The following is a 288,358-nucleotide window of genomic DNA, read 5'->3' on the forward strand; positions in this document are numbered from 1 at the left end:
GGTGGTCCAATGGTTAGGACTAGGCTTTCACTGCCAGGGCCCAGGTTCAGTCCCTGGTCAGGGAACTAAGATTTCACAAGCTGCCTAGCGTGGCCAATAAATAAATAAATAAATAGCCTTTCAATTTCTCTTAAACAATAAAATTACACTTCCAAATGTAAACAGGTATTGCGGTGGCAACATTTAACAACATTTTACTATATTATCACAGTCAAGAATTTGCAAAACCAAACAAAAAATAGAATAAGACTCTCCAAAATTTCAATATGGCTCTTTATACTAACTCTAAAACACTGTGTTTGTGGCTAAAACACTACAACTAAATAGAATAGAGAGACTATGTCATGCTATTTTTTTTTTTTTTTTTTTTTTGCTGTACGCGGGCCTCTCACCATTGTGGCCTCTCCTGTTGCAGAGCACAGGCTCTGGACACGCGGGCTCAGCAGCCATGGCTCACGGGCCCAGCCGCTCCGCAGCATGTGGGATCTTCCCGGACCAGGGTACAAACCCATGTCCCCTGCATCGGCAGGAGGACTCTCAACCACTGCACCACCAGGGAAGCCCTGTCATGTTATTTTAATAACTATTTCAACATGAAAGAATAAAACAATGAAGAGCACATGCTTGTTTGGTGCTAGTGACATAACAATTTGCAGTCTTAAAGATGAAATAAAATGCATAAGTTGAACCAGATGTTGAAATGGTTCCGGATTATCACCTAAAGGCAAATACTTCACAAAATACGTAGAAAGATAACCACGCATTTGCTACAGGGAGTCCTCTATGCAAGGGTCTTTACATTGCACTTTACTTGATGGCTCAGAATAAAAGTGTGATCTGTTCCCAATCATGTATTTTTTTAAAATATCACAGGAGAAGCAATTCAGCATAGTTCTATAGTCAGATTTCTGGCATTATCACTTAATGGCTATGGGACCTTGGGAAACGTAAACTCTCAGAACCTCAGAGTACCCATGTGTAAAATGAGAATGAAAATAGTTAAACTTATCTCATAGGATTATTGTCTTGTTTAGATTAAGATAATACCTTATAAAGTTCTTTCTATGGCACCTGACTCAATAAGAATAGTAAGTATTCAATAAAAGTATTATTATTATTATTACTGTTACTATTTTTGATTGTTACTACCAATAAGATAATCACCCTTCACACAGAACTAGAACAAATAAGCCTAACATTTATGTGGAACCACAAAAGACCCAGAATTGCCAAAGCAATCCTGAGGAAAAAGAACAAAGTTGGAGGCACAACCCTTACAGACTTCACGCAATACCACAAAGCTACAGTAATCAAAACAGCATGGTACTGGCACAAAAACAGACATATGGGTCAATGGAACAGGATTGGGAGCCCAGAGATAAACCCATGCACATATGGTCACCTTTTTTTTTCTTTTTTTTTTTTTTGCGGTACGCGGGTCTCTCACTGCTGTGGCCTCTCCCGTTGCGGAGCACAGGCTCCGGACGTGCAGGCTCAGTGGCCATGGCTCACGGGCTCAGCCACTCCGCAGCATGTGGGATCTTCCCAGACCAGGGCACAAACCCATGTCCCTGCATCGGCAGGCAGACTCTCAACCACTGCACCACCAGGGAAGCCCCGGTCACCCTATTTTTGATAAAGGAGGCAAGAATATACAATGGAGAAAAGACAGTCTCTTCAGCAAGTGGTGTTGGGAAAGCTGGACAGCCATATGTAAATCAATGAAGTTAGAACACACCCTCATGCCATACACAAAAATAAACTCAGAATGGTTTAAAGACCTAAGTATAAAACATGACACCATAAAACTCCTAGAAGAGAACATAGGCAAAACATTCCGACATAAATTATAGCAATGTTTTCTTAGGTCAGTCCCAAGGCAATAGAAATAAAAGCAAAAATTAACAAATGGGACCTAATCATACTTATAACCTTTTGCACAGCAAAGTAAACCATCAACAAAACAAAAAGACAACGTATGGACTGGCAGAAAATATGTGCAAATGATGTGACCAACAAGGGCTTTACTTCCAAAATATATAAACAGCTCACACAACTTAATAATAAAAATCCAAACCCAATCAAAAAAATGGGCAGAAGATCTACATAGACATTTCTTAAAAAAGACATATAGATGGCTAAAAAGCACATGATAAGATGCTCAAAAATTATTAGAGGAATGCAAATCAAAATTACAATGAGGTATCACCCCACAGCAGTCAGAATGGCTATCATCAGAAAGTCTACCAACAATAAATGCTGGAGAGGGTGTAGGAATGTAAATTAGTGCAGCCACTGTGGAAAACAGTATGGAGGTTCCTTTAAAAACTAAAAATAGAGTTACCATATGATCCAGCAATCCCACTCCTGGGCATATATCTAGAGAAAACCATGATTTGAAAAGATACATGCACCCCAGTGTTCACTGCAGCGCTGTTAACAATAGCCAAGACATGGAAGCAACCTAAATGTCCATGGACAGATGAATGGATAACAAAGATGTGGTACATATATACAATGGAATATTACTCATCCATTAAAAAGCATGAAATAATGCCATTTGCAGCAACATGGATGGACCTAGAGATTATCATACTAAGTGAAGCCAGGCAGAGAAAAACAAATGTTATATGATATCACTTATATGTGGAATCTAAAAAATAGTACAAATGAACTTATTTACAAAACAGAAGCAGACTCAGAAACACAGAAAACAAACTTATGGGTACCAAAGGGGGTCGGGTGGGTGCATAAATTGGGAGTATGGGATTAACAGATGCACACTACTATATATAAAATAGATAAACAACAAGGTCCTACTGCATAGCACAGGGAACTATATTCAATATCTTATAAGAAATTATAATGGAAAAGAATAGAAAAAAATATAGATATATACATATGTATATATAACCAAATCACTTTGTCGTACACCTGAAACTAACACAATATTGTAAATCACCTATACTTCAATGAAAAAAATAATAATCTCTCTTCAAATCTAAAAACAAAACAAAACAGGTTTAGTGGAAGTAAGTATGAAAGAGCAGCAATGGTAGGAGGCTGTGGTCAGAGCAGGGTATTGGCTCTCACAGGTGGTGTAGATGATATCCAAGGAGTTTGTGGTTATAGGGGAGTGAAGGTAAAGGTCATTGTTTGGAGTTGTGGTCAAGGAATTGTGAGGTTATGGTTGCTTATCCACACGATGCCTAATTATCTCTCAACATGAGGACCAGGAAATGAGGTGGAGAGGAAGACTCAGTTGCAAAGCCCCCATTGGATGCAGGAGAGTAACTGGGAAGCTGGTCACACAGCCCCACCCCGGGCTTTCCCAGGACCCCCCACCCCTCTTTCTCCCAGTTCTTGCTAGCTCACATTTACCCCCACTCCAACCTACTTTTCCTTCCAAATTCAGAAATCGGGGGGAAAAAAGCAAAGAAAAATGTCCTACTGTTTCCCAGCAGCACCTCACATACATGCCTTGGGTGCCTACTAAGCACTCAAGCCATGTAAATAATATGAAGAGGCTAAAACACTCTTCCTGTCCCAACACCTTGCAATACAGTTGAACAGATAAAAACATGGGTACAAACACTACGTACTAATGTCACTGAAGCAGTGTGACACTATTTATGTATACGACACTCCTCCACAAATAGCAAATGTGAAATAAAAGACAGTCAACATGGGCTTCCCTGGTGGTGCAGTGGTTGAGAGTCCGCCTGCGGATGCAGGGGACGCGGGTTCATGCCCCAGTCCAGGAGGATCCCACATGCTGCTGAGCGGCTGGGCCCGTGGGCCATGGCCGCTGAGCCTGTGCGCTCCGCAGCGGGAGAGGCCACGGCAGTGAGAGGCCCGCGTACCACAAAAAAAAAAAAAAAAAAGTCAACAGATAACTTTTGTTTATCTCGGTGTCATTTCTCTTCTTTTTTTTAACATCTTCATTGGAGTATAATTGCTTTACAATGGTGTGTTAGTTTCTGCTTTATAACAAAGTGAATCAGTTATACATATACATATGTTCCCATATCTCTTCCTTCTTGCGTCTCCCTCCCTCCCACCCTCCCTATCCCACCCCTCTAGGTGGTCACAAAGCACCGAGCTGATCTCCCTGTGCTATGGGGCTGCTTCCCACTACCTATCTATTTTACGTTTGGTAGTGTATATATGTCCATGCCATTCTCTCACTTTGTCACAGCTTACCCTTCCCCCTCCCCATATCCTCAAGTTCATTCTCTAGTAGGTCTGTGTCTTTATTCCCATCTTACCCCTAGGTTCTTCATGACCTTTCTGTTTTTCTTAGATTCCATATATATGTGTTAGCATATGGCATTTGTTTTTCTCTTTCTGACTTACTTCACTCTGTATGACAGACTCTGGGTATACAGATTGCCAACAAACACATGAAAGAATGCTCAACATCATTAATCATTAGAGAAATGCAAATCAAAACTACAATGAGATATCATCTCACCCTGGTCAGAATGGCCATCATCAAAAAATCTAGAAACAATAAATGCTGGAGAGGGTGTGGCAAAAAGGGAACCCTCCTGCACTGTTGGTGGGAATGTGAATTGGTACAGCCACTATGGAGAACAGTATAGAGATTCCTTAAAAAACTACAAATAGAACTACCATACGACTCAGCAATCCCACTACTGGGCATATACCCTGAGAAAACCATAATTCAAAAAGAGTCATGTACCACAATGTTTATTGCAGCTCTATTTACAATAGCCAGGACATGGAGGCAACCTAAGTGTCCATCAACAGATGAATGGATAAAGAAGATGTGGCACATATATACAATGGAATATTACTCAGCCATAAAAAGAAACGAAATTGAGTTATTTGTAGTGAGGCGGATGGACCTAGAGTCGGTGTCATTTCTTACTCTACCATGTCTCCCTCCCACGTGCCCACACATGGAAGCAACGCTCTTAGCTGCTTCACAGGATGGTAGCTCCCTTGGGTTGCTTACCAAGACCCAATTTTCATTCAGATCAGAGCTATCCTACCCCCTCACTTGAATCTGGCTTTTCCTTCCGTATGTACAACATCTGATAAGGGTTGGCGTGCCTAGAGTTTTAACATTTGAGGTAAAGGAAACTTTATGCAGATTTTGGCTTGTTATGGATTTTCTCTGACAGTAGAGAGATTCAAACCCTAGCCAATACCTGCCAGTCTAAGAACAGAGACAGAGCCACCTAAAAGGATCTGGCTTGCTGTAACTTTAAATGTAATTCATGTTACTTTTTTCTATGACATCATATTTTTTTTCAAAAATCTTTAAACATTTCATGAACTTTGAAGAAGGAATAAGAATAGCTCCTTTAGGGCTTCCCTGGTGGCGCAGTGGTTAAGAGTCCGCCTGCCAATGCAGGGGACACGGGTTCGTGCCCCGGTCCGGGAGGATCCCACATGCCACAGAGCGGCTGGGCCCATGAGCCATGGCCGCTGAGCCTGCGTGTCCAGAGCCTGTGCTCCGCAAGGGGAGAGGCCACAACAGTGAGAGGCCCACGTACCACAAAAAAAAAAAAAAAAAAGAATAGCTCCTTTAGAAACTAGACACACTGAAGCACTGATCTATTCACAGAGCTTCTACACAGATGAAGAAGTTCATATCAAATGGACAAAAAATAGTACAGAAGACCTATACACAGAAAGATTGAGAAAAATCCATCTCTAGAAAGCAGGTCAGAGGGACTCAAAGACCTCACTGAATGTAAGAGAATCACTGGGAAGCCACGTAAAACCTTCTGCTGGGGCATAAAGGTAGGAACCAGTCCATGTAGTCAAGAAAACGCTCTTTTTCCTCCTGATCTAAATGCTTGCCTCCAGTCTGGGTTCACAGAAAGGTCCTGATCATTTGAACTGGTTGTCAATCAAGGTTCCCTTCATTTTCGCTTTCTTGGCTTCCAGTTCAGCCTGGAAAGGAAGAAAAGTATATGTCCTGATACATGACATGAAATTCTGATTTTCCTGCCTTATTCTAACTGCCCCAACACTATCCCCTCATGCTCATTTAATACAAACTAGAACCATATTTCTAAAATTGTGATGAAACTCTAGCAACTGCTTTCCAACCTTTCTGATGTTATGACACACATTGAAGATAATAATATCTGTATGGTAAAATGGGGTAAACACACAGGGCTGTGGTCTATCAGTGTAGGGATCCCACAGCTCCAGGACCCCTGAAGGACTGGAGGAATCAATATCATGACATATCAGTATCCTATTTGTGGCAGAACAGGAGGAAGAACACTGTTCTAGAACAGTGCTACTTAAAGTTGTGCAGTCCATGAAGATACACACAAAAATTGAGAGTAAGCATTTAGAAACTTTTATAGCAATTTGACAGAGGAATTATAAAGTAAAATAATCTCATAAGAAGAATTCAGGCAAATTCATTTTTATTGCATTTTATAAATTACAAATCTACTCTTGACAAATTTTAAAACAAGAAGCAAGCACTGGTCCTTCACCTCAGAAAATCTGATAAGCACTGCTCTAGATCACTATGGCAAGGTAAAGCAGCTCTCAAGACCCACTACCTCTGTCACCAAAAACTCCTCTACAGTCAGTAGAATAGACTGGTATACTTTTCGATGAGGCACCAATGCTGGGATGTCTGATTTGAAAGAAATATCATAAGTAACTTATGATCAGGAAAACAGAAACATAGGCACCATCACATATAGACGTGTGTGCTCAACAAAGAGCCCAGGAATAGCACAGACAGTGGTGGTGGAAGCAGTGCTTTAAGAAACAGCGACCAGCCCCAATCCTGGTGCCCCACTGTATGCCTCATATCCTGGGAGAGCACCCATGAGCCCCGATCTTGAACTCCTGACCTTGGACCACAAGTAGCAGATTAACTTATCATTCTCGTTAGGGTTGTCTAACAAGACCTATCATTTGGGGCTTGGATCCTGTGGTCACTATCCCAGAGAAGGGTATGTACTGACAGCCACGGCCCACAGTTAGACACCTGGCAGCCAGCCAAACCATAACCCCCGATAGACTTCTGAAAGGATTCCCCCCCTGCCGGAGGGTCTTTCAGACCGAGGAACCCAAACAGTCCAGCCCAGCGCCTGCCACCCCCCGGCCCCGCCACTCACCAGCTCCTGCAGCCGCCTCTTGCTCATGCCTTTGCGCTCCAGCTGCTTTTCAATCACCTTGGCATTCTGCGCATACGAGTCAGCAACTTCTCTCTGAGGGAAGAAAGAAGCACCCTTAGACCAGCAGTCTCACCAAAGAAGAGCAACAGAGACCTCGGGAGAAGTTTATACTCCTCAAATTATGAAATTATTACTGAAATGGCAAGACTGCTCCCTTTCCACTCTTCAGCTTTTCCATAATCCGGGAGAGTCAGGCTTCAACCGAAACCACATTTAAATAACAGATAACATCTCTGTAAACATCATTATACTGAAATACCATAAAGGTAATTGCTGCTCTTGCTAAGGACAGACTCCCACACCATCAGAGCTGGACTGGAAGGGACTTGAAATTGCTGAGCCCAGTAGTTTTTCAACTGAAGAGGGATGAGGAGGGATTTGCCCCCTAAGGCATCTCAAAAAACAGTATGAAAAAAATGACTGATCTAGTCCAACTCCCTGCTCCTTATCTTACAGAGATGTCCCTGAGACCCAGGGAAACGGGAACCAGCCCGGTATCACAGCGTTTCTTAGTAGCAGAGCAATATCTACAAGCGAAGTTTCTAGTTGTTCTGTTACTCAATGCTCTGCTTCGAGAGTCCCCTCCTCCCGCCCCGCATTCCAATTCCCCTGAGAGCAGGAGCACTTACAGCCTCAATCTCCTCTTCCTCTTCATCAATAGTAGACACAGTGACAGAGCTGAACTTGCCCATGTCTTTAGTCCGTTTCGTCATCATCACCTGGAGTTGCAGGAAGAGGAATCAGTCTAGTTTACCTCAAGAGGCTCTGTGAGTTGTGTGTGTGTATGTGTGACTGGGTGTGTGCAAGTGTACAAGCCTGGTTCCTGGGGGCAGGGGACCTCCTTGGGACAGGCTGGCCTATCTAAAAGTGCCCATCTTTTAATGTGCATTATATTTTTCTAGTATTTGCCATCAAGGGTTTTTAAAAGTATATTTAAAGACTAGCCTTATTCATTCAATTTTTAATTGTTCACACTGGAAAAAGGAGAAATTTCAAAGGAAGTAAATGTGAATAAAAACCATACAATTTCTAACTTTACTCATAGAGCAGATGTAGGAAAGAAAAGAGAACACATAATAGGTGTTACAATTTTGTAGCATCTGCTTACACACAAAAATGGCATTCTCTTAATAAAGGGCAGTTTCTCATGCACCATAATCTTATTTAAAATTTTAGGGCTAAATCTGTAGCTATGTTAACCCATCTGTCTCCTTCAGTGATAATTACTTTCTTAGGAGGCTCTTGTTTCTGAGTATATATGTTCGTCTTCCCAAAACCCTGGCCAAACTTGACTACTGCTCCATCCACAATGAAGGTCACAGGAGCATTCTTCGGTTGGGACTGGTAGAAGAGTGGCAGCCCGCACCTGCAAACAGCAAAGTGAATCTCAGGGAGGCCTCAGAATCCAAATCCCCAAAACAGTGTTTCACAAAGTGTGCTTAGACTCTGGGAATATTTGTGTTTGTGGCATAAACTGATGATTAGCTCTTCCCAGTGTTTCCCAAAACTACTTGGTAAGAATCACTGACGGTTGGGCTTCTCTGGTGGCGCAGTGGTTAAGAATCTGCCTGCCAATGCAGGGGACACGGGTTTGAACCCTGGTCCGGGAAGATCCCACATGCCGCGGAGCAACTAAGCCTGTGCACCACAACTACTGTGCCTGTGCTCTAGACCCCGCGAGCCACAACTACTGAGCCCGTGTGCTACAACTACTGAAGCCTGCGCACCTAGAGCCCGTGCTCTGCAACAAGAGAAGCCACCGCAATGAGAAGCCCGTGCACCACAACAAAGAGTAGCCCCCGCTCACAGCAACTAGAGAAAGCCTGCAGCAACTAGAGAAAGCCCGCATGCAGCAACGAACACCCAATGCAGCCAGAAATAAATAAATTTTTAAAAAAAAGAATCACTGACGGTGCTTGTTAAAATTGCTGATCAGATTCTGAGGGCCCTCCCCCAGAGGATCCTGATTCATCAACTCTGGGGGGTGAGGGCCAGGAAGCCGTCTTAGCATCCCAAGTGATTCTTATAATTAGACAAGTTTGGGAAACGCTGGCTCCTGCTACTGATTGCTTTCCAGTTAAAACTACTGCCATTATTCCCAGAAGTCTGGGTAACTAGTTTGGGGATTCTGTCTAGTTTTGTTTTTGCAGTGTCAAGAAGGAGCATAGGGTTTCCCTGGTGGTGCAGTGGTTAAGAATCCACCTGCCAATGCAGGAGACACGGGTTGGAGCCCCAGTCCAGGAAGATCCCACATGCCACAGAGCAACTAAGCCCGTGCGCCACAACTACTGAGCATGCGCTCTAGGGCCCGCAAGCCTCAACTACTGAAGCCCACACACCTAGAGCCCGTGCTCTGCAACAAGAGAAGCCACCACAGTGAGAAGCCCACGCGCTGCAATGAAGAGTAGCCCCCACTCGCCGCAACTAGAGAAAGCCCGCACACAGCAACAAAGACCCCTCTCAGCCAAAAATAAAAATTAATTAATTAATTAATTTTTTTTTTAAAAAAGAAGGAGCATAAAGGCTCCACTGCAGTGGTCTTCCAACTAAGCTCTGTAGCAATCGTCATGCTTTCTTTGGTTGGTCATTTCTTTTTTAAAAAAATAATTAATTTATTTATTTTTGGCAGCTTTGAGTCTTCGTTGCTGCACACAGGCTTTCTCTAGTTGCAGCGAGTGGGGCTTACTCTTCGTTGCAGTGTGCAGGCTTCTCATTGCGGTGGCTTCTCTTGTTGCAGAGCACGGGCTCTAGGTGCACAGGCTTCAGTAGTTGTGGCACACAGGCTTAGTTGTTCCGTGGCATGTGGGATCTTCCCAAACCAGGGCTTGAATCCACGTCCCCTGCATTGGCAGGCGGATTCTTAACCACTGCACCACCTGGGAAGTCCTGGTTGGTCACTTCTATTATACTTCTTCAACTAAGTGAAGTAGACCCATACCCATAAGATATGATTAAAGTAGTCTAACAAATCTAATGTGGCTGTAAACTAAAATGCCTTCTTAGCCATTTCCCTGCTTTAATTCTAGTCTGAGTCTTCTGAGAGCCAAGATTGAACTGTAATTCATCAACAAGATTAAACTTATTATAGTTTAATATTCTCACTGTAACAACCTAAAGCTGGAAATCATATATATCTTTAAATAATAGTCTCTAAAGTTCTTGGGTCTGTAGTCCTATAACAGACTTTATAAATAAGTTTGGATTAAATTACACTATGTTGGGGTTTCCCTGGTGGCGCAGTGGTTAAGACTCTGCACTCCTAATGCAGGAGGCCCAGGTTCAATCCCTGATCAGGGAACTAGATCCCGCATGCAGGCTGCAACTAAGAGTTTGCATGGCACAACTAAGGAGCCCACGTGCCACAACTAAGGAGGCTGCCTGCCACAACTAAGACCCGGTGCAACCGAAATAAATAAAAAATAAATATTAAAAAAAATTACACTATGTTACATTTACCATATGACCCAACAATTCCACTCCAAGAGAAAACACATGTTCCCACAAGATTTATACTAGAATGTTCATAGCAGCTTTATTTATAATAGCCAAAGCCATTAACAACTCAAATGCCCTTCAACAGGTCAATGGTTAAACAAACTGTGGTGCAATGACTACTACTCAGCAATAAAGAGGAACAAATTACTGATACACATAACAACTCGGATGAATCCCCAAAGCATCATGCTACATGAAAGAAACCAGATGTAAGAGATACATATTGTATGTAGTAGAACACATACTGTAGAATTTACATCACATTTTAGAAAAGGTAAAACCATGGTAACAGAAGGCAGATCAGTGCTGGCGAGTGGAGGGGTGAGGAAGGAGACTGATTGCAAAGGAGCACTGGAAACGTCTATGTCACAGGAGTGGTGATGTTACATGGCTCTATGCTTTTGTCAACACTCATCAAACTGTATACTTAGGAAGGGCAAATTTTATTATATATAAGTTACACCTCAGTGAAAAAATAATACTATGTTTAAAAACCCATTTTTGTAAAAAAACAAACAAACAAACAAAAAATAAATAAAACCATTTTTGTGGCCAGCTGGTCAGAGATGTAACTTGGTCAGTTGCATCTCTTTAAGAAGCATACTGGTATTTGCATAATTGAAGTTTGAAGGCAGGTAAGATTATAGGGATAAAGATATAACAGAGAATTGTCTCCAAATGATTCTTTTCCTAACACATCATTGCCTCTACTTGCTTATGCTCAGAGAAACCCACACTGTTAATACTTACTTTGCACATTTCTTCCTGTACTGTCGTTCAATGCCTTCAGGCCTGCACAGAAAATGGAAGTTAAAAAACAAAAGATACAAACAAATCTCATAACCTACCAACCTCACTAGCTCATTTCTTCAAATGCTAAAAGGGCTTTTCAAAAGTTATTCTTGGGCTTCCCTGGTGGCGCAGTGGTTGAGAATCTGCCTGCCAATGCAGGGGACACAAGTTTGAGCCCTGGTCTGGGAAGATCCCACATGCCGCGGAGCAACTAGGCCCGTGGGCCACAACTACTGAGCCTGCGTGTCTGAAGCCTGTGCTCCGCAACAAGAGAGGCCGCGATAGTGAGAGGCCCGCACACCGCGATGAAGAGTGGCCCCCGCTTGCCACAACTAGAGAAAGCCCTCGCACAGAAACGAAGACCCAACACAGCCAAAAGTAAATAAATAAATAAATAAAGTAACTTAATTTTAAAAAAGTTATCCTTTCATAGCTCAGCTGCCTATTTACACATATATTCATTTTAAAGCATTCCTTCCTTCCACAAACACTTACTGAGCCCCTAAAATGGGGCAAGCACCTCCCTGACAGAGGAGGAGGCGCTGTAGTAGCTGTGGTCACAGCAGCAGTTGGGGTCACTGTAACAGTGACAACAATAACAAGAGTGGCGATCACTGGTATAGCTTTTATTATGGACCAGGGGCTGTTCTAAACTGCATGTGATCCTTACAACAACCCTGTGAGGTAGGCCATGTTATCATTCTCATTTTACAATTGAGGGCGCCTAAGCACAAAGCAGTTACATAGTTCGCCCGAGGTCATAGAGTTAGGAGTAGAACACGTTGAATTCAAGCCCCGGCAGTCAAGCTCAAGAGCCCACGCAACACTGCCTTAGATAATCAACTGGGAAATAAAGATTCTTCCACCCATCCAGTTGCTTAACAGAAACCTGGGACTCATCTTTGTCTTCTCTTTCCCTCATCTCCCACAACCTACTTCGTCAGCAAATCCTGTGGATTTTACTGTATCTACAAAAAAGGTCTTGAACCTGTCTACTTGTCTGCACCCTCCTGCCACCATCTCAGCCCAGGGCACCAGTATCTCTGCCCCAGACTATTGACACAGCTTCCTAACTGGTCTCTGCACTTTCCCTTCCTGTTTCGATTTTTAAAATGGGTAACGTGCACATGATATATGAAAGAGTATAATGTGAAAGGTAAATATCCTCCCTATTCATCTTCCACGTGCCCAGTTCTCTTCACCAGAGGCAAACACTGTTTCCAGTTTCCTCGGTTCTTCCCAGAAAGAGTCGATGATACAACCAAAGAATCCTTCTTGGCATATAAAGAAAATACTTTTTTCTCTTCCTTTTATGACAAATGTAACAAATCTTATACTACTCTCTACCTTTTTGTTCACATAAAAATCGTTTTTATTTTAAATTTAATTTTATTTATCTTTCTATACAACAGGTTCTTATTAGTCATCCATTTTATACACATCAGTGTATACATGTCAATCCCAATCGCCCAATTTAACACACACACACACACACACACCACCTTCCCCCCTTGGTGTCCATACGTTTGTTCTCTACTTCTGTGTCTCAATTTCTGCTCTGCAAACCGGTTCATCTGTACCACTTTCTAGGTTCCACATATATGCGTTAATATATGATATTTGTTTTTCTCTTTCTGACTTACTTCACTCTGTATGACAGTCTCTAGATGCATCCACGTCTCTACAAATCACCCAATTTCGTTCCTTTTTATGGCTAATATTCCATTGTATATATGTACCATATCTTCTTTATCCATTCATCTGTCGATGGGCATTTAGGTTGTTTCCATGACCTGGCTATTTTAAATACTGCTGCAATGAAAATTGGGGTGCATGTGTCTTTTTGAATTATGGTTTTCTCTGGGTATATGCCCAGTAGTGGGATTGATGGGTCATATGGTAATTCTATTTTTAGTTTTTTAAGGAACCTCCATACTGTTCTCCATAGTGGCTGTATCAATTTACATTCCCAAAAACAGGGCAAGAGGGTTCCCTTTTCTCCACACCCTCTCCAGCATTTGTTGTTTGTAGATTTTCTGATGATACCCATTCTAACTGGTGTGAGGTGATACCTCATTGTAGTTTTGATTTGCATTTCTCTAACAATTAGTGATGTTGAGCAGCTTTTTATGTGCCACTTGGCCATCTGTACGTGTTCTTTGGAAAAATGCCTATTTAGGTCTTCTGCCCATTTTTGGATTGGGTTGTTTGCTTTTATAATATTGAGCTGCATGAGCTGTTTATATATTTTGCAAATTAATCCTTTGTCCATTGATTTGTTTGCAAATATTTTCTCCCATTCTGAGGGTTGTCTTTTCGTCTTCTTTATGGTTTCCTTTGCTGTGCAAAAGCTTTGAAGTTTTATTGGGTCCCATAAGTTTATTTTTGTTTCTATTTCCATTACTCCAGGAGGTGGGTCATAAAAGATCTTGCTGTGATTTATGTCAAAGAGTGTTCTTCCTATGTTTTCCTCTAAGAGTTTTATAATGCCTGATCTTACATTTAGGTCTCTAATCCATTTTGAGTTTATTTTTGTGTATGGTGCCACTCCCTTCTGGCTTGTAGAGTTTCTGCTGAGAAATCAGCTTCTAACCTTATGGGAGTTCCCTTGTATGTTATTTGTCGTTTTTCCCTTGCTGCTTTCAATAATTTTTCTTTGTCTTTAGTTTTTGCCAAGTTGATTACTATGTGTCTCGGCGTGTTTCTCCTCGGGTTTATCCTGTATGGGACTCTCTGCACTTCCTGCACTTGGGTGGCTATTTCCTTTCCCATGTTAGGGAAGTTTCTGACTATAATCTCTTCAAATATTTTCTCAGGTTCTTTCTCTCTCTCTTCTCCTTCTGGGACCCCTATAATGCGCATGTTGTTGCATTTAACGTTGTCCCAGAGGTCTCTTAGGCTGTCTTCATTTCTTTTCATTCTTTTTTCTTTATTGTGTTCCGCAGCAGTGAATTCCACCATTCTATCTTCCAGGTCACTTATCTGTTCTTCTGCCTCAGTTATTCTGCTGTTGATTCCTTCTAGTGTATTTTTCATTTCAGTTACTGTGTTGTTCATCTCTGTTTGTTTGTTCTTTAATTCTTCTAGATCTTTGTTAAACATTTCTTGCATCTTCTTGATCTTTGCCTCCATCCTTTTTCCGAGGTCCTGGGTCATCTTCACTATCATTTTTCTGAATTCTCTTTCTGGAAGATTGCCTATCTCCATTTCATTTAGTTGTTTTTCTAGGGTTTTATCTTGTTCCTTCATCTGGTACATAGCCCTCTGCCTTTTCATATTGTCTATCTTTCTGTCACACTTAAAAATATTGCTTAAAAAATATATGTGATCCTTCCCCATCAATTGATAAGGAGTTGCTTCATTCTCTTTAAGGGCTGCATTCCATCCATTTGTATGGATGAACCAAAATGTCTTTTACCTGCTGTATAAACTTGTAGAGTGTATCCACTTTAAATTCTGATAGATACAGCCAAATCACTCTCTAGAGAAGTTGAAGCAATTTATACCCCCACCACCAATGTGAGACTTCCTGTTTCCTTACAGTCTCACCGACACAGTATGTTATTAAAATGTATTATTGCCAATCTGGCACGTGAAAAATGTGATCTCATAATTTGCATTTCTTTTTTTAAAGAGTGAAGTCAGGCAGCTTTTCATATATTTAAGAGGCATTTGTATTTTCTTTTCTGTTAACTGTCAGTTCATATTTTTTGTGTATTGAGTTGTCTTTTTATTTTATATTATGGAGACTTGCAAACGTTAAGGGGCCTTGCAAATATTTCTTCCCCAGTTTGACACTTGTCTTTGACTTTTTCCCCCCGTGGAAATTTTAGATTTCTGTGTGGTCAAATCAATCGTGTGTATGATAGTTAGGCCTTCTCCACTCTAAATTCATATCTAAAATAAAAATTCTGATCGCTTATTCTAGAACCTTCTTCCATTACCATCTCACTCTAAATCATTCTCTAAATAGAGGCAAGAGTGGCTTCCCACGACAGCTAGAATAAAATGCAAACTCCTTACCATGGCCTTCTAGGCACTGACTGAGCAGAGAATGGGGCCTAGCCTCATCTCCTACATTCCCTCCCCACCTCACTGTGCACTCTCCACACCAGCCTTCTTTTGTTCTTGGAACAAACAAGTGCTTTCCCACCTCTGAACTTTCACACACACTCTTCTCTCTGCTCGGAATGCTCTTCTCACCACTTTGCCAAGCCTGTCTCATTCTCATCTTTTTTGGTCTCAGTTCAACTATCACCTAGACATAGAGGCCTTCCCTGAACACCTTTTCGAAGAGGTTTTCATGTGATTCTGTATGAGCCCTTTGTTTCATTCATATGACTTTCCATAATCATAATTACTTTATTTTTCTGTCATCCCACTAGACTGCAAGGTCCATGAGATCAGAAGTCAGCGGAGACCATGCCTGTCTCACACTCTATCCCCAGAGCTAAGCATAGCACTGCAATAAATACTGACTAAATGAATTCTTATAAGAATTTAAGTTTAGTGAGGAAAATTATAACCATGGAGGTAAGTTCTTAAATGGAGGAATGTATATGGTGTAATGGGAACACAGAGGTGGGAGCACCAAGTCTGAGGCAGTCATGGAAGGCTTCGTGTGGAGGTGATGTTTAAGTCAACAGTCCTGATAGAAAACAGTATTTCAGGCAGAGGGAGAACTATGTGCAAAAGGCAAAACAGTACAGCATATTCACAGAATTACAAATAGTCTAATGTTCTTGGGACCTAAAAAAATCAAGGGAGTACTACTGATCTTACAGACATAAAAAAGATTCTAAGATTATACTATGAACAACTATATACCAACAAACTAGATAACCTAGATGAAAAGGACAAATTCCTAGAATGATAGAATGACACAAACTACCAAAACTCACTGGAAAAGAAATAGAAAATGTGAATAGACTATAACAAGTATAAAGAGATTGAATTAGTAATCAAAAAACTTTGCACAATGAAAAGTCCAGGACCAGTGGCTTCACTGGGGAATTCTACCAAAAGTTCAAAGAAGAATTAATACCAATGCTTCACAAACTTCAGAAGAGGAAGAAACACTTCCCAACTCATCTTATGAGGCCAGCATTACCTCAATACCAGCCAAAGATATCACAAGAACAACAAAAGCAACAAACTAGAGATCAATATTGTTTAAGAATATACAGACAAAAATCCTCAAAACAAAAAAAAAATACAGGGGCTTCCCTGGTGGCGCAGTGGTTAAGAATCCGCCTGCCAGTGCAGGGGACATGGGTTTGAGCCCTGGTCCAGGAAGATCCCACATGCTGCAAAGCAACTAAGCCCGCGAGCCACAACTACTGAGCCCACGTGCCACAACTACTGAGCTCGCATGCCTACAGCCTGTGCTCCGCAACGAGAGAGGCCACCTCAATGAGAAGCCTGCGCACTGCAATGAAGAGTAGCCCCCACTTGACACAACTAGAGAAAGCCCGCACGCAGCAACGAAGACCCAATGCAGCCAAAAATAAAATAAATAAATAATTTTTAAAAAAATACAGGCAAAACTGAATCAAGCAACATATAAAGAAGGTTTACACCACATGGCCAAGTGGAATTTATCCCAGGAATGCAAGATTGGTGCAACATACAAAAAAAAAATCAATCAATGAGATACACTATAATAATAGAATAAAAGAGAAAACACACATGATCATCTTAACAGATGCTTAAAAAGCATCTGACAAAATTCAAAGCCCCTTCAATATACTAGAAATAGAAGGGAACATCCTCTACCTTATAAGGGGCATCTATGAAAAATTCACATCTACTAAGCCACATAAACTAACATCATATTTAATGGTGAAAAACTGAAACCTTTCCCTCTAACATCAGGAAGAAGACAAGGATATCCACTCTCAACACTTCTATTCAACACTGTACTGGAAGTTTTAGCCAGGGCAATTAGGCAAAAAAAGAAATAAAAAGCATCCAGATTAGAAGGGGAAAAGTAAAACCATCTCTATTTGCAGATGATATCATCTTATATACAGAAACCCTAAAGCATACATACACACACACACACACACACACACACACACACACACACACTCTTAGGACTAATAAACAAGTTTAGTAAAGCTGCAGGATATAAGATCAATATTCACAAATTAATGGTAGTCCTATACACTAGAAATGAACAATCCAAAAACGAAGTTAAGAAAACAAGTCCAGTTACAATAGCATCAAAAATAATAAAATACTTAGGAATAAATTTAACAAAGGAAGTGCATAACTTGTGCACTGAAAACTACAAAACATCACTGAAAGAAATTAAAGACCTAAGTAAATGGAATGACACTTCATGTTCATGGACTGAAGACTTAATATTGTTAAGATGGCAATACTTTCCAAACGAATCTACAAATTCAACACGATCCCTATCAAAATCCCAGCTGGCTTTTTTGCAGAAATTGACAAGCTGATCCTAAAATTCACATGGAATTGTAAGGAATCCAGAATAGACAAAACAGTCTTGAAGAAGAACAAAGTTGGTGGACTCGTACATAATTTCAAAACTTAATACAAAGCCACAGTAATCAAGACAGGGTAGTACTGGCATAGGACAGACATATAGATCAATGGAACAGAACTGAGAGTCCACAATAAACCGATACATATATGGTTAATTTATTTTCAGTGGTGCCAAGACCATTCAATGGGAGAAAGAATAGTCTTTCTTTTTTTTTTTTAATTATTTATTTTATTTATTATTTTGGCTTTGTTGGGTCTTTGTTGCTGCGCGCAGGCTTTCTCTAGTTGTGGCGAGCGGGGGCTACTCTTTGTTGCGGTGTGCGGGCTTCTCATCGCGGTGACTTCTCTTGTTGCGGAGCACGGGCTCTAGGCACGCGGGCTTCGGTAGTGGTGGCTCGTGGGCTCAGTAGTTGTGGTTTGCGGGCTCTAGAGCACAGGCTCAGTAGTTGTAGCGCACGGGCTTAGTTGCTCCGCGGCATGTGGGATCTTCCCAGACCAGGGCTCGAACACGTGTGCCCTGCGCTGGCAGGCGGATTCTTAACCACTGTGCCACCAGGGAAATCCCAAGAATAGTCTTTCGATAAATAGTACCAGGATAACTGGATATCCACACACAAAAGGATTAATTTAGATCCCTACCTCACACTATGTACAAAAATTAACTCAAAATGGGGAGTTCCCTGGGGGTCCAGTGGTTAGGACTCTGCACTCTTCCACTGCAGGGGGCCCAGGTTTGATCCCTGGTCAGGGAACTAAGATCCCACAAGCTGTGTGGTGTGGGCAAAAAATAAATAAACAAAAAAATTTAAAAATTAACTCAAAATGGATGAATGACTTAAAGGTAAGAACTGGGACTTTCCTGGTGGTCCAATGGTTAAGACTCTGTGCTTCCAGTGCAGGGCGTGTGGGTTCGATCCCTGGTCGGGGAACTAAGATCCCACATACCAAGGGGCAGCAAAAAAAAAAAAAAGGTAACAATCAAACCTATAAAACTGTTAGAATACATAAGTATAAATCTTCAAGACCTTAGATCAGGCAATGGTTTTCAAAATATGACACCTACAGCACAAGCAATCAAAGAAAAAATAGATAAATGGGACAATTAAAATGAAAAACTTTTGTGCTTCCAGGAATACCATCAAGAAAGTGAAAAGGCAACCCACAGAAAGGGAAAAAATATTTGTAAATCATATATCTGATAAGGGACTAGTATCCATAATAAAAAATTCTTACAACAATAAAAAACATAAATACTCCATTTTAAAAATGGACAAAGAATTTTTTTTTTTTTTTTTGCGGTACGCGGGCCTCTCACTGTTGTGGCCTCTCCCATCGAGGAGCACAGGCTCCAGACGCTCAGGCTCAGTGGCCATGGCTCACGGGCCCAGCCGCCCTGAGGCATGTGGGATCTTCCCAGACCGGGGCACGAACCCGTGTCCCCTGCATCGGCAGGCGGACTCTCAACCACTGCGCCACCAGGGAAGCCCAAGAACTTTTTTAAAATTTATTTATTTTATTTATTTATTTTTGGCTGTGTTGGGTCTTTGTAGCTGTGCATGAGCTTTCTCTAGTCGTGGCAAGCAGGGCCTACTCTTCATTGCGGTGTGCGGGCTTCTCATTGCAATGGCTTCCTTTGTTGCGGAGCATGGGCTGTAGGCGCGTGGGCTTCAGTAGTTGTGGCTCACAGGCTCTAGAGCACGGGCTCAGTAGTTGTGGCGCATGAGCTTAGCTGTTCCGCAGCATGTGGGATCTTCCCGGACCAGGGCTCGAACCCATGTCCCCTGCATTGGCAGGCAGGTTCTTAACCACTACGCAACCAGGGAAGCCCAAAAATGGACACAGAATTTGACTAGACTTTCTCTAAAGAAGATACATAAATGACCAATAAGGACATGAAAAGCTCAACATCATTAGCCATCAGGGAAATGCAAATCAAAACCACAATGATACCATCTCATACACACTAGGAAAGCTATATCAAAAAGGTAGACAATGGGCTTCCCTGGTGGCGCAGTGGTTGAGAGTCCGCCTGCCAATGCAGAGGACGTGGGTTCTTGCCCCGGGAAGATCCCACATGCTGCAGAGCGGCTGGGCCCGTGAGCCATGGCCGCTGGGCCTGCGTGTCCGGAGCCTGTGCTCTTCAATGGGAGAGGCCACAACAGTGAGAGGCCCGCGTATCGCAAAAAAAAAAAAAAGGGCAGACAATAACAATTATTGGCAAGGATGTGGAGAAACAGGAACTCTCATATACTACTGGCAAGAATGTAAAATGGTGCAACTGCTTTTGAAACCACTCTACCAGGTCCTCAAAAGGTTAAACACAGAGTTACCATATGATCCAGCAACTCATACATATCCACCCATGAGAACCAAAAGCATGTTCACACAAAAACTTGTACACAAATGTTTACAGCAGCATTAGCCATAATACTTTAAAAAGTTAGTTAAAAAAAAAAACAACACAGGACTTCCCTGGTGGCACAATGGTTAAGAATTCACCTGCCAATGCAGAGGACACGGGTTCGAGCCCTGGTCCAGGAAGATCCACATGCCGCGGAGCAACTAAGCCCATGTGCCACAACTACTGAGCCTGTGAGCCACAACTATTGAAGCCCGTGCACATAGAGCCCATGCTCCGCAACAAGAGAAGCCACCGCAATGAGAAGCCCGTGCACCACAACGAAGAGTAGCCCTCACTTGCTGCAACTAGAGAAAGCCTGTGCATAGCAACGAAGACCCAAAGCAGCCAAAAATAAAGCCCAAATGTCCATCAACTGATGAATGGATAAACAAAACGTGGTGTATCCATACAATAGAATATTATTCACCCATAAAGAGAAATGATGGGGCTTCCCTAGTGGCGCAGTGGTTAAGAATCTGCCTGCCAATGCAGGGGACACGGGTTCGAGCCCTGGTTCAGGAAGATCCCACATGCCGTGAAGCAACTAAGCCCATGCACCACAACTACTGAGCCCGCGAGCCTAGAGCCTGTGCTCCGCAACAAGAGAAGCCACCACTATGAGAAGCACGCACACCGCAACGAAGAGTAGCCCCCACTGGCTGCAACTAGAGAAAGCCCACGCTCAGCAACGAAGACCCAACGCAGCCAAAAAAAAAATGATTTATTGAGTCATTCTACACATGGATGAATCTTGAAAATATACTAAATGAAAGATGCCAGACACAAAAAGCTACAGGGACTTCCCTGGCAGTCCAGTGGTTGGGACTCCATGCTTCCATTGCAGAGGGCACGGGTTCAATTCCTGGTCGGGGAACTAAGATCCTACAAGCCGCATGGCACAGCCAAAAAAGAAAAAAAGTTCATCTTCTTGAGATATTGAGACTTTAATACAAATAAGACAAGGGTTTTAAGTGGTACAATTATAAAAAAGAGATTAATATGAGCTAGATATTTGGACTTAATGGACCTTGATTTTCTTTCTTGTCCTTAATCTCTAGGAATATGTGAGATAGGAAAGGCCAAAGACAAAATAAAACATTCTCCCTGGTTGTGGTAGCAGCATCTAAGATAGCCCCAATGATTCTCGCCCCCTGGTATTGACATAATAATGTCAATTATCCTTGTATATTGCCCTCCCACAACGAACACAGCTGACTTGTGACACCAATAAGACACTGAAGAAATGATGGTGTGTAACTTCTGAGTCTTGGTCATAAAAGACATTATAGCTTCCAACTCGCTCTCTCTTGGATTACTCACACTGTGGGAAGCCAGCTGCCATGTCACGAGGACACTCAAGCAGCCCTATGGAAGATCCTTGTTCTAAGGAACTAATGCTTCTTCCCAACAGTTAGCACTCAGCTGCCAACCATGTGAGTGAACCACCTTGGAAGTGGAACCTCCAGCCCTAATGAAGACTTCAAATGACTGCACCCATGGTCAACCTCTTAACCACAGCCTCATGAGAGACCATCCAGCTAAGCTGTTCTTAGATTCCTGACCCACAGAAACTATATGAGATGATCAATGTTTGCTGTTCAAAAAAACAAACAACAACAAAAAAAACCCATAGGAATACCAGGAGATGAGGATGAACAGGTAGGCTAGGGCCAGATCATAGACAGCCTTCAGACTTGGATTTTATCCTGCTAGCCAGGATTTTTTAAATTGCGCTCCACAATGATCCCTAAATGAAATCGGATAGGAGAAAGGGGAGAAGTCCTTAATGGGTTGGGCTCAACTCTTCCCCAATCAGAGAAGCTTCTTGTTTATTTATACTTCTGGTAAAAATTTCATTTGAAGAAAGGATTCATTGCTTAAAAACGTTTGAAAGGCACTGCTGTAGGTGATGAAGAGTCACTGAAAGATCTGAAGCAGGAAACTAACATAACGTGCATGTGAGATCATTCAGGCAGTAGACGATAGACTGGAGGAGAGCGGGGGGTGGGGAGAGGTAAGAGGACACTTCGATAGCCCAAGCAAGTGATGACGGGTACCAGAATGATGGCAGTATGGCTGGGCTGAACAGGAGGAGGCAGCCACAAGACAGACTAGAAGGTAGAATCGACATTACATGGCGAGTGACTGGATGTGTGCAGGGGATGGTGGGGCGCGGGGATGGATGAGACAAAGACAGGACTGGCTCCCAGATTTCTGCCCCGGGCCACTGCGTGAGTGGTGATGTCATCGTAGGAGGAGGAAAAAGAAGGAATTGTGTTTAGCTGACACCTTCAGAGACCTGACTGCAGTGGCTTCAACACAAGAGTTTCTTCTCACGTAAAATAAGTGTAGAGGAAGGCGGTTCCTGGTAATGGTTGAGACCCAAGGATAGCATGGCAAAAACTCTGCAATCCTTGTGGCCTTCCCTTTCCAGTCCCAGGACGGCTGCTGGTGCTCCAATTATCACGCCCGTTTTCAAAAAAGCAGGAAGGAATGAGAAGAGTAAAAAGGACTCTCCTTGGAAGCCCCACCCAACAACTTCTACTTCTGTCCATTTTACTTGGCAAAAGCTAAGTCACATTCAGAATCTTAGGGGGTTTTTGGAGTGGGGAGAAGCTGGAATATGTACCCTATCTTTACAGACACTGGTATATAGGCAGGTAAAATAGTAGAGTGTTGGAGTGGTGCTGAGTGAACAAATCTGTGGGATTTTCCACATTAGAGAAATGAGTTTGGCTTTAGTCATGCTGTATCTGAGGTAGAACATCAGGTGAAGAGGTAGAATAGGTAGTTAGATATACAGTTCTGGGCACAAGAGAGAAACGGAGGCAGATCTAGATTTTGTGAGTCATCAGCATATAAGTGTAACTGATGCCATGAGAGGTGGTAAGAATGGCCAAGGAGAGTATAGAGAGAGAGGGGATAAAATCAAGGCCAGAACCCTGGGGAATGCCAACATTTAAGGGGCAGGAAGAAGAATCCAGAAGACTGAGAAAGCCAAAGAAGTAGAAGGAGAATCACAAGAGTAGCTTCACAGAAGTCAAGGAAGGAGACAGCATCAAGGGAGGCATGGTCAACAAAGATCCAGATAGAAAAGCACCCACTGGATGGGCAACTGGGGAAGCAATGGATGAGGGAGGGAAGGTACTAGGGAACAACAGAGTCAAAGGAGAGGTACTTTAGAATGGAAGACTTGGAGGTGGAAAGTGACAGGCTCCAGGGCATGCATTAGGCAGACTGCCATATTTTCAGTAACTGGGGCTCTCACACTCATCTGGCTAAAGAATAGGAGGGCTAAGATCAGACTGAAATTTCACCCCTGATAAGAAAGGAGCATGCTAAAGTGGGCCCTTGGAAAGACTGTTCATGATTAGAGCAGGAACTATGTCAACCAAGGGGGAAGTCTACCATGCCTTTTTGGTAAACTCTGAGAACTCTGTGGCCCAACAGAGTCACTTGGCCAGAGGTCACTGGCCTGTGCAATACCCGGCACTAAGGCTGGGCCCAAAGCTGGCTCACTTCCAGGAACAGGCTGACTGGATTCCAGGGTTGCCACTTCAGCCTAGGGCCTCCCAGTTTTCTGGCCTACAGGTGACGGCATCTGCCTTATAGTGCCATAGGAGCCTGTGGCCTAGTTGTGTTGTTAGATTACTTTCTGTATTAACTAATATATATATACGTTTAATACATATTATCTAGAACTGTTACATATAATTATGACACATGTAATAAATATTTTAGCAATCCTAAAGACAGTTGAGAATTTTCAAAATCAGAAACCTAAATAAAGGTTAACAGAGGGAGAAAAAGCACAAGAGAATGGATTAGCTTAAGATAGGGCATGTTATTTATAAACCTTCCTATATACCACAATGGAGGACTTTCCCAATGTTACCTGGAGGGCCTTCCTTTGTGAATTTCATATGTTTTATAATCTGTGTCCCCACTTGTATCCTGTATATAAGCAATTTTCTCTTCAACTACATAATTCTAGAAGCTCATTTGTCACAGTGGTGCCTGATTTGGTACTGAATGTCGCCTAGCAATAGTTTCTAACTGTTTTCTTTAGTGTGGGCTGATAACAGTTTGGTTTCTTAAATAAACATAGCTAGATGTCAGCCTGCAGCTTTTTCCGGTTCAACACTAGAAAATAAGCTCTGTACAGGCAAGGTTCTTTGCTTGTTTACTGGTTGTACTGGTTTGGATAGTGTCCCTTAAAAAGTTATGCCCTTCCAGGAACCTCAGAGTGTGACCTTATTTGAAAAGAGGGTCATTGCAGATATAATTAGTTAAGATGAGGTCACAGAGATGAGCAGAATGTTCCCTTAATTTAATATAACTGGCGTCCTTGTAAGAAGAGAAAAAACACAGAGACAGAAACACAGGGAAAGAGCCATACAATGATGCAGACAGAGACTAGAGTGATGCATCTACAGGTCAAGAAATGTTAAGGACTGCCAGCAAACACCAGAAGCTAGGAAGGGGCAAGGAAGGCTCCTCCCCTAGAACCTTCAAGAGAGAGCATGGCCCTACCGACACAGTAATCTCAGAATCCAGCCTCTAGAACTGTGAGACAATTCATTTCTGTTGTTTTAAGCCGCCTAGTTTATGGTACTTTGTTATAGCAGCCCTAACAAACTAATATACTAGTATATCCCAGACTTTTAGGACAGTACCTGGCACACAGTAGGAGCTCAATAAATGAAATATTTGCTGAATGAATGAATGGACTTAGAGCAGGATGACCTCTCTGTGGCATTTGGCACCTGTTGATGACCACCCCCTTCCCTCACTTCTTGAAATTCTCTCCTCTCCTGTTTTCCACATCACCAGGTTCTCCTGGTTATGTTCCAATTATTTTGTCTGCTTTTCAAACATCAATGTTTCCCAGGATGACGTCTTCAATCCTCTCTTCTTGCTCCACACACTTTCCATGTAACTGTATCCCTTCCCAGGTTTCAACTCCCCATATACACCAAGGACTCCCAAATCTAAAACGGATCTAACCATGTCACTCCTCTACTTAAAAAAAGAAGATGGCTATTGCCTGAAGATAAAGTCCAAACTTGTCTACTTTAGCATTCTACTCTGTCCTCACCCCAGGATGCATGAACCGCTTCCTGTAAAGTAACTTAGGCTCTAGCCACAAGGGACTACTTAAATTTCCCAGGCACACCATATTTGGTGCTTTTAATGCTTCCAGAGTCCCCTCCACCTGGAATGCTCCTCCATCTACTTGGTGAAATCCTAGTTCAAGGCCAAACACAAATGTCACCATCTTCTGGTGTCCTTCTTGACCACCATTCAGGCAAGATGATCTGCTACTGTCTGTTTTCCCATAGGCTTCTGTTCACCACACCAGTATTTTATCATATCACAGTAGGTAATCTGTTCCCTCACTGAGCCATGAGCTCTTTAATGGTAAGGACAGTGCCTTATTTATCTTTGCTGATCCAGTCCCTAGCTCAGTGCCCGGCATCTGGTGTGCTGGAGATTACAGGTTGAATGAACTCATTCTACTTGCAAAAAACCCAAATCACAGCTATCAAATGGCAACAGAATCACATCTCAGCACCACTTCAACAAAGCACAATAAAGATATGGCTGCATTAACAGAAGTTAGAAACCCACCACAAATGTCAAAGTATTGGGCCCCAAATGGATGACCTGTTCCATACTAGATGGGGTATTTATACTCCTCAGAACTAGACCCCAAGACAACCAGGAAATCCTAGACAGAGAACATCAACCTCTTACCTCCGAAGATACATAGTCTCCTCGTCTTCTGTGTTACAAAACTTGTGGGCGTGTTTGGCAGCATCAATCACACGGGACCGATCCCGGGGCCTCATGGGCAATTTCTCCAACTGACAGTCTGGTGGAATGGAGAAAGATTTGGTCACGAGAGCCACTGAAAAATACCCTGAGGCAATCAGAAGCTTTCAGTGGGGCCCTTAGCACTGTAATTTTTACTATAATTATCACGCTTATTGAAGCCTATTATTGAATGTTCCAACTAAAAATGACTTGGTGTCAGGAGACCTGGATTTTAGCCCCAGCTCTGGCTAATCACTTCCTCTCTAGGGCTCTCTCTCCTTACTTGATTACATTATCTCAAAAGTCCTTCCCAGCACTGCAATTCAAGTTTTCTATGAGTATTTCTGATCCTGGTACACTTGGCTTGTGCTATAATGTATTAGAATGAGAAGAGACGATCAAACGTCCTGGAATGCCTATGAGGAAGGCATTGATTGGAAAAGTTGGATAAGTGCTTCGGAAAGGAGAGAGTGGGTGGGCGGTATGCTATTATATATATGGTATGTGAATGACCCATCCCAGTTAGAGGAGTTCTAATCCAAAAACAATGAAAACATACAGGAAATAAATTAGGTACAGTTATAAAGCAGATGGAAAATTGATACAATGCAAATTAAGTACCTAAAGGATGACAGAGAAATCAAGTGATCAGAGTGATTGGAGATTCACGGAGGAGGTGAAGAGGGGAGTTAGCATGAGGCAGTTTGCACATCAGCTCGTGACTCTTCTCAACAACCTGCCGGAGTAGACATTTACTATTCCTAGCTTAAAGGTAAGGGAATTGAGGATTAGGAAGGCTAAGAGATTGGCCACGCATTTAATAGGAAGCAGAACAAGAATTCAGACCCATCTCTAAGTGATCAAAAGGGAATTCATTTACTCAGTAAATACGGGAGGGCCTTCTATGTACCAGACACAGTTGGAACACTGTGTTGAGGATTCAGCAAAGAACCGAGCAGACAAAGACCCTGACCTGATGAAGTTTACGGGCCAGCAGAGGAGGCAGAAATTTTCAAATTAATAATTATATAACATGATCTTGGATAATGATAAGTGCTAATAAAAAAAAAAGTTAGACAGGATATTAAGAGGATGCACAGTGATCCAGATAGTGATAAGTGCTACCCAGAAAAATCAGGCACGGTAAGAGGACAAAGGGTGACAGGGGTGCTATTTTAGATAAGGTAGTCACAGAAGGGTTTTCCAAGGAAGTGACATTTCAGCAGAGACCTGAATCAAGTAAGGGGGCATGGAGGGGAAAGGGTTTGAGGCAGAAGAAATACCGATCCCAAAGGCCCTGTGGGCAGGAACATTTTGACATGACAGAAAAAAATCAAAAAGGCCGCTGTAGCTGGAGTGCAGTGAGCAAGGGCAAGAGTGTTAGGAGATGAAATCTGAGAGGTAGCTGGAGGTCTGATCACACAGGGTCTCGTTATGGACTTTGGTCTTACTCTTGGCGTTACAGGAAAACACTGGTTTGGACCAGGACTCTGGGGACAAAGAGTGGCGAGCAAGAGACTACTGTGGCAATCCAGGTGAGGGATGGTGGTGGCTTGGAGAAATGGAGGTGGTAAAAAGTAGATTCTAGATAGATTTTCAAGGAAGCACCTGCAGAATTTGCTGATGGACTGGATGGAGAAGCCAAGAATGATTCTGAGATACTCTGTGAAGAGTGATACCACTGACTGTGATAGGGAAGTCTGAGAGGTACAGTGGAGAGCAGAAAGTAGGAGATCATGAAGTTAATTTTGAACATGGTCTCCCTCTCTTTTTTTTAATTTTTAAAAAATTTTATTTAAGTATAGTTGATTTACAATGTTGTGAGAACACGGTCTCTTTAAGAGGTCCATTAGACATCCAAATGGAGACGCTGAGTAGGCAGTTGGAGTTTGAGAAGAGGTTCAGGTTAAAGAGGAACATTTGGGAGTCATCAGCATATAGACGGTATTTAAAGCTTGGGAAGGGTTGCGATAGCCTAAGGAGTGAGTACAGATTGAGAACAGATGAGAGGACTGAGCCGTAGGGCCGTGCAATGCCTAAAAGTCTGAGACAGAAAAAGGAGCCAGACACAGAGAGGGGGGAAAATCAAGGTAGGAGAAAAATCAGTAAAGTGTGGAGTCTTGGATGCAAATGAAGGGTTTCAAGAAGGATGGAGTGATCATCTGTCAAATGCCACTGAGAGGGGCATTTAAATGAGCACTGATAATTGACCACTGAAACTGGTAACACGTTCGTTAGTAACTGACAAATATGATTTGGATGGTGAGGTGAGAAGGAAAGCCTGCTTGAAGTGAGGGCAAGAAGGAATGGGAAGTGAGGATGCAGAGACAGCCCATATAGGTAATTCTTTTTAGAAGTTTTGCTACAAAAGAAGCAAAGAAATGAGGTTATAGCTGGAGGAGAATGTAGGATCAATGCGGGTAGGAGGTTATTTTCATGTAACATCAGAGCTGTTACAGTATCCTTGTATCCGGCAGAAAGGTTACAAAGTTTCTAGACGCGGAGCGGGAGGAGAGTGAGTACATTTTTTACGGAAGAGGAATTTAGTTTTGAGAGAGGTCTGGATACAGAATCACAAGGTTAAACAGAAAACCGAAAAGCTGCCCTGGAGTGGGGCGGGATGGGTACGGAGAATTTTGATGGAGACGGAAATCCTCGCAAAGACTCGGCTGCCAGATCACGGCGAGAGGAAATGCGCCCTCCAGAACCCGAAGTTTAGCTCCTTGCAGACTACTCACCCAGCACCAGGACCATCTGGCCGCATAAACAGTAGTAGACGTGAAGGGGCTTCTCGCCGTCGTCATACTCCTCCCGATCCCGGGTGTCAGAGCAGACTACGGACCGCGAAACTACTTTAGGCATAGCTCAGAGAAGCAGTCGGAAAACAAAAAGGCAAAAGTAAGAGTCGCGCAGAAATGACGTCACTCATGCGTCGCGGATCTCCCCTACCTAGGCTGGTCACGCGTCCATAGTAGTCGTGTGACCTTCCCGGCCGTACCATTAGGCTAAGATGCATAGGGACACCCTGAGTCGCCCAGAACCTGACCTAAGTTCTCTGGGACTGCTTTACTTGGGACACTTAATAATTTAAATTATTCATTTATATTTCTATACACGTATACGTATGTATATGCATATATACATACGTATACGTGTGTCGCCCTCTAAATATGATTTTGATTGGCTGTATTCAGGATGAGTACCTAATGAAGTAGAGGAATGTTAAAAATTGAGATCTAGGGCTTCCCTAGTGGCGCAGTGGTTGAGAGTCCGCCTGCCGATGCAGGGGACACGGGTTCGTGCCCCGGTCCGCGAAGATCCCACATGCCGCGGAGCGGCTGGGCCCGTGAGCCATGGCCCCGGAGCCTGCGCGTCCGGAGCCTGCGCTCCGCAACGGGAGAGGCCACAACAGTGAGAGGCCCGCGTACCGCAAAAAAAAAAAAAAAAAAAGAGATCTAATTCACATAACATAATTCACCCTTTTTAAAAAATTAATTTATTTTTTGGCTGTGTTGGGTTTTCGTTGCTACACACAGGCTTTCTTTAGCAGCTAGAGGGGCTACTCTGTTGTGGTGCGTGGGCTTCTCACTGCAGTGGCTTCTCTTTGTTGCAGAACATGGGCTCTAGGCACGAGGGCTTCAGTAGTCGTGGCACGCGAGCTCAGTAGTTGTAGCTCACGGGCTCGAGAACGCAGGCTCGGTAGTTGTGGCACATGGGCTTAGTTGCTCCGTGACATGTGGGATCTTCCCAGGCCAGGGCTCGAACTCGTGTCCGTTGCATTGGCAGGTGGATCCTTAACAACTGAGCTACCAAGGAAGTCCCATAATTCACCCTTTTAAAGTGTATAATTCAGTGGGTTTTAGTACATTCACAGAGTTTTGCAACTATCACCACTACCTAATATTTTCATCATCCCCCAAAGAAATCCCATATCCCTTAGCAGTCACTCTCCCCACCTCTTTCCCAGCCACTGGCGACTATTAATCTAACTTTCTCTCTCTGGATTTGCCTCTTCTGGACATTTCATATGAATGAAATCATACAATATATGGCTGTTGGTATCTGGCTTCTTTCACTTATGTTTTCAAGGTTCAACCATGTTGTACCATGAATCAGTAAAAAAGTAGTAATGAATTGGTAAAAAGGAACTTCATTCCTTTTATGACTGAATAATATTCTGTTGTATGGATATACCATATTGTGTTTATTCATTCATCAGTTGGTGGACAATTGGGTTGTTTCCATTTTTGTGATATAAAGAGTAGTGCTACTATGGACATTGGTGTCCAGGTTTTTGTGAGAACATGTGTGTCTATGCTTTTATGTTTTGTGAGGACGTATGTTCTCTTGGGTGTTTACTTAAGAGTGGAATTGCTGGGTCATATGATTACCTTATGTTTAACTTTTTGAGGAACTGCTAAGAGTGTTTTCCAAAGCAAGTTTATTATTTTACATTTTACATTTACCACAAGCAATGTATGTGGGGTTCTGATTTCTTCACGTCCTCACCAATAATTATCTTTGTCTTTTTTATTATAGCCATCCTGGTGAGTGTGAAGTGGTATCTCACTGTGAGTTTGATTTGCCTTTCTCTGATGGCTAATGATACTGAGCACCTTTTCACATGCTTATCTTCTTTGGAGAAATGTCTATTCCAATCCTTTGCCCATTTTTAATTGGGTTATTATTATATTGTTCAATTGTGAGAGTTCATTATATATTTTTGGATACTAGACCCTAATCATGTAAGTGATTTGCAAATAGAGGCATCTTAATGATCCCGTTTGCCACAGGTTTAGGGAACATCTTCCACCCTTCCTTCCTCAACCCAGAAACTCTCCCAGAACGCTCTCTGTGGAGGACCAGAGCCTGGGGCAATCCAGAATAAGGACATTGAGACAGTTTAAATTGGATAGCTTCAAGTGATGACACCAAAATAGTGGATTTTTAACAGAGAACTTACTGAAGGAAGCAGGAGCTGGTGACCAGAAAACTGACAGTTTAGCTGGAAGAAGTGTAGTGTTCAAGATACACAAGATGCAAACCAATGAGAATTTAAAGGAATCTGCTAGCCGTCAAATGAACATGAGTTAATACAGTAGAAAAGAAATGTCAAGTCTTAAAGAATCATAGCGTTTGCTCCTTAGATCTTAGTCCAGTGTCATCCCTATGATTCTATGTTCTTTATAATAGTATTTATTGATCTTCTACTGTGTGTTAGGCACTGTGCTACATACTGGTTGCATAGTGATCAATTATAAATAGTCTCCCTCCCTGAAGTGGCTTAGTCAAGCGCAGGGGTGGGTAAAGGGCTAGAGAGTAAATATTTTAGGCTTTGAGAGCCAAGAGGAAAAATCAAGAACATTATGTAGGTACTTATATAACGAGAGAAAACAAATTTTCACAAATGTTTTATCAATGAAATTCAAAATATAATAATAATTGAGTATAATTTTTTTCATAATACAGATCTTCTAATAAGAATGGCATTCTTTTATGGAGATGATAATATTTCACTTAATTAGGGTTCAAAGTGAGTGTTTCCTATCATCAAATCAGTTACAATCTCAATACACTTATTATTATTTTTTTTGGGCCGCGCCACACAGCATGTGGGATCTTAGTTCCCCGACCAGGGATGGAACCCGTGCCCTGGAAGCGCAGTGAAAGCGCAGAGTCCTAACCACAGGACCGCCAGGGAATTCTCCTGTTTTTGTTTTTTTTTTCAATATATTTTTAAAGGTTTTTACCTTGTTTCAATTGGTCAAGATTTTTAGGAACCTCACTTTTAATCTGCAATAACAGTTTACAACTTGATTTTTTCAAGAGTTAACAAACTGCAAGCACCTGTTAATAAAGGTCTTAATAAAAAATCTGTTACAAATATTTATCCATTAATGCTTATCTGTAATGAGATTTTATGTATTTCATCTTTGAGAAAAATCTTAACACAGATAAGTACTGCCATATACTGATATCAATCCACAGGCACCTCTGGACTTCCCTGGTGGCCCAGTGGGTAAGACTGCATGCTCCCAATGCAGAGGGCCTGGGTTCAATCCCTGGTCGGGGAACTAGATCTCGCATGCATGCTGCAACTAAGAGCCCACATGCCAAAACTAAAAGATACCACATGCTGCAGCGAAGATCCCACGTGCCGCAACTAAGACCCGGTGCAGCCAAAAATAAATAGACAGATAAATAAATAAATTTTTTAAAAAAGAATTGCAAAATGGTGACAATTGAGCATTAAGTCAAATGCAAGGTCCTTCTGAAAGCAGGGCCCTATGCAATTGTACAGATTACATGCTTATGAACCCAATTCTAGTTTAAGAGAACTGGCTTCATAGGCATGTAAAAAAAAATCCACAGGCATCTGAGTTTTAATTGAGCATATTCATCTCTTAGATGGCACTTATAGAATTCTATCAGATTCTTCTCTTGACATTTGCCTTTCAGTATGTTGTTACATTGCAGAATAATCACTTCCAATTGAAGTTTAGGTGGAAACTCCTCAACTGCACAGTTAAATTGCTTTTGAAATTCAGAAATTTCCTTTGCACTTGCATCAGGGTCCAAAAAACACCACTGGAACTGTAATCTGAGCTCAGAAAAGATATCCACTGCAAATTTGTGTGGGACTGCAAATCCTGATTTTTTGTTTTAACATTTGACAGCACAGGAAGCAATTAAGTAACTAGACATTACTTGTGGTTCAGAAAGTGTCAGTTTTCATCGGAGTGACTTCACTGCAGTATAAATTTCACATGTAAGCAGCATTTTGCCTTGTAATTTTAGGTTAAATTTATTAAGTAACATTATTACCTCTACAGCAAAAGCTAATTCCATTCAGTGTTCAATAATAGTGGTTGAGGGTGATTCTTCCCGCTCAGAAAATTTTCAATCCCAGCCACGAGCTATAAAAATACAAAAACAAAACAAAAAAATACAAAAACAAACAAAACAACAACAAAAAACCTTATAACTGCTAAGTTGTTGAACTGCTGTTGGTAGGGCAAGTCAGAATATTCAGCCTCTTTTTCTGACAAAAATTCATGAAACTGACAATGGTTTAGTCCATGAGAGTGAATGAAGTTCACTGTTGACACGAATGGTTGAATAACACAAGATAGATTAAAATATTTTCCTGGGAAGTACCTGCTGTTCAATAATATGTAACAAATAACTATAGGATTTAAACAACTTACATTTTCGCAAGCTTTGTACACTTGTCCAGCTAAGCCTTTTTCTCCTTCATACATGTTTGAAATGCATCTTAGCAGATTCTACTTCAGGTTTTATTGAATTAGTGGTTTCTTGACTTTTTTGAAAATATTCTCATTTGCCGTCATCTACAGATTATCCATACAGGCCAATTCTTCCATCTCTTTAAACTCAGCATTGACTCTTCAAATAAACAACAACAACTGAGGAGTATTATTAAGATTTGTCAACTTATAAAGAGACAAGGAAAACCACTTGAAATAATTTGCCCTGTTTTTTAAATGACTATTGATGTTGCTTCCAATGTCCTCAACTTTTTGAGCTGCTGTTCTTGGTGAAAGCCTAATAGTCTTTAAAAAGTTTATTTTTCCTGGACACATTTCTTTGGCTTCTGCAATCAAACACGATTTAATTAACTCACCATCAGTAGATGGCTTTCCTTGCTTGGCTAACAAATGAGCCACTCAGAAACTTACTTTGGCAGCAACCTCATTTTCATTTTTAATTTTTGTGAAGCATTTTGCTATGGTAAGATATTCTATTTTAAACTTTCTAATTTTTCTAACCATTGCTTTCCTGTGAACTGGGAACATTGTAATGAGCACTTAGTTTGGTAATGTCGATGTATATCATATTCTTTTAGCCATGCTACAGCGTCATTGTGTAATAAACACAGTGTTTTGACATCTAAATTGATGACCAAGTAATCTACACTCCACTGTGCCTTAAAAGCACAACATTCAAAATCCACTTTTATTTTCTTGTTTTGACATGCTAGGTATGCACTTGTAATAAAAAAATAACAATAATGCCAAAACACAAGTGATACAAGTGGTACCCAAAATGCTATTGAGATATAACTGTGTCACCGTGGTTCATAGTATACCGACCAACAGTGGGAAGTGATGAGGGCACCACATACAGTTCCTGTCACAGCTACTCCACTCTGCTATTGCAGCACAAAAGCAGCCATAGTGAAACTTTATTTATGGACATTGAAATTTGAATTTCATATCATCTTCATGTGTCATGAAATATGATTAAATACTATTCTTCTTTTGATTATTTTTCAACTGTTTAAAAATACAGAAAAACATGCTTAGCTTGCAGGCCATAGGAAGAATGCTGGCAGGCTGGATTCGGTTGTAGCTTGCTGGTGGATGTGGCTGGTTTGTTTGAATTCTCATGTGCAACACTGTAGCCATTTGTATTAGTTTCCTTTTGCTGCTGTAACAAACTACCACAAACTCAGTGGCTTAAGAAAATTCAAATTTGTTATCTTAGGGTTCTGGAGATCAGAAGTCCAAAATCAATCTCACTGGTCTAAAGTCAAGGTGTCAGCCAGGCTGATTGCTCCTAGAGGCTCCAGTGGAAAAGTCATTCTCTGCCTCTTCCAGCTTCTAGAGGCTGCCAGCAACCCTTGGCTCCTTGGCTGGTAGCTGCATCACTCCAATCTCTACTGCTCTAGAACGCATCATCACAGGGCCTTCTCTCTGAATTCAGACTCCTCCTTTCCTTTTATAAGGACCCGTGTGATTATTATCAGGGCCACCTGTTTAATCCTGGATAATCTCCGTATCTCAAGATTCTAAATTTAATCACATCTGCAAAGTCTCTTTTGCCATGTAAGGTAACATGTTCACGGGTTTAGGACATGTAGATTAGCACATGGAGATCTTGAGGAGGGGTGCATTATTCAGCCATGCCTTTGTTTTCCTCTATTCAGCAGCTCAGCAGGTAGTGAAAGCCTATGTTCATGGCCCTAATTTCCCCATTTCTCTAAGCTTCACCATTTCTCTCTCCTCTCCCCCTCCATCTCTTTCTCTCCTTGTGTTCTAGGGGCTATAAATGGACAGCATACTACTACCTTTACTGCCAAGAACACACACTGTGACAACTGTTGTCTCCTGTAAGTGATCCTCTTGACTTGTCTTCCAAGATTATTGGAGTCAAGAAAAATCTTTTGATTTTATTTTCTGTTGTTCCTTGGTTGTCATTTGTACTGAATTTTATTGACAGGAGTGAGAACTGTAGAAAAATAAAATTCCTTGCCTTCACTGGCTAACAGAAATACAAACTCCCAGCCTCATAAGGCAGGAAATGATATTTTATTTGGTTTCTCTCTCCAACCCCAAATAGTCGAGGAAAATCACAATCTATTCTGCATTTTGAAAACAAGAATAAAATTCCACAATTTCCCTAGTCATATAGTCCCATATTTTTCCTCCCTTTTAGGAAAATGCTCAGATCCTTGCCTCTGAACAATTTGGAATTTTTAATCTTCTCTGCAGCTGCATTGCTAACACACTTTTCTTTAAATTGAAAAGGACCTCTAGTTTCTTGACCCCTGTTCTTGGGGGGAAGGGGGGATGCTTGCCTGTGAAGAGGGTATTTCTTCAAGATGTCAAGGTGAGAATGGGGTGGAAGGAATGCTCGGCCAGCTCTGCTATAGTCAGTATATTCCAGCCCTATAATCGCCTGTGCTGGAGAACAATCTTCTGTGTGCTGCTTGCTATGACAACCCTGCTTCTGATGGGGAATGTGAGGGCACAGCGTTCCTGCAAAGCAATCCCATTGTGCAGTCAGGGAACACTCTCCCCACATCCCAGTGCCCCAGGGCTTCCAAACTGCTTTGGTTCACGCTCTTGATTTTTCCTCATTAGGTAGTCAAAGAGCTACTCCTTAGCTATACAGCAAAGGAGTTGCAGAAAACAGGCCTGCAACAAACTCAAACACATCTCTAGCCTTCAATGAGTTTTAGACATTTATACCCAGTCCCTTATATCCAGGAGCCTCCCAGACCCTCTCCTCCTCTCCAGTACATTATATGCCGCTTCTCAGTAGGATGTTTTCAGTACATCTCTCTTGGGCTCAAACGCCTACAAAAGCTGCCTATCAAGCCTAAATTCCTCATCCTCGCATTTGAGGGCATTTAATTAACTTCTGTCATCCTCACTTTTCCAAGCCAAGGTCTCATCAGTCTGCATTAGCCACTCTAATCTGCCCACTATCCCCAGATCCTGGTTAAGCTCCATGTCCATGCTCGTGCTGTTGCCCTCATAGAAACTGCTTGAGTTTCTCCCTCCTAAGCCCTGCTTTCATCTCTTCTGAAACAACTTTGAAATAGACCCATTCCAGGAAGCTTCTTCGAACCCCACCAGACTGATGATTCCCTTGCTGTACAGCCCCTCAGCATCTGTGGATTCACATGTTTCTGCTATGTATCTTGCTGCTGCTCTGGAGGGAGAATTCTAAGATGCCACCCCCTTCCTCAAGATTTCTGGTCACTTCTTTCAGCTATTCAGTCAAACACTAATCTAGGTTCTGCTATGAGGCAATTTTGTAGATGTAATTAAGGTCCCAAATCAGATGATTTTAAGATCAGGAGATTATCTGGGGTGGGCCTGACCTAATCAGATAAGGCCTTATAGTGAACTGGGCTCTTCCTGAAGAAAGAGATTCAAACTGTGAGATGAAAAAATATATATACGTTTTAAAAAAAAAAGTGTGAGAGGGATTTGATGAGAGAGAAATTCTCTATTGCTGGCTTTGAAGATGGAGTAGGCCACGTGGCAAGGTATGCAGGTAACCTCTAGGAGCTGAGACTGGTCCCCAGCTGGCAGCCACTGAGGAAATGGGGCCTTCAGTCTTACAGCCACAAGGAACTGAAGTTGGCTAACAGCTTGTGGTAATTTGTTAAACATCAATAGAAAACTAACGCACTTGCTTTCGTAGACCTTGCTTTTGTTGATTTCATATGTGCGTATTAGTAGACTGCAAGCTCCTAGATTAGAGGAAAAGGAGGTTTTAAATTTATTTTTGTAACCCCTTCCCACCACAGCCATAATGTGATGCTATTAGGGAGATTTGCCTTAACTGATACGTTGGAGTTAATGGGAGATATAAATCCTTGGCCATGAGAGTACTTGTTGTAAAGCAGCAGCTAGAATCACTACCACTGTCAAGTGCCTCCTGCCTCCCATGTTAAAAACAATTTCCTGCACATCTGATATCTTCTGGACATCTTCACGCGAATGTCTCACTAGTCCCATGAACTCAGTAAGTCCCCAAATTTCCTCTCCCAAAACTGCCCCTCCCTCTCTATTCTGTAATTCTGGTAATGGCACCTTCAAACCCCCAATTATCTTGGAGGTTAGAACTTGAGCCATTGTTTGTTTGTTTGGCCGTGCCACACCGCACTGCGCCGCGGGGCTTGTGGGATCTTAGTTCTCGGACCAGGGGTCGAAACTGTGCCCCCGCAGTGGAAGCGCGGAGCCCTAACCACTGGACAGCCAGGGAAGTCCCCAGAACTTGAGCCATAGTTGGCTCCTTCCTCTCTCTTGCCCCCACATTCTATCTGTTGGCAGGTCCTCTCCATTTATCCCCTCCTCTCCATGTTTATTGTCTTTGCCTGGTTCAATATCTCTCACCTGGAATACTTCAAGAGTCTCCTAGTTGCTGTCCTGGGACCCATCTCTGATGAGCACAGCTCTGATCATGTCGCTTTTCTGCTCAACCACCTTCCAAGGAAGCCATTAGCTTGGCATTCAAAACTCTCCATGACTTAACCCAAACCTACCTTTCTCATATTTTCAAAAATCCTTAAATGAGTATTTTGCCTACCTTCTATGTTATTTGGGGTTGACTTTTTCTTTTTCTTTTTTTTGTGGTACGCGGGCCTCTCACTGTTGTGGCCTCTCCCGCTGCGGAGCACAGGCTCCGGACGCGCAGGCTCAGCGGCCATGGCTCAGGGGCCCAGCCGCTCCGCGGCATGTGGGATCTTCCCAAACCGGGGCACGAACCCGTGTCCCCTGCATCGGCAGGCGGACTCTCAACCACTGCACCACCAGGGAAGCCCTTGGGTTGACCTTTTAAAAAATATTCTTTAAAACTGTTATTGCTTTTGCAGGTCCACATACTAACTGTGACTCTTCCCTGCAACCTGCAGCTTTTTCACGTGCATCTTACCGTTACTTTACTTCAGACTCACTGCTCTTCCAATTCTCTGCAGTCGGATATTCTCATACCTTGGACTCTTCTGAACATATATTAGCTGCTTGGCTTGTTGAACTGCCAAGGGGAAATGTGGTTCCAGAGCCAAATTGTGAGTGCCCAAAGCTAAAGCCTCATTCTGCTTGCCTCCAGCTCTCATTCCCTCCCCCAGGACACACAACACCATTTCATTCTGTTTTGGGGGTGATCATTGGCCTAAATGTTGGGACGCAAATCCCGCACATTCATCCCATAGAGAAGGGACTCACATTCCATAGAGAAGGGACCCTCGACCTCATAGTCGAGGTCGATTTATTCTTTGAATTTTCAGTGATTTTAAGCAGTCACACACCCTCCTCCCCAGTCTCCCGTGTCCGCAGGGGGTGTGTCCCCTAGACTTCCGGCTTTCGGACAACCGGTTTTGCTCCGCCCACTCCCACCTCGAGATCTCGAGATTGGGACTTCCATCGTTCTTCTCCTCCTTCAGCCACTGTGCGCACTTTAATAAGTGATCTGATCTCAAAAAAAAAAAAAAAGAAAGAAAGAAAGGGAAAAGAAAAAGGAAAACAGAAAAAAGCTTCCCAGGGTTCGTCTTAGAATTGGCAAATAGAGGTGCACCCCCTTCCACCACCGGATCCTAGTGATTTCCAGGCAATTAAGTGCGGCCCGCAGCTCGCCTCTCACCACACCCCCCGCCACCGCCTCCCGCCCGGGTTTAATGACCTAAGCAACTTTCCGTCCCCCCCCCGCCCCGTCTTGGTACGGCCTGTCCGGCGATCGGCGTTCCACCCCCGCCCTTTCCTTCTAGGTTGGTTCAGCCCCCGTCTACTCAGGGGTGGTGCTCAGCCGGCGCCAGACAGACCCTCGACTTCGGAGAGGCAGTGCAGTTCCTTTGGGAGCATCCCCCTCGGTTCCTTCGGCTTCCACTACCTCCTCGGCCGCCTTACCGCCCGCGGGGACGCGAGAGCTCGGTGTATGCCCCACCCCTGACCCCGCTAGAGACATGTCCACCCCGGCTCGGCGGCGCCTCATGAGGGACTTCAAGAGGTAACCAGCCCGGGACGCCGGGGTCCGGGGGCTGCGGCCGGGGCGCAGGGCGGGGCCGGCGGAGGGCCGGGCGGGCGGCGGGGCGGCCGGCGGCGCGAGCGGGTGCTGGATCGCGGGCCCCCTGTCTGTTTCCTTGAAGGTTGCAGGAGGATCCTCCAGCCGGAGTCAGCGGGGCTCCATCTGAGAACAACATCATGGTTTGGAACGCGGTCATTTTTGGGTGAGTCTGCGTTCCGGGTGGTGGCGAGGGCCAGGGACGCATGTGCCCTCCAGGACCGGCCCGGTGCGGAGGCGGGGGCAGAGGGAGAGTGTTTGGGGCTGGCTGGGCCTAGGCGCCTCCCCGGAGCCTGTGCCTCGATTAGCTCGGTTCCCGTTGCCAGGGGAGCCATTTGGGGTTCTCAGGGGGGCGGGGCGGGGAGTGGTGGCGCTTTGGCGCGGCGGCCTGCCCGGGGTTTCTGAGAACCAGACCTCTGTTGGTAGTGGTTTTGCGACCCGGGAAGCGGTGGTTTACCAGCGGTGGAGCGAGCAGGGCTCGTAATAGCCATCTCCTCAGATGAATCGGGGAGAGGGGAGCCCCGAAGCGGGAACTGATTGGTTTTTCTCTGTGTTGCAGGCCTGAAGGGACCCCGTTTGAGGATGGTAAGAGAGTTTCTTTACCCACCTTTCAGGAGCCTGGTCATCTGGGGAAAGGGTTCCCAGTCATCCTAAGTAGCCTCCTACTTAGGAACCCGCTTCTCCCTAGCCTCTGCCTACTAAAGGCTTGAGTGGAATCCAATCTGTGGCAGGTTGTTCTGGCTATTGTCCGCTTGCCTAGAACTGCACCTTTTTTATTGCTTCTTAAAAAAAAAAATCTGGGTAAGGCAGTAAAAGGAGCATCATACCATTGATGTTAAGGGTCTGTGAGGTTTGGGCTGTGATCCTGCTAAATTCAGCCCCCCATCAAGATACTAAGTGTCAACCCAACCACTTGCTGATAGGCTCAGAGACCCCAGGGACCATTTGATTCAGAATTCTTCACAAGGGCGGGAACTGTGTTCAGCAGGTGCTTAGTGTGTGTTTGTTGGATGTTGAATGGATGCAAGAATCCCTTGCACACGATTGTCTGGTTTCTACAGTCTGGCATTGAGTGCCTGTCAGCCTCACTGCTTTAAGATGGTCTTTAATGCACCTTTAATAGCCAGTTTGAGCATAATGTTTCTGATTTTTAAATGAGTTTTCAGTATGTGCTTTTATCAAGACTTGATGGTCAGTAATCTCAACGCAGTTTCACAGTTGAGGGGAGCCTTAATGTACTGTCTTGACCAGTGTCCAACCTACTACAAGGTACTACCTGTACTTATAGGTACATGATTTTTAATGGGTTTAGGTTTGACCTTTAAAAACACATGTTAGTTGCTTTTTAAGGATTTTTTTAAAGCTTCCTATTTTGAGATAATTACAGGTTCATGTGCAGTTGTAAGAAATAATATTACAGAGAGACTTTGTATACCCTTCACCTGCTCCCCCGCCCCTTTGGTTACAAGTCATCTTGAATGACTGTGCACAACCAGGAAATTAACATTGATATAGTTTTAGTGCACTCAATTGTGTGTGTGTGTACGTGTGTGTGTACGTGTGTGTGTAGTTAATTGTTTTTGAAAGCTTAATACATTTAAAAAGATGATTAAAAGTATTTGAGGGCTTCCCTGGTGGCGCAGTGGTTGAGAGTCCGCCTGCCGATGCAGGGGACACGGGTTCGTGCCCCGGTCCGGGAAGATCCCACATGCCGCGGAGCAGCTGGACCCGTGAGCCATGGCCGCTGAGCCTGCGCGTCCGGAGCCTGTGCTCCGCAATGGGAGAGGCCACGACAGTGAGAGGCCCGCATACTGAAAAAAAAAAAAAAAGTATTTGAACTACTAATCGACATCTTTAATATTTTGAGGTATTTTTAAAAAGAAAAAGATCTTTCTGTTATTTTTTTCTCAATGACTTACCTTCCTTTGGTCACAGCATTTGAGAGACATTGTACACATATGCACACACATATGCACGTAACTCAGTTTGAAGGTGTGAACAAAAACGTTTCTGCAAACTACTAAGTACAAACTTATGTTGCCAAGTCAGTTTGCTTTTTGATGCTACCAACCACAAGATGTTGTGAGGTAGGTCAATAGTAACCAATTCTATGATTTGTCTCAAACACTCAACATTTCCCTAGAAGACTGTAGACAGTAGCCTAAATACTTGTAGTTTCCTCTCTACCTTCACTCACTGGGTAGATATCACTGCTCTTCAGCACTGCAATAAAAAGAAATGACAGCAGGGGAGTGTGATCCTCAAGCCATACTGTTGATACTTGGGTGCAGTAAATCATTTGAACTGATCCTGATCTGTAGCAAGAGCTAGCTAAGCTTAATTTTCCTCTACTAGATTGGTGCTAGTTCTTCATACTTAAGTTTTGCAGATTAGCTGTGTATTTGCTTTAGCTCCAGCAGGCTTTGTTTTCATTGGCTTCTTTTTTCCTCCTGATTTTACTCAGACTGCTTTACGCTGGGCACAGCTTTATTAATAGTACACCACTTTGCTGGGGTTGGCAACTTAAATATTTCAAGGGTGCTTCTCTCGTTTTAAGTGGTATGAGTTGAAAAGGTACTTGTGGAATCCATTATCTACCTGGACCTTCCCCCTTGACATTACTGGCTCTTTTTTTGATGATGTGTATCTCCACCCTGACATTGCTGAAAGGAATTACTCAGGCTAAATCACAGTACCCTTTTCTAATTCATTCTTTTGAGCAGTCTGCTATCCATGGATGCTTTCTCAGGTGTCTAGAACACTGACCAAGTTTACAAGAAATTTTTTGACCATTTAAAAATACCTGTTATTTACAGCTAGGGAAAGGCCCAATTAGGGACAAGTGGCATAGTTGATTTTGCTGTTGCCAATGTATTATATAAATCAACAGCTCCAAAACTACTTTCGCTGCTTCCTTGTAAACCATTTGTAGTGGAGGTTTCTGGAACAGCCAGACCCTAGTTAAAGAGATGAAATTTTAAGAAAAGGAACTCTTAAAGGTATTTTGATTTAACTTTACACACTTGAAGGTAAGAGGACTATGTTCCCAAGAGCTTACACTACCAAACAAAACATTAGGGGGAAATACTTCCTCATAAAATATCTTGGTATGCATGCTGAATACGAAGGTTAAGGAACAATGTATTCTCCATCACATCATCTGAAAATTGTTAATAGACACAGTAAGATACTAGTACTTGATTTTCATAATAGATGTATTCTTAAGAATTTGGTGTCTTTTTTTAAAAAAATGAATCAAAGTCCACTAGGGGTGTTCTTAAGGTAAATAAATCCTATGATGAAGAGTATTTGGGTATTATCTTAAAAATCAGACTCTTTTCAGTCATCAAAAAAAATTTTTTTAAGTACGTGTACTTTGCTTTCTCCTCAGGGGTCACAAACTGGTGGCTAAATGGCAGAAAACACCTACAGAGGTGCTTTCTTTGACCAATACAATATTTTCAAGCAATTGAATTTGTGACAGGCAGAACATACACTCTCTACTTTAACCATATCATTCCCTATTGCCATACACCAGCCATTTAACTCATTTATATAATTTTCCTGGTCCCTATACATAGATGGATTAATTTATCCTTTCCTTACAATGTTGTGACCTTCTCAGGAAGATAAAAAATCAGTACAGATTGTATACAAGAATGGTGAGGCTTAAGTTTCCAATTATTTTAAAGCCTAGCCTTCTAAATTTTCAGAGGACAAGCTCGTCTCGATTGCATAGTATTAATTCTCAGATTTTAAATTTCCTTAACATTTGTTTTGGATCTCAGAAATTGGATTGAGAGTTGTACTAAAGAGGTTCTCATTGTTTAAGGTGGCTAAAAGTATGAAATATCCCTTTAAATGTGTGCTTTGAGTAAGATTTAGGTACGTCCTAATTTATATTCACATTGAATATAAATCATATTGGTTTCACTTCTCAAGATATTAAATGAGCTGTTCTTAAAGACTTGATTAACTTCTTTGGTAGCTAGGTAACCACCTTGCTGAACTTTTAGGCAAGCATTAGGCAGAAAGCTCAAGTCAAGGGTTTTGTGAGCCACCAGCGTATGTACTCAACTTGCTTTCACTGTGATTGATGTAGGTCAGAAAGAAAGTACTATTTAATATTTGAATTCATTAATTGTATTTTTCTTACTGATAGTGAAGTTTGGATTTTTGGTTTTTGCCTCCTTCAGCTGGGTCTAGAGATATGAAACTGTAGAATTATTGTAACTAAAATATTTATGAAGCACTTATTTTGTGTCACTGTGCATCTTTCCCTCATTTAAACCTCACAACAACGTTATGTAGCAGGTACTGTTATGAACCCTATTTTACAGATGAGGAACTGGAGGTTCAGTCAAGTTGAGCAGTTTCCCCAAAGGTTTCGTAACTAGAAAGTAGCAAAGCAAGGATTTGAACCCAGATCTGTCTGACTGCAAAGCTTCTGCTCTGCCCCACTGCACTCCACTGTTTCCACTTACGCCTGCCTTCTGTGTGACTTTACCACCTTTAGGTATCGTATTTAATGATGGTTTTAATTTAAAGTACCTGGGAGCTCTGCATGCCATTAAATCTGCCCAATTTTAGAGCAGTTTTTTAGAGCAATTTCTTGATGATAAATCTCTAAGCTATAATTTAAGCGGGTATCAACACTGAGCCAAATGTGTTTATACTTGAGACACATAAGGAAGCTCAGAGTTTTGAACTAACACTCATTCCCACTTTTTCTTGCGTATTATAATATCAATAGAACTGAAAAGAAAGAACTATGCTTTCTTCCTCAAAAATAGGAAGAGTTATGACCAGGTGGTGATAAAGGTGAAGTGCGTTCTGATGGACTATAGCATGTTTATCCATTCCAAAATATTTTCCTTTTCGTCCTTAGTTATAATACATAGTAACTTCAGGTCTGACTTTCAAGTTTAGGAAGTAACAATAGTTGGGGAATATAGTATGTCTCCATATGTTGCATTTTTAAATTTGTATATATATTTATTTATTTATTTATATTTGGCTGCGTTGGGTTTTTGTTGCTGCACACGGGCTTTCTCTAGTTGCGGTGAGCGGGGGCTACTCTTCGTTGTGGTGCGCGGGCTTCTCATTGCGGTGGCTTCTCGTTGCAGAGCACGGGCTCTAGGTGCGTAGGCTTCTGTAGCAGTTGTGGCACGCGGGCTTCAGTAGTTGTGGCTTGCGGGCTCTAGAGCGCAGGCTCAGTAGTTTGTGGCACACGGGCTTAGTTGCTCCGCGGCATGTGGGATCCTCCCAGACCAGGGCTCGAACTCGTGTCCCCTGCATCGGCGGGCGGACTCTCAACCACTGTGCCACCAGGGAAGCCCTATAGTCTTTTTTTCTTAAGTGGAAAGGAGGAATGGAAGCAAGGAGGAAATAAATTGCTAACTCGAAGGAACCAGTAACAAATTATACTCTATCTGAAGTGTGGTCTATTGTATTAGAATAAGTAATTCATTAAATGGACCAGAGTAATATAGTGGAACGTGCATCACCTTAGATAATAACTGATTCCTTAAGATTACTTGAAGAAATTTCAGTCAGGAAAAAACAATTGCCCAATTGTTTTCTTGAATTTATTAAACCCAATTAAAAATAACATTTTGAAGAAAATAATCTCCCCAAATCACAACATCCAACAATTCTTTTTTGGTGGGGGGCGGGGGCGCACTGTGGGGCATGCGGGATCTTAGTTCCCCGGCCAGGGATCGAACCAGTGTCCCCTGCAGTAGAAGCGCAGAGTCCTAAACACTGGACCGCCAGGGAAGTCCCCAACAATTCTTGAATGAGATCCAGTTTGTCCATTTCTTACAAATAAATCTGTAACTTAGTATTCTTTAGGGCCTCCTGCTACCTTAGTTGACACATATTCAAGAAAAGTAATTTGTTTCAATAGTAGCGTAAACAAACGTCATTAGAAAGAAATTTACTAGAGACATGAATGCAATCTAATATGATTTTTAAATTATTTCTGCCATTAATTCCTACCATTAGTGTGAATAATTGAGTTGGTTTTATAGTGAAGTAGCTTGTGAGTCATACTTAAGGGTTTTAAAGAGGGACTGTGAAGTTTTTTCTGGCTTACATTCAATTATGTTTTCATTATAGAGTTGCTATTACATGAAGAGGAGCCAGTGAACACTTTTCTTATTTCCTGCTATTTTAAAAATAATTTGATTATTGATTTGTATTTCTAGCATTGGTTTTTGAACTTTGTGCTCTCATTCTTTCTAGTGCATTTAAAAATCACCATTTAAGATGACAGCTGATTAAAATTGGCCTTTATTAAGGTCTTTCAGTCTTCTCAAGGAGGAATGCCATGTTTTGGCTCTAGTTGCTTGTCATTTTAAGGATGTCTTCAAAATGTACAGTGGCTAAAGTTATCCTGCAGGCAGCAATTTTGAGTTTAAGATGGCTGTATTTAAGTTTGGGGGAGAATAATGGAAAAACAAAAAACAAATCACCTTTGAGTGACGGTTCTTACAGTGTCTGTCCATTTTTAGGGCAATCCCTGGAGCTGTATCTCTTACCTGGTCTCTTTCCTCTCTACTCTGTATCTTTGCGTTATTTCATATAATACTTGAAAAAAGAAGTCATGTAGTATTAAAAACAAAGTACTACCAAACAAGGTGATAAGTAGGCTTTCTTAACCCTTTCTTTTCTAATTACAGGAACCTTTAAGCTTACAATAGAATTCACTGAAGAATATCCGAATAAGCCACCTACGGTTAGATTTGTCTCTAAGATGTTTCATCCGAATGGCAAGTATCACTTTTAATACAGTATTTTAAACTACTACACTGTTTATTTGGGAGGTATTCCACATTTCCTATTTGTCTGTAGCACCTGAGTATTTGTCTAGGCATCTTGCTGTTTCCTGAAAGCTGAACTTCTTCATGGTGGTCTATCGCTGTCTTGGTCTGTGGTCCTAGAACTGAAGCAGTGAAGGGACATTGCCTTTGCTTGGAATCTGAGAGCCTCCTGGTTTTGATGATTTTATCATTTACTTACTAAACAAAAATAAGGATGTTCTTGAGGTTTCCTTTTAATGTAAGGCCAGATTGGGGTAGTTTTGTGTTGTGATTATTTTCACTAGCATTTAGAGCAATAGTTTTCAGCTTTGGATGCAGATCAGAATTAGCGTGGGACATTTAAAAGCCACGGATGCCCCGGCCCCACTCCAGACCTACTGAATATCAGATTCTGTGGTTGAGTCCAGGTATACGGTATATTGGAAAAGTGCCACAGGTGATTCTAACTTACTATTTTGCTCTTTTATTTTTTTTCCTAGTAGTAAGCCTAGAACAAGTTGCCTTTTATTCAGGTTAATAATGTATTTTCCAGGGTATCAGATATTTTTATCTTCATACCAAAATGAAACCTTGTGAACTCTGAGCTATCTTGGTTATTTCAGATAGGAGATAAAGTTTAAAAATTTAGTGGAGTGAATTTCCCATAAGTCTATCGATGATGAGGAACCCTCTTAAAAATAGTGCATGGTTTCCTGGATAACAGGGCAGTCTTTTCAGAATAACAAGCATTAAGTATCTTCCAGTTTTATACTGATTATGTTTGACATTCTCTGATCATCCTGTTTCACTAGTAGTGATTATGACACTTCTTTTAGGAAGGTAACTAAGAAGCAACTTAGTAATCTTTTTTAAACCTCAAAAGCAAAGTATTCTTGACTGTATTTGTCTTGACTATGATATTTAAACCTTAATGGTTTTGTTATGTTTAACATAACCTACTTCTATGCTCTTAGTCTATGCAGATGGTAGTATATGTCTGGACATTCTTCAGAACCGTTGGAGTCCAACATATGATGTGTCTTCCATTTTAACATCCATACAGGTGAATTTTCCTTAATGTGACTATGGCCTTTGATATGTTTATATTAGCAGTTGTTTTTGAAAGTCATAAGTAAAAAGTAGGTAAGACCTAACCCACCAGAAAACATATGTTTGCCTAGCTACTAGCAGGTTAATGTAACTGTAGATTATTATGCTAAGAGAGCAAATTTAGCTGCTACCTGGGACAATTCGAGTGTGTTGAATATACATATTGGGTTGGCCAGAAAGTTCGTTCAGGTTTTGCATAAGATGGTACGAAAAACCTGAACAAAGTTTTTGGCCAACCATATATATATATATATATATATATAATATATATATATATGTATATTTGCATTGAGGAACTGACTTTTTACAAATTGTCTCTATAGTCTCTTTTGGATGAACCCAATCCCAATAGTCCAGCAAACAGCCAGGCTGCTCAGCTGTACCAGGAGAACAAGCGGGAGTATGAAAAACGTGTTTCTGCGATAGTAGAACAGAGCTGGCGTGACTGTTGACCCGGGTGCAGGAAAAGAAGCAGCTGGTCATAAGAAAAATATATATTGATGTGTTTGTCGCCTTCCTATTCATCAGTGTCATTACATTTACTTTATTAAAAGCAAAATAGCTGTTGTGCTGTTTCCATCTTCCCTTGCCAGGCTTTTCCTACCCCTTCTACCCTCTCCTTAAACATCAGAAAACACCCTCTATGAGATCAAATGTACTGTACCTGGGTTACGTGCAAAAAGTCACTAATGCTTAATTAATTCCTTTTCTGTTGTATCTCATTTCCAGAATTATGGCAGTATTGTGTTACTGTACTTTACACTAAGCTTTTTAAAATGAATTGTTTTACAAGTGGTGCTTATGCATAGCTTGATGACCAGAATGTTATTTTTAACAGAATGAATGATTACTGAAGCATTTCACCCTGGCTGGTCCTTCACTTGTGTTGGATTTAGAAATGAATTTTTGGAATATGGCCTATAGAAAACAGGGAAACAAATCCATATAAACATCCATTTTGAAAGAGCAATGGAAGCTAAAAAGGCTCTGATACTAATATCTAACTAACATGAATTGTGTTTTTTTATTTTTTTTGCGTTACGTGGGCCTCTCACTGTCGTGGCCTCTCCCGTTGCGGAGCACAGGCTCCGGACACGCAGGCCCAGCGGCCATGGCTCACAGGCCCAGCCGCTCCGCGGCATGTGGGATCTTCCCGGACCGGGGCACGAACCCGTGTCCCCTGCATCGGCAGGCGGACTCTCAACCACTGCGCCACCAGGGAAGCCCCATGAATTATGTTTTTAACTGGTAGGAAGGAGAATGTTAAAGGGCTCAGCCAAGGGAGTGCAGCATAGTAACTGACACTTCCTCTCCTTGCAAGGTGTTCAATGGACACACCCGAGCTAAGATTCAGAATACTGAAGTCTTCTGGATTTTCACTTTTTAAAGAGGTGTGGGAACAGAGGAATGGAAACAGTCATGTTTTTAAGCTAGGGAAGGTTGGAGATCCTTTAATCCTTTTAAAGGAGCAGTGCTACCCTAGATGAACAAATTTATAATCCTCCATTGTTTTTTTTAGAGTTTTAATTAACCCAAGGAAGGGAACATGTCTGTGGTAAACTATTTTCCACTCAAATCCTCTGTTAATGCTGCATGCTTTAGTTTCTTCCTCCCTTTCAGTATTACAAGAACCTTAAAATCAATGTTTGTAATCTTTCTTTGGATATTTATACTTTTAGATTGACAGTACCTTTAAGTAGCAGTGTGGGACAAAGCTTGTAAATGTTTTGTCTGATGTTCCATTGTCACCTTTTGTGCATTTATCACTCTTCTGAATTTAACTTTGCACAAGTAACCCATGTAAAAAATGTACATTTTTCAAAACTTGTAAATAAAAATAACCTTAAAATTTTGTAGTCATGGTATAATTATATTTTAGCTCAGTATGAACTTTTAGTATGAATTTATTGGACTCATATCTACTCATTTCCCCCCTTAAAATAAAAATTATGGTAAAAGCAAAAATACAGATTCTGGGAGAGGGAGAAGAGTAGATACTGCTGGAGAGGATGTATTTTCTTTTCAGTCATAAGTGTTTAATGCTTTTTTTAAACATGCTAACAATGTAAATCTATTAGGTAAAACAAAGTTACTTCAGCATATATTATAGTCAATCAAGGGAATGAAATTGTGGTAAGGGGGGAGAATTAACCTGGAGATTTACTAGCATCCTCAGAGACCAAGATCTAACTTGTTGATCCTGACATTCCACCTCTTAAAAAAGCCCTAGCTTAAAAAACAAACTAAATAATAAAATGGTATTTTAAGTCTCATGTAAAGCTTGGGAGTACAGGTATCCGCAATGTTACCTTGTTTAAACAAAACTCTGCTTTCTTCTGAGGAGCAATCTATCTCATTTTAAAGAGACAAGGACAGTGACTGTGGAAACTCACTTCTTGGGGAGGGGGGGTGGGCGCTAATTGAATTTAAGTCCTTATGGTGTATGTACCCACTCATCCTCTAAGACATGGCACTTAAAGGAACCTCAACATGAGGGAGCTCATCCTACACTGAACACATGAACTGGTTAGTTTCACCTAGAAGCAACATCCTTAAATGCACTTATTTCTCTTAAGTCCATTTCTACTTCAAAGTAGAATGACATTAAATTGGTCTTTACTTGGCAGATTAGTTTTACATAAATTTCTTCATCCTACTGTGGCTGGCTATCTTTTTTTGTTGTTTTTTTTTGTTTTTGCCACACTGTGCAGCTTGTGGGATCTTAGTTCCCCAACCAGGGACTGAACCCGGGTCCACGGCAGTGAAAGCACGGAGTCTTAACCACTGGACCTCCAGGGAAGTCCTGTGGCTGGGTATCTTAAATATTGACACTGTTACTTATACTTGAAAAAATTAAGGTGAGATTGGGAATGTGCAAGTTTAATATTTTTTTTGTACACCTCCTGAGAAACACTATTCCCAATCTCTTTCATGGGATAATCCTTTTAAAATCTTACAACGGCGTCAACAAGCTGACCTCCCAAAGCATCATATCCACGGTCAAAGTCACCACAAATCATTCATTTCAAAGTTTAATGCTAATTTGCCTTTTTTCTTTACAGCTTTTTTAAACAAATGCCACAGGGTGCCTGCATACAATAATTTATAACAATAATAAACCAGATTTGTGAGGTCCCCTTTTAAATGGCAGAATTGAACTTGAACCTTCAATTCTGCACCTGCTGGTGTGGCAAAGAGGGTATGACGAAGAACCAAAGTTGTAATTAAAGTCCTTTCTTTAGGACCGATCTCCAGCTTCAGGAGTTACTCATAGCACAGTGAATGCACTGTATACTATTTTAAAAAGAATCCCAACAGAATGCAGGAAATTTCTATTCATTTTATAATCAAAGGGGAGGGAAAAAAATCTAAACAATAGATCTGTGAGCCTCAAAGCTATAAATATAACTGAAAGCAGAGTTAGTTCCTCAGTACAATATATTTAAGTGATTCAAATAAAACTTAAAACTGCTCAGGTACCTGTGCAGATTTTATAGCAAGGTTACTGGGTTAAAACGACTGCCATCTCAAAGAAAGGGAAACTACAAGAACCAACAAAAAGGGGACAAAATAGAACAGGGTTGTCAGCCGCTCATTTTTGCCAAACCCATTTCTCAACGTTCTTTATTCTCAAGCAAGAGTTAAATGACTTCACCCTAATTCCACATCTATACCAAGGCTGATCTAAGAAGTTAGGAAATCTGGACTCTCAAACCGAGAACCAAATATACACTTGGCCCCATTATTTCAGAGCTTAACTTTATTAATATTCTGTTCTATTGAACTTACATAGATAAACCAGATTTGTGTAACACTACCCTACTCCTCCAGCCCCCAAATCATTTGGGGAAGAGGAAAGAAATGTAGAGAAATGAGTTTTCACACTCCTTAATCCCCAAAGCCACTCTTACCCAAGAGAGTTGAAGCCTGGCTTTTCTAACACTAATTGAACCACAGCTTCTCAAAGTTGGCATGAGACTTGTAGGTAAAAAAAAAAATCCTATAAAATCTATAAACATTTTAGCTTAGTTCCCTTTGCCACTGTTAAAACATTAAGTGCCAAAATAAAATGCACACCTCATTTCCCTTCCTACCAACATTAGGAAAGGCCATATACTGCAGGACAAAAGAGTTAGTGGAAAGCAAACATCACTTACTGTGTTAATCACTGTAGGTGACTAAAAGTCACGGAGGTCCAGGCATAAAAGTTAATCCCTTTATATTTTTTAAATACTGATTTAACTACAATGGACAGCTTCTTAATGTAAAATATAAATAAGAGGGGAAAGGAAATTGTTCATTGTGGGCCAATTACATGTCAAGTTTGGTGCTAAATGTTTTAAGACACTGTAAACAACCTAATTGTTCTAAATATGAAGTCATTGGAAGTGTTTATCAATATCAGTATTCATCTCTGAATATTAACACTTAATTTATCTGAGATACAAAAACAAAATCACGTAAAAGTAAACAGCCTGAGATTTGGTTGCAGCCAGCAGGTATGGTCCCCAGAGAAAACGTGATGGGTGGCTGACTGGCTGTTCCTATCTGCTAAGTCATTATGTTCATCCACACGTGCTCTAAGTGTTGAAATATTTTGTGCAAATGCCACTTCCCTTCTCCAAAGACCCAAAGTGTCGCTACCAGGCTGCTTCCCAGAAACAAGCACACCGCCATTTTGATCAACTTTGGCTCCTTTTTATTCAGGAAGCATACACTAATCCTTTTTATAGTTTTTTTTACATTCCAGAAATAAGCGAAAATAGCAGTTTTAAATATGTTACAAAGTTGGCTTTGGGGGCTAAATAAGCTTTTTGAGAGAGGGACCAGCCAACTAACCTTTTCATCAAAGCACCAATGAATCTTCAGTCTTTTACCAAGCTCCACCACAGCTGTGGCCACCTTGGATGTGCTATACACCCAAATCATGTGAAAGCTATAACGGAGAGTTGCTGCGAGTCTCTCTGCAAGGCACCAAGAACAGACAGTTCCAGCTTCCTTTCTTCAGACTGAATCAAAGTTTTGGGAACTTTTCAATTGCTGTCTCAAGTAGTGCTCTCTCAGCATGAAGACTAGAATTTGTTAACACTCATATATCACAAGATACAGTATATCACTTCCAATATTCTGGAAACCACATGGTAGAAGTTATAAATAAATGAACACTAAAATTACCTTAAGAAATTTTTACATCATTTAGTTGGTAAGGACATTTACACATACAGCACAATTTACTATTAAACATTCTATAACTGGCTTCACATAAAGATGAAAATAGATAATACAAAATGACCTGACATTTTCAGTTAAGTCTGGAATTAAGACTGTAGTTTTATTGTAGTCAATATCAACTTTACGTATTGTTGCAAACTGCTGTGCTATGCCCTTTAAAATGGGAATTTCTTTCTCGGGGTGAAATTCCATTTGGATATGTGTTCTTGCTTTGTACAAACTACTAAAATCTGAGGGACACAGCAATATCAAAGACACAAACAGTAACTGCACAATATTATCTGCTGGATTAAGCTAATACAAGTGGACAGAATTCTTCAAGTTCCAGTATCTAATAAAGCACTATATGAAATGAACAAGGTGAAACATCTTAAGAATGAATATACTCTGCAACCAGAACATGTAGCATTTCTTTAATTCACAAACCTGCCTCATTAGGCATTTACAAAATAAATTAGTAAGATCTCAATTTGCTTGAGGCATCACAAGCTCGTAATGCCCCACTTGGCCTTCCTGTTTGAGCTGGTCTAGTAAATCCTCCTTCCGTCTTTTTCTACCTACCACCAGGTACCTGTCGTGGCCCACCCCATGAGACTTACTCTTAAGACCATACTTCTGGGCAATCTGATGTATTTGCTTCCGCTCATCATTAGTCAGCTCTGTAGAGAAAGTTAAATCCGTGTGGCTCTCCGAGCGGGCATAGTTTCTGATGATCTGTTCAATATCTCTCTTGGCAATTTTATTTACCCTCTCTACATCAAGACCAAGCCCTTCCCGCTTATGCTGCTCTTTGACAGAGATTGGCTCCCGAATGCCCTCACCAGATTTACCTAAACCACCACCCGTCCAACCCATCTTTCTCAGCAGCTGATTTCCAATATTATCTTCTTTGATTTGTTGTTTGTAAGCCTCCTCTGCTGAGCGACCCTGAATTTCATTTCTTGAAATCACATCTTCAATAGCTCCTTTCTTCAAGTTGTTAATGACAGTCGGCTGGGTCTTTTTGAGGGTTTTCACAGCTTCCCCAGCAGCTTCATATTTGACAGTTTTCTTCACTCCAACTGCTTCTGCAATTACTTCACTCTCTAGAATCACCTTGCATTTCCATCGGAGTCCTGTCATTCTTTCATAGACATATTCAACTGTCATTCGATTAAACTGAGCTGTGTCGTTCAGCGTGCACACAGGATTTGAAGAATTCTCATAAACTACCAGATCCTTTATATCTTTCTTCTTCCCAGATCCCCTGGGTGAAGAGCCTGTTTGGCACTGTGAACTTTTGACAGATGGGTAAGTGGGTTGTGTTTTTTGAAGGATTTTCAAAGCCTCATCAGCAGCTGCATGTTTACTTGTTTTTTTGGTTCCATAACCTTCAGCTAAGCAGTGATCTTGCAAAAACACTCGACAACGCCATGTACGATTTGGCATCATCTCATATTTGTATTCAACAGACATTTTGTTGTATGAGGCAGAATTGTTAAGGATACCAATGGCATCATTTGCATTTTCTGTAAGGATAAAATTGGTCCAGTGTTTGGCAGAAGCATTAAAAATCGGCTGCCCAGAAGCATCTTTAGCCAGCACCACCAGCTCTTCTGGTGGTTTCAGAGCTGGAGGAAATTCATATGAAGGCATGCCAATCTGACACACCACAAGGTCCTCTCCAATCGTGTGCTTGAATTTCCGTCGGACAACCCTAACTTCAATACGTTTCTGCAAGAGTTTTACAGCTAGCTCAGTAGCTCGATCCCTGGAACCATTCTTGCTGCCAGCATAACCTGTAGTTAAGTAGATATTTTGGCATCTAACTTCACAAGCATAACCATCTGTTAGAAGTTTTTTATTTTTGGGGATGTCAGCAGGAGGGATTTCTTTTAAAGGAGCGTATATATATTCAGGATTTGTCTTACATGCCTGAATACAACGAGTTAACATATATGTGTAATTAATCTTATCAGATCCAGAAGTCATCTCCGGATTAGAAAGGTTCTTCCAGATAGTTGCTGTTAATTTTTCAATAAAATACTGCTTCTCAGCTACCACTGACTCAGGAAATGTCTGTGATGGTGAAGGCTCAGGAGCTGACTGGCAGTTTGCCTGCTGTGATGTGCTGCTGGGGGCAGGGTTCCCAGTGTCAAAATACATGTTGGCTGTTACAGGCTGGTCTTTTGTGAAAATAAATCCTGATGAATCACAATACTGAGAATTTCCATCTTGTATACTGAAAGAGTCTTGAGTATAATCTTGGTAGATGTCTCTTGGCATGCTGGCAAAATGTGTTTGTTCATTTACTTCTTTTGTTTGAGGGCCATAAGGATCTTCCTGTCTTTCATCTTTTGAACTACTAGCTACAAAATGTACAGGCTCAAAACGAGGTCTCACATGGAATTTGGAACCGGCTTGCTTTTTAGGAGGATTTTGACCTATAGAATGAGTGAAATTTACAATTAATTAAAAAAGGAATATTTCAAAAGAACCAAGCAGGAAAACAGTACCAACCATATTATTTTTGCAAACTATATTGTTGGTACAAGATACTTCCCATCACAAAAACTTCAGGTCATTTAGGTGAAGGTACTCAAATATCAATGTAAGATTCCAGCATAAGGAGGGATGCTCCCTGTCTTTCCATGTGTAAGGGAAGAGACTTGATAGAAAATATGCCATTGGGGCTTCCCTGGTGGCGCAGTGGTTGAGAGTCCGCCTGCCGATGCAGGGGACACGGGTTCGTGCCCCGGTCCGGGAAGACCCCACATGCCGCGGAGCGGCTGGGCCCGTGAGCCGTGGCCGCTGAGCCTGCGTATCCGGAGCCTGTGCTCTGCAATGGGAGAGGCCACAACAGTGAGAGGCCCGCGTACCGCAAAAAAAAAAAAAAAAAAAAGCCATCGACTCGAGTATGCAGGTCACCACCATGCATGACTGGTAGATGCTTCTGCATCTAATGAGTTAAAGCACAGGTGAAGTGTACCGAGTAAGAGGTTGTTCCACTACGATCTCATACCACCTGTGCTGAAAAGCTCCCTCCTTAAGGATTGCAAATGGAGCAGATGGCTCTAATGCAACAGAGGTGATGAGCAGAGGCATTTACAAAGCCTCTCTTTTGTACCAGAAGTGACTGACTCTGTGATGGTACTTTACACAGTTGTGACTAAAAAATCAAATAAAAAAAAATTGTCGGGCTTCCCTGGTGGCGCAGTGGTTGAGAGTCCGCCTGCCAATGCAGGGGACATGGGTTTGTGCCCCGGTCCGGGAAGATCCCACATGCCGCGGAGCGGCTGGGCCCGTTGAGCCATGGCCGCTGAGCCTGCACATCCGGAGCCTGTGCTCCGCAACGGGAGAGGCCACAGCAGTGAGAGGCCCGCATACCATAAAAAAAAAAAAAAATTGTCAAAAGAACCAAAGGTTTTCAACTTCAAAATCTTAGTTCTGACCTATTCTGCACAAAAAGGTGTTTGCTATATTTTATTTCTAGAACAGCTGGAAACTAATGATTTATGGAGGATATCAAATTTAAAGCTATGGAAGAACTCTGTTGAGGCTATACCAGACACTAGAGCTTTCTCCCTATAACACTGTTTAGTAGAAAATTGGTCCACGCTGGACCCATCCAAGAGGATTTAGTTACTTAGATGCTCAAATGATCTAGAGTATAAGGTTGTTCTATTTAAAGGGAGGTTCCATGGCACAGACTTCAAGGACAGCATTATAGTGTGAGTTCAGTATTCTTAGTTTTCAGTTCTATTTAGCATCCTAAAAAAGAATGTATAAACTAAAAGTTAAAATTTTACATTTGTGTAAGATCCAAAGTTACCAATGTTATTTAAAATCATATACCACACTCATATCATTAAAAAAAAAGCCACACTGTTTCTTCAAATCCCACCTTCCAGAAATAAGTATACTCACCATCACATGTTGAGAGGTGACGTTTTTGACCTTTGGAAGGTTTGGACAGCATCAGATCATATGAAGGCATCTCCCCAATATCAATACCTTCAGCCATTTGGAGAATTTTTTCCATCAAGCGTGGGCTGTACCTATTTAAATTAAGATAATCTACAGTTGAAACAGATAAGAATGCAGTTTTTGAAAAAGTTTCTAGATGACCCATCTTATAATTGCTCCCACAGGACTTTACCAACAGAGTGTCTTGGCTATAAAACTGAAGAACCTGCCATAAAATAGTTATGTATCAAATGAGTAATTATGTTACTATCATTAGGAGACATACAAACATAAAAATCAAGAAATTTAGGTGAAGACCTTATCTTTAATTTGAACTAAAAGTATCCATATAAACTCATAAATTTTCTCTATCATATATGTATATTATATGTAAATAATTACATTAATATATTTACAGAAGTACTAAGAGTGTTAATAAGAGATGGGTTGTGGGACTTCCCTGGTGGCGCAGTGGATAAGACTCTGCGCTCCCAATACAGGGGGCCAGGGTTCGATCCCTGCTCAGGGAACTAGATCCCACATGTATGCCGCAACTAAGGAGTCCGAAACCAAGGAGCCCACGTGCTGCAACTAAGGAGTCCGCCTGCTGAAACTAAGACCTGGTGCAACCAAATAAATAAATAAATAAATAATAAGGGATGGGTTGTTAACATCCAGATTGTGGTTTCTATCACTTCCCACCAAAAGGAATCAGAGTCCTGAGAGAAATGGTTGGATCGAATCCAAGTCTGGGGCAAGAAATGTATAAGGTGAACCTGGGAGATATTTTTGTGCCTGGAAACAAGGAAGCTGTCAAAGACCTCAGGGGTTGTGTCAAATGGACTCAGAAGTGAGCCAACTTGAGTATCAGTAAGAATAACCACAGTGGACTGAAACACATCAAATATTTTAAAAATCCATTAGTTCATAATAATACTTACAAACTCATTATTGGTCACCTTTGTAGGATGGTAGGGAATCAAATCATTATTCCAAAAACAGGTAATGTTAAAAGAAGAAAGCAAGCATTTATCTGGCATTTTCCTGTACAGACTGTACCTCAGAGAATCTAGAGAGTTGATGAGGAAAATCTCTTTTACAGAAGCATTCCAGCTAATAAATGAAGGAATGATAGATTACTACCATTTTGTGACCCATGATGCAACAATAAGTGATCATCAATGGCTGCTAAGCTTATCAGATGAAAAGCTGACGGAGAAGAACCTAGAAACAGACCCATACGAATGTGCTCAACTGTTGACAAAGCTGCAAAAGCAATCCAATGGTGGAAGGACAGCCTTTTCATCAAATGGTGCTGGACCAAGTGGGTGTCCTTAAGCCAAACAAACAAACAAACAACCTCAACCTAAACCTCACACCTTACACAAAAATTAACTCGAAAAGCATCACAAACTGAAATGTAAAATGTGAAACTAAAAAGCTTTTACAAAAAACACAGGACAAAATCTTCAAATCTAGGGCTAGGCAAAGAGTTCTTACACTTGACACCAAAAGCATGATCCGTTAAAGAAAAAGTTAATAAAATGGACCTCACCAAAACTAAAAACTTCTGTCCTCAAAAGACCCCATGAAGAGGATGAAAAGACAAGCTACAGACTGCAAGAAAACATTTGCAAACCACACACTTGACAAAAGGTTAGTATCTAGTATAAAGACCTCTCAAAATGTAACAGTAAGATATATACATATATATATATAATGTGCATATATGTGTATATACACATATATGTGTACACATACATATAAATGGACAAAAGATATAAACAGAACATTTCACCAAAGAGGATATACAGATCGCAAATAAGCACACAAAAAGATGTTTAACATCATTAGCCACCAAAGAAATGCAATTTAAAACCACAATGAGATCTCACTCCATACCTATCAGAGTGGCTAAAGTGAAAAATAGTGACAACACTAAATGCTGACAAGGATGCAGAAAAACTGGATCACCTGTACATTGCTAGTGGGAATGTAAAATGGTATGGACACTCTGGAAAACAACTTGGAAGTTTCTTATAAAATTAAACATGCAATTACCTCACAATCTTGCAACTGCACTTTTGGGCATTTATCTCAGAGAAATAAAAGCTTATGTTTACACAAAAAACTGTACACAAATGTTCAAAACAGCTTTATTTGTAACAACCCAAAACTGCAATCAGCCCAGATGTCTTTCAACAGGTGGTTAAACTCTGGTACCACATACCACGGAACACTACTCAGCAATAAAAAGGAAAAAACTATTGATACACACAGTATTGTGTATGAGTGGGAGGGAGATGGATGTGGTTATAAAAGGGCAACATGAGGGATCCTTGTGGTACTGGAACTGTTCAATATCTTGACTGTGGTAGTGGATATGCAAACCTACACATGATAAACTGTATTGAATTAAACACACACAACACACACAACACACACACACACACACACCAGTACTAGTAAAACTGGGGGAATCTGTGTAGAATCAGTGGATTGCAACAAGGTCATTATCCTGGTTATGATATGATACAATAATTAGCAAAATGTTGTCACTGGGGGGAACTGGGTAAAGAGTACAGGGCATTGCTTTGTGTTATTTCCCTACAATTACACATGAATCTATAATTATTTCCATAAAAATTTCAATTAAAAAAAGCTGGTGGAGAACTTTATAATCTTAATATCACTAAAAATTGGACAACCAGACCTGTGTCCCTGATGTGATATGACAGGATAAAGATCTAAAAAGTGTTCTTGCCCACCAAATAATTGAACTCAAACCTAATCAAGCCCCTAACTCCTAGAAACATGTTAAACACCATCACAAGCATACAGCCAGCCAGGGACTTCCCTGGTGGTCCAGTGGGTAAGACTCCACGCTCCCAATGCAGGGGGCCCTAGTCGGGGAACTAGAGCCCACATGCATGCCACAACTAAAGATCCCACATGCCGCAATGAAGATCCCGCATGCCGCAACTAAGAGCTGGTGCAGCCAAAGTAAATAAATATTAAAAAAAAAATACAGCCAGCCAAATCCAAAATGAAGGAAACACTATGTGACAGCCCATTTCTTCATCAAATAAACAGCATGAAGTAAAAGGAGAGGGAATGGTTATAGGTTATAGGTTATAGACAGATCAACCAGATATGCGTGGACCTTGTTTGGATTGTGAATCAAACCAACTGTAAAAAGGTATCCTGAGACAAATGCAGAAAACTAAACATGGACTAGGCATTGGATGATTTTAAGAAATTATTGTTAACTTAGTTGAGTATGAATAATGGTATTATGAAAAATTACCTGGTACAGATATATACTAAAGTATTTGCAGGAGAAATGATGTCAAGATTTTCTTTAATATACTCTAGACTATCTCCCACAAAAAAACTGGGGGCAAGATGAAATGAGAAGGGTAGCATGACAGACTTGATAATTGCTGAAGTTGAGTGATGGGCACATGGGTGTCCACTAAACTATTTTTGTGTGTTTGATTTTTCCATAGTAAAAAGCTTTAAAACATACAATTTTTAAAAGGACTCCTTTATGAAGTAGATTGGAGCTTGACAGAATATCAATTTCCTGCAGAGAAACAAAAATACGGGCTCAAGGGAAGTTCTGGTTATCGTGGGGATCTACTCACCCTTCCTACCTTCAGAGCCTTTCGCAGCCTACCAGGGACCACTGGACTGCCAGGGAATTCCCCAAGCAAGTTCTGAAAATGAGTGACTAGCACACCTCTACGTGAATAGGTTCTGAACTTGAAGGAGGAGAACATTTTCCATTTTCAACACAATAGGTTCCACACCCTTCAGATGTCTTTCCTTGCAAAGCAAAGAAGTGACATGGTGGCCTTCACTGACAGATTACCTGGAAGCCAGCCCACTTGTAACCCACACTTCCCACTGATAACTGCTGCTGCTAGCACCAGTATTTAAATGCCAAGAGTAATTTTATTTTTATTTACTCTTATCTAAATATCAAAAAACATCGCCTAAAACGTCATACATTGTATATATCACTTTCATTAAGATTTGGGAGTCCCATTTCCAAGGTGATGAAAACAAAAGATTATGAAAGTGAGATGAAGTCTACAAATCTTAAACTGGTATTGCCACTCTTGCTACCAAAATTGGTACTACAACCAACCCACTCACCTTGAATTCCAGTCCAAATTCTCCAGACCTTAAATTATAGCCTGATTCCAAATACGGTATACAACTGTAAATGGCATGTATGCCATACAGTGTGCATGAATGATGCATTTGGGGCCCACTCCATTCACATTCACTTTTTCTCTCAGGTTTCTTCCAGCGTTAGTAATGATTATACCTACTTACTGTTCTCTATTCATTACATCTGCCACAAAATTCAACATCACCCATAGGCTATAAAAATAAACCTCTGTGTTAGTTGCCAACACAGTCATCTTCTCAGCCCTTTATTAGGAAGTCATAATACTGAAGAAGCCCAACCAGCTGAAAAAATAATGGAACAGACCGTACAGTGCCTAACACTTGACTATTCAAAGAACAATGCAAATATTCATCTTTGCATTAATCTTTACTATGAAGACCACTAGGATTTCAGTCTCCAGAGAGTAGCTACCCAGGGATAAAGAAGTGGTTCCACAAATTTGAAATAAGCCAAGGCAGTAAAGCTTTCATTATTCAGTTTTCCATAGTGTATTTTTTTGTAGTGGATTTAAAAGGAACACCTTTACTCCAGAAATTTTAGAGAATCCACCAAGAAAAGCACCTACAAACCCAACCACTGATAACTTCACTAACATTTTGGGGTTTACTTTTTATTCCTTTTTCTATGCTTCCCATACCACGTCCCCCCACTGCCGCAAAAATAACACTATCAGATGATCTATGTTGATCTGTAATCTGCTGGGGGCGGGTGTTGTTTTTCTTGATTTACTATGTCATAAACTTTCTCTCCATGTCATTACCACATGGGTTTTAATGGCTATATAGTATTCAATCTTACGGTGGGACCATGATGTAAAGTGTCAGTAAGGCAAGTCTAATAGAGTAATTTTAAGATGCATGCATATCATGTAGTTAAGTCTGTTAATTCACCCATTTGGTTGTAAATGCTTAAAAAAGAAAACCAAAAAGCCCCAGCAAGTCTTTAAGGTTTCCAAAGATAGTTTATTATGTTCCAAGCTTTAGGAAATCACAACTGTCCCACCATACCTAGCATACAAAAAGATGATGTCTAATGGACAAAGACATCTGACTTCATGAATCTTACATTCTTGAAAAAAAACACGTGCATATAGGTGTATACTTATGATATACAATGGCACCTGAAATTTAATGAATATTCAGTAATAGATGCTTTCAATTTTTTTTAAATTTATTAAACTGCTCTACTAGGTCCAAATAAAAAAGCTGAGGTTTGAAAACTAAGCAAAGATTAGGATTTCCAAGTATAAAATTATTTACGCAAAACTACTCTTAAGACTCCTAACATAGTCAGTGAATAACATAAAACCAAGATTATAGATACATCTTTTGAAAGCTCCCACTCATACTTCATTAGCTGGTGACTGATGCACTCTACCTACTATGTGCGAGGTTAGTTTCACAACATGAGCCCAGCTAGCGTCTACCTTCCAAACACCAATCTCAATCAACAAGGAAGAGACAAATAATCAAGGTGGCAAAGCTGATTTCATTTTAGGGTATATTTTCTCTATTAATTAATATCTCATCAAAGGTAATTAGGCCAGGATTCTGTTTCTAATACTACTGATGAAGAATGATTGGAAAACTGAATGCTCCAGTTAACCATTCTGCTTTATTAAATATACATACACTATTGACAATTTTAAGTAAAAACTGCAGAGGTCCCTAGGCATTCATATGAACAATTATGCTGTAGATGTAGGTGATTAGAAGACTGCACTAACTTTCCATTAGCCACAAGACGTATCTTAGAAATTGCCTACAGAAAACAATCTTGACAGGTTGTTTACTTTTATGAAGCAGACAAGAAAAAGTGAAGAGAAATAATTTCAGCTATTTGGGCTTCCTCATTGCCTAGACTATGAGGGAAAAATGATCAAAAAGCAGACTGGAAAACATTGCTTTATTTTATCCTATAAGGCAATGGTTCTTATAGTGTAGTCCCTGGATGAGCATTTTCTGATCAACAGTATTATCTGGGAATTAGTTAGAAATGCAAATTCTGGGGTCCCACCTCACACCTACTGAATCAGAAACTCTGGGAGTGGAGCCCAGCAATCTGTGTTTTAACAAGCCTAACAGATGATTCTGATGCTTGCTTAAGTCTGAGAAACATGCTACAGATAGTCAAGAAGATATTCAAACTTGTTCTCTGACAATCACCACTATCACCAAAAAGAATGAAACGTGGTTTGCTTCCCTGCACATTTGAGCTCCTCCTCCTGGCTTGGTCTTATGATCAAATAGTTTTCAAAGATGTCCATGACCTAGGAGTTATTTCAGCCCCGGCTAAATCAGAACACAGAAAGTCCTACGAGTGGGAAACAAAAGGCAAAGAGTTCCCTTCTTGCTCCTGTTTATAATCTGTTCTGTAAGTCAAGGGATGAGCCTTGAACAACAAATTAACAATTTTAGACTAGAATGGGCTGTGTCACCATGTACTCCACAGTTCCCTTGGGAGAAAAGAAGAGTCTTCTGTCACAGAAGAATAGACCAGAAAGCAAGAGCTCCGCCAACATCGACATTAACAAGTACTGGAATACAGATTTTACCCACCTGAAGATGACAGCTAATATAAAGCCTGCCTAAAGTGGAAGACTGCACTTGGTCCCTAGCTTCCAAGATTCTTTATTGCCTCTTCTATTTCTCCTATATCTAAGTTATCAGGTACAATGCAAACATTACTCTTCAGTTAAGCTACTGGATAATGTTATAGCAATTCTTGTATTGATTGAATTGACTTAACTACAATGCAACATGATGACAATACATGTGTTGATATATACTATACACAAATGTGCCTGGGTGAGTGCATACACACAAATGCTCTGGATGCCTGAGCTTTTAACACTATCACTGGCCTGGTTTGTGTTTTTAATGCCCTAGTTATGCTCAAGGCTGCTGTTGTTCTTGGGATGAAATCCTGACAGATAATAATGACTTATGTCTGTTACTTGCTTTCACTCCTGGTCCATCCTTCCCTATAGCAGCTGTGTCTCAGTGGAAACAGCATCGGAAGACTTGGGTCCCAGCCCCAACTATGGGACCTTGGAAAAGTCACTTAACTTCTTGGCTTCCATTGATTTAGCTGTAAAAATGAGACACCACTCAATTTCCAAGGTTGTTGTATTAAATGAGATACATAAATGTTTTAAGTATTTTGTACATTACAAAGCTGTATTCATCTGTTCATGCCACACATATTTACTGAGCAGCTATTATGAAGAAGGCACTCTTCTAGGCACTGAGGATAAAGGTGTGAACAAGAAAACAAAAACCCTTTCCCCAAAGGAGTTTACATTCTTGTGGGAAGGTAAGATTTATCATTAACACAAAGGATGGTTATTCTCACCTATAACTTTTTTTTTAAGGATTCAGATTCCCCATGGCCTTCTGTGATATTAAGGAGATCTATGATTACAGGATAAAGGTACCTTTTCTACTGCCAGAACAATATTGTTAAGTGAAGGTCAATTAGATTTATCTGACTTGATTAATTACTGAGGCTTCCCCAGTTGTAACCAGTTCCTCCAGTGAAATAATCATTATCTCTGGAGGCAGAAATTACACTAACCTAGAGAAGATAGAAAAAAACACATTTGTGTTTTGAAAGCGAAACAAAGTATCTCGCTGGATGCTATGTTCAACAATTAAGCACTAACAGTAGACAATCCTATTTATCTTTATCTGTTACAGTCATTCCTGGAACTGAACTGGCTGAATTTGATCTGATCATTTTCCAGAATTTCTCATCCTTCCTAATAAAAAATTCACCGTGAGGCAAGAGTGTCAAAAAAAGAAGCCTCTTAGTCTATCAAAGGAATGATAAGTCTAGTATAGGGCCTGTTTGAGGGTTCTGTAGGACAGTGGTCCAAGTAGTCTGTTGAGGAACAAAAATGCGTTGGAACCATACCGCAGTCTCCATTGAATGCAAAGAGCTTTTAAAGAGGCCTGTTCAGAACCCCCACCAGGTTCTTGGAAAGGGGGGGAGGGGACACATACCTAAAACCTCACCCTGAGGCCAAATGTTAATCCTTCTGATCACAATTGAAGGTAAATGAGGGCAATCCTTTTTTACAGCAGATATATCCATTTCTTTGTTTGCGTCCATACACATTATGCGCAAATCTACAAGAAAGGCGGGCCCTGCGGCTGAGAGACCTCATACAAACCGCCTCCCCAGGAGAAGACAGTACAACCCAGCTGCAGGGCTGGTGTTGTTTAATTTAACGGGGATGGAAAGGGAGGCCAGTCAGGAGGAGACTAGAATTAGAACCAGAGTCCCCTCCCCTCCCCCCACAGACCCTCGAAGCCCCGACTGTTGAATATTCCCTGCGGATACCGCATCCCTGGAAGGTCCTACGCAGGTCCGAGGTTCTGCTATTCGTCATTTCCCACGCCCTCCAAAAACACCATCAAAATGACCTCTCAGTAATCCTCTCCCAGGCGCTTCTTTATCTCCATCCCTGGTCCTGGAGGGGCCGCTCCCGCGATCCCCGCACCCTTCTAGATGTTATGTCATCCCCTGCCACCTAGCTCGGTCAACCCCCCCCCCCCCAGGCCAACAGTGAGCCCTCTGGAGTCCTCCAGCACCTCCAAATCTCCAGTCTCTAAGCCCTCACCCATACCCGCCCCCCCCGTCCCTATCCCGACCCTCATCGCCGATTCCCCACCACCACCCGTGTCCCTAACCCGACCCTCACACCTTCCTCACCTGCAGCCCAGGAAAACGTGGTTGGTCCAGGCAGCGGAGAGCGCGAGGAGCTGGTCTAGGGCAGCCCCGGGATAGCTGTGCAGGTGCCGACAGATGAAGCTGCGCCGCAGAGCCCACTGCCAGTCACTTTCGTGGCTATAGCGCCACTGCTCCAGCACTGGCTCGGGCGGGGGCGGCGGGAGGGGCGGCAGCGGCGGCGGCGGGAGGGGGGGCAGCGGCGGCGGCGACAGGAAGTCGCCCCCCAACAGCAGACGTCCGCCAGCCATCTTCTCCGCCCCCAAGCAGGGACCCCAGGGATGAAGCAGACTCGCTACCAGGAGAGAGCGGGAACGGGGGTCGGTGGGAGGGGCCGGGTGAGGAGAGGCGCGCCGAGGCGCGAAGACCAACTCTCAGGGGACTGGAGTGTGTGCGTGACGGGCAATCGCTGAAAAGGCGAGCACGAACTCGCGTCCCGGCAACCCGGGAGCACGCCCGTTGCACTCCTCCAACTCGTGGAGGAGCAGGAGGAGGGCACCCGCCGCAGTCACACGCGCGCCGGGGAGGCCGAGCCAGGCCCCGCGCTCCGCACCTCCGGCTACCCGCAGACTCACGCACTGCACTGGGAAGGAAAAAAAAAAAAGACACCAGCACGCTTTGCTCCCCTTCCTCTAGTCTACCTACCCGCGTGTAGCCCCGAGGTTGTGAGGCCAGTGCGCCTGCGCCGCGGCTGTTCCCTAACTTCGAAATCCCGTCACTGAGTCTCGCGCGACGTACTTTTTTTTTCCCTTTCCTGAGGACTACGGGCCTTTGACGCACTATGGTAACAAGCGGGGGGCGGGGCTCCGGGAAGGGGATTTTTGGAAGGTTCTCTGAGGCTTGGGTACCTTGTTCTGTTAAGTCCCTGGAAGGCTCCCACAGGTGATTCTTGGCAGCAGTAGCTCGCCTGACGCTTTTCCCTGGGTTTCTGACAGTGGGACCGTGCACTCTGGGAGAGACTTGGGTTTGAAATGTATTTTACCCTTTTTATTTTTTTAAATGTCAGCTCTCTGAGACGCCTTTTCTTCAGAGGATTAGCTTTGTATTTTACTGTGAAGTAGTACTAAAAACGAAATACTTAGAAAATCATCCACAGCGCCACTTCTCTAGTCAACCACTTTTATCATCCATACTGCATCCCAATTGCTGACAGGCATCGTGTTTACACAGTAGTGATCACAATTTCAAATAATTCTGTATTAACTGTATCAATTTAAAACGTGCAGAATATTACAAAATGCAAAAGGAGCCCACAAAAGAGGGTTAAAAGCTGCACAGCAGCAAACGGCCCAATCACTCTGTAGGCAAACGTTATTACTAGACCCGTGGTTCTGCTCCAGCCCGATCCCTCAATCCCTGTCTGCCAGTCTGTGCTATGAAAGTAGTTAATGAGTGTCTGTCAGCGGGAATTTACACAGCACCTACTGTGTGCTCAGTATAGTCAATACAAAGGAAAAAGAAACTGGGTTTTCTCTGTTGTCCTGGAACTGATTACAGTGTTAGTGGGGAGAAATAGTCCTGCACAGAGCTCTATGTCCCACGGCAGCAGGACCGTTGGATGAGGTAGCTTTGACCCACTGTCCCCTTTTGTTTAACGATGTATTTCTCATTATGTGACACATTTATGTGTAGGGGTGTGTTGGACTGAGAAGAGCAAATTACAGCATTGTTCACACTGTTTCATAATCTATTTCCATGCCTGTCTCTCCCATTACACAGGGAGTGCTGTCTTTGACTCTGATAGGCATTCATGTTTATTGAAATAATGACAGTCTTTGAACCATCAAATCAAAGAACATGATACTAGAAAGGAAGCGTAGAGACCATAAACTCAAATCATCATTGCATGAGTGAGAAAAATAAGGCCAGAGAGGTGTAGTGATAGCTGAAGACTGTAGAGACCATTTCCGGCAAAGCTGAGATCAGAATCTAGGTCACCTGACTCATCATCCAGTGCTCCCCCAGTCACTTGCCATTGAATTGCTCTGTTTTTTATTCTTGGCAGTGTGTACCACCTTCTGAACTTTAAAAAAATTTGACTCCTCCCCACCCCCCGTGACAGCTCCATGAGAACAAGGAACTCATCTGTCTTGCTTTTAGCACCTACACCTGGCTCCTGTAGGAACTCCACAGTTATTTGTTGAATTAAATGAATGATTGAATGAATGAAGGCTCTTTCTGTTGTCCCAAACTTGTGAAATTCATTTTCTTGGGGTCTACATTTTAAGCTGATTTGTAATTTTACAGTTAGATTAATTTCAGCCTAAGATGCCAACTTTCATCAAAATCAACATTGCAATCAGTACACAGCTTTTGGGACTTCCCTGGTGGCACAGTGGTTAAGAATCCGCCTGCCAATGCAGGGGACACGGGTTCGAGCCCTGGTCTGGGAAGATCCCACATGCCGCGGAGCAACTGAGTCACAACTACTGAGCCTGCGCTCTAGAGCCCACAAGCCACAACTACTGAGCCCGAGAGCTACAACTACTGAAGCCTGCGTGACTAGAACCCCTGCTCTGCAACAAGAGAAGCCACCGCAATGAGAAGCCCGCGCACCGCAACAGAATAGCCCCCACTCGCCACAACTAGAGAAAGCCCACGCGCAGCAACAAAGACCCAACACAGCCAAAAATAATTAATGAATGAATGAATGAAAAAAGAAGTACAGATAATTATACCAAAAGACCATAGTGTTAAAAAAAAAATACACAAGGGCTTCCCTGGTGGCGCAGTGGTTGAGAGTCCGCCTGCTGATGCAGGGGACGCGGGTTCGCGCCCCGGTCCGGGAAGATCCCACATGCCGCGGAGCGGCTAGGCTCGTGAGCCATGGCCGCTGAGCCTGCGCATCCAGAGCCTGTGCTCCGCAACGGGAGAGGCCACAACAGTGAGAGGCCCACGTACCGCAAAAAAAAAAAAAAAAATACATAGCTTTCTTAGAAAAAGAGTTGAGAAAATAAAAATGCCTTCCTCTCAGCTTGGATGAAAATTCTTCCATCATACAGGAACAAATAATTCCAATCTGACTTGTGAATTTGGATTACAGAGTGAAAGGCAATGAAATTGATGTTAGAGGCCATTTGCTCTGGAACAGCCATAGCTGGAGTCCATTTGTAAATCCTGCTATGGAATAAGCAGTTTCATCTCTAGGAAACAAAACAAAAATTCCCATGATTCTCCATGACCTTTCCCTGGTAATCCTTCTGATCAAGAAAAGCCTTCAGCCAACCTATCGCAGCCTATTCCCTTCTCACAAGCCACAGATGTTTTCTCAGTGAGCAGGAATTGAAACCCCTAAGCAGAAGTAGATTATCGGAATAATGGTTGAAGGGAGGTGTAGGAGGGGGCTCTGATAACAGCAGCCATTGCCATCCTAAAACAATCCAGAAACCTCCTGTAATCACCTGTCCTCCTCCCCTCCATCATCCTTCTCTGTTCTAACACACGCTCCTGCCACTGTTTTTACATGAAACACACACACAGAGTCTGACAGCTCTGAGCTTCCTTCCCTGCCCTTTCCTGTGGGGAAGCCAGTGCGTGATGAGAGGAGGGAAACCTGGAACCTGGCTAAGCACCACCCTCATAAGCTATCCCAGAAATTAGATCACCAAAGGTTCTTGACCAGAGCATTCTGCACTACAATAGCCTCTTGAGGAATGGCTACTAAAAGCAATAGCTAGGAGCTGGCCAAATCCCAGTAATCTGAGCACCAAAATTATTAAGGAGAGTTATGAGCCACTGAAAAAATAGGAAGTCATAAGTCCACAGTGATACCAAGTAGATAAAGAAACAATGAGAGAGAAGGGAGGGCCTTTGCTTACAATAGAATACCATGTGCTGACTGGTAAATATGAAGGGAATGCTGGAGTTGGAAAATCATCATTTTGTAGATTGGTTCAGGCAAGAATTACCAATAGATGCTAAATCTAGGGGGAAATGTTTGATGAGGAGTAGGATATTTGCATGGACTTATACTTTCTCCTCACAGATTGTTTACTAGTAGCAAAGAAGGGGAAAAAACAGTGATTATATAGTGCAGAGATTGGGCAACACCTTGACCCAAAATGAGAACAGTCTATTTTTTAAATGGGACTTCAAAAATATCAATGTCATGGAAAGACAAAGAAAGGCTGTTTCAGATTAAAGGAGACTAAAGAAACAGGACACAATGGGTGATCCTAGAGCCAATCTTATATGGCAAGAAAAACTGCTGTAAAGTATACTATTCAATAGATTAAAGTAGTGTAACAATATTAAATTTACTGAAGTTGGTGACTGTGGCTATGTAAGAGAATATCCTTATTTTTAGGAAATACCCACTGGAATATTTAGGGGTGAAGGGCCATGATACATGTAGATTACCTTCAAATGGTTCAGAAAAAAAATATTATGTATCTCTATCTATCTAGATACAGAGAGAACCTGAGTATAATGATAAAGCAAATGGGGCAAAATATTATCAGTTGGTGCATCTGGGTCAAGAGCATGTGGGTATACTTGGTATTATTCTTGTAACTTAATTTCAAAATTAAATGTTTCAGAAGTGCAATAGTTCCCTACATTGGTGAAGAATCTCAATCTAGCTACCTCTTAATCACTTTTTATTGTGTGTCCTAGCACTCTCCTGGCCCTCTGGGGGGCTATGAAATGATGTTCCTACCCTTAGGAGGCTAAACCTCTCTTGAGGAATGAAGTCCCTCAAACGAGAAGCAGAGAAAATTATAAAATTTCAGCCAGGACGTTAGAAAAGGAAGAAGAGATCAAGATAGGTGAATGGGGTCAAGAAGGGTTTCAAGGAGGAGGTAGGCCTGAGCCTCAAAGGCAGGATTTCAATCAGTAGAGGATATTTCAGATAATGTCAACAAATAGTTTGCATAACTCAGGGAGAGGCCTGTGCAGAGACTGAATGGACTGGAATGGAAATGGCTATTAGGAAGTATTGGAAAATATGGTTGAGTAGATAAGATAGGGCCAGTCTGTAAGTTCCTCAAGAGCAGTGTCTAACTGATCTCATGCAAAGTATCCCCCATAGCAGAGGACACTGGACCAAATCCACGGGCGGTGTCCAATACACACTTATCATTTGATTAAGAAAAAATAATTTCATTGAGCCTAAAACCAAGATAAGTAGTTTGTCCCCAATCCTATACATAACAAATATACATATAATTTGTATAAGTATTGAGCTGAGGGCAGGGACTTTCTAAAGTCCAAGCCAAACAGGCTAAGAGATAGTACGGGACCTGGCTGGACATTGACGGAAGGTAGTAGGTCCAGGTGGCAAAGCCAACGTGAGGTATTAACTGTTCTAATGCAGAAGTCTTTCAAGAGGTGCCCTCATTTTAAAAGAATGGCCTTGCAAGAAAACTGTCCTTTTAGCAAAGGGATGAATCTCCCCGAGGGGGGGCATTTTGAATACAAAAGGACACTGCTTAACGTCAGTGCTTACAACTGGAGCCCAGTTTGCTCAGCCTTTTTGAGGGTATTAGCGGCCTGGTTCTGTCCCTAGAAGTAGTTGGCCTTCTCACTGCTCAGCAGGGCCCCAGCAACTGGCTCTCAGAGCCCCAGCAGACCCTTGCCCCCATCTATGCTCTAGCAAAACTATATGCAAATTTTAGTTAATCAAACCCATTTCCCCACCAACTTGCATTAAAACATCAGCCATTTGTCTTCATTTCTGATTTCTTTTGACCAGCCAGTCACTTTTTAAAAAATACATTTATTTTTTATTTTTGGCTGCGTTGGGTTTTCGTTGCTGTGCACGGGCTTTCTCTAGTTGCAGCAAGCGGGGGGCTACTCTTCATTGCGGTGCGCAGGCTTCTTATTGTGGTGGCTTCTCTTGTCGTGAAGTACGGGCTCTAGGCGCGTGGGCTTCAATAGTTGTGGCATGAGGACTCAGTAGCTGTGGCTCGTGGGCTCTAGAGCACAGGCTCTGAAGTGCAGGCTCAGTAGTTGTGGCACACGGGCTTAGTTGCTCCGCGGCATCTGGGATCTTCCCAGACCACAGCTCCAACCTGTATCCCCTGCATTGGCAGGTGGAGTCTTAACCACTGCGCCACCAGGGAAGTCCCCAGCCAGTCACTTCTAACACCTTTAGGCTCGATGAGGCATCAACAAGCACCAAAATGCATTAGAGGTGGGGTCAGCAAACCGTGGCCCACAGGCCAAATCCCATCCATCTGCCTGCATTTCTATGACCCTCATGCTCAGAGTGGTCTTTACGTTTTAAATGGTTGGAAAAAATCAAAATAATAATAATTCAGAACATGTGAAAATGAAACCCACACGTGAAATTCATTTATAAGTTCCTTTTTTTTTTTTTTTTTTTGCTGTACGCAGGCCTCTCACTGCTGTGGCCTCTCCCGTTGCGGAGCACAGGCTCCGGACGCGCAGGCTCAGCGGCCATGGCTCACGGGCCCAGCCGCTCCACGGCATGTGGGATCTTCCCGGACTGGGGCACGAACCCGTGTCCCCTGCATCGGCAGGCGGACTCTCAACCACTGCGCCACCAGGGAAGCCCCCCACACGTGAAATTCAAATTTCAGTGTCCGCAAATGAACTTTTATTGGCACACAGTCACGTTCATCCTTTTACATATTATCAATGGCTGGTTTTGTTGTATAGTTAGCAGTTGAATAGTTGCAGAGGCCACGTGGCCTGCAAAGCCTAAGATAGTTACCAGCTGGCCCTTTACAGAAAAAGTTTGTTGGCCCCTGCCCTAGAGCAATGGTTCTCAGTTTGGGGCGATTTTGCCCTCCAGGGAACATTTAACATTATCTAGAGACAGTTTTGGTTGTCACAGCTGGGGATGGGATGGTGTAGTGTGCTACTGACATCTAGTGGGTAGCGATGCTACAGTGCACAGGACAGCCTCCACAGCAAAGAATTATCTGGCCTCAAAAGACTATAGTGCTGAGGTTGAGAAACCGTGGATTGGAAGAACCTAAGATACTTCTAGTAAAGGGGAGACTCCATCCTTAACAGGGATTCCGTTTAGTGAACACCCAGATCTTTAATTTACATTAGCTCATGGAACCTTCGCAATCACCCTGCAAGGGAGTTACTGATATTCTTTTACAGGGAAGTTTTGACCACAACTTGCCCGAGAGCATACACAGCTGGCAAGTCTGTCTGGCTCCAGAGCCGGTATTTTTCCACACCTCAGTGCCTGCCGGGGCTCGGTGACGTCACAGGCAAGTAGTGTTCCCGCTCCGCTGCCCCCTAGTGTGCGAGCTGCGCAGACGCAGGCCAGTGTCGTTTCCCCTGGTACCCCCTCAGAGGCCTCCGGGCCTCGGTTCGAAGAGGGTATCGACCACTCTCCGGTCTCCAGCATCTGGCCATTCGGGAAATGAAGCTGAGGAAAGGAAACCCCACCTCGACGGCGACCAGAATTATGAAAACTGACCACTCTCCCTCTTCCCCGCTTTAATGCTGGCAGGGACAAGGAGGATTCCCTCCCTAGTAGACCCTATCTATAGAAGTCTTTTCAAGTCATATCCATGAATTTTAGGGATGCTCACATCACAGTATTTTTAAGAGAAGACATGCAGCGCAGAGTTCTTTTCCTTCTGGAATTAAAACTCACCCGAATCTTATTCTGTAGGCTCTGGCACTCCACTTTCTCCATCTTTTTATTATCCTGGAAGATAATGAGCTCAACGGATCAGTTAAGTCCATGCTAATGAAGGAAAAGTAAAGGACTTCCTGCTCACCTCCACCTCACCCCATGGAAATTTCAAGCCCAGGTGGGGGGAGTAGGCCCAGCAGCCTACCCAGGAAGGTTGCAAACTGGCTGATGGTGCCTCCCTGAGCCCCTCAGTCACCCCCTTTGAAAGGAAGCCACCCACTCCTCCTAAGGCAAACCGCGGTGGGCCCATCACCTAATGATCACACAGCCATTGAGCATTTCTTTGAATTTTATTGAAAATTGACATGGACATTAGAAAGGTATCAAGCTAAACAGTGCTGGTTTCGGGATGTTTCTCCTGGCGAATGAAAGCCCCAGAGGGCCAATGACTGGTCACATCTCTGAGCAAAAAGAACAAAGAAGAAAGGAAAAACAGACTCTGGAAAACATGCAAAGAGGCTCTCTCAAGAGACACAGGACAGTGGAATGGCAATGGTTGTAGGGATATATGGGAATGAGCACACTCACATGGTATTTTGATGCAAGTTAAACCAATGAATTCAAGGTAGATTTATCAACATCAAAGCTCTCCCTCCAGATCCCAAGTTGAGCAGAAACTTCTCTCAAAACCTCAACTGGCCTTGGAAGGTTGAATGGAGTCATTTTGCTCTCACTAAGCTTAAACTCCCCTGACTCTCCCTTCTCCACCTGAGAGTTAGTAGATCCACTTCCCCCACTTGCTGGGGGGTCTGCAGAAGGTCTGTGAATGCTGAAGAAGATAAGAATGTTGCTTGACTTTCTCGTCCATATTCAGAAATGTTTAATAGTGGCCGTAGACAGTCAACCCATTGAACCGGAGAATTGGTGTTTAAAAAGAAAAACAGAAAACTCAAACGAAAACTTGTGAACAGTACTTCCACACCCACAGCTGAGGTCTCCTGCCTCAGTCACTTACACTTGGGTGAGTCGTCCTGCAGTTGTCTCTCTGAGGTTACATTTGGTCCATTCTCCAGCTCGGATGGTTCTTTTCCTGCCTTGTTAGGTTAGGACAAGACACTTCCATTTAAAATACCATGTAAGTCGAGAGAGAGCGTCTTGCCTGGACACAGGGACACAATGAACACTTGTGTGGGGGGTGTGTGTGTGTGTGTGTGTGTGTGTGTGTGTATGCACACACACTTTGGAGGAAGAGGGAATTGGTTGGTTTCTGATTTGAGACAATATGGAACCCTAACTCTTCTATAATGGCAGTCTTCTCCTTTAGACTTAGTGCAGCTGCTGAAGACAAGATTAAAAAAAGCTGGAGAGGGAGAGAGAAAGAAAGAAAACATGAAATTAGCTAAAGAAAAAGGATATTCAAAGTAAGACAGGGTGAGGGAAGTGGGCAGTGTGAGGTAGCACAGAGTATACTTGGAGAAGACAGGTGAGAAATGGGGTCACTGATGGACCATCACCACCGGGAAATCTGCTGAGAAGGTTTTAAGAACACCACACACCAGTTAAAAGCTTCTTGTTTTAATTTAAAAGAGAGAGAGAGAGAGAGCACATATTAACAGCCACATGTGAATGCCAAATAATTAAAACAAAAAACACACAAAAAAGTGATCTGTACTGCAGCTAGGAAAAGCAAACTTCTTGGCTTAAGAGACGTGAGGGGTGTGTGGGTGTACACACGGGGATTTTTCAAGAAAACCATTCTATTCCAGTCTCGGTTGGGGTGGGCGTGGAGCCGGACACAGACCATTTCTAACGACTGGTTTTGTTTCACCAGAAGTAAACAGAGTACTTAGGGTATTTTTTTAAATAGTAATAACTGTACCACTTAAAAAGTCTTTTCACTGAAGAAGGAAGAAAACCTTCCTGTCTACAGTGAGACAAACTACCCAATAAAATAAGCATTTTAATTCTTTTAATAGCCTTGGTTGACTTTCTAAAGGTCTCATGTTCACTCACAGGGTAGATTTTTACCAAACTTCCTTGATGACAAGGATCATCTAGGGCACCTGTTAAACATCCGTATCCGCACGCCCCATTCAGGTGCCTGTGACTCTTATCGTCAGCAGAAGTGCTCAGTTCAGGAGCTGGCCTAGAGTCTTCTGCTTTGCCTGTCCCTACCCACCCCATCCTCGAATATTTTCCTACAGGATAAAAACCTCAAAGGCCCTCTAATACTAACTATTCATTTTCTCCGGAACATCAAATGACTTGTCTTTTGTTCATACATGAACACATTGAGTCCATTTGTAAAGTGGCTCGGGACTCAGGAGACACTGAATTTAGCCTGGCTTCTGCCATGAAACAGGACTGGGGCGTCTGGCAAGTCCCTTCATTTCTCGGGGCCTCAATTTCCTCTTACAAGAAAGTGGGTCCTATCTGTCTTCTGGACCAAAATGTCTCCCTTCATACAAAATTCCTGCCTAGTCTCTGAAGGTCTCTCAAAGGCTGGGTGGCTCTAATACCTTTTAAAGTTTTCAGAGCTCCTCAAGCCTCAAGTAGTTAATCTGTAAACAAATGCAAATGAGGGAGCCTCCTATTTGTAATGCAAATAATTACAGCGGATGGAGACCGATTCGTTGTTTAAATTTGGGATTCTTGGGAAGCAGCCGTGAAACTGGTCACTGAAACATCAAAGCTGCAAATAAGCAGCCTTTCCCAAGGAGACCGGACAGCCCTAGCTTAGCATCGCCCTGAGCTGAGTACCCAAGCTTTTTTGTTTTTTAAATCTCTGAGCACAGGGTCTCCTAAAATGTTCCACTGTGTGACTTGGATTTTCTCAAGAAACTAGCTTATGCTTTCGCAGCACCACCTTCATACTTGCTTCTGGCCACTCACCAATCAGTGACTCACCAAACAATACATATCAAAACTGCACTCTTGCTTTGCCAACAAGAAAAGATAAAGTGTGTGCATTTGTTTGCTTTTCATTTTTTCTGCTTTTTGCTTCCTGTCATCTATTATTGAAGAGAGAACCACCCCCCTTCCCATTCTCAATACTTCAAAAAGGCCTGAAAATTTCACATAGCCTTGTTTGTGTGTTTTGAAAGAAAGTGACCAAAAAAAACCCCCTCAAAAATAAAAAAGAAGAAGGTCATGGTCAGTGCCAGTGGGACTGTGAGGCAGAAATCAAAAGAAGAGGTGGGGCTTGAAGTGGAAGTACATGGCAGGGGCAGGGGACCCAGCTGCCTGGCGCTCCAAAGGAAAGCTGTCAGTTACAATGGGAACCTTGGCTTAAAAGGCTAAATGGAGTCCAGTCCAGCTGTAGCGGGGAATACTATTCAGTACACAGCCATGGATTACTGCAAAGGAAGGGCAGAGAAACGGCGTGTTAGCCACAGATCGTTGCCAGGTCACTCCAGCTCTCACTCTCTCACTGGCCAAACACCAAAGGTCACTGTGCCTCATGGCCCTGACAATGGAGGGCTCTCAACTTCAAAGGGGCTCCCAAAGCCACTATCGGATGGGCCCCATCATACAAATCAGGGCTGGAAGAATTTTAAAATACCAAATCCTTAGACTGGAGACAAACTTAGGGACCTTCCAAGGCACAACACCTCTTTTCTCCTCTCCAACTGATAGTCTCACCTCTTCTTATTGTGGGGCACGCGCAAAATACAGATTGAAACTCATCATCACATTCACCAAATAGACTGGAAGATTCATCAGAGCGAAACTGAAAACACTGATTCTTTGACCACTCAGTTTAGCAGTTTGTGACAGGGGATGATTATACCTGCTACTGCCCCTGCCTTATTGGGATGGTGTGGCATCCTAAGGGAAATTACAGAGGAGATGCTGAGACACCTCATAACAATTCCATAAGACACTAGATTGGTACTAATATTCAGATTTATTCTGCGTTCTGCATCTGTGGGGGTACTCAGAATAACAGAGAGGGGAAATTTATGCTACTTTCTTCAGCAGTCGTGCTGTCTGGGAAGGGCTGGCTGTAAGTAAACTCGTTCCAGATTTTTAACACAGCTTGAGTGAATCAAAACTGGAAAGGGCTGGGCTGACAGGCCAGAAGGAAAAGGCACCAAATGATTCTCCTTCTAGAACCCTCTGAGAAGCGGCTGCGGCTCTTCTGTTGGGGGCTGAGGGATGGTTGGGGAAGCCAAGTGACTGCGGACTAATGGGGAAAGCCGTGCTGACTGGTGCTCACCCAGCCATGGTGGATGCAAATACCTCAGGGGAAGAAGCAGCAGCCAGAGTTGGAACAGGGAAGCTGGTGGTATAGAAGAGCAGGTGGGACCCCTGAACATGTCACAGTCCGGCAAAGATGGAGTGGGGAGTGGCCGGCTGGAGGAGCTGGGAGGGGCACTGGGATGCAGGATGCATCTTTAAACCACGTGACTGATGGCTTCTTGACCAGAGGCCAGACGCCGTCCTCAGACTCTCGGGCTTCTATAAACCTTGGCAGGAAGAGAGGGGGAGGGCACGGGTTCTGTGCCCCCAGACGTGTTAAGGGGGAATTAGAGACAGGGAAGCACAGCTCTGTTGCGCAGGAAAAGGGCGTCTACAGGAAGCCTAAACTGAAAATGAAAACAGAAGTTGGGTTAATGAATGGATGGATTAATGTCAAAAAAAAAAGGTTAGAAGAAAATGTCATGATGACTACTGGATAAATTAGAATATAGCTGTGTTAGATGGTCTTAAGGCCTCATTGCACTGGCTTCTGGGAACATGCTTTCTCTCTCATTCACCCACACACCTCTGAGTGGCGACCACAGTGGCATTAGCTAGCAAAACAATTATCAACAGCCACAAGAATACTTCTCTCTTCTTAATTACTAGGTCCTGACTAGTGCCCCCCACCCAGATACCTTGTAGAGGAACACCTTTAGCAAACCTCCAGGTGGCCTCAGGCCACAGCACAGCGTGCCAGGCTCTCAGCCACTGAGTGCCTCGCCCCATAGGGAAAGCAGAGGTAGAGGTTTCACCTTCGGAGAGTCCCAGTCCACTACCTGGTACCCCTGAGGCAAGATCTGTTCGAGAAGTGTCTGGGGGCAGTAACTGGGCTCTGCACTAGGGTCCGACCACAGTCACCTGAAAACCTGAACTATGGAAATCCATTATTGGTTTGTGTTCACACTGCACTTTGAACTTTCTCCCATTTAAACTTCATCCTTGTGATGCAAGTTTGACATATGAGGAGGCTGAGAAACACGGTGAGGCCAACTGACTTGCCTGAGGTCACAGAGAAAGAGTCACAATCAAGAGGCGCAGAGCCCGAATCCCTCAGCTGCTTGACCAAGACTCTTTCCTTCGCGCCACAGTGTCCCTGAGAAGTCCTTGCCTGTGGATCTAAGCCCCTGGTTATTTTTTACCTGAACACATTTATCTCATTAAATAAAGATATTGGGGAGGGACAGTTAAAAGCATATGCTGAGTATGTTTGTACAGTCACTTCCTCAGCGTGAATACATCCACACCTACACACACACTCACTCACACACACACACACTCATGTGAATGGCAGTTTATACCAGGAATCAGGAGTTTTGCATTCTTGTTCCTCGCTATGTGAGCCTTGGCAAGTCTCTTAAATTCCCCACTCCTCCATTTGTTCATCTTGTCAACTGAAGATTAGCCCTTCCTCCTCTACCTCACGGGACTGTTGTAATGCGAAAATGAGGTACCATACGGAAAAACACTTTGAATAGTATGAAAATGTAATACAAATGCTCAGCTCTATTCTTCTTCTTGTCTACTTCCTAGGGGAAGGGAAACCTATAGAACACTGCAACGGCCTATGTCCTGGGCTGCATGGGAAGGCTGAAATATTTTGTTATGTGTGTACCGTCCATGCACTGGGCACCCCCAACCAAGGGTCAAGGGGCCAGCAACCACTGAGACACAGCACCTGCAACTGTGTGCCGGTCACGGAGGGAGGATTTCTCTTGCAATTGCAGGCAGCTGCCAGCTGCCTCAAGCCATTTCAAAACCAGCAAGGGGGCTTCCCTGGTGGCGCAGTGGTTGAGAGTCCGCCTGCCAATGCAGGGGACACGGGTTCGTGCCCCAGTCCGGGAAGATCCCACATGCTGTGGAGCAGCTGGGCCCATGAGCCATGGCCGTTGAGCCTGCGCGTCCGGAGCCTGTGCTCCGCAACGGGAGAGGCCACAACAGTGAGAGGCCCACATACCGCAAAAAAAAACCAGCAAGGAACAGTAAGCCTCACTCGGCCTGCACTCTAGTTAATGAGGGGTGGCCTTTGTGATCCACACCTGAAATGAGGGCTTTGGAGAATGGACGGGTTGCCTTTGCTGCTTTCAGACCCCAGGGAGCCAAGGCCTCCTTCCCCTATTTGGTTAGGAACTGCTTTTGTGGTGTGCTGGTAAGCATGCCAGAAAAAGCCAACCTACTCCGGGTCGGGGTTGGCTGTTCCCACTGTTTGCCAATTGCCTCTCACTTGTAAAGTATGGCTTTAATTATAGTTTTGCCAGGATTCATTTTAGTAATGGCCATTACCAATGATTTACTCAGGGAAAGTTGAAGCAAATTGTGTCAAAGAGCGTTAATTTGGGTTTCATTAAGTGAAATCTAACTGAACAGGATGCAACTTTCCTGTTGTCCTCATTGAAAATGGGGGTGGGGGGCAAAGAAAATACACATGAACTGAGTGTCGGCCTCTGTGCTGGGCACTGGGACTGCAGCCATGGACAGACGCTCTCGGAATTGTGAGTCTTCCTAGGTGGAAACCTGCTGTTTCATTCAAGTCAACTAACAGGGCTCCAAGACTTGCCTTTAAGCCAGACAATAAATCATTTCATTGTTCTTTTCGGGTTGTTTCCTTTGGCCCAATTTCATGGGCCTTATGTTTCAGAAGGCTCTATGGACTTCCTCTTCGGGATTTGCTTGAAAGTAGGATGTTTTGCCAGCTGCCCAAAGTCCCAAGTGCAGTAGCCACAGCAATTAGTTTGGTGACTAACAGCAGGCTCTCCATTTAAATCATAAATTCCATGGGTGAGTGGGGAGAAGTCTTCTCAATATCTTATAGTTCCCAATCCAAACAAACCAAATGTAAAAGGCATTTGAGACAACCGGGGTATTCTGAACACTGACTAGAAATTTTATGTGAACGAACTGTTAATTTTGGGGGTGTGATAATGGTGGCGTTGTCGTTATTTATTTATTTTTTTAAGAGTCATGAGCTCTTAGAGATATGTGCTGAAGTATTTACAAATGAAATGATATGGGTTTTGCTTTGCAGTAATCCAGCCGGTTTGGAGCAGTAGATAAGACAGGATTGGCATATGTTGACAGTTGTTTGGGGGCTGTGTTTTGGGTACATGGGGCTGCACTGTACTGTCCTCTCTCTTCTTTCGTTCCTGTTTGAAAGTTTCTATGGTAAAGTTTAACAATGGTAATAAGACTAATTATGTTAGATTTAAAATATTTATGTTCCTCCCCACTCACTACCTGAGTCTAGTTAAAAAGATAGAAGCAGCTTAATCATCGCTATAACCAACGTATAAACTATGTGATGCCAGAGGCTGCTTTATTCACTCCTGCAGACACAACACCTAGCCCTGAGGAATCCATCTTACCAACGGTTATCTGCTTACCTACTTATCAAAGGTGTTCATGAAGCTGGTACTTGTAGAATTAAATATTCTATAATATCTGAGAACCTTCATTTTCTTCCACTTTTATTATAGTTTTGGGGGCCAAACGAAATTAGAGAACTTGAACCCCTCAGGTAAGAAACAGCCACCAGAGGGAAACACAGAAGCAAGTTTCCGCTGGCTCAAAACATTCCCAAACCTGGGCACCAAGGCTGACCGTGACGTTGCAGGACAGGGCTTGTGAACTCAACAGTTCCCCTCATCACAGCAGTTTAGTTAATTTTGAAAGTAATGATGAAGGCGCCTTTAGAAAAAAAAGGGCCAAAATTGAAACTTCAAATATTGATCACAGGATCTACCTATGCTACCTAGCTGTTCTAGCAGCAAAAGTCTGAAAACACCCCACTTTTAATCAGGAAGGCAAACATTCCCACATGTACACTTGAAATCACACCAGCCTATTTCTTCATATTATAAGTCACAAGAGAATACCAGCTAGAACAGTGAAGCAGCTTCTTTGATATTAAATATGTGTGTTGGGCAGGGGGTGGGATTTGGGGAGATGTGTTCTAGAAGCCACTGCCAGTTCTATTTAGAGTTAATAAAGCTTACCGGGACCCTGGGTCTCATGCAGCATGCAGCAAACAGCAGAGTTAACTGTAAAACAGTAAAAGCTGATGAAGATGGAGTGAGCTTGGGGAGAAATCAAATATTATGAATCAAACATAATATTATGTTGACACAAACAATGAAGAGTTAGAGGTCAAAGGAGATTATGAGGAGTGGGGAGGGGAAGAAGGGAGGGTGTGCTGGTAGGGACCCCCGAAACACCGGTACTCTTTCTTAACCTCTTTAAGGGCAGCCAAAGGAAGTTCTCAGTATGTGACTCTATTAGATCCAATCACCATCTCTCAAGAAGAAATGCTTCTACCCCTACTTCCGCCCTCACCCCCCGCCCCCCCATCATCACCACGGGACAAGAGTGACACAGGTCTAATGATGGGTCTTCCAGAGGCTAGCCAACATGTTCAGGGAATCACATAAAAAGCCCACACCTGGGGCCACTTATATATCTGGAAATATGGAAGAGGACAGGCTGTTTTGTCAGGCTCTCTTGTTAATAGGAGATGCCTCGTGCCCGTGAGGTTTTCACTCATCTCAAAATTGGAAAAGGGTGCCATCACCAACTCCAAATATTCCTGGAGACTGGAGAGACATGTCTCCCTATATGGGGTCCTCTGCCTGGGGGTGGGGTGGCAGTCAGTTAATTGAGGGCAACGAGGAGAAAGCCTGGTCTGGGAGGAACTTCCACTGAACAGCTCAATAGAGAGTATTTATAGTTGAGTGCCAGTGGGGTCCCAACAAATGAATCTCCTAATTCCTGCCAGCAGGCTGTGAAACTGCCCCAGGGACTGAGTTAACAAACACCACAGGACTATGAAGGCAGCAGGTTAGAGCCGGAAGACAAATTTAGACTTTTCTGATCTTAAAAATAGGAATCCATTCCTGCGGGTGCAACTAACACAAGTCAGTTAATATACAGTGCGTCCAAAGAGGCTTTTTTCGGGCTACTTGAACTTTATCTATCAGGTAATACCACAAAAAGTTAGTCTGTGACTTTGACATAGAGTGTGATTCAGTAACAAAAAATCTCTGGACTAATTGGTGAAAATACCCCAATTACGCTTTTGAAAAAAGAATATTCAGACGGCAAAACTGAGTGCCTTTAAATATAAGATATTTTACTGTTATATTTTATTGTTGGTGAAATGTTATACTGTTTTATCCTGAAGTGATAAGCCAGGCACAGAGGAAAGGATGTTTCCGCCTTCTGGCAAATATCCAATAGTTGAGTCCAGCAACAAGTGGCTAAGAACAGAAGGCAATGACCAGGGACTTGTTTCAGATCCTCGGGCCGCTTTAGTAAGGACACTGCTTGACACTGCAAATGAGGGCTCCTCCAGTCACACTGCACAAACAACTAGAGCGCAAGGGACCCCCGGATGTTTTCCTGGTGTTGTACAGGTCCCGTCGGAAATGCTTTTCTCTTCTCTGGTTCTGGGATAAGGGATGGATAACTTCAGCAAGCAAGGCCTGGGCCTGGGTCAGGGATACTGACCCACATGGTAACCAAGAGCTCATGCTATCCTGCCTCACCAAACGCCAGGGGAGACAGATGGATTGCACAGTCATCCCCGGGGTGGAGGGTGGTGCCCGCAGAGAATACTAGCATCTGAGGGTTCCCCACCAAGTCCCCGGTACCCCAGGCTGGGAACAACCAAGAAGCCAAGAGGGAGGGACGGGAAGGGGTGAGAAATCAGGACCAGGTTGCAGCCTTCAGCAGCAGCACTTGAACTCTGTTGGCCGCAGCCGTGAGAACTGAGGTGGGGGACGAGGGGGACTCCGGGCATGGAGAGGTGAACCACCTTAGACCTAGGACAAGCGAGCAGAGGCCTGTGAGCTGGATCGGCTCCAACCTCCCGGGGGAAAGAGGGTGCCCAGAGGCTCCTGCTACCCTCTCTCTGCGCTTCTTTCTGTTCATCTCTTTCCTGTAACTTTGCAGCTTCTCGTTGCTTCCTCCCTTCTTCTTCCTCCTGTCTCACATTCCTTTTGCTTTTCCTCCTCCTTTCCCTCCCTCTCCTCCTACCTTGAGTTTGCAGGGTTTTCCCAAGCAGGCCGAGCAGAGGGGCTGGGCCTCTGGGGCCACACACCGTCCTCCCCTACTCTCAGCTCCCCAAACTCAGGGAATCCGAAGGTCCAGTGGGGACACCGAGATCAGCCCACAGCTGGCCTCGGTCACCGCCCTGAGGGGATGAGCAGGAGGGGAGAGAGGCCCTCGCCCCACAGCAGCCCACTACTTACTTCTTCTTCTCTTTGTCTCTTTTCAGAGTCTGTGAGCCTCCAGCCTGGGAGCCCTGGGACTGGAGCAGCTCGGCTGCAGTCTTTCTCTGTTTGAAAGCGTTCACTTCATCGTCCAGGGATTTCTTCTTATCCTCCAGCTTCTTCTTCTCGTCCTGGTGTAGTTTCTTCAGACGGTCAAACTTCTCATGCAGCTGGCAGGGAAGCACAGGGAGTTTGGGGAGACCCCCTGTGAGCAGATCCCAGCTGAGCCCGGGGGTGGGGTGGGGTGGGGACGGGCAGGCTTGCGACCCTCAGGACCCTGGGACCTGACGAGACATTTCTGCCAGGGACGGCTATGATGGCACCAAAGGGCACCATGTTCTGGATAGTTCCCTTCTGCCATTTTACCTCTGTGTTTCTGCTGCGGAATATGGTCAGGGAACCGTGCATTCTGCTTAATCAAGCATTTTATTTAAAAGAGTCCCCATAGTTACTACATATGGATAAAAATAACATCAGTGATAATATAGAACGTTTATTGAGTGCTTATTATAGGCCAGGCACTGACTTTTATAAGCACTTTATATGTATTAACTCATTTAATCATCACAACAACCCTATGAGGTAGATTCTGTTATTGTCTGCATTTTATAAGGAAATAGAAGGTATGAGAAGTTAAGGAATTTGCCCAAGGTCAACTCATTCTATCTATCTATCTATCTATCTATTTATTTATGGCTGCATTGGGTCTTCCTTGCTGCGTGCAGGCTTTCTCTAGTTGCTTCTCATTGCGGTGGCTTCTCTTGCTGCGGAGCACGGGCTCTAGGTGCGTGGGCTCAGTAGTTGTGGCTCGCAGGCTGTAGAGCACAGGCTCAGTAGTTGTGGCACACAGGCTTAGTTACTCTGTGGCATGTGGGATCTTCCCGGACCAGGGACTGAACCTGTGTCCCCTGCCCTGCATCGGCAGGCAGATTCTTAACCACTGCGCCACCAGGGAAGTCCTTCAACTCACTCTTTAGATGATTATATAAGGACATCTCTCTCAATATGAAAGGGGCCCCTGCCTTTTCTTATTCCCTCCCATCAGGGAGATCATGGGGAGTTGCAGAGAAAATTTCAGCAGTGCCGAAGCTGGTCAAAGAAAAGACTTGTTCTTGGACATGGAAGGAGATAAAAGAATTTTAGAAAATGGGATGAGTGCGGAAACCTCAGCTTTGATCAAGGGGAGGCTTAACTAGCCCTGAAGAGAGCCAGAGACCCAAAGGAGAAGAGCAAGAATATTCTGGCATGCCACTGTGATAAGTGGATCAGAGAGCTAGGGGTGTAGGTGGTAACAAACTAGAATGTGATAAACTACCCTGAATAGTAAGAGCAGCCCAAGCATCATTTCACTTTCTTTTGAGGATTCAGGAGGGAATAGAGGGTTCAGGGTTCCGCAGCACTCACAGTACACCGTGAAGGAGGTCAGGTGTCCTACAGGTATCTGGGACTGTCACTGAGTAAGGGGTGGTGGATGACAGACCTGCTGTGTAAACCAGCTTTTGCTAGTCACTTGGGGTAGGCTGGTGGTGGAAGCTCTGCTGATTAGTTGCTTTCACCTGGCTTTTGTTCACTGGCCTTTCATTCATTTTCTTTACCGTTGAGATCCCCTTACCTGTCTTCCTAAAAGTACTGGGTTATATTTTTCTCTTGAAAAGTGAAACTGATGTGAAGTCAATTCTCTTGCCATGGGCTTTGGCAATAACACCGGACCACAGATTAAAAGAGGAAGAGACTTGGGAAGTAATTAAGTGCTTCCTTTCTTTATGAGCTGAAGCAGTTGCTGACATGACCAAAACTGTGGCTGAGGCCAATTAATCTGGCAGCAGTAGGGGAGCCGGTAGTGGGACCTTGGTGGCAAGGCAATGGTTAGAGGGCTAAATGCACTCTACTCTATTAGTCATGGCTTAAGTAATGAAAACTCCAGATAGACCATCAAGCCTTAGTTTAAAAACTTGCTAGAGCCGCACAAATGTTTCCTTAACGCTAGCATGAAATGGAATAGAATATTCAAGTGGATGGGGAAATGCTGCAGCTGTCGGTTTAGGATTCAGCAAGGTACCTAGGACTCCCTGGGACCATCTTTCCTCATGGCCCTCAGGACAAGCAGGATGGAGCAGGACTGCGAAGAAAGTGATCAACTGTCCCTACTGGGCTCCGAACTCCCAGAAAGGCGGGGGGGGAATATCAGCCCGCCCCTGACCTCGAGGGGCTAGGTCAGGTCTTGACTCTTGAGTGGCGCTGCCCAATAGAACTTTCTGTGGCATGAGGGTTGAGCATTTGAAATGTGGCTAATGCAACTTATAAACTGAATTTTAAACTGTACTTAATTTCAATTCATTTAAATTTAAATGGTTACATGGGCTAGCAGCTACCATATGGGACAGTGCGGCTCTAGTGAACTAAGTAACAGAGAATGAGAAAACATCCCGGCCTTGGGGAATGAGGGATGGAGAAGACACAGATCTCACAGCCTCCTCTGTGCCAGCCAAGGCACGGCGACAGATGCTGTGCCCCATTCCTGCCCAGAGGCTGCAAGACTCCCCCAGCTGCTCTCTTGGGGCAGAAAGCCCTGTCTTGCCCAAGTTCAGCCTCCTTTTCCTTCCCACCTGGCACGCAGGCTCACATTTACCTCTTTTTCTGCCTCTTTAAGTTCAGCTTCTTTCTCTTTGACTCTCTGGACGAACATCTGTCTCATCTCCTCTTCTTTTTTCTGGAGCTCCCCTAGGAACTCATTCCTTTTGGCCTCATACGTCTCCTGTAAACTGCGAACATGGTCAGGTTAATTCCCCTGCCTTTGGAATGGCTCCTGTTCACTGAAAACTGGCCCCAGTGATCCTCCCTGGGTTCTCCCACCCTCTCTTCCTCAATTCTGTGGGACGTGCAAAAGCAGAAGCACAAAGCTGTGGGCACCTGGATTGGCACGTGACGGCAGGGTCACAGGGTGCTGCGGGGTTATGGGGCCACCCTGGTGAACCTGAGAGATAGTGACTTAGAACATCTGCTTCTATACCCTGATTTACAGATAAAGAAAGAGGCCCAGAGAAGTGAGGTGACTCGCTCAAGATCACACAGCTAGTTAGAGGCAGAGCTGAGACCGGAAGCTGGGTTTCGTCTCATAATCTAGGTCCTTCCACCTGCACTATGCTGCCAGGTCCTGGCTCTGAAACTGATCCCATTGATGAATGATTTGAACGATTTCAACAAACACTTGATGAGACTCCACCATGTGCTGGACACAGAAATAAGTGATACTATGCTAGTCACTCAATATCTAGAGCCAACAGCCACTGCGCCTGCCAAGGAACTCACAGTCTAGTGGGAGATGCCTGGGTTAAGTCTCCCTGCCCCCGGCCTGGACTTAGTTTTAAAGAAACAGGAGTTAGCCTGGTGAAGAGGAAGAGGATGTGTGCTCCGAAGAGGGCAGCCTGTGGAAGGGCACATGTGGAGAAGGAATGGCACACCTGGCTGGAGTAGTGGGAGACGAGGCTCCTGAGTGTGGCAGAAGAGAGCAGGCATTGGATGCCATGTTAAGACTTAGATGTTTTAAGCAGGGCTGGCTTGATCCATCTTGAAAATGGGAAAGACCACTCTGGGCATTGTGTGAAGGACGGACTTTCTAACAATCCAAGTAAGAAATGACAGGATCTTAACGTCAAGGGCTGGGAAGGAATGTGGGAATGGGAGACAAGCGAGGGAAGCAGAACTCCCAGGACTTGGGAGGAGTCAAAGATGATTCTGGTTTTTCTGGTTTTTCGACTGGGGCAACCAGATGGATGGTGGTGCCATGTACTATGACACGGAACAGTGGAGAAGGAGTACGTTTAAGGAGATGAATTAAATTTGAGACAGCTTGAGTTTCAGGTACATCCTCTATGGGACAGCCAAGTGAAAATATCCAGTAAGCAGTGGGATCACTGGGTTTGGAGCTCAAAAGTAAGATGTTAGCTTGGGAGTAATCTATTTCTAGGTGGTAATTAGGGCTGTGAGAGTAGAAAGAACCAGCTGCAAAGGACACAGAGAGTGAAAGGAGCAGAGGCCATCAGAAAGAACAGGGAAAGGAGGAAGCTGAACAAAATGAACCTGCCAATGAGGCTTTGAAGGAGTAGCAGCGCGCGAGAGGACTGAAACCAGCCGGACCAGTGCTAGAAAAGCCAACGGCAGAGAGAATTTCGGAAAGGAGGCAGAGGGGACGAGTATCAAATGCTATGTTGAGATTAAAAAAAGATGGGACTCAGAGGCCACAGTGGAATTGGCAGTGAGTATGTGACTGCTGACCTTGGAGAGAGGCGTCTGCTTTCAGTGGTGCAGTGGAGGCAGAAGCCAGTAAATACAGAACAATTCTTTCTCCTTCCCATCAGAGCCGAACTCCTTGACAGGGCGGAGGCTGGTGACGAGGAGCAGGGTGAGGGAGAGTTTCTTTAGGATGAGAATGTCTGCCTGCAACATGGAAAGGAGCCAGCAGAGAAAACGTGCAGAGGGCAAAGACGCGGGAAACAGAGGTAGTCAGGATGGAGCCGACCTAGGAGGGGAGGGGACTAGACGACACCTCTCCCCCCGCAGGTGCAGATTAAAGCTGTCGGAAGGGAAGGGGGGAGAAAGCAAAGGCAACGCCCACCAGAGAGACCAGCATGTTTTCCTCTAACTCCAGGGGCTCCGGCAGCCCCTGTCCATGAAAGGGGTGTTCACTGGCCCCTCCAGAACCAGGCATCCCCAAAGGAATGGCTATGCCCTGCCCCCAGGTTGGCTTTCTGCTGTGAACAGGTACTGTGGGATCTCAGAGGCCATTTGAAGGCCATCTTACCCCACAAGCATCCCCCTTACTTGCTTATCGAGGCCTGACAGTTCCTGAAAGGGGACCTGAGTTCCAATAAAGGACACCACATGGTAATTTACAATGTGGGGCTTACGTCACACATCATGCGTCCAGATCAAACACTTAAAACATATAGCTCCCATCAGCATAGTTATTTGAAAGCATTTGAAGCAATGTTTTCAAAAACATTCCTCTTCTCTGAAAGCATCTTAGATTCTGATTTGAAATGTCAATGATTATTAACATCCTGTGGTCAAAACAAAACTTGCCCTTGAACACAAACACTAAGGACAGCGAATAAAGAGCCGGAAGTTCATCAACACTTGTGCGATGAGTGCTGCCTGGTCCCATCTGGTTTTGATAACGGGGAGGGGGCTAAGGAACAGACTGGCAACCCGACAGAGCAGAAAGAGCCTGATGTAGAAAGTAGGGCAGTGACCAGACACAAACTGCCACGTGGAGGAACAAGGCCTGGGCTCAGGGCTCGCAGCTGCCGTGTGAATGCTTGTGGCGGCAAGACAATCGGCCTTGCCCATCCCCTGGCCTCCTCCCTGCCCCCACCCTTATAAGCAGGACAGTAATGCTTACCAAGCCCGTCCTGCCACAGCTCCCCTGGCAGGTGTGCCGAGGCAGAGAAGGGACGGGCAAGTGGAAGTGGCGAGCGACTTAGCCCTGTGGCTCCAGGTCTGGGCACCCGTGTCTCACCTCCCCTGTGAATTCTCCAGGGCAAGGCTTCCCCACCGCCGCCCCCGCCCCCATCGTGTGCGCTGAGCTGAGCTGGGCCGGGCTGGTGGGAGAGGTACCTGAAGGGTTTGCTGTCGGGGTCGGTGTCCTTAAAGCCCATCTCCTCCAGCTTACAGCGGCGGTACAGCTCATAGTGCCGGCTGTGGGTCTGCTCCCGGAGGTCCTCCATGTTGATCCGGATCAGCATCTCCCGCAGCTTCACAAAGTCGCAGTGGGCTTCATTTTCAACTGCATAGCAGCGGTTGGGGTATTGGAAAGGAAGGTCACAAGAAGCGGAAATGGACAAAACGAGACGGGAAATGTCTAACAGTGACATCGCCTTTCAATCTGTGTCTATAGAGCTCGCAATTTTGCCTCCTAATTGGCTTTTCTACTAAAAAGGCAAAGGAAAAGTTACAAGAATGACAGTCATGGAAAACTGCAATACCATAAAAATATCTAAGAAGACATTCATTAGCACCTCAACCCAAATTCACCCATCAGACATTCACAGAAACGTTTGCTCCGCACCACTTTTCGGACGATGGCAAATGCACATTCAACCATCCATCTGATAAATACTTGCAGAATTTCTGTTCCCAGGATTGTGTGAGGCACTGGAAATTCAAAAACATGGAGTCTTGCCCATAGGAGCTTCCAGTTTAGTGGAAGAACATAATACAATGCAAAAATTACCAACATGGAGGTATATAGCCAAGGTGCAACAAAGCCCAGAAAAGCCCGGGGGCCTGAGAACTCCAGGGCGAGTGAAGGCTTCAACAAAGAGATGACAGACCCCCTAAGATGACTCTTGAAGGAAGGCTAGGAATTAATCAGGCAGATAAGGGACTCATCCTTGCAAGATCTCAATGAGGTTAGGCAAGGTTACACAACTAGAAGTCGCAGGGTTAGGATTGCAATCCAGGTCCTCTAAAGGAGAGACAAAGGCTATGACCAGGTGCCAAAGTCCAAAGAATAAAGGGGAAGAACTAGGACATCAATAGATGACAGTGACAAGGAGGGATGTGGACCACAGGTGTGGCCCATCTGGATGGTAGAAGCTTCAAAGGAGGTGTTTTTAGAGGGTGGATAATGGCCTGATGGCAGCAATGATGACCAGGACAGAGTGGGCCCCACTTTCCAGCCTGAGTGAACAAGCCCCCTCCTCAAAAGAGTGTGGCAAAGGTCTGCGTTTGGGGCAGTGGCCAAGAAGGACAGAGGTGTGGACCCGATCCCAGCAAAGGGTCTTCGGGTCATGAGCAGTGCTCTGGCACGTGTCTCCGGGCATGGCTCCACCTTGCTGGAATGGGGAGATGTGGCCTGACCACGTTGGGACAGTAGCATCTGAGATGATGAACAGGCACAGTCACCCCAGATTCTGTGTCACGGGTCTGGCAGAAGGTCGTGGGGACAGGGAGGGAGACGGGGATGACAGGGTGGGGCAGGGTTGCAGCAGATTGCATTGCGGTCATCAGAGCAATCTTTCCAAAGCCCAAATCAGCTCACATAACCCCTTTGCCTAAGACATACTGCGTCTGGGAGAAAGCCCCTCACTGTCATAGAACGTATCAGCGTAAGTCAGGCAACTCCTCAGGACAATCTCCTCTTCCATCCCTGGAGAGTGGCCCCTGATGGCCAGTCACAAGGAGTGACTCCAAGGCCCTGCAAGGCCCAGACAATTCATGGCTTCTCTCACTCAAACAGAACCACGAACTCCGACTTACAAGAAACACTTGGAAAAGCCCCCTTGTCGGTTGGGTGTGGGGTGGTCTGAATCGGAGTATGTCATTGGGACCACGTCTGCTAGCTTCTCCTCATTTCACCTCAGGTTCCTGTCTCTCAGACTCGAAAATTCACTCCCAGGGTGGGACTGTTGGTCCAGAAAGCATTTGCAAATGTTCTGGGAGGGGCATCCCCAGCCCCAAATGGTAGAGAAGACCAAAACCTACCATGGTTCTGATGACCAGCGTTGTCCTTACCCACGGAAAAGCCAGCTATCGCCGGAGGGTGTCTGGCGTGCCCCAGAGCCTGCCAGCCTTTGATGTGATGTGGACAACTTCCCACCAGTTTCTGGTTGTTTGCTCAGTGGCCGGAATGAGTTTACAGTAAACCAGCCACCCTCTCACACATGGTGCCCCTGCCGTCTGCCACCCAGCATATGGCTGGAGACTCGGAGGACCAGACACCTCGTACACCCATGGCAATGTCCTGGGCCTTATCCACTGAACTGACTAGTACCAAAGGTAACTTACTTAATATGTGTCAGGCAGACCACAAAAGGAAATTTCCTGAGCCCGTAGGCAATATGTCTGTTTTTAATTTGCAAAATAATCATAATACAAAAGAGTGCTTGAAATGTACAATTTAAAGGTTAAAAAAAAAAAAGAACACCGATGTATCCACGGCCCAGGTGAAACATTACCAGTGCCCTAGAAGTCCCTTTGAGTCCCTGATCTCATGCCTCTCCTTCCCTGCAACAGACTTAACCACTAGCCTGAGTTGGGGATTTATCCTTCCTTTGTTTTTCTTTATAGTTTTACCACTTATGCATGAATTCCTAAAGTTTAGTTTTATCTACTTTTGGAATCCATATAAGTGGAATCATACAGCCTGTCTTCTTCTATGATTTACTTAGCTCAACATTATGTTTCTGAGATGCATTGCTGTAGATGTAACTAAAGTCCATCCATTTTCGTTGCTGAATAATATTGCATTATTTGAACATTCCACAATTCTCCCAATCTATTTTTAATGGCTATCTGGCTTGTTTCTAATTATTTGCTATTATGAACAATGCCGCTGTCGACATTGTTCTCTGTCTCCTGGTACACTCAGGCGAGTACACATGCTTTCTCACACACTCCTTCCTACCTTACTCCAAGTACATTTATTTTTGTTTTAAGAATGCTTTCTCCATTACAGACAAAGAGAGCCTGCTCACCGCAGAGAATCCAGGTATGGAGCCAGAGTTTGCCTGCTGGCAACACCTATGGATGTTTGAGGCCCAAGCTGAATGACTAGAGACTGGGGACAAGTTAGGGACTGGTCACACAGGGGCTGAGGACAAGCAAAGAGACAGACAGAAGGGGATCCCTGAGCACAGCCCCTCTCCTGGAGATTCACTCACCCTGCACCGTGCCCCAGGGATACTGCCGTGCCTTCATCATCTTGTCCCCTATCTTCAGTTCTTCTGTGCTGCCAATGACAGCAAACGGCAGGTGGGCCTGGAACAGGAGGCAGACAAAAGCTCTGAACTCCGGGGAAAGGCACTGAGCGACCCCCAGTTCAGCTGCTGGTCATCGCCGGGGCCTCGGCGCTCCAGCTGCAGTGTCCCTCACTGTCGCCGTTATCAAGAGACCTTTCTTAAGCTCCCGAGCTGTGTAGGGAGAATAGGCCTAGTCCAAGCTTCTGCTGTTCAGAAATTCACAATCGAAGGTAACAAGGACATGGCCGAGTGAGCAGGGAACAACGACAGTAAATAAGCAGAATAATAAGCAGATACACAGATTAGCCAACTAGTCAGCCTTCACAGTTGCCAAGGGGAAGAGCCTTTGGAGCGTAGGTGAGTGGGATGAGGGGGGCTGTGTGTGGAGAGAGACTAAAGGAGAACCAAGGGGCTGGGATCACTGCCCCCCCTTCCCGGAGTGTGACAGCACCGAGAATAGGCACATACAGAGACCACACTGCTGACTGAGATGGACGCTCCTGGTTCACATCCTTCCCTAGAGCAAGAGCTCGCATTGAACTCTTGAGCCTAGAAGTCAAGTCCCCAAGTATTTACCCACGTGCCCATCCCTGTGCGGGGTTCTGTGTCAGGGGCTGTAAGGGAAACCAAAGGAGTAGAAGACACACTCTCTCACCCTCGGGGAGCTTACACTCTGGTTGGGGAAGACTGAATTACATACCCAAAATCACATAAGAGAGAATATGCCCAAGGGCTCGAGTGTATGGTCTGGTGCCCTGCACACAACAGGTGCTTAATAAATACTCCTTGAATGGCAGTGGCACGACCACAGGAATAGCAGAGGAAAGAAAAGTACAAACGCTTGCAGGGGAGGGGGGTAATGAGGTGCAAGGCCCGGAGAAGAGGCAGCCACCCCCATCTGGTAGCGTGGGACCTGGGACACTGGCACTGCACCCCATTCCACAGGGAGCCGGCCAGGTTATAAGTCTGAGTCAGCACCGGCCAAATGGAAGCACTGAATAAATACTGTTTACAAACCAGGTGATGCTGGGTGGAGTTATAGCCAAAAGGGCTAAAACACAGAGAAGGAAAAAGTCCACTGGAACAAGCTTTTTTAGCCTGCTTGGAGAAACAGGCTTCGATCTCAGATATTCTGACCCACTTGCTCACTCATCCAGTGTACAAATATTTACTGAGCTCCTACTATGTGCCAGGCATTAAGAAGAATACAACGCCAAAATAGCTCAGAGCCTGCCCCTGGCGAGTGCACAGTGTGGTAGGGGAAAGATGCACCAAACAGTGATAATACAGTAAAGGTCCAGACTATGAACAGAGGCTTGAGGGCTGGAGGAACTCAGAGGAAGGAGAAGCTAATTCCGTGGGAAGTCAAAGCAGGCTCCACAGAGTAGGTAGTAGCAATCGTACTAACGGGATTGGGAGCTATGGACCTGATATTAGCAGCAGCTCTGTTTCCCACGTACCAGGTGCCCTACGTTGCATTATCTCATTGAATCTTTACAACACTTGGAGGTAAGTATTCTTATTATCCCCATTTTACAGAAGAGGAAACTGAAGTCCAGAAGGGCTAAATGACTTGCCAGCAGCCACACCGTAGTAAGAGGCAGAGCTAGGGGTGGAATCCAGGTCTCTCTGACTTTAAAGCCCACCCCTGCTGGTCTACCATTCCCTTTTGGGGGGTTCGAGCAGCAGATGAGGGGAGCACTCTAAACCCCGGGGGTGAACTGGCCATGCAAGGCCAGATTGTAAGAGGCAGTTGAAATCTGATCTCACAGCCAATCCTTCCTTTCCATTCTCCTCTAACTCTGCACCCCAAGAATGTTCTTCAGAGTGGAAGAACACAGGCGTTAGTCAGGAGCTCAGCCCCAGGACATCTGCTAACCCCCCGAGGTGCTTGGCCATCCAGCTGAAGCAGCTCCCCTTTCACCCCCTCTCAGCGGCTCTCCAATGATCATCTCAGGTGTTCCCACACCCCTTCCCACTTCAATGACTGTCCCTGAAGTGGAGACAGAGGACAGAGGGAAAGATGAGGTTATGGATATGGAAGGTGGGTGAGGGGTGGAGGTGGGAAATGTTTCATCAGTCCTAGTAGGGGACCGATCACGAGGGTCATTGGGCGTGCGACATATGGAGCATGGGGTGGGGGGCAATGATATCCTGAAAACTCTGCCTAAGTGCCAGAGCATCTGTGACCTCTGGCAGCTGGCTTTGCAGGGGGGTCATCTGGACACAATTCATTCCCCCTCAGAGACCCAAGACACGTCGGGAGCCTCAAATCCACCCCCAAACACTCTCAAGGAAAAGGCCGCCCCTCCTGCAGACAGCCCAAAGCTTCAGTCACACGAAGGGGCAGCCATGGCAGAGGGCGAGACCAAGGGAGGAGATGTTGCATCATTCTCACGCATCCTGGGCTCTCGGCTGAAAGTGATGGAGGAGGAGGCATGTGAAGTGGGAAGTACTTCTCTGGGCTTAAGAGCAAAAAAAGAAAACAAAATCCAAGAAGAGAATAAAGGCATTTAAAAAAAAAGTCAGTATTCCCTTGGGACTGTTATTTTTATCTCCAAAAGACATTGTTAATTAGAATGCCAGGGTCACTTGCTTTCCCTCCTGCCGCTGTCATTTTATCCCTCCCCGCACTAAAATGCCACGGCAGCTTCAGAGGGCTCCCGAGGCCTCCCACACACACTCCTTTGCAACTGGCATCAAAGTCTGTTCTGATAAGTATATGCAAGGATATCATTTCCGAGTGCTCCCAGGCAGATTTCATTTGATTCTACAACAGGCTTACAGGGCGGTTAGTATAAACCCCATTCGTGATTTGGAAAACTGGTGTACAGAAGAGTTAACCGAGTTGCCCAGGTCCCTAAGTCCCGTGCCCAGATCTTCCCAGGGAGCAGTGAGGACACCGCGCTGTAGCTGCCAGCCTCTCCCAACCACCCAGGGCTGGAAGTCAGCTCAGCTTTAACCATGAAGGACAGGAAATCATGGGGCCAGCTCTGGCCCTCTTTCTGCTGCTCTTGAGACACTGATGGCTCTGAAAACCAGAATAGAGTCGAGCAGAGCAGGGAGAAGGTAAACCCTCCAACCAACCCCACCTCCAGGGCTGATACTTTGTATGTGTGGGCCCAGGGAGGAGAGGGTAGATGCAAGGCGGCGCAGCTGCTGAGACCTGGACAGGTTCCTAAGGGGACTCCGTGTTACCCTCTCTCGCCCAAGAGACCTCGGATGCCCCAGTCTTAGAAAACTCCACCAGGAGATAGTCCCAAGCCTCCTCCCGGGAGTCTGTTCCCAGACTCACTACCTTTGCAGCCTCATATGTACCTTAAATTCCTCTCGGTACATTTTAAAGTGTTTGATGACCCATCTGGCATGATTACTGTATTCTGGTTCCACGACACCCACTCTACTAGGGACGGGGACGTTAGATGACCATCCCCCTAAGCCTCGTGAAATAGAGTGTCAGGACCACCGTTTCTCTCTCATCTGATAATATCCCGAATGGGTGTGGTTTCCTCCCAGGGGGACAGTATTTCCCAGTCGTGCTGCTGGTTACGCTGGCCTCCATTCTAGGCTCCTACCAGTGACCGAGAATTGTGTGATTCTCTCAAGTCAACCCTTGGTGGTGATTCCCACAAAAGTATGTGCCAACAATGGAAACGGCACTGCTGCCTCGGGAGGAGGCAGGCTTGTGCCTATGGGTCTCTATGACCCTCCCGGTCACCCATGCGCTCTCACTGGGCCCAAATGCCTTTGAGGGGGCCAAACCCAAGACCTCACAGGCAGTCAACTGACTGAGCCGAGTCGAGTAACTGGGCGTAGTCCCTGGTCCCTGGCCATGGTTTGAAGCATTCAAAGAACAACATTCGATTTGAACCACATAGCAATTGTAAGCATTCAAGTCTACAACCTTGAGAGCTCTCAGAGCATAGGTGGAAAGGAGCACGCAACAAGAACCTCTCCCTCCCTTCTCTTTCCTCTCAAGCTGAAATAAGGGTTTTCAGAGCCACCCAGAAGCCCAGGGGTCACGACTCTCATTTCCTGCCATGAAAATCCCTAGTGGGGATCTGCAGGATGACTGGCAGCTCTTCTACACTTGGGCAAGAGGCTTCTTCCCCTCTTCCAATCCGGTTCCCATGACAATTGGCTGGGGTGGCCGAGGCTGTGAGGCTGGAGTCAAATTCAGAATTGAAAGGCCAGCAGCCATGCCTCCTACCAGCCGAGTCTGGCTCTCTGATGATGCAGCTTCATATGCATGGCTTGTCCAAAGAGCCGGTTTGACACAGTTGCTCCAGTGGCAGGCAGGCTCAGCAATCCTGTGTATATATTTCATAGCAGCAACTCCCCACCCTTTCCCCATCACAACACATGTAACACACAGCGTTCACATGCACGCCCCCTTCCATGCACATGCACAGTTCAGGCACGCTAGCTGTCAGCCACCCGTCTTTCCCACTCAAAAAAGCCTGGGGGAACGCAAGGGAATGAGTGCCGAGTGATGCTGTTATAGGGATAACCCGGAATCCACTCAAATTTAGTTTTTCAAAGTGAAACACTGGACTAATGCAAGAAAGGACCCAGAACCCCTTCACAGCCAAAACAGCATGGTTAAGGACTGCTGCTTCGTAGCACGGGAAGTTTCTGACCTTGAGGCCAAGGCTGCCCAAGCTTCAAGCAAGGGCCCAGAGCTAAGTCGAGAGCAGAGCCCAACGTGATTGCCACTCCTGACCCACAGTGCAGCCAGAGGTCATTTTGTGTGATGCCCTGAGATTGCTGAGGACTCTTCGCCCCTATCTATCCTTAGCAAAGCAAACCACAAGCCTGAAAGCTGCCTAGTGACTTATGGAATCCACGTTCAGAAGGTATCTATGGGGCCTGATGTTCTGAGGTGACTAGGCACTTCCAGACATCAGTGCCTGATGACGCTTCTCTCTAGGCTCCAATTTTCTTGCAGACTAGGCACCCTTTCAGGTTTTCTCATCATGACAGAAGCTACTTTCCATCAGAACGCCCTGACTGCTGGAGAGGATAAGCACTAATCTTTTTTTTTTTAGTTTTTTAATGCTCATGACCAGTCAGAGAGGCTACAACTCCACCTCCCACAATCCACACAGCTCTACTCTTGGGCCAGATTTCTGTCAAAGATGATGAGGGACCTCTCATCACGAACATATCTCGGGTGTATTGATGGGCAGGAAGTCAGGCGAGACAGTGACTTGCTGCCCCGCTATGCTAATTTGTTGGCCGATTCATAGGAGGTGGCAGCTGATGCTCTAATGATAACTTAGGGGGTGGCGGCAGCAGGAAAGTTTTCTAAAAATGGCTTTTATTACAAGGCTTTCCTGAGTTTGGCTATACCCAGGCATTATGTCATTAGGAAAAACTGATGCCTCTCAACAGAGAAAAAGAAATCTGTTCCCAAAGCAGAGGCTTTCTGCAAGCTATTATCTGTCTCCTTGAAATCACAACACTGAAGATTTCACAGCAACAGCATCAACACATTGTAAAGAAGGGGGAGTGGGGGAGTGAGAGGAAAGATGGCAAGTGGTTGGTTGTGTTTTTTTTTTCTTCAATTCATTCACACTTAATAAAGAAAGCATAACCCTGAAATTTAAAAATAACATTTCTCTCGTCACCAGAAAAATTGGAGGCTACATGTCCCAGGGGCAAAGGGCTTGATTATTTGAGTACAGATTAGCCTCGAGTCTCCGAAGCCAGCCAACTTTTTCAGCCTTGCCTTCTTTCGCCACATCAATTGGTCAGAGACAAAGACCGTTTGCCTTTCCGGCAGTCCCATAGGGGCTGCCTGGCCTAGACCAGTGTGGCATCAGAGAGGAGGGTGGAAGGAGAGGTCTGAATCCCCTGGAGTCAGTCTTTCCCTCCCTCAGTCTCTGGCTATTAATCTCTGCATCTCTGAGGAGAGAGGAGCTGTTTGCTTCTGGATTCTTTCTCACAAATACCCGAGACTCGGATAATGAAAGCTGACTACGCTAAGATGGATGGTGATGTTTGACTGCTATTTGGTAAAATAATAATAATAATTAAGAGCAAATGGCCAGAAAGTTGAAGCCCTGTGCTCCCACTCACGTTCATGGTTCCGTTGATCTCTGCCACCAACTCATCTTCTGTAGGGAACTGGTAGATCTGGACTCCATTGCTGACAAGCTCGCTGGTGATTTTGATTTTGAACTTTGTTAGCTCACTCTTAGAAATGGAATCTGATTTGGCAATGATGGGGATGATGTTTACCTAGGGAAGGGAGGAGCAAAGCGGCATCATTGTTGGTAATCTGCAGCTGACCTAGGACTTCTACCAGCTGCCGGAGGGAGCAGCTCAACGCAATAGTCCAGGACTGGCCACCTCCATGGCCAAACAGCAATATAATATACAACAATGAGTGCTTACTGTTTGCTGGGCACTGAACTAAGTGCTTTACAAGGATTAACACAATTAACCATGATAAAAAACCCTCCCTGGAGGTATTAGTACCACAATGAGAAACTGAGGCACAGAGAGGCTAAGTAGCTTGTCCAAGGCCACAGAGCAGGTAAGTAACAGAACTGGGATCCAGATCCAAGTTTAGCCTTATTCCTAAGTCCACAGTCTTAACCTGCCAGCTCAGATCCAAACTGATGAGCTATGTGATATCTTAATATCAAGGTCACTGCTTGGGTGATTTGAAGCAGAAAGATGACACTTGGGAATCGACAGTGGACAAGGGGAGAGATGGCAACTTCTTGCTAACAGTAGACTGTCCCAACCCATCGGTGCAGGCTAGCCCCAGCCAGTATGAAAGGAACCCACATGCGAAGGGAAGAAGGGCAGGGCTCTGTGAAGATGAACACCTGGCCCTCTTTCTGGCAGCAAACACTGATGAACCAACCCACTTACGTGAAGACGACCCTGTGTTACCAATTTGATCTGAGACTTAGCCAAAAAGAGTTATACTGCCGGAATCTCATGATTAATTTCTGCATAAAGAAAGCAGGTACAGGGGCTTCCCTGGTGGCACAGTGGTTGAGAGTCTGCCTGCCGATGCAGGGGACGCGGGTTCGTGCCCCGGTCCGGGAAGATCCCACATGCCGTGGAGCGGCTGGGCCCGTGAGCCATGGCCGCTGAGCCTGCACGTCCGGAGCCTGTGCTCCGCAATGGGAGAGGCCACAACAGTGAGAGGCCTGCGTACCGCAAAAAAAAAAAAAAAGAAAGAAAGCAGGTACAAATGCCCAATTTTGGACAGCAGGAGAAAGGACTAATGCTACCCCAAAGTTCAATCCACCTGAACCTCAATCCTTGAAATACCTCCAAGAAGTGACAAGGCTTTTACTGCCGGAGGGTAAAGAAACTTACATGCCTGAGTGAGACACAGCACAGCTAAGCTCAAGTTCACACAGAAAGCACAGTTGGTTCTGCCAGCAGACTCCAATGGGCTGGCATGGATGGTACTTGGGCCCTGAAAAGAGCTCTAGACTTAAGACAAATCCCACCTCCTTTGCTCTTTGCCTCAGGAGCACCTCTCAAGGCTGACACTGCAGCTTCAGGTGCTGGTCAAAGAAAGAATGGACCTTGGAGGCACCTCCCTTAAAGCCTTGGGGCGTGGGGACCAAAGCCCTTGGCAAGGTGGCAACACTTTTCACCACGTCCCCCATTGGCACGCTGTAAACACAGGCCTACCTAACTCAGCTCCTCCGCCAGGCCGCCAGCCGCATCACTCTGCTGCCCTCTTCAAGACATGTGGGATGTGGCGACATTTCCCAAGCGGCCCGTTACTCATGGGCATTGAACTCACTGCTGTGAAAAATGAAAAACTGCTCCTATTTTGATGCTAGCTGAAACTCCGTCTTTTTGTGTTTTTTTTTGCGGTACGCGGGCCTCTCACTGTTGTGGCCTCTCCCGTTGCGGAGCACAGGCTCCGGACGCACAGGCTCAGCAGCCATGGCTCACGGGCCCAGCCGCTCCGCGGCATGTGGGATCTTCCCGGACCGGGGCACGAACCCGTGTCCCCTGCATCGGCAGGCGGACTCCAACCACTGCGCCACCAGGGAAGCCCTGAAACTCCGTTTTTGCAGTGAATGGGCTACTGAACAACTGCATATAAAGTAGATTTTTTAAAAAAATAAACTCCCTGGAGTCAGAGAGAGCTCGGTCTGAATCCCAGACCCATTACAAGTTGTCTGACCTGGAGCAAGCTACTTGACTGTGCCTCAGTTTCCTCCTGTGTAAAATGGGGATAAAAATAGTACCCACCACGCTGGATTATTGGAAGGATTAAATAAAACAATGCCTATAAAGTACTCATCACAGTGCCAGACCCATATGAAATGTTAGGGGAGGAAACGTACTAGTAATTAGGTTTTTTAAAGAATCCTGTGGTCGACTCTTTTGCAAGCCACTAATCCTTTAACACGAAGAATCACTGTCTGATTTATATCGGATGTGGGACTTGCATTTTTCAGTTTATCTTAAAGCAGGATGTGCCTGATTCCTACAGCCATCTTCCTTGGGTATGGAGGCAATACAACCTGGTGCCACAGGTCTGAGCTCAAATCTATGCTCTGCCAGGAGCTGGCTATATGACAATGGGCATGTCACTTAACCTCTCAGAGCCTCAGTTTTCTCTTCTATAAAGTGGAAGGTAATGATAGCGTTTGCCTTACCAAGTTGTTGTGAGGATTCAATGAGATACTCCATGAGGTACTTTTACAGTGGTGACATATAATAAGGGTTTAAAAAATGTTAGCTGCTATGATAAAATTATTATTGATAATAAGAATAGTAACTTTTGAAGTCAAGTTTGCATGTTTGATTCTAGTAAAGGTTAGTTAACATCAGGACAAAGGAAAAACACCTTTGCATCGCCAAAGCCTAAGGCCCTAGACCCAGACAGCTGTCTTGCTTGCATCCACCTTTATTCCCAAGAGGGATCAGGGCAGAAAGACAGCTCAGGGAAGACTCATGCCCAGTGCTGGGAAAACATCACAAAGCATACAACTCAGGTGCTGGATCAATTAACACCATCTTTATGGAGGGACAGGGAATGAAGGGGAGGATGAGGATGCCACGAAACCTCTCCTGAGCTCTGGCATCTGCATTGCAGAAGAGACCAGCAGGAGGGAGCCCAGCTTGCCCTGCCTCCTGCCTGCCCTCGTCCCTGCCTCCCAGGCCTCGGTACCTTACTGTCCAGCTTCTTCATCGTCACTAGGTCCAGAGACTTCAAGGAATGACCCGTGGGGGCGATGAAGTACAAGCAGGCATGGATGCGAGAATCATGGTAGGTGTGCAGTACCCTGAGAATCTTCAGCTCCTCCTGCAGGTAGGACTCAAATTGGGCATCGATGAATTCCACAATGGGCTTGTAGCTAAAGGAGAGAGTAGGGAAATGGAGAGACCACTTCAAAAACCTGGATTTTGATAGGCTTCGAAACTCTTTTATAAGTTGAAAATGTCCTTGGTAATGTGGCTCTCCCCATCCAGCTGGATTTCTCCATCTCCTCTCAGTGGACCTCCAAGTCCGTCAGACTAGCCACCTCTTTGGTCCCCACATGAGCCAACCATATACCCATCAGTGCGCTTTCTCTCTAGAATGTGCATTTCTCTCTTCTCATCCCAATCCTACCCTCCCAGGCCTCAGGGCTCGGATGAATGCCCATCTCCTCCACAATTCCCCAGTTATGCCAGCAATCCCTTCTGTGACCCAGGAGTGTAAAAAAGAATTATGCTATTGGATCGCTTACTGTTGCTTCAAAAGGATTTGTGTTCCCTCAAATAGACTGTGTCCTTGTGAAGGGTAGGGACAGTGAAGGGCCCTTCTCTGCCCCCACAGGGCCCCGATGTGGTGTGGAGCCCACTGGCAGTGTCTGTGGATGGGCTGACTGCGCGCCAGGCTGGGCTCATGTCTCCGCTTCCTGTGTCTCCCCCGCCGTGCCTAATACTCAAACTGGTACCCAGTTGTGGTCAGGACCTCTCCTTGACCCACTGCTGGGGAATCTTCCAGAACACAGTGGGTTCTACTCAATCTTCCTGGGTTCGAGGCGCTCCCCACTTGGCTCCCCTAAGGTCCAGATATTTTTCCAGTTCTCATTTCCTCTAAGGTTGTGACTTTAAAATCTACGTATTCGGACAAAATTTGGTAAAGATAGTCCCGCCTGCACAACCTTAACACATGTGCACACACACACACACACACACCGCACACCCCAGCCCCCAGCTCACTGAGTCTCCAGGCACGGCACTCCCATGTGGCTCCAAGTCTTGCCAGGAGTCTCCTCTCTGTCCTGGGAAGCTTCTCTGTTCTCTCCCAGGCCATTCCTGTCACCCCCGCAGCCTCTTCCTGCTCTAGCTAGGTCATCTTAGCTTCCGCCCTGCCTCTGTTCTCATCTCCCTGTCTGTCCGATGCCCCTCCCTCCAGGGCTTCTCCCTTCAAGCTGGAAGAGGTTTAGCATCCGGCCCGGGACAGGGAGTCTGCAGAGACCACTGCGGGAAGGGAACACGATTGAAGGAGAAGCAGCAGCTCCCACCCTGAGCCTTTTTGAAAGATCCCCCTAGTAGAGAAGGCAAAAGAGTTTTTTTAAAAAGAATCACAGAATTCTAGATTCTGAGAGCTACATACAGAGACAGCCAGATGCTGGGTACCTCTGGAGCCCCAGAGAAAAATCTAAAAATATAGTCCTTTCTTTTTCCTTTAACCCCTATGAGCCAAACATTGTTCTGAAGGGTAAGAGCATCAAAGAATCTGTTGGTTGCAGAGATCCTTAGAAGGTTCCTGAAGAATTAGGAGTGGGGGCAGGGGGATACATCCCTTAGGTTTATCCAATTAATTTTCAGGTGACAGGCTCACTTGAGTGATCTAATTATGGCACTGCTACATTTTTTCCCTCCATTACATAATTTTTTTACTTCATTTTTTTTGCTCTACAAAAGGGATCAAAGGAGGAAAGAAAACAATGCATTTTTAGCTTTTTTTCCCCTGAATCTCTAGTGATACCCTGAGTCTATCTTTCTGCTAATGCCTCTGGCTCTTCGGGTCTCTGAAGAGATGCATCATCAGAGCAGCCAAAGCAGCCAGTCAACCAACAGTATTTGGTTTAGACTAATCCTAAATGGATGACTCATCTTTGTCTTATTCATTTTTCCCCTTCTTCCTGCATTTTCTTTTGTTTCTGCTCCCAGTTTTATTGAGATATAAGTGACACACAGCACTATATAAGTTTAAGCTGTACAGCATAATGATTTACATCATGACGTGATTATCACAATAACTTTAGTGGACATCCATCATCTCATATAGGTAGAAAATTAAAGAAATACAGGGCTTCCCTGGTGGCGCAGCGGTTGAGAGTCCGCCTGCCGATGCAGGGGACACGGGTTCGTGCCCTGGTCCGGGAAGATCCCACATGCCGTGGAGCGGCTGGGCTGGTGAGCCATGGCCGCTGAGCCTGTGCTTCCAGAGCCTGTGCTCCGCAACGGGAGAGGCCACAACAGTGAGAGGCCTGCGTACAGCAAAAAAAAAAAAAAAAAAAAAAAAAACCAAAAAACAAAACAAAAAAGAAATAAAAAAAAATTTTCCTCAGGATTAAGTCTCTTAACTTTCATATATAACATACAGCCCTATTAATTATATTTATTATGTTGTACATTACATCCCTCGTATTTATCTTATAACTAGAGTCTTTTTTTAATTTATTTTTTGGCTGCGTTGGGTCTTCGTTGCTGAGCGCGGGCTTTTCTCTAGTTGTGAGCGGGGGCTACTCTTTGTTGCAGTACGTGGGCTTCTCATTGCGGTGACTTCTCTTGTTGCGGGACATGGGCTCTAGGCACGCGGGCTTCAGTAGTTGTGGCGCAGGGGCTCAGTTGCTCCGCAGCGTGTGGGATCTTCCCGGACCAGGGATCAAACCTGTGTCCCCTGCACTGGCAGGCGAATTCTTAACCACTGCGCCACCAGGGAAGTCCCACAACTAGAGTATTACTCATCTTTATATTCTCAGTGTCCGGCATGGTATCTGGAATGTAGTAAGGGTCCCAGCCCTGCTCCCAATGGCTCATCTTCCCTCGGTGGCCGTCTCCCCCATCCCACTCTGTCATGCTCACTGGACTCCAGCCCATGGTAAACAAAAATCCCTTACTCCTATAGGCAACCTCCTCGCAAAATGCTCCCTTCCTCTAAATGACACCTGACTCCCCTTCAGAGACGCTGCTTCCCTCATATCCTTTTCAACTGGAAACTTCTACACCCCTCACACCCAAAGGCAGCTTTTTTCCAGCCCATTTTCCCTGGCTTACTATGATCTCTTCCATCTCCTACAAAACCCAGCTCCAATATACTCTACCCCTCCTCCTCACTACCATTTATCTTTTACTTTTCAGGGTAGGAATTCTTAACCGGGGTCCACAGACCTCCAAGGGGTCCGTCTATGCATAGAATTCATAGGATCCATGAACTTGGATAGGAAATAAATCACATCTTTTTCACTAAGCTCTAACTGAAGTTTAGAGTTTCTTCAGGTACAAAAGTAGGTAACAATCTGCAGTCACTTCAGCAGTGCCTGTGATTTCATAACCAATAGAAATCACCAATATTTTTTGTTTCCTATTACAGTTATTGCAAATATCTCAAAATAGTATTTATAATCATCACAACTTCTAAAGTATAATAGTTATTAGACATGCATATAGATATTGTTATTTCAGGGATTAAAAGAGAAGCACACAGATTACTATATCACAATTTTAAAATATTTTGGTAACTACTTTTTGGTATAATTGATGTATTTTAGGCATGTAAAAATGTTATTCTGAGCCCATACACCTCACTGTTTGGTTAAGGGGCCAAAGGCACCAAACAAGCCCTGGTCTAGACACTATTTCTTACTCATTTCAGACAATGATATGTATTATGAAGACAATAAAACAGGATAATGGGATAAAAAGTGGCTGAGGGTTCAGCTACTTTAAATACAGTGATCAGGGAAGGCTTCTCTGAGGATGTAGCATTTGAGCTGCAAGGATGAGAATGACAGTCATGGAGAATCTGGGAGAAGAGCATTCCAGGCAGAGGGAATAACAAATGTAATTGTCCTAAGGCAGAAACAAGCTTGACAAGTTTGAGCAGTAGAACTAGTGAACGAAGGAAGAACAATAAACTATTCACAATTGCCCAAAGGTGGAAACAACTCAAAGGTCCATCAACTGATAAAGTGTGGAATATCGGGCTTCCCTGGTGGCGCAGTGGTTGAGAGTCTGCCTGCCGATGCAGGGGACACGGGTTTGTGCCCCGGTCCAGGAAGATCCCACATGCTGTGGAGCGGCTGGGCCCGTGAGCCATGGCCGCTGAGCCTGCGCGTCCTGAGCCTGTGCTCCGCAACGGGAGAGGCCACAGCAGTGAGCGGCCCGCGTAACGCAAAAAAAAAAAAAAAAAAGTGCGGAATATCATACAATGGAATATTACTCAGCCATGAAAAGGAAGAAAATTCAGATACATGTTGCCACATGGATGGACCTTGAAAACATCACGCTAAGTGAAAAGAAGCCAGACACAAAAGGACAAATAGTATATGGTTCCACTTCTATGAGGTACCTAGAATAGTCAAATTCACAGAAACAGAAAACAGAATAATGGTTACTTACTGGGGGCTGAGGGGAGAGGGGAATGGGAAGTTATTGTTTAATGTGTTTCCTTTTGGGGTGATGAGAATGTCTGGGGACTAAACAGAGGTGGTGGTTGCACAACACTGTGAATTTATTAAATGCCACTGAATTGCTCACTTTAAAAGAGTAATTTTATGTGAATTTCACCTCAAGAAATACAAGAATAATAAGAGATGAAACAAGCAAGGTAGCAGAGGACAGATCACATAGGGTCTTGTGGGTAGGATAGAGTAAGGTTGGTTTTTTTTAACCGTGAAAAGGGTCTTCTGTTCCATAATGTTTTCTATTTGGTTGTCAGGTGATAAGAAGTCTATGGCTTTATGCATGTTTATTTTGAAATTGGCTACCTTGCAGAACTATTACCCATTAGAATTGCCTTTCAGTTGATTATTTTGGGTTTCCTAGACAGAGATACTATGGAAAAATCATAATTTTACATTTCAATGAATACTTTTCAATTGTCTTCTTTCTTGATAATGTTGACCAGTCCTTTCTTGAAACACTGTCCCCTGGCTTCACTGCCACCATTAGCTCCTACCTCTATAATAACTCTTCTTTCTCACCTGCCTTAGCTTAAATTGTTGGCTCATCTCTGAAGTTCCATCCTGGACCATCTTTTTTTCTTTTTTTTTTTTTTTGCGGTACACGGGCCTCTCACTGTTGTGGCCTCTCCCGTTGCGGAGCACAGGCTCCAGATGCGCAGGCTCAGCGGCCATGGCTCACGGGCCCAGCCACTCCACGGCATGTGGGATCTTCCCGGACCGGGGCACGAACCCGCGTCCCCTGCATCAGCAGGTGGACTCCCAACCACTGCGCCACCACAGAAGCCCCTGGGCCATCTTTTGTTGTCATTCTACACATCACATGCCCGTTAGCCCTGCGTGGTCCTGGTCACTCCCATGGTCTCAGTTATCACTGTCTCCTATCTGCTTCCTAGACACCCGGAAGTCATCCCAGTCTCCTACTGCCACGTGCCAGTCCTCAGTGCAAACGCAGCTGCCAGTCCTCAGTGCAAACGCAGCTGTCAGAAGCTCCCCTGCTGGAAACCCAGAAGGCCTGGTCACAGACATTATACTTGAACAGTACCATCTCAGGCATGAAAGCCAAGATACCATAAGGTCAGGTCTACTGGAACAGTGCCCAGAGTGACAACAGCTAATCTACTCCATCCTTTCAGTCACCTCTTCCCTCTATGCTCACTGCTATTCCACTCTCTCCTCATGGACTCATCACCCCTCAAAAACGTGTCCACTGTGCCCTCTGAAACCCCTGAACCATGGTAAACAAAATTGCCTACCTCTTTGCCACTCAGAGTGTGGTCCTTGAATAGGCAGCACTATGGTCACCTGAAAGTTTGATAGAAAGCCAGACTCTCCAGTCCCCAACCCAGACCTACAGGATCAGAATCTACATCTTATTAAGAGCCTCAGTGGCTTGTACGCAACTTTAAAGTTTGAGAAGTGCTGGTCTATATCATCTTCCTCTTCACAAAATTTGCCTTACCTCTTCACGCTGCTGGTAACGTAATTCTCCCCTGAGGACCCTGCAACCCTGAGGACGCCACTGCCTGGCAGCCCCCTCCTATGTAGGCTTCTTTTTTTTTTTTGGCTGCGTTGGGTCTTCGTTGCTGCGTGTGGGCTTTCTCTAGTTGCGGTGAGAGAGGGCTACTCTTCGTTGCAGTGCACAGGCTTCTAATTGCAGTGGTTTCTCTTGTTGTGGAGCACGGGCTCTAGGTGCGTGGGCTTCAGTAGTTGTGGCATGCAGGCTCAGTAGTTGTGGCACACAGGCTCGGTAGTTGTGGCTCACGGGCTCTAGAGCACAGGCTCAGTAGTTGTGGTGCACGGGCTTAGTTGCTCCGCAGCATGTGGGACCTTCCCGGACCAGGGATGGAACCCGTGTCCCCTGCATTGGCAGGCGGATTCTTAACCACTGCGCCACCAGGGAAGTCCCCTGTGTAGGCTTCTTATTCTCCCACAACCTATGTACGTTGGGCTCAGTGTGTGGGCATTCAGGTAGCCGCTCAGCGCCACTTCTAGGGCGTTACTCCTCTACCTCAGTGTAAAAAACTTTCTCCGTTTGAGGCCTGTTCCATCCTCTTCTGGTGGTGCCTGACCCCGTCTTTCTCCCTGTTCTGGGTGACTGCAATGTGCTTGAGGACAGGCCATCAACCTTCAGCCTCTTTATTCCTTGATCGCTTCAACTTCACCAGCCTCCAGCTCCCTCTACTTCAGCCACCTACACATCATACCGGTAATTCGCCAGGCCAGCTTCACCCAAGACAGCTTCTAACACCCCACTATCTGACCACCACTGCACAACTTCCCAGCTCTCCTATGCCTTCAGTCTGCCTAAACCTGATCTTTCACCTCATAGAATCCTCTGGTACCTTGACCTCTCCATTATCTCACAGGATATCAACCCCCTCCTGGCCTCATCTCCTTCTCGGTCCAGGCTGACCCCCATAACTGATTGTCCAAAACACTCTTTTATCAACTCATCTCCCATGACACCCCTGCTTTCTACCCTCCTTGCCTAGCAAAACTGCTGGGCTGAATAAATTTCACGATCTGCTCTCTGCTCCTACACCACTGCTGCTGAAGTTGACTCAAAGCAATCACAAAACTTTGGGTCTTGGGGACTTCCCTGGTGGTCCGGTGGGTAAGGCTCTGCGCTCCCAATGCAAGGGGCCTGGGTTCGATCCCTGGTCAGGGAACCAGATCCCACGTACATGCCACAACTAAAACCCAACGCTGCCAAAATAAATAAATAAATAAATATTAAACAAACAAACAAAAAAACTCTGTGTCTTGGTACCCAAATTCCTGGCCTCCAACCTCATATAGGCCTTTAAAACAAGATGACAATCCTTTTGCCCGGCCTTGATTGGCTCCCTTCCTACTGCTTTCACTGACCATGCCAAACTTTCAACACTTTTCTCAAGCTCCACAACTTATTCATGACCCCTTCCCTCTCACAAGATGGTATTATCTTCTACTTTATCAACAAAATCAAGGTCACCAGGCTCACACTACCCCAACCCACCTCACTCCCTCCCCTTCCCTGTTCCCCTCTGGTCTCTGAGGATGAAGGGTCCCTCATCCTGTTCAAGGTCCACCGTCCCTTGTGTACTTGATCTTATTCCTTTCAGGCTCTTTGAGAACCTGGCTTCATCTATCAGCTCCTCACCTACTACTGACTACTCCCTCCCCACAACCTATAAACAGACTTATGTCTTCCCTCATCTCAAAAAAAAAAAAAAAAAAGATCTGGGCTTCCCTGGTGGCACAGTGGTTGAGAGTCCGCCTGCCGATGCAGGGGACGTGGGTTCGTGCCCCGGTCCGGGAAGGTCCCACATGCCGCGGAGCGGCTGGGCCCGTGAGCCATGGCTGCTGAGCCTGCGCGTCCGGAGCCTGTGCTTCGCAACGGGAGAGGCCACAACAGTGAGAGGCCCACGTACCGCCAAAAAAAAAAAAAAAAAAAAAAAGATCTTTCCACAGCCCAGTCCTCCTCAACCACACATTTCTCCCCAACTACTGCCCTGTGTCTTTTCTTCCCTTAGCAGTCAAGTTTCTTTTCTGCACCTACCACAGGGTCTGGCATATAGTAGGTGCCCAATAAATATTTAATGCATGGATGGAGATTGTTTTTGAAAGAATAATCTACTCATTTATTTATTTTTACTTCTCGTTCATTCCTCAACGCACTGTAGACTGTTTTCCACCCTCACCAGCATCCTAGTTGAAACCTTCAGTGGATACTTCGGGGGTTTTTTTGTTGTTGTTGTTTGAAGTATAGTTGATCTACAATGTTGTGTTAGTTTCAGGTGTACAGCAAAGTGATTCAGTTATACTGTATATCTTCTTTTTCAGATTCTTTTCCATTATAGGTTATTGCAAGATATTGAACATAGTTCCCTGTGCTATACAGTAGGTCCTTGTTGTTTATTTGTCTATAGTAGTGTGTATCTGTTAATCCCAACCTCCTAATTTATCCCTCCCCTGCTTCCCCCTTTGGTAACCATAGGTTTGTTTTCTATGTTTGTGAGTTGGATACTTTTGGTTTTAAATGATGAAAAGTTAGAGGTGTTTATTTTCTTTTTCCCATCAATGTATATATCATTCATTCATTCAACAAATGTGTACTGAATACCCACTCTAAGACAGTTCACTACCTTGTACTCATCCTGCAAGATTTCAAGACTTAGCCCAGTCATTCCTGATCACCTCCTCTCCCCTTTCAGCAACCTGCACCCTATACTCCCACCACCAGGCTTGACTGCTGCTCTTCCTGTGTGCACAGGCCCCCTCCACATACCTCTGTTACTGTACTTACCACATTATGTAGACTTTGTATACATATTTGCCCCCTCTACTAAACTACAAGCTCCTTAACTAGAGACTGTGTCTTATTTCTCAGTAGCCCTGGCACCTCACAATGTACCTGGCACACAGCAGACATTTAGTATTTTATAAACTGAACTAGATCCCCCACATCAATTGGTTACTATTTTCTATTTCTCTCACATCTGCCCCCTCCTCTCCATCCTGGAAGCTTCTGCTCCTGTTCAAGCCCTTGTCATCTCTCCCATCCTCATAAAACTCACCTGTGACCTTCTTGCTTCCCTCTAGACACTGCTTTATCTTTTTCCCAGCTCAGGAAAGCTTTTTAAAGGAGCAGTGTATATCCACTTTATCTGCTTCTTTTTAATTTTTTTCAACTCTTTTTATTTTTTATTTTTAAAATTAATTAATTAATTAAAAATTTTGGGGGGGGGCTGCGTTGGATCTTCATTGCTGCACACGGGCTTTCTCTAGTTGCAGCGAGCGGGGGCTACTCTTTGTTGCGGTGAGCAGGCTTCTCATTGTGGTGGCTTCTCTTGTTGCAGAGCATGGGCTCTAGGCATGCGGACTTCAGTAATTGTGGCATGTGGGCTCTAGAGCGCAGGCTCAGTAGCTGTGGCACACGGGCTTAGTTGCTCCACGGCATGTGGTATCTTCGCAGACCAGGGCTCGAACCCGTGTCCCTTACATTGGCAGGCGGATTCTTAACCATTGCGCCACCAGGGAAGTCAACAAAATTTATTTTTAATTATGCAAGCAATACATGTACTTAATCTACCCTCCTCAGAGGTAACTACTAATAGTAGTTACTACTTTTAGTTTGTTGATTATTCTTGCAGACTTTTTTCTCTGCTTCTATATATATATAGAGAGAGAGAGAGAGAAATGTTTGTTTTACTGGGAAGGGGCAGATTTATACAAATGGCATCATGATCTGTGTATCATTCTTCAACTTCTTTTTTTCACTTAACAACATATTTATGTAAGTATATATAGATCTAACTCATTCTTTTACACTGCCAAATACAGTTCCATGGCATGGTTGTACTATAGCTCATTTAGTTGCCCTATTGGTGGAAATTTAGACTGTTTAAAAATTTTTTTTCGTTCCATAACCAATGCTGCAGTGAACATCATTTTTGTATGCTTTTTATGAACATGTACAGCTGTTTCTCTAGGCTATATTCCTAAAGGTGGACCTGCTGGATCATAAGATATTCAAATTTAAAATTTTAATAGATACCATCAAATCTGACCTTTACAAAATCTGTATCAATTTACACTCCCAGCAACATGAATAAAATTACCTGGTATTAATGGATATTATATTTTTATGTTTTATTTTTGCAAATCTGATAGATGAAAAAAATACTTCATTGTTTCATTTTCCCTACTCACTGATGAAGTTGAATGACAATCATTTCATATGTTGATGGGCCATTTACATTTCCCCTTGTGTCAATTACTTGTTTATTTCTCACTGAATTGTAGAAGCTCTTTTTACATTTTAGAAAAATCCTTTGCTATACAGGTTGCAAATATTTTCTCCTAATCTGTAGTTTGTTTTTACTTGTGTTTATAGTATCTTTCAACAGACTATTGACTGAAAAAATGCACAGCCTAAAAGTTGAGAATTATGTTTTATTTGGTGGACAAAACTGAGGACTAACCCCAGAAGACAGCTTCTCAGAGACCTCTGAGGGACTCCTCCAAAGAGGTAAAGGAGGAGCCAGGATATACAGGGTGTTTTGCAACAAAAACCAGGTACTCAGAACATCAAAAGATTACTGTTAATTAAAGAAAACCAGACATATCAAGTTAATGAATGTAGCACTCTTCTATGTATGGGAAGAGACAAGAGGCTGGCTGGGCTCATTGAAATTATGCCTTTGACAGGCATCTTAACTATCTAGGGCCAGTATCCTGTTTTTCTCCATCCATTCTGAGTCCCCTCAGGGTGCACTGTTGCAAGTGGCCTCAGTGGTTGATGGCTTGATGGCCTCAACATCCTTTGTTTACTGAAAAAGCAGGCGACATTTTTCATCGACAAGAAAAAGGTTTTTGTTTTTGTTTTGTTTTTAATTTTAACAAATTTACATCTGTCAGGCTTCTATGACTTTTGGATTTTGTGTCACGATTAGAAAAGCCTTCTCTAAGGGATCAATAGCAGAATAACTGAGGCAGAAGAACAGATAAGTGACCTGGAAGATAAAATAGTGGAAATAACTACTGCAGAGCAGAATAAAGGAAAAAGAATGAAAAGAACTGAGGACAGTCTCAGAGACCTCTGGGACAACACTAAACTCACCAACATTTGAATTATAGGGGTCCCAGAAGAAGAGAAAAAGAAAGGGACTGAGAAAATATTTGAAGAGATTATAGTTGAAAACTTCCCTAATATGGGAAAGGAAATAGTTAATCAAGTCCAGGAAGCACAGAGAGTCCCATACAGGATAAATCCAAGGAAAAACACGCCAAGACACATATTAATCAAACTATCAAAATTAAACACAAAGAAAAAATATTTAAAGCAGCAAGGGAAAAACAACAAATAATATACAAGGGAATCCCCATAAGGTTAACAGCTGATCTTTCAGCAGAAACTCTGCAAGCCAGAAGGGACTGGCAGGACGTATTTAAAGTGATGAAGGAGAACAACCTACAACCAAGATTACTCTACCCAGCAAGGACCTCATTCAGATTTGATGGAGAAATTAAAACCTTTACAGACAAGCAAAAGCTAAGAGAATTCAGCACCACCAAACCAGCTTTACAACAAATGCTAAAGGAACTTCTCTAGGCAGGAAACACAAGAGAAGGAAAAGACTAACAATAACAAACCCAAAACAATTAAGAAAATGGTAATAGGAACATACATATCAATAATTACCTTAAATGTAAATGGATTAAATGCTCCAACCAAAAGACACAGACTGGCTGAATGGATACAAAAACAAGACCCATATATATGCTGTCTACAAGAGACCCACTTCAGACCTAGGGACACATACAGACTGAAAGTGAGGGGATGGAAAAAGATATTCCATGCAAATGGAAATCAAAAGAAAGCTGGAGTAGCAATTCTCGTATCAGACAAAACAGACTTTAAAATAAAGACTATTACAAGAGACAAAGAAGGACACTATATAATGATCAAGGGATCGATCCAAGAAGAAGATATAATAACTGTAAATATTTATGCACCCAACATAGGAGCACCTCAATACATAAGGCAAATACTAACAGCCATAAAAGGGGAAATCGACAGTAACACAAATCATAGTAGAGGACTTTAACACCCCACTTTCACCAATAGACAGATCATCCAAAATGAAAATAAATTAGGAAACACAAGCTTTAAATGATACATTAAACAAGATTGGACTAAATTGCTATTTATAGGACATTCCATCCAAAAACAACAGAATACATATTCTTCTCAAGTGCTCATGGAACATTCTCCAGGATACATCATATCTTGGGTCACAAATCAAGCCTTGGTAAATTTAACAAAACTGAAATCGTATCAAGTATCTTCTCCGACCACAACGCTATAAAACTAGATATCAATTACAGGAAAAAATCTGTAAAACATACAAACACATGGAGGCTTAATAACCAAGAGATCACTGAAGAAATCAAAGAGGAAATCAAAAAATACCTAGAAACAAATGACAATGAAAACACGATGACCCAAAAGCTATGGGATGCAGCAAAAGCAGTTCTAAGAGGGAAGTTTATAGCAATACAATTCTACCTTAAGAAACAAGAAACATCTCAAATAAACAAACTAACCTTACACCTAAAGCAATTAGAGAAAGAAGAACAAAATAACCCCAAAGTTAGCAGAAGGAAAGAAATCATAAAGATCAGATCAGAAATAAATCAGACTTCCCTGGTGGCACAGTGGTTAAGAAATAAATCAAAAAGAAATGAAGGAAATGATAGCAAAGATCAATAAAACTAAAATCTGGTTCTTTGAGAAGATTAAAAAAATTGATAAACCATTAGCCAGACTCATCAAGAAAAAAAGGGAGAAGACTCAAATCAATAGAATTAGAAATGAAAATGGAGAAGTAACAACTGACACTGCAGAAATACAAAGGATCATGAGAGATTACTACAAGCAACTCTATGCCAATAAAATGGACAACCTGGGGCTTCCCGGGTGGTGCAGTGGTTGAGAGTCCGCCTGCCGATGCAGGGGACACGGGTTCGTGTCCCGGTCCGGGAAGATCCCACATGCCGCGGAGCAGCTGGGCCCGTGAGCCATGGCTGCTGAGCCTGCGTGTCCGGAGCCTGTGCTCTGCAACGGGAGAGGCCACAACAGTGAGAGGCCCACGTACCACAAAAAAAAAAAAAAAAAAAAAAGGACAACCTGGAAGAAGTGGACAAATTCTTAGAAATGCACAACCTGCCAAGACTGAATCAGGAAGAAATAGAAAATATGAACAGACCAATCACAAGCACTGAAATTGAAACTGTGATTAAAAATCTTCCAACAGGACTTCCCTGGTGGCACAGTGGTTAAGAATCCGCCTGCCAATGCAGGGGACACAGGTTCGAGCCCTGGTCTGGGAAGATCCCACGTGCTGCGGAGCAACTAAGCCCGTGCGCCACAACTACTGAGCGTGCGCTTTGGAGCCTGCAAGCCACAACTACTGAGGCTCACGCACTGCAACGAAGAGTAGCCCCAGCTCACTGCAACTAGAGAAAGCCTGTGTGCAGCAATGAAGACCCAACGCGGCCAAAAATAAATAATAATAAATCTTCCAGGGCTTCCCTGGAGGCGCAGTGGTTGGGAGTCAACCTGCTGATGCAGGGGACACGGGTTCGTGTCCCAGTCTGGAAGGATCCCACGTGCTGTGGAGCGGCTGGGCCCGTGAGCCATGGCCGCTGAGTCTGCGCATCGGGAGCCTGTGCTCCGCAACAGGAGAGGCCACAGCAGTGAGAGGCCCGCATACCGCAAAAAAAAAAAAAAATCTTCCAACAAACAAAAGCCCAGGACCAGATGGCTTCGCAGGCGAATTCTATCAAACATTTAGAGTGAAGCTAACACCTATCCTTCTCAAACTCTTCCAAAATATAGCAGAAGGAGGAACACTCCCAAAATCATTCTACGAGACCACCATAACCCTGACACCAAAACCAGACAAAGATGTCACAAAGAAAGAAAACTACAGGCCAATATCACTGATGAACATAGATGCAAAAATCCTCAACAAAATACTAGCAAACAGAATCCAACAGCACAGTAAAAGGATCATGCACCATGATCAATTGGGGTTTATTCCAGGAATGCAAGGATTCTTCAATATACACAGATCAATCAACGTGATACCCCATATTGACAAACTGAAGGAGAAAACCCATATGATCATCTCAATCGATGCAGAGAAAGCTTTCGACAAAATTCAACACCCATTTATGATAAAAACCCTGCAGAAAGTAGGCACAGAGGGAACTTTCCTCAATATAATAAGGCCGTATATGAAAAACCCACAGCCAACATCATCCTCAATGGTGAAAAACTGAAACCATTTCCACTAAGATCAGGAACAAGACAAGGCTGCCCACTCTCATCACTATTATTCAACATAGTTTTGGAAGTTTTAGCCACAGCAATCAGAGAAGAAAAAGAAATAAAAGGGATCCAAATCGGAAAAGAAAAAGTAAAGCTGTCACTGTTTCCGGATGACGTGATACTATACATAGAGCATCTTAAAGATGCTGCCAGAAAACTACTAGAGCTAATCAATGAATTTGGTAAAGTAGCAGGATACAAAATTAATGCACAGAAATCTCTAGCATTCCTATACACTAATGATGAAAAATCTGAAAGTAAAATTAAGAAAACACTCCCATTTACCATTGCAACAAAAATAATAAAATATCTAGGAATAAACCTACCTAAGGAAACAAAAGACCTGTATACAGAAAATTATAAGACGCTGATGAAAGGAATTAAAGATGATACAAATAGATGGAGAGATATACCATGTTCTTGGATTGGAAGAATCAACATTGTGAGAATGACTCTACTACCCAAAGCAATCTACAGATTCAATGCAATCCCTATCAAACTACCACTGGCATTTTTCACAGAACTAGAACAAAATATTTCACAATTTGTATGGAAACACAAAAGACCCCGAATAGCCAAAGCAATCTTGAGAACAAAAAATGGAGCTGGAGAAATCAGGCTCCCTGACTTCAGACTATACTACAAAGCTACAGTAATCAAGACAATATGGTACTGACACAAAAACAGAAATATAGATCCATGGAACAGGACAGAAAGTCCAGAGATAAACCCACGCACATACGGTCACCTTATCTTTGATAAAGGAGGCAAGAATATACAGTGGAGAAAAGACAGCCTCTTCAATAAGTGGTGCTGGGAAAACTGGACAGCTACATGTAAAAGTAGGAATTTAGAACACTCCCTAACACCATACACAAAAATAAGCTCAAAATGGATTAAAGACCTAAATGTAAGGCCAGACACTATCAAACTCTTAGAGGAAAACATAGGCAGAACACTCTATGACATAAATCACAGCAAGATCCTTTTTGACTCACGTCCCAGAGAAATAGAAATAAAAACAAAAATAAACAAATGGGACCTAATGAAACTTAAAGCTTTTGCACAGCAAAGGAAACCATAAGCAAGATGAAAAGACAACCCTCAGAATAGGAGAAAATATTGGCAAATGGAGCAACTGACAAAAGATTAATCTCCAAAATTTACAAGCAGCTCATGCAGCTCAATATCAAAAAAACAAACAACCCAATCCAAAAATGGGCAGAAGACCTAAATAGACATTTCTCCAAAGAAGATATACAGATTGCCAACAAACACATGAAAGAATGCTCAACATCATTAATCATTAGAGAAATGCATATCAAAACTACAATGAGATATCATCTCACACTGGTCAGAATGGCCATCATCAAAAAATCTACAAACAATAGAGCTTCCGTCCAAAAATCTACAAACAATAGAGCTTCCGTGGTGGTGCAGTGGTTGAGAGTCCGCCTGCCGATGCAGGGGACACAGGTTCGTGCCCCGGTCTGGGAAGACCCCACATGCCACGCAGCGGCTGGGCCTGTGAGCCATGGCTGTTGAGCCTGTGCATCCGGAGCCTGTGCTCCGCAACGGGGGGAGTCCACAACAGTGAGAGGCCCACATACCGCCAAAAAAAAAACAATCTACAAACAATAAATGCTGGAGAGGGTGTGGAAAAAAGGGAACACTCTTGCACTGTTGGTGATAATGTAAATTGATACAGCCACTACAGAGAACAGTATGGAGGTTCCTTAAAAAACTACAAATAGAACTACCATACGACCCAGCAATCCCACTCCTGGGCATATACCCTGAGAAAACCATAATTCAAAAAGAATCATGTACCAAAATTCATTGCAGCTCTATTTACAATAGCCAGGACATGGAAGCAACCTAAGTGTCCATCAACAGATGAATGGATAAAGAAGATGTGGCACATATATACAATGGAATATTACTCAGCCATTAAAAGAAACGAAATTGAGTTATTTGTAGTGAGGTGGATGGACTCAGAGTCTGTCATACAGAGTGAGGTAAGTCAGAAAGAGAAAAATACTGTATGCTAACACGTATATATGGAATCTAAGGGAAAAAAAAGGTCGTGAAGAACCTAGGGGCAAGATGGGAATAAAGACACAGAGCTACTAGAGAATGGACTTGAGGATAGGGGGAGGGGGAAGGGTAAGCTCTGACAAAGTGAGAGAGTGGCATGGACATATATACACTACTAAACGTAAAATAGATAACTAGTGGGAAGCAGCCGCATAGCACAGGGAGATCAGCTCAGTGCTTTGTGACCACCTAGAGGGGTGGGTTAGGGAGGGTGGGAGGGAGGGAGACGCAAGAGGGAAGAGATATGGGAACATATGTATATGTATAACTGATTCACTTGGTTATAAAGCAGAAACTAACACACTATTGTAAAGCAATTATACTCCAATAAAGATGTTAAAAAAAAAAGAGAAGCCTTCTCTAGCCCCAAAGTTATAAAAATATTCTCCTATATTTTTTCCTCGTATTTTTAGAAGTTGTTTTTAATCCAACTTGAATCTATTTTTGTGAATGGTGTTTGTGTGGGAGGGTCTCATCTTATGTTTTCCTAACGGATGGCCTATTTTCCCAGCATTTTCTTTTTTCTTTTTTTTTTTTTTTGCGGTACGCAGGCGTCTCACTGTTGTAGCCTCTCCCGTTGCAGAGCACAGGCTCCGGATGCGCAGGCTCCACGGCCATGGCTCACGGGCCTAGCTGCTCAGCGGCATGTGGGATCTTCCCGGACCGGGGCACGAACCCGTGTCCCCTGCATCGGCAGGCAGACTCTCAACCACTGCACCACCAGCGAAGCCCACATTTTCTTGAATGGTCCATTCTTTCCTTGCTAAGTTACAAATGCTAAATTCCCATATAAACATGGATTTGATCTTGGACTCTTTTTCCTGTTCAATTGCTCCGTTTGCTATTCTTTTTTTTTTAATAAATAAATTTATTTATTTATTTATTTTTGGCTGCGTTGGGTCTTCGTTGCTGTGCACAGGCTTTCTCTAGTTGTGGCGAGCGGGGGGCTACTCTTCATTGCGGTGCACAGGCTTCTTATCGTGGTGGCTTCTCTTGTTGCAGAGCATGGACTCTAGGTGCACACACTTCAGTAGTTGCGGTATGAGGGCTCAGTAGTTGTGGCTCACGGGCTCTAGAGCGCAGGCCCCAGTAGTTGTGGCACACAGGCTTAGTTGCTCCGTGCCATGTGGTATCTTCTTGGACCAGGGCTTGAATCCCTGTCCCCCGCACTGGCAGGTGGACTCTTAACCACTGTGCAACCAGGGAAGTCCCTCCTTTTGCTATTCTGATGCCTTTACTTCCTTATCTCCCATTCACTCATGGCAATCTAGTTTCTACCCACAATTTCCCTGGAATTATTTTTCCTAAGTGTATTAATGACCTTCATGTTGCCAAACCCAATGAATATTTTTCAGTTTTTATCTTCCTGGACACTATTTATCATTCCCTCCCATATGCTACATAATACAACTCTCCCTTAAATCTTCTACCAATAAAAGTCACGATCATAACAATATCTTCTGTTTGTTAGTTACCCCGTGCCAGGCACTGTTTAAGCGTTTCCTATGCCATACACATGGAGTATGCCTCACCCATAACCCTCTGGGTAGATATCAGTATTATCACCATCCCCACTTTACAGAAAACTGAGGCATAGAGAATTTAAGTGCCTAGTTGTAGTGTAAGCCCTGACAGTTGTAACTTGCATTTTTGTAAGGCAAGTGTCTGATTTAAGGTTTGATTTTGGAGGCATCCACTTCAAAAAGGCACCTACTTCAAGGACAGCTATCCCGAATAAACACACTGCCAGCCACAGAAAGATAAGGAACCAGCCCTGTCCACCCCCCCCACCCCAGGCTTCCTTGTTTTAAAGATATTGGTGGATTTCTATAACTGACCATTTAGGCCACTTGTTTGTTTCTCTCCCCACGTGTTAAATTCCCGCTCTTATGTTTTACATTCACCAATAAAGAGTGAGCCCGCAAAACCACAGGCCGCCTACCCTCGATCCCTATGAAAGCAGAACCCCAGGCCCAGGTGCTCTCTCTCTCTTTCTCTACCCTCGACCTCGCTGTGTAGCCCCAGGTGTGCCTTGCCCTTTCCAGAACCTGTGAGTAATAAACCCTTTTTTCCCCTTCAAGTTTCCTGACGGTTATTACTGAGGGCGTCTTGCAATCATAATAAGAACCACAAGGGCCGGTCCAGCTACAACATTGGTTATGGATAGGCTGAGAGGAGCACAAAATGCTTGTCCAAGATCCCTGAGCTAGTAAGTAGCAAGATGGGATTTGAACCTAGGTCTGTCTGAGACCAAACCCAAGTTCCTAAGCACACCCCTTTCCAGCCTGTCCTCTGTCTCCCTCTTGAGTTCCTTTTGCTTCAGCAGCTTTCAAATGGTGCCCTTCAAGATATGGCCTTCGTCACTGCTCTTCTCAGTTTTCCCCTGCACCCTGGGTAAAGCAGGGCCTTCTGATACTCTCTTTCAGCGTGGCTGCACTGACCTATCTATGTCCTCATGGCCCTGTCAGAATGGAGAAAACATGGCTTTTTATTACAAATCCCTGGAATTACTCCACTCCTGTTCCCCAGCCCATTTCCCGGAGGCTTCTCATTTTTACTTACGTGAGTTTGTATTATTTGATATAAGCATGTATCACATTTATAATCAGGAAAAACAGTAAGGATATTAAAAATATAAGAGAAGTAGATTAGCCTCTAAGGGGCTCTATCAGTTTGGCCCTCCCAAACCATCATTATGCAGGCGTTTTCCAATGTTAGATATGTCGACTATATGTTACTGAGAACTGTGAAAAATTTAATGGAGGAGATGCTGAGCAATCTGCAGCTGAGATTAATCACTCATATTGTGACCCAAATATCCCCTTTCTCCAGGGTTTAATTTATTCTCCACCAAACAAGATTCACACAATAAACAGGCCTATACAAAGCAGAGGTGTCCTTCGTCTAGAATTTCAAATGGAAAACAGAATTCAGTTCAATTATTAAGGAGCTAAATATATTTATTCATTATAAGGAAATGAGTATGGCTGTTGTTATTTTAAAGGAGAAATAGAAGAATTTGGGATATAGTTCATCTGAGAAGCAAGGGAATCCTCAAAGGATGAGCACTTTGCTCAAAATGATGAATGACCTTTTCTGCGAAGAGCACCTGTGATAACCATGTGACTTTTAGTTAAATGCATAATTCAAAAAGAGTCATGTACCACAATGTTCACTGCAGCTCTATTTACAACAGCCAGGACATGGAAGCAACCTAAGTGTCCGTCGACAGATGAATGGATAAAGAAGATGTGGCACATATATACAATGGAATATTACTCAGCCATAAAAAGAAACGGAATTGAGTTATTAGTAGTGAGGTGGATGGACCTAGAGTCTGTCATACAGAGTGAAGTAAGTCAGAAAGAGAAAGACAAATACCGTATGCTAACACATATATATGGAATTTAAGAAAAAAAAATGTCATGAAGAACCTAGGGGGAAGACGGGAATAAAGACACAGACCTACTAGAGAATGGACTTGAGGATATGGGGAGGGGAAACGGTAAGCTGTGACAAAGTGAGAGAGAGTGGCATGGACATATATACACTACCAAACGTAAAATAGATAGCTAGTGGGAAGCAGCCACCTAGCACAGGGAGATCAGCTCGGTGCTTTGTGACTGCCTGGAGGGGTGGGATAGGGAGGGTGGGAGGGAGGGAGACGCAAGAGGGAAGAGATATGGGAACATATGTATATGTATAACTGATTCACTTTGTTATAAAGCAGAAACTAACGCACCATTGTAAAGCAATTATACTCCAATAAAGATGTTAAAAAAATGCAGATGGTGCCTGACGCCCTCCCCCTCCCTCAACCCAGCCCTCATCTCATCCTCATCTGAGCCTCACTCCAGCCCTCACTGGCACACCATTCTCACCCACCCACAGTCTCTCCTCCTACCTCTCTGCTTATTCCAGCTCAGTCTCTTTCCAGGATGTCTTTTCCTCCATCTGCTGACTTAACATCCTCAGGTTTTTATCTTTAGCCCAGCGTTCATCTCACTCGGCTCCAATCCCTGGAAGATCTTACGTGTGTCTGTGGCTGGAACATATCACCTATACGGTGATAACCCAAGTCTTTTTGCAGACCCTCTCCTGACCTCTAACCCTGCATATTCAGCTTCCTACCGATAAAGGTAATCTCTCTCGATGGTCCGCAGGCAGCTCAAACTCAACACTTCCTAAACAGAGCTGATTCTTCTTAAACCTGGTTCTTATGGTAACTCTTACTGAATGCTGCCAACCATCTGTCCACTCTCCAAAGCCAGAAATCCAAGCCTCATTCTAGGTTCTTCTTTTGCCCTCCCAACCCCCAAGCCCTGTTGAGTCTACCTACTCAGTAGTTATCAAATCTGTCTCCTCTTCCCTGTCTCAGCACCTGTGTCACTGCTGGCCTCGATCAAATTGGTTCAACAGTCTCCTATTTGGTCTTCCTGCTCTCCAGCCCATCTCCATACTATCCCAAAGCCCCCTCTTCAAAGGCCAATTCGACTACGTCATTCTACTTCATAAAGCTTTTCAGTGGCTCCTTATCTACACATTCTACAAACCCCTCCATGATCTGTGGTCCCTGCTTACCTCTTCAGGCTCATCTCCCCTCACTTTTCCCCCAGCTCACGCCAAGCACCGGCCCAGGGGCACAGCAAGTATTGTGGGGCCCTAGATTCACACGATTTGAAGGGCCCTCCAAGAAAGATCAAACAACACAATGACTAGAAATTAGTTCCAGGGCTTTGGAGGTGCGTGTGCAACTGAGGGCCCTGAAACAAGCTTCACTAGCTTCACAGTAACTCTACCCCTGGTCTAGCCAAACAGAGCAAGCTCAGTCCCCTAGAACATGCCACAGTCTTCCACATTCCTCTGCCTCTGTACAAGCAGCTGTCCCTGCCCGGGATGCTGTTCCCAACCTTCCCTTGTCTGTCCAGCAAAATCGTTCACCCTTCAAAGGGCCCCAGCTCAGGGGCACCTCCTCTGTGCAGGCCTCCCTGACCTCCCTGCATGGAGCTGACTGTTCTCTCCTTCATGTTCTCACTGTAGCTTGTCCTTTACCTCTGTGTACCCTGTCCTTTACAGAGCAGGTCACACTCAAAGGAACTTGTTTGTTTAAGACCAGGTTTCGCCGTGAGTCTTTGCCTCAAGGGCAGAGACAAGGTCATTCCTTTTTAGACTGTCAGAGCACGGCAGTACCTGGCTCAATAAATGTCTGCCGAATGGAACAGAAAAACATCCTGCTTTTGGCAAAGCGTGTGGCGTAGAACACTGAAATAGACAGGGACCCTGGGTGGAGGTGGAGAGGTCCAGCGGGACCCCAGTGGTGAGCTCCTCCCCATGGCCTCCCAGTAGCCTCCCCACCCCACCGCCTCCCTTACCTGTCCTCCTTGTTGATCTGGTCCCCGAAGCCCACTGTGCTAACAATTGTGAGCTTTAGCCACACGTTGCCTTCTTGAAGGTTATATGTATTGGACCGGAGCTGGACACACGGCTGTGTGTGGGTGGCTGGCTCCCCCTCGAACTTGGTGTTGAACAGGGTGTCCATGAGGGTGGACTTGCCCAAACCTGTCTCTCCTGAAAAACAAAATAATGAATTATGATGCATTCACACAATGACCACGCAGCCATTACACATCATGTTTCAGATGCATATTCACTGACATGGGAAAATGTACACGGTAAGACACTAAGTGAAGAGCACATAGAACTACATGGACTATTTGATCTCAGTTAAGTGAAAAAGAGTATAAGGAACTGCACCAACATATTAGCAGTAGTCATCTCAGGATAGTGGAACTGGGGTAATTTTTCTTTTAGTCTTCATATTTTTGTGTTATTTGAAAATTGAGTATGCATTGTTCTTATAGTCAGAAAAAGAAACCGTGTTAAAGGCAGTGATGGCAAGGTAGAGTTATGCCTAGAAAAACACTGGAAGGGCATACAATGTACTCTTACTAACGGTCATGTCTGGGTGGTGGGGTTATGTGCGCTTTTCACTTCTTTCTTTATGCTTTTCTCTATTTTCCAAGTTTTCTACAAGGAACGTGTATAGCTTTCATAATAAAAATTGAAGGGCGGGGCTTCCCTGGTGGCACAGTGGTTGAGAATCTGCCTGCCAATGCAGGGGACACGGGTTCGAGCCCTGGTCTGGGAAGATCCCACATGCCATGGAGCAACTAAGCCCGTGCGCCACAACTACTGAGCCTGCACTCTAGAGCCCACGAGCCACAACTACTGAACCCACGTGCCACGGCTCCTGAAGCCCGCGTGCCTAGAACCTGTGCTTCGCAGCGAGAGAGGCCACCGCAATGAGTAGCCCCCGCTCACCGCAACTGGAGAAAGCCTGTGCACAGCAACCAAGACCCAATGCAGCCAAAAATTAATAAATAAATTAATTAATTTAAAAAAATTAAGGGCTGGGGCTTCCCTGGTGGCGCAGTGGTTGAGAGTCTGCCTGCCGATGCAGGGGACACGAGTTCATGCCCCGGTCTGGGAGGATCCCACGTGCCGCGGAGCAGCTGGGCCCGTGAGCCATGGCCGCTGAGGCCCGCGTACCGCAAAAAAAAAAAAAAAAAAAAAAAGGACAGCAGTCCCTCATCAAATAAGTATCCTCTCCTCTCAGTCCCCACCTCTCCCTGCCAGGCCCAGACTGCACCCGGATATGCGTCCCAGTGGGGAGACCATTTTTAGCTAATGGAGAGGGAATTTAGCAGGCCACAAATTATTCTTCCCTTTAAATTTCAAACAAGCCAGTCAGTTGTTTGTTTAACTAACAGGCTGCGGGATACTAATAAATTAAACCCCTGGAATTTCAAAACCACTGGCGAGTGGGGGAAGGGCTGCGGGGACTGGTGAAGGTTTGTGGAGGTTATTCCTGAGAGACGCAAAGGATGTCAAGTCACTGCCAGGAACCAAGGACTGCACTTTGAAGACCCGGGCTACCCTGCTGTTCCGCTATCATCACCCCTCTTCTCTTCTCCCTTTCCCCGCTCACAACCCTTGAGATGTGGGAACTGACACATCTTCCCAGTTGGGAATGGGGGGAGTGGGTTTGCCCTGGGCAAATCCTGGCCTGGCAGGTCCCCTCTTGTGACCGACAGCACATATCTGCAGGGCAGTCCAGGGCTAGGGTTCGAGCTGTACAATCCATAACCGTAAATGGTCCATCTCCCCTCCCACCTCTGGGTGTGTCTAGCTTTGCATCTTGCAAACCTCTTTTATCCTGAATAATGAGCTATGAATGCAGGAGGTGCTTTTAAAAATATCTGTCTATGCTGAGAGCTTTCTGTGTGTGCAGGGATCAGTGAGAGAGAGAGAGAAAACAAGGAGAACATTCAACTCAGCCTGGCTACCCGGCCCCCCAGCCCAACTTCATAGCCAGGTCTGACTAATGTGGTTGATTGCCAGGGTGCAGGGAAATGGTTCCTCACACAGATCGTGCTTCCAGCCAGGGTCTGCTATACCTACTAGCAGCAAAGACTCTCCCAGAAGAGGCCCTTTTCTCCCTCCCTAAAGCAACAGGAAGTATTTGGGTCCCCAGAAAAACTTGGTGAGGTGGGAAGTGGCAGACTTGGCTAAGCAAGGGAAGAAATCGCCCCCCTCCCGGCCCAAGGTGCAGGTGCTGCTCCACTGCGAAGGGGCCGGCACCTCTGAGATGGGAACACAGGGTGGCTGCCTCTCCCTAACTCGCCTTCCCTCTGGGCGTTGAAGCTTAAGCTACATTTTCGCCGGTCTTTGTACGTGCCTAATACATTGTCCGTATACATTCCCACTTTCAGACCCTCTCTCCGGTCCTGTGAGCTCTTTGCTGAACGCCCCGCAGCTCCTAGATCGTGCCGGGCCCTGACTCCCCAGCACCCAGAGCTGGCTCCCTGACTCCCTGATCCTAAGCCTTCTCAGAGGACAGGGGATAGGCAACTTCTGCTACTCCCCGGAGAGCCTAGCAAGGGGCTCACACAGAGGCCTCAGGAGCAAGTACCACAGAGGGAAGGGCCCACCCTGTTTGCGCAGCTGTAGAAAGGCAGGCTGGGTGGGCAGGGCAGGGCAGGGCAACGGGGAAAGTGACCACCCGGATGCCTGCCAGTGCAAAAGGGCTGTGGAAATTAGATGCTCAATGATGAGTGTCTGGAAGAAAAGACACGGCGGGTGTCTAGGGAATTGTGATAAATGCAACATGAGAAGAGGGCAGAAAATCAAGTGTTCTTGTCCCATTGCTATCGAGTGCTCCCGTTCCAGTTTTCCATCAATATGGAGCCTGGGGGCGGGGGGAGGGGTGGGAGCTCTCTCTCGATGGTTGCCACAGACCCAGCCAGAGCCTGGGATGTTGTCCTGGGCCCGGTACTGAGGCGGGGAGGGGAGCCACTCTCGGCTCAACTCAGATCAGGTCAGCAGATTCCACACCCCTGCAGGAAGGTAGGGACTTGGCAATTAGATTCCAGCAGGAAACCTGAGGAGTCCCGAGGTGTCAATTTCTCTCTCCTCCTCCCTCCTCAGAGTGTATAGCGGGGTTTCTTAACCCTTTTTAAGTCATCTCCACCAGCCCAGAGGATTTCCTCTCACTTGACTTAATGTAGACAGGATCCTGGAAACACCAGGTTTTTAAAAAAGAATTCAATTTAAAACATGGAATATGAAATCTGCTTTTTCAAACTATACTCCCTGGGCTAGTCTGATGTTGACCTCTCTACCGTGAGTTCAAAACCACCGTGACAAAGAAAAGCTTAGCCCTTTTCCTCATCTGCTGTTAACATTTGCATCCTCTGGTACCTTGTGCAATTAAGTCCTTGCAAGTGATGAAATGCAGAGTCCCAGGCAGGTTATCACTAAATGACTGTGACCTAAGCTTAGCCCTTCCCCTTCTCTGGACTCCAGTCTCTTTTTCCATAAAATGAGCAGGTTTGAGTAGTAATAATAACAGCTATTGCTTCTGGAGCACTTACTACGTGGGCACCACTGTAAATACCTTACATATATTTCCTTATTTATTCCCTAAAATAAGGCTGTGTATTAGATAATACTACTATTTGTCCTTAATTTACAGATGGATTAACCAAGCCACTTCCTAGCTATATGAATGTGCCCCTGCTCTTCAGTCTCTCTGCACATCACGTTCCTCATCTATAAAATGTGGAGGAAGAAACTGGCCCAGGGTCACAAAAGTAGTATGTGGCAATGCCAGCACTTGACTGCAGGCAGTCTGACACTGGAGCCCACGCATGTTCTAGTGCGTCCCATAGGTGTGATATGTTGTTTCATTCAGTCATTCAACAAATATTTAGAACCTTTAATAGGAGCCAGGCACAGGTTTAGGAGCTGGAGATACAGCAATGATCAGGAGCTAGTCTCTTCCAGCTCCGAATGTTGGAATAAACCAAGAGAAACGTCTTTGCGTTCAACCGGAAGGTGTCCAAAAGGGAACTCTTCGGGAACTCCTGTTGGCCAAGGGAGCCTACGGATGGGGACGAGGTCCTGCCTGGCTCTGTGACCGTGCCCTCTACTTCTTCCTGATCTTGCAGAGACCTGGCAAACAGTGGTGTGCTGGAGCCGGCTCGCCCGGCTTCCTGCAGCTCTTCCCAAGCCCATGTGCAGTGATGTCATGTTGGCAGCTTAAAACCAGCTACGGTGGGAATAATGACAGCACAAAAATTGGTAAATGCTACAAACCACGGCAACTTTTCTCCTGAGAGTGGGTTGTTTGACGCTGACCAGCACACCACCACTGGCAGCCTGTCTTAGACAGGTGGACGGCTGCCTCTCCCAGAGACGGAGAGGTGAAACCATCGCTCCCTGACCCTGAGAGAATGCTAGCTGCCCTTCCCCTCCTCCTGCACTGAGCCTCAATCCTGCTTCTCTTGTATGTTTTTTTTTCCAAGTTCAACAGAGCCCAGTTGAGCCTGGAATCCTGAGCAGTTTCAAAGTAAATATTAGCATTATGACCCTTTGTGCTCGTCACAGGCATTCTCTGTTGCTGGCACATTCAGAGGGCTGAGTCTCTTTGGGGCTCTTTCCCAGCAGAACGTTTGCACTGCTGACTCTAGTGGTTCCTCCAACGCCTCCTGTACTATATCTAGAATCCTGGGATCCTAGTGATTTCCAAAGCTAAGCTAGTAGACTGGGAGTGGGCTAGCAGATTTTTTAGAACAGGAGGGGGACCTCAGCCCACTCGGTAATTACTGTCAACCATAGCGTCTGTTGAAGAGGAGCCATAATACGCTCACACCTATGTGCCTGGCCCTCTAAAAATAATGATCGTAGGTGTCATCATCAGTGCCCTTATGTATAAATTACACTCTCGATTCATAAAAATTCTCCCTCTCAATCCCAGCATGCACATGCACACTTATGCACGGAGGGTATTCACTCCACTAGACTGGGGCCTCTGATCAGCAGCCCAGCACCACAATAAACAAGACTGTGATAAAAATATTCTAGATCTCTGTTAATAACCAAAGCCAGTGTTACCGTAATTTTACACTTAAAATGCCCTATCAGAAAAGAAAAGAAAATCCTTTGGGGAAACATATTCTATGCCCAAACAGAACCGTTTTATAATCGTCATTAAGGGAGTAAAGCTGACCGTTATGCACAGGCAGTAGGCATGAAAAGTATGGTCACTGAAGGGCCTGCAAGAGAAACAATCACCTTCAGTAGCCAAGCTATGGATCCTTCGCCACGTCGGTGATGCTACCCAGTCCCACGGCTGGGCTGAGATTGCAGCCTTAGAGCCACCGTAAGCCGCCTGTGACTTTGGCCCAAATTGTGGGTTCTCAGAGCAATAACAGGCTTCTGAGCCCAGCCAGAGAGGGGGATGCATGAGTTGCAGGCTTTTTTGGATCAGGGATGGGGAATGCAGTTAACCCAGTCTGGGCGGGTGCTTCCAAGGGGTGCACCTGCACGGCTAAGAGGAGAGCTATTAGGGCAGCCGTTTCCTGAAACTTCATAAGTAGAGAGAGAAAGAGAGGAGGTGACTCCTTGGGTGTGAGGGGCTCCTTTCTACCCTTCCCCTCTTGGAGGGTCTGTCCTGGGCAGTTGAGCGATTCCATGCCCGCAGGCGCACAGTGAAGCAGTTGCATATGTACGATGCCTGGGTGGGTAGGGGTTTACTATTTCTCCCACTTGGGACTTCCCTGGTGGTGCAGTGGTTAAGAATCCGCCTGCCAATGCAGGGGACACAGGTTGCAGGGGACACAGTTTCCACCCCTGGTCCGGGAAGATCCCACATGCCGCGGAGCAACTAAGCCCGTGTGCCACAGCTACTGAGCCCGCAAGCCACAGCTACTGAGCCTGCAAGCCGCAACTACTGAAGCCTGCACGCCTAGAGCCCGTGCTCCACAACAAGAGAAGCCACCGCAATGAGAAGCCTGTACACTGCGATGAAGAGTAGCTCTTGCTCGCGGCAACTAGAGAAAGCCCGCGCACAGCAACAAAGACCCAAGGCAGCCAAATATAAAAATAAATAATAAATAATAAATAAATAAATAAATATTTCTCCCACTCACTTTGCCTTGGGCTTGGCTGCCTCTTCCTCCGGGCCCTAGGGGAGCCTGTGGTCCACATGTCCAATTACCCTACACTGCCGCCCTCAGAGAGCCATCCTGACCTATGCGGCCTCCCTCCTAAAGCTTTACTAGCCTGCCCAATTGCACTTGGTTTGAGAGGCTGATGAGGGTGGACCTGTCACTTCACTTCTCATCCCCTCAACTTCAGTGCAGGTCACCCGGAGCTCTGGGAGGAATGCCAAGGGAGTCCAATATGTCTGTGTGGAAGTTTTTCAGTAATCAAATGTTATGTGAAATAAGTTGGCCATCAGCCAAAGATGGGAGAGATCTGGCAGTGCTAATATTGGATGTGATGGCATTTGATCTTGATGTCGATCACCACGACTGCTGTTTATTTTGTATCCCTCTCCTAATAGCACCTCATCTTAACCATGGGTAGACTAGGCTGAAGAATTAACAGCCTAGATCTGGACACTCAGGCCCATGATATGTAAATCTGTGAAGCACATATTTTCATCTCATAGGTTCCAAAGCTGGTGCGTGAGAGTGAGTCATTTCACTAGTAAGTGCGCCTAGCTGATTACCTGTCAACCATACTTAGAAGTGGCTTTGTTTTCTCTACTTGTCCTTGAGCTACGTGTAGCTAATTCTCCGACAGAAAATGATCTGAGGAGTGCCAGGGAGGGAGAAGAAAAAACAGAGTCCAAGAAAATGAATAACCTTAGTTACAAAACAGAACTTTAGACTACATTAGGGAGTAGAATATCCAATTCAGTAGTGGTTCACACACTCAGTATGAATGAATTCCCCCTATGCTCTGTACAAAAAGAGAAGACAATTAGCAGACGTGTTTTGAGTGTTCCGACCGGCATGAAAACTGCCATTATTATGGTATTTATAGAATCATTAAGGTTTGGAGGTATGTCACTAAAAATATGCAGGTATGCCTTACTGCACTGTATAGTGAAAATTATACACTGTGATCGTGTTTGCAAATTTGGCATTATTTAAGGTCTAAGGAGAGATTCTCAAAGAATGTCAAGGAACTGCTGTTCCTGAGATTTGTTTGGTTGGTGCTGACGGTTTCCAAAGTGCTTTTGCATTCTCAAGAGATGTCTGTGGCAGCGGTTACCGAAGCAGTGGGAGGGACAAAGGGTCAGGCAGACCTGGGTCCTTGTCATGGCTCTGCCACTTATTCTGTGTTGCCTCAGGTAAGTCCCTCATCCCCCTTAGTTTCTTGGTCTCCGTCTGTTCCATGAGGATATGAATGCCACTTGGTCTGTTCACTTCTCAGAGTCCTAGTAATGACCCAAATTGTTAACATGGGAAAGTGTTTGAGAGATGTAGTGAGTGGTTCCTGCGGGGATAATTCATGCATTCATTTCACATACATTATTGAACTCTCTTTGTGCTGTAATCAGCACAGTAGAGGTGACTAGAGGTGACTAAGACATGGTTCCCACACTTGAGACTAAAGGTCCAGGCACAGATACACTTAAAGGGAATAAAAAGAATCTGGCACACAGCTGTGTGGTCCCTGCACAGAGCTCAAACTGTACCAAGCACAGCAGGGCTGCAGAGGAAACAGACAGACCCAACCCACTGCCCACAGCTGGTAAGCAGGCATCTTTCCACAGCCATTACCTCCCTCCCAATTCTGCCCTGGCTCCTATTTTCTGCAGTCAGAACAAACCTGATAAGAGGAGCTGAGCCAGCCAGCTCCCTTACAGAATTTCCACTGGGTGTCACGCAGCTCAGCTCCCCTCAAGGTATTGCCCCGCATTCTGGTCTGGGCAGGGGAAAATGTAACTACAGCCAGCTGCTCACCAAAACAAGCAAAGGGATAAAAGAAGAGGGGCAGAAACACTCCTGCAAATAGATCAGAATGACACACTATTGAACCTAATAACCTGCAGAGCCACACCCAGCCATTAAAGATCCATATTCTGTAACAGAATTTCCTGCTATGGAAATACTCACCCACACACAGGATGTTGAAGCAGAAGCCCTCGCTGATTGACTTATTCACCAGCTGGTCGGGCAAGCTGTCAAACCCCACATGTCCAGCCAGGGGGACAGTTCGGCAACCTTCGCCCTAATTTGGAAGGGGAGGGAGGGGAGAAAATGAAAATGTGCTTAAAAGCAACCTGGGTCTCACTTCCCCATCCAAATGCTCTCTGTGCTAGGAATTAACACCCACTGGGGCCCATCTCCCCTTAGCTAGTCCCTGATCCAAAGCAAAATGACCCATTCGCTTAGAAATCATGGATTCTTGGGTACAGTCGTCCTTGAGGCTCCATAACGAACGTCACATAGTTCCAGACACAGCAAACTACAGAGGGGGCTTGTAAGGGGTGGGAGGGCAGGGGGTCAGGGGGTGAGAAGGTTCTCGGCCTTGGGTTCATTCTCCTCACAGAGACTCAGTTTCCTTTCACATCTGTCAAATGAGATAATATTACCTTACAGATGATTGGGAGACTTAAATATGCCAACACATGTAACGAGCTTAGTACAATGCCTGGAATATGTATAAGTGTTCAGTAAATATGACAAAGGGACTTCAAAAAGCAATTTCTCTTCTCGGGACTTCCCTGGTGGTCCAGTGGGTAAGACTCCTCGCTCCCAATGCGCAGGGGGCCCAGGTTCGATCCCTTGTCAGGGAACTAGATCCCGCACGCATGCCGCAACTAAGTATCCCTCATGCCCGTGACTGCCATCTGGCAAGATTGTTACCCTCACATATCTCACCCCACACCCTCCAGTGGAGTAGTCTCAACAGACAATCATATGCCATCATTCAGTCCTGGTTGGTATATTCTGGGCCCCAGAGGGGTACCTGAAGACAGCTGGGTTTCATGAGTGGCCTGCATCACTCAGGGCTACATTCACCCTCTTTTGCTTTCCCTCACCATTTTCTCCATCTTTTTATCAAAGCAGTCAAAAAAAGATGTAAGGGGCTTCCCTGGTGGCGCAGTGGTTAAGAATCCGCCTGCCAATGCAGGGGACACGGGTTCGATCCCTGGTCCAGGAAGATCCCACATGCCGTGGAACAACTAAGCCCATGTGCCACAACTACTGACCCTGAGCTCTAGAGCCCACGAGCCACAACTACTGAAGCTCGCATGCCTAGAGCCCATGCTCCGCAACAAGGGAAGCCATGCAATAAGAAGTCCACGCACCGCAATTAAGAGTAGCTCCCGCTCACAGCAACTAGAGAAAGCCTGCGTGCAGCAACAAAGACCCAACACAGCCAAAAATTAATTAATTATTTATTTTTTAAAAAAAGATGTAAGTTTCCCACTTTTCATTCTTGGTCCTCAAGACTGCAGGGGAGACAGAAGCCTAAGAGCCAATATGCTTTCTTGATGGCGCCTCCTACTTAACAGGCATTGGAAATTGGGAGGGACTCAGAGTTGAGGTTTCCTGAGCCATATATCATCACCCCCGGCTGCCTCTTCCTGTGTCCAAATTCAGCACCATGAAACTTCAAGTGCTCCAGGGCGTCTGGTGCAAGTGCCAAAAGATGAGGAAAGGGAATTTTCAAACTGAAGACAGTGAAGGGCAGTGGGGAGAACTCCACATCTTATTCTTAAAGATTTATTTCATTGTCAAGCCTCACCCAAGCACCTCCCACGTGCCCACAGTTATCTCCCACCTAGCCCGGTGCTGTGAGAGCCCTAAATAGCAGAAGAAAGAGTATGGCTTTTATTCCCTAGGCAATGGGGTTTGAAAGGGGCATTTTGAGTGTTTTGAGCAGGGAGGGCCATGACACAAGTAGTCTTTTCAAAAGATCATTCCAGCTGCAGGGAGCTTGATCGATGGGAGGAGAGAGGGGAAGGGGCAGGAAGACGTATTAGGAGAGGACTCCAATAATGCTGAACTGGCAGAGTGACAGCCAGGCACTGTGACGATAAATGCTGCTTGAAGTGAACTGATCTGACTTGGGACTCAGGAGGGAGGAACAAATTTGAGAGCCGTCCTGAAGAAAGGATGAGACTCGGTGAATGACTCGGTGAATGATTGGGCAGAGAGTGTGGGAGCAATCAAAGCTATAAGGCTGCAAGGTCCTACGCCTGGGAGATTGGATTGATGGCACCAAGGGCAGAAAGAGGGAAGCCAGGAAAGGGTGCTTTAGTGGAAAAGTCGAAGATTCTAGTTTTAAATAGCCATTATTTTAAAATTACATTTGTCAGGTTTTTTATAAGAGTAATCCATGTTCGCTGTAGAAATTTTAAAACATATAGAAAATTATAAAGAAGAAAGTAAAAATCACCCAGAATATCACTCTCCAGAGATAATCACTATTAGTATTTACATGTATTTCCCTACAGTCTACATATAATACTTTTTTCTTATTTATTTATTTATTTATTTTACGAAATAGGGATAATCCTGTATATTCCTTTTCATCACCTGGCTTAATAATCCTGTATATTCCTTTTCATCACCCTAATATAGTATGGATGTTCTCTTGAGTAATTAAGTATACTTCTAAAACATTACTTTTTTGGCCACATAGCATTCCATTGTAGGAATTTACCACATTTTCTCAACCAGTGAAATGTCTTCCACTACTAGACATTTAGCGTGTTTCCAAGTTTTCAACATTATAAGTAATAATTCTTGTTCTTACCGGTTTGCATAGTCTCTGATTATTTCCTTAAGCTAAATTCCTAGAATTAAAGCCTGCTGGGTCCAATGCCACACACACTGGAAAGACTTTGGTACACACTGAGAAATCATTCAACAGAAAATATTACAAATGTCTATTTCTAATGCCAGTATGCGAGAGTGTCTATTTACACATACTTAGACCAGCACTGAGTTTGAGGCTTTTTAACCACTGTGAATTGAATCATTGCAAAATGGCATCATGTAACTTCATATGCATTTTATTAGTGAGAGTGAACTTTTTTTATTGTTCAACTACAGATGTGTATTGTGTCTATGTATATGCGAGTTGCCTATTCATGTCTTTGTCCATTTTCTTAAAATGGGTGCTTGTCTTTCTCTTCTGGATTTGTAAAAGCATTTTCTATACTAAAGAAAACAAGATAGTTTTGATTTTATGGTGACACATCTACCCACTAAGTACTTAGCAATATGGGATTGTAGGCTCAGGGAGAATTCAGGACTGAGATATAAATTTAGCAGTGAGAGGTATGAAACTGGATGTGTTCTTCAAGAGACAGTACAGGGAGAAAAGAACTAAGGACTGAATATAAGCAATGCCCACAAGTAAGGAATGGGAAGATGAAGAGAATTCTTCTAAGGGGTGGGGGGATGATCAGAAAAGTAAGAGATGACCCAATAGTTTTCTATCACCAGAGGCCAAGATTGAAGTCAGGAAGAATTACAGAGAAACGACCATTGGTCTGGATTTGGTAAAGTCCACTGCTAACTTTTAGAATCCTTTTTTCTTCTGTATCTTTTTACCCGGTGTCCAATACACCTAAGTTAACTGGAAGGTTTGGGGACTAGGGAACATGGAATCTGGGTAATGCGTCTTTCTTGCTAATCAAGATTTAAGCAGCAAACTGTGTGTCTCAATCCTTGTAGTTGAGAAAGCTTCGAAAATGAATTTGTATATGCAGTTCCTGCTTTAGGAAATCCTGCCTGGCGAGCACCATTCACTCCTGCTTTGATGAATCTTAGAAGATGTCAAGGTCACCGTTATGAACATCAGTCCTCATTGTTCAGAGGTAAATACGTAACGGTGAAAAGGACAGGACACTGGGCTGAATGGACACTGACCCCTGGACAGCCCCTGGAAGTTTCTTCCCTCTTCCCTCTCTAAACCTCCGATAGCTTATCTCTTTCCTCTTTCTCCTTAACATGGCCTGATTAATTGAGGTCCTGACTGCCTTGATTGCAGTCAATTGAATGTTCCCTGGATTACAAAGTGCACAAAAGGAGATGGAACTGGCAACTTGGCCCAGGACGTCTGTCTGACACTAAAACCTTAAGTTATCATCTTGAGTAGCAGGTGGTGCCATGTTTGACGCTTTGAACTGAGAGGCTAGAAAGGCCACAGCCAGCAAAATGTTAAATGGCCCATCTCCCGTGACCTGCAACCTCCCCTCGGGATCTACTCTACAGAGACTCACATGCCTGTACAAAGGTCCATGTACAGTACAAGGAAACTCATTACAGAATTATTTATAATACCGAAAACTTAGAAGAAAAAAAAAACTAAATGTCCGACAGTGGGAAAAATATTGGATTGGCCAAAAAGTTCGTTCGGGTGTTTCATAGGTTGTGACAGAAAAACCAAACAGTTAACTAAATTACGGTACGTGCATATTCTGGTATATTCCGCAGCCATTAAGAAGAATGCAGTAGGTCTAGAAACAGAATCACAGAGGTAGAAAACAAACTAATGGTTACCAGGGGGTAAGGGTGGGTAGGGATATATTGGGAGACTGGGATGGACATATACACACTACTATATATAAAATAGTTAACTAATAAGGCCCTACTGTATAGCACAGGGAACTCTACTCAGTACTCTGTAATGGCTTATATAGGAAAAGAATCTAAAAGAGAGTGGATATATCTGTATGGATAACTGATTCATTTGCTGTACAGCAGAAACTAACACAACATTGCAAATCAACTATACTCCAATAATAATAAAAAAAAGAATGCAGTAGTCTATAGGTACTGATCGGAATATCTCTAAGACATATTATAATATAGAAAAAAAGAAACTGTAGAACAATAAGCACAGCATGAGGCCATATATGCAAAAATACCCTCCGCGTGTATTTGCACTTAAATGTATGTGAGAGAAAGGGGACTAAAAAGACACCCACCACACCTAGAACTCAGGGTACCTCAGGGGAAGGGACTGGAACTAGGGGCTTACTCAGGGGGGTAGTCAGTGTGCTTCTGCATTGTTTGATTCTTTTACAGCATGAATGTATTCACACATTACCTGTGTAATTTAAAAAATATTTTTAATACACGAAAAGCGAGTTCTGGCTCAGCTTTGCGGCAGGGGTAATTAGGCTGCAGCGTCTGAGAGGAGCTAAAAGGCAGGCAAAAATGAAAGCGTGCTCCCGAGAACTGGGAGAGGCCCCACTCCCCTCCTCAGTTACATTTCCTGTTTTCTCCTCATCTGCAGTCACCTGCGGTCTTGAAATACATTATACCACATTTCATATCACAGGCAGAAACAACGCTGTCTTTCTCTTCCGCCTCCTCCCCCGAGGACACACCGATTGCGCGTTTTAATTAAATAGTCAGGAGGTTCGTGTTATGAAGAACGGGTGAGGGCAGTTCCAGCTGTGCATCGTTCTCCCCTTGCTGTGATTCTGAAAATAAAGGGTCCCATAAGCACCCAAGTGGACAACCCCTGCCCCCCTCCCCGCTTCCAACCTTTGTGGCATAGGACGCAAGCCATGTAGGTAGCCTCCGGAAACTGAGGGCGCATCTGTGTCGACGGAGAATTTCTGGCCTCCGTTTAAAACTGGGGTGGCCAAGTTAGTAGCTGTAATTCTGAAGGACATGATCAAAACAAAAAGTTTGGAACTCATGGCCAAAGACCGGGCTTGTCCCCAACTTTCTCCTCTGGCCTTGGCACAAAGATGCTAGGAAAGGACAGAAACACTGAAATAGGATTCTCTCCGGCAGCCCCACGTGTCACTTACTGGTGGGCCTGATCTCTCACACCTTCCCTTCCTCTATCTCCCTCCCCAGCTCTGAATATCAATCTCTGAGAGACGCTGCAAATCTTCAGGACGCTCAAACTCAATGAATAGTTCAATGATGCATGATGGAATATTAAACAGCTGATAAAAATATATTCTCAGAATATTTAATGGCATAGGAACATGATCACCAAATACTGTTAGATAAAAAACAAAAACAATACCCTGTGTATACAAGATCATCCCAATCATGAGGAAAAAAAGTATGCATGCATTTTTAAAAACTTGGAAGAATATATACCAAAATGCTGAGAATGGTTGCTTTTGGCTTGGAGGGGCTGTAGGAGCTGCTGCTTTTCTGTTTTCCAAATTTTCTACAGGAGGCATATTTTACTTTTTTTTTTTTTTCGGTGGTACGCGGGCCTCTCACTGTTGTGGCCTCTCCCGTTGCGGAGCACAGGCTCCGGACGCGCAGGCTCAGTGGCCATGGCTCACAGGCCCAGCCGCTCTGCAGCATGTGGGATCTTCCCAGACTGGGGCACAATCCCATGTCCCCTGCATCGGCAGGCGGACTCTCAACCACTGCGTCACCAGGGAAGCCCCATATTTTACTTTTATAATCAGAATTAAAATATTATTTTTTTAAGATTCTATGATGATACTTTCCTAGGCAGAAAAGTGGCCTCAGATATTTTAGCAAAATCTTTAGTTACAGCCAAAAAGTTGCTTTATGTACAGATAACCAGAAAATTTGGTGAAGTATTCAGCTTTCTGGCAGTTTTATTGTATATAAAACATTTATTTTCCCAATAATACAATAAAACCTTATTATTCTTCTTATTATAACATATTTATATGCAATATAACATTATTATACAGTATGCCTTATTCTTATAAAGATTCATGTGAACCAGGAGTCAAAGTCAAATTACAGACCCTGAAACATGCAGCAAAAAGTGTTGCTGAAACAATCAGGTAGGATGATAGCCCTATCTGCTACCTCTCGTGTTACCAAGGGAGTGAATGCCACTTATTATCCCATATTATCAGCCATAAGAACCACAAGAGCACTGCTAAGTTCCCAGAGGTTAAAACAACAACAACTCCAATATGCCTAACACATCAAACGTCACAATTTCCCTGGCTCCGATTAAGCTGAGCTGAGAGGAAACTGACAGTAGTAGTGATGCCCTGAACTGGGAGAGAGAAATCTGGGGGCCTTTCCGAGGAGAAATAAAACCTGCCAAAGCTAGCAGCACCCCTTAGGGGCCCCCAGTGCTTTTCAGTGGGGGAGCAGCTTAGATGATCCTGACGAAGCACAAAGGAAAGCATTCTCACCATACAGGGAGAAGGCCCAGTTTTGGCAAATCCAATAGATGGAACTCTGGATTTTAATACACCAGCTCAATTCCAGAGTGGCTTTTTTCTATAAAAGGATTCACAGCAGGATTCTATTAAATAGCCAGCTCTCCTAGTGCATGTAAAAGGGGATTCAACAGACAAAAATTCAGCTGTCATGTACCTTTATAGGAAGTCAATAGCTATATACACCTACACGGACGGACAGACAATATGTGAAGGGTTGTTTGTTTCTATTCCAGTTCCAGAGACCCTGCTGAGCTAAAAGCACAGACTTGCTTTCTCTACAGCTGTCTCCCCACCCAGCTCAAGGAGTCAAAGCAGGGAAGGGGTGGAGTTAAATTCCGCCACCTCATTTGGAAGCAGAAGCAGGCAAGGACGTAAAAGAAATTAGGCTGGAGGAAACACAAGAAGTGTACAATGTCAGAGCTGGAAACACCCTTAAAGATCACTTAATCCAACCCGCGCATTTGACAAAAAGGGAAACAGAGACTCAGAGGCAGGAAGTGACTTGTCCCGAGTCACAGAGTGATTTAGTGGCAGAGAGTGGTGCTGGGACCCAGGGCCCTGTCAAGCAGACCGCCGCTCTCAAATGGAAAAGCTGACTCAAGTGGCACATAGATTTCTTTCTGCTGCTACAATTCTGGGACATTGGGCTTGTGGCTGATGCCAGTCGGGAGGAGAAGGGTCATGGAAAATGACCCAGAAGCCTGTGGGCTCACCAAGGCGCCTCTGGCCCACAGAAGGCAACTGAGGCGGTGGAGGCCAGGAGACGCTGGTGCCCCTCTTCTGCATCTTCTCTCCCACCTCTAGCTCCCATTTCCCTCACTGCTGACTCAAGCCTGAGCCTCAGCCTGGCCTCTGCTCAAGAGCCCCAGGGCTACCGAACCCAACCAGCCAGATTCTAGGTAAAATATCTCCACCTCAGCCAGGGGTGACCCTTGCCCAGGGTGGGTCAACTTTCCCACAAAAGCCTGACAGATTCCCTTCAAATCAGGCCATTTAGAGTTTCCTAGGTGTTCTGGCCATTGTCATCTCCAATCTGTTAAAAAGAGGAAAAAAAAAGGTTTACCCACAGGCCTCTGGATGAATGCCCAGCTGTCCTCTAGGGAGCCTGAATTTGCCTCTGCCTCCATCTGGTCTCATTTAAAGGGGATCTGAAAAAACCCAGTTCCTGCCTCAGCGCCAGTGCTCAGAGCTGGGGGCCTCTGCTGCGAAAGGAAACTGAACACGACCTCACACCTCATCAGGGCCGTGAAAGCAGAGCTCTGCTCCCGAGAGGGCCCTGGCAGGAGAAACCTGAGCCCTGGGTCCTGTCCCCAAGAAGGCCCGCGAATCTTTTGCCCAGTCACCTTTAAGTGAGTGGAAGGGATGACCCCACTGCAGGGCCAGCGGAGAGCGTGCTGCATAATTCAGCAGATGGCTGCCTCTAATGAGAAGACACTGCAGAAGCGGGAACGTTATCTCCCCCTCCTGAGCATGTGGTCCTTCCTCTGTGCAGGCAGCAGAAGCCTCCTGCCAAACCGAGGAGGAAGGGTCTATGTTTCAAATTTATTCTGCGCGCCTCCTCCAGTTGTTACTTAAAATAATCCATCATTACGTGGCTGGTGGCTCCAAGATTTTTATTTAAAGTATGGGAAAGAAAGGAAGGAAGGAAGGAAGGAAGGAAGGAAGGAAGGAAGGAAGGAAGGAAAGGAGGGAGGGGAGGGGAGGGAAAGAAGGAAGGGAGGGAGGGGAGGGGAGGGAGGAGACGGAGGGGAGGGGAGGGAGGGGAGGGAGGGGGAAAGGAGGGGGAGGGAGGGAGGGGAGGGGAGGGAGGGGGAGGGGAGGGAGGGGGAGGGGAGGGAGGGGAGGGAGGGGAGGGAGGGAGGGGAGGGGAGGGAGGGAGGGAAGGAAGGAAGGAAGGAAGCCCACACATAGCCATGACTGTGCTATCTGGGGTTTAAGCTGAGAATACTTTTTAACATCAGAGAGTCTTCAAAGCACCCAAGTATACTCTTCTTGACCTTCATGAGTATACTGAGGTGGGGCTGGGGGGGTCGCAGTGAAAAGATGGGGAAGAGGGGACATGGCAGGATTTTTATTTCTTGGAAATGTGATGAAAAGGCCAGAGTCTTTTTTATAAAAACGAAGCTGTGTCATCTGGAAGGTGTTTCATTGCTTCATCCACTGACCAGCAATAACACTTTGGACTAAGTCATTTGGTCTCCCTGAACCCATAAAATGAAAAGAACAGTAATACTCATCCAGGAAGCTGCTGGGGAAAATGAAATCATACAGATGGAAGCGTTTTGAGATCGTTGAAAGAGACATGTTACACTTATCTACGGTATTCTTTCTTTTCTTTTCTCTGTCTCTTTCTTTCTGGAATGTGGTTTTAACGTAAATGCAACTGAAAGCGCTCCTCAATTGTTCATGCTAATACGAACCCAAGGCTCCGATAATCCAGAAACCCAGGCAAGTCCAGAAATCAGTCCTATTTAGTTCTGGAATACCTTTATCCAGGGGACTTATCTTTCTAATTAGTTTTGCTTAGGCTAATGCAACGGGTTCGCTCCCTTACAGCACAAAAAGGGAGGGGCCATACTGGGTAACAAAGCCAGCAATTAATAGAAAATTTACAGCAGAGACTCTACAAAGTAAATGCTGTGCACATGACTGCAGATCAAAATCTCATTATACTATACAGACAAACCACTCGGCTGTAATGCAGTTTTGTAATAAGAATGCCGCGAACACTCACATTTCCAGGTTTTAGGATATGAAGAGGAAACGGGGCTTATACCGGCCTCTCACGTGGAAGCTCTGAGAGGGCTGTCGTGTGTGCCGTGGCCACCACTATATCCCCAGCACCTGGCACAGGGCCTGGCAGAGTCGGTGCCCAATAAACACATGTTGAAGAAATGAATGAAAATAAAAGTACATGAATTAACAAATGAAATGTTCCCAGCCTGGGAGCAGAAGTGAGATCTCACCCATCTTCACACCTACCCTTTTCCTAGTTAAAGCCCTCAGCAAGCCTTTCCTGTCACCCACTGCCCCCGTCCACTGCTGGATCAGGTCCCCTTGTAATGAATTATCCTAGCGGGCAGTAGCTCTCCTCTGCAGCACATCACAAAGATAATTATAGTTATTTGTGTCTGCCTCCACTACTGGACTGTAAACTCCCTGAGGGCAGGGGCCATGTGCATTTGTGAGGAGGAGGGCGGACATTGTAATTTCCCTCCAACTTTTAATTTTGAAAAGTCTCAAACACACAGAAAAGTTGGAAAATAGTACAATGATCATTCATATACCCTCGACCTAGATTCAAGAATTTTTAATATTTGGGGCCATGCAAATTTTCTTCAGTGCTGTATTCGCAGTAGAGGTATGGGTGGATATTGGGGTTTTCCTCTCCCTGCTTGGGGCATCATATGACTTCTGGTGCGAGGTGGTGGAGATGGCTGAGGCAGGGCACTTCAATGGGAATCAAGGTTAAGTGTCATTTGATAGCAAGACCAGAGTGCAGCCACCTGTAGGCGGCTGCCTTGGGACAGTTGCCCCGGAACAGTTGCCCCAGGCCCAGCACAGCTAGGGCAGCGTTAGGCCCTGCAAGCTCTTTCTTTAGGGAGAAAGACCATTACCTGGCTGCACCGTGCCTTGCCAAGTTACCTTGGACAAGTCATGGAACCTCTCAGAGTATATATTAACAGCAGCCCAAGCCACCTCCCAGGCAGGGGTTGGGGATGGAAACATCCCAAGAATCTTCTATAGTTCTCTAATTATTTCACCGTGTCCACAAGTTGTCTCTCCAACTAGACTGCAATAAGCGTAAAAGCCAGGAACTATGTTTACTCCTTTTCTCTGGTATAGTTGGCCAGAGCCAGCCATACTGCTGGACACTTAGCAGTCAATCAAATAAACACTTGTGGACATGATGAAGAAACAGTTTTGTCCTACAGAATCTTTGTGGTGTTCATTCAGATGGGATGGGATTGTATTCCATACACAAAAGCTGAACTTCCAAGTTGCATGCATGCCCAAATAAGGATCCTATCCAGCAACTCTAAGGTCTGTTTTTGTCACTAATGATGTTACCTTACAAGCCAGAGTGACCCTCAACTGACTCTGGAAAGGCCAGCCCATCCCTCACACACACACCAGAGCACTACTTGCAGGGCACCATGTCTCAGAGCTCATTAAAAAGAACTCCTAAGCCAGGCACACTTAGGTTTAGTCTCCAGTTTTCTTTTCCCAAATCCTGGATACTTGCTCACAGGAAGAAACAATCAGCAGCCAGACGTCCAAAGGCCTCCCGAGTTAATTCCATCTTCCCCTGGTGAATTACAACTTCTTGCAGACACAAAGGCAGGCAGAGACAAATGACACATAAACAAGAGCTTCACTGGCTGGGGGAGGGGGGCATGGAGAGTGACGTCAGTTTTCCCAGAAACCCATTTATCACGATAACAAGGTCTCAAGTGCTCGGGGCTGCTCTTTCAGCTTCAGAATCTGGTATACAATTATGTTCTTCATCATACAGTAGGGCAAGGCCAGCCAGAGCAAACTGGAAACAAGCAAAGCAAACCAAGTGGCCCTAAATCACCCCCACCTCCATTTGCAGAACAAAGGGGATCTCTGGGTTGCCGGAGGTGAAACACAAACTTCTGGAATGTTCCCCTTTGCTACATCGGCCCTGCAATCTTAATTCAGGTTAGGGGGACTGGTGAGAGAGTATGGGCAGGTCGATGCAAATTAATTAGCTGACAAGAAAAATCACTAGTGTCCTTCTTGGTCACTAAGGATGGAGCAAGTGTAATCCAGGAGACTAATTCCTCTACATAAGGCATGCCATCTCTAAAATGCAGGTAATGGAGGAGCAGAAAGGCACTCTGGGAACCCTCAAAACACTAAAGCAATACATATTACAGTGCCAATCTTGGGGAGAAGAGAATTCTCTCAAATTCCATTATCACAGAGCACTGTCTCCCATCTTCTGCTGGTCCTTCCACATCATGACTGCATAAGGAGCTCCATGCTGGGGTCTTTCAGGGGGGTGGGGGAGGTTCCAAAGAAATCACCTTGCCCTTCCAAACAAGAACAAGAGGATGGAATAAATGTATCCATTTCCTGTAGAGGAAATGCTATCAGACTCTGGATTCAGATTTTGAAAACAAATCAGTTTCAATTACACCAAATACCTAGAGGCTATGTATATTTTTTGCACTGAAATTGCACTGCATGGAGTATTTTCTTAAATAAGTAAGCCACAAGGTTTAAAAACCGTGTGTGTGTGTGTGTGTGTGTGTGTGTGTGTTTGTTTGTTTCAGAGATTTGCATCAAGTAGTATTTAGTGTCATGGGATCTGACCTACCTCGACTTCACTCTCCTTCCTCACCTCAGGGTGCTGGTAATTGTGGGCTTCTTAAAATCCCAGATACCCATGGATGAATAGAAAGGCTAGGTTGTTCCCTCAAATGGAATCATCCCCTCCCTTGGCAACTAAACTTCTGGTCTAAAAAAACAAACATGGAGCCTCGGGTCACTTCAGTATAATTTCTCTGCACATCCCAGACTGGAAAACTTCAGTTCGTTAAATGAAGATTTTTTTTTTCCAGAGTCGGCTGCCAACAAAAAGAGAGAGAGGGCACCGATTTTGCAAGCGTCGCACTGATTTTCCTTAGTCCCCATAACAAGAAGCCAGCTCCACAGGTTTTGGCACACAAGCCCAGTTACACTGAACACGCACCGGAGACAGATCCCCCTGCCCAGAGGCCCGCAAAACCCTGGTCAGGTGCTCAGAAACACGCCGAAGTACGCAGCCAGCCACCTACAGGCCAGCGGACTGCACCGCACACAAACGCACAAATGGGACCCAGAGGCACACAACACAAGCAGACGGCGAGAGAAGCGTCCGGACCCAGGGACAAGCACCAGGGAGGCGAGCACACTCCAAGAAACTGGCGGACTCATCTAGGGTCAAAGACAAGCCAGGCACCGCCGCCGCCCGCCCGGGGAGGCAGGAGCGCGCGTGCGTGCACTCATATGCACACAGTGATACACACACAGACGCAGTCACATATGTAATGCATATGGAGAAACCCTACCCCAGCCAGTCACCTCCCCGCCCCCCTCACCACTCGCCGCCTCCTGCCCCAGGCTCACCCCAGCCCCAAGCCCCTCTGGCTGAGGAGGCCCGGGTCCCGGCGGGCTGCGGGGCGCAGGGGCGCGGCCCGGCAGCCGGAGGGAGCGAGGCCAGGGTGCCGGGGACCCGGAGGGCTTGGCGGCCAGTGCGGCCATTCATTCGGCAACGCCCCAGCGGCGGGGCCGCAGCTGCAGCCAGGGAGGCGGCGGCGCCGACTGCAGCTCTTGGGCAATGCAAGTTCAGTCGCTGGCCAGCAACCCGGACAAGGCTCCCCACCCGCACGCCACCACGGTTCTCGGGGACGGGAGGCTAGGGGACTGAGTCGCTGACCCCGGGAGCACAAGTCCCGCCGCGCCTTGGCTCCTGGATGCTGCCCACTGCCCTTCTCGCGGTGGAGGCGGCGGCGGCCAGGTCCTCTCGGCCCTTCCAAGGCCCCCCGCCCCGGCGCTGGCACCCAAGCCCCGCACTCACCGCCTGGCGAGCTATATCGGTCGCTGCCATCGCTCCTGCCTCCGCCAGGGCTGCCACCGGCACCGCCGCAACGGGAGCTACAGCACAGGAAACAGCGGAGCTCCTCCGACAAAGAGAAAGTGTTACACTTCAGGCGCGACCAAGTCCGGTGGGGGGAGGTGCAAGGGAGGGGCCCCCTCGCCGCGGCTCCAACCTCTCCTCTATCGCCCACCCCCTCGGAAGTCGGGTGCGGGGAGGGGGCGGATTTAACGCGCCGCTTCCCTCTCCCGCGAGCCTAGTTCCGGCTCTCCCTGCAACCTCAGTTGTAGGCCTTTGCGAAGGGGGGCGGGGGCTCCCCTCGGTGACCACGTCCTCTGCCCCCCCACCTCGCCACTGGGCTCCGTGGTACGTCCCGACCTCTGCTGAATTGTCTCACACACCCCTGCTCTCGCCTTACATCTGTGAGTCCCCAGACCCCGGAGGCTGGAAGGGTGTCCCCGCCCTTCCCCCCCCCGCCGCGCACAACTCGGCGGCTGAGCCCTGCGGTTCTCCTCTCTCTCCTCCCCGCCCCCTGTACCCCCTCTTCCTCCTCACCGAGATCTCTGGGTGCTTGGAGGGGAGCGCCCGCCGCTGGAGTCTCGCTGCTCCCCCACACCTCCCCCCACCTCCCCCACCCCGGCCCGGGAGTGCTGCTGGGGCGGGGGCGAGTTGGAACACCTGCCGCCCCACGGTGGAGCTTAGAAAGGAGGCGGTTGGGGGGAGCCGCACTGCGGGCCCAGCAGTTGAGCTGTGACCTGCGGAGTCCGAGGCCAAAGGTCCTGAGACGACACGCCCCTTCTGCCCTGGGGTTTCCACGCGGCGGGTGTTGTGGGCTGTCATTTCCGAGCTCACCACCGTTGGGTACTTAATACAAACGGACCCCACGCCTCCTCTCCCCTCCGGGCCCTAGACGCTCAGCGTCTCAACGGAGGCTCAGACGACTCACCCCCTCGTAGTGCCTCGACCGCCGGGGAGTCTCAGAGGAGGGGCTTGGGGCTGAAGGCTCCCAGCTCAACTGAAGGGGATATTGGGGAGGGGCGCGGAGCTGCTTCCGGTGGCTCTGTCCCGCCCCCTGATTTCCCCTTAACCTTGGGTCAGCCCGAGACTAGGCGGCCGCGGCGTGCAGAACGAGACCCCCCGAAGGCAGAGGCTCTGCCCGCCTGCTTTCCTTTTCCTCCCGGCCCACCGCCACCGCGGGTCCCCTCCCTTGCCCTCGGCACCTCTCCGCCTCTCCGGCCTGTCGCCCCACACCCCCTCTCCCGGGAATGGCCCCTTGTTAGCTTCTAGTGACTGGCGAACCCTGGCAGGTTTCGCGTGCCCGAGGCCCGAGCGGGCGGGACAATCCCATTCCACTCCACTCCTTAAGGGGGCAGGTGCCCTGGTCTCGGAGAGGGACTCAGACCCTCGAGTGGAACCCGGGACCGCGGGGGGAGACAGATCCATGGGAGAAAGCTGGGCCCGCGAGGGGGCCGGGATGCAGCGTGGGAAATGGCCCAAGGCGGGAGCGGTTGCGGGGGGGGGGGGCAGGAGGGAGGAAAGAAGAAAAACGGGAACCTACGAGAGAGAAGAAGGGACCCAACCCAGAGGCCCGTGCGCGCGGGGAGGAGGGAAGGCAGAGAAACTGGGGTGGCCATATGAAGCGCTCCCCTGGCAGTTGATTCCAACTGCCGGGACAGTGCTTCTCACACTGTCTCAGGGAGCTTTTTACGTGCGTGTGAACCTTGAGAACAAGGACTCCGCAAAATGCGTCCCCCAGTGCCTAGTTCGGGGCCTGGCGTCCACCAAGCACCCAATTAAGCATTTCCTGAACACGCGGGCAGAGGATTTGGATTGGGGGGAGGGGTACAGAAGAAAGAAGAGACACAATCAAGAGGTGACTGTAGGGACAGAAGAGCCAAGTATTGGAGGTGCCAACTGTACTGGAGACCTAGGAGGGACCGAAAGACAAGAGCCTGGCACAATCTGGGACAGTACAGGGGAGTTCTGTAGACAGGCAGCGCAGGCCCACAGGGCAGATGGTGGTGGCAGAGAAGAGGGTCGGCTGTTGTCTCCGAGGCCCGCCAGGGCGCTGGGGCAGGGCCTGGGCGAGGCGCCAGGCCCTGGATTGGGGTGGCAGCCACGTGCGGGGGCAGGGCTGTATATGAGGAACCGCTGTAAGGCTGGGCCGGGACCGGATGGGGGCGGGGAGTCAGAGGGGACTGGCCGCTCCCAGACTGGGTGTCTGGCAGGGAGACAGGTCTTCCCTGCAAAGACTGGGGCATGGAGGACGGGGAGGGGCTGGAGGTCATTAGCTCTGACCCGGACGTGGGATCTGGGTGACGGCGGGACGAGAGGCGCACATTTGGAAAGCAGAGCTGAGAGCTGATACCCGGAGCCTCGGCGAGCCGGCGGAGGGCCCAGCTGAGCTGGGCTGGCTGACTGCGGGGCTCCCGGGGAATCCTGCTTGCCCCCAGCAGCACCGCCCTTCCGCCTTAGCGCTCCGCGCTCCCCAAAGCTCCGTGCATTTCAGCCCAGCGCTGGGGGTACCTTAGCGGGGAACCCTTGGTGCCCCGCCAGTGTGCCCCCCTCTGCCCGCCTGTCCCTAGGGACCCTCAGAACCTCGCAGAGGCCTCCGCCTCCAAAACGCTGGACCTCACAGACTGGAACCAAGTGTGTAACTCAAGTCTCCCTCAACCCCTTGGTCCCTCCAAGACCTGTCACCTGCGTCTGCAAGTGCCTCCTGGGGCTTGGGCTTCCCGGTTTCCGTGGGGTGCGGCTTGCTGTTGATATGTGAGTAGGTGTGCATTTGTCTGTGTCAGTGTGCGTCAGCTGTGTCTGTGTGTTTCAGTGCGTGTCAATGTGTGTGTGTACTGGCATGTGCTTACTCCTATGTTTGTGTTTGTTCTTGTGTACCTGCCAGTGTGTTTCAGTGAGTGTGTCTGTGTCGATGTGTGTGTGTCAGTGTGCATTTTTGGTGTGTGTTGGTATGTATGAAAAGGTGTGCATGCCGGTATTGTGTGTGTGTCAGTATGTACATGTCAATGCGTGTGTCAGTGGCTGTGTGCGTATGTGTAGAGAGGTTTTAGTTCACTGCGTTCTGGGCTTTACATACCTTACCTGACTCAATGCAGGGGGCCAGTAACTGAATGCTGTGGATTATAATACTTATTTCAACAAAGAAGCTTGGAGGGAGGAAAGGGGAAAAAATAAAATGAAAACAAAGAAATTTGGAAATTCGCTGGGTTTGTCTTTGGTGCTGGGTCACTTGCCCAGGCACGGGGCAGACACGGGAGGGCCGAGGCAAGAGTCAGTTGCTCCGACCAACTGACGAGTGGTCAGTTGCTTCCTTGAATGTCTGTCCCCATTGATGAGTGGGACCAAAAGATCCCCTTCCTGAAGAGGCATTGTGGACCCTCAGGCCCTTCCATGAACATGTCTTCATGTTCGATGTGTCCTGGTGGGGTCCCTTGGGCCCAGCGCAGTTATCTGGCAGGTGCTCAATGTTTGTTGAGTGAATGAATAAACGGAAGCCTGTAGATGTGGTGTTTTCAGTGTTTCCACTGTCCTTAAGGAAGCTGGAGCAAGCAGCGACTTCCCCAGGCCAGCAGGTGACTGTCATTAATTTGCTAATGTTGTTTGTGGAACCGGACTCCCCGGGGAGGGGAAATGGCCCTCCCTGCTAGATAGGAGGGGGTCCTAATTCTAGTCAAGCTTTAGAAAAGTCACCCTGATGGCTGGGGCAGGGGGTGCTCAGACTGGATGGGGGAAGGGGACAGGGAAGGGGAAAAGGGCAGTGAAGTGGAGCTAAGAGCTCAGCAAAGGGCTTTGTCCTGAAACTGTGGCTTTATGAAAGGAGAAGGAGGATACTAGAGTTGGTCTAAAGTGGAGACGCTCTGAGAACCATCTGAAAAGTAAGATCAGAAAGCTGGAGGAAGGGGACAAGGTGAAGCAGAGGGAAAATGATCTGAGATTAACCAAATCCAGACAGTGCTGATAGGACCAGAAACTCAGTGAAGGAGCTGAGTCAAGATGAAGTAAGGATTCCTTTGTGCATTATTACCTGTTGCCCCTGGCTTTACATTATTTTATTCCAGTGGTTCTCGAAATATGGTCTTTGTCTAGCAGTCTCAGCATCACCTGGGAAGTTAGAAATGCAAATTCTCAGGCCCCAGGCCAGACAGACCTACTGAATCAGAACCTTGAGGACTGGGACCCAGCAACCTTTGAATAAGTCCTCCAGGGGATTCTAATTTATGCTAAGGTTTGAGAACCACTGGTTTATCTGAAATCTAGCCATGGAGGGATGGGACACAGGCCTGGAAAAAGTTTGGCAGGATATTGAGGGAAAATTCTGAAGCCTGGGCTGTAGCAATAATGGCAGATCCTGGTGGATTTCTACCAGTGGGCAGCATGAGAGTACAGAGTGCCTAGGGTTGGAGAAGAGGTACCAAAAAAAGATGGAGAGGGGACCCCTGTAGGGAGCTGGAAGTTTCTAAAGATAAACTTTGCTTCCTTTGAAATTTTACGCTTCATTCCACAAATATGAACTGCATATCAGCCACTGTGCTCAGTGCCAGAGGACTCAAGAAAAATGGGTGACAAGAACCTTTGCCATGACCTGAGGGAGCGCCCAGGCCAGGTGCCAGATAGTTCCACAGGCAACCAGTAACGTGATAAGTGGTATAATCAGTCAGGGGCAAGACCTTGGGGAGGTAGAGATCCAGAGAGGTGAGGGAAGACACCTCAAGACCCATTTGGGGACTTCCCTGGTGGTCCAGTGGTTAGGGCTCCATGCTTCCACTGCAGGGGGCGTGGGTTCAATCCCTGGTCGGGGAACTAAGCACCCACATGCCATGCAGTGTGGCCAAAAAAAAAAAAGACCCATTTGGATTGAATCTTGAAGAAAGAGTAGTAGCTTATCTGGCCATCCAGGGGTGGGGGGAACAGTAGAAGAACACTATATGTAAAATCACAGAAGAAAAGGACAGAACATTTAGGGAATTCCAACTCTTGGCCAGAGGGAATGGTGGAGGAGAGGAGAGTGGTTGTAAATGCGGCTGGAAGAGAAGCTGGGGTCAGAGCTGGAAGGGGCACATTGGTCATGCCAAAGAGTTTAACCTTTATGCTCAAGAGTAGGGATTCTCGAGCTATGCTCTCCAGGGACAACGCCTGCTCATTCTGGATGGATGAGATGGATGCTCACAGTGAAAAACACATCAGTTAATGGGTAGAAACTTCTCTATTTTCATTTTTTTTAACCATAAAGTTTTGTTCAGTCTTTGACAGATGCTCCTTCTTATCTGCTAGCAAGCAACAAAATGAATGAACATGTAGCAAAAGAATATTAAAGACAATCCCAGGACTGGTTATGCTTAATTCAACAGTTTATTTTTTTTCATGGACATCTGTGCTTGTGGCTATGATTTTGTATCGCACACACATAATGTAGACGTATTTTCTGCTAGCAGAAGTGTTCTTTTGAAAAGTGTTTTATTTCATATGATGCGATATCCTATATCAATTATTTCCTGGCATTCTAGAAAGACCACCATGTCTTCCAGCTGTCGTGCCACCTGAACCAGTTGGAGAAACTGTCCATTAGATGGTGAGGAACCACCGAAGGGTTTTGAGCTGGGGGGCGATATGAATACATTTGCAATTTTGAAAGGTCACTCTGGCTCCAGGTTGGGGAGAAGATTGGAGCAGAGAGCAATTGAAGCAGTTAGGACTCAGGAACCAGAACACTGTTGTAGCAGTTCAGGCAAGAAATGATGGTGACAGTAACATGGGACTGGAGTGGCATGGAGGGAACGGAGTCTGCTTTAAAAGGGGCCACCCATTAAGGGCCTTGTGTGCCCTGCTAAGGATGCTGAGGTTTCACCCTGTAGGGAATAAAGAGCCCTTGAAGCAGTGTTTCTTGGTGGACAGTACCTGAGCTGCATCAGAATCACCCTTACTGCTTCTTATAGAGGCAGAAGCCTAGACCCCACCACAGACCTGCCGAGACAGAATCTTTGTTTGGTAGAAGTATGGGTGTGTAAGAAGATTTCCAGGTGGTTGTGAGGCACATCACAGCTAGAGAACCACCATATAAAGGTTATTGAGCAGTGACATGGCAGTGAGATCTATGTTCACAGCACACTTGAGTCACCACAAGAAGTCATTGAATGAGGGCAAGACCAGAGACAGGGAGACCAGTTAGGAGGCTACTGCCATAGTCCTAGGCTGGCTTTCTACGTTGGGCAAGAGCCAGAACTCAAGAGAAGGCTGGGCACACTGCCCATGTCAGGGATACTAATTGTCCTTAGACCCTGATTTGTACACATAGACTTAGACAAATGATACAATCTTGTGTTTCCTCAAACAATTCTTTTTTTTTTCTTTTTGGCTGTGCCAGGTCTTAGCCACTGGACCACCAGGGAAGTCCCCCTCAAACAATTCTTGTTCGCCACAGTTAGTCCTCAGTGGTCTTCCCAGAATCACAGAGTTAGTCTAAGATGTGTAATCATGTCAAATGCATTGTGTACCTATCAGGGCACTGCACTAGGCACTGGGAGAGGTAGAAAGAAATATGAGGTATGGCTTCTGTTCTGAAGGAAGTTGCTGTCTAACTGGGGAGACGAGACATATATGCACTAAAAGTCAAATAGTAGGGGCTTCCCTGGTGGCACAGTGGTTGAGTCCGCCTGCTGATGCAGGGGACATGGGTTCGTGCCCCGGTCTGGGAGGATCCCATATGCCGCGGAGCAGCTGGGCCCATGAGCCATGGCCGCTGAGCCTGCATGTCCGGAGCCTGTGCTCCGCAACGGGAGAGGTCACAACAGTGAGAGGCCCCCGTACTGCAAAAAAAAAAAAAAAAAAAAGATTAAAAAAAAATAAAAAATTAAAGTCAAATAGTAAATAACAAATGTGTCATACGGCAGTATCCAATATGAAGCATAGACAATAAATACCAATGCTCTATTTCTGTTTTCTTTTTCTTTTCTCTTTTTTTTTTTTGCTGCGCCGTGCGGCTTGCAGGATCTCAGTTCCCCGACCAGGGATCGAACCCGGGCCACGACAGTGAAAGCGCCGAGTCCTAACCATTGGACTGCCAGAGAGTTCCCCCAGTGCTCTATCTCTTAACCTAGTGGTGATCACATGGGTGTTTGCTTTATAAATATTGATTTTTGCTTTATCTTTCTGCTTTAGGAACTCTTTGGGATATGTGTTACATTTCATGAGATAAAAGAAGGTTTAAGAAGACAATAAGTTTTGTGAGTTGAATGACATTCACCCACAGCCCCTAGACATGGTATAGAATCTAGAGAAAGAAGGTCTCTACCCAGTGACCTTGCAGTCTTCCACAGATGAGCCACCAGCACTGTGAAAGGATTGAAATAAGCCACATAGATGGAATCAAGATGGTAACAACACCTCAGTGAGATACTGGCTTCACCATCACCACCGTTAGTCATCGGTTAAGGTGAAGTCTTTTTTTTTATCAATCTGTCAATGCTTTGCGTCTAGGTACTGATTTAGCTTTGCATTCATACACATGTGCACATGTAGGCATGTGCTCGTGTACATGTGCACACACACACACACACACACACACAGCGTCTTATTCCAAAACAGATTTTATGGGTCAATAAACTGGGAATAGAACATCAGTATCAAAAAGGAGAATTCAGATATGCTGAATCTAGTGGGTTGATATAATTGCCATGATTAAGCTTTAAATAGGATTCTTAGCTTCTTGGAAGATATAACAAAAGGAGAAATACTAGCTGGCTTAGTTTTATGTATTTTCTGTACACAGGGATCACTGATTCATTAATCTCACAAATATTAATAGATAACCTACTGTGTGCCAAGTCTTAGACTAGGTGCTGGAGATCATTGGTGAGTAAAAACAAACTTGGTCCTGGCCTTCATGGAGCTTATGGTCTAGTAGGGAGGACAGACAATAATCAAATAATCACACACATAAAATGAAGAAATAAAACTGCAGTAAGGGCTTCCCTGGTGGCACAGTGGTTGAGAGTCAGCCTGCCAATGCAGGGGACGCGGGTTCGTGCCCCGGTCCGGGAAGATCCCACGTGCCGCAGAGCAGCTGGGCCCGTGAGCCATGGCTGCTGAGCCTGTGCTTCCGGAGCCTGTGCTCCGCAATGGGAGAGGCCACAACAGTGAGAGGCCCGCGTACCACAAAAAAAAAAAAAAAAAAAAAAAAAACTGCAATAAGAGCAATTAAGGAGATACTTATGGGGGGGGTGCAGATTTGACTTAGTCTAGCCTGTCAGTGTAGGAGGCTTCGTGGAGGAAGTGATGTTTGAATCGAGATCTGCAGATTAAATAAGAGTCAGCTAGGTGAAGGGAGGACGGGAGTGGGAAGGGCATTCCAGGCAAAAGAAAGAGCATGTTCAAGAAGCGGAAAGGAAGCTGGCATTCCTGGAGTACAGACGGACTGGAGGGGAATGAAATGAGCCTGCAGACACAGGCACAGAGCCAGATAATTCAGGGCCCTTGGCCATTGTACAGAGCTGTTTGGACTTTTTTACCCTAAGCAATGGGGAGCCACTGAGGAGTTTGAGACAGGAGTGTGGCATGATCAGACTCGTGTTTTGAAAAGGTCCTTAGCTTCAGTGTGGAGAGCATATTGAAGAGAAGAAAATGGAGGCAGAAAACCAGTTAGGGGAATTCCCTGGCAGTCCTGGTTAGGACTCGGAGCTTCCATTGCAGGGGCACGGGTTCGATCCCTGGTCCGGGAATTAAGATCCCACATGCTGCACAGCACGGCCAAAAAAATAAACAAAAAAAGAAAGAAAGAAAAAACCATTAGGAGGCTCTTCTAGTCTTCCAGCTGAAAGATCATGGAGGCTTGTACTAGGGCAGTAGAAGTAGAGACAGAGAGAAGAGAACTTATTGGGGAGCTATTTAGAAGGTAAAGACAACCCAGACTTGGTGATGTGGGAGATGAGGAAGACAGGGATGCCAAAGTTGACTCTTAAGTTTCTGGCTTATATGGTCCTGCAATTCATTGAAATGGGGAACACTGGAGAACCTCAGGTTTGAGGAAGAGAGAGAAAGTCTTTGGCTCCAGTTTGGGATTAGCTTGAGTTTGAGATGCTTTTGAGACATTGAAGGGGAAGATGTCAAGTAGGCAACTGGAGCTCCCAGAAGAGGCCAGGACTGGAGCTATAAATCTAGAAGTCATTGGTGTATAGGTAGTGTGTAAAGCCATGGGAATAAATGATATGACCTAGGGAGAAAGTAAAGACGAGGACCCAAGACTGATCCCTGAAAAACACCAGCATTTCGAGAAGAAGAACCTGAGAAGGGAACTGCAAAGGAGAAGCTAGAGAGGTTGGAGGAAAACCAGGATCACGGGCTGCCGAAGTCCAAGGACAAGAGGATTTCAAGAGGGTAAAGGTCAACAGAATTGAATACTGCCAAGAGGTCAAAGGAAGTAAGGGAAAACTGTTCATAGACTTTAAGGTCCATGGAGGTCATTGAGCTCAACAAGAGCTGTTTCAGGGGAGACATGGTGGCAAAAAATGGCTTGAGCATGTGGAAGAACGATTGGGAAATGACTAAATGGATTCAGGAAATATAGTCAGTTATTTGGGGAAGTTTGGCTGTGAAGGAAAACAGAGATGGTAGCTGGAGAAGGATGTGGGGGGTTGGGGTTTCTTTAAAGATGGCAGAAAAGACCTGCAAAGGTTTGAACATTGTTGGAAAGGATCCAGGTGAGAGAGAGTGATAGAAGATGTGCATAATGTGCTGCTAAATGTTTAACAGCTGGTTCTCTGAGAAGAAAAAAAAAGAAAAAAGCAACCCTGATATGCAACATTTGCTTATTTCCGTGGTGTAAATATTCTCACCACAACTGATTTCAAGCTCTCAATATGAGTCAGTTCTCAAGCCCTGCAAGTAGGCTCCAGCACACCACCAACAGCAGAAAGGATTGAAATGTTTATCAGTTACCTTTTTCGTCTGTGAATTTCTCGTACATGTCCTTTGCCTGCTTTTATACTGAAACACTTTTTTCCTTGTTAATTCATATGAGCTCTTTATATATATGGATATTAACATTTTGTCATTAAGTTTATTTATAGCGGACTTTTGTGTAAAGAAGTTTAGGGCTTCCCTGGTGGCACAGTGGTTGAGAGTCCGCCTGCCGATGCAGGGGACACGGGTTCGTGCCCTGGTCTGGGAAGATCCCACATGCCTTGGAGCGGCTGGGCCTGTGAGCCATGGCCGCTAAGCCTGTGTGTCCGGAGCCTGTGCTCCGCAATGGGAGAGGCCGCAACAGTGAGAGGCCCGCGTACGGCAAAAAAAAAAAAAAAAAAAAAAGAAGTTTAAAATATTTGTACAGTCAAAATGTATCAATATTTCCCTTTATGATTTTTCCCTTGGTGTTCTGCATTTCTTTGTGAATTAGTAAATTGGCCCTCTGCTTTGATTTGTGTGAAATTGGCTATCATGAATTAGCTTTCCTGAGGCTGAGGTGGTTTAAATCTCAAAGGTGATGAACAGACTGTGGCTCTTAGTGAATTCACCAAGGTACTAACCATCTTGTGAGTTCTCCTGGTGGCCAGGTAACACCTCTAACCTCATCTTTTCAATTAATTATTCAGATATCATACTAAGACAGAAGGCAATTGCCAAGAGCCTGCCCTCTCTTTTAAAATTTCTACTCCAATAATTTGAATCTGCGTTTCAATCACCTGCACAGATATTCTCCCTACCGTGGCAAATAAGACATTCAGGGACTTTTAGTAAGCTAGTGACATGATTCTATCATCACCTGCCGAGAAGGACCTCAAAAGATAATCAGACCTAGTATTTTGCTCCTAGTAGAAGTAAGTAAAGTAAAATTGTAACCATTGACTTTAGCACATATTTTCCATACTCAACAGGTCAATATTAAATAACTTTATAAAGTAGATTCATTCACCTCAGGCCATATTGACTTGCAGCTAATTCAACCATGCCTGCTCATGGGTAGTTCATGATACTTAAAATCAGACATCCCGGGCTTCCCTGGTGTTGCAGTGGTTGAGAGTCCGCCTGCCGATGCAGGGGACACAGGTTCGTTTCCTGGTCCGGGAAGATCCCACATGCCGCGGAGCGGCTGGGCCCGTGAGCCATGGCTGCTGACCCTGCGTGTCTGGAGCCTGTGCTCTGCAACGGGAGAGGCCACAACAGTGAGAGGCCCTCATACCGCAAAACAAAACAAAACAAAACAAAAAAAACCTCAGACATCCCATAGTGTCAATCTCCGGCTGCAGGATCAAGTCAAGGATACGGCCAGGGTTTCCAGGGATGGGTAAGCCAGTGGAATGAATTCACTTATTCGTTTATTCAATAAAGGTTTACAGAGCACTGCTGAGCACTGTACATAACGCTGGAGATACAGCAGTGAACAAGTGCTATTATGGACCTTACAGTCTAGGTGGGTGTGGAGGGAAAGACATACAGGCTATTATAATACAACGTGATAAAGAGAACCACTGGATGCTCCGGGACCCTCAGGGGATGGGTACCTAATTCTGGTAATTAAGTAAGGCTTTCCAGAGGTAGTGATAACTAAGTTGATGCCTGAATGGCAGTAGGAGTTGGGCGAACAAGACAAAGGCAATGATCATCTCATCAGGCTGAGGTCTAAGAAGAAAACACTAGTAACCAGAAATGGGTGGAGAAATGCCAGATGGTCAGCAAAGGTTCAGAGGTGGGTTCCAGTGGTGTGAGTCCATTATCTTGAGCTAGAGTCAAAAACCAAGGGTGGGGCTTCCCTGGTCGTACAGCCGTTAAGAATCTGCCTGCCAATGCAGGGGACACGGGTTTGAGCCCTGGTCCGGGAAGATCCCACATGCCGTGAAGCAACTAAGTCCGTGCGCCACAACTACAGAGCCTGTGATCTAGAGCCCGCGAGCCACAACTACTGAAGCCCACGCACCTAGAGCCCGTGCTCCGCAACAAGGGAAGCCACCGCAATGAGAAGCCCGCGCACCACAACGAAGAGTAGCCCCTGCTCACCACAAGTAGAGAAAGCCCGCACGCAGCAACAAAGACCCAAAGCAGCCAAAAATAAATTAATTAATTAAAAAAAAAACAAGGGTGAACATGGATGTGTATATTGCAGGTGGGGGAGTAGTTTCCAGAATTAAAAACCTTTCATTCTCCTGCAGAAACATGGGGTGTGGGGACTTTGAAGAGCAAGTACTTTTTAAAAAATATTTAGTTATTTATTTGGTTGCACTGGGTCTTAGTTGTGGCACGTGGGCTCTTTAGCTGCGGCATGCATGTGGGATCTAGTTCACTAACCAGGGATCGAGCCCAGGCCCCCTACATTGGGAGCTCGGAGTCTGAACCACTGTGCCACCAGGGAAGTCCCAGCAAGTACTTATTAAAGTAAGCAAACAACAAGGTCCTACTGTATAGCACAGGGAACTATATTCAGTATCCTGTGACAAACCATAATGGAAAAGAATATGAAAAAGAATATGTATATGTATAACTGAGTCACTTTGCTGTACAGAAGAAATTAACACAACATTGTAAATCAGCTATACTTCAATAAAATTTTTTAATAAAGTAAGCAAGGCAAAAATAAGCATGACTCAAGTGCAGTTAAGATCTTAGCAGAAAGGATAAACACCCTTTCTGGAAGCTTGCTTTTATATGGAATGCCCCATTCCCACTCCTTGGAGGGGACATATGTGACCTTTGCGGAGCTGGAATAGTACTGAGGTTCTGCTAGGGTTATGACAGGTTACTGGTTAATGTCGTGCTCCATATTGTAGAACTCAGGGACAGAACGGAGTGTTTTTTGACCTGTTGGCAAATAGTCAAAGCAGCTTCCTGAGGAAGATCTGGGCTTCACTATAAGTAGCTTCATGGCCTACCTCCAGAAGGCACATGACCTTCCATTTAGGTGAGACCAGAGGTCAAGCTTCTCAATTTTCATAACAGAATATCTACCAACCACCTCCTCTATTGGTTTCCAAAATAAATGGATCAGTCCTCCATAAACAACAGAGAGAAAATACTAGCTAAGCCATTATCAGAGATGACAGGTTTAAATGGCCTGCCATGTAGTTCTTTCTTAAAAATTATTTATTTATTTATTTATTTAGCTGTGTCAGGTCTTAGTTGCCATGCATGGGCTCTTCATTGCGGCACGCAGGCTCACTAGTTGTGGCTTGCTGGCTTAGTTGCCCCTCGGCGTGTGGGATCTTAGCTCCCCAACCAGGGATCAAACCCACATCCTCTGCGTTGGAAGATGGATTCTTAACCACTGGCCCACCAGGGAAGTCCCCTGCCATGTAGTTCTGATCACAAATCTAGATAAGAGAACTGAAATTTTAGGAAAGTTTGCTTGGGGTGTGGCATCCACATTTTTTCCATTGTAGGTCACATAATAAAAGATGGAGATATGTACAGGCTGCATACATTGATAGTAATAGTGAAATATGGCTTGTTGGCTGGTCAACAATATGGACTGTGAGACAGTAATACAAAAGCATCCCCCAAAAGTTTAACCAACTGTATTCATTCAAAAGCACACATTTGTAAGTCTGTTGTTGGTCATTGGTCAGTTTTGATTGATTCAATAATAAGAGTAGAACACTAACACTTAACAAAATGACCGGGAACAGTGAGACCTCATTCAGTCTGGGGCTGTCTTATGCTGACTTCAGAGACAGACTCCTGATGGGGGCTTCAATTTTGGCAGTTTTAAGAAAGAGAACACACCCTCAGTTGCATCAGGAGGACCTTACTTAACCTTGTCTAGAGCTTGGCCATCCAACCTAAGGGGTTGGGATAATGCTCACCTGCAAAATTCTGGGTGAATCCAGTTCACTGAGCTGAATGTTGACACACACTAGTAGTGGGTTTGATAATTTAGTTGTAAGCAAAGTATAAATGAATAAATGACAACCTAATACTGCCTGTACTCCCAAGACAGTCATAAAAATGTCTTTTAAAGTATATTTTGGGGCTTCCAGGGTGGCGCAGTGGTTAAGAATCCACCTGCCAATGCAGGGGACACAGGTTTGAGCCCTGGTCAAGGAAGATCCCACATGCTGTGGAGCAACTAAGCCCGTGCGCCACAACTACTGAAGCTCATGTGCCTAGACCCCATGCTCCGCAACAAGAGAAGCCACTGCAATGAGAAGCCTGCACACCGCAACAAAGAGTAGCCCCCGCTCACCGCAACTAGAGAAAGCCCACGCGCAGCAACGAAGACCCAATGCAGCCATAAATAAATTTATTTTTAAAAAATAAAGTATATTTTGTTTGTTTATGAAAATAAAGGACTGTGTGTGCTCACCAAAACCTATGAACCTGATGGATTGTGTGGTGTGTGAATTATATCTCATTAAAACTATTATACTAGGGCTTCCCTGGTGGCACAGTGGTTGAGAGTCTGCCTGCCGATGCAGGGGACACGGGTTCGTGCCCCGGTCCGGGAAGATCCCACATGCTGTGGAGCGGCTGGGCCCGTGAGCCACGGCCACTGAGCCTGCGTGTCCGGAGCCTGCGCTCCGCGGCGGGAGAGGCCACAACAGTGAGAGGCCCGCGTACCGCAAAACAGCAACAACAACAAAAAACCTATTATACTAGAGGGACTTCCCTGGTGGTCCAGTGGTTAAGACTCCGTGCTTCCACTGTAGGGGGCGCGGGTTTGATCCCTGATCAGGGAACTGGGATCCCTCATGCTGAGCGGCATGGCCAGGAAAAAAACCTATTATACTAGACAAAAATAAAACCTATCAACCTCTTCTGACCACCCCACCACTGTGCCTTAAACTTCCCTGGGCCCTCTGTATCCTACCAGGCTACACGAAATACAGGACAATCAACAATTCCTGGCACCGGCCAAGCATGGCCCAGGCCTGGAAGCTGGCTCTGACCCTGCTGTTATTGCTCTGGTTGTTTTGGCTTACAGATTCCTAACTCTGTGTATCTGGCCTAAGGTAAGAGGCTCCTTCCTCCAGTCCTGGGCTCTCAGGATCCTGTGGTCTAAACTCTCCTCTGCACCCCTCCCCTTGCACCCAGGGAAAGGATCTTCGCACAATTGTGACTTATTTTCCACCAATATAATGCAGAACTCTTCAAAATCTATGAATGCATTGAACTCACGCAGGCTCAGCAATGGAAAATGAGGGATTTCCAGTCACCATCTGCCCAATCCACATGTCCAGTTGGAGTCTGCATTTCCTTGAACAAATCAACAGAGCTTTTGTTTGTCCCCTGCGGTTTCAAGTTCAATGTGCTCAGATGTCTTGTCACATCCATAAGAAAATATAATCTTGTGAATCACTGGAGGTCTAACAAATTGGATTTGGGGACTCATTCCAAAAAGTCCTTGATTGGAGATGGCAACTCCGTAAATCTCCATACTCGGGATCTATCTCTTCTAAATAGCTCATAAACTGCTCATGATTAAAGGCATGAGCACAGAGGAAATTCATAATCTTCATTGCTTTCTCCATCCCATCATGTGGTAAACTGGACTTGCAAAATTCATGGCATGAGGTATGAGGCAATGACAGCTGGGCCCACCAAATTTCTCTTGGCTTGAATACATTGTTTAAATCTTATTTGCCTTTCGAAGCAGGTGCTCCATGTATAACAAGTGAACTTTTCCATGTTTAGAACTTTTTAAAGTCCTTTAAAAAAGCTGGTTGGGACCTCCTAATTCAAGTGCCTTGGCCTTAAAAAAAAAAAAGCATGGGGACTTCCCTGGCAGTCCAGTAGTTAAGACGCCACGCTTCCAATGCTGGGAGCGTGGGTTCGACTCCTGGTCGGGGAATTAGATACCACATGCTGCAACTGAGAAGTCCGCATGCTGCAACGAAGACCCAACACAGCCAAAAAAAAAAAAAAAAAAAAAAAGCATGGACCTTGGGGCCAGACCCTTTAGGTTTAAATCTCAGTATGTCTCTTGCTAGCTATATGTCTTAGGCAAAATGCTTAACCTCTTTGTGCCCCAATTTCTTCTTTCCCTGTAAAATTCAGGTAATGATAAGATTACCTATGTTAGGGGGTTATTATGAGGATGAAATATGTTAAAATTTATAAAATGCTTAGAAAGTACTGACATATAATAAAAGCCGTTAAGTATTAGTTATTAAGTAAATTAGATTAGTTAATTTAGCTAAAAATCTCAGGCAGGCACAAACAACAACTCCCCCTTTCCCAGGCCATGTTTGGGTCTGCAAGCTTCACGTCAGACACCTTGGATGTCCATTCACTCTCCGGGGTACTGTAAGTCCTCTTCTTCAGTCAAATTAGAGCACTTGAAACCTGTGTATTTGGTCACCTTTGCAAGATCACTTTCCCTGAGTTTTACTTCTAATGCTATACCTTCCACTTTTTTTTTTTCAGTATGAGGGCCTCTCAGTGTTGTGGCCTCTTCCGTTGTGGAGCACAGGCTCCGGATGCGCAGTCTCAGCAGCCATGGCTCACGGGCCTAGCCGCTCCGCAGCACATGGGATCTTCCCGGACTGGGGCACGAACCCATGTCCCCTGCATCGGCAGGCGGACTCTCAACCACTGCGCCACCAGGGAAGCCTATATACCTTCCACTTTTGATCATTACAATAAAGAGTCATGTAAAATGCTTTTCTGCTGACTATTAAAATGTATTGTTGAGGACAATATCCAATATAGTACATATTTGCACCTCCAGCCCAAACTATCCAGCTCCAGCCTCATGTATGCAGCTGCCCGTCTGGCACTGCCACTTAGATATTTCAAAAGAAACAGACTCAACAAATTCAAGAATACATCATCTCCTCCCTGCTCTTGACCCTCAACCTGGTTTTCATCAGTGTTCCACCTCTCAGAGAATGGCACCACCATTCAGCCTGTCACACAGATCAGAATCATAGGAGTCATCCTTTTTTTTTTAGTACAAAACAATAAATTTTTATTTGTTCAGTTAAACACAAGCAACTGCCTTGACATTTTAGAACATTCTAAGAAGGACAGCAAACCCTTTTGATTCCAATTCCCATTCACTAAGATTGTACCATTATAGTATAAATGTAAGTTTATTATTAATGGCACAAGTGATACATGAATCCATTCTTTTTTTTTCTTTTAAATTAATTTTTATTGGAGTATAGTTGATTTACACTGTTGTGTTAGTTTCTGATGTACAGCAAATGAATCAGTTATACATACACATATATCCACTCTCTTTTAGATTCTTTTCCCATATAGGTCATTACAGAGTATTGAGTATATTTCCCTGTGCTATACAGTAGGTCCTTGTTGGTTATCTATTTTATATATAGTAGTGAGTATATGTCAATCCCAATCTCCCAATTTATCCCTCCTCCCCCTTCCCCCTTGGTAACCATAAGTGTGTTTTCTACATCTGTGACTCTGTTTCTGTTTTGTAGATAGGTTCATTTGTAGCCTTTTTTAAAGATTCCACATAAAGCGATATCATATGATACTTGTCTGATTTACTTCACTCAATATGATAATCTCTAGGTCCATCCTACATGAATCCATTCTTTTTTTTTTAACGTCTTCTATTTATTTTTATTGTTTTGGCTGCTCTGGGTCTTTGTTGCAGTGCACGGGCTTCTCATCGCGGTGGCTTCTCTTGTTGCGGAGCACAGGCTCTAGGCATGCGGGCTTCAGTAGTTGTGGCTCGTGGGCTCTAGAGCGCAGGCTCAGTAGTTGTGGCACACGGGCTTAGTTGCTCCGCGGCATGTGGAATCTTCCCGGACCAGGGCTCGAACCCGTGTCCCCTGCATTGGCAGGCGGATTCTTAACCACTGCGCCACCAGGGAAGTCCCCCTCATGAATCCACTCTTTTTTTTTTTTTTTTGCGGTACGCGGGCCTCTCACTGTTGTGGCCTCTCCCGTTGCGGAGCACAGGCTCTGGACGCGCAGGCTCGATGGCCATGGCTCACAGGCCCAGCCGCTCTGCGGCATGTGGGATCTTCCCGGACCGGGGCACGAACCCATGTCCCCTGCATTGGCAGGCGGACTCTCAACCACTGCGCCACCAGGGAAGCCCTCCACTCTTATTTTTAAAAGAAAACAAAAACAAAAGAATAACGTGTATGTTCCCTTTCATCAGTCATCTCCAAACCTAATCTCATCCCTAGAGGTAACCAGTGTTTGACATACATCCTTCTAAAGCACTGACTCTGTATGTGCATCTATATGTGCACTGAAAGGGAGTGAACTCAGATATAATGTTAAATGAAAAAATATTGCAAAACAGTATTTACAGTCTGGCACAACATTTTTTTAAATCCTCATTAGCTATTATTTCAGTTCTGGACACAAATCCAGTGTGTGTGGGGGATGGTGCTTCCCCACACCAACAAGCAATTCTTGGACACCAGCAGGGTGACTGAGAATTCAAATCAATTCTTTTTTTTTTTTTTTTTTGGCCGTGCCAGGTGGCTTGTGGGATCTCAGTTCCCAGACCAGGCCATGGCAGTGAAAGCCCAGAGAATTCTAACCACTAGGCCACCAGGGAACTCCCTCACATCAGTTCTGATACAATTTGATCGTGTCAGATCCCACAGGTTAAGGGTTCAGTATCACAAGATGCCCCCCACCCCGACTTCAGAAGCTAATTGCAAGTTCAGGTTACCTATGCTTCTGACCAATCAGCTATAAATCAGAGGTTCCCATGACCCCCTCCTCAGGTTCAATTAATCTGCTAGAACAGCTCATCATACAACTCAGAGAAACACTTCCTTACATTTGCCAGTTTTATTAAAAGATATGATAAGGATACAGATGAACATCCAGATGCAAGAGATGCACAGGGCGAGTTCTGTGGGAAGGGGGTGGAGCTTCCATGCCCTCTTCAGGTGCACTACTCTCCCGGCATCTCCAGCTCTGCACCAATGTGGATGCTCTCCGAAGCCCATACTATTGGGATTTCGTGGAGGCTCCATCACATAGTCATGATTGAACATTAATTCCATTTTCAGCCTTTCTCCCTCTTCAAGAGAATGGGGGACAAGGGCTGAAAATCCCAAGCTTCTAATCATGGCTTGGTCTTTCTGGTGACCAGCCCCCATCTAGGAGCCATCCAGGAGCCCACCCAGAGTCGCCTCATGAAAACAAAAGACACTCTTACCACCCAGGTAATTACAAGGGTTTCAGGAGCCCTGTGTCAGAAACCAGGGTTAAAAACCAAATACTAGAAAAAAAGATGCTCCTAGTGCTCTCGTCACTTAGGAAACTACAGGGTTTTCAGAAGCTCTGTGCCAGCAACCGGGCCAGAGCCCAATACTTATATTTTTTATTATCTCACAACTATGAATTCTGTATGCCAGAACTGACATCTTTATGATATTGAGTCTCTCCATTCCTGAACATGGTGCATCCCTCCAAACATTCAGGTCTTCCTTTATGTCCCTCAGTAACAGTGCAAGTCTTCACTGTGCTCAACACGATGTCTTGTAAATAGTTGGCATACAATAAATATACGTTGATGATTATTTGATAAGGGTTTACTTGGGAATTGGAGATCAAGAAGACAGAGCCAACCTTAGGGAAAAGCAGTGACTTTGGGTCAGTTACTTGTTGTGCCTCAGTTTCCCTTTCTGACAAATGGGCATAATCATAGTACCCACTCCAGAGGACTTCTGTAAGAAGTGAGATAATTCATGCAACTTAGAACAGTGAGTACCTGGCGCATAATTAGTGCCTGCTTCGCATTAGCTGCTATTACTGTTGCTAGCTACTTGGCCTTGGCCATATTCTTTAACCTCTAGTCTGTCATTCAATCTCTCATTTAATTTGTCATCATTCCTCACTTGATTGCGCTAAGGATGCAAAGTGCTTGACACATAATAGGTATTCAAATAACTATTCCCTTGGTTCTTTATATGGTAATAATAATATTTAACATATGAACACTTGCTTTATGCCAAGCATTTTACCTATTACCTTAGTTAATCCATTTAATTATCAAGAAAACTATATGAAGAAGGTGTGATATTGGGAAGCAGGTGTCCCTAGTTTAAGAATGAGTAACTTGGGACTTCCCTGGTGGCGCAGTGGTTAAGAATCCGCCTGCCAATGCAGGGGACACGGGTTCGAGCCCGGGTCCAGGAAGATCCTACATGCCACTTAGCAACTAACCCCGTGCACCACAACTACTGAGCCTGTGCTCTAGAGCCCGTGTGCCACAACTACTGAAGCCCGCGTGCCTAGAGCCCATGCTCTGTAACAAGAGAAACCACCGCAATGAGAAGCCCGTGCACCACAACGAAGAGTAGCCCCTGCTCACCGCAACTAGAGAAAGCCCACGCGCAGCAACGAAGACCCAACGCAGCCAAAAATAAATAAATAAAAGAATGAGTAACTTGAAATAGATTGCGACTGGCCCAAGGGCATATTCTAAGTGGCTCAGCTGAGATGTAAACTCTTATTTCTTTTCCAAATATTGACGCTGGAGTGGGTGATGGCCAGTCATTTGTAAATTCAGTGCCTGAGGCTTTATTGCTATTTGGCTAAAGATTGATTCCCCTTACCGGCTGGATGTGAAAGGCTTTCTTGTCTTCCTCTAAGAATAGGAGCACTTTGCTGCCCCCTAGTGGCCAGCCAAGTTCTTATCCCCAGGTTCCACTTTATTAAAAAAAACAACTAACCATCTTTTTTTATTATTATTAATTTTTATTGGAGTATAGTTGCTTAGCAATGTTGTGTTAGTTTCTACTGTACAGCAAAATAAATCAGCTATACATATACATATATCCCCTCTTCTTTTGGATTTCCTTCCCATTTAGGTCACCACAGTGTCTTGAGTAGAGTTCCCTGTGCTATACAGTATGTTCTTATTAGTTGTCTATTTTATGCATAGTATCAATAGTGTATATGTGTCAATCCCAATCTCCCAATTCTTCCTATCCCCCCTTCCCCCCTTGGTATCCATACATTGGTTCTCTACGTCTGTGTCTCTATTTCTGCTTTGCAAAGAAGATCATCTGTACCTTTTTTCTAGATTCCACATATATGTGTTAATATACAATATTTGTTTTTCTCTTTCTGACTTACTTCATTCTGTATGACACTCTCTAGGCCCATCCACGCCTCTACAAATGACCCAATTTCATTCCTTTTCATGGCTGAGTAATATTCAATTGTATATATGTACAACATCTTTTTATTTATTTATTTGTTTGTTTGTTTACTTATTTTTGGCTGCTTTGAGTCTTCGTTGCTGTGTGCAGGCTTTCTCTAGCTGCGCAGAGCGGGGGCTACCCTTCGTTGCGGTGCCCAGGCTTCTCATTGTGGTGGCTTCACAGGCTTAGTTGCTCGGTGGCATGTGGGATCTTCCCAGACCAGGGATTGAACCCATGTCCCCTGCATTGGCAGGCGGATTCTCAACCACTGCACCACCAGGGAAGTCCCTGTATCACATCTTCTTTAACCATCTTTTTTATTCCCATAATTTCCCTCTAGGAAAGGTGTTACCTTGGGAGAGGCCAGGAAAAAAAATGATTGAGGGAGACTGTTGTTACTGGGTTTTTGCCTGTTTTTTAATATAGAAGAGAAAATCTGAGTGTCTCTTACACCATCCAGCATGATGTGCCAGAAATGTCTGGAAAAAAGCAACACAGCAACACAGCATTCTGACAGTTCAGGCTGCAGAGCCCCCCACTGCTGGATTTCTCCAAGCAGGGTCCCAGTTCCATCTCTGTGGAAATGTCTTCTCCCTCCTTCCCCTGCCTCAGCTCCTGGACCTCACAGGAAGGATCTGGGGAATAGGTGGGAGGGTCACCCCAGCTCCTGGTTCTGCCCCCCATTGCTCTATTTACCCACAGCTGGCCCTGGCCCTCTGGGCACATTGGCACATCTAGAGGTCCTGCTTGTAGGTGGGGGCAGCATGGGGAGTCTAGGCAGAGCCAGGACTCCTGGGGTGTCTGGTGTGGACACCTAACTGTCAGCTACTCATAGAATGAAGACAGTGGGCAGGCATCTGCTACAATATGATCCATTGGTATGAAATGGAAGGTGCAGGGAGATTCCATTCATGTATTTTACATATGCACTTACAGGTATATATTATGTTTCATATACACACATGCACATATGTTGATGCCTACATACATACCAGAAGAAGTTATGTCAAAATAGTAACAATGTTTAGCATCTAGGATGTAGGATTGTGGATGGGTTTTCCCTGCACTTACCTGTATTTTCAAATAATCTCTAGAAAATATATATTAGATCCACAAGCCCTGATTCTTGGTCACATTCACCAGAAAATAAACCTGAATAGCCATAGGTCCTGCATGTGACAGATTTCAAGAATTCAGTCTTACTGTCTCTAAAACCCATGCTTAAACTTGTCAGATCGTGGGTCCTAATTTGGGGGGGGGGGTGGAAACTACTGTGGCAACTGTGGCAGAGAGGTTAGCACCTGTTTCTAGAAAGTTTGGATGAGGGGCAGGGTGTCAGGATTAGTCTGGGGAACAGGGCTCCCAGGCACCCTGAGGGCATCTACTGAGAAAGAAATAGTTCCCTCTTTCCCTCCTTTCTATTCCTTTCTTCCATCATCTGTTGCTTCATTTATTCATTCAGACAGCAAACCTTTTCCAAATACTTACTGATAGCTGTGCAGGCACCGGACTAGACTCTGGGGATACAGGGATGAGAAGACCCAGTGCCTGCCCTCAGGAAGCTCACCCCTTACTGGAGAAGACAGACAGACAAATCGCATGAGACTCAGACATTAACTGAGGCCTGTACAGGATGCTGCGGGGTCACCGAGGAATGACTGGTTAACTGCCTGGAGACGTGGGAGCTTCACAAAGCTGGTGACAGCTGGGTTGGGTCTTAAGGGATGAATAAGAGTTTTCCAGGCAGACTAGGAGCAGGAAGCATCTTCCGAGAAGAGAGTGCAACATGCGCAAAGGCACCTAGGTGTGAGGGAGCACTGTCGGATTTTAAGCTGGGAGGGCAACACGGTCAGACTGAGTCACTCTTTGACTCAATATACGTGTGCCACGGGAATAGCTCTGGCGGTCCAGTGGTTAGGACTCTGCGCTTCCACTGCAGGGGACACTGGTTCGATCCCTGGTTGGGAAACTAAGATCCTGCATGTCGTGCAGCGCAGCCAAATATATGTGTGTGTGTGTGTGTGTGTGTGTGTGTGTGTGTGTGTGTGTGTGTGTCACACACTGCGCTAGTAGTGGGGGTGATAGCAGTGAAAAAACCAAGTCCCTAAACCTATGGAGCTCACATTCTAGTTGGAAAGATTGACACAGAGCAAAAGGGATAAAAATAAAGCAGGGGATGGGACGAGAGAGAGACCAGAGGGTGCCATTTTAGACAGGGTGGTCAGGGAGGCCTTCCCTAACTAAGGAACATTTGAACAGGACTGGATGAAGTGAGGGAGCAAGAGGATCCTGAATGAATGGAGAAAGATCACGCCAGGTAGAGGGAACTGCAGGTGCAAAGGCCCTGAGGTGGGAGTGAGCTTGGCAAAATCAATGAACAAGCAGCTGGGGTGGGGGAGGGCTAGAGCAGCATGAGGAAGTGAAGGTTGGGGTGAAGTTAGCAGGAGATGGGGTGGGGGAGGTAGAGGAGGACCCGATCGCAGAGGGCCTTGTGAGCCACACACAGCAAGAAGTGGAGACCTCCCTCTGAGTGGGATGGGGAGCTTTTGCTGAGACTACTTGTTGGGTTATGAAAGGAAAGTGTGGCATTAAAATGATGTGAAGGTCTTCACCCAAGCAACTGGAAGGCTGGAGATGCCATTAAGTGACACGGAGGAGACTCGGGGAAAGCTGGGGAGGACTCCAGTTTAGACGTGCTGAGTTTGAGGGGCCTATTAGACCTCGAAGGGGAGCTGTCGAGCAGGCAGCTACGATCTGTCTGTCTAGCACCCAGAGGAGGGTTCAGAGCAGCAGGGGGGGGACATTTAAAAACCTGACACCAGATGAGACCCTCAAAGGAGGGAATGCACGGAGAGAGGCAGTCCAAAGCCAGAGCCCTGTGGCTCTGCAATCTCCAGACGCTAGAGGATGCTGGCAGAAGGAGCCAGCAGAAGGCATTGAGGGTTGACTGACTGGCTAGTGAGGTCAAAGGAAAAGCAGGAGAGCTTGCTGTCCCAGAAGCCAAGGGAAGCAAGGGTCGAAGAGAGGACAGAATGATGGACTGCATCAAATGGCCAGAGAGCTCCAGTAAGATGAGGACTCAGAACTCACCATTGGACTTGACGGCAGGGAGGGAGGCCGTGGATGACCTTGGCACGCTCCCGCCTCATGGGCACGCAACCTGTGCAGTTGGACAGTCCGTTCTCAGCAGGGTCTTGTGCTGGTCTAATGCTCTTTTGTCTCCATCTGGAAATTCTTAAGCAACGTTTTCCAGTGGGTTGGATGATGACCCCTCTCCCAAAAGATATGTCCACCCGAATATGACCTTATTAGGAGAAAGGGTTTTTGCAGATGTACTTAAGGTAAAGATCTTGAGGTGAAATCAGATTGGATTAGGGTGGGCCCTAAACCTAGCAACAGATGTCCTAATGGGAGAAGAGCGGGGAAAGACACACAGAGAAGGTGAAGATAGAGGCAGAGATTGGAGTGATGCATCTATAAGCCAAGGAACGCCAAGCACTGTCTGTGGCCATTGGGAGCTAGAAGAGGCACAAGGAATGGATTCTCTTTCAGAACCTCCAGAAGGAACCTACCCTGCTGACACCTTGATTTTGGACTCCCGGCTTCCAGAACTGTGAGAGAATCAATTTCTGTTCTTTTAAGCCACCCAACATGTGGTAATTTGTTATGATAACTGTAGGAAAAAAATACACTTTTGAACAGAGAGCCCCGAATATTCACTTTGCCTTGGGCCCTGCAAATGATGTAGCCGGTCCTGCCTCGGCAAGTGTGGATTCTGAGGCTTGGTAGGGTATGAACGTTATTGGAATGTGTTCAAGAGACAATGGGAGGTGAAGAAGTAGAGACTGCCAGAGAAGACAATTTGAATTCCAGGCAGTCCTGCTGCAAAAGAGGGCACAGAAATGGAGTGGTGGGCTCATGGACATATATCCAGACAAAACTCTAATTTGAAAAGATACATGCACCCCTATGTTCATAACAGCACTATTTACAATAGCCAAGACATGGAAACATATATATACACACACACAATGGAATATTAGCCATAAAAGAGAGTGAAATAATGTCATTTGCAGCAACATGGATGGACCTAGAGATGATCATACTAAGTGAAGTAAGTCGGACAGAGAAAGAGAAATATCATATGATATCACTTACATGTTGAATCTAAAATATGACACAAATGGGAATTCCCTGGCAGTCCAGTGGTTAGGACTTGGCACTTTCACTGCCGGGGCCTGGGTTCAATCCCTGGTCAGGGAACTGGGATCCCACAAGCCTCGAGTCTCGGCCAAAACAAACAAACAAAAAACTAAAACTAAAATATGATACAAATGAACATATCTATAAAACAGAAAGAGACTCACAGACATAGAGAACAGACTTGTAGTTGCCAAGGGGGAGGGGAGTGGGGGAGGGATGGAGTGGGAGTTTGGGGTTAGCAGATGCAAACTAGTATATGTAGAATGGATAAACAACGAGGACCTACTGTATAGCAGAGGGAACTATATTCAATATCCTGTGATAAACCATAATGGAAGAGAATACGGGAAAGTATATACATAAACTGAATCACTTTGCTGTACAGCAGAAACTAACACTACATTGTAAATCAACTGTACTTCAATAAAAAAAAAAAGAAATGGAGTGGTGGGTAGACGGGGATATTGGCTCAAGAAGATTGTGGTTCTCTTAAAGAGAGGGAACAGCACAGTATGCTTGAATATGGATGGCAATGCTCCATTGGAGGGAGTTAATGATGCAAGAATAGGAGGGGATACTTGCTTGAGCAAAGTCTTTGAGTACTTCAGAGGAGAATCAATGGCAAATTTTACTTGTTCTCACATACACACACACACACACACACAAAATCAGCATTTTGCGTCGTAGTGGAAATGCTGTACCCACACCACACACACAGCAGCAGCCCTCATCACCTGTGAGCTGGCCAAGAGCATTCACATCCATGATCTCATTCGATTTTCACAAAAGGCCTGGGAGGTAATAAAGTCATTCCTTTCATGTCCATTTTTCAGATGGAAAAATAGAGGCTCGGAGAGGATAAGTGATGGCCCAAGATCACACAGCTGGTCACTGGCAGACCTAGGGCTCCAATCACAGTAAGGTCTTTCCCTCTCTCCTCGGCTGCCCATTTTAGCCAGTTTTCAAAACTCGAGGAGTGGAGGAAGCAAATTCCTGAGGCATACCCACTTCCATGAGTATGGAAGCCAATGTGTCTATGGGGGACAAGCTGCTTCTCTCACAACAACGATCGGGGCAGCCCTTGGCAGGACTGCCTCCCTGGAGTGGGCCAGTTGGCAGCCAGCGGGGCTCATGAAGAGGACCCACTTGGAGCCGAGAGCCCTGTGAAGGACACTGCAGGGACCCGGGGTCCAACCAGCTCAGGCTGTGTGCTTCTGCCCCAGAGAAGTCTCCTCCTCTATGCGGCTGCTGAGCAGGCGCGGGCAAAGGGGCACATGAAGCGAGCCCGGGGCAGTGGCTGTCGCGTTGAGGCTGTGTCGGGATGGCAGTGTGAGGCGCTGCTTGAGGGATGGAAGTGACAAGCTGAGCTGAGTGGCGGGAGTGGGTGGGAGGGCAGTCTAGGTTCTGGAGAAAACCGCACATGAACCCTCCTGTATGACAGTGAACTGAGCAGAGAAATGTCACTTGCAGGCCTGGGAATGGCGGGGGGCACAACAATGATCCCTGCTGCAGCCTCCTCCTCAGCTAGGAGCTGGGGCTGCAGGGCAAGGTGGACGTACTTGTGCCATCTCGACATCTCGGTGACAAATAGACTTAGCACTCAATGTCTAGTCACCAAAGTCAAGACCAGGAGCGCTGAAGTGGCCCAGATGCTGGAAAGGGGGCCAGAGGGTGGGCAGGGCCAGCAACTCTCCTGCAGGGCCCGTCACAGCCCATCAGGCAGGAGCCGACGGGCGAGCCGAGGCTGAGTGGCTTGGTTTGCAGGAGGGGAGGGCCAGACACTACTCTCTGAATGACTGCTGAAGCAGACAAGCTCCAGGGAGAGGACGGCGGAGCCCAAGGCCAGACAGGAAGCTCACAGCCAAATCAAGATCGTAAACCAAAACCAAACCCCACTCCCATTAACTAAGGCTTGCCACATGCCAGCATCATTTGCTGTCTTTGGAGGAGCAACTTCAATTTTTGGGACACTGCTAGAAGGCAGACGTAATTATTATGACCTATCTAGCGGAGGAGGCTGAGGCACAGAACTGTGCAGTGCCTTACAAAGGTCACCTACTTAAGTCCCCAAGCTGGGATTCAAACCAGGTCTGTCTGACTTCAAAGCCCACTCTGTTCATTCTTTCCTGCAGGGCTGTATAACCAGTAAAGTTTTTGGGGGGGGCCGTTTGCAGGATCTTAGTTCCCCGACCAGGGATCGAACACATGCCCCCTGCAGTGGAAGTGCGGAGTCCTAACCACTGGACCGCCAGGGAAATCCCTATAACCAGTAAATTAAATAAAAGGTGATTTCAATAAAAGTAAAAATAACTGCCTCCTTGTACTGAGCAGCTACTATATGCCAGACGTTGTTCTAAGAGCTTTTACACGCAGTAAAAAAACTCATTTAATTGCCACCACAACCTCAGAAGTAGGTATTATCATCGTTACCACCTTCCTTCTACAAACCGGAAACTCCTTTGTGTAGAGTGAGGCATAGGGCCCAGTTTTTGCAAATTGCCCAAGGGCTCCTGGATGGGGGACCAGTCACCAGAAAGACCAAGTCATGATGAGAAGCTTGGCATTTTTAACCTCACCCCCCATCCTCCAGGAGTGGAGAGGGGCTGGAAATGGAGTTAATCATGGATCATGCCTGTGTGAGGAGGCCTCCATAAAATCCCAAGAGTAGGGGGTTCAGGGAGCTTCCAAGTTGGTGAACACATCCACACCGGGATGATGACACATCCCAGCTCCACAGAGACAGAAGCTCCTGCAGTCAGGACACTCCCAGACCTCAGCCTATCTCTTTATCTGGCTGTTCATCTGTATCCTTTATCGTATCCTTTGATAAACCGGTAAACGTAGGTAAGTGTTTCCCTGAGTTTTGTAAGCCACTCTGGCAAATTAATTGAACCAAAGGAGGGAGTCATTGGAACCTCCCAGACCTATAGCCCTTTAGCCTGTTGGCTAGCAGCAGAAGTGATACCCTGGGCTCGCCACTGTCAGCTGAAGTGGTGGGGGGCAGTCTTGTAAGACTGAGCCCTTAACCTGTGGGGTCTGAGGCTGTCACTGGTACACAGTATCAGAACTGAATTAAATTGTAGAACACCTAGCTGGTGTCACAGAGAACTGTTTGATGTAGGGAAAAAACCCACACATTTGGGACTCCCCTGGTGGTGCAGTGGTTGAGAATCTGCCTGCCAATGCAGGGGACACGGGTTTGATCCCTGGTCCAGGAAGATCCCACATGCTGCGGAGCAACTAAGTCCATGTGCCACTACTATAAATAAATAAATTTATAAAAAAGAAAAAAAAATCCACACATTTTGTGACCAGAAGTGAAGTGTTTGGCGTGAGTAGTAAAGGAGACTCACAGGGAAGAAACACACAGCGGGGAAGAACTGGGTTTTTCCCTACAGACTGTAGGGGAGGAAAAATTATTTTCCCTTTACCCGTCTAGGTTCTTGGCTGAGACACCCTGTAATAAAAGACAGATTATCAGAAGAAAAACAAACAGAAGTTTAATAATATATATGCCTCCTGTACACGTGAGAGAGAACCAGGAAAACTGAGTAACTCCCTGAAATGGCCCAAGCTGCCATCTTAAATACCATAGCCAGCTAAAGACAAAATATATTGGGGGGATGGGGGTGTGGGAAACTGTTTGGGGAGGCTACCAGGAAAAGCACAGTAAACAGTAAACAAGATTAGGGGTGTTATGCAGATTCAAGTCATTGCCTTCTGCATTGATAAGAGCTTCTAGAGATTTAGAGTCACACTTAGAGAAGCGTGTACAGAGGGGGAGACACCCTTACATGTGGAGATGTCCCCTACAAATGTAAAAGTCTCTTACAAAAGGGTAACTTCCACTCAGTTTTCAGAGCTTCACCTGTGTCTGCTGTTTCTTAAAAATAACCAGGTAAAGATAATCAATATGCCAAAGAGGTGTATTCTGGGGTGGTATATATATATATATATTTTATATAAATTTATTTATTTTTGGCTGTGTTGGGTCTTCGTTGCTGCATGCAGGCTTTCTCTAGTTGTGGTGAGCGGGGGCTACTCTTCTTTGCGGTGCACAGGCTTCTCATTGCGGTGGCTTCTCTTGCTGCGGAGCATGGGCTCTAGGCACGTGGGCTTCAGTAGTTGCAGCAAGAGGGCTTAGTAGTTGTGGCGCACGGGCTTAGTTGCTCCGTGGCATGTGGGATCTTCCTGGACCAGGGATCAAACCCGTGTCCCCTGCATTGACAGGTTCGGGAAGATCCCACATGCCATGGAGCAAGTAAGCCTGTGCACCACAACTACTGAGCCTGTGCTCTAGAGCCCGCGAGCCACAACTACTGAAGCCCGCGTGCCACAACTACTGAAGCCAGCGTGCCTAGAGCCTGTGCTCCACAACAAGAGAAGCCACCGCAAGAGAAGCCCACGCACCGCAACGAAGAGTAGCCCCCGCTCGCAGCAACTAGAGAAAGACCGCGTGCAGCAAAGAAGACCCAACACAGCCAAAATAAAATAACTAAAATATAAATAAAATTGTTTTAAAAAGGAATTCCTTGGCGGTCCAGTGGTTAGGACTCTGTGAAGGCCCGGGTTCAATCCCTGCTAGGGGAACTAAGATCCCACAAGCTGCACGGTGTGGCCAAAACAAACAAACAAACAAACAAACAAAAATCATGTGTCTTATGGGGTGGGGGGGTAGGAAGAGAGTGGAGGAGGGGTGCCTCCTAGATTCCCCAGCCCTGAGAATAGCTTTTAGCACTACTGAGTCCTTTAAACTCTTCTGTTCACTTTCCAGAAACTATTGCAAAATATAACTTTTTTTTTTTTTTTTTTTTTTTTGCAGTACGCGGGCCTCTCAGTGTTGTGGCCTCTCCCGTTGCGGAGCACAGGCTCCAGACGTGCAGGCTCAGCGGCCATGGCTCATGGGCCCAGCCGCTCCACGGCATGAGGGATCTTCCCGGACAGGGGCACGAACCCGTGTCCCCTGCATCGGCAGGCAGACTCTCAACCACTGCGACACCAGGGAAGCCCCCAAAATATAACTTTTAATTGACTCATTTTTATTTCTTTTGAATCCCACAAAAGTAATACAGGGATACATTTTCCTTGGAAAAAAAGAGAAAACATTACAGATATGACTAAAATTTCCTTGGACACCCCTCTCCCACTCCCGGGCCCATTGAGAAGAGCCCTAGTTATAACCACTGTTAGTGCTTTGGTGTGATCCTTCAAGGGTCTATTCCATGCATTGACATCCACATGCATGAGTATATACAGGTACAGAGTGGTGCTTTGTGGGTATTCTTTTACATAAATTAGATCACACTGATTCTTGTTGTTCTGCAACTTGCGTTTGTCACTTACCAGTCCGTCTGGGAGATTAACAAACATCTATTGAGCACTTACCCTGTGCCAGGCACTGTTCTAAGAGCTGGAGAGACTTCAGTGTACAACACAAAAATCCCTGCCCTCATGGAGCTTACATTCTAAGGGGGGGGAATAAAATAAGTGAGTAAAACATACAGTACGCTAGGTGATAATGAGTCCTAAGGAGAAAAGTAAAGCAGGGAAGCAGAGAAGGGAAAGTAAAAGAGAGGGGATGGCAGGAGGGGCTGCAATTTTCAATAGAAAGGTCAGGGAAGACCTCACCAAGAAGATCTGCAGGAGGTGAGTGAGCAGGCCAATCAGACATCTGGGGAAAGAGCATTCCAGGCCAGGAGCTTGGCGGGCATGTTAAATGAATAACAAAAAGGTCAACTGATTCCCAGAGCAGGGTGAGTGATGGGGAGAATAGTTGGAGATGAGGACTTTGGCTTTGGCTTTGGAGTAAGATGGAGCCATTGGGCAGTTCTGAGCAGAGAAGTTATGTGATCTGATTTATGTTTTTCCGAGAAGTGAGAAGTGGCTGGGTTCTGGATACCCGTTGCAGATAGAGCTGACGGGATTTGCTGAGGAATTGGCCGTGGGATGTGTAATGACTGTTGGGGAGGAAAAAACTTTCCTCTATCCTTCTAGGTTCTTCTGGCTGGTCTAGTCATTAAATTGAAGTGAGACAGATTAACAGGAGAAAATCACATTTTAATTTGGTACTTACAGAAATTCATAGAAATATGAGACTCAAAGAAATGACCAAAGCAGGCAGATTTTATACCTTTTAGACAGAGAAACAATAAGTGTGTGAAGAACTGACAAGACAAAGAAACTTAGGCTTGGGTACTAATCGGTGAAGAAACTAAGCAGAGTTTGTTTACATAACACTTACCCTGTGCCAGGCACTGTTCTAAGAGCTGAAGAAACCTCCCTATCTCTGGCAATAAGGATGTCTCTCTACCTCCTGGTGCAGGGAGAGGACCTTTCCCTTGGGAGATGTATTTCCTGTTTTCAGGGGGACAGAGAGGAGGGTCATAGTGTCCTTTACGCACTGGCTGTTTCTCAGATAACTTTAATTCAAAATAATTAATATGCCAAAGTGGTATACTTGGGGGTGGCCTGTCCTGAACCCTGTCATGACCCCAAGGTTTTTGGTCTGAGTGATTGAAAGCATGGAGTCTCCATTTTGGAAATGAAGAAGACTGTGGGAGGAGCAGGTCTAGGGGGAAGGCATCGAGGATTTGGTGTTGAGCCTGCTAAATGTGATGTGGCAACAAGACATCCAGGTGGTGATGCCAAGGAGGCCTTTGGTTATACAGGTGTGGAGTTCAAGATAGAGGTCCCTCACAAATGAACTTACCTATGAAACAGAAGCAGACCTGCAGACATAAAGATCAGAATTGTAGTTGCCAAGGGAGAGGGGTGTGGGACAGGGATGGATTGGGAGCTTGGGATTAGCAAACTATTACATATGGAATGGATAAACAACAAGGTCCTATTGTAGGGCTTCCCTGGTGGCACAGTGGTTAAGAATCCGCCTGCCAATACAGGGGACACGGGTTTGATCCCTGGTCTGGGAAGATCCCACATGCCGCGGAGCAACTAAGCCCGTGAGCCACAACTACTGAAGCCTGGGCACCTAGAGCCCGCGAGCCACAACTACTGAGCCTGCGTGCCACAACTACTGAACCCTGTGCTCTACAGCCCACGAGCCACAACTACTGAGCTAGAGCCCATGCTCCGCAGCAAGAGAAGCCACCACAATGAGAAGCCCGCACACCGCAACGAAGAGTAGTTGCCACTCGCCACAACTAGAGAAAGCCTGCGTGCAGCAACGAAGACCCAACACAGCCAAAAATAAATGAAAATAAAATAAAGTTTTTTAAAAAGGCCCTACTATATAGCACAGGGAACTATATTCAATATCCTGTGATAAACCATAATGGAAAAAATATGAAAAATAATGTATATATATGTATAACTGAATCTCTTTGAAGTACAGCAGAAATTAACACAACATTGTAAATCAACTATACTCCAATAAAATAATTAAAAAACAAAAAAGATAGAGGTCCCTGCTGGAACTATGACTGTGGGAGTTGTCCAGTATACAGTGGCAAGAACCATATCCAGTACATATTTAAAGCCATGGTCTAGATGAGACCACTAGGAAACGCTAGGAAAGAACAGAGATCTGAAGACACAGCCCTGGGGCACTCCGCGATTTACAACTCAGGGGATGAGGAGGAAACTGCCAAGGAGTCTGAGAACCGGGGAGGTAGGAGAAAAGCCAGAGAGTGTGGTGTCCTGGAGGAGGAGGAAGAAGAGGTCAACTTTGTCAGTTATGCAGATGGGACCAGTCACAGGAAGATGGAGAAAACTGATCCTTGGATTTGGCAGCATGTAAGTTGTTGATGATCATATAGGGAAAACCTCAGTCTTTTTCCTTCATATGTAGGGACAAACCCAGTTCTTCCCCAGTGTGTGTTTCTTCCCTGTATGTCTCCTTTACCTACAAAGAGAACATTTCACTTCTGACACTTCTGGTCACCGAATGTGTGTGTGTCAGGTGGTGTTCCCCACATCAACAAGCAATTCTCAGACACCAGTGGGGTGTCCAATTCAAGTCAATTCTGACACTATTTACCCGGAGATAGCATTAGATTCCACAGGTTAAGGGCTCAGTTCCACAAGACTGCCACACACACACCCAACTTCAGATGCCAGTCACAAGCCAAGGTTATCACCTGTGCTTCTGACCAACCAGCTATAGATCAGAGGTTCCAATGACCTCCTTCTTTGGTTTGATTAATTTTCTAGAGCAGGTAACAGAACTCAGGGAAACACATTTACCAGTTTATCAAAGGATATGATAAAGGCTACAGAACAGCCAGATGAAGATATACATAGGCTGAGGTCTGGGAGGATCCCAAGTGCAGGAGCTTCTGTCCCTGTGGAGCTGGGATGTGTCATCCTCCCGATATGGATGGGTTCACCGACCTGGAAGCTCCTCGAACCCCCTACTACTGGGATTTTATGGAGGCTTTCATAAATTTTATGGGCATGATCCATGATTAACTCCATTTCCAGGCCCTCTCCCCTCTCTGGAGAATGTGGGGGGAGCTGAAAATCCCAAGATTTTAATCATGGCTTGGTCTTTCTGGTGACCAGCCTCCATCCAGGAGCCATCCAAGAGCCCACCCAGAATCACCTCAGTAGAGCAAAAGACGTTCTTCATTGCTCTTATCACTTAGGAACTTATAACAGTTTTAAGAGCCCTGTGTTAGGGATGGGGTCGAAGACAGATGTTAGAACAAGAGATGCTCCTAGTATTCTTTTCTTTTCTTTTTTTTTTTTTTTTTTTTGGTACGCGGGCCTCTCACTGCTGTGGCCTCTCCCGTTGCAGAGCACAGGCTCCGGACGCGCAGGCCCAGCGGCCAGGGCTCACGGGCCCAGCCGCTCCGCAGCTTGTGGGATCTTCCCCCGCTCCTAGTATTCTCATCACTTAGGAAATTGTGAGGGTTTTAGGAGCTCTGTGCCAGGAACCAGGACAGAGAGCAATATATATATTCTCTATTATCTCACAGTGACCTTAACAAGAACAACTTTGGTGGAGTGGAGGGAACAAAAGCCAGTTTAGAGAGTATGTAAAAGAGAGAGTTGGAGGCCATAGACTGGGTGGGGGGAAGCAAATGCAGATCAGGATTTTGCAAGCGTTAGAAAAGGGGAAGGAGAGAAATGGGGCAATAGCTAGAGGAAACCATTTTTCTTTTTCTTCGATTGGAGCTTCAACAGCATATTTGTGTGGTGATAGAAAAGATCCAGTAGAGAGGGAAAAAATGACACAGGAGAGAGAGGGCAACTGCTGGAGCAAGGTCCTGAGGTAAGTGAGGGGGAATGGCATCGAGTGCCAACAGGTCTTGGCAGAAACTCAGTATAGAATCTTCAGCCCTAAGGGTTGGGAAAGACCTTAGAGGTGATTACTCCAACTTTCTTCCATATGCAGTAATTCCCCCCCACAGCCTCCCAGAAAATGCTGGTCCAGCCTTTGCGTGAATATCTCCAGTGATGATGAACTGACTACTACCCAAAGCAGTTATTTTCATTTATGACCCCTACAGTGGTTAGGTACCTCTTCATAACTGTACTGTACCCCAGTCTGCCTCTCTGTCAGTTTCACGCACTGGACCAGGCTCTGTGCTCCAGGACCACAGAGACTGATAGTAATATCAATTGCTAAGCATTTTGCAGATTTCAAGCACTCTTTTATAGACCCCCCTCACTGGATCCTTACAGCCCAGGGAGGAAGGTATTAACTTCCAAGCCACTGCACCGATGAAAAAACTGAGGCTCAAGGAGATTAAGTGACCAAAGAGAGCAGGCCTAGTAAATTGCAGAGCAATGAATTCAGCTGAGGGTTCCTGAATCCATAGCCCACAGTTTCCACTCCTCCACTCTGCCTTAAGTCCCCTCCCGTCTCTCACAGGCCAGCCGTCTGGTTGTTTTTTTTTTTTTCCGGTACGTGGGCCTCTCACTGTTGTGGCCTCTTCCGTTGCAGAGCACAGGCTCCGGACGCACAGGCTCACGGGCCCAGCCACTCCGCGGCATGTGGGATCTTCCCGGACCAGGGCACGAACCTGTGTCCCCTGCATCGGCAGGCAGACTCTCAACCACTGCGCCACCAGGGAAGCCCAGACGTCTGGTTTTTTAAAGGCAGCTGTCATGTTCCCTGTGAGCCTTCTCCTCCTCCAGCTAAACATTCCCAACTTTCAATCACTTCTCACCTGAAGTCCCTTCACTGCTGGTCACCCCTGTAGATGGATTCCAAAAACTGAGCACAATAGTCTTCTTGTGTCCCCACCAGCTGTGCTCTGGGCGCTGTCCTGCCATTCCTGCAGCCTGGAATCTAATTCCTGCCTTGGAAAAGAAGCCTCATCAATCTGTTGTCTTATTCGTTTTTCACTCATAAATATGAATAACTTGTATATGTGCTTTTGGTCTCTTTTGTTCCTTTACAAAATCTTCTGTCCCCAGGAGCCCTGAGAAACAAGTGTTCTGTGAGCACAGAAGGAGGTGCATGAGGCAGCCCTGACATTTAATTATAATTTGAAATGTGTGGAGAAGTGTGAACCCTACCCGACTTGCTAGATTAGGCACGTGGGCCCTATCTGTCTTCAGAAGGAGTGTGTCCTCCCTCTGGATCTTGATGAATGAAACCATGTCGGGTTATTGCATCCGCCTGGATTTCCAGCAGCTCTGAGCATCTGGCAGACAGGAAACGAATCAACTGACTATTCTTCCCAGCCCACTCTTGCCAAACTGGCTGCCAAGGGACCTTAGGAACAGAACTCCTGATGATGCCACCTGGAAAGGGTGGCCAAACTGGGGTGGGTCCTTCCTTGTGCCTTCAGGGAGCAGCTAAACTTCCAAAAGAATGGAAACCACCCTGGATAGGTATTACTGAACTGGCGGCTCCAGGGTCTTAGTGCACCCAGCAGGCAGTTGACCTTGATCCCTCAACTGTCCTGGCAGGGCCAGGCAGGGTTGTTTTTCTTCCAGGGATCGGCAACCTGTGGCATGCATGCCAAAGATGGCACACAAATCCATTAGCAATGGCACTGCGACCAGCCGCGATGCTCCCTCCTTCTCCCTTTCCCTGCTCTTCCCTAGCCACCCACTGTAAGAGCGGACCCAGGGACAGTGTCTTCTCTTGAAAGCCCGTGCCCAGCTTGAGGTCCTCCTTGCCCCTCTACCAACCTGGACCAAACCCCCAGCACATCGAACAAAGGGATCATGCTCTTAGCAGACCAGTCATGAGGAACTGCCCACACCTGCCCTAACAATAGGTGAAGCTAGACAGAGAGGGTATTATGCTTAGTGAAATAAGTCAGACAGAGAAAGACAGATACTGTATGATCTCACTTATATGTGGAACCTAAAAAATACAACAGGCTAGTGAATATAACAAAAAGAAACGGACTCACAGATATAGAGAATAAACTAGTGGTTACCAGTGGGGAGAAACAGGGGAGAAGGACAAGATAGGGGCAGTGGATTAATAGGTACAAACTACTATGTATAAAATAAATAAGCTACAAGGATATATTGTACAGCACAGGGAATATAGCCAATATCTTTTATAATAACTATATTTGGAGTATAACCTTTAAAAACTGTGAATCACTAGGTTGTAAACCTGAAACTTATATAATAGTATACGTCAACTATACTTCAATTTAAAAAAAAAAGAAAGAGGGCTTCCCTGGTGGCGCAGTGGTTGAGAGTCCGCCTGCCGATGCAGGGGACACAGGTTTGTGCCCCGGTCTGGGAAGATCCCACATGCCGCGGAGCGGCTGGGCCCGTGAGCCATGGCCACTGAGCCTGTGTGTTCGGAGCCTGTGCTCTGCAACGGGAGAGGCCACAACAGTGAGAGGCCCGCGTACCGCAAAAAATAAAAATAAAAAAAATAGGACTTCCGGGTAAGATGGCGGAAGAGTAAGACGCGGAGATCACCTTCCTCCCCACGGATACACCAGAAATACAGCTACACGTGGACCAACTCCTAGAGAACACCTACTGAACGCTGGCAGAAGACCCCAGACCTCCCAAGAGGCAAGAAACTCCCCACATACCTGGGTAGGGCAAAGCGGAGAGATTCCCGCACAGAGGATCGGTGCCGAGCGGCACTCACCAGCCCGAGAGGCTTGTCTGCTCGCCCGCCCGGGCGGGCGGCACTGGAAGCTGAGGCTCGGGCTTCGGTCAGAGCGCAGGGAGAGGACTGGGGCTGGCGGCGAGAACTCAGCCTGAAGGGGACTAATGTGCCACAGCTAGCCGGAAGGGAGTCCGGGAAAACTCTGGAGCTGCCGAAGAGGCAAGAGACTTTTTCTTCCCTCTTGGTTTCCTGGTGCGCGAGGAGAGGGGATTAAGAGCGCTGCTTAAAGGAGCTCCACAGACGGGCGCGAGTCACGACAGAAAGCGCGGAGCCCAGTGACGGGCGTGGGACGCTGGGGCTGCTGCTGCCGCCGCCAAGAAGCCTGTGTGCGAGCGCAGGTCACTGTGCACACCGCCCTTCCGAGAGCCTGTGCAGCCCGCCACTGCCGGGGACCCGGGATCCAGGGGCGGCTTCCCTGGGAGAACGCACGGCGCGCCTCGGGCTGGTGCAACGTCACGCCGACCTCTGCCGCTGCAGGCTCGCCCCGCACTCCGTGCCCCTCCCTCCCGCCCGGCCTGAGTGAGCCAGAGTCCCCGAAGAGGCTGCTCCTTTAACCCTGTCCTGTCTGAGCGAAGAACAGACGCCCTCCGGCGACCTACACGCAGAGGCGGGGCCAAATCCAAAGCTGAGACCCAGGAGCTGTGAGAACAAAGAAGAGAAAGGGAAACCTCTCCCAGCAGCCTCAGAAGCAGCGGATTAAAGCTCCATAATCAACTTGATGTACCCTGCATCTGTGGAATACATGAATAGACAACAAATCATCCCAAATTGAGGAGCCAGGAGTCAGTGCTGTGCCTCTGAGGTGGGAGAGCCAACCTCAGGACACTGGTCCACAAGAGACCTCCCAGCTCCACATAATATCAAACGGCGAAAATCTGCCAGAGATCGCCATCTCAACACCAGCACCCAGCTTCACTCAACGACCAGCAAGCTACAGTGCTGGACACCCTATGCCAAACAACTAGCAAGACAGGAACACAACGCCACCCATTAGCAGAGAGGTGGCCTAAAATCATAAAAAGTCCGCAGACACCCCAAAACACACCACCAGACGTGGACCTGCCCACCAGAAAGACAAGATCCAGCCTCATCCACCAGAACACAGGCACTAGTCCCCTCCACCAGGAAGCCTACACAACCCACTAAACCAACCTTAGCCACTGGGGACAGACACCAAAAACAACGGGAACTACAAACCTGCAGCCTGCAAAAAGGAGACCCCAAACACAGTAACATAAGCAAAATGAGAAGACAGAAAAACACACAGCAGGAGAAGGAGCAAGATAAAAACCCACCAGACCTAACAAATGAAGAGGTAATAGGCAGTCTACCTGAAAAAGAATTCAGAATAATGATGGTAAAGATGATCCAAGATTCTATTTCCCAGATCCAAAATCTTGGAAATAGAATAGACAAAATGCAAGAAACAGTTAACAAAGACCTAGAAGAACTAAAGATGAATCAAGCATCGATTAAAAACACAATAAGTGAAATAAAAAATACTCTAGATGGGATCAATAGCAGAATAACTGAGGCAGAAGAACGGATAAGTGAGGTGGAAGATAAAATAGTGGAAATAACTGCTGCAGAGCAAAATAAAGAAAAAAGAATGACAAGAACAGAGGACAGTCTCAGAGACCTCTGGGACAACATTAAACGCACCAACATTCGAATTATAGGGGTTCCAGAAGAAGAAGAGAAAAAGAAAGGGACTGAGAAAATATTTGAAGAGATTACAGTTGAAAACTTCCCTAACATGGGAAACGAAATAGTTAATCAAGTCCAGGAGGCACAGAGAGTCCCATACAGAGTAAATCCAAGGAGAAATACGCCAAGACACATATTAATCAAACTGTCAAAAATTAAACACAAAGAAATCATATTAAAAGCAGCAAGGGAAAAACAACAAATAACACACAAGGGAATCCCCATCAGGATAACAGCTGATCTCTCAGCAGAAACTCTACAAGCCAGAAGGGAGTGGCAGGACATAATTAAAGTGATGAAGGAGAAAAACTTGCAACCAAGACTACTCTACCCAGCAAGGATCTCATTCAGATTTGATGGAGAAATTAAAACGTTTACAGACAAGCAAAAGCTGAGAGAGTTCAGCACCACCAAACCAGCCTTACAACAAATGCTAAAGGAACTTCTCTAGGCAAGAAACACAACAGAAGGAAAAGACCTACAATAACGAACCCAAAACAATTAAGAAAATGGGAATAGGAACATACATATCGATAATTACCTTAAATGTAAATGGACTAAATGCTCCCACCAAAAGACACAGAGTGGCTGAATGGATACAAAAACAAGACCCATATATATGCTGTCTACAAGAGACCCACTTCAGACCTAGAGACACATACAGACTGAAAGTAAGGGGATGGAAAAAGATATTCCATGCAAATGGAAACCAAAAGAAAGCTGGAGTAGCAATTCTCATATCAGACAAAATAGACTTTAAAATAAAGACTACTAGAAGAGACAACGAAGGACACTACATAATGATCAAGGGGTCGATCCAAGAAGAATATATAACAATTGTAAATATTTATGCACCAAACATAGGAGCACCTCAATACATAAGGCAAATACTAACAGCCATAAAAGGAGAAATCGACAGTAACACAATCATAGTAGGGGACTTTAACACCCCACTTTCACCAATGGACAGATCATCCAAAATGAAAATAAATAAGGAAACACAAGCTTTAAATGATACATTAAACAAGATGGACTTAACTGATATTTATAGGACATTCCATCCAAAAACAACAGAATACACATTTTTCTCAAGTGCTCATGGAACATTCTCCAGGATAGATCATATCTTGGGTCACAAATCAAGCCTTGGTAAATTTAAGAAAATTGAAATTGTATCAAGTATCTTTTCCGACCACAATGCTATGAGACTAGATATCAATTACAGGAAAAGAGCTGTAAAAAATACAAACACATGGAGGCTAAACAATACACTACTTAATAACGAAGTGATCACTGAAGAAATCAAAGAGGAAATTAAAAAATACCTAGAAACAAATGACAATGGAGACACGACGACCCAAAACCTATGGGATGCAGCAAAAGCAGTTCTAAGAGGGAAGTTTATAGCAATACAATCCCACCTTAAGAAACAGGAAACACCTCGAATAAACAACCTAACCTTGCACCTAAAGCAATTAGAGAAAGAAGAACAAAAACATCCCAAAGTTAGCAGAAGGAAAGAAATCATAAAAATCAGATCAGAAATAAATGAAAAAGAAATGAAGGAAATGATAGCAAAGATCAATAAAACTAAAAGCTGGTTCTTTGAGAAGATAAACAAAATTGATAAACCATTAGCCAGACTCATCAAGAAAAAAAGGGAGAAGACTCAAATCAATAGAATTAGAAATGAAAAAGGAGAAGTAACAACTGACATTGCAGAAATACAAAAGATCATGAGAGATTACTATAAGCAACTCTATGCCAATAAAATGGACAACCTGGAAGAAATGGACAAATTCTTAGAAATGCACAGCCTGCCGAGGCTGAATCAGGAAGAAATAGAAAATATGAACAGACCAATCACAAGCACTGAAATTGAAACTGTGATAAAAAATCTTCCAACAAACAAAAGCCCAGGACCAGATGGCTTCACAGGAGAATTCTATCAAGCATTTAGAGAAGAGCTAACACCTATCCTTCTCAAACTCTTCCAAAATATAGCAGAGGGAGGAACACTCCCAAACTCATTCTACGAGGCCACCATCACCTTGATACCAAAACCAGACAAGGATGTCACAAAGAAAGAAAACTACAGGCCAATATCACTGATGAACATAGATGCAAAAATCCTCAACAAAATACTAGCAAACAGAATCCAACAGCACATTAAAAGGATCATACACCATGATCAGGTGGGGTTTATTCCAGGAATGCAAGGATTCTTCAATATACGCAAATCAATCAACGTGATACACCATATTAACAAACTGAAGGAGAAAAACCATATGATCATCTCAATAGATGCAGAGAAAGCTTTTGACAAAATTCAACACCCATTTATGATAAAAACCCTGCAGAAAGTAGGCATAGAGGGAACTTTCCTCAACATAATAAAGGCCATATATAACAAACCCACAGCCAGCATCGTCCTCAATGGTGAAAAACTGAAACCATTTCCACTAAGATCAGGAACAAGACAAGGTTGCCCACTCTCACCACTCTTATTCAACATAGTTTTGGGCGTTTTAGCCACAGCAATCAGAGAAGAAAAGGAAATAAAAGGAATCCAAATCGGAAAAGAAGAAGTAAAGCTGTCACTGTTTGCAGATGACATGATACTATACATAGAGAATCCTAAAGATGCTACCAGAAAACTACTAGAGCTAATCAATGAATTTGGTAAAGTTGCAGGATACAAAATTAATGCACAGAAATCTCTGGCATTCCTATATACTAATGATGAAAAATCTGAAAGTGAAATCAAGGAAACACTCCCATTCACCATTGCAACAAAAAGAATAAAATATCTAGGAATAAACCTACCTAAGGAGACAAAAGACCTGTATGCAGAAAATTATAAGACACTGATGAAAGAAATTAAAGATGATACAAATAGATGGAGAGATGTACCATGTTCTTGGATTGGAAGAATCAACATTGTGAAAATGACTCTACTACCCAAAGCAATCTACAGATTCAATGCAATCCCTATCAAACTACCACTGGCATTTTTCACAGAATTAGAACAAAAAATTTCACAATTTGTATGGAAACACAAAAGACCCCGAATAGCCAAAGCAATCTTGAGAACGAAAAATGGAGCTGGAGGAATCAGGCTCCCTGACTTCAGACTATACTACAAAGCTACAGTAATCAAGACAGTATGGTACTGGCACAAAAACAGAAAGATAGATCAATGGAACAGGATAGAAAGCCCAGAGATAAACCCAGGGACATATGGTCACCTTATCTTTGATAAAGGAGGCAGGAATGTACAGTGGAGAAAGGACAGTCTCTTCAATAAGTGGTGCTGGGAAAACTGGACAGGGACATGTAAAAGTATGTGATTAGATCACTCCCTAACACCATACACAAAAATAAGCTCAAAATGGATTAAAGACCTAAATTTAAGGCCAGACACTATCAAACTCTTAGAGGAAAACATAGGCAGAACACTCTATGACATAAATCACAGCAAGATCCTTTTTGACCCACCTCCTAGAGAAATGGAAATAAAGACAAAAATAAACACATGGGACCTAATGAAACTTAAAAGCTTTTGCACAGCAAAGGAAACCATAAACAAGACCAAAAGACAACCCTCAGAATGGGAGAAAATATTTGCAAATGAAGCAACTGACAAAGGATTAATCTCCAAAATTTATAAGCAGCTCATGCAGCTCAATAACAAAAAAACAAACAGCCCAATCCAAAAATGGGCAGAAGACCTAAATAGACATTTCTGCACAGAAGATATACAGACTGCCAACAAACACATGAAAGGATGCTCAACATCTTTACTCATTAGAGAAATGCAAATCAAAACTACAATGAGATATCATCTCACACCAGTCAGAATGGCCATCATCAAAAAATCTAGAAACAATAAATGTTGGAGAGGGTGTGGAAAAAAGGGAACACTCTTGCACTGCTGGTGGTAATGTGAATTGGTACAGCCACTATGGAGAACGGTATGGAGGTTCCTTAAAAAACTACAAATGGAACTACCATATGACCCAGCAATCCCACTACTGGGCATATACCCTGAGAAAACCATAATTCAAAAAGAGACATGTACCAAAATGTTCATAGCAGCCCTATTTACAATAGCCCAGAGATGGAAACAACCTAAGTGTCCATCATCGGATGAATGGGTAAAGAAGATGTGGCACATATATACAATGGAATATTACTCAGCCATAAAAAGAAATGAAATTGAGCTATTTGTAATGAGGTGGATGGACCTAGAGTCTGTCATACAGAGTGAAGTAAGTCAGAAAGAGAAAGACAAATACTGTATGCTGACACATATATATGGAATTTAAGAAAAAAAATGTCATGAAGAACATAGGGGTAAGACAGGAATAAAGACACAGACCTACTTGAGGATGGACTTGAGGATATGGGGAGGGGGAAGGGTAAGCTGTGACAAAGTGAAAGAGCGGCATGGACATATATACACTACCAAACGTAAGGTAGATAGCTAGTGGGAAGCAGCCGCATAGCACAGGGAGATCAGCTCGGTGCTTTGTGACCGCCTGGAGGGGTGGGATAGGGAGGGTGGGAGGGAGACGCAAAAGGGAGGGGATATGGGAACATATGTATATGTATAACTGATTAAATTTGTTATAAAGCAAAATAAAAAAAAATAAAATAAAATAAATAAAAAAGAAAGAAAACAGAGTATGGTTTCCCCAAAGCCTCAGAATACACAGATGATGACAGACTCAGTGCCAGTAAAGGCACAGACCCTATTTCTTGATCTCCAGAAACAGAATGAATGACAAAGAGGCAGGATATAAAATGCTTCAAGTTGAGATCTCACCAGGCTCTGCCCATCTGAGTGGAAACAATGTTCCGGTGAACTCAGCCTCAGCCCGTACAAGGGCCATTGAAACATTAAGGCCATGGCTTGGAGGCCTTGGGTCATTTAGAAAGATGCCACAGGGACTTCCCTGACAGTCCAGGGAAACGCAGTTAGGACTCCGCGTTTCCACTGCAGGGGGCACGGGTTTGATCCCTGGTTGGGGAACTACGGTCCCGCACGCAGCGTGGCATGGCCAAAAAAAAAAAAAAAAAGAAAAGAAAGATACCACAAACCCAAGCAGGGGATTCTCTTCCCTCATTTATCTCATGTAAGAGACAGATACGGTCTCACAGAGGAGCTGCCATGAAACTTAGGGTTCAGATGGCAGAGTTGAGTGTGCCTCTAATTTAAAGTCTCCAAGATCAGAGTTTTCTCCCCTATCAGGCTCCCGCATGTCTGAGATCTCCACCATTCGAGCCAATCCTTCAGGTTAAGGCATTGAATCCCCCTATCACGAGGCAAATATTTCAGAGCATAGGCTTTTGGCTGAACATCTGCCCCTTGAGCCAGACTGCCTGGGTTTGAATCCCAGCTCCACCACATGCTAGCTGTGCAAACTTGGGCAAGTCACTTAACCTCTTAACTTCTCTGTGCCTTAGTTTCCTCATCTGTAAAATGGGGGTAATAACGGAACCTGCTCGCAAGGTTAGTTTGAGGATTCAGTGAGCTAATACATGTAAGCTTGGAGCAGTGGCTGGCACATAGGAAGTGCTCACCAGATGTTAACTGTTACCATTATGATGGGGTCACATTGTAAAGGGCTTTGAATGGGAGGCCAAGGAACAATGCAGGCTCAGGTCCTGCCTGGTTCCCAGACTCTCCTCCTCCCCCTCCATGACTGGAGCCACTTTCCGAGGATCAACCAACCCTCTAGCTACAGACTCAGCCCAGCCCCAGGCTCTAGCTCAGAAGGATGTCAGCAGTTCCAGCCCAGCATTCTGGGATTCTGCCTGGGGTCAACCTTACTACTGGACCAGCCCTGACTTCAGACTTCAGTTCTGACAACTGGGCAGCCCCCTTACTCCTGAGGCCCAGCCCCACATCCCATCATGCCTCAGTTCTGGTTGCTAAATCCTTGCCTTTTCCCCTGTGATTGCTTTGGGGACCTCTAACCAACCTAGATGAGAAATTGAGATGTAAGTCATATGAGAACCACTCAGGATACTATATGATGAAATGTTGGGTGTGACAGGCAACAGAATGCTGTGAAGAGGGCAGTGATTAAGATTAGAGCTGCCTGGAGGAAGCAGAGCTGTGATAGGTAGCATCTGTGCTGGCGGAAGGTGGAAGTGAAAAATGAGTCTGGTCACCTGCCTAGACCTTTAGCTTAGGCCCCTAAAGGTCACTTTACAATCTTGCTCTGGTTCCCAGTGCCTCACTGCCTGTCCTGTCCCATAGCAGTTAACTGGGTCATGTCCTATATCTGGAGAGATGGCAATGCCTACCGAAACTGAAGACAGCAGTGGCATCTCTGGATCGGAGGATGTCACAGTGATGCCCTTTGTTTTTTGTTTTTTTTAAATTCGTATTTATTTATTATTATTATTATTGTTTTAATGTATTTATTTTTGGCTGTGTTGGGTCTTCGCTGCTGCGTGCGGGCTTTCTCTAGTTGCGGCGAGCGGGGGCTACACTTCTTTGTGGTGCACGGGCTTCTCATTGCGGTGGCTTCTCTTGTTGCGGAGCACAGGCTCTAGGGCGTGCGGGCTTCAGTAGTTGTGGCACGTGGGCTCAGTAGTTGTGGCTCGCGGGCTCTAGAGCGCAGGCTCAGTAGTTGTGGTGCACGGGCTTAGTTGCTCCGCGGCATGTGGGATCTTCCCGGCCTAGGGCTTGAACCCATGTCCCCTGCATTGGCAGGCGGGTTCTTAACCACTGCACCACCGGGGAAGCCCCTGATGCCCTTTGTTGATGGATACTCATTGGAGAACTACTGAGGGATCCCTTGAAATAAAAATGAGTCTGGATCTTCCAAGCCAGCATCATTATCATTTAAAGCCAACAGCCTCATTCTTCTTGGAGGTTTCCCAAAAGGAACAAGATCAGGCCTTTACTGTCTTTCACAAACCCTCAGCATCAGGTTCAACTTGGGGTGAACCAAGTCTTTCCCACAATCCTTTGGGAACCATTTGCAGGCAACTCACCCCCTCCTCTGGCTCGGAACTGACCACTCTTGCTCTCACAGGGACAGATCATGGGCGTGGATAGTGGACAGGATTTGTCTATACCAATGCTTCTCAAGCTATCTGTGGTGAAAGATAGGTTATTTGGTTTTTTAATTTCCAATCTGTCATGAACAAATACTATTTTAAAAGTTTTTTAAAAATGAATCATGCACTTGGATGCTGCAGCAGTATCAAAGTTGTGTATATGTTGCCAAGCTCTCAATGTCCTTTCTTATCTCATTGGACTGGCATCTGTCCACAGACCACACCATTCTCGGCCTCTCTGGACTCCATGTGCTCAATGAGGAGATGCTGGCAGATGGATGTGGACTCCCCAGGAAAGGCTAGCTCTGGGAGATTCTGCCCATTCCCTGACCAAAGCAATGACACAAGGGAGGCCAGACTGCTAGAAGATCTGCCACTTGCTAGCAGCCCCCGGTGACCTTGGGCAAGTTACCTAACCTCTCTGAGCCTCAGTTTCTGCATCTGTAAAATGAAGATAATGTCTAACAGTACCTTTCTCATGAGGCTGTTGTGAGAGTTAAATGAAATATAATACATGGAAAGCAGTTGGCACAGTGCCTGGCACGCTGCTCACTCTTATTGTGTACTTACTGAAACAATACTGTCTACTAGAGGCTACACTGTGTATTGGTTAAGAGCCCAGGTTTGGGAGTCATTCCATTTTTGGCTTGGAGTGCCAGCACGGCCACCTACTCCATTTTGTCATCTGAAAAATGGACATACCACTTGGAGCTCCCTCACAGGGCCGTGAGGAGGATTCAGTGCTCGGCTCTGGGTCTTGCACATAGTACGTGCCCGATGACTGGTGGTTACGTTCCAGTTTTGCCAGTATCCTCCTTCTAAGCCTGACCTCTATTCTGCCATAGACCACGCAGAGGGAAACGTGCCCCTAGCTGGGAGAGTAAGATCAGAAGTCTTCCCTCCTTCTGGTGTCTGAAACCAGAAACTATGTGTCACTGAACCAGCCAGAATCTTTTGGTTGTAATAGAGGGAGTGTGGGCACTGGAACCAAACAGACCTGTTTGAATACTGGCTCCATCACGTACTAGCTGTGTATCCTTGAATTAGTTTCTTCACCTGTTGGGACCTCGGTTGTCTCATTTGTAAAATGGAACTAATGCAATAAACCAATTGTCTCTAAAGTGAGGAGTACAAGATGATTCATTGAGGTGTGGGAAGAAAATATTACACCTTTTATTTAAAGTTATTTTGTAACAAAAGGATAAAAGAAATTAAACTGTAATGTACCCAAGACATGCGGTGACACTGGCACCCTCATTTGGTCTATTTGTAACATGGCTGCTGATGGGTATCCTGAAGGAAGAATGGGAATTTCACAACACAGAAGTGTTTGATGGTGGCGTCCACCCTCTTTCATTTTATTTTTAGCCTATTGAAAAGTTCTGCAATGTCTGTGTTGGGTTGTGAATTTGCAGATTATATCATCTGGTTTTAACTAAACCAGTCCTCCCCAAATGGAAAACTGGCTTGAAAAGATTCCGACAAATAAACCACAGCCTGAATGAAGATACTATGAAGAATACAAGTACAAGTGGGCAACAGGAAAATGGCAGAACTGATTCATCTCCCATTCCTAGATAGGTTTTCCATCAGCCCCATTCCAAAATAAAAACAACAATGAACAAATTGGTTCTGATAAGAAATCAGCCAAAAAAAAAGAAAGAAAGAAAGAAAGAAAAAGAAAACATCAAGAAAGCTACTTAGGGAAGTCCCTGGCAGTCCAGTGGTTAGGACTCGGGACTCTCACTGCCAGGGCCAGGTTCAATCCCTGGTCGGGGAACTGAGATCCTGCAAGCTGTGCAGCACAGCCAAAAAAAAAAAAAAAAAAAAAAGGAATGAAAAAAAAAAGAAGTTCAACTTGAAAAAAAAAAAGCTAATTAAAGTATGGTTCATGTCCACTTTGTTAATAAACTCACTTTAAGTGTGTACTTTGCCTTGATATATTAGCTAATAATGATATGAAGCTATAATGATTAGCAAGATCTTTAAAATCTAAGCATCCATTTAACTGATCAATGGCGGTAGACATTAAGATGGTGATTACTTTTTTGGCAGTTTTGAACCATGTCTGGAAATTCTCCTTTTGAGGGGAGGAGTCTGTGTTTCCTTCACTTGAATCTGAGTGACCAACATAGTGCGGTGGAAGTGATGCTAGATCATAGACCACGTAGAGAGGCCATCTATACGTGTTCTGGCCAGCAGCTCCAGCTGAAGTTCCAGCCAACAGCCATCATAAAATGATGGACATGAGGAAAGACATCTCCAGAAGATTTCAGCCGCCAGGTGTCCAGTCACCCCCAGCCATCGTGTATTCCCAGCCAATCCCCAGAGGTCATGGAGCAGAGACAAGCCATCTCCATGTGCCCTGTCTGAATTCTTGACCTACAGAATCCATGAGCATAAAAAATGGCCATTTTTCACTACATTTTGGGGTAATTCATTACACAGCAATAAGAACTAAAGGGGTAATGAAAGGGAGGGGGCACAAAGGAGACTTCTGGGTGCTATGATATTCTATTTTTTTTTTTTTTGGCTGTGCCGCCCGGCTTTCAGGATCTTAGTTCCCCAACCAGAGATTGAACCTGGGCCACGTCAGTGAAAAGGCCAAGTCTTAACCACTGAACCGCCCAGGAATTCCCGATATTCTATTTCTTGACCTGGCTGCTGGTTATACAAGTGTGTTCAGTTTGTAAAAATTTGTCAAGCTGTACACTTGTGATTTGTGCACTTTTCTATATGTATGTCATAGTTTCTTTAAGTTTACATGAAAAAACTGGGCATCCAGGACATAAAAATAAATCTTTACTTTTTTTTTTTTTTTTTTTGCGGTACACGGGCCTCTCACTGTTGTGGCCTCTCCCATTGTGGAGCACAGGCTCCGGACGCGCAGGCTCAGCGGCCATGGCTCACGGGCCCAGCCGCTCTGTGGCATGTGGGATCTTCCCGGACCAGGGCACGAACCCGTGTCCCCTGCATCGGCAGGTGGACTCTCAACCACTGCGCCACCAGGGAAGCCCTCTACTATTTTTTTTTATCAATGTTTAACATCAAGTGATTTTCAATATAGTACTTTATTAGATCTCACTAAACGTAAAGATACATGCTTAGAAGCTTTGTTTGAAGTTTCATACTAAATAAAGAAAAACGAAAGTTCACAGATCCCTTTAGGGAAACACTTGGTTTTCCCATCATGGTAAAAATGGGCAAAATAAAACCATGTGAAACAACATGATGACAAACTAAACTCCAGTCTTTTGTCAGCAAATACTGTTGGAAGGCATCTAGAAAACACTGCTGAATATTTGAACAAACAGTATTAGAATAAATGATAGAGTTTGGGAGGTTTGCTGTACAGCTGGATAAAATATTTCTAACATTTTCAGCTTTGTATTTGCTAGATTCTGTCTCAGTAATGAAATCCACAAAGAACTACTTTTTTGTGGGCTTCTAAAGGAAAGATATAAAGAACAAGATATAGTATGTACAAAAAATGATTGGTTTAATTTTTTTAAATTTTTATTGGAGTATAGTTGATTTACAATGTTGTGTTAGTTTCAGGTGTACAGCAAAGTGAATCAGTTATATATATACATATATCCACTCTTCTTAAAATTCTATTTCCATATAGGTCATTACAGAGTATTGAGATGGTTTTATCTTTTTTAAATGCCTTACAGAAAAAGTGGAAATGCAGTTTTTTACTCTAATGAAGTGCTGTTTTGACGGGAATATTTTTCAAAAGGTGGGGGTGAATTTCAAGGTAAGTTTACTGAAAAAGTTGGCAACCTTTCACAGCAAAGATATTGAAGTCTGGAACGTACAAACTGCTATAGAATTCACCAATATCCTACAGAAACTAGACTTTTGAAATGTTCATAGTACTCTATTTTGTAATAAGGTAGGGAGTGACACTCCCTTTGCCACTTCCCTACCACACAGAGGTTAGCTGGCTATTTCGTGGCAAAGTCCTTAAAAGAGTTTTCAAACTAAAAGATAGCTTCCTTTCACACAAAGGTACATGTTTCAAATATACTGACCTTTTCTGTGGTGTCCTTTAACAGTCAGTGGCTATTTTTTTAAAACCATTATAATAAACACACTCAATATAGCTCTTCAAGGTTAAGTTGATATTTTAACAATGAGTGAGAAAATAACTGCTTTGGACGGAAACTCAGTTCACGGAGAGAACATTTGGAGAACAGATATTTGTGTTTTCATTGTTATGTAATTTTATTGCCAAAAATGATGTAAGTTGCATACCTAGAAAACCTCTCATATCTACACACTTAAAACCTGGGACTGAAAATATCTACCCTGAAAATGTCTTTCAAATGTAGAGTTTTGATGGATTTTGAACACATTTGTTAAAAACACAGAAGTGCAACAAGTGCTGATTGGCTGGCAAGAACAAACGATTGGCATCAGGAAAGGTGATGGTTTACCAGCTGAATTTCATCAAAAGCTGTTGCATAATTGGTGGGTGGAATAGGAAAAGGAGAACCATGACGATGTGGTAAACTCAGCCCATGGAATTTGTCTTCCATTGAGAGCTGTGTGTCTTTTTCAGACATCTTCCTCATCTATGACAGCCGCTGAAACCAAGTGCTGAAATAAACTAAACTTAGAACCACACCTTCACATAGCAGTATTATAGCATATAATTATAGCTGTATTACTGTATTACTATATTAACCCAAGATTTTTTTTTTTTTTTTTTTTTTTTTTGCGGTACACAGGCCTCTCACTGTTGTGGCCTCTCCCGTTGAGGAGCACAGGCTCCGGACGCACAGGCTCAGCGGCCATGGCTCACGGGCCCAGCCGTTCCGCGGCATGTGGATCTTCCTGGACCAGGGCACGAACCGGTGTCCCCTGCATCAGCAAGCGGACTCTCAACCACTGTGCCACCAGGGAAGCCCCCAAGACTTTTTTTTTAATGAAGCATATGTGATCACATTCTCTGTAGGAAAAAAATGTATTCATAACATTTTATTTATTTATTTATTTATTTATGGCTGCATTGGGTCTTTGTTGATGCGCGCAGGCCTAGTTGCGGCGAGCGGGAGCTGCTCTTGATTGCAGTGCACAGACTTCTCATTGCGGCGGCTTCTCCTGTTGTGGAGTTCAGGCTGTAGGCACGCGGGCTTCAGCAGTTGTGACTCACGGGCTCCAGAGCGCAGGCTCAGCAGCTGTGGTTCAGGGGCTTAGCTGCTCCACAGCCTGTGGGATCCTTCCGGAACAGGGCTCGAACCCGTGTCCCCTGCATCGGCAGGCAGACTCCTAACCACTGCACCACCAGGGAAGCCCTCATAACATTTTAGTGAGAGTCAAAATCGTTTTTTGTACTACAAATATTATAAAAAGTTTAAACTGTTTGAAAATACTGTTTATTTCATCCTTGTCTCATCCTTTTAAAATGTCCTTTTTGTGTATGCTTTAGAACATACATAGTATATTAGTAGAGTAACACATGCACATGATTTTATAAAACACTCAAGTATTGAGAATACTTCTCAAAATATTTTTAGTAGAGGGGTGTGCAATCGAAAAAGTTGGGAGGACTTCCCTGGTGGCACAGTGGTTAAGAATCCGCCTGCCAATGCAGGGGACACGGGTTCAATCCCTTGTCCAGTAAGATCCCACATGCCGTGGAGCAACTAAGCCCGTGCGCCACAACTACTGAGCCTGCACTCTAGAGCTCGTGAGCCACAACTCCTGAGGCTGTGAGCCACAACTACTGAGCCCACATGCCACAACTACTGAAGCCTGTACACCTAGAGTCCGTGCTCTGCAACAAGAGAAGCCACAGCAATGAGAAGCCCGGGCACTGCAATGATGAGTAGCCCCCACTCACTGCAACTAGAGAAAGCCTGCACGCAGCAACAAAGACCCAACGCAGCCAAAAATAAATAAATTAAAAAAAAAGTTGGGAGACCACTGCTTGAATAGTGCCTACCTTGTTTTAGGGCATCAACCAGGTTATGAATGCAATGTGCTCAGCACATAATAAGTCCTCAGTGAGTATTGGCTCTTTGGCTCTTTTTTTTAAAAATTTTTTTGGCTCTTTGGCTCTTATGATATCCTCTATATGAGTGATGCATTAGAGGCAGTGTGAAATGATGGTGAAAAGCAAGAGCCTTGCAGTCAGGCAAAGTTGGATGCGTTCCCCTGCCACTTACTAGCTGAGAGAATGTGACCAATGAACTTCGCAGGACTTCCCTGGTGGCGCAGTGGTTACGAATCCGCCTGTTGATGCAGGGGACACGGGTTCGAGCCCTGGTCCACGAAGATCCCACATGCCTCGAAGCAACTAAGCCCGTGTGCCACAACTACTGATCCTGTGCTCTAGAGCCCACGAGCCACAACTACTGAGCCCGCATGCCACAACTACTGAAGCCCACATGCCTAGAGCCAGTGCTCCACAACAAGAGAAGCCACCGAAATGAGACACACACGCACTGCAACCAGAGAAAGCCCGCGTGCAGCAACGAAGACCCAGTGCAGCCAAAAATAAATAAATCAATAAATAAATTTAAAAATCCTTTCTCCTTCCCATTTCCTTTAAAAAAAAAAAAGCTTCTCTGGGCCTCAATTTCTCATTAGTCCCCATCTCTTAGAGTTGTTATAAAGATTAAGAGAGGGCTTCCCTGGTGGCGCAGTGGTTGGGGGTCCACCTGCCGATGCAGGGGATGCGGGTTCGTGACCCGGTCTGGGAAGATCCCACATGCCGCGGAGCGGCTGGGCCCGTGAGCCATGGCCGCTGAGCCTGCGCGTCCGGAGCCTGTGCTCCGCAATGGGAGAGGCCACAACAGTGAGAGGCCCGCATACCGCAAAAAAAAAAAAAAAATGAAAGTACTTTGAAAACCATAGAGCATTATTATTCCAAACCTTACATATTACAGAAACTAACGGCTCTCGAATAGAGTAAGGAAGCACTTTGTTCTGCTCACCATTCTCCCTCTCTCTCCAGATTGTTCACATTCTCTTCAATATGACACCCTAGCCTTCTCACCACAGCCCCTGATGCTAGTACCTCCTTCCTTGCATCTACTTAAGGGCCAAGGGTGAGCAGCCTGATCCTGGGTAAAAACCTGAATTCACATCAAGAAAAAGCCTGCCATGTCTCTATTCCCAGGTAGAAATCTGTGCGACCTTTCTGGTTTTCTCAATAGCTAGCTGGTTAGAGCGCCCTCGTGTGTCTCCACGTGGTAATACCTGAGGTCTTTCCTGAGAGGTGACTTTTTCATCGCAGCCTCAGTAAAAGGTGTAATGGAAATTTTTTTCTCGTCACACTTCATGGCCCATGCTTGACACTTGGACTCCAGTTAAGCCATTGCAGCCCAAGTCTTAGGCAGGTTTCCTGCTTGCGCTCAGGCCTAAAGATTTCTTCCTGCTCCCTGTCCACACCTTTCTCCTCGGTCATTTTGAAAAACCCTGGTCTCACCATTCACAGATGTCAATTTGGTCTAACCACCTTCTATTATTCCAAGCTTACCCAGCTCCCAAAGTAAGATCATACGTTTTTCTAAAAAGGAAAGAAAGTAAATCCAAAATAATAGAAAAGGATGTTTTAAGTGTTTACTAAATATGATTTGTTCTATAGTCTAAGGAAAAGGTATCGAGAATGTTAAACCTTTCACAGGGGTCTCCCCATGGAAAGCCCTGACACTTGGGAAGGGGTAAATGACGATCAGAGACAGTGATGTCTGGCAGTGCGTGCGTGCATGCGCACACAAACACATGTTTACACACTCTCACAGTCGCACGCTCTTCTGCTCAGGGAGCTTTCTCTCTCGTGGCTTTCTCTCTCACTGAGAATCATGTGATATCAGCTCAGGTCTTTGGAGGAAAGAAAACTTATATTTTATATCTGGAACCTCAAGAATGTTCCCTGCATGGACTTCCCTGGTGGTCCAGTGGTTAAGACTGCTCACTTCCTAGGCAAGGGGCATGGGTTCAGTCCCTGGTTGGGGAAGTAAGATCGCACATGCCACACGGTGTGGCAAAAAAAAAAAAAAAAAAGAATGTTCCCTGCTCCCTCCATCAGCTACCGTTATAAAAGCCTGAGGGACTTTACTTCCCATATTCCACACATTCCCCTCATGCCTGCTCTGCATCCATGGATTTTTCTGCATCCATGAGCCCCATTGGCAAACTCCACTGTGAGCCAAAGATACATGTGCTTTTGGCTTCACCCCAGGAGCATGTTCCTGAAAAGTTGCGGGCAAATTAAATTTTTGCAGGTCAGTTATGATTCCCCACCGGCTTCCAATGAGACTTTTGAGCTGCGCTCTCTCCTCCTCAAGACTGATTTTCAACACTTCAGCTTGAAGTTTCTCTGCCTCTTGCCATCCTCCCTGACAGTTAAACCTCATCTGGAAAATGAAGAACCTAACCAAGGAAACATTAAGAACTCTCGAATAGTCCAGGACCTGGTTCTAATAGTCCAGGACCTATAAAAAATACACTAGAGGGCTTCCCTGGTGGCGCAGTGGTTGAGAGTCCGCCTGCCAATGCAGGGGATGCGGGTTCGTGCCCCGGTCCGGGAAGATCCCACATGCCGCGGAGCGGCTGGGCCCGTGAGCCATGGCCGCTGAGCCTGTGCATCCGGAGCCCGTGCTCCGCAACGGGAGAGGCCACAACAGTGAGAGGCCCGCGTACCGCAAAAACAAAACAAAACAAAACAAAACACTAGAGAGGCTGCCATTTGGAAAAGACACCAGGTACCACCATTCAAAATGCAAACCCTCATCCTACATCCAACTTTTGGAGAGGCTATTTCCAAGGGCTTGAGGGGTTTTGCCCCACTCCCTTGGAGGGGGAGCAGCTGCCTGAGGGGATGGGCATTTTCAGTTTAGGAGGATTTTTACTATCCCTTCTGCTTTCTGCTCTCTTCACCCCACTCCCAGGTGTCAGATTCCAGAGACCTGTTGACTGAAGAAAAACACACAACCCAAAATTTGCAAGTTATGTTTTCTTCAGTGGACTTACTGAGGACTATAGCCTGGGAGGCAGCCTCTCAGAGAGCTCTAAGGAACTGTGCCAAAGAAGTAAAGGAGGAGCCACGATATACGGGAGTTTTTGCAAGAAAAAAATAAAAACATGGGTTCAAACATCAAAGACTACAGCTAATCACAGAAAACAGACATCTCAAAGTAGTGATTTTAGCCTCCCACCCTTTTTTTTTTTGGCCACGCCATGCAGCTTGTGGGATCTTAGTTCCCCGACCAGGGATTGAACCCAGAGCCCTCAGCAGTGAGAGCATAGAGTCCTAACCACTGGACCACCAGGGAATTCCCTAGCCCTTTTCTCTGTATGGCAAGATGCAAGCATCTGGGCTCATGGAAATTATTCCTTATTTAAGCATCTTAACTATCTTGGGCCAGTATCCTGTTTTTCTCCATCCTGAGTTCCCCTCAGGGTGCGCTGTGGGGCGGTGGGGGACGGTGGCTGCAGGGGCTCCTGGCTTGATGGCAGTTGACATTCGTTGTTCACTAGCAGGCAGCATTCTTTGTTTACTGGAATGGCAGGTGATACTCTTCGTCCACAGACCCTCTCTCCTGAAATAGAGATGGGTGCTGTGGTCCCGGGGAACCATGTATGCAACTGGTGACCTAGACATGCACTTGGTAAGTAAAGAGTCGCTAGGGAAGCACCTTGGCTTTGGTCTCTGGCAACAGTTAAGCAAGGGCACATGCGCCCTGGGTCTGTGATGCTGGTCAGGCGACTGCCCTTCCAGCCTTTGAACCGGAACTGGAGATATTATTAGTGCTGATAGCGAAGGGAACTGCCTGCTTAGTGGCGAGGAAAATTAATAGTCCAAGTGTTCTCCCATCCTGCATTCTCCATGCTGGCATTTTGATTAAAAGAAATACTGCTGCAGCTGTTTGCATATTCTAGAAGTGTGTGTGCATGTGTGCGGTTTAGTGTTTACAGATTTGGGGTTGCGGAGGGGAGTTTCCAGAGCAACGGAAGTAGCTGCTTGTCAGTCAGGGTTCATTTTGAAAATGAAAGCCTGAAAGCTTGGGGCCCACTCTGGGCCTGGGCCTAGTCTCTGAGGAGCCGGCAAAGGCCAGGAGTTGGCTTTGGTTAGTCAGCTCAGTGAAGCAACCACTTGATCACCTTTTACCTTTTTCTTTTACAAATTGACCAAGTCTATGAGCTGCTTTTGGTGTCCTGCAGATTCAGTCTGAGGCAGGGATGTGGGAGTGGGCATCGAGGTTCTGGCTGAAGACACCTCCCCCAACACGTACACACACAATTACATTTCCCCAGGCTGCCAGACCAGAATGAGGTAACATATTTCTCACACACCTACTAGGTACACAAGGGTAGTATGACTAGTCATCAAAGAGTTTAGATTAATTGGCACGTCACAGTAAAGGGAGAGAAATACAACACAAGGCTGTCTGTTCTGGATACCGAAGGAGTAATACAAACAGATGGTTGGGGGAGCGAGAGGGATCACTCTGGGCTGGGGTAATCGGAGGAGGCTTACTGGAGAAGGTGGCAACTGAGGCCAACCTTGAAGGACAGGGGGAAGAACTTCACCAAATAGAAGCTATGAGGGAGGACATTCTAGGTAGAGGAGGGCAACTTCAAGATATGCTCAGGTTAGAACAAGTCCATCCGTTTGGCTGGCATTTGGGATTTGTGTGAGTGATTTGCTGTTGATAAGCCTGGTTTGAATGCCAGATCCTCTGTGCCAGAACAAAGGCTATGGTGTCACACAGACTTGCTCTGCTACTTCCTTCGGGGTGACCTTGGGCAAATGGCCTAATCTCTTTGCAAAGTGAGGATAGTAACAATACTTAGCTCTTGAGATCCTTGGGAGGGTGATAGAAGGAACACATATAAAGCATTTCGCAGAGTGGCACATAAAACATATTCAAAAAATGGATTACAAATGCATAGGCTGTCATGAAGGAAAGCTCCAGCTCTTTAGGGCTGATCCCAAATATGTGAGGGCAAAGGTGGAAAAGCCTCTGATACCTTCCATCACTGTGGGACCCAGTGGAGTGGGCTGGCTTGGCCTGAGTCCCCATTCCCTCTGGCCTAGACTGTTGGAACAGTCTCCTGGCTTTCTGCCTCTGCCTCTCACATAATCATCTTCCTAAAGACCACCTTAATCATGGCTGTATTCCTCTCTGGCTCAAGAACCTTCTATGGCTTCCCACTGCTCATGACTGAACTCCCTAACATGGCGGGGGGGAGGCAAGAACTACCATTTATTGAGAGAAGAGCAAAGAGGATGCTAACGTTAGGACTAAAAAGGTAAAATATCCTTCTCTTTTAAAAGCCTTGAAACTCTGAATTCGCGGAAATCAGCAGGTCCCTCAGGGAGAGAGCGGGATGCATCTCGGAAGAGGGTAAGGTGTTCGTGGCCGATGACTCAGATTCACCAGTACCTGCTTCTTCAAGCCAAGCTGGGAAAGGTTAAAGAGAAGAGGGCGGAGAGAGGAGTAGGGAGCCTCGGGGAAGCAGGGGAATAGCCCTTCTCAGTTCCCTGGAAGGGCTTACGCCTGGACACTTTCTCGAATTTCTCTGTAGGAATCCCGGGCAGCTCCGGCGCTGCGGGAAGGGTCAAGGCCACACAAAGGGCAGTGCAAGCGAACCCGAGTCACATGGGGCAGCCAAGCCGCCTCCGTGAATGCGAGGCGCGGGACAAAGGCGGCTCGGGGACAAAGTGCAGGGAGACTCCTGAGTAGATAAGAGGGAAGGGCGAAGGAAGGGGCGGAGAGCGACCGCCCCGGAGCTCTAAGGACCGCGCTGCCGGAGGCCTTGGCTGGAAGCCGAACTCAGCCCGCCGCGGAGGGGGCTCCCTAGAGCCTCTTCACCCAGCAACTGCGGGGATGCTGAGAACCAGGCTGCTGGGGCAGCTGGGCTGCTCCCGTTGGCGCTCGGGGCCAGCGCGCAGCCCGCCCCCGCGTCCGCCCCACAGTTGCCCACGCCGTGCGGGAGGCGGGGCCGCCCAGCTCACCTGGCCGTTTGGGGCGGGGCCGCCCGCGACCCGGGGGAGCGGAGGTGGCGGCGGTACCCGGGGTGCAGGAAAGGGGCTCGCCGCGGGGGCATGGCCGGAGCTCCCACCCCTCCAGGCCCCCGCACCGCCCGTGCCGGGGGCCCTCCCTCGGCTCGCTCGCGCTCTCCCTCCCTCTTCTCCCCTCCTTCGCTCCCTCCCTCCGAGCCCAATTGCTCAAGCCGCTTCCTTCCCCAACGCCAGCGCCAGTTCCTCTCTTGGTGGGGCCCGGGAAGGGCAGCAAACGCTAGACACTGGAACCGCCGCGGCGGCAGGACCATGGCCGAGCCCCGAGGGGCCGCGAAGCCGGCACCCAAGGCCTCCTTCGCACCGACCGAGCTCAGCCTGCGGAGCGCCCCGCAGCCCCGCCCCTCGAGAGTGGACACCGTCAACCTGGGCAGGTACCGGGGCAACGCCACCGCCTCCCGGGAGTCCCGCTTCCAAGGCTCGTTGATGCCCTCGGGGCGCCGGCGGGAAGCGCTACGGGAGCTGCTGGGGCTGCAGGGGGCGGCTCCCGCCGGGTGGCTGTCGGAGGAGCGCCCCGAGGAGCAGTCCCCGGGCGGGCCGAACGCACCGAGCGGTAGCGGGCTATGCCTGGAGCCCCGGGAGCACGCGTGGATACTGGCGGCCGCTGAGGGCCGCTTTGAGGCGCTGCAGGAGCTGCTGGAGGTCGAGCCGGGGCTGCTCCTGCGGGGAGACCCGATCACGGGCTACACGGTGCTGCACTGGCTGGCCAAGCACGGGCGCCACGAGGAACTCATCCTGGTGCACGACTTCGCCCAGCGCAGGGGGCTGCGGCTCGACGTGAGCGCCCCGGGTAGCGGCGGCCTCACGCCCCTCCACCTGGCGGCCCTGCAGGGCCACGATATGGTCGTCAAGGTCCTGGTGGGCGCCTTGGGGGCAGACCCCACGCGCCGCGACCACAGCGGCCACCGGGCCTGTTACTACCTGCGGCCCGACGCGCCCTGGAGCCTGCGGGAGCTGTTGGGGGCCGAGGACTGGGAGACGGCGGGCCGCAGCGAGCGTAACAACGCCAACAACAACAGCAGCGGCGGCGGCGCCGCGTGTACGCCGAGACGCACCCCCAGCGCAGTGGGCGCGCCGGTCGTGGAGACAACGGCCAGAGCGGCGGCGGCGCCCGCCAAGGGGAAGGACTCCGTGGGCAGACGGGTGGCGCAAATTCAAGGCCTTTTCCACCATATGTTCCCCTTCTTCCAGGACCGTTGAAGGAGACGGAGACTGGAGAGCGTGGAGGGACCAAGACGCTGCGGCGGGGCCTCGGTCCCGGGTGGTCCCTGGCGGTCCCGGGTGGTCCCTGGCGGTCCCGGGTGGTCCCTGGCGGTCCCGGGTGGTCCGGGTCCCACAGAAGGGGCGGCGCCTCGGACGCAGCTCGGGCCGCAGCCATGGGCGCTGGTCCTGCAGGGAGCAGATCACCTCGGGGTCCGTCTCAGGCACCTGTCTCAGGAGTACAGACACCAACCAGGATACGCGGGGACCAGGGCACGCCTAACCGAGGGAGAGCAAGGACCAAGCCTTCCTGGCGCCGAATCCCCAAACTACAGGATTGAGTTAGGAGCAGAAGCGTGGTCCTGCTTGGGAGAGGGAAAGTTAGCTTCCAGTAGCCATTTCTGGGCAGGTGGAAGCTCTGGGTTTATTAGGAAACATTTGCTAGAAGAATGAGTTAAGATTGTAAACCACTGATGCAGAGGAAGCGCCTAACTGCAGGCCTGACTCGGCTGCCCTCACTTTGTGAGGGCAGGCTCAGCCCCTGTCAACCTGCTCCTGAGACAACCAGGCCTTACCCGTACGGTTTGGTTTCTAATGTATCACGAATGACTTCTTAAGCATATTAAAGTGGCATATGTTTTCCTTTCACATTACAAAGCTGTCCTTTGAATGACTTTTTTTTTTCCATTAACCACCTCTTCCCTGTGTTTGCAGGGAAGAGGTCACCAACCCACGGCTGCGAGCTAGTGATCCAGAGCAGTCTCTGGATCTCATTTGCAGAGCAAGTGGCCAAGACGTGCACCAAAGGAGCTACTCTCCCCTTGGCTCTGAGTAGAGACACACAGTTTACCTGTCTCCTGGGCTCTTTAGCATCTAGGTCTGGCCTCTTGCACAAGTCTCATCCCAGAGGAGTTGTCTCCAGGGAGCAGAGGTGAGATAAAAGGAAAAAGCCTCCAAATATGTATTTCTAATATTTCCTGGTGAGTCATGTAATTTACCTTGACTTCTGCCCTCCAATGAGACACACCCCCGGCACATTTTTTCCAAGATAGGGCTTTAATCATCAGCATTGTGGGTTTCTTTTAGTTACATTTACAGGTGGGTTGATTTGAGCTGAAAGGAGGGACAAGCAGTTGGCTGGAAATCCATGCTGCTTTCTAGAACAGCACATTTTCAAAATAGCACTGTATCCCTGGAGGGTTGGGTAGCCCTTGCAATGGACTGCTGTGTCCCCAGCCCTCCCATCCCAGTCCTCTAAGGCCAGGGAGGAACTGAGTCACAACAAAACACAGCCCAGAGACACCACCCTGAGCCCATCTGTCCAGGTTTCCATCTCTGCCTGGCGGGCCTGTTTGCCCCTCCTGTGCTCAAAACGTTCCCACCTGCCCTTAATAATGCATTAGATTCTTCCCATCCATGAAATGATCCAAATCTTTCCTATTGATTCTCAGCCTGTCCCGTGTCTCTAGGAACTATACCTTAAACATATTTACAGTGTAATGTAGCATTTCCTTTTTCTTCTTCTAAATGAACTTCTTTGGGAATTCCCCCGCCATCCAGTGGTTAGGACTTGGCGCTTTCACTGCAGGGTCCTGAGTTCAATCCCTGGTTGGGAACTAAGATCCCACAAGCTGCACGGCAGAGCCAAAAAAAGAAAAGAAACAAAAATGAACTTCTGTGATGTTTGCAGTGGGAGGGTGAGCAGCTCCTGGCTTGTGGCATTTGGAATGGGCATCTAGCATAACCCTCCTCCACCCCCATGCCCATTTTACAGATGCAAATTGGCTAACTGATGCAGGACTGCGATTTCTGCTCCACAACCTCTCCCTTGACAGCTGCCAAGGTGGGTTGGGTTTGGTGAAGGCGTCAGAGCAGGGCCTTCCTGCCACATGGCTGAGTCTGCGGACTCCTGGCTTGGAGGGAAGATTGGCATGTGCCTTCGTCCAACATTCAAAGGACACTTTTAACGGTAGTCCCCTCTTCATAGGAAAAGTTTGAACCTAAGCATCTTAACTATTAGCAGGTCTGGGGACCTAAGACAAGCATCTGCCCTGCTCTTTCCAAAATGAAAACCAAGTCAGCTGGAAGATTTGAAAGCGGCTTTCTGGAGTTTTTCCTGTAGTCAGCTATTCTTCCCCACAGATTTTTCTCATCATGTGATATTGCCTAGCCTACCTCCTCCATGTAAAATTGAGGTTTGGCTGCAGGGGACAAACCCCCATGCTGAAAACTCTCCATGCTTAACATCAAGCCATTGGCATTTCTGGTATGCTTTTCGAGGCAAGACTGGTATGCTCACCCCAAGAGGAAGAACAAATTCCCTGAGAAACTTCTTTCCAGGGGAGCAAATCAGTTAAGCAGATGATGCAAACCTGCATTCTAGTGGGACAGGCAGACAAGAAAAGGAAGCAGAAGCAGGGCTGTGACAGGTAAGCACGGGAGTTGGAGTAGGGGGCGCTGCAAAGAGGGCGGGGCCTAACCCAGGCCAAAGGTGCAGGAAAGGCTTTCGGGGAGGAAGAGTACACCTGATCTGAAGCTGGAGGGGTGAGTGGGAGTCGCTCAGTGGAGACGGGGGAGCAGCCTCCTGGCAGGGCCACTGGAGTATGCACGGATGCACATAGCAAGTACCAGGAGATGTGAGTCAGCCGGTTTGGAAGGAAGGTGGGAGCTGGGGAGTAATTAACGGCAACTCTGGAGAAGTGGATGGGGGTCCGGATCACTAAGGCTCTCATAGGTCATGCTGAAAGAGGAATACAGATTTTAACCTAGAGGTAGCTGGGAGCCATAGAAGGTTTCTAAGTAGGGGAGTAACATGATGAGATTTTAGAAAAATCACTCTTCCAGTCACGTGGAGGATAGAGCCAAGTGGGGTAAAATGCATCATACAAGCAAAGCGTTTCAGGAGAAACGCTTCAAGGAAAGCCATGCTTCTGCTGGGAAGTTCAAAGATCCCTGTGGAAGGCAGTAGCCTCCAAACTTGTTTTTTTTAATTCTCTCTTTTGCTCAAATGGAGCTTACCTCAGAGCCCCAAGTGTAAAACTAAGTGCGGAGCCACTCAGGTGAAGCTGGGTTGGGACCTCTCCCCGCCATCCCGTGCCCCTGTCTTAGACCGGCAGGGGTCGCACAATGGCCCCGGGAGCAAAATTGCCAAAACTGCTGGCGTGGTGAAAAGTGCTCAGCCTAACCTGGGTTCCGAAACCTGCTACTGATTAGTGACCTTGAGCAAATCACTCACCTCTCTGAGCTGCAGTTTCCTCATCAGTAAAATGGGAACAATACAAGCTCCCTTGCAAGGTTGTTCTGATGATTCGAGAAAATACATATGCAACGCCTGGCAATGCTGCAGGACACATAGGAAATAGAAAATAACAGAGAATGTATTTATTAACAAATTTATTAAAGAATTTATTAACAAATAAATTCTTGTTTGGAAAAATTAAGGTACTCAGCAGGCTCTTGTGGTGAAACTACTTTATCTGCTAGGGTAGTCCAGGAGAGATCTTGTGGTTACCTGAATTATCCCACCTCTAAAATGTGTCCACATTGATTGCAAATGATTTTCCCTCTGTACCAGATGAGTGGCTGCTCCTCAAAGGAGATATTGGTTCCTCTGCTGATGTTCTTCACAACCTACACACTTTTACTTTAGACAAAATCGAAACAAGCCGACTTACCTTGTTCTCAGCCCACAGAAGAAGTAAAAGCAGTAACTTAGTAAGTAATTGTCCACCAACTATTAAATAGGTTAGATATTATTTCCAGATAAAGTCATAAACTGGAGTCAGGGCTAAAGCTGAAATCCTTTGAAGAGAATAAAAGCACACAAGTCGATCGTCTCTTGACCCTGTTATCTATAGAAATGCCCCCTCCCATCCCAGACAACATACCCTGCATTCCACACCCAGCCTCCCTGTTTTCCCTCTTTCTGTTCATTTTAACGAAGGGAAGGAGCATACCTCTCTCTTTCAAGATGTAACTCATGCTCTCAAGCCCGCCTCCTCCCACAGCCTAATTCCATCGGTTGTCCCTCTCCTGTATCTTGGAGCTCACCCTCAGTTTAGTTCAGTGCAGTAAACGTTTGTTGAGCACCTACTAGGAGCCAGGCTCTTTGGGTGATAAACACTTCCCAGCCAAGATTTTCCACAGGGAGGTCTCCTCCCTTAACATCTCCATTTCCTCAGCTCTTAATCACTCCTATGCATTCTGGTTTCTGCCTCTGTCATCCCAGCACAACTGCTTCCACAAAGGTCTCCCATGATGACCTCCCATCTGCCAAATGCAAGTCCTTACCTTTGTTCACTTCTTGGCAGGACTGGCCAATGTGGGCTACTTCCTCCTCCTTGAAACTCTCTTCTCTAGTCTTCCATGACCTCCTATGGCTTTAGTTGCTGGCTCTTACCAGGTTGAAGTCATGGAAAGTTCACTCTACATTCTCTCCCTAAGTCATTTCATCCCTTCCCCACTCACGCCTGCCCCCAACTCTGCTCCAGCCACACAGTCCTTGCTGTTCCTCAAAAGATCCTTGTTTTCCTGAACTCTGGGATTCCTACATGCTGTTCCCTGTCCAGAAACACTCTTCCCTCTATTCCTTGCCCCCTTTCACCTGGCCTACTCCCACTCATGCTTCAAATGTCAGTTTAAATGTCACCTCCTTGGGGAAGTCTTCTCTGACCCTCAGGCTAGGTTAGAACTGTACCTTTTCTGATCCTTATCACACTTGAGAAGTTATTCATGCAGTTATTAGATTAATATCTCCCCTGCCCCACTAGACGTAAATTCCATGAGGGCGGGAACCAAGTCTGTCTTATTCACCACGTTATCCCTAGTTCCTGGTAGATGGAAGGCACTCAATAAATTGGCAATGGAATCACAGATTTGACCTCAAAAGCACAAGAAACAAAAGAAGAAATAGATAAATTGGACTTCATCAAAATTAAAAACTTTAGCGCCTGAAAGGAAACTACTAAAAAAGTAAAAAGACAACCCACAAAATGGGAGAAAATATTTGCAAACATATATCTCATAAGGGTCTAGTATCCAGAATATATAAAGAACTCCTACAACTCAACAGCAAAAGTATAAAAAAACCTGATTTAAACACAAGCAAAGGACTTGAATAGACACTTCTCAGAAGATATGCAAATAGCCAACACGCACAGGAAAAGGTGCTCAACACCATTAGTTGTTAGGGAAATGCGAGTCAAATCCAGAATGAGGTACCACTTCACATCCACTAGGATGACTATCGTCAAAAAGTCAGATGATAACAAGCATTGGTGAGGATATAGAGAAATTGGAACACTCATATTTTGCTGGTAGGAATGTAAAATGATACAGTCACTTTGGAAACTAGTCTGGCAGTTCCTCAAAAGTTAAACACAGAGTTACCATTCGTAATATTGTGATTTATAATAAAAAACATATATTTGGTCTTCAACCCCATTCCTGGCACAGAGCTCCTAAAGCCCTTGGAATTTCCTATGATAAGAGTGATAAAGGTGTCTCTTGTATGTTAATAAGGTGACTTTGGGGGCTTCCCTGGTGGTGCAGTGGTTGAGAGTCCGCCTGCCGATGCAGGGGACACGGGTTCGTGCCCCGGTCCGGGAAGATCCCACATGCCGCGGAGCGGCTGGGCCCGTGAGCCATGGCCGCTGAGCCTGCGCGTCCGGAGCCTGTGCTCCGCAACGGGAGAGGCCACAACAGTGAGAGGCCCGCATACCGCAAAAAAAAAAAAGAAATTTCCTACCCTTTAGCTATCACCCCCCCACCCCCAACCCCCATCCTCTTCAGCCCTAAGCAACCTTTAATCTCCTTTCTGTTTCTTATGGATTTGCCTGTTCTGGACATTTCATATAAATGGAATCATATAATATGTGGTCTTTTGTGACTGGCTTATTTCACTTAGCACATGTTTTCAAGGATCATCCATGTTGTATCTTGAATCAGTACTTCATTCCTTTTCACGGCTGGATAAGATTCCATTGTATGGCTACATCACATTTTGTTTATCTATTCCTCTGTTGATAGACAATGGAGTTGTTTCCATCTTTTGGTTATTATGAATAACACTGCTATGAACATTCACATATAAGCTTATGTTTTCATTTCTCTTGGGTAAATACCTAGATACCTTAGGAGTGGAATGGCTCAGTCGTATGGTAAATAGGTTCTGGTACCAATTCCAGTGGGGGGAAGTTCCCTCACACTAACAAGGAGAAATTTTCCAACACCAGCTGAGTGTCCTACGATTCAACTCAATTCTGACACTACACGTAGACAGCATCAGATTCCAAAGGTTCAGAGTTCAGTCCCACAAGACTGTCCCTCACAATATTGTAAATAGTGCTGCAATGAACATTGGGGTGCAAGTATCTTTTCGAATTAGAGTTTTCTCCAGATATATGCCCAGGAGTGGGATTGCAGGATCATATGGTAGCTCTATTTTTAGTTTCCTTTTTAAAAATAAATTTATTTCTTTATTTTTGGCTGTGTTGGGTCTTTGTTGCTGCGCGCAGGCTTTCTCTAGTTGTGGCAAGTGGAGCTGCTCTTCGTTGCAGTGCACGGGCTTCTCATTGAGGTGGCCTCTCTTGTTGCAGAGCACGGGCTCTAGGCGCACAGGCTTCAGTAGTTGTGGCACGCGGGCTCGGTAGTTGTGGCTCGCAGGCTCTAGAGCACAGGCTCAGTAGTTGTGGCGTACAGGCTTAGTTGCTCCGCGGCATGTGGGATCTTCCCAGACCAGGGATCAAACCCGTGTCTCCTGCATTGGCAGGCAGACTCTTAACCACAGTGCCACCAGGGAAGTCCCCTTTTTTTAGTTTTTCAAGGAACCTCCATACTCTTCTCCATAGTGGCTGTATCAATTTACATTTCCATCAACAGTGTACGAGGATTCACTTTTCTCCACACCCTCACAAGCATTTATTTATATATATATATATATATATTTATTTTGGCCGCCCCAGGTTTTAGTTGTGGCATGCGGACTTCTTATTTGTGGCATGCAAACTCTTAGTTGCAGCATACATGTGGGATCTAGTTCCCCAACCAGGGATCGAACCCGGGCCCCCTGCATTGGGAGCACAGAATCTTACCCACTGGACCACCAGGGAGGTCACACGAGCATTTATTGTTTGTAGACTTTTTATTTTATTTTAATAAATTTATTTACTTTTGGCTGCATTGGATCTTTTTTTATAAATTTATTTATTTATTCATTTATTGGCTGCGTTGGGTCTTCGTTGCTCCACACGGGCTTTCTCTAGTTGCGGTGAGCAGGGTCTGCTCTTAGTTGCAGTGCACGGGCTTCTCATTGCAGTGGCTTCTCTTGTCGCGGAGCACAGGTTCTAGGCGCACAGGCTTCAGTAGTTGTGGCTTGTGAGCTCTAGAGCACAGGCTCAGTAGTTGTGGCGCATGGGCTTAGTTGCTCCGCGGCATGTGGGATCTTCCCGGACCAGGGCTCGAACCTGTGTCCCCGGCATTGGCAGGGCGATTCTTAACCACTGCACCACCAGGGAAGCCCCTGTAGACTTTTTAATAATGGCCATTCTGACTGGTGTGAGGTGATACCTCATTGTAGTTTTGATTTGCGTTTCTCTAATAATTAGTGATGTTGAGCATCTTTTCATGTGCCTGTTGGCCATCCGTATGTCTTCTTTGGAGAAATGTCTATTTAGGTCTTCTGCCCATTTTTTTATTGTTTTTTTTTTGATATTGAGCTGTATGAGCTGTTAGCATATTTTGGAAGTTAATCCCTTGTCAGTAGCATCATTTGCAAATATTTTCTCCTAGTCGGTAGGTTGTCTTTTCATTGTTTATGGTTTCCTTTGCTGTGCAAAACCTTTTAAGTTTAATTAGGTCCCACTTGTTTATTTTTGTTTTTATTTCCATTACTCTAGGAGACAGATCCAAAAAATATTGCTGTGATTTATGTCAAAGAGTGTTCTGCATATGTTTTCCTCTAGTCTTATAGTATCCAGTCCTACATTTAGGTCTTCAATCCGTTTTGAATTTTTTTTTTTAATTTTGAGTTTATTTTTTGTATATGGTATTAGAGAATGTTCTAATTTCATTCGTTTACATGTAGCTTTCCAGTATTCCCAGCACCACTTATTGAGGAGACTGTCTTTTCTCCACTGTATATTTTTGCCTCCCTTGTCATAGATTAATTGACCATAAGCACGTGAGTTTCTTTCTGGGCTTTCTATCGGCAATTTCTTTTTAAGGTGATGAAAATGTTCTAAAATTGACTTTGGTAATGGCTGCACATATCTGTGAATATACTAAAAACCACTGAACTGTACACTTTAAATGAGTGAATTGTATACTCCGTGAATTATATCTTAATAAAACTGTTACTTAAAAAAAAAGAAACAGAAAGAACCAGAGAGAAATGTCCTCTTAGATTAGAGAGCAGTGAGAACAAAGAGTTATTGAATTAATGAAAGAGAAGTGAGGAGGGGCGGCCTTCAGAAAGGGAAGGAGGAAGAAGTATATAAATAGAAAGCTGACAGAGGAATTAGAAGAACTAGAGCAATGAGGTCCCTGGGTGTGGAGATAAGGCTCCTTCCAGGCCTCAGAGGCCCTGAAGCAACCCTGTAAGCTCAGTTCAGTGTGATCAATGGTGTTCACATAGGGGCCCTGGGTCATTACAACCAGGTTAAAGTGTTTAGTATCTCTGTTGAAGAAGGCAGAGAAGTTTATGACACATCCTAAATAGGTAACAGTCTAAAAGCTTGGGTTCGTATGGGCGCACTCCTCAGTCATCCAGAAAATGTACGTTTATGGAGCACACTCAACAGATAAGGTCCTCCTGAATTCAGAACATTTTAAAGGTGTGATGGTCTTTTTGATATGTCAACTTGGCAAGGCTCCAGCCCCCAGTTACTCAAACACTAATCTAGGTGTTTCAGTCAAGGTATTTTGCAGATGTAATTAAAGTCCACAGTTAGCTCACTTTAAGTAAAGGAGATTATCTTAGATAACATGGGTGGGCCTAATTTAATCAGGTGCAAAGCCTTAAAAGCTGGGTTGAAGCTCTCCCAAGAAAAGAAATTCTGCCTGTGGGCAGCAGCTTCAGCCAGTGGACAGCTATGCCTGTGAGATCCTGTCTGCCTTTCCCGAAGGCCTGCCCTGGGAGTTCCCAATTTGCCTCTCAGGCCTTATAATCACAGAAGCCAATTCCTTGCAATAAATCCCTCGTTATATATCTCCCACTGGTCCTGCTTCTCTGTGTGAACACTGACTCATAAAAAAAGCAACTGTGTTACTCCAAGATAATAAATTTGTTATCAAATTAACGTTTATTCAGATGGAACATATCTAATGCCTAGATGGTGGTTTCTAATACCTTTCTCCAACAAAAGGAACCAAGGTTCCTTGTCTCCTTGGAGAAATGGCTGATTCTGGGCTGGGGAAGTAGTGGATTATAACATAAGTATAAAATAAATATGCAGGGACTTCCCTAGTGGTCCAGTGGAAGACATGAAAGAACCTTAAATGCATTATTACTAAGTGAACAAAGCCAATTCAAAAAGGCTACGTGCCGGGACTTCCCTGGTGGCGCAGTGGTTATGACTTCATGCTCCCAATGCAGGGGGCCGGGGTTCGGTCCCTGGTCAGGGAACTAGATCCCACAGGCCGCAACTAAGAGTTCTCGTTCCACAACTAAAAGATCCCGCTTGCCGCAAACTAAAGACCCGACCTAGCCAAATAAATAAATAAAAATCCATATGTCCATTTTGATATAAACAAATGACATAATAAGTAAATAGGGAAGAAGAGACAAATCTCCCATGCAGAAAAATTCTGGGTAATTTATGGAGCTACTTGTCCCTTGAAGAGTTAAAGAGGGGGAGCATAACTCCCCACTTCTTAAGAGAGCTGCACATTGTGACTTACTTCCAAAGAGTACAGTTGGGAGGGGGGTAACTGTACAGTGGAGAAACCTGACCAACACTACTTCAGCCAGTTGATCAAGATCAACATCAATGATGATAAATCATGGTGAGGGTACATACCCTTGAAATGATCTGATAAGAATGGCTCGTTACCTCTGTGATCTTCCTTCCCCAAAACTTATAACCTCAGTCTAATAATGAGAAAAATGTCAAACACAATCCAATAGAGGGGCATCCTAAAAAATATTTGACCGGTACTCAAAAACTGTCAAGCTCATATTGTTGAACCCAAGTTCATGGGCCTGATACATGGTGAGGCCAAACAAATAGAAACATCAGAGTTTGGAGCAGAGAAAGGTTTATTGCTAGGGCCAAACAAAGAGTTCTGATCCAAACTCAAACGTTTTGGTTTGTTTGGCCTCACTGTACATTGGGCCCACGAACTTGGGTTCGACAGCAGTCATCAAAAACATGGAGAGTCTGAGACACTATCACAGCTAAGAGAAGCCTAAGGAGACATAACTACCATATGCAAAGTGGTATCCTGGATGGGATCTTGGAGTAGAAAAAGGCTATTAGGTAAAAACTAAAAAAAATCTGAATAAACTATGAACTTTATATTATCTTCTCGACTTTTCTCTAAATCTAAAATTGTTCTAAAAAATAAAGTCTATTAAAAAACTAGAGGGACTTCCCTGGTGGTCCAGTGGCTAGGGCTCCGTGCTCCCAATGCAGGCGGCCCGGGTTCGATCCCTGGTCAGGGAACTAGATCCCACATGCTGCAACTAAAAGATTCCACATGCTGCAACTAAGACCCGGTGCATTCAAATAAGTAAATAAATAAATATATTTTAAAAAACTAGATCAGGAAAAAAATCAGTTGAACAAATACTTCTGAATATGTACTCTACAAGTTTTTTTTTTAAGATAACTGAGTTAAATTTATTTTATTTTATTTTTTGTCCACACTGCGCTGCTTGTGGGATCTTAGTCCCCCGATCAGGGACTGAACATGGGCCCACGGCAGTGAAAGTCCCGAGTCCTAACCTCTGGACCACCAGGGAATTCCCTGTAATCTACAAGTTTTGGTACTAAGCTACAAAATGAGGAGTCATTCTGCTGTTTTCATTTTTACTTTAATTTAAAAGCAAGTCTTGGGGCTTCTCTGGTGGCGCAGTGGTTGAGAGTCCGCCTGCCGATGCAGGGGACACGGGTTCGTGCCCCGGTCCGGGAAGATCCCACATGCCGCGGAGCGGCTGGGCCCGTGAGCTATGGCCACTGAGCCTGCACATCCGGAGCCTGTGCTCCGCAACGGGAGAGGCCACAACAGTGAGAGGCCCGCGTACCGCAAAAACAAACAAATAAATAAAAGCAAGTCTTGATGATTTAAGTGGCTGGCAGTCTGTTGACCCTCTGTTGATAGTGACTGTCCTATCTCCTAGTCAGTGCCAAATGAGTGGCTTTTCTACCCCAAAGAGACATTAGCAGGTAGCACCCCCCTCAAGTAGATAACCTCACTTTCTATTTTATCAAAAAGACAGAAATCACCTAAAAAGAATTTGTTCAGCTTTCTGCAACCAAACCTATGAACTGACCTGCATGTGCACCCATTTTTCCCTTCCTGTGCTCCTGTTATAACAGTTACCACTGATGTGGTGTTAACTGCATGCCAGGCACTATGGTAATGCAGACAAAAAAAGGTTGCGTGCCATTTCAGTAAACAAGAACGTCACCCACCATCAAACCATCAGCTACTGCAGAGGTCCCGACAGCGCACCCTGAGGGGAATTCAGACGAAGAGAAACAGGATACTGGCCCTAGATAGTTAAGACGCATATCTAAGGAATGATTTCCATGAGCCCAGACTCTGGCATCTTCCCATACATAGAAAAGTGCTGAAATCATTAACGTGAGAGGTCTGTTTTTTTGATTAGCAGTCATCTTCTGATGTTTGACTATATTTTTTTTCCAGCAAAACCTCCTATATATCGTGGCTCCTCCCTTGCCTCAGAGCTCTCTGAGAGGCTGTCTCCTGGGCTGTAGTCCTCACTAAGGTCCCCAAATAAAGTATAACTTGCAACTTTTAAGTTGTGGGAGATTTTGTGGGGTTTTTTCAGTCGCTAGTAAGCATATTGCATGCATTATCTCCTTTAATCATCACACTGAAATTTCGAGGTTCTCATAATTTCCCCATTTTATAGTCAAGGAAAACTGAGACTCAGGAGAAGTAAGTGACTTGCCCAAGTTCTCACAGTTAGAAGGTGTTAGAACCAAGTGTTCCAACCCAGACTCCAGAGTCTGACCTCTTAAATCCTAGGCTCTCCTCCTCTGTGAGACAAATCCCTACTCCTGTGCTCTGACTCATCACTTCCCAGCCCTTGGGAGCTCTGATCCACTGACGATTTGTATTGTCCCCTCTGTGTTCCTACTTCTTCCCTTCTGTGCCCTTCACATCATTAGGCAAACAAGCTTTCACTTCCCGGGTCAAGACAAAACCCCTCCTCTAACCCCACAGATTTCTCCATTTCTCTCTTGACTCAAATATTCACTACTCAACTGTCTATTGAGTATCTTCACCTGGAAGGCTTACAGCCATCCCATGCTAAATATACCCCAAACTGAACCCTTGACCACTCCGCTTTCCCACCAGAAAACTATTCTCATGGTCTTTCCCTCTCAGGAATGACACCACCAACCACCTTGTTGCTCAAGCCAGAAACTTGGGCATCATCCTTGCCACTTCCCTCTTCCTCTTCTCCTACGCTCAGTCAGTCACAAGTCTTGTTGATTCTATGAGATCTCTCCTCCGTCCATTTAACTCCATCTCCACTGCCTCTGCCCTAGTGCTGGCCACCATCCTTTCTCATGCGGACTAAAAACCACAGCCTCTTACTAGTCTCTGCTTCTAGCCTATGCTGCCCTATCCCCAGCCAGTCTGATCTTAGCACTCCACACACTAACCCCAGTGATTTCTTAAACCCAAACCCGATAGGCATCTGTCCATTTTCAAGCCCTTCAATGTTTTTCTGGGCCTCAAGATGCAATCCAAGCTCTGTCTCAAGGCTTTGAGCCTCCCACTGATCTGGCCTCTGCTTACTCTCCAGCTTCCTCTTTCATTACTGCTTCCTCTGGGCACCCCTCTCCCGCCACCCCTGAGTATGTCCCCTTCCCACACTTCTGCCACACAGAGTGACCGTCAGTTCCCTAAAGTCTCCCAGCTTTCTATTTATTTTTCTTGGGGGGGCGCCCACATGGCATGTGGGATCTAGTTCCCTGCCCAGGATCGAACACATGCCCCATGCAGTGGAAGCGTGGAGTCTTAACCACTGGACCACCAGGGAAGTCCCTCCCAGCTTTCTCCTGACTGGCCTTTTCACAGTCTGTATCCTCTGTGTAGGACATGAACACACCACACTCCACCCGCCAGATCTAACTCCTCTTTGGCCTTCGGGGCTCAGCTTGCTCTTCCTCAGCCCCTCACTCCCATGTTCAGGGAAGGTTCCCAAGGACCTAGTGCCTTCCTCAGCACAGCACTTAGCATCAGGGGCTGTGGCTGTCTGCACATTCGTCTGTCCCCTGCAGACTGTGAGCCGGTGAAGATGGGGGCCTGTGGATGTGGCTCACCCCTGCAGCCCAGCACCCAGCACCTAGCACCATGCATCCACCTCGTAGTCTGTATTGGGTGTTTGCGGAATGAATAAGCGGGAGTCGGAGGCAGCTGACCTTGAATTAGATCCACAGGCTTTCTGATTAAACTAATAGTTGTTTCTTTGTAGGTCATGTGCGTTCTGTTCCAATGCCTATCTCCCTTTGGTGGCCCCAGTGGAAACACTTTTTCTAATGAATCAGATACACATTTAGAGACTTACAAATGTAGCATTAGAGGTTCATGATTTTAGAACCAATCTCCTCATTTTGAGCGGCAGAAAACTGAAGTCCCTAAAGCTGACGTGGTTTGTTAGTAGCAGGCTCATTGTAGCTGTAAAACTGGGACTATATCTTGTCTTACTTCCGTTACTCTGGTACCTAACTGTTGGTAATGCCTGTCTTCTTTCATTTAAACGGTAAGGTGGGTTGCACTGTGACTGTGGCTTTCACGATTAACCATGTGTTAATATTAAATGGGGCTGGGACTTCCCTGGTGGCGCAGTGGTTAAGAATCCGCCTGCCGGGCTTCCCTGGTGGCGCAGTGGTTGAGAGTCCGCCTGCCGATGCAGCGGACACGGGTTCGTGCCCCGGTCCGGGAAGATCCCACATGCCACGGAGCAACTAAGTCCCTGAGCCACAACTACTGAGCCTGCGTTCTAGAGCCCGTGCTCTGCAACAAGAGAAGCCACCGCAATGAGAAGCCTGTGCACCACAACAAAGAGTAGCCCTTGCTCACCACAAGTAGAGAAAGTACGCAGGCAGCAACAAAGACCTAATGCAGCCACAACTTAATTAATTAATTAATTAATTAATTAATTAAAAAAGAGAGAACGCAGTTCCACTTAGGGTCAGGCTGAGGCAGAAGTCCTGTCCCATGGCTCCTGGGTCTCCAGCGACAGCTTTGGACATGCAGCTGCAAGTGGCCTCATCAGTGACCATAGTTCAAGTGCAGGTGTCGGCCCACCAGCGTGGTGGTGAATGAGGTGCTCCTACAGAGGGTGAGTAGTGAGAACAGTGCCATTCCCTACTCGTTACGCCTGAGCTTTCATGATGTGCCCGATTCTCCAGATTCTTTCCCTAGTGCCTTAAACCCCAGCCACCTACCTACCAACCATGCATGCGCACACACACACCCTTTGCCTCCTCGTGAACCTGGGTGAGGCCTTCCCGCAACTCCCCAGGCAAGTCATTCCTCCTTCACCCTTTGTAAACACACGTTAAGGCACACATTTTGCACTGCTCTTGCTCTCTTGTATGTCCCTCTCCTCATTCGTTCATTCGTCCGTTCAACAAATTTATTGAGCACTTCCTTTTCTCACTCTCTCAACAAATATATTTATTGGGCACCTCTGTTATGCCAGCTGCTGGTATGTAAGAGCAATCAGCAGTGAGCAAGACAGACCCTATCCTTGTAGAGCTCAGTCTAATGAGGGAGACAGACGTCAATTAACTAACCACACGTAGACCTTTACAGTTACAATTGGGAAGGACACTCCACAGGGTGACTTAGAGGTACTGAGCGGCAGGACCTAACTGGATTGAGGGGAGAGGAGCCGTCAGGGAAGGTCTCCCTGTGGAGGTGCAAAGTAGCTTGAGACCTGAAGGATGAATGGGAGTTCACCAGGTGAGGAGGGAGAACATTCCAGGTCAAGGGAATAACAGTGGGAAGGCTGAGGCCGTGTGGAACTTGATGCTTTGAGGGACAAAGAGGTCAGTGTGGCTGGATCCAGTTTTGTGAGTGAAGAGAGGGTAGGAGCCACCGGTGCTCGTTTTGGGCTATGTTAAGAAGTGAGATTTATCCGAAGAGTAGTGTGAAGGATTGCAAGGGGGAGTGGTGTGCCGGCACATCTGTGTCTCGAAAAGCTCACTCTGGCTGGCCACAGGGCTGTTTAACCACGGTTTCTCAACCTTGGCACTACTGACATTTTGGGCCCGATGATTTTTAATTATTTATTTATTTTTTTGCGCGGTACGCGGGCCTCTCACTGCTGTGGCCTCTCCCGCTGCGGAGCACAGGCTCCGGGCGCGCAGGCTCAGTGGCCATGGCTCACGGGCCCAGCCACTCCGCGGCATGTGGGATCTTCCCGGACCAGGGCACGAACCCGTGTCCCCTGCATCGGCAGGCGGACTCCCAACCACTGCGCCACCAGGGAAGCCCCCAGTGATTCTTTGTTGTGGAGGATTGTCTCATGCATGGTAAGGATGTTTAGCAGCATCCCTGGCTACACATCCTCTAGCTGCCAGTGGCACCTCCCCGTCCCCTAGTTGTTGCAACCAAAGATGGCTCCAGACATTGCCAAATGTCCCCTGGGGGGCAAAGTTGCTCCCAATGAAGAGTCATCGATTAGTTTTCTCCGAGGGTTTGCCACCCTCCCTCCCTCCGTTCCCAGACGGGCGTCTCCGATGTGCACAGGCACAGATGCACAGCACGCTCTCTTGACTGCAATACCTCTGAGGGTCATGCTTGCCTCTGGCTCCCCAAATACCCAACGTTTTGTATAAGCAGGGGCTTCATGTTTGCTTCTCTGGGCCAGAACACCCTCAGGGAAGGGTAAATGGTTAATATTTCACCCTGTTCTTTCCAAGAAAATCTACTTCCTGTTCAATCTGGTTCTCATTGCCATTCCTGCTGACAGCAGCTACCTGCCATGTTAAGTACTCAAACTGTTAGTTGCTATCAGCAGGAATGAGAATTTTGGAACTTTTTTTTAACCCTGGCCAATGAAAGCACCAATTCCTAACCACTGGACTGCCAGGGAATTCCCCTTTCTTCTTTTTTTTAAATTTTATTTTCTTGTTTGAGAATTGTTTAACTTTTTTTCATCTGTAAAATGGGAGAACTATCTGGTAGGACGGATCCTTGACCGACATTATCATTCAATCCTTACAAACCCAAAGTAGGTATGATTCTGGATAAGTATCCTGATGTTTCCACAGCTGGTTCAGTAACAGAGGTGGGATTCAACTGGAGGTGAGTGTAAGGCCCAGGATTTTAGTCCTCAAGTCACCCTACCTCCTTTCTTTCCAAGACCTCGAGGGGTTACTTACTCCAAATTCAAATCCTGGAACTAGAAGGGAACTGGCATCTCTCCAAAGGCTGACACTGAGCACCAACTCCATGCCAGCTCTGCCTGATGTCCCCCCTGACGACCTGCCACTTCCCACTGTCTTCGGTCCCTGTGTCTTATTTTTGCTTTATCCAGCATACAGCCCATGTCTGCTGGGGAGGGGTCCACACCAAAACTTTAATCCTGCTCACTCCTCATTCCTCTTCCCCTTTTCCTAGTTAGGCACTGAATCAACTGCTTCAGTGCATTATTTACTTCATCCCCACAGCCCTCTGAGGGAGGTCCCATATTGCAGATGACACTGAGGCTTACAGCTGGTGCATGAAGAGCCGGATTTGAATGTAGACTATGCAGTCTTGTCACTCCAGACTGCCAACTCTTGGCCACCACTCTGCTGCTGCCTGCTTCTCAGTAGGCCATTGAGGGATGGCCAGCATCACCACGGGGTTGACTGTCTTTTAAAAGCTGACCTTGGGCTTCCCTGGTGGCGCAGTGGTTGAGTCCCCCTGCCGATGCAGGGGACACGGGTTCATGCCCCGGTCCGGGAAGATCCCACATGCCGTGGAGCGGCTGGGCCCGTGAGCCATGGCCGCTGAGCCTGCGCGTCCGGAGCCTGTGCTGCACAACGGGAGAGGCCACAGCAGTGAGAGGTCTGCGTATCGGGGCGGGGAGGGGGGAAAGCTGATCTTATGCTGCACCTCTTATAGGTAAATGTAAGTCCTAAATATCTCAAAGCTCCCATTTCTCCCTTCAGGAAGCAGCAATCTAGTCCACCGAGGAAACAAATACCGGCACTTACTGCACGAGGCAGTGAGGAACCACTGGATCCAGGACCTGGATCCAACCCCAGGCTCAAAAGAAACCCCTTTTACATGGCCAACCAACCCTGGTGTCCATCATTTTCCCTTTCAATTTTAATACTCCTTATTCAAGGTCTATAGAGAAAGCTCCCTCTGCCGTGTGACCTTGGCCTTGTCATAACCTCCCTGGGCTCAGCGAGGAGCCTACCTACTCTGAATGGTGAGAGTGAGGTATTCCTAATACCCCAAAATGGTTAGAAATTTCCATCACATGACTGTCAATTATATCAAGTCCCTCTGCCTTGGACTTGAATAACATTTTTAGCACATTAACATTTACCAACTGCTGTTCATACAGTGGCAGCTGTCTTTGAATATGAAGGAAACACTGATGCAGTTAAGAGAAAATATTTGAAATCTAGGAGCTTGTAAAGGAAGTGGAAATGTTTTTCCAAGATCTGTTGGCAGCTCCCACGTTCTTGGGCTGGTGGGTATTCTGCAGCCCATCCTTCAAACTTCTGGTGAGCACAGTAGTCCTTCTTAAGGACTGTGGTCATGAGCGTCCTAGTGTGGTTACAGGTCAGGGGCCCCTCGGTTGTGCAAGGGGTGCAACCACCATTTGCTGCACTGACAGCTCCTGTCACTTGCTTTGCTCTGTCCCGTGCAGGCTCCCTACAAGCTGGGTAGGGAGTTAGCACCAATCCTGATCCCCCTTCCTCTGCAGCAGTTCCAGCCTAATTCCACAGGTAACTAGCTGGGGCACTCTGGCTTCCTCCCATCTTTCCCAGACATTAGATATGGCCTGTGTATTGGCCTATTACTAGCCTAACGTACATCTGTCTATCCATCGGTTAAACTCAAGTACCTAAGAATAGTGCCTGGCCTGTAAATTTGAATGTATTAAATGTCAAAAATACTCTTGATTTCTCTCAACCATTTAAAAATGCAGGGACTTCCCTGGTGGCGCGGGTGGTGGTTAAGAATCGGCCTGCCAATGCAGGCGACACAGGTTCGAGCCCTGGTCCGGGAGGATCCCACATGCCATGGAGCAAGTAAGCCCGTGCGCCACAACTACTGAGCCTGCGCCCTAGAGCCCGCAAGCCACAACTACTGAGCCCGCGCGCAGCAACAGAGACCCAACGCAGCCAAAAATAAGTACATAAATTTATTTTAAAACATAAATTAAAAAATGCAGAACTTTAGTTCACAGGCCATACGAAAAACAGTCAGCAGACCAGCTTGCCAATCCCTGGTCCATGTGATTCCTACTCTGAGGACCGGCACCACAGAATAGTATATGAAGATGCTTTTTATGGGACTTCCCTGGCAGTCCAGTGGTTAAGACTGCACAAGTTCGATCCTTGGTCAGGGAACTAAGACTCTGCCTGCATCATGGTATGCCCCCCACCCACAAAAGCCTTTTATTTTAAGGTGCTACCCTCAGGTATGAGGATGACACATATGCGCACTTCCCATAACAGTAGGTATAAGAGCTGCTGGTTACAGGGAGCTATTAAACAACAAAATCTAAAAAACCAGTTCCTTACTTTTACTAGCCATACTTCTAAGTACCTGGTAACTAGAGAACATTTCTATCATTGGACAGTCCTGTGTTACATCTGATAGGAGGGGTATTTATTCAGTACGTCATCACAAACCAGAATAATAATAGTTCCAACAAAAGGTTCACGTGTTTATTACTGAGCTACGCAGTGGGCAGTGATGAGGAAAGATCAAGAAAAGAAGAGAGCATAAAATGCAGGCAGACGTTCCAGACACTAGTGATGTTCTGATCATGTGTGACACTTTATATGTGAGGCTCATTATAGACCCAGCTTGGTTCTTCTCCAATGTCTTCTCTTAGAGTTGTACCTACACAGAAGGGAATCACAGATTACAAAGGCGGTCTGACCTCAATTTACTGCCCACAAACTTTGCCTTAAAGTACCATAAAAATCTTTGAAAGAAAAAAGGTTCCACTTTCCCTAACTTTAACAAGTTTGGAGCTCTTTTTGGAGAGTAAAAAACGATTTGCTAGATGTTTTGAAGAACTAGTCAAAGCAATTTTTTACCTCTCAAAATGATTCCAGGCTAAGGAAAACACACACTGGTTCCTTATAGGGACTAGGTAGTGGAGAAGCTCCCTCTTCTCCCCAAGTGTACGCTCATTCACTTTTGATTCAACAGACCTGGGGTAGACTGAGAGACATATAACCTCCCCTTCCGAATTATATCAAAACTAGTAATGCGGGCTTCCCTGTTGGCGCAGTGGTTGAGAGTCCACCTGCATATGCAGGGGACACGGGTTCGAGCCCCGGTCCGGGAAGATCCCACATGCCGTGGAGCAGCTGGGCCCATGAGCCATGGCCGCTGAGCCTGTGCGTCCGGAGCCTGTGCTCCGCAACGGGAGAGGCCACAGCGGTGAGAGGCCCGCATACTGAAGAAGAAAAAAAAACAAAAACAAAAACAGTAATGCTACATAATAGGTCATACATACAAAAAAGCTCTTGCATAATTTTAATACTACATTAACATCCTCAGTCTCTTCAATACCAGAGCCAAGTTGTTTGCAGAGCTAAGGCCATCTCAGAAATGTTCATGTCGATCTGTCACGATTTTACCCCCATAAAAGGCAAAATCAAAAATGATCAACACAGATTTGCTTTCAGCAGGATTATGTCAGTACTTCCACGAAACGGAGCACTGTAATTGCAACCTGCTTTCAATACATTTTAAAAGTTAGACCACACACACACACACACACACACACACACACACACACACACACACAAAGCCAGACCACAGAGCAAGAGACCAGCATCTGATAACTGCAGGTACCCTCTATTGAGCTAGGCACTGAGCTTTATATACATTTCTTTCATTCCTCACAACTATAAAGGCAGGTCCTACCATCATTGGATGAGGACACGATAAACCAAAGGTTGCAATTAATTGGCCTGTAAAGCTACAGTGGGTGGTGATTTCACATGTGTAACTGGCTAAATGAATTAAGGAAATGGGCCGTCCATCTTATGCTCTGGCTCAGACTGAAGACAGCAAGGAAATTAACAAATATTGGAGGAGTGTCTGCCCCTAAGCCGAGCTGTGGGCTGACTGTCCAGAAACCCAGAAGAAGCACATTAAAAAAAAAAAAACCCAGGGCTTCTCTGCTGGCGCAGTGGTTGGGAGTTCGCCTGCCGATGCGGGGGGGTGGTCGTGCCCCGGTCCAGGAAGATCCCACATGCCACGGAGCGGCTGGGCCCGTGAGCCATGGCCGCTGAACCTGTGCTTCCGGAGCCTGTGCTCCGCAGCGGCGCTGAGAGGCCCACGTACCGCAAAAAAAAAAAAAAAAAAAAAAAAACCCCAAAGAATTTCAGAATGGTGGCTCAGGACGAATTAAATTGCATGTAACTTTCAATTGTGCATTTACGCCCCCAAAGTAATCCTAAATTCAACAAAACACAAGGGTGGGGAGTGTTTGCCTTTACCTGATTTTATTACCAGTTTTCATTCGAATCCATTGAGGAATGGGGCGATTCTGCTTTTGTTTCTTGGCCAGGAATCGCTTGATCCTGAAAGTCTTGTGAGAAGACTGGGAAGGAAATGCAATCAATTTAACAGCAATACCAGAGCTTGCTCCAATGACTCAAAGTCAGGAACTCCCTAAATCCAACAAATATTCAAATGCTTAACATATACCAAGAACAACCCTCTCGATGCTAAACCCATCACTGTCCTTTGCTTTGTTCCTCACTTCTCCGGAGGCAGATACCATAATTCCCACTGTTCAAAGAAAAATCAGTAGTCAGGGAGGTAGGTAACCTGCCCCAAAGCAGAGTATTAGTGTGCAGATTTGGCTGGGATTCAAACCCAGGTCCTTTCTGCTCCAAGGCTAGGGCGTGTTCCAGTCTTCCCTGCAGTCAACCCAGGACTGAGAGGACTATAGCCAGAGATGGCGGGGACTAAAGCACGTGGTTTTCAGGAACAATCCCTTGCAAGTCAGTGAGTCTCAGCGCACTATTTTGTACACCAGGGTACTGGGACTTCCCTGGTGGTCGAGTGGTTAGGATCCCACGCTTCCACTGCTGGGGGGCCTGGTTCGATCCCTGGTCGGGAATCCAACAAGCCACACGGAGCGGCAAAAAAAAAAAAAAAAAAAAAAAGATTTACACAAAGTCCCTGACTTTCGGTAAATCTGTTCTAGCCCACTGACCATTTTGGTATTAATTCTAACTCTATTTAAAACGTCACTTTCCCAAGGGTGACTTTCCCAGTTTCCCGTCACATTCAGGGCACATCACCCCTTGATCCAGGCGTTTCTACGAGGTGATGTTCAAGTCCCTGAACAAAGGGCTAAAAAGTCCTGTAATCTCATAACGTGGAAGGATCCTGGCCCCCAAGTAAAAACAGTCTTTGAAAACCAGCAGCCTACATTCCCTTTTCGATGCCAGGAACATCCCGCGTGTCGCATGCAGCCCGAAGTCAGGCCACGATTTCTGCGGTACCCCCTCGATTTCTCTTCTTGCCCCCGAAACAGAGTTCGCTCCGGGAAAAACGGGAATCCCTGCCCACCTGAGCAGTGGCCTGGAGCAGAGAGAGCCCCTTCGGACCTCGCGGGGCCAGCGCAGCCCGCCCCTCCCCAGGTGATCGCTCGCTTCCCGCCAGGCCCTCGGACTGGAGCCGTGGCCCAACTCCATCTCCTCTGGAAAAGGCCTTAAAAAGGGTCCTGCACATCGGCGCAGCCCGCGGCACCGGCGAGCTCGCAGAGACCTCAGCTCTCGGAAAGCCACCCCAGATCCGATGGTAATAGATGGACTTACCATGGCGAGGAGCAAATCCAGCACCACATAGGATGGCGGACAAGAGAAAAGAGGAGTCATCCAGCGGAAGGACGTGTTTAGAGGGCGCCGCCGGGGGCCGGGCTTGGGGAGGACACGTCATGCGCACACCATCACCTCCTGGCGGCCGCTCTCTGCGCACGCTCCAGTGAGACCGTGTGAAACCGCGCTCATTCGTGCGAAATGGAATTCCCTTTGCTTCAGTTCCGTAAGTGGGTTTTTCAGGACCCCGTTAGTGTGCCAGGGGCACCCTGTGTCATGGGTGAGATACACAGTCCGTGATAAATGCCAAGGCAGAAACCTTTCCGAGGGGGGGAGGAGCGGAGTGGGCGGGGCTATCTCCAAGGAGGGCGGGGGAGATGTCATGTTCCAGTGCAAGGGACTTCGGTCCTGCGTTTGGGAGGGAGCGCGCCTAGGGGCAGGGGCTGGGAACCCCGCCGGAGTGGGCTAGGGGGTATGCCCCCGGCTCTTTCTTGGTGGTTGTTTCCACTAGGCTGGGCCGTGCGGGATGGGAAGGTACAGTGGTGTTGGCCATGGGGCGTTAGACTAGGCAAGAGGCTGCCAATCAAGGTTTTTTTTTCCCCTTCCAGTTATATTGAGATATAATTGACATACAGCACTGTATAACCAATCAAGGTTTTACACAACGCAGAGTACTAAGGATCACGGCTCTAATCAAGGTTTTAAACTGAGAAAGTTCTGGACAGAACATTCCCTTGGCTGCTAGGAAGCTCAGACTGACTTTGTAACCCACCTTTGGCAAAATGTACAGGAATTAATGGCACACGTTTTGGATGTTAATGTTCCCCGTTTTCATCTTTTTCTTCTCCCCATTTAGAAACAAAGACCTCTACAGTCACTTCAAGCATTTTTGCACCAATAGATTAAGGTAAGGGTTTTTAACCTGGGGTCCACAAGGGTCAATGTGTAGAATTCACAGGGTACATGAACGTGGATGGAAAAAAAAATCACAACTTCGTTTTCATCAAACTCTGAAATGTAGTGATTCCTTTATTTACAAATGTAGGCAACAAACTACAGTGACATTAGCAGTACCTGTGACTTGGTCACCAATAGAAATCAAAGATGGTTTCATCACACTGCAGTTGATGCAGATGTCTCAAAATATCATTTATGTACTCATCACTTCTTTGAAATTACAGTAGACCCACAAGAACTCTGTTAATCCTGTATGTTGCTATAGTACACATTTCTTTTCGAAAATATTTTGATAGCTGTATTGCAGTGTGATTGGTTTTCTTTATCATCCTGTGTACTTTGTTTTATGCATTTAACAACATTCTGAGAAGGACTTCCCTGGTGGCGCAGTGGTTAAGAATCCACCTGCCAGGATACAAAATTAATGCACAGAAATCTCTGGCATTCCTATACACTAATGATGAAAAATCTGAAAGTGAAATCAAGAAAACACTCCCATTTACCATTGCAACAAAAAGAATAAAATATCTAGGAATAAACCTACCTAAGGAGACAAAAGACCTGTATGCAGAAAATTATAAGACACTGATGAAAGAAATTAAAGATGATACAAATAGATGGAGAGATATACCATGTTCTTGGATTGGAAGAATCAACATTGTGAAAATGACTCTACTACCCAAAGCAATCTACAGATTCAATGCAATCCCTATCAAACTACCACTGGCATTTTCCACAGAAGTAGAACAAAAAATTTCACAATTTGTATGGAAACACAAAAGACTCCGAATAGCCAAAGCAATCTTGAGAACGAAAAATGGAGCTGGAGGAATCAGGCTCCCTGACTTCAGACTATACTACAAAGCTACAGTAATCAAGACAGTATGGTACTGGCACAAAAACAGAACGATAGATCAATGGAACAGGATAGAAAGCCCAGAGATAAACCCACGCACACATGGTCACCTTATCTTTGATAAAGGAGGCAGGAATGTACAGTGGAGAAAGGACAGTCTCTTCAATAAGTGGTGCTGGGAAAACTGGACAGGGACATGTAAAAGTATGAGATTAGATCACTCCCTTACACCATACACTAAAATAAGCTCAAAATGGATTAAAGACCTAAATGTAAGGCCAGACACTATCAAACTCTTAGAGGAAAACATAGGCAGAACACTCTATGACATAAATCACAGCAAGATCCTTTTTGACCCACCTCCTAGAGAAATGGAAATAAAGACAAAAATAAACACATGGGACCTAATGAAACTTAAAAGCTTTTGCACAGCAAAGGAAACCATAAACAAGACCAAAAGACAACCCTCAGAATGGGAGAAAATATTTGCAAATGAAGCCACTGACAAAGGATTAATCTCCAAAATTTATAAGCAGCTCATGCAGCTCAATAACAAAAAAACAAACAACCCAATCCAAAAATGGGCAGAAGACCTAAATAGACATTTCTCCACGGAAGATATACAGACTGCCAACAAACACATAAAAGGATGCTCAACATCTTTAATCATTAGAGAAATGCAAATCAAAACTACAATGAGATATCATCTCACACCAGTCAGAATGGCCATCATCAAAAAATCTAGAAACAATAAATGCTGGAGAGGGTGTGGAAAAAAGGGAACACTCTTGCACTGCTGGTGGGAATGTGAATTGGTACAGCCACTATGGAGAACAGTATGGAGGTTCCTTAAAAAACTAAAAATAGAACTACCATATGACCCAGCAATCCCACTACTGGGCATATACCCTGAGAAAACCATAATTCAAAAAGAGTCATGTACCAAAATGTTCATAGCAGCCCTATTTACAATAGCCCGGAGATGGAAACAACCTAAGTGTCCATCATCGGATGAATGGATAAAGATGTGGCACATATATACAATGGAATATTACTCAGCCATAAAAAGAAACAAAATTGAGCTATTTGTAATGAGGTGGATGGACCTAGAGTCTGTCATACAGAGTGAAGTAAGTCAGAAAGAGAAAGACAAATACTGTATGCTGACACATATATATGGAATTTAAGAAAAAAAAATATCCTGAAGAACACAGGGTAAGACAGGAATAAAGACACAGACCTACTAGAGAATGGACTTGAGGATATGGGGAGGGGGAAGAGTAAGCTGTGACAAAGCGAAAGAGTGGCATGGACATATATACACTACCAAACGTAAGGTAGATAGCTAGTGGGAAGCAGTCGAATAGCACAGGGAGATCAGCTGGGTGCTTTGTGACTGCCTGGAGGGGTGGGATAGGGAGGGTGGGAGGGAGACGCAAGAGGGAGGGGATATGGGAACATATGTATATGTATAACTGATTCATTTTGTTATAAAGCAGAAACTAACATACCATTGTTAAGCAATTATACTCCAATAAAGATGTAAAAAAAAAATTACAGCCATCCTAGTGGGTACCCATCCTTTCGGGAGCCCACTCCAATCAGGTTTTCACCTAGCACTCAAGCTGAAACTGTACTTAAGATCATCAGTGACCTCTGTGTTGCTAAATCCTAAGTTAATTTCTCGGATCTGACCTGACCTATCAACATTTGTCTTAGTTGACCTTTCCTTAGAATACTTTTTCACTTGGCTTCCAGGACAGCACACTTGGTTTTCTTCCTATCCTTCTGCCTGCTCCTTCAGAATCTCTTTTTTCTGGTTCTTCTTTATCTCATTTCCTCCTCAACTCTTTATTCAAAAGTCATCTTCTCGGGACTTCCCTGGTGGTCCAGTGGCTAAGACTCCGTGCTCCCAATGCAGGGGGCCCGGGTTTGATCCCTGGTCAGGCAACTAGATCCCACATGCGTGCCGCAACTAAGAGTTCACATGCCACAACTAAAGATCCCGCATGCAGCAACTAACACCCGATGCAGCCAAATAAATATTTTAAAAAGTCATCTTTTCATTGAAGCCTTTCAACCCCTATCCATGAACATCATACTCCTTTCCCCTGATTTATTTTTTCTCCTAAGCACCTGTCACTTTCTAACAATACATATTTTGCTTGATTTCTCTCTCCACTTTAATGTAAGTACCATGAAGTCAGGAATTTTGTCTGTTTCATTCACTGATGTAATTCCAGAATCTAGAACATGAATGGTACATGGTGTGTGCTCAAAAAATGTCAAATGAATAAATGATTGCATGATTGATGGCAGCTTGAACTAGGGTAATGAAGGCCTGGAGAGGAGGAAGATGAATGGCACAGGATGATTGAGTGGCCTTGGGGAGTGAGGATGGAGTCAGACATGATCCTCAGTGCTGAGTGAGTAGGTGGTTCACATCCTCTGTGAAGCAGGAGGATGGGAGGAACGTTGAGTTCAATTTGGGGCCAGGGATACTTGGGGCCAGGGATACTTGGGGTCATTGGGTGATGTCCGGTAGGGAGCTGCATCTGAGATCAAGGGATTGGTCAGGGCTGGAGATATGGAGAATAGCCTTAAAGTCTGGATATATAGATAATACATCATGCATTACAGTAGCAATGAACAATCATGTATTTAACCATGCCTCCGTAGTATAAGCTTAATAAATATTTGGTGGATGAATAAATGAGCTCTGTGAGATTTCTAAGGATGGCCGATCCTAGGTATTCTCGGTACATACTTTCTAAGAATTCACCAAATGTCAGCCTGTCTTTGCTACTTGCCTTCCTTAATAAGGATATAAATGGTCATAATAAATTTTTGTCATGTAGAGGACAGTCCCAGAGACAGTAAAGAAAATTCTGGGCCACCCCCATAAAAACATGTAACATATAGAGCCTCTATATACCAACAAAAGGCCACAAAACTCCTCTAATCTTTCTCCTATGGAATTAGTTTAGATAAGGTCTGTGAATACCATAGGAAGTTAGATCTTAACTTATCATCAGAGTTAAATTACTGCCTCAGGACTACCTTGTATATGCCTGCTGGGCAAGGGGGTGTGGGTCCTGATTTTGAAGGCATGAAAGCCTCATGAATGCCCAAGCCACTCCCTTTTCACTGCCCTGGAGGTAGCTATTCCCACTGCCCTCACTCCTTGAATTTCTCCTGCCTACTTCCCTTAGCATTGCTTCTCTCCACCAGAGCAGCAAACTCTCCAGGGCTGTCAGCATCTGGAGGGTGGGGACCTTGTTCACAACTGTGGCCTTAGTGCCAACACATAGGAGGTGCTTGATGAACGTTCAGATATCCAGTGTCTGAGCTGTCTCCATCCTGTCTTTATTTCCAAAGAAATCAAACCTGTGTCCGAAGAAGGCAAAAATGGAATCAACTGCTTAGCAAGAGGGAGGGCCCTCCTGCAGTCTCAGCAGTTTGTCTGGTTTAGGGATTTTCTTCAGCAACACCTGGCAGCTTAGGGGCAGGAGACTCCCACCCCAGGCCGTCACCACAGCCCCTCTCACATGGTGCATTGTGCCCTGGTTATTTCTGGTTGTCTCTTGACACCACTGGCCCATGGTTCCTCAAGGACAAGGACTTGAGTCCTTGAACCCCAGGGCCTCCACACAGTCAGTGACTAGTAAATGTTAAGTGAATACATAAGTGAATGGAAGAAATTTAAGAGGGGGTGGAAAGGAGCTTCCCTGGTGGCGCAGTGGTTGAGAATCCGCCTGCCAATGCAGGAGACACGGGTTCGAGCCCTGGTCCAGGAAGATCCCACATGCCGCGGAGCAACTAAGCCCGTGCGCTACAACTACTGAGCCTGCACTCTAGAGCCTGCATGCCTAGAGCCTGTGCTCTGCAATAAGGGAAGACCCCACTTGCCACAACTAGAGAAGGCCCACATGCAGCAATGAAGATCCAACGCAGCCAAAAATTAATTAATTAATTAAAAGAAAAAAAGAGGGGGTGTGGAAGTGTGGTTTAATGAGTTGGACTGGGCAGCAAGTAGAACAAGAGAGGGAGGTACTGACATGAAAACAACTGTGAGAGGGCTGGCAACGGGCCCCAGGCTGGGTACAGAGGCAAGTGATGCCAACTCATGACTGATGGTTCTGGGGTGATGCTTCTCCTAAGCTGCCAAGAGGTTCCCTTTTCACCTGCCTTCTCAGGAAACCTACACTAGTGGTTATCACCTCCCCTGGGTATTCATGCTTTCTCAGTTCTTTCCTTTTGGCTTCTAAACATGCTTTAGTATTTCTCATATTAAAAAAAAATCCTTCCCCAATACCCTTTATCATCACCATTTTTTCACTGCCAAACTTCTCTGAAAAGTTGTCTATGCTGTTTCCATTCTCAGCCCAGTCTGGCGTTCATTCCTTATCATTCCAGGTCATCAATGATTTGTAAGTCACTGAATCCCATGGCCTTTTTTTAAAAAAATATTTTTTGGCTGCGCCACATGGCAGGTGGGATCTTAGTCCACAGACCAGGGATCGAACCCTCACCCCCTGCGGTGGAAGTGTACAGTCTTAACCACTGGACCACCAGGGAAGTCCCCCCATGGCCTTTTTTCAGGCATCACACTTGACCTTCCAGCAGCATCCAACCCTGATGGCCACTCCCCTTCTTCATTCTTATCCTTGGGTTAGGTAATATAATAACAGTCTTCTGGTTTTTCACCTACTCTCTGGCTACTCCTTTTCTGTCTTTATACATTTCCTTACCTGTATAGTATCCTTAGAGTTCTTTAAGGCTGGGCCTTAGGTCTGTTTCTGTTCTTTCTCTACTCTCTCCCCCTAAGTGATTAAATCCAGGCCCATGGCTTCAATGATCACCTGAAAATAGATGAATTCCAAACCTGTATCTCTAGCCCAAATCTCTTCTCTGAGCTCCAAGGCCTGTATATCCAACTGCCCCCATCTCCACTTCCCACCTGCCACTCACCCTCACTGTAACATGGTTTCTGCCTCACCAGTTCACGCGTGCCTCAATACGGCCAAATCCAGTGAACAGTGCACATTTCTTATCTTCCTTAATCTCTCTGTGGCATGGGACACTGCCAGCCATTCTCCTCCTTGAAAATACCCCTTCCATTATGCCAGTACTCTCTCCCAGTTGAGGACCATTCTCTTTCAATCACCTTCGATGGCTCTTCCTCTTTACCTGCCTCTTGGGCTACTGGTTTCTAAAAGCTGAGTAAACATAAAGCAGTGACTTATAAAGTAAAGGCAAACTGACGTCACATTAGAGAAGCTGGCAGGATGGAAATGAAGCAGCAGCTCAAGGATGTTGTCCAGACATTTTGGTTCTTATGGAACAAGAGTGGTGAACCATGATTTGGTCTTTCTGGTGAGCAAAATATAGGCATAGTGCTAGTGAAGGTAGTAACAAATATCATTCATCCACTTTCAAAATTCCCAAAAGGTTAATTAAGTATCAAAAGTTTAATTTCTCAGGCTTCCCTGGTGGCGCAGTGGTTGGGAGTCCGCCTGCCGATGCAGGGGGCGTGGGTTCGTGCCCCGGTCCGGGAAGATCCCACATGCCGCAGAGTGGCTGGGCCCGTGAGCCATGGCCGCTGAGCCTGCGCGTCCGGAGCCTGTGCTCCGCAACGGGAGAGGCCGCAGCAGTGAGAGGCCCGCGTACCGCAAAAAAAAAAAAAAAAAAAGAAAGTTTAATTTCTCAAAACTAACAGCTATTTTGTAAAGTTAATAAACACTTAGCTTTGTACGCGAGTGATAATTGATATTTATTGACATCAACGCAAAACAAGCTAAGATTAAAAGTTGCTATTTAATAGGAACAAATATTGGTGCAGTTTCCTTCCTGGAGACGGTAGGCACTCTGCTCCAGACCTAAGATAAAACATAGACTGGATTGTCAAGCACCAACTAAGGGTCAAACTTTAGTAATATAAAAATTGCTAAAGGCAAAAGAAGATGTTAAAAAAGGTTTTTTTATGCTAAGCTCACGTAAGCAAACAAAAAACTAAAACTAATCCTAAAACTTTAGGACATGGGATATAGACATGACATGATTATTTAAATTTTTGCAGAAGCGAAAATCTGTTATATCCTTCACTGTACTTGTATTACAATTACATGCTTGTTGCTTCTACACTACACAAAGTCAACAGTTCTCACCAACAATGACTGTAACTAGATCTGAACAAGACTTCAAAGTGACTCTGCTCCACTGAAATTAAGAAAATTCAATCCAGGATTAACAAAACCTTTTGATTTTAGAGTCAGTTCCCGTATCTTCTTCTCGTGTCATACCTAATTAAGTCCTCTCTTGACGTTTCCTGCCTGCAAATTGCAATGTATGTCCTCTCCCTCAGCTTTGTCTGACACTTTAAAATTAATTTGTAGGAACTGCATAAAAAATGAAATTGTACTTCCAATCTGAACCTGCAATCGGGTTCCTGCTTTGACGCAAAACATACTCCTCTGCAGTGTACCCCACCAGCACAGCGACCCCCTTTCTCTCTCTCTATTCCTTTGCCCTGAAGGCACTTCTGGATTTCTTAATTCGTGCTCTTTGGCTGCCTAGACAGTCAGGACACCTAAGGCCATTTGGACCTATCACTCCTCGCTTCCTTCTTTTCTATGGCTAATACCACTTTCCTGCTTTTTTTCTATGGTTGAATCTCCAGACTTGGTGCTGTCATCATGGGGACAGAGTCGATTTCGGCTTCGAGCTCCTGGTTGGTAAAGCTGCATTGCTGGGCGATCCTAAAGTAAAATGAAATGTTAATGTTACAACATTGCTACTAAGCATTTACAGGGGATTTTCAGAGTCATAAGTTATATATTGATATATACCAAAAAGAACCCACACAAGACCAAAATGTGAGGGCACAGTACATGACAGTAAGTGTCGATGGTTAATTTGCTTCAAACTGCCTGCTTCCTTTCCCCTATCTACAAAGAAAAACAACCGTTTCACTTTTTAAGCAACAGTTAAAAATAAGTACTATTTTATATGCCTAGAGTAAATTTTTGATAAGTCTACTGCCTAATTTTCTTAAGCATCTCAAGATGAACTGAATCAGCTTGAATAGTTTTTCCTTAGAAATCATGGCCACTGGCTATCTCTCTTCCCCATCAGTAAATTGACTTTAAAATGCACCACCACCTGAGAAAATTTTAGGAGTAAAAACAACAATAAAAAAGAATACAAAGTCTTAAATGAAGACCTCCCTGAAGTTATGAGCTCAGACCCTTGTAACTTAGCACAAATATGACTGTCTCTTTATTCAGGTTTAACAAGGTAACAGCCTAGCTTGAGACTCTCCAGGTGGCACTTAAGATCTCAGGTTCCTAAATAATCCTCAATAAAGTCACCAGGTACCCCTCAGTTCAAGTAATGTGTTTGGTTATGACAGTATGACCCTGGAAAACTTAAATGTATAGGCCTTTTTTCAAATTCAATAAAACACGACATGAGCCTTCCTTGCCCTTTCTCTCTGACGTATGAAAGTTAGCCTTAAAGCATTATTCCCAAGTGAAAAATTCCAGCAAAATATTTCACTATTTTAACAAGATGAAACGTTAAAACAAATGAGACTGCTGCGTAGCATTTAAAGAAAATGATGATGGGGCTTCTACTGTGCAAAGATGGGACAATTTAAACATCAACAAGGACAATTACTGATAGTAACAAGCTGGAGTACACCAAATATTTCTAAATCCACAAGTTCTTAAAGACCAAACAGAACAAAACTCATGGATAGCCCCTACAAGTTGCTGGGACACCAACTCATTACTCTGAATACTGTAAATAAAGGGAAAGGATCAAATGTTTTCCTTGCCTTTCCTCCACCTTATGAAATAACGCATCTAAACAAAATTATTAGGAGAAAGGCTGATAAAAGTTTTTATAATATACGGATCAGGCTTATAATACCTGAACTAATTGATCAGTTGTTTTTCCAACTTTTTATCTTAAAAAATGTTTAATCTATAGAAATGTTGCCACACTTGTACAACAAATACCTCATACCCTTCTAGATTCACGATGGTTAACATTTTGTCACATGTGCCTTTTCCGACTCTAGTGTGTGCAGGCATACATGTATATAGACACATTATATTTTTGCAGAACCATCTGAGAGTAAGTGCAGACATCATGACCCTTCATTGCTAAATATTTCAGCTTGTGTATCTTAAGAGCAAGGACATCCTATCACATAACCATAATACGATTACTACTGATCAATCTTAACATCACAATAAAAGGATACCCAGACATTGTATGCTTCCTGATATGATGCAGTAGGAACTGCACAACACCACCTATCAAGTATTCTTGCCAACAATTGAGTCTGAATATATTCAGGCCTCTAGATGAGGGGCCACCTGTTTTTGTGAATAAAGTTTGATTGGCACACAGCCAGGCTTATTCTTTTACATGTTGTCTATGCCTATTTTCCTACAAAGCTTACCGGTTGTGACAGAGACCACATGGCCCACAAAGCCTGAAATATTTACCATCTGGCCCTTGACAGAAAAAATTTGCTGACCCTGCTCTAGATATGACTACTGGTTTTCAAGGAAACACAGAAGGTAGAGGAACATGTTAAATGATACCACAGGGATGTAATTAGCCTATCTGGACAGTTAGAAGCTCTACAGGGCAAATTGGATTCTGCAACAAATAAATGGTAGGAAAACAAGAGGAGGAGAAATTGTTTAGATTAAAAGACACTTAAGGGAACATTTCAAGCAAATACAGTTTGTGGACCTTGTTTAGAGCCTATAAAAAACATGTTAATGAGACAATTGGGAAAATCTGAACACTGAGTAGGTAGGATGCTAAGGAGTTATTGTCAGTTTTGTTTTTTTTTCTGGTGACAAAATGCTATTAGGGTTATTTTTTAAGAAAAAGAGTCTTGGGCTTCCCTGGTGGCGCAGTGGTTCAGAGTCTGCCTGCCAACGCAGGGGACGCGGGTTCGTGCCCCAGTCTGGGAAGATCCCACATGCCGCGGAGCAGCTGGGCCCGTGAGCCATGGCCGCTGAGCCTGCGCGTCCGGAGCCTGTGCTCCGCAACGGGAGAGGCCACAACAGTGAGAGGCCCGCGTACCGCAAAAAAAAAAAAAAAAGAAAAAAAAAAAAGAAAAAGAAAAATAGTCTTTGGGACTTCCCTGGCAGTCCAGTGGTTAAAACTCCACACTTCCACTGCAGGGTTACAGGTTCGATCTCTGGCTGGGGAACTAAGATCATGCATGCCGCCTTGGGGTGTGGCCAAAAAAAAAAAGGTCTTTACTCTTAATATTGACGTATTTAAAGAAGAAATTATCTGTCTAGGATTTGCTTGAAAATAATCTAGTAGGAGTAAGACAGGCTACAGTAGAAAGAAGATTGGCCATGAGGTGATAATTGCTGAAGCTGGGTGATGGGTACATCACATTATTCCTCTGTTCTCTCTACTTTTGTGTGTGTTTGAAATACATACACAAACTCATTAACAATAAGTTAATAAAAGGACCCCACCAAGACTGAAAAAAAGGTGCAGATAGTTAAAGTTCCCCTAAAAGTCTATAATGAACAACGAGCTAGCCCTTTCCTTTATACTTGCAGGAAAAGAAAAAAAAATCCTCATGAAAATAAGTTTAACGAAAAGCAGCACCTTGTTTCTTATGCGATCTCTCTTAACCACTTCCTCTTTCTTTTCAGTTTTTTCTGAGCTGCCTACTGGTTCTGTACTTTCAGGCTTCTTTCCTTTATCCCGAAGGGCTTCTTTCTCTTTTTTCATTTCTTCTTCCTTTCTTTTAAAAGCCTTCTCTTTCTCATAGCGCTCCTTCTGCCTGCGGCGCTCTTCCTCCTGCCGCTTCAGCCTCTCTCTTTCCCGCAGGGCGCGCTCTTGGTCTCGTTCATAATCCCGCTCCCTCTCCCTGTATTCTCTGCCACTCTCATCTTCAGGTCTGCGTGAAAAACAAATCTGAGAATGCACCCTCAAAGCTCTTCTAATCACAAATGCAGGAACATTCTGATCCTGACTTGGCCACTACAATGAGGTTGAACTTTTGGAGCAGCATTTAAAAAAAAACTTCTAGTATTTTGAAAAACAATTTTAAAAAACCCCCAAAGTCATTCACCCAGATTAAGATACTAAAATATTTGAAACCTGTCCTCCTCATCCCCCTACACCTCGTAAAACCAAGTATCCTGATTCAGGTATAAGTCCACAAAGTAGCAGTAAAACTAGTACCTAGAAACATATCGAAAACAAATGTACCAAAGAGCCCTCGACTACCGACCTCTTAGGCTTTTCATCTTTAAATTCACCATCAGAACGTTTGGGCAATGGACAACTCTGCCCACTGGCTCTTTCATCACTCAGATTCTCTTTGTCCAATTTCTTGACCTTTTCTCTTTTGTCCAATTCTTTTTCATCGCCTTTTTCTGGCTTCTTGAGCAGCTTTAAAGAGAACAAATTTAAGTTTATTTTGAAGGGTGGGACATTGTCTTCTGATTCTACCAAAGAAAATAATATACTAAATATTTTCAATTTAGGCTATAGAAGGCCCCCGTCTCTCTGCAGGTACTCATAAACTTTCAGGTGAACAACTAGTGCACGAGAGCAGTAATTTGCTAAAAGGATGCTATTAATGTGAAAGTGTTATCCACTCAAATGAAGTGGTTTAATCACTTTGTGGCAATAGGATCAAGACTCCTTTGGCTTAAATGGGTCAACCTTTAAGTAGACCAACGTACACTTTCAAGTACGCCTTCTGTAGCCCAGCATGTTGGCATAACTTGATAGGAAAATATGGTATGAATTTAAAATGCTAAGCAGATCATTACTGCTGGACTATTTTTACGTAGTAATTACAATGACAAATACCTTGGTCACCAAAGGAGAGATCCATTGCAGGAATAATTTTGCCTTGAGTCTGAGAGTAGTTACATACTTATGATGGTACGATCATATTATCATTAGAGATGAAAAGCAAAAATTATTTGGCATTTGATTTAAAAATCCAAATACCTCATACAATGGAACTGTGAAGTTCCATCTCTACTGAATAGGAATTCTGCTCAATGTCATGTATATGACAGAATGCAATTCTAAACTAGAAGTGGTTTATAAAGTCCAAATTGCTAACAAAAATTTCTTTGTCATGCCACTGCTATAAATCTCTCTAGAATACCCCCAAGTTTTGGATATTCAGAGAGATTTTTAGGAAAATAGAAGAATTTCAAGTCTCAGAGTGAAGGCATCATAGAAAGTTTCATCTCAGGGTGAAGGCATCATACAAGCCACCAAGCAAGAGGCGAAGCACCACAAGACTTAAGCATGAAGTATTTCAGCACACAGACAGCCACTGCAAATGGTGAGTCCAAACTGGACACTAAGAAGGCACCAGTGTAAAGTGCGGATACCATGTGCAGGTTTCACTGGAAGTGTTCTTATTTCTCTAATGAACATCTTTGTTAGAAGCCAAGATGTTCATTACTCTAATAAGAACATTAACGGATATCTCTAGCATGGCTGGCTCTACCTTCTGCCTTGCTGACAGAAATAGCAAGTCAAGTCACTTGTGGCATGGCGGACAGAGAAATCGCTAGAAGGAATTAAGATGGGAACCTCCCCAGCCTGCCGCCAAGCCCCTTATCACCAATAATGAGTCCTGGAGAGCCTAGGGGAACCCTAGCCACATGAACGACTGAATTTTGAGGAGGTAAAAGGAGACCCTGCCATCACCTCTGTGAGACTTTCTTTGACTTTCTCTGAAGTACTAGGTACAAGTACTTCCCCAGGAAGTTCGCTGAAGCAAGGGCTGCCAAGCCATGCCCTCAGAAGGGAAGTAGCAAGGCTGGGATCTTTCTATAGGTTTTCCTCTTCCTACATGCAATATATTAATCAGAATCTGCTCACAGATTCCCAGGTAGATGCAAGAAGGTAACATGGGGAATCCTGTGAGAGGGGAAAGGACGTAATGCAGGGGGGTATATCCCTAGTACTCCCACAAGGCAGCCAGTTATGAGAGGCATACAAAAAGAAGAGAAGGGAAAGAGCTCTTTAGGCATGGTTGTCCTCTAGCTGTATACTGTTGAAGCTCCTGGGTACACAGCAGAGCATCAGCAAGTCATCTGAGCTTCCTTCTAAAGTAGGAATTTAAAATGGCTCAGCTTTTAAGAAGACTTAGGTCAGTCTGAAGGGGTTTTCTACAGGTAACACTACCACCACCACCAAAAGGACTTATTAACTAAGACCTGTGTGTGTGACATGATACTAGGTGCTCTGTATCATGTACTTGGTCCTTACATTTTTCTGATTCACAGCTTGTAACAGAAACCTGTGTACCTGAGGACAGTGGAAAACAAACAGATGAGGCAACTTCATGTATCAAAAATGAAGGAAAAGCTGAATAAAACCCGTAATTCATGCCAGCCAGCCCTAAGCCCATATTTATGAAGAAATGAGAAAATAATAATCCAAAATTGAACATTTTCAATGATTAAAAATAACACAGAAGTGCACTGAATACCATGTAAACTACTTAGTCTTTTAAATTATCTTAAATTAAAAGAATAATACTATTACTATTATAGGAAAGACTTCTGTTGATTCACTCCCCCCCCCAAAAAGACAAAAACAAAACCAAAAAAACTGTTTACACCAACACAAGATGCATGCATATTTGAAGAAGTAGATACAGTACATGCAATTTTCAGCAACATGCAGTCAGTTTAAGTTATTTTCATACCTTAATCTTTGGTTCATCCTTTAATTTGTCCCTTTCTGGAACTCTGTCTATCTTCTTTAGCTTTTCTATATCTTTCCTTTTTCGTTTCTCTTCTTCTTTCCATTTCCTCCTCTCTTCTTCTCTTTGTCTTTTTCTTTCTATTTCTCGCCTCCTTCTTTCTTCTCTCTTTTCTTCTCTCATCCTCTAGAACGAAACATCAACACAAACCTTCAAACAAGATAACTGCCACCAAAAACTTAGTCTTGAAGGTATGGTGGGCACCCACTTAACTGTATCATCTTTCCTTCCCATTTTCTATCTCCTTAACCCTCTCCCCACCCCATTCAAAATATGAGAGAGAATAAAGACCAGGGCCTGCTAATATCAGAGTCTCCCAATGCTGCCTTACTACATTATCCAGAGGCTTTCAGGAAATCAAGAGAGTGTCTCTGGAGCAAGCTAAGGACTCCCTGGTTTTGCAGAGTGAATGTTTGGTCCAACAACCAGAGTGAAGGAGAGGGCCAGAGAGTGAGGCCAATGAACCAAATCTTTAAAGAATAATGGTAGAAAAAGCAGCTCTCTCCTAGAGGATCCCAATGCTCTTATATTCACAGAATGCAAACCAATGAAATAGAAGTATTGAGAGAACTATAAAAACAAAAGGTTTACCTGCTTGTTTTTCAGGAAGCTCAAAAGTGGGGTTGTCTTTTTAGCTACATAAATGTAAACAGATTATTAATAATACTTAATCAACCCCTAGAAAGGATTCCGTTTTCTGACATTCCCTGCCAACCACCCAAGGTGGGAAAACTACACCCCTTAAAGAGTAAGTTCACAACTATATTATTGGAAAGAAGTTTTACAGTATTCTATTTCGATTCTGAAGGTTTAAAATAATTTTTTAAAACTTAAGAAATTCAAATTAAAACAATAAAACAATTATTAAAAAGAGCAATTCCCAGTCAGTGAGAATAAAGTGCAAAGGACATTCTCTTGTTTTACAGATGGGAGTATAAATTTGCTCAACCAGGAAGAAACTGGGGTAAGGGGCTAAAAATATCTAATACTTTTGACCCCATAATTCCACTTCTGGGAATTTATTCTATGGACAGTATCAGAGATGGGCTTATACTATGCATCCATTAATAAAAACCAAGTTTTAGAAGAATATTTAATTCATTCTTCAATATTCTGAACAATGCTATCTAACCTTGTAGCTAGCTTTTTGAAAAGCATGCTTCCTTCCTAGGATAAATTCCTAGGAGTGGAAATCCTGGGTCAGAGGCTATGCTTATGTTTAGAGCTGATATAGTAGTGACAACTACTAAAACCAACATCCAAGCTAGAATTTCTCAAGTGGTTTTCAATTTTGCAGTAACTAACTTCATTTTTTGACATTTCAGGTCAAAATTTTTTTTAGGAATATGAGCTTATTACTAGAAAACGCCAATTGATCTTCAAAGGCTTACCAACATCTTAAGGTCCTATATGAGTCTTCAAACTTTTTATACTTCTGTTACACTTGTGTGGCACTAAATAAGTCAGAATTTTTCCCATCTTATCAATGCATTCTCATAATCCTGTCAGGCAGGTATTATCTGCACTTTATAGTAGAACAAACAGAGTCTTAAAGAAGTTAGTGCCTTTCCCATGGTCAAACAGCTACCAAGTGACAGAAGTGGGAGTCTGACAGGTCTTCTGATGAAAAAGCTGTTGCCCTTAATTCCTTTTGCCCACTTACCTATTAATTCTCTATTTTTTGCTTCTATTTCCTCTAGCAGCGTCTCTGGAGTAGATGTCATTTTCTCATTATCTGCAGCATAACTTTCCAAAAATTTTCTATATTCTGGATCTAAATAATTGTTTAAGTAAATAGAAAATATAGCAGACTTCAAACAAAATAGGAAATATTATCTATGGGAAAACTGCAAGCTATAGTTATGGGACCTTCAGAGACTATCATGTATAGCATGTAAGCAGTTTCTGCATCAGTACACCTCACTTTAATTAAACTCAGCATATGAAAATCGGGTGTTCTAAACAGATAAATGAGGGCAGGTGTCCTAGATGTGGCAGTAGAGGTGATGGTAACTTTTGGAATTCTTTCCTAGATGCCTCTGACATCAGAAAGGGTAACACATCTGAGTCATTATGTTGTATCTGGAGCATGCACTGTGGAGCATGTCACTTGATCTAGTCTTCACAGTCTGAATCTATGATACAATCAATAAGCAGCTGTGTGTTGAGTCTTTTCTGTGTTTTCCTTATAAAATACCCATTATAGTAATAAATAATGGAAACCAAACTAGTTGATTCTAAAATGCCAATCTGATATAAAATATTGCAGTTAAGTCCTTAGCCAACACAACCACATTACAGAGATCTCAAAATCTGGATCCAGTTTACCATAAATGGCAATTATTTCAGTTTTTTAGTTCCAGTATTTCAGTTCAATGTAATTACTATGTGTGCAGTTAACTGCATATTCAAAGCCTAGAAAACAGGACTGGCCACTACAGATATTTTATATTAAGTTACTCAAGTATAGAAATTTTTCCATCACAGCTCTCCATGATAACACTTCCTCTTTATAAAAATGGAAACCAAAAGTCAAATAAATAATCATAAAAACGGTAAGAGGCCTCAAGGAGTTGTAATTTGAAACATCTGATTTTTTCCCATTGTCTTCTAATGAATATACCAAAGGTGATTTACTACTCAACAGTCAAAATATATTGCTTAATGGTGAAGGGATGAAAAGCCATTAGCCAAAGACAGTGAAAACTAGAGGAAACCCACCTCCATTCTAACAAGCAAAGCTTTCATCAGTGAATTACATTTCTCATGAACTTTATTTCCTATGTTTTCTTAATTTAAAAGATTGGAGCCCACTTAATTCCCACAAAGGTAATATTTTTAAAAAACCCATGGCCCCACTATATATACAACACAGGGAATTCTACTCAATATTCTGTAATAACCCATATGGGAAAAGAACCTGAAAAAGAATGAATATATGTATATGTATAACAGAATCACTTTGCTGTACACCTGAAACTAACACAACATTGTAAATCAACTATATTCCAATATAAAATAAAAATTAAATTAAAAAAAACCATGGCATTAGCATTACATAACTAGAGCTATACTGTACCATCATCGATAGTCCCAACTTTAGTATCTCTTTTCTTAGTCTTCTTTTTTGCAGCTTTTTGAAAAGGTGCAAATTCTACTATGGCAGGATATTCCTGACCTGTTTAGAAAAAATAGCATACTTGTTGCAGGAAAGAAAATGTCAAAAGTGGATACAAGAGACTCAACCCACCACTCTCTAGGCCTCCTTTGATGACAGTGGTCTGAATAGGTCTCCCAACAGGCATAAATCACATCGGCACAACTAAAATCAACATGTTACCAAAGGAGCCCCCAGTTCATACTGATAACTTAGTGAAAAGATATGGGAGGGAATTAAAATACTCATTTAAATTCAACTTCTAAAGTGTGATATGTGGGGGAAAAAATCTACAAACTAATTTTCATTTAAAAAATACATCAGAGGGAATTCCCTGGCAATCCAGTGGTTAGTACTCGGCACTTTCATTGCAGGGGGCCTAGGTTCAATCCCTAGTGGGGGAACTAAGATCCTGCAAGCCATGCAGCATGGCCAAAACAAACAAACAAACAAACAAAAAAAACAGATCACAATACTGATTATACAGGGGTATAAATATGTCAAAAGTCACCAAATGCACACATAAAATGGATGCATTTTAATATGTAAATTATACCTTAATAAAATTGATTTTTTATAAGTGCAAAAATATACATCAGAAATCTCTAGAACAGGTAAAGCTATAGAGATAGAAAGTAGGTTAGTGCTTGTCTAGAGATGAGGAGTAACAGCTAATGGGTACGAGGTTTCTCTTTAGAGAAACGTGTTCTAAAATTAGATTGTGGCGACAGCTGCACAACTCTGTGAATATACTAAAAAACACTGAACTGTACACTTTACAAGGGTGGATTTTATGGCATATGCATTATATCTCAGTAAAGCTGTTATTAAAAAATACACCAGGAGACACCAAAAGCACAGGCAACAAAAGTGAAAAATAGATAAACTGTGCTACATCAAAATTAAGAACTTCTGGGGCTTCCCTGGTGGCACAGTGGTTGGGAATCCGCCTGCCAATGCAGGGGACATGGGTTCGAGCCCTGGTCCAGGAAGATCCCACATGCCGTGGAGCAACTAAGCCTGTGCGCCACAACTCCTGAGCCTGTGCTCTAGAGCCCGCGAGCCACAACTACTGAGCCCACGTGCCACAACTACTGAAGCCCGTGTGCCTAGAGCCCATGCTCCACAACGAGAAGCCACCGCAATGAGAAGCGCGCGCACCACAACGAAGAGCAGCTCCACTCTCCACAACTAGAGAAAGCCTGTGCGCAGCAACAAAGACCCAATGCAGCCAAAAATAAAAATAAATAAAATAAATAAATTTTAAAAAAAATTAAGAACTTTTGTGCATTTAGGGACATAATCAACAGAGAGAAAAGGAAGCCTATAGAATTGGAGAAAATATTTGCAAATCATAGATCTGAAAAGGGGTCAATATACAGAATACGTAAAGAACTCCTACAACTCAACAAAAAAAACCCCCAAATAATCTGATTAAAAAATGTTCAAAGGACTCGAATAGACATTTCTCCAGAGATGGTATACAAATGGCTAATAAGCAAATGAAAAGATGCTATGTGCTCAAGCATATGAAAAGATTAAACTATTACCTCACTAATCATTAGGGAAATGCCAATCAAAACCACAATGAAATACCATCTTATACCTGTCAGAATGATCACTATTAAAGGGGAAAAAAAACCCCAGAAAATAGCAAGTGTTGGCAAGGACATGGAGAAATTAGAACCTTCATGCATTGCTGGTGGGAATATAAAATGGTGCAGCCACTATGGAAAACAGTATGGTGGTTCCTCAAAAAAATTAAAAATAGAATTACCATATGACCCCACAATTCCACTTTTGGGTATGTATTCAAAAGAAGTGAAAGCAGAGACTTGAACAGATGTCTGTACATTCATAGCAGCATTATTCACAATAGCCAAATGTCCCTCAACGGATGAATGGATAAAGAAAATGAAGTATATACATACAATGGAAAAGGAGATTCTGACACATGCTACAACATGGATTAACCTTGAGGACATTATGCTAAGTGAAATAAGCTAGTCACTAAAAGTCAAATACTATGATTCCACTTATATGAGGTACCTAGAATGGTCAACTTCATAGACAGAAGGGTGGTTCATAGAGGTAGAATGTAGCTGCAAGAGGCTGGGGGAGGGAGAAATGCGGAGTTGTTTAACAGGTAGAGTTTCAGTCTTACAAGAAGTTCTAGAGATTGGTTGCAGAACAATGTGAATTTACTCAACACTACTGAACTGCACATTTAAAAATGGTTAAGATGGTAAATTTTATTTGTGCATTTTACCACAATTTTTAATAATGCAAAAAACCAAAAAAAGCAATGAGGTAATGATACATACTATAACATGGATGAACCTTGAAAACATACTAAGTAAAAGAGGCAGTCACAAAAGGCCACATATTGTATGATTCAGTTCATATGAAATGTCCAGAATAAGGAAATCCATAGTTAGTAGATCAGTGGTTGCCAGGGTCTAGGGGGAGAGGAGAATGGGAGATGACTGCTAATGAATACAGGATTCTTTTTGAAGTGATGAAAACATTCTGGAATTACATAGTGGTAATGGTTACAAAACTTGTGAATATACTAAAAACCATTTAATTTTATGGTATGTGAGTTATATCTCAATTAAAAAAAAAACAAACCCAAGTGACTACTGGAAAAATACACCAGATCCCTGCTATAGAATAATGTCATTACAAGGTATAAAATTCCATCCTTAGATCTTTGGCATGTAAACATAAGCCAGGATAAATTACTAGAACTGACCATTAGGCATCACAAAGCAGTCACACAGGAAACAAGATTTTAGAAATCCTAGTGAATGCAGAATCATATTACCTTAATAACTGATATATTTGAGAAGGAACAGATAAACCAGACTGAAACAGAAGGAAATTGTGGAAGACAGGCTGAAAAAAACAGAAGTGAGGCCAAACTATGGAAGATGCTGACTACCAGACTAAGGAATTTGGACTTTTTTTCACAACTGCTATCTTAAGTCACTATTTTCAAAAAGATTAATTTCATGGCAATATAAGACTAAATTATGCAGAAAGTGGAAAAAAATGGAAAATCCTATAAGGTTAGAGACTGGTTGTCTAAGCATTAGGTGATGAGGATATAAAGTGTGAAAGTATTACTAAGTTTAGATGAACAAGATATTAAAAAGCAATAAACTGACAAAATCTATCACTTGTTTAAATGTAAGGGATAAAAAAGAGAGGAAAAAAGTTAAACACAACTCAGATTTCCAGGAAATCACTGCTATCTACTAGAATAAACTTGGAGTGGAGAAGTAGCTGGTTTGAGGGGATTAATAAAAGCTGGACAAACACAGTAGCAATCCTTCAACTTTTACTGGCATATTCCCTGACAAAGATTTCCTTTTTACTAACTTTGAACTAATACTGAAAAAACATAACCTAACAAAAAGACACATCATTCACCTATGACTGCAAAGCCAAAAGAAAAGTGGCAGATGGAAGCTTGGACATTCTCTGGCTAAATGTTGCAAGCAGCAGATAATAAAATGAGAGTTAAGGCAGAAGTTTTTCTTCCCTATAAACTCCTAGATAAAAAGTGGGAAATCAAGTTCAATGTTTTAATTATATACAACTTAGAATGTTAAACAGTACGCCAACTGGCAACTATTGACATAAAGAATCTGACTTAAATAAGTGTTGGTCCTTGAAGCAAGATGAGAAGTAAATATTTAAAATTTGTCATACAAGTTTAAAGAGTCATTTATCAGTATCACTGTTGAAACTAGTAAATACTCAAAACAACAGATCATCTAATACCGGGCAAAAGAACAGTCACAGGAGGAGAAAACTGTGGCAATTTCATTCAGTTGATCAAACTACAGAAACTACAAACTACAGGTTAATACAAATACCTGAGGACTGTAAAAAAGTCATATTATCTATTTATAAGGCTGTCATAAGCTTATCAAATGTGTAAAACTCTTTAAATGTTTCTCATCTTATCACCCAGGATTTTAGAAGTGCCATGAAGGCATCGAGAAAACACTGTGATACACACATTGTCTTAAACATACAAATGACAAAGAAACCACCCCCCTCAGTTAAAAGGACTTACCTTTATTGTCAAGGAATACATAACCATCGAAACGATCCCTGAACAAAATAATGTCCTCCTGGTTTTTAAAGTTGATGTATGCTCTGGCATACATATGAGGATACAGGCTGCAGGGAGGAAAGCAATTATGTCAATGTGCTTGCAGGTGTCTGACTGAATTACAAGTATGCATATATTAAAAGGATAGGCTCAAAAATCAAATGGAAAACATTAGTAGGATAAAAAAGAATGGAAGAAACCTTTTTCATTTACCCCCTCCCTCTTTTATTTATTTATTTTACCTAGTATCATTAGAAAAGAACTCAAAATAATCATGCTCAGGCATAGGCTGAAGATGTTCCTGAAGCTGCTCCTTGGTCAAAGTGGGAGGTAATCTCCGTATTACCACCTTAAGAAATGAATAAGGAAAATAAAATTAGTACAAATCAATTTTCTGTCAAACCCGAATCACTGTCCCTGAAGAAAGTTGGCCTTTAAAAGATGAGATCACTTATAAAAACCCAAGAGAATGTTCAGAAAGCTCAGAATGATTAGTCAAACATAATAGTAACGTAGTTTAAAAAAAAACAACTCTCAGAAAAGAGAACTGCCTGGAGCAAGGAAAATCTCTTAACCCGAAGCCCCACAGTTTACTAGGTCTTCGCCTCATTTTCTATCACCTATTTGCAGTAGTGGTAAGAAATTAGTAAACCAACCCTGGTCTTTTGTGGGTGCCATGAATTCTTGATTTATTAATATTTCCCTACCACATCCAACACATCCTAAAATAAAATCCTTACTCAATCAGCATAAAGAATTCAAAATTCTAAGGAATACCACAAATTCCCTCCTTGCTCCCCAAATAAGGATGCACCGATCTGGCCCCCAGACCATAATATCCCCCACCCACCCACTCCCTCAACTAGCCTCTATTAATATTCCTACCACAAACTACTCCCACCCTTGATGGCCTCTTCACTATTCAATAATTCCCCTCCAATTCCTCATTCTTTTCACTATCGCTCCCCCTCCCATTATAATCTCACAGCTCTGACCTAAATCCTTCTTGTCCGGTAATTCCCCCGCCCTCCCTCACTCCCATCCCGGGGCTCGGCGGGGAGGGGCTCCCCCATTTCTGGCGAGTGGATGAGACCGGGTGATGCGATTTTCACTCAGGTGAAGAAACAGAGGAAGAGACTGGGAGAGGAAGAGGGCAGCCCCTTCCCAACCATCCTCCACCGGTGGCGGAACCGTCCCGCCCTCTCCTGGGCCGACAGCCGGCCAGACACCTTGCTCAACGCCTCTTTCTTCTCCTTGTTCCGATCCTGCTTATCTTCCGCTTTGATGCTGTCCCCCGAAGCCCCACAGACGCTGCCTGTGGCTCCCGGGGGAGTCAAGAGGGTTACTCGCTTCTCCTTAGGCCTATGCTCCTTCTCCTCCTTCATGGCCACGGTTTCGCTCCTCACCGCGGTAGCTCGGCCTAAACACCACTACGCCGGCACCTAAAGACTCCCGGTCCACTCCGGACAGAGCTCCGCCCCCAACAGACGCCCCTAGTGATAAGCTGAGCCCTGCTTTCCGCTGGGCCCCGCCAGGATCTCGCGAGACTTCAGGACGTCCGGGTTCTTTCAGCGGAATGGTTGTAACACCTGGTCTTAGCTTCCCGCCCACGGAAGCCCCGCACCGCCCAATCCCCTTGCGACCCAGACTCCCTCGGGGCACATCATTAGCAACTCTGCCATCTTGGCTGAGACGAGTATTTCACGGACTACAAATCCCGGCATATAAAGCACTTACTCGGGCTTCCCTGGTGGCGCAGTGGTTAAGAATCCGCCTGCCAATACAGGACACACAGGTTCGAGCCCTGATCTGGGAAGATCCCACATGCCGCGGAGCAGCTAAACCAGTGTGCCATAACTACTGAGCCTGCGCTCTAGAGCCCACAAGCCAAAAGTACTGAGCCCACGCGCCACAACTATTGAAGCCCGCGCACCTAGAGCCCGTGCTCCGCAACAAGAGAAGCCACCGCAATGAAAAGTCCGCGCATCGCAACGAAGAGCAGCCCCCACTCGCTGCAACTAGAGAAAGCCCGCGGGCAGCAACGAAGACCCAACGCAGCCAAAAATAAATAAATAAATAAATAAAAAAGCATTTACCCGCTTCTGGCCGGGAGGCCTGGAGTCATAGGTGTTTCAGGGTTCCTATTTGTAAGTAAATGGAATCCTTAATCTTGAAAGTGTAGTGTTTTTCAGATCTAAAGATACTTTCTGCGGGCTTTGTTTTCCTCAGATAAACCTGATGTTATCCAAAGTTTACCTCACTAGGGGAACGACTTATATTTTCTATCATTGGTTGTGAAGTGTCCTTTCAGAGGCTTTAGAGTTTTTTTTTTTCCTTATATTGATTAGGATTCAGACACTTAATAAACACGCAGAGAACACTGACATTAAAGGATCATTATAACCAAAATGTATGAGGTTTGTTTTCATCACCGTTTTTAAAAGTAAAAGGAACCTATCATGGTACTGATGCCCCGCAGGGAGGAGAAAATAAAACCCAATTTGCTTTAGAGGGGATTGCCCTCCTTCCTGCTTTTAAAAAGGCTAATTATGCATTATTTATAATAGCCCCAAACTGGAAACAACCCAAATATCTGTCAACCGGCTAATGCATAAACAAAATGTGGCACATCCATAGATCGAAATACTACTCAGCAATAAAAATGAACCTATACGTCCATCCACATGAGTGAATCTCAAAACGATTATGCTGGGTGAAAGAATCAGGATACAAAGAGAATACATGCTGTATGATCTCATTGATATGAAATTACAGAAAAGGTAAAACTATAGTGAGAGAAAGCAGATCAATGATTGCCAGGGGGGGCCAGGGGTGGGGAGAAGGGACTGACTGCAGAAGGGGTCCAGGGAACTTTGTGGAATTATATAAAATTCTCTTTATCATGATTGTGGTGGTGGTTGCGTGACTGCAGACATTTGTGTAAACTCATTGAATTGTACACTTAAAATTGGCAAATATTATTTTATGTAAATTATATTTTATTGAAATTCAGCCCCTCAGATTAAAAGAAATGCAAAATTTGAAAAATATTGCTCAGCAAAAGCCCCAGGGGGATCCTCAGGAGAATGGAATGGAATCTGTCTCCTTCTCCAAACCCAAGAAAAATCTTTTTCCGTGGAGGAGCTGGTTAGTAGTGATCTTGAAGAGACAGCTGGCAGTGGAAGTCTTTACAAGAGGGAGATATTTCCCCAAAAAGGAACCAATTGGTGACCCTAAAGAGGCAGGAAACAAGAGTGTCCCCAAGAAAAAGAGGAAATTCTCTTGTAAATGTCAAGTATTCTGTTTGGGTTTTTTTTTTTTTTTTTTTTTTTTTTTTTGCGTTACGCGGGCTTCTCACTGCTGTGGCCTCTCCCATTGCGGAGCACAGGCTCCTGGATGCGCAGGCTCAGCGGCCATGGCGCACGGACCCAGCCGCTCCGCGGCATGTGGGATCTTCCCAGACCGGGGCACGAACCCGCATCCCCTGTATCGGCAGGCGGACTCTCAACCACTGCGCCACCAGGGAAGCCCCTGTTTGGGCTTTTTTAATGTTTTATTATACTTTGTTAAAAAGGAAAAATTGTACATTTTAGAATGTTTTTATGAGTAAATTTAATGTACTGAAAATGTAAAAGAAAAGAAAAAGAAAAAGAGGAAATTCTCTTCCAAGGAGGAGCCACTCAGCAGTGGACCTGAAGAGGCTGCTGCCAGCAAGAGCAGCAGCTTCAAGAAAAAGAAAAAGCTCCAAAAGCTGTTCCAGGGTGATTAGAATTGACATTTCCCTGGTGAGGCATAACTTGCAGAGATATTTCCCAACCCAAGCCTATATCTCAATAAAAAGAAAAATATTGCTCTAAATGATAGAGCGTTTGTATTTCATCAAATTTAAGATACCATCGAATCTAAAACCATTATTTTATATACAAAGAAAGAAAAAAATGCTGCCAATTGAACTATGACACACTATAAATTTTAAGATGTATCTTGATTTCAGAGGTGTTAAAATGTGAAAAAAAGTGTTGGTATCAATTGAACATATTATATCTCTATTATGTGCAATTAAGGAAAAATGAGGTGAAATGGCAGAGAAGGGCAAATGATAAGCCAGAGAGAGACACAGACACCCACAGCAGGCAGGAACCAAGTTAAGGATGCAATAGAAACCCAAGGCAGAAAGCTGGCTCAGGGCCAAGGACCCATTTTTGCTGACATCTAGAATACATTATCCAGACTCCATTCTTAAATTTTCTCACTTCTGTTGCCAAGCATATGCTTGTGTTCCTAATTCCTGTTGCCAAGGCTATTTCCCTGTATTTGGGATCTGTTACTCACTCTTGCCTCCACCACCTGCCCACTCGTACAAGCCTAGCTTAAGTATCTGCCTCTGAACTCCTACTTAGCTTTGCATTTACATCTTGGTGTATGCCTGTTTTGGAGTGCTTGCTAGCTGTAAACAACTGCTGTATTTCAGTCGTCAGAGTTGGGTGTTCCAGGGCTCAGTCCTTAGACCCCTTTTCTATCTACGCTCACTCCTCTGTTAGTCTCATCTGTTCTTGTGGATTTTCTCTTTTCGCTGACAACTCTAAAATTTATATCACCAGTCCATACATCTCCTCTGAATTCCAGACATATATCCAACTGCCTACTTTGACATCTCCACTTAGATGTCTAACACATTCAGATTCTCTGAACATGTCCAAAATTGAACACCTGATCTCTCCCCACACCACCTGTTTTAGTTTCCTATTACTGCCGCAACAAATTGCCACAAATTTTGGGGGTTAAAATAACACAAATTTATTATCTTACAGTTCTGTAGGTTAAAAGTCCAACAGAGGTCTCACTGAACTAAAACTGAGGTGATGGCAGGACTGAGTTGCTTCCTGGAGGCTCTAGGAGAGAATCTAGTTCCTTGTCTTTTCCAGATTCTTGAGGTTGCTCATATTCCTCAGCTTGTGGCCCTTCCCTCCATCTTCAAAGCCAATAATATAGCATCTCTCGGGACTTCCCTGGTGGTCCAGTGGCTAAGACTCCGTGCTCCCAATGTAGGGGGCCTCGGTTCGATCCCTGGTCAGGGAATTAGATCCCACATGCAGCAACTAAAGATCCCGCATGCTGCAACTAAGACCCGGCATAGCCAAATAAATAAATAAATAAATAAATAAATATATAAAAATAGCATCTCTCTCTTACCATGCTTCATCTATGTCTCTTTCACTCTCTCTTCTGCTTCCCCCTCCCACTTTTAAGGACCCCTGTGACTACATTGTGCCCACCTGGATAATCCAGGATACTCTCCCTATGTTAAAGTCAGCTGATTAGCAACCTTAATTCCCATTGCCATATAATGTAACATAGTCACAGGTTCTGAGGATTAGGGTGTAGACAATTTAAGGGGGCATTATTTTGCCTACCACACACTGTAAAGTTTCTTTTTTTTTTAAAGGGAATTTCATTTTCATTTATTTATTTATTTATTTTTGGCTGCGTTGGGTCTTAGTTGCTGCGCGTGGGCTTTCTTTAGTTGCAGCAAGCAGGGGCTACTCTTCCTTGCAGTGCGCGGGCTTCTCATTGGGTTGGCTTCTCTTGTTGCAGAGCACGGGCTCAAGGTGCATGGGCTTCAGTAGTTGTGGCACGCGGGCTCAGTAGTTGTGGCACACGGGCTTAGTTACTCTGCAGCATGTGGGATCTTCCCGGACCAGGGCTCGAACCCATGTCCGCTGCGTTGGGAGGCGGATTCTTAACCACCGCGCCACCAGGGAAGCCCTGTGAAGTTTCTTTTTAATTAAAATTTTAAAGTACAACACATACAGATAAGTGCACAAATAATAAACATATAGCTTGATGAATTTTCAGAGTGAATACACTCATGTAACCAGCACTGAGATCAAGAAGTAGAACATTGCCAGCATTCTGGATGCTCTGTTGGTGTTCCTGCTCAGTCACTTCCCCCACCAAGAATACCACCATCCTAACTTCTAACACCATTGATTAGTTTTGCTTGTTTTAAACTTTATGTAAATCGAATCACACAGCATGTATTCTTTTATGTCGAGCTTCTTTCTCTCAACTTTTATTTATTTATTTATTTAGGCTGCACCACGCAGCTTGTGGGATCTCAGTTTTCTGACCAGGGATTGAACCCGGGGCACGGCAGTGAAAGCCCAGAACCCTAACCACTAGACCACCAGGGAACTCCCTCTCTCAACTTTTATGACTATGAGATTCATTTATGTTGTCGTATGTAGCTTTGAATTTTTCATTCTCATTGCTGTATAATATTCCATTGAATGAATCTACCACAGTTTATTTATCCATTCCAATATTTGGGGTGCTGCTCTGAACATTCTAGTACGTGTTGTTTGGTGATCATATATATGCATTTATGTTGGATACATACCTAGGAGTGGAATTGCTGGATCCCAGAGTAAGCATATGCTCCACTTTATTAGACACTGCCAAAGAGTTTTCCAAGAGGTTGTACCAATTTACACTTTTACCAACAGTGTGTGAGAGTCCCAATTGCTTCACACCCTTCCCAACACTTGCTAATCTCTGGTGGGTGTGTAGTGGTTGCTCACTGTAGTTTTACTTTGCATTTTTCTGATGATTAGTGCAGTAGAGCACATTTTCATATGTTTATTTTTTACCGTATGCCTTTTTAACCTTTTGGTTATTGCACCATGTTAATATATTATTTATTCCAAAGCAAAATTAAAAAAACAAAACCAAGGTGTGGAGGTGTTACGGCTCCTTTTCACCAGTTGAGGGGGCGAGTAAAGGAGAGACGGGGAGAGAGAGAGAGAGAGAGGGGGAGAGAGAGACGGGGAGAGAGAGAGAGAGGGAGGGGGAGAGAGAGAGAGAGAGAGAGAGAGAGAGAGAAACTCTCCTCAAAGTTCCTTACATCATTGATTCTCAGCATTTGATTGTACACTCCAAGATCCTTCTTCCCGCTTCCCAAGTTGCCAATATCATGGTTGGGACTCCACCATAGAAAAGCAGAAAGAAAATGTTTACACATATACAGAGAAAACCCCTTACTTTAAAAATTCTTCCCTGGCCTTCATTGAGCAGATTGCTTTTTATAAGTTGCATTGCCCCTTTTGTATTATTTCCTTTCACAAATAAAATTCCTTGTGGGAATCACGTGGGACTGCCTGATGTTCAGCTCCACCCAGCATAATGGGCAATATAACACTAACACCCAATTTCAAGATCAAAGTGCCTTTCATTTAAATGCTGTTGTGTTTGTTGTTGTTTTTAATTAATTCTTGATCCAGAGCAGCTCTGAAACTACCCAAATCCCAAGCAGACGATGAGAAAAGGAGTTGGATAATTTGTAAAGTACAAAAAAAAAAAAATCCACATAAGTGCCTGCTGATTCTAAAGTTATCTGTAAAGGAAAGGATAATAGTTTATTTTATATATTAGCCAAGTTAAAGATATGTTTGAGAACTTCGGACTCCAATGTAAAAAGAAGGATTACATAGTATAATTATTTAAAGTACCTTCCCATTGGTCAAGGATTATAACAAAAGATGTTAACCAGCTATAACCCATGTGTACTGATGACATAAAACAAGAGGTAATGGGAGATATGACACAAGCAATTCAGTTTCATGGGAAACAAAGGTGAATTTCTCAATTAAAAAATTTTTTTTCAGTTTAAAATTGGTGGCTGAGGCTTGGAGGAGTGACATTAGATTCTGAGTGAGAATACCACACTTATGTAAACTTGTAAGTAAATAAAATAAGGTTTAAAATCCTGAAAATGTATAATTTTCTCAGGGGAATAAATTTACAGGGTATAAAAGTCAAACAAAAATTACAAGTTAATCATATTTTCTAATATGGACTTAGAAAGAGCCTATGTACTGAGAGTGAGATTATGTTTAGACAAAAGATTTACGGACTCACAACAACAGAAACAATCATGAAAAAAGCTCAATTTTACCCTGTTCTGGGCACATTAGGTGTAATAACTTGTTTAGCCCTCACACCAGCCCTATGAGGTGGCTGCTATTGCTTTCACTATTTTGCAGTGGGTGAAATTAAGACATATTTTGGTGGCTCAAATCCAAAATTACATGGTTAGTAAGTAATACAGCTGATTCATGAACCCAAATTACATCTCCAAGGCTGCTAGTTTTAAAAAAAACAAACCTAGAAAAAATTAGTTACCTTTTATCTTAAAAATACTGGTAAATTCTCAGATGCAACACTAATGTTAATAAAACGATGTTTATATTATAAAAATATGAAGAGATTTTGTCAAATATTAAACAAGTACAGTAACACATTCTATAGATATAGAAGTAAAGGAAGAAGTAAAGGAAGAAGATATAAGAAGTAAAGAAAGGGAAATAATTAACTTATAGAAATTCAGGTTTGAGGGATTTGGAGCTATAAAAAACCCCAAAGGGGAAAAAGACATCAAAGACGAATATATAAGAAAACAAAAAAGTTATGACCGGAAGTGTTTCTTCTTTATGTATGGTAAACAGCTACTAAGCAGAAACTTCTAAGGCTAAGGGGGAAAATGGTTCAAAATTAATACTTTCCTAATTTCAAGTAGGGCAATGTTCCAAAGACAAAAGAAAGCTTCTAATGTTAAAAGATCTCATAGTGTTACTGAACCAAACTTGGGTCCACTCACCCTATGCAGTCAAGCCAATCTACTGACACTGGATTGTGGTGAAGGAAAGTACAGTGTTTATTATAAGGTACCCAACATAGGGTCAAGCAAGGAGAATAGCCAGCTCATGCTTATAAGACCCAAACTCCCTGATGGCTTTCAGGGAAGGTTTTTTTTTTTTTTTGCGGTACGCGGGCCTCTCACTGTTGTGGCCTCTCCCGTTGCGGAGCACAGGCTCTGGACGCGCAGGCTCAGCGGCCATGGTTCACGGGCCCAGCCACTCCGCGGCATGTGGGATCCTCCCGGACCGGGGCACGAACCCGCGTCCCCTGCATCGGCAGACGGACTCTCACCCACTACGCCACCAGGGAAGCACAGGGAATTTTAAAGACAGTGTGAGGGAGTGTGATCAGCTCATGCACAATTCTCTGATTGGTTGATGGTGAGGTAACAGAGTGATGTTTTGGGAATCTCAATCATCAACCTGCTGGTTCCAGCCAGTCTGGGGTCTCAGTGCTGGTGGTCAGCATGCAGTTAACTTTTTCCAATTGGTGGCGGTTTTAGTATCTGCAAAACAACTCAAGGATGTAGCTCAGGATATTATCTCTAGCCCTTGAGGAGAAACTAAAGGTCCTTGACTTTGTTTTATGGATAAACTATTATTATTTTGTCTTGCTTGACTGCTTTCCTTTGTTTCTGCATTTTCTCACTTTTCTGATTAAATTTACCCTAGGGAAGGCCTAGGAGGCTAAAGCTTTTCTGCAAACAGATGCCAGGGACAGGGAGAGGTCTGTCCCAGGTAAGGCCCCTCAAGGTTCGGCTTGGTTTCAGTAGTTCATGTTTTCTCTTTATAGACGTTAGAAATCCTTTGCGTTTTGGTTGTTTCAAATACTTTAAACTGTGGTTCAGATAATCATATGAGTAATGAATAATAGTGAGTTTAAAATGAAATCACTGGCCTCTCGTCTTCTAAAATGGCCCACACTCTGTGGAGTGTTTCTCCCAGGGTCATTCTTGCCTTTTGAGACGAACCACATTCTGTCTATAGAATGTGTTTCTCTCTAAATAAATCCACTTCTTCCCTAAAAAAAAATGATACCATCTAGAGTCACCAGCTAAGAACAGGGTATTCAAAATAGAAAAGATTTATTTTGGGAGTTCCGTGGTGGCCTAGTGGTTAGGATTCCAGGCTTTCACTGCCGTGGCCTGGGTTCAGTCCCTGGTCAGGGAACTGAGACCTCAAAAGCTGTGCAGCATGGCCAAAAAAAAAAAAAAAAAAAAAAAGATTTATCTTGATGATGTTAAGATAAATAATTTTAGATTAGTTTCTGCCACAATTTTAAAAAGTTATTTGGATTTCTTTTCCTAAATATTAAAACAGAAGATTGCTTGCCTAATTAATTCCCCAAATTCTTCCCCTATTTCACATAGAAACTAAGGAAGGAATTATCTATTGAATTTTATTGAAGATGAGTGTTGAGTTCTCTTATAGCCACTGCCACCCACAAACACGCATGTGTGGGCACACACGTAGAGTCAGAAAGTATCTGAGAGGGAAAATGTACAATACAATTATTTGTCTCTTCTGTCCACTCTCAATTAAAAGAGAAAAATAGACATGGAATATTGGATGGAGAAAAAACAGTTTTTTGGACCTCAGATTTTCTGTTCATTTATGTGCTTTGTTTTTTTTGTTGTTGTTGTTAGTAATTTTTTATTTTTTTAATATGTACTTTGTTATAGATTACTTTCCTCTGTACTAATTAAAAAAAAAAGCTGGAGAATATTTAAGACCTTGTTAGCTAAATAAGAAACCTTAACCATCTTGAAGGCAAATTTCCAAGTAAGAGTAAATTTGACTATGCTTTTCTCTTTGTCATAAGCCATAGGGGTCCTTTCTATCGTGCCTCCCTGACATTTAGTATAAGGACTTAAGGTCTCATAATATTTTGCTAAAGAACCTGTCTTTACCCACCCTGTGTTAGGCATGTATTAGCTCCAATAGCTTGTAAAACATGTTTTGGAGAATTTCATGATGTCATAAATATGTCTATTGTAGAAAATAGTTCCAGCTCACAAATTGTATATGTTATTAATCACTCAAGTCATGGCAGACTGATAAACCACAAGTAAATAACAGTAGTGCTTCTAATAGGATTTATTCACAATGCCACATCTTGTTCTTGCATATACTTCCCCTTATCCCATTTAGTTTTATTTCTTTCATTTAATCCTAAGTCGGTGTTAACATTATTATGACTATGTAAATGTTGTTCCTAGCTGAGACATATAATATACCATTATTATGCTTCCTTTCATATATGACATTTTGTTTTTCCTGGAGTTATTAATTACTTTGGTTATTTTATTTTATTTTTTTGGCCATGCTCTGCGGCTTGTGGGATCCTAGCTCCCCGACCAGGGATTGAACCCGCACCTTCAGCAGTGAAAGCGCGGAATCCCAACCACTGGACTGCCAGGGAATTCTTATTTTGGTTATTTAGTTAGGTTGACTGATTTGTTTCCTTGTATTACCTATTACTAATTTTTCGGCCAAACCCCTCCAGAGATGTAAAGCCATATTCCATAAGGTCAAACAAATCAGGTAATCTACTAGTTTTTGTTTTTGTTTTCTATTTGGAGACATATTTCCCCCTGTCATCTACCCTTCTACTCCTGTAAGGATTGATTGATCTTTAGGCCTGCTACACAGATGGTTTCCTGGGACTTCACTTTGCCTTTCTTGGATTCCCCTGTCTACTGGATGTCATTCTGTTTTTGACTATTTGGGTTGTTTCCAATTTTTGGCTATTATGTACTTTTTTTTTTTTTTGCGGTATGCAGGCCTCTCACTGTTGTGGCCTCTCCCGTTGCGGAGCACAGGCTCCGGATGCGCAGGCTCAGCGGCCATGGCTCACGGGCCCAGCTGCTCCGCAGCATGTGGGATCCTCCCGGACCGGGGCACGAACCCGTGTCCCCTTCATTGGCAGGCGGACTCTCAACCACTGCACCACCAGGGAAGCCCCTATTATGTACATTTTTGTACATGATTCTTCACACAAGGATTTCTGTTGAGTGTATGCCTAAGAGTGGAATTGCTGGGTCAGAGGTTGTGCATATGGTGAATTTGTGAAATTGGATGGAAAAAAATCCCATCTTTATTTTCACTAACCATTAAATGAAATTTAGCATTTCCTTCAATTATGAATGTAGACAACAAACCATAGCAATATTAGCAGTACTTGTGAGTTTGACTGATAGAAATCATAGATCTTTTCCTAGCACATTACAGTTGTTGCATGTAACATGAAATACTGTTTATGCTGATGCCTTCAGTTCCTGAACTTTTCTGGGTTTCTGCAGCACAAACTGGCTTATTTCCTGTTGGCTTTCCCCATTCTTGTACTTAGTCTCATAATTCCTCCATTCAGCTAAGCAAGTTTTATGTCCTTGTGGGTCCATATCTTTTATCCATTATCATTTTAGTGGGATTTCAGAGTGTTGTGGAGATGAAAACATGTTTCCAAAGTGTTCTATATGGTTTTAAATTTAAATCAGATCTGTAGTTATATCTTTTTTTCAATATTATTTATGTATACCTTTAATCTTTTTAATAGGTCAATCTTTTTAAAATTATATTTATTTGTTTTTTAAAATTTATTTTTGGCTGAGTTGGGTCTTAGTTGCGGCACTCGGGTTCTTTTGTTGCGGTGCACGGGCTTCTCTCTAGTTGTGGCATGCGGGCTTGGTAGTTGCAGCACGTGGGCTTAGTTGCCCCGTGGCATGTGGGATCTTAGTTCCCAGACCAGGGATCAAACCTGCGTCCCCTGCATTGGGAGGCGGATTCTTAACTACTGGACCACCAGGGAAGTCCCAGTAGGTCAATCTTGATAGAGGTATATCTGTTATGTTAGTCTTTTCAAAGAACCAGCTTTTGGTTTTGTTGATGATCTCCACTTTTTTGGGGTGTTTGTTTTATTAATTTTGCTCTTTATTATTATTTTTTCCCTCTTTCTTAGGGATGTTCTGCTCTTTCTCTAGCTTCATGAATTGAATGCTTTATGCATTAATTTGGAATATTTTTAGAGGTGCACTTAACACTAAATTTTCTTCATGATTCCATTTTAGATGCCTCTCCCATGTTTTTTATATATATTTTATTGTTATTCAGTTTTAACTTTTTCATGATTTTCATTAGGATATTCTCATTAACTCGTTGGCTATTTAGGGTTGTGTTTTTAGTTTTTAGATGTATGTTTTTGCTATCTTTTTAGTATTGATTTAAAATTTCAACATGCATGTTTAATTTTTTTTATTAGTTTCTGCTTTATAACAAAGTGAATCAGTCATACATATACATCTGTTCCCGCATCCCTTCCCTCATGCATCTCCCTCCCTCCCACCCTCCCCATCCCACCCCTCTAGGTGGTCACAAACCACCGAGCTGATCTCCCTGTGCTCTGTGGCTGCTTCCCACTATCTATCTACCTTACGTTTGGTAGTGTATATATGTCCATGCCTCTCTTTCGCTTTGTTTAATTTTTAATGAGTTTAGAGTTGATAGATGGAGTTTCTAGTGCTTTAACTCCAGTCCTTCCAATCACACCATCCACTTTTCTGTTATGGTTGTAAGGTATTTGGGTTTCATTTTTTTAACCTCCCCTTTTTATATTAACAGTTAGTACATATTTAGATTTTACAAAGTCTTTACTCACCATTTCTTTTTGCTTTGTTCTCCTTTTTGGGTTCAATTTCCTTCTTGCAAAAATCTTCATTTTAATAGTTATGTCAGTGAGGGTCTGCGAATAAATAGTAAATGCCCACAAGCTTTATATATCTAAAAATGCTTTCATTTCTCTTTCATTCTCAAATGAAAATTTAGCTGGATACATTTAACCAAGTACCTCACCTTTGCTCCAATGTCACATTCTTAATGAGGTGACCCTGACAAACCTTTAATAACTTTCAAACCATTTCCTGCCCCAGGCAGGATCAATTCCCTTACTTGTTTTTACCTATTACATAATTCACCTATTTGTTTATTGTTTATTTCCTGTCTCTCCCCACTAGAATGTCAATTCCATGAGGGCATGGATTTCTGTCTATTTCATTCACTATGTATCCCAAGCGTTTAGAAAAATACCTGGCAAGCAGAAGGTGCAGAGTTTTAAAAAAATAAATTCGTTGCACTTGCTGAGTTTGTTGAATGAATATAGAATTCCTGATTGACTTATTTTCTTCAGCACTTTGAAGATATTATTTTATCACCTTATTCTATCACCTTTGGTATCTTTTTTTTTTGAGAAGTCTGTAGTTATTCTTCTTTTGTTACTTTTTGGGTACTCTACCTCTCTTATCTTTTAAGATTTTCTCTCTGTTTTTGATGCTCTGCAATTTTACTACAACATGTCAGATGTGGATTTGTTATAAATTATCTTGCTAAGTACTTAGGGTTGCTCCTTTAGCTTGAAGATTTACTTTATTTCTAAAAATTTCTCAATTGTTATCTCTTCAAATATTGTCTGTTTCCCATTCTCTCCTTCTTGATTCCCTATTAGATGTGTGTTAGAATGTCTCATTCCCCCTACCATGTAACCAGGTTTTCCTTTTCATTGTTTTACTGTGTTGGGTTCCAGGTCATTTCTTCAGATATATATTCCAATTCAGTGATTCTTTCCTTGACTGTGTCTAGTCCGTAATTTTTAAACTTTGTTCAAAATTTAATGACTTTTTTTAGTTGTTACAACCAGGAGAGTGCTATTGGCATCTAGTGGGTAGAAAACAGATATGCTGATAAAATTTCTGTTTGTATATTTTTCAAATCCATCTTTTTTAATGCTTTAACATGTTTGTTTTATGGTTCTTATTCCTTCCTTTTTCCAAAAGCTCTTTTGGATTGCTCTATTATCTCTAGTTCCTTAGATGTAAATTATCCCATTTGTTGCCTCTTCTGACTCCTCCCTCAAGGCAGTTAATTTCCTGATGTGGTCTGTAATCTTAGCTGTAAACCCATCTTCATTGGGCTTGCTCTCTGTAGAAGTCCCATGTACCTGGGTATGACAATGTCCTTACAGAGAAAGTTTGTGTTTGCCTTTACTGGGTCCCTTGATTCCCACCAGTTCAGATCTGTTTTACTGTTGTTTTTGTTGTTACTATTGTTTGTTTCTCAGTTTGAGGGACCCTGCATTTTGCAGGTGTGAAAAATTTAAACCCTACTCCCAAGCATCTCTAGGCCTGATGCATCCTTGATGTTGCACCCACTTTTGCATTTGTTTACTCTTGTGCAAACTATCTCATGCCTCCTGGGATTCTGTTTCGCTCTTCTGCTTCAATCCAGTCTTGTCTGCTTTTGGTATTCCCAACTCAATTATTTAGGATTAAGTTTAACACTGTTTTAAACAAGATAAAAGTTTATTTCTTTCTGCTATAAATGAAGTCAGAAGGCATGAAGTCCAAGGTGGGTATGGTGGCTTGATGTTCATGAGGGACACAGGCTTGTTCTCTATTGTTGCTCTACCATCCTTAGCATGAGGCTTCTGCTTCATAGTCCAAAATAGCTGCTTGAAAACAAAAAACAAAAAACAAAAAAACAAACAAACAAAAACCCAAAACAAAAAAAAAAACCAAAATAGCTGCTTGAGCTCCAGCCACTTCATCTGCATTCTAGCTAAAAGGAAGGAGGAAGGCACAAAGAGCATGCCCCCCCTCTTTTAAAGGACACATACCACTTTCACTTACATCACTTGGCTCGGACTTAGTAAGGGAAGTTGGGAAATGTTTTTACTAGGCAGACATCAGGGCTTCTTTTATTCAAGACAAAAAGAGAGAAAGGATAATGGGGGATAATTAACAGTTTCTATCACACCCATTAAATTATAAACCACCCTAGAATTAGGATTCTGCTTTATACCTTTTATGAAATTCAGTGCTCACAAGGAGCTCAATAAAAATCTCTTAATAATGATAATTAATCCTTTTAGCAAACATTTATTCAGCACCTATTTTTTTCTTTTACCTTTTTTTCATTCAGCACCTATTCTATGCCAGGGACTGTGTTAGGCACTGGAGCTACAAAAAAATGAAATTAACATGGGAAACAAAGACTTTACCCAAGAAGTATTGCTTTAAAGCAGGTATTTGAACCATTAACAAAAGTTGTCAGGCAGAGGAGGAGGGGGAAGATATTCCAGGCAAAGGAAATAGTTTATGCAAATTATCAGAGGTATGAAACAGCATGTCATGTTAGGAAATGCTGGCTGTCTGGTATACCTAGATCAGCGGTCTCAACCATGGGCTATTTTTCTAGAAACAGGTGCTAACTTCTCTGCCACTGTGACTTAGTTTCCACCACCCCAAAATTAGGACCCACAATCTGACAAGTTTGATTTTGTTTTATTATCATTAGATAATGTTTATAAAATGCTAGTCACGTGTGTCTCAATAAATAGTAGCAGTAGTATGCTGCAGAGAAGTCAAGTAAGGTAAACACTAAAAAATGTAATTTGGAACTGGGTCATACCTTAGAAAGGTATAAACCTTTTGCTAAGGCTGGGTGACCTTAGCAAAAGTCATTACAGTGGAGTGCTGAATTTTTTTTTAAAGCTCTTTATTTATTTATTTTTTTGGTCACACCACACGGCTTGTGGGATCTTAGTTCCCCCAACCAGGGATCAAACCCAGGCCACGGGAGTGAAAGAGCCGAGTCTTAACCCCTGGACCTCCAGGTAATTCCCTGGAGTGCTGAATTTATCAGAATAGGTTAGGCTATGTTGCAACTACAGACAATACCAGAAATTTCAATGGTGTAAGATAAGAGTCTCTTTCTCCTTCATCCAAAGTCTGCAGCAGGTCCAGACAACTCCTCAAAACAGCTGCCTTCCCTGGCTTGACTAAGCAATTGAATATGCTTTGATATGTTAACTTCACCATCTCAACCTGAGGCTTCCAAGTTCACTTGAGCAGAGGAAGAGAGAAACTGGAGAATCACATAGAGGCTTTGTGCACATATTGCTTCTGCTCACATTTCCTTGGTCAGATCTAGTCATGTGGCACTGTGTAATACAAGGGTATTGGGAAGTGTAGTCTCCCTATGCCCCATAAGGAAGGGAAACAAGATATTGGTCAGCATTAATAATGTCCCTGAGAAATGGTAAAGCCAAAAGAGGGCTTTTTTGGTGAGCTAAAGAGGAAGTGGGAGGAGAGATTGCATTCTTGTAGACAGTATGAGGAGCTCCATGGACCCACTTCCCAGTGAAACTGGTGAAGATTATTAAAAACAACAACCATTTACAGTCTCTGGAAATAATCCTAAGAGTATACACCAAATGAAGAAAATATCTATTCAAGAATATCTACTAGGATTCCATAAGAACAGCAAGAGCCTGTGGTATTTGAACCAAGACTGTTCTCTCCCTCCCCTTCCCAGCTCAGTGAGATGGAAGCTCCATTCCAGATGGGTGCAGCCAAGAATACAGGGCTCCCCCTCTATGCAGCTCCCATAGAGGACTATCTTCCCAGAAGGGGTAGAACATCACCATTTTTCATCCTGCCTCCGGCTACCTGTTGCTGAAGCTAAGTTCTGGGGTAATGTGGCTGAAAGGTCAGGGTCCCTTCTTTCACCCAGCCCCCTTTGGTGGGACAGAAGCTCTACCTTGAGCATGGTTGGGCTGAAAATACTGGGACCCTGATTACCGTTGCCCTGGCTGGTATGGTGGTTCCACACTGGCAGAGGCAAGCTAAGACCTGAGGCTACTGCCCCACCTCTACCTACCACTTAAGTCCTAAAGTGGGGATGTTTCTCAGAGAGAAGCAACCTCACCCCTCAATCCCATAGTCTTGGCTTGGAGATTTTTCTTTGGGGGAGAAGGTTACAAAACAATCCATAATCTTTTCCCAAAGGAACTGACTTCATCAGCAACACAGAATAGGAAGTTCGAGCTTAAGGGTATTCTCAAAAACAGTGGAGGTAGTGGCCTTTGGGAGGAGATTGGTAGGTTCAGTGGAGATCTATAAGCTAAACTGTAGGCCACCTCATCTACAAGAGAGAACTGGGTAAGGAGACGGATCGGAGGAGCCCTCCTAGGCTCAGGACAACTCTCAAACATTGATCTCAGGAATTGTTCCTCCAAAGGAGCTCTAGGGACTTCCCTGGCTGTCCAGTGGTTAAGACTCCACGTTTCCAATGCAGGGGGTGTGGCTTCAATACCTGGTCAGGGATCTAAGATCCCACATGAAGCATGGCCAAAAAACAAAAACAAACAAACAAAAAACAAAGGAGCTCTAATTTGTATGCTGCAGAGAAGTAAGGTAAATACTGAAAAATGTAATTTGGACAGTAGAGCAATTTATGTCCCAGGGTATTGTTGAAGACAATAGAGCAATCATTTTGCACACAGAGTTTAACAGCTGGGCACTGTCAGGAAAAGAGACAAAGAAAAACCTGTCAAAACCACTGTCATCTTGGGAGACTATGGGTTCACCCAAGGCCACAGCCCTTGAGGACCAACATCAGAAGATTAACACTGGGGGGTGGGGGGATAGCAGGGATAGACTTCAGTAATGATCCAGCCATTCACTAAGCAAGTAACAATAATAAGTCCAGAGTGGTGGCTGGGGGGGCCTGCACCCAGAGTTAGTATATTACCTAAAACATTCAGTTTCCAAAGAAAATATGAGATATACAAAGAAACAGGAAAGTATTACCCATACACTATAGGGTGGTAGGGAGAAGCAGGTAACAAAAACTTCCTGTGAGAGTAATCAGATGTCAGAGTTAACAAAGACTTCAGAGTAGCCATTATAAATACATTCAAAGAACTAAAGGAAACCATGATTAAAGAAATAAAGTATGAGACAATGTTGTATTAAACAGAGAATTCAATAAATATAAATTATATATAAAAAAGAACTGGAAATTCTGGAGTTGAAAAATACAGTAACTGAAAAGAAAAACTCACTAGAGAGTCTTATATTACCTTATTAGGGCTGCCATAACAAATACCACAGACTGGGTGGTGTAAACAGCAGGTATTTATTTTCTCACAGTTCTGGAGGCTAGAATTCCAAGATCAAGGTGTCAGCAGGTTTGGTTCTTTCTTTCTTTCTTCCTTCCATTTATTTATCTAGCTGTGTTGGGTCTTAGTTGCGGCATGCAGGCTCTTAGTTGCAGCATGTGGGATCTAGTTCCCTGACTAGGGATCGAACCTGGGCCCCCTGAGCATGGAGTCTTAACCACTGGACCACCAGGGAAATCCCCAGGTTTGGTTATTTCTGAGGCCTCTCTCCTTGGCTTGCAGATGGCTATCTTTAACTGTGTTCTCACATGGTCATTCCTGTGTGTCCATGTGCCCCTGATGTTTCTTTTTGTATCCAAATTTCCTCTTCTCATAAGGATACTGCTCAATGGTAAGTAGACTTATCATGGTGATCACTTTGAAATGTATATAAATATTGAATCACTATGTTGTATACCAGCGACTAACGTAGTGTTGTAGGTCAATTATACTTTAAAAACAAACAAATTCATAGAAAAAGAGATCAGATTTGTGGTTATCAGAGTTGGGGGGGAGGGGGAGTTGGATGAAAGTAGTCTAAAGCTACTGGAAAAAACACATACAATGTAAGAGCTGTGAGTTGAGTCTATTCCATGTCTTACTGAGGACTGTAGCCCAGGAGACAGCCCCTCAGATAGCTCTGAGAAACAGTTCCGAAGAGGTAGGGGAAGAGCCAGTATATATAGTGTAGTCAAGATCTCGGTAAAGGTTTACTGTTCATGAGGATCAAATATCTCAGTCAATGATTTTAGTACTTTTCTAAGTATGGGAAGGTGCGAGCATATGGTGTCATTGAAATTCTTCCTTACATATGCATTTTAACTATCCAGGGGCCCATATATCCAAAACACACAATGCTTCATCCTGAATTCCTTTCAGGGTGTCCTTGTAGGTCAGTGACTGCAGTGGCCAATGACTTGATCCTTGTAGAACTGGAATGGCAGGCCACATTCTCTGTTTACAGTATAAACTTCCAGTTATAAGATAAATAAGTACTAGGGATGTAATGTACAACATGATAACTATAATTAGCACTGCTGTGTGTTATATATGAAAGTTGTTAAGAGAGTAAATCCTAAGAGTTCTCATCACAAGGAAAAATTTTTTTTCTATTTCTTTAAATTTGTATCTATATGAGATGATGGATGTTCACTAAACTTATTGTGGTAATCATTTCATGATGTATGTAAGTCACATCATTATGCTGTATACCTTAAACTTACACAGTGCTGTATATCATTTATATCTCAATAATACTGGAAGAAAAAATATTTGGACACCACTCAGATTAGATTAAGGCCCACCCTAACAGTCTTGTTTTAACTTAGTCACCTTTTTTTTTTTTGCGGTACGCGGGCCTCTCACTGTTGTGGCCTCTCCCATTGCAGAGCACAGGCTCCGGACGCGCAGGCTCAGTGGCCATGGCTCACGGGCCTAGCCGCTCTGCGGCATGTGGGATCTTCCCAGACCGGGGCACGAACCCGTGTCCCCTGCATCAGCAGGCGGACTCTCAACCACTGTGCAACCAGGAAAGCCCAGTCACCTTTTTTTTTAAAGTTTTAATTCTTTTTTTTTTTTTTTTTTTTGCGGTATGCGGGCCTCTCACTGTTGTGGCACAGGCTCTGACGCGCAGGCTCAGCGGCCATGGTTCATGGGCCCAGCCGCTCCGCGGCATGTGGGATTCTCCTGGACCAGGACACGAACCCGTGTCCTCTGCATCGGCAGGCAGACTCTCAACCACTGAGCCACCAGGGAAGCCCTTTAATTCTTTTTTGAATTTTATTTTATTTTATTTTTATACAGCAGGTTCTTATTAGTTATCTATTTTATACATATTAGTGTATATATGTCAATCCCAGTCTCCCAATTCATCCCACTGAGTTTTAATTTTTAATTTTTTTACAGTAGGTCCTTGTTGGTTATGTTTTATTTTATTTTATTATTTTAAAAAATAATTTATTAATTTATTATTTATTTTTGGTTGCATTGGGTCTTTGTTGCTATGCACAGGCTTTCTCTAGTTGCGGCGAGCAGGGGCTATTCTTCGTTGCGGTACGCAGGCTTCTCATTGCAGTGGCTTCTCTTGTTGCAGAGCATGGGCTCTAGGTACACGGGCTTCATCAGCTGTGGCTCGCGGGCTCTAGAGCGCAGGCTCAGTAGTTGTGGCGCACGGGCCTAGTTGCTCCACGACATGTGGGATCTTCCTGGACCAGGGCTTGAACCTGTGTCTCCTGTATTGGCAGGTGGATTCTTAACCACTGTGCCACCAGGGAAGCCCTCCATGGTTATCTATTTTAAATATAGCAGTGTGCATAGGTCAATCCCAAACTCCCAATCAATTTTTAAAAAAATTTTATTGGCATATAGTTGACTTACAATGTTGTGTTCGTTTCTGCTGTACAGCAAAGTGAATCAGTTATATGTATACATATATCCATTCTTTTTTAGATTCTTTTCCCATATAGGTCATTACAGAGTATTTTTTAAATAGTTATTTATTTATTTGGCTGTGCCGGGTCTTAGTTGTGGCATGTGGGATCTAGTTCCCTGACTAAGAACTGAACCCCAGCCCCCTGCATTGGGAGCATGGAGTCTTAACCACTGGACCACCAGGGAAGTCCTGGTCATTATGGAGTATTGAGTAGAGTTTCCTGTGCTATACAGTAAGTCCTTATTAGTTATCTATTTTATATATAGTACTGTGTAAATCTCCCAATTTATTCCTCCCCCTTAGTCACCTCTTTAAAGGCACTATCTCCCAATATAGTCATATTCTGAGGTACTGGCGGTTTCAACATACGACTTTTGGGAGGGAAACAATTCTGCCTATATAACAGGTCTCCACAGTAAATTTGAATTGGCAGAAGAAAGAATAAACTTGAAGATATATCCATAGAGATTATGCAATCCAAAGAATAGAGAGAAAAAAGAATGAAGAAAAATGAAGAGCCTCAGAGAAATATGGAACACCATTATGCACACCAACATATATGTAGCAGAAGTACCAGAAAGAGAGGAGTGGGAGAAAAGAGGGAAAAATATATTTGAAGAAATAATGGCTAGAAACTTTCCTGAATTTATTGAAAAACAATCTACCCATCTAGGAAGCTCAATGGACTCCAAGTAAAACAAATGCAAAAAGATCCATAAACAGACACATCATAATAAAAATGCTGAAATATAAAGACAAGGAACAAATCTCAAAAGCAGCAAAAGCAAAATGACTCATCATTTACAAGGGAATCCCAATAGGATTAAAAGCTGACTTTTTATCAGAAACAATAGAGGCCAGAAGAAAGTGGGACAATATATTCAAAGGGCTCAAAGAAAAAAAAAGACAGTCAACTAAGAATCCTGTATTGAGCAAAGCTATCTTTCAAAAATGAAGGTGAAATAAAGACATTCCCAGGTATATAAAAACTGAGAGACTTCATTGCTAGTAGACCTACCTTACAAGAAATAGGAAGTTTTTTAGGCTGATATCAAGTGACCCCAGATATTAGTTCAAATCCATACAAAAAAACCCAAAGAACAAAGGTAAAGGTAATTGTTGGAGGAGGTCATCAAGATGTGATTGTTGGTTGACCCGAAAGCTGGACCCAGGCAATTAGAGGCTCCTTATCCCCCCACTACCCGAGTCAGTGGAATATGTATTCTACCCACCATTCCCACACTAGGTGCCATTTCAAGAATGTAGCCTTGAGAGAGTAATGCTGAATTGTTGAGACCACCTGGACTGAATATGTGACTGAACCCTGTTAAGGCCTCTATGTAAACTTTTAAGATTCTGGTGGGTGGATGCAGAGATTTACTTAGCTTGCAACCACCCAAGACAAGCCTCCTATGTAAGTTCCCTTGCTTATTAAAACTGCCACCTACAAATCTGGAGTGGTCTGCCTCTTTCATTAGTATCTCCTTACCCTCCATGTAAGGGGGCCAATTTCAGATTTCACCTGGGGAACTCCTGAGGTTACAAACCAACAGTAGTTGTATAATTATTAAAGACAATATAAATGCATATTTCTTCTCCTTTCTTCTCTTAACCAGTTTATATATTAACTGTAGAAAATGATATGTCTATAGTGTATTGTTGGGCCTATAACATATAGAAATGTAATATATTTTCCAATAATAGCACAAAGGAGGTGGGTGGAACAAAGATGTATTGGGCTAAGGAAACGATTCCAGATGGTAACTCAGATCTACCAGAACAAATAAAGAGAATCAAAAATGATAAAAAAGGTTAATATAACAGAAGGTATAAATATATAATTGTTCTCCTTTCTTTTCTTAGCTCCTATAAAAGTCATAAAATTATATAAAGTAATATAATAATGTATTATTAGTTTGTAACATTTATAGATGTAATATGTGTAACAGTAATACCACAAAAAGGGGCAAAAGGGAATAGAAGTATATAGGAATATTTTATATCTCACTGGAAATAAATTAGTATAAATCTGAAGCTGAATTTTTTAAATAAAGGATATATTTCTTTTTTTAAAATTAATTAATTAATTAATTTTTTTTTTTTTGCGGTACGCGGGCCTGTCACTGTTGTGGCCTCTCCTGTTGTGGAGCACAGGCTCCAGATGTGCAGGCTCAGCGGCCATGGCTCATGGGCCTAGCCGCTCCACGGCATGTGGGATCTTCCCGGCCCAGGGCACGAACCCGTGTCCCCCGCATTGGCAGGCGGACTCTCAACCACTGCGCCACCAGGGAAGCCCTAATTAATTAATTTTATTTTTGGCTGCATTGGGTCTTCGTTGCTGTGCGCGGGCTTTCTCTAGTTGTGGTGAGCAGGGGCTACTCTTTGTTGTGGTGAGTGGGCTTCTCATTGCAGTGGCTTCTCTTGTTGCAGAGCATGGGCTTTAGGCATGTGGGTGTCAGTAGTTGTGGCACATGGGCTCAGTAGTTGTGGCATGCACTCTAGAGCCTGTGCTCCACAACAAGAGAAGCCACCACAATGAGAAGCCGAAGCATGGCAGTGAAGTAGCCCCTGCTTGCTGAAACTAGAGAAAGCCCAGGCGCAGCAATGAAGACCCAGCACAGACAAAAAAAAAAGACATGAATGGTAAACCCTAGAGCTGCCATTAGGGAAATAATTCCAAAAATGTGAAAAAAATCATTAAAGAAGTTAAAATGCTACATTAGAAAAATATTCACTTAATGCAAAAGAAAGCAGTAAAGTTGGAATAGAGCAACATAAATGAAAAAAAGTAAAATACAAACATACATTCAACTCTATCAACAGTAACAGTAAATGTGAATGGATTAAACAATGCAAAAGATAAAGTTTGTCACACTGGGTAAAAAAACAAGATCCAACTGTTACTGTCTACAGGAGACACACTTTTTTTTAGGGGAGGGCTGTGCCATCTTAGTTCCCCGACCAGGGATTGAACCTGTGCCCCTTGCAGTGGAAGCAAGGAGTCCTAACCACTGGACCACCAGGGAATTCCCAGGAGACATGCTTTAGATTCAAAGATATAAATAGGCTGAAAAAGATATATCATGTAAACAGCAACCACAAGAGAGCTGAAATGGCTATACTAATACCAGACATAATAGACTTTAACACAAAAAAATGTTACTACAGATAAAGAGGAACATTCTATAATGATAAAGGGGTCAATCCATCAAGAAGATATAACAATTATAAAATATATGCACTTAGTAAAGGAGCACCAATATAAATGAAGGAAAAACTGACAGGAATGTAGGGAGAGATGGACAATTCAATAATTTTTGAGACTTCAATACCCCATTTTCAATAATGGATAGAATAAGTAGGCAGAAGATCAACACAGAAATAGAAAAATCTAACAACACTATAAACCAAACAGATCTAAGAGACACATCCCACTCTTAGAACCCTCCACCCAACAAGAGAATGTACATTCTTCTCAAGTGTACATGGAACATTCTCTAGAATGGACCAAATGATAGACCATAAAACAAACCTCAATAAATTTAAAAGGATAGAAAGCTACAGTGGAATGAAATTAGAAATCAATAACAGAAGAAAAACTGGAAAATTTGTAAATATATGGAAATTAAACAACATACTCTAAAACAATCAATGAATCAAAGAAGTCAAATGGAAAATTAGAAAATACTTTGAGATGAATGAAATGAAGACACAACATACCAAAACTTATGAGATGCAGCAAAAGCAGTGCTTAGTGGGAAATTTATAGCTTTAAATCTGTACATTAAAAAAAGAAAAATCTAAAATTAATCACCTAACTTTCTACTTTAACACACTGGAAAAGTGTCTTTTCCAACTAAACCTAAAGCAAGCAGAAGGAAGGGAATAATAAAGATTAGAGGGGAAATTAATGAAAGAGAGAACAGAAAAACAATAGAGAAAAATCAATGAAACCAGAGTTGGTTCTTTGAAAAGATCAATAAAATTGGTAAACTTTTAGCTAGATTGACTAAATAAATAAATAGCAAAAGAGAGAGGACTCAAATTACTAGAATCAGAAATGAATAGGGAAGTCCCTGGCTGTCCAGTGGTTAGAACTCAGCACTTTCACTGCAGGGCCTGGGTTCAGTCCCTGATCGGGGAACTAAGATCCCACAAGCTGTGTGGCATGGTCAAAAAAAGAAAAAGAAAAAAAAAAGAAAAGAGGGGACATTACTGATGATCTTATAAAGATAAAAAGGATTATAAATGAATACCATGAATAACTGTAAAAGAAATTAAAGATTAAAATGAATGGAAAAACATCCTGTGTTCACTGATTAGAAGATTAACATTAATTTTTAAAATTACTTTATTTATTTTGGCCACGTGCCATGAGGCTTGCAGGGTATTAATTCCCTGACCAGGGATTGAACCCAGACCCTCAGCAGTGAAAGTGTGGAGTCTTAACCACTGGATTGCCAGGGAATTCATGATATTAATTAATATTATTTAGATGGCAGTGCTCCCTAAGTTGATCTACAGATTCAATGCAATCTCTATCAAAATTCCAGCTGATTTATTTGTAGAAATTGACAAGCTGACTCAAACATTCATAAGGAATTCATAAGGAATTGCAGGAGATCCAGAATATCCAAAACAATAGGAGGGCTCGCACTTCCTGTTTTCAAAACTTTCTACAAAACAACAGTAATCAAGACCTTGTGGTACTGGCATAAAAATAGATATATAGATAAATGGAATAGAATTGAGGTCCAGAAACAAGCCCATCTGTCTATGGTCAACTGATATTTTTACAAGACTTCCAAGAACATTCAATGGTCTTCTCAACAAATGGTGCTAGGTCACTGGATAGCCACAGGCCAAAGAATGAAACCAAACCCTTATCTCACGCCATACACAAAAATTAACTCAAATTGGATCAAAAACCTAAATGTAAGAGCTAAAACTATAAACTCTTGGAAACATAGGGGTGAATCTCTATGACTTCAGATTTATTTATCAGATTTATGTATTCTCAGATGTGATGCCAAAAGTATGAATAACAAAAGAAAAATGGTTAAATTGTACTTCATCAAAATTAAAACCTTTTGTGCTTCAAAGAATACCAACAAGAGGGCTCCCCTGGTGGCGCAGTGGTTGAGAGTCCGCCTGCTGATGCAGGGGACACGGGTTCGTGCCCCGGTCCAGGAAGATCCCACATGCCACGGAGCGGCTAGGCCTGTGAGCCATGGCCACTGAGCCTGCGTGTCCGGAGCCTGTGCTCCGCAACGGGAGAGGCCACAGCAGTGAGAGGCCCGCGTACCACACAACCCCCCCCCAAAAAAAAGAATACCAACAAGAAAGTAAAAAGACAACCCACAGATTGGGAGAAAATATTTGCAAATTATATATCTGATATGGGCTTGGTATCCAGAATGTATAAAGAACTCTTACAACTGAAGAACCCAAAGTCAAAAAACCCAATTAAAAAATGGGTAAAGGGCTTCCCTGGTGGTGCAGTGGTTGAGAGTCTGCCTGCCGATGCAGGGGACACGGGCTCGTGCCCCGCTCCGGGAGGATCCCACATGCCGTGGAGTGGCTGGGCCCGTGAGCCATGGCCACTGAGCCTGCACGTCCGGAGCCTGTGCTCCGCAACGGGAGAGGTCACAACAGTGAGAGGCCCGCGTACCGCAAAAAAAAAAAAAAAAAAAAAAAAAAAAAGGGTAAAGGACTTGAATAGACATTTCTCCAAAGATGACATACAGATGGCTAACAAGCACATGTAAAGATGGTCGTCATTAGTCATTAGGGAAGTATAAATCCAAGCCATGATGAGATATCACTTCACAGCTACTAGGATTGCTATTTTAAAAAAAAGGGAAATAAGTGCTGGTGATGTGGAGAAATTGGAGCCCTCTTACATTGCTGGCAGGAATATAAAATGGCACAGCTGTTGTGGAAAACAGTTTGCCAGTTCTTCAAAAAGTTAAAGATAGCATTACTAGGGACTTCCCTGGTGGCACAGTGGTTAAGAATCCGCCTGCCAATGCAGGGGACACAGGTTCAATCCCTGGTCTGGGAGGATCCCCCATACTGCGGAGCAACTAAGCCTGTGTGCCACAACTACTGAGCCTGTGCTCTAGAGCCTGTGAGCCACAACTACTGAGACCACGCGCCTAGAGTCCGTGCTCCACAACAAGAGAAGCCACCACAATGAGAAGCCCATGCACTGCAATGAAGAGTAGCCCTTGCTCACCACAAGTAGAGAAAGCCCGTGCACAGCAACGAAGAACCAACGCGGCCAAAAATAAAAAATAAAATAAAATAAAGATAGCATTACCATATGACCCAGCAATTCTACTCCTAGGTGAATACTCAAAAGAATTGAAAAACAGGTACTCAGAGATATGTACACATTTTCAGAGCAGCCCTATTCACAATTGCCGAAAGGTGGAAAATAAAAAATGTCCATCAACAGATGAATGGATAATAAATTGTGGTATATACATACAATGGAATATTATTCAGCCTCAAAAAGGAAGTTCTGATACATACTACAATGTGAATGAACCTTGAAAACATTACGTTAAGTGAAAGCCAGACACAAAAGACTACATATTATATGATTCTATTTATATGAATTATCTAGAATAGCTAAATCCACAGAAACGGAATGCATATTGACGGTTGCCAGGAGATGCTGGGAGGAGAGAATGAGGAGCATTTGCTTAATGGGTATGAGGCTTTCTTCTGGGGTGATGAAAGTGTTTTGGAATTATATAGAGGTAATGTCACCAAACTGTTCCTTTTAAACCGGTTAATTTCCTGTTATGTGAATTTCACTTCAGTTAAAAAAATGTTTTAAAAAAGGTTAAACAGTTACCATATGACTTAGCATTTCCACTTCTAGGTATCTCCCCAAGAGAAATGAAGATGCACATCCACACAAAAATGTGTGTACATGAATGTATCATTACTCATAATAGCCAAAATGTGGAAACAACCCAAAGTCCATCAACTGATGAATGGATAAACAAAATATAGTATAACCATAAAATGGAATATTATTCAGCCCCCTTAAGGAATATATTGATATACTCTACAATATGGATGAATGCTGAGAGCATGCTCAGTGAAAGCAGGCAGTCACAAAAGGCCACATATTATATGATTCCATTGATATGAAATCTCCAGAAGAGGCAAATATGTAGAGACAGGAGATTACTGGTTGCCTGGGGGCATGGAGAGCGACTGCTAATGGGTATGCTTTTCTTTCTATTTTTTTTTTATTAGCAAATTTTTAAAAATTTTTAAAAATTAAAAAAAAATTATTGGAGTATAGTTGATTTACAATGTTGTGTTAGTTTCAGGTGTAGGGTATTGTTTTTCTTTTTGAAGTATTGAAAATTTTCTCATGTGGGAACAGATGTATATGTATGACTGATTCACTTTGTTATAAAGCAGAAACTAATAAAAAAAAAAAAAAAAAAAAAAAAAAGAAAGTAAAGAAAATTTTCTCAAATTAGATAGTGGTGATGGTTGCACAACCTTGTGAATATACTAAAAGCCACTCAAGTGCATATTTTAAAATGGTGAATTATATGATATGTGAATTATATCTCAATAAAGCTGTTACAAAGAAGAGTACATGGGAGAGAAACAAAAGACATTAAGTATACATTATTCTTGGTTGGGCGAGAGGGAAGGAGAGATAAATAGCTAAAGAGGAAGCTCAATGGAAAAAAAGCAAGGGAGTGATTATCATAAAAATCAGCATAGTGGTTACCTGTGTGTGTCATCTGGAGAATCTGGATAATGTGATGGGCTTCTTGAGAGTTGTCAGTTTTGTATTTCTTGACCTGGGTGGTGGTTATGCAAGGGGTTCCTATGTAACTACTTGTTATACTGCAAAGTTGTGTTTTATGTACTTTTCTCTATGTGCCTTTCTCCATCTCACTAAGTGGAACCACTTTCCACTTGGTTGCTCAGGTCAAAAATCTTGGAGTCACCTTGACTCTTCTATCTTACACCTCATATCTAACCTGCCAAGACAACTTGTCAGTTTTACCTTCAAACTACATTCAGAATCTGACCCCTTCTCACCACCACCTGGTTTGAGGCACTTACCATCTCTCACCTGGACAGCCTTTTTTTCTTTTCTGGCTGCATTGGGTCTTCATTGCTCTGTGCTGGCTTTCTCTAGTTGTGGCGAGCAGGGGCTACTCTTCGTTGCGGTGCGCAGGATTCTCATTGCAGTGGCTTCTCTTGTTGTGGAGCACAGGCTCTAGGCGCACGGGCTTCAGTAGTTGCAGCATGCTGGCTCAGTAGTTGTGGCTCGTGGGCTCTAGCACACAGGCTCAGTAGTTGTGGCACACGGGCTTAGTTGCTCCGTGGCATGGGGGATCTTCCCAGACCCGGGCTCAAACCCACGTCCCCAGCAATGGCAGGCAGATTCTTATCCACTGCGCCACCAGCAAAGTCCCAACAGCAGTAGCCTTCTAACTGATCTCTCTGCTTCATCCCTTGACCCTCCTGCCCTGGTTTATTTTCTACATAGCAACCAGTTTCTTTGTTTTCTCCTTTGATCTGAAGGTGTTTCTTAATGAGATATAATCACATACAATGAAATGCACATACATGTACAGTCCAGTGAGTTTGGACAAATGATAGACACCTGTGTAACAAACACCCTGGTTAAGATATAAAACATTTCCATTATCCCCCATAAGTTCCAGAAGGATCCTTTTTAAAGCCAGTGTTAGATATGTTAGTCCTCTTCTCAGAACCTCCCAGTGACCCTCCATGTCACTGAGAATAAAAACTCAAGTTTGGGGCTTCCCTGGTGGCGCAGTGGTTGAGAGTCCGCCCGCCGATGCAGGGGACACGGGTTCGTGCCCCGGTCCGGGAATATCCCACATGCCGCAGAGCGGCTGGGCCCGTGAGCCATGGCCGCTGGGCCTGCGCGTCCGGAGCCTGTGCTCCGCAACGGGAGAGGCCACAACAGTGAGAGGCCCGCGTACCGCAAAAAAAAAAAACAAAACTCAAGTTTGTACAATGGCTCATAAGGCTGTACACAGTCTGCCCTTGCCCCCCCCCATTACTTTTCTTATCTAATCTTAAGAGTTCTTTCCTCTTCCTTCAGTCCACTCTGTACGGTCTCCCAAAACAGATAACTACATTTCTTCCTCACTGTTCCTAGGATGCATCAGGCGCTTTCCTGCCTCAGGGCCTTTTCACTTGGTGTTCTGTCTGGAATGCTCTTCTCCCAGATATCTGCTTCATTTAGGTCTCTGCTCAAATGTCACCTTATCAGAAGAGGCCCTCCCTGACCACCCTATATAAAATAACATGGCCCCCCACCCCGCACTCTCATCCCCTTACCTTGCTTCATTGTTCTTCATAGCACTTAGCTCAATCTATTATATATTATGCATGTATAATTCTGTTACTCTCTCTCATGTAAGTTCTAGAGTGCAGGGAGTTGAATGCTTTTGCTTTGGCTGTATCTCCAGTGCTTAAATCAATGCCTGGCATATAGTGGGTGCTCAAAAACTATTTATTAAATGAATGTCCACAGCCTCCGGTCTAGTCCAGTCTGCCATCATATCGTCTGGACTAGTGCACCAGCCTCCTAACTGATCTCCCTGTCTTGTGTCCGATCTCCACAATCCATTTCCCACACTGCAGAATTATCTTTTTAAAATTCAGATCTTATCATCTCACTTTCTTTCTTAAAACCCTTTGATGGCATCCCTTTGCCCTTCTGATAAAGTCCAGAGTCCTTAACATGACTTGCAAGGTGGCTGACTTGGCCCTGACTACCATCTGTCTTTTTCCTCCAGCATCCTGGTCTGCTTCGAGCTCTTAGCTGAAGCCAGTCTCTCTCTTCAGGTCCTTGGTGTATACTAACCCTCTGACTGTGATACTCTTCCTACCACCCCCCTTTCAGGTCTCAATTTGAGGGTCATCTCCTAGGGGAGCCTCCTCTGAGCTCTCAGACTAGGTTAGCCCCTTCAGAGTCCAGCGGCAACTCATCTCTGCTGGCATGCTTTGTTTTCCCCCCCCATATTTATTTTTTTTTGCCACACCACAAGGCTTGCGGGATCTCAGTTCACCAACTTGGGACTGAACTCGGGCCACGGCAGTGGAAGCCCGGAGTCTTAACCACTAGGCCACTAGGGAACTCCCTCCATATTTAATTTTTTTTAAATTTGTAGGAATAACTATTTAGTTTTCACCTATGAAATGAAGTTGCACCGTTTAATTAAAGGTGATAAAAATATTTCTTTTAAAAAATTTAATCATAAACTTTGTAAACATGAAAAATACCTTGAGTACACCACTGATTTTTGCTACTCATTGTCCTGTTTCTTTCCATGACACTTTTTAGAACACTGTCTTCCTTTGCGTTCCACCTCAGTGTAAGCTTCTCTTTCTCCATCTGCCTCTACAACTTCCTCTTTCCTGTTCTGCAGTTTTTTTGTCTCATCTCTTTTTTTGTTTTTGTTTTTGTTTTTTGGGGGGTATGCGGGCCTCTCACTGCTATGGCCTCTCCCATTGCGGAGCACAGGCTCCGGACGCGCAGGCTCAGCGGCCATGGCTCACAGGCCCAGCCGCTCCGCGGCACGTGGGATCCTCCTGGACCGGGGCACGAACCCGTGTTCCCTGCATCGGAAGGCGGACTCTCAACCACTGTGCCACCAGGGAAGCCCTAGATTAACTTTAATAGGGCGTGATCAGCTCTATTACAGGGTCTGAGAGAACAGTTTCAGACAATGGATTATAAAATGTCAGGTTCACAAGTTCAGTCTAGAACTGCATGTCCAATACGGTGGCTACCAGCCACATTTCAAGTGCTGAACAGCCACACGAAGCTAGTGTAGTGGCTGTCATACTGGACCGCAGCGCATAGGCCATTTCAGTCATCCATGGCCGTGGGGTTACCTATAGGTGCTTTAAGGAGAGCAAGGAGCATCTCCCATATGCACAGGCTGTGCGGCTATAGCTACCAGTCTCGCGACCCAATTCTCCCACTCCCACTGCTGCCCTCAACCCCCAACAGACACACCTTGGCTGAGGTGTATTTTGAAGTAGTACGCGCTCCCAAGACAGATAATGTATGAAAGTACTTTTGTAAATTATTAAGTGATGCAAAAATGTGCTATAATAAATAGGTCCAGTTCTTGCTTTCATCACAGCTTTGGTCACTTCAAGCAAATTCTAGCTCTTTTCTCGAACTTCTCCCATCCCCCAAATTTATGCTAAAGGGTTTTGAAAAGTATCTGTTACACACAGGCAGCATTTATACCAGGTAAAAATCCAGATTATACCTACCTTGGTGCTTTTACAAGCCATCCGTCCAGGACCCTACTTCACCACCTGCCTTTTACTCTCACTTTCCCTAGAAAGGAAGGACACAAATTAAGATTTCCAAAACAACAAAACATTTATTTTGAGATTTGAGAATAATGGGAAAATTAAGTAATGGGAATTGGACCCTCATCGGGGTCTTCTGGGAAATCGGAAGCACCACCCTCTTCTGCAGCTCTATGCTTCTCCAGTTTAGCAATCAATTCTTTCGCTGGATTGAAGACGCCATTGGTCTGCTGGTCACAGACATAGCAGCGCGGGGTGGTGCGGAAATGCTGCAGCGCACAGCTCTCGCAGAAATAATGCCTGCACTTGGTGACAACTGGGTTTTGGAAGGTCTGGCGACAGATGAAACACTTGAATGGTATTTCCTCCTCATCGCTTCCCACTTCATAGTTTTCGTCCTCGTAGACACCATAGCGACCCTCATCAAGCTCACGTTCGATCTGCCACCCATGCTTGTAATCTGAACGGTCATGGAGGAATTTGCAGCTGTCTCCGAAGCCGCAAAAGCCAGTCTCTTTGTAGTCCTTACAAATGTCGGGCTGGTAATCCCAGCGCACGGTGGCACGCAGATGCTCGGGAGCTCGGATGGGGCCCTTCCTCACCATCCCGGAGGAAGCATTGCCCATAGACGTATCCTTAGGCTTCATGTATTTCTGATAATTATTGATTCCCCGATAGATCTTGTCATCTTCCTTGCCCCTCAGCTCCTCCTGGATCTTCTGGCTGCGCTCAAAGATGGCTTGCGCGTCACGTTCCTTCTCTGTGTCTAGTTCGTAGACAGCAGTCGCCCCCATATCCTCTGGCCCCACGGGTTTCGCCGAGCGAGTGGACTTATAGACAACGCCGAGGCTCTCGGGCTCGTTCTCCCCCTCCCCCTCCTCGCTACTCAGGTCGCCGTAAACCGCCTTCTGTTTACCACTGCCACGGGTTTTCTGTATCATCGGATTGTGGGTCGCCCGCTTTTTTTCCGGGCGGACCACAGTGTTACCTTCGTCACTGCTGCTGCTGCTGTCTCTGGACTCTTGGTGGCAGACCGGGCGCTTTCTGCGGCCTGCAGCCCCTTTTCGCACAGGCTTTTTGAAAAGAAAGGTGCACACCTGGTCTGTCGTCTTTCCTGGAGAAAGTTGCTCTGCCATTTTAAGAGTTTCGAGCTCCGAAACGGCTGTGGCCTGTTGGGTGGCGCGGAGCTGCTTCACGTCACTGCACGTCTTCCGCTCGACCGCGAGTCGGTGCAAAATCGGCTGTGGGGAGACGACTGTGGGAGGAAGAGTGTGCGAGAGCGCAGGCGCGCGCCACTCTTGGGCCCTGCCGCGCTCCGTCGCTTCCTCCGGACGCATACGTGACCCCGCCCCGCTCATGCGCTGCCGCGGAAGTTACCGGAAAGGGATTGAAGCCGGGTCACCTTTAAGGAGCTTGGAAGGAAGTGTTTGGCCTTGGTAACGGTGTCGCGATGTGGTTCGAGATTCTCCCAGGGATCGCCGTCATGGCCGCGTGCTTATTCATCCCGGGAATGGCCACTGCACGCATCCACAGGTTCACTAACGGGGGCAAGGTAAGGCGGCTTCTCCGGCCCGGCGGCTGACTCCACCGGCTGGCGTTACAAAATGGGCGGTGGGGTCGGGAACCCGTTAGGACCCGGAGCCTCTCTCCGAGATGGGGAATACCGAGATCGGCCCTTTTTCTTTTTATTGCCTAAAAGTCGAGGCTTGCGGAACGAAGCCAACGGGAACCGTATTCTACTTTAGCAAGAAACAGCTGGTTGCTAGGTGAAGCGTGGGCAGGAGGGCGGAGTAGAGTTTTGGGGGCTGGAAAGGCAGGAGATTGAAAGAGGTAGGTCCAAACTGCTAGGCAGAGGAGAGAGGCGTCAATTACCCTTGGCCCCACTCCCTCTGACCTCTGGTCTCCTTTCTTGCTGGATTTTGATTTCTAGCATCCATATCTTGGTATCTTCTTGTTTTTCACGTTTTTCCTAGCCTTTTTTTTTTTTTTTTTTTTGGCCGCGCCGCGCGGCTTGTGGGATCTCAGTTCCCCGACCAGGGGTTGAACCCCGCTCGGGCAGTGAAAGCGCCCACTCCTAACCACTGGACCTCCAGGAAATTCCCCTTAATTAGGTTTTTTTTTTACCTTGACATTTTTTATCCTCCCACTTTCTCTTGCAAGCCTTTAGGAACTTAGGTCATGCTCCTGTTTTTCACATTAGGATTGTGATTTTCCTCTCTAATTAGTCCTTCACATTATCTCTAAAGTACAGAGTATAAATGTATTTACTTTCTGGTTTTGTGATTGTCTTTCACTTGTGATCTACCACTGTTGTTTCTTCTCACTAGGGTCCCCAAAGGGAACAAGTAGTCATGACTTTAAAAAAAAAAAAAAGAAAGGAGGAAAGAAAAAAATGATGCTGGTTAAAATAGAAAGTGTAAGAACTCATGGTTACCATCTTAACTCTAAAGTTTAGTGGTCTGATTTTATTTAGGATTCTGGTCTTATATTGTTAATTTGGTTTTTATATCAGTGATTCCATTTTTCTGGAATGTCACTTATTAATATCCCTCTGTTGGGTCACTCATCTTTATAAACTACAATAACAGTTTCTTTTAATTGTAGGAAAAAAGGGTTGCCCATTATTCATATCAGTGGCATTTGATGGAAAGAGATAGGCGCATCTCTGGAGTTAATCGTTACTATGTGTCAAAGGTAAGATGGCTCTGACGCTAGCCCATCTGTCAGGGTTGAGGTGCATTCTGGTTAATGTTTTGCCAAAGGTCTTACAGCAGACTGGGAAAATGCAAACTAAAATAGCACTGTCTTTTACATATTTTATGATCCTTTGCATTTCTTATTATGTGGATCATCTGCCTATATCCTTTCTTGTTCTGTTGTCTTTTTCTTTTTGATTTATAGGGCTCCTTATATATATATTAGAGATATTAATCTTTTGTCTCTTTTATATGTGGCAAGTATTTTTCCCAGTCTGCTGTCTTTTTTACTTTATGGTGGCTTTCGTCAGATAGGTTTTTTTTAACATCTTTATTGGAGTATAATTGCTTTACAATGGTGTGTTAGTCTCTGCTTTATAACAAAGTGAATCGGTTATACATATACATATGTTCCCATATCTCTTCCCTCTTGCGTCTCCCTCCCTCCCACCCTTCCTATCCCACCCCTCTAGGTGGTCACAAAGCACCGAGCTGATCAGATAGTTTTTAATCTTGATGTTCAGTTTATCATATTTTATCGTTCTGGATTTTGGGTTTTATATCTTGTTTAAAAATGACTTTTGTACCCAAGATTCTAAAAATATATTTCTACAGTTTCTCCAAATACCATTACAGTCTTTTTTCCTTTTTTACATTTAGTGCTCTGACCTGTCTACAGGTCATTTTGGGGTATAATGTGAAGCAAGGATTTAACTTTAGTTTTCTCCAAGAAACAGCCAGTTGTCACAGTTATCTGCATATGGAAAAGTCCATTTTTTATTTGAAATACCACTCTAGTAAACTAAATGTCCATATACACATGGGCCTGTTCCATGAATGCACTCTCCTCTACTCCATTGGTTTGCCAGTTCCTGCACCAGTACATTAAAGAATTACTATAATTTTTTATTTGATTGAGTCATATGAAACTGCTGTTTTTGTGGGTCAAAAATGGCCAAGCAGTAGCATTTTCATATGGTTCAACTTAATAGTATGTCTTATATATTGTAGGAATTCATCCTCATTATTCTTGTACAAATTTTTTACTATTTTATACTTTCTCCTTGCTAATTCACCCTTCACAGCAAATCTAGGTAAATATTAATTCCATTTTATAGATGAGAAAACAGAAAGTCAGAGTGATTAAATTACAGTATAAGGACTCAACCTATGTGATCTGCCTCTCAGTATAGTGCTATTTGAGAATCTAATCTGATGAACATGATGATAGATATCTACTCATCTAGAGTGGTATTTCTCAAAGTATGGTTCAAGAATAACCAAAAAAAGGGGGAGTGGGGGAGGAATTCCCTGGCGGTCCGGTGGTTAGGACTCTGAGCTTCCACTGCAAGGAGCAGGGACATGGGGCACGGGTTCGATCCCTGGTCAGGGAACTCAGATCCTGCAAGCCGCACAGCCAAAAAGAAAAAAAAGAAAAAAAAAAAGTATGCCATCAGGATCACCTGGCATGTGAGATAAAATACAGATTCCTAGGACCCTGACTGGATCAAATGAATTAGGATTTTTACAGGGTGGCTCCTAGGACTATGCAATTTTAATTTCTCTCAAGTTGATTCTTCCTTCAATTGGAACAGAATACGTGGAATGTGTTATTTTAACCCCTGGAAGAAATGTCATCACTGATTACTCTTTTACTTTGTTGTTTCTGAAGTATTTGGTTGTGAACTGAGTAAGATAGAGTGGTCTTCTGAATAGTGTCATGCTTACAAGGCAAGAGTTCCGGAGTTGGGGGTCCCTGAACTTGAATTCTGGCTTTACTGCTTCCTTACTGACTTAAACAAGGGACTTTAAACCTCTCTGAGCCTCCATTTTTTTCACCTGTAAAAAAGTAGAATGGGGCTAATAATATCTTCCTGATGTTGGCTGTTATTTTATAAAATGGATTTACCTTACTGTCCTCTGACGCTGAGGGTGCTTTGTAGAAGGATCCAGGTGGTAAATAGTTGCTTTACTTTAGTTTTGATTGCAAGTGGAAGGGGGGTTGTCTTTTCATATAAAGTGGTATGTTTGCTACTGTCAGAAAATGAAAATTAGGAGTCATTATAGGTTATAGGAATCATTGTAGGTTATAGTACATGTACATCTTTGACAGGAACAGAATTCTCACATTTTCCTTTTTAAACTGTTTTTCAGGGTTTGGAGAACATTGATTAAGGAAGCATTTTCCTGATTGATGAAAAATAACTCAGTTATGCTTGTCGACCCCTGCTAGAAGGTTATGCAGTGTATTGTGTTGCATGCAGTGTATTTTGTAGTGTGTAATAAAAATAAAACAAAAAAGTAAAATCAGAGGTTTTCTTTACTTTTTAGAATGGTACTACACAAGATCAAGCAGTCTACCCAATGTAGCTTTATCACTTTAAAAAAACTAAAGGCAACTGAGGCTTGTAAAATTATAGACGTAATGTACACCAAGTGCCGATCACTGTGCCTGGTGCCTAATGTGTAACAAATGGTAGTTCCTGCTATTGTAATATTACTGAAAACCATTGTTTCTTCAGAGATTGCTAGGAGAATACAGAAAAAGTAGTACTTTGTTTTTTTTCTAGTTCCTTTTCTGGGTGAATCCTATGTGCTTAAAATTGCAGACCACACCTTCAACTTTCATGCACTCTGTATCCAGCACATAGTATTCACTTAAGTGTTGATTTTTATTTTAGATTGCTGTGTAGAGCAGCAACAACAGTGATTATGTTTATTAGAATGAGTGTACCGACCATTTGAAATAAAGAATTGCACGTTCAGATAATATGAAGATCTGAAAAGGTGTAACTACTGTGAAGATGGTGATACTCCATGTGTACAGATCAACACCCCAGGTGACCACAGGACCTCTGGGTGAGAAAACTAAGTTATTTGTCACCCCCATCTTTTTTTTTTTTTTTTTTGTGGTATGCGGGCCTCTCACTGTTGTGGCCTCTCCCGTTGCGGAGCACAGGCTCCGGACGCGCAGGCTCAGCAGCCATGGCTCACGGGCCCAGCCGCTCCACGGCATATGGGATCCTCCCAGACCGGGGCACGAACCCGTATCCCCTGCATCGGCAGGCGGACTCTCAACCACCGCGCCACCAGGGAGGCCCCTGTCACCCCCATCTTTTATTTAGTTTAACATTTGATCTGCTGGTTACCTTAAACACACCTGCACTGTATAGTTTCCATTGACCTCATCTTACAGGACAGGGCTTACAGAGGAAGGAGGTGGCAGTCCCACTTAGAGGAATACTGTATATTGTGCCACCCTGTGATGATGAAACTGTTTAAGGAAAGCTGTGGTCATGGTTACAAATTTAATACAACCTCTAGTCTTTATTTAGTGCTACACAGGGCTCATTTTGCTGACTGTTATGAGAACTATCTCTGGAAAGGAAGAGAGAGGGCAGGTAGTACAGATAGGAATACAGGAGACTTACTGACAACATTACTAAATTTGTCACTAAATCTATTGATTTTTAGGTCTGTTCTCTGTCCACTGTACCTCTAGGCGGGGCTCATCCACTAGAGGATTCATCCTCAGATGAATGTCAGGGCTGTATAGGGAGGGGCTACAAAGTGACAGAAAATCAGTTGGTCAGGTTTAGCATTAGCGTCCGAATTCTTCACTCCCTTTTTTGTGGCACTTGCTATGAAATTTAGCCTTATTTTTATACTCCACTGCCAGGGAGTAAACCAGATTAAAATGCACACTTTGAAGCTAGAAGACTAGAGTGGTGCATTGTAGCCTGCATTTCTCTTGATTTTTTGAAAGTGCAGTTAGCCAGAGGGGTTTTCTTACAGCAGCTATGACAGATGTGGTCTGGCTACTGACCTCGGGTCCATTGGTCACCTGCTTTTAAGGCAAGTTGAAAGGATGCTTGGTAAACGATGCCATTCATTTGGTTTTATTATCTTTTTAATTTATGTTTATTGAAGTATAGTTGGTGTACAATATTATATAAGTTTCAGGTATACAACAAAGTCACAATTTTTAAAGGTTACACTCCATTTATAGTTATTATAAAATATTGGCTATATTCCCTGTCCTGTACAATATATCCTTGCAGCTAATTTTATACATATGGTTTTATTCTTTAACTTTTAAAACAGATACTGTATTCACATAGCTCAAAAATCCAACAGTATGGGCTTCCCTGGTGGCGCAGTGGTTGAGAGTCCGCCTGCCGATGCAGGGGACACGGGTTCGTGTCCCGGTCTGGGAGGATCCCACATGCCGCGGAGTGGCTGGGTCCGTGAGCCATGGCCGCTGAGCCTTGCGCATCCGGAGCCTGTGCTCCGCAACGGGAGAGGCCACAACAGTGAGAGGCCCGCGTACCACAAAAAAAAAAAAAAAAAAAAAAAAAAAAAAAAAATCCAACAGTATAAGGTATTCAGTGAAAAGACTTGTTCCAGTCCCCTGCCCAGCACCTGCCCCACTATCACACTACCCCAAAGGGTCTCTATGCATGTAGAAATACAAACACGTGTTCTTCTGTCTTCTGTGATGGTAACATTTGATACACAGTTTACCTTTATGTCACTTGTTTGGAAGAATGGTTCTTGTTTGA

General features: G+C 44.5%; 9 protein-coding genes across 18 annotated transcripts; 3 read left to right on the plus strand and 6 right to left on the minus strand.

Annotated features, from left to right (window-relative positions):
* Positions 1-5,835: 5,835 nt before the first annotated feature.
* STEEP1 (STING1 ER exit protein 1) lies at positions 5,836-29,064 on the minus strand (the record flags this gene model as incomplete). 2 transcript variants are annotated; one of them, XM_079727489.1, is made up of 7 exons in its annotated part: positions 5,836-5,928; positions 7,125-7,217; positions 7,814-7,903; positions 8,412-8,550; positions 11,430-11,471; positions 26,143-26,260; positions 28,941-29,064. In XM_079727489.1, the coding sequence occupies 7 exons, from the start codon at positions 29,062-29,064 to the stop codon at positions 5,866-5,868; spliced, it is 669 nt and encodes a 222-aa protein (XP_079583615.1). In that variant the 3' UTR covers positions 5,836-5,865. The 2 variants fall into 2 exon arrangements, with proteins under 2 accessions (XP_079583615.1, XP_079583616.1); XM_079727490.1 differs by lacking the exon at positions 11,430-11,471.
* Positions 29,065-39,421: 10,357 nt separating this feature from the next.
* Positions 39,422-48,076, plus strand: UBE2A (ubiquitin conjugating enzyme E2 A; the record flags this gene model as incomplete). Of its 2 annotated transcripts, none has more annotated exons than XM_079727953.1 (5): positions 39,422-39,465; positions 39,605-39,685; positions 40,079-40,104; positions 47,297-47,385; positions 47,756-48,076. In XM_079727953.1, 5 exons carry the CDS (start codon positions 39,422-39,424, stop codon positions 47,882-47,884), a joined length of 369 nt encoding a protein of 122 aa, XP_079584079.1. In that variant the 3' UTR covers positions 47,885-48,076. The 2 variants fall into 2 exon arrangements, with proteins under 2 accessions (XP_079584079.1, XP_079584080.1); XM_079727954.1 differs by lacking the exon at positions 39,422-39,465 and adding an exon at positions 46,203-46,292 and having other exon boundaries at positions 39,625-39,685.
* A 4,987-nt stretch (positions 48,077-53,063) lies between these two features.
* NKRF (NFKB repressing factor) lies at positions 53,064-65,792 on the minus strand (the record flags this gene model as incomplete). Its single annotated transcript, XM_079727087.1, has 3 exons — positions 53,064-55,087; positions 56,571-56,701; positions 65,527-65,792. 3 exons carry the CDS (start codon positions 65,790-65,792, stop codon positions 53,130-53,132), a joined length of 2,355 nt encoding a protein of 784 aa, XP_079583213.1. The 3' UTR covers positions 53,064-53,129.
* Positions 65,793-76,436: 10,644 nt separating this feature from the next.
* Positions 76,437-145,138, minus strand: SEPTIN6 (septin 6; the record flags this gene model as incomplete). 5 transcript variants are annotated; one of them, XM_079727019.1, is made up of 10 exons in its annotated part: positions 76,437-76,461; positions 83,590-83,780; positions 86,240-86,372; positions 89,227-89,395; positions 92,274-92,370; positions 98,433-98,594; positions 101,515-101,701; positions 123,380-123,575; positions 131,480-131,594; positions 145,109-145,138. In XM_079727019.1, the coding sequence occupies 10 exons, from the start codon at positions 145,136-145,138 to the stop codon at positions 76,437-76,439; spliced, it is 1,305 nt and encodes a 434-aa protein (XP_079583145.1). The 5 variants fall into 5 exon arrangements, with proteins under 5 accessions (XP_079583145.1, XP_079583144.1, XP_079583143.1 ...); XM_079727018.1 differs by lacking the exon at positions 145,109-145,138 and adding an exon at positions 139,587-139,646; XM_079727017.1 differs by lacking the exons at positions 76,437-76,461; positions 145,109-145,138 and adding exons at positions 76,692-76,752; positions 139,587-139,646.
* A 58,414-nt stretch (positions 145,139-203,552) lies between these two features.
* SOWAHD (sosondowah ankyrin repeat domain family member D) lies at positions 203,553-204,500 on the plus strand (the record flags this gene model as incomplete). The annotated part of the gene is made up of 1 exon (XM_079727021.1): positions 203,553-204,500. The coding sequence occupies one exon, from the start codon at positions 203,553-203,555 to the stop codon at positions 204,498-204,500; it is 948 nt and encodes a 315-aa protein (XP_079583147.1).
* An 18,564-nt stretch (positions 204,501-223,064) lies between these two features.
* RPL39 (ribosomal protein L39) lies at positions 223,065-226,792 on the minus strand (the record flags this gene model as incomplete). Its single annotated transcript, XM_079727023.1, has 3 exons — positions 223,065-223,784; positions 225,401-225,504; positions 226,733-226,792. The coding sequence occupies 3 exons, from the start codon at positions 226,790-226,792 to the stop codon at positions 223,736-223,738; spliced, it is 213 nt and encodes a 70-aa protein (XP_079583149.1). The 3' UTR covers positions 223,065-223,735.
* Positions 226,793-234,343: 7,551 nt separating this feature from the next.
* On the minus strand, positions 234,344-250,097 carry UPF3B (UPF3B regulator of nonsense mediated mRNA decay). Of its 4 annotated transcripts, XM_079727011.1 has the most exons (11): positions 249,854-250,096; positions 248,867-248,973; positions 248,586-248,692; positions 244,421-244,519; positions 243,005-243,115; positions 241,933-241,976; positions 241,285-241,467; positions 240,843-240,881; positions 238,831-238,991; positions 238,200-238,494; positions 234,344-235,303 (listed from the first exon to the last, which is right to left on the minus strand). In XM_079727011.1, the coding sequence occupies exons 1-11, from the start codon at positions 250,007-250,009 to the stop codon at positions 235,154-235,156; spliced, it is 1,452 nt and encodes a 483-aa protein (XP_079583137.1). In that variant the 5' UTR covers positions 250,010-250,096; the 3' UTR covers positions 234,344-235,153. The 4 variants fall into 4 exon arrangements, with proteins under 4 accessions (XP_079583137.1, XP_079583138.1, XP_079583139.1 ...); XM_079727012.1 differs by lacking the exon at positions 240,843-240,881 and having other exon boundaries at positions 249,854-250,097; XM_079727013.1 differs by lacking the exon at positions 244,421-244,519.
* Positions 250,098-281,145: 31,048 nt separating this feature from the next.
* On the minus strand, positions 281,146-282,236 carry RNF113A (ring finger protein 113A; the record flags this gene model as incomplete). The annotated part of the gene is made up of 1 exon (XM_079727020.1): positions 281,146-282,236. The coding sequence occupies one exon, from the start codon at positions 282,234-282,236 to the stop codon at positions 281,202-281,204; it is 1,035 nt and encodes a 344-aa protein (XP_079583146.1). The 3' UTR covers positions 281,146-281,201.
* Positions 282,237-282,482: 246 nt separating this feature from the next.
* Positions 282,483-286,106, plus strand: NDUFA1 (NADH:ubiquinone oxidoreductase subunit A1). The gene is made up of 3 exons (XM_079727027.1): positions 282,483-282,652; positions 283,705-283,794; positions 285,951-286,106. The coding sequence occupies exons 1-3, from the start codon at positions 282,551-282,553 to the stop codon at positions 285,969-285,971; spliced, it is 213 nt and encodes a 70-aa protein (XP_079583153.1). The 5' UTR covers positions 282,483-282,550; the 3' UTR covers positions 285,972-286,106.
* The last annotated feature ends 2,252 nt before the right edge of the window (positions 286,107-288,358 follow it).

This window comes from Hyperoodon ampullatus (assembly GCF_949752795.1).
Source record: "Hyperoodon ampullatus genome assembly, chromosome: X".
Classification (NCBI taxonomy): Eukaryota; Metazoa; Chordata; class Mammalia; order Artiodactyla; family Ziphiidae; genus Hyperoodon; species Hyperoodon ampullatus.

What these genes read in the sequence shown, in the direction of transcription:
- UPF3B (XM_079727011.1), bottom strand. Translation starts at nt 250,009, where the DNA reads ATGAAGGAGGAGAAGGAGCATAGGCCTAAGGAGAAGCGAGTAACCCTC. An exon ending in AAGCTGTGAATCAGAAAAAT is followed by an intron (nt 238,992 to 240,842) that starts GTAAGGACCAAG and finishes TTCTCTTTAAAG; the next exon opens with CTGCTCAAGAAGCCAGAAAA. An exon ending in GAGATCGCATAAGAAACAAG is followed by an intron (nt 235,304 to 238,199) that starts GTGCTGCTTTTC and finishes ATTTTACTTTAG; the next exon opens with GATCGCCCAGCAATGCAGCT.
- NDUFA1 (XM_079727027.1), top strand. Translation starts at nt 282,551, where the DNA reads ATGTGGTTCGAGATTCTCCCAGGGATCGCCGTCATGGCCGCGTGCTTA. An exon ending in GGTTCACTAACGGGGGCAAG is followed by an intron (nt 282,653 to 283,704) that starts GTAAGGCGGCTT and finishes TTTTAATTGTAG; the next exon opens with GAAAAAAGGGTTGCCCATTA. An exon ending in ATCGTTACTATGTGTCAAAG is followed by an intron (nt 283,795 to 285,950) that starts GTAAGATGGCTC and finishes ACTGTTTTTCAG; the next exon opens with GGTTTGGAGAACATTGATTA.